This window comes from Lagopus leucura, unplaced genomic scaffold (assembly GCF_019238085.1).
Source record: "Lagopus leucura isolate 7727_CA_CO unplaced genomic scaffold, USGS_WTPT01 Super-Scaffold_100157, whole genome shotgun sequence".
NCBI lineage: Eukaryota > Metazoa > Chordata > Aves > Galliformes > Phasianidae > Lagopus > Lagopus leucura.
This window is the reverse complement of record NW_024962334.1, coordinates 28,066,316-28,354,673: the sequence shown is the minus strand read 5'-3', so window position 1 is coordinate 28,354,673 and position 288,358 is coordinate 28,066,316. Positions and strand designations below refer to the sequence as shown.

Below are 288,358 nucleotides of genomic sequence, written 5' to 3'. Positions count from 1 at the left end.
CATGATGACTGCAGGCTGAAGAAATTTAACCATAAATATCAGCTGTATTTTCTTGATCTGATGTAGAAACCACGCTTGCGAGGTTTGTTACAAATAGCTTAAACAGGCCTGACTTTAAAACTTCATTTTGTTTCTGCTTTTAACAACATTCTCATTCCTGCCCTTTCTTGACCTTTTGGGAGAACACATCCATGTATCAACACGTAGCTCCCAAATGATCCCTGTGGCCACTGTGATCATCATTATCCTGAAGATTCCCACAGGCTGATCCCTATGGAAGTTTTACCAAGTATCTCAGCTGCTGGGGTCTCGTGTTCCACTGAATCAGTTCTCAGGAGGTGGTTATTCATTCACAGTATTGATGATATCTGAGGTATTCTCCTGTAACTCTTTGCATGTTTTGTCTCCTTGCAGGACACACTTCTCATCACATACAAAGTGAATCCACCTTGATTGAATTTATAAAGTCAGCATGTGCTCTTATTCTCATTTCCCTAAGCTAAAAAACTTAAAACACAGGTATTACCACCGAAGGGGGTTGGAAACTATAAAGAGGATAGGTCTTCCTTTTTCCCTTCTTTCTCATTCCTCCTCATTATTACCACTATTAATTCATAACTCTTATTGCATTTCTTGCTGCTGTAGCTTGCTAGCCTTCTCTTCCACCCCTGCTGAAAGCCAGGCCTCTCCTGAGGCGGCCATAGCTGCACAGAAGGTAGTGCTACAGCCTAGCTCAGTCTCTGTTCAGACACAGCATCCAAAGTGCAGGCTCTGCAAGAACTGGTAGAGCCCTATAGGAAACAGCGAGTTTTTCATCTGGTGCTTTCAAGCAAAAGCAAAGAACACGCAAACGCAGATGAAGAGGAAGTCAGAAGTTGTCTTGTGACATGTTACACAAACTGAAGGCTTGTAGTTCCAGTAGGCAAAAGGAAACTAAAAAATCTTTCTGCAGCACGGAGCCCCCAGAATTCTTGCAGCAAGGCCTTGTCGTGGCCAACGCTCCCCTCACTGTATGATGGCCTTGCTTCCAGATCAACCCCAAGTGACAAACTCCTGGTGCTGCAGGCACCCCTCAGCACGGGCAAGGCCCCTAGCAGAGCCCAGCGCTGCTCCTGCCATGCCTGGGACCCCAGGAGAGGAAGCACAACTCTTTTCACTCTGGATGCACTAACATTTCCCTCGTTTCCTTCCGGACCAGGCTCTGCAGAAAGCACCCCGGCGTGGCTCTGTGCTGGGTACAGCGGTTTGCAGCTGAATGCCGCTCCCTGCGGCCGCTCCCCAGACCCCTCTCGGCGGCAGCTTCCCACTGCCCTCACGCGGAGGTGAGCTCTCTGCCTGTGGACCAGCTGCGGCAACACAACGGCCCGGCTCCCCTCGCCCTGCCGGCGGGAGCCGCGCTTCCCGTCGCTCTCGGACGGTCCCACGGCCTGCGCAGAGCCACAGCACCGCCTGCTGCCCGCCGGCAGCCCCGAGCCTGCCATTTCGTGTTCTGTTCCCAAATGTGGTGTCCTGTTCCTGTTTTGTTTTTGTAAACGAGTCATCGCACACACCCAAAGCCCCCAGCCCGTCTCTCCTCGAGGACCAGTAGTGATTGCATGTGCCGAGATTGCTGGCAGGATCCCGCTCAGCCCTATAGCTCAGGCCTTCTTGCACAGCAGTGCTGTAGGTAAGTTCAGCTTTCATTTATAATAGGATTTGTTCTCCCTTTATTTCTTGTCCCACAGATATTTTAGTTTATTCAACCATAAGCTTTTAGGTCTCACACATTTTTATGTTATTTTTTTCCTGTAGAAGGCCTTGTGCTAAACAGGCCTTGTATTGAAATAAAACCTTTGATTGTTCAGTGATGGGACTATGGCATCAGCAGGAGCTGGCTGAACTGAGAGGACAGAATCATTTGTGCTTCCTCTCCTGCGTTCCCAGCCATGGCAGGAATGAGGATGGGCTCCTCCAGAAATGCACAGTCCACCAAGGCAGCTTGGGTGCAGTGGGGCCTTGGCTCCTCTGACAGCTGGACCACACAATGGAGATTGCTGCTGAGGTAGCATTGCCGTGCCTCGTGAAAGTCAAACAGCGTCTTGGGCCTCCCTCCCTCTCTTTACATGCCTTGCCTCGGCTTCTGTACAGCCCTGCTGAGTTGGGCTCTTCCCTCCAGGTTTGTAGTCTCAGCACTGATATATTAGACTTGGCCTGTGATAGTCCAGACCTGCAGCTTCTGGAACTGCCATCTGTGTAGTCATGGATATAAAAATCCATATATAAATGACAGTCTTTTCAGGCTTTGCAACCAAATTCATGCATTTGTATTTCCCTTCACCTCCACCTTTTCTCTCCTACCAGAGTAAAAAAATTCTTAAACTTCTCCAAAGAATCCTGAGCATGCTGGAAAAACCCGGAAGAGTTATCTAGCATGGGCACTACAGCATATTTTTTTCTTAACCTCACTCTTGGAAGCTACTGAGCTCTTAGAGTTTAATTAATACAAAATAAATCTGAGGCAGATATTTGGCATGGGAAAGTTTAGTTTTCAAATGCAGTGATTAACAAAGTTATAAACCATCTTACAAAGTAATGGAAAATAGGAAATACTTGTAAAGAGCAATTCTGTTGATCTTTGCACATGATACATATAATCAAATATAGTTCCACGCTGCACAGTTAAGGATGTTATCAAATACCTGTATTTATTAATGAGCTACTACTGAATAAAAATATGATTTTATAACAAACAGAATGGTGTATAAAAATAACAAAATCTACTTTTGTACACTCACATATGCAGGTAGTGTGCCTAGCACGTAATCCACTATGCTGGAACACAAGGGTTATTAGTAAATAGGCACATTACAGGCAAAACAGTCTCAAACTAGGCAATTTAACTTAATTTATTGCCAACTTAAAAATAACTTTTAATTTCCAATTGGACTGTTGTCAAGCCAAAAAGACAGCTAAGCAAACAGAATCATAGAACAGCTTGTGTGTTGGAAGGGAGCTTAAAGATCATCACTGGGGAAATGCACTTTTTCCCCTTTCTTCAGGCTGAGCTTCAGTCCAGCATCTCTTTATGCATCCAGCTTTGTCTTCACCAGGTGTCATACTCAGTCCTTCCCAGTACTTCAGTAATGTGAATGGCAGCAAAGAAAGTTGGTATCTGCGTGTACTGTTTTCTTTTTGCTACTTGTCCTTATCATTTTCGTCATCTTTTCCACTGCTTCTTCTTCCTGATTTGTTTCCTATATGTCGGAGTTATGCTTCAGCCCCTCAGAGGTGTCCCAGCCTCAGCCTGCATCGCACATTTCCGGCAATGCATCTCCAACCATGTCTCCAGTGATTTTCCTTTTCATGTGTTACCTCTTCCATGTCTCCTCCATTTAACCTGCCCCTCAGCTACCGCTCTTTTCAAACATTACTTAAACTTGCAATTCTTATGAAACATGACTGAGGTGAAGACCAAAGTCTCCAGTTGCTCTGAAGAAGACAAGGCAAATTATTTGCTGCAAATCTTTATTTGGAAGAGAAAATAGACAATGTTAAATTGTACAGTGACCTCCTAAGAACTAATTAGAACAAATTATGAATTACTATTCAATTTGATCCTATAGCATCCTACTTGAAACAAAAGTATACCATTAGGAACAAAATGCATACATGATAAAACAGAGTGTGTAGTCAGATGGAAATGGTTACTGCAATAGGAAAATGCCAAAAGAAATATATTTTGACTAAGGAGCAGTCTACATTATATAGTAAACCTACTTTTCCACATTTGCAACTGAAAGAGTTGCACTACAGCAGAATGGCATGCTGCTTTATTCTTTTTGTCAGTAATTTTTACTAGCCTTCTTCTGAAAAGTGATTTATTTTTGCTTGCCTCCTTGCCTGACACAAGGAGCAAAGAGGACTTGCAGGCTGATAAAATCTATCCTGCAGACCTTTCTCAAGAAGTTAATTGCATCGAACTCCTCCAGCTTTCATGAACTGCATATAGTGAAAAATGCTACATTTTTCACACTGCCTCCTCCCTGCTGAGTAGCAGTAACTTCATGTTTCTGGTGTTTCACATCAGTATACTTTATTGTTTTTGGAACGTTGATTGTGTCCAAACAAAGCAGGTTGGTATATACACATGAGGAAGCCAATGCAGTCAATGATAAAGTATTTAAATTACTTATTTTTTGCAATAAGAGAACGTGGAGGAACTCATGAAATTTATAATGAAAGGAAAGTCCAAAATGTATCTGTTTGTTTTTTAAAAAGCAGTAGTAGATCCACCACAAAAGAATAAAATATATTTGAATTGGCTTCAAACAGGTTTGGTTTTACTATGGAGCAGGAAATAGCTGCATCTTTAACAATCATAGATTTTGTAATGCCCTGAGGATGTAAAAGTGCTTTTGTCATCTCACAGGGCGCACATCTTGATTATTAATAAAGGCTTATAAACAAATGCATGACATTATTCAAATGTGTATAATGAGAAAAGCAAAAAAAAATTACCCACAGTGCTTTGAAACTAAACTAGCTATTTATATTCCTCGTGTTGAGATTTCACCAGGTATAAAGGAGCATAAGGAAATGTTACATGATGTATGTTTTATAATATATATTCCTTCCTCTTACATTATACAAAAGTATGAGGATAGTGGTGAAGCATCCTCCCCTAGAAGTAATGGCAAAAAAGCTAACAAAGCAGGGTTGTTAAGAGTCATGGCATTTAAATTCCATCACATTTTCTAAATATTATGGTTTTGTTTTCTAAATATTATATTTTGTAATTTGTTTATTCATATATATAATTCATATGAAAATGCCACTCTTATTGTTTAAATTATAGGCTTTGTATGTTGTATGCCAGGAGACCAGCAATAGAAAAACCAAGGTAAAAAGACACTCTTCGTATATTTGGGCCATTATTCAGCAGGCATGAAAGAGCAGGCTGTACTGGTACCCTAAAGGTTTCATCGCTGCCATAGTTTACATAGATAACTGTACCCTCAGCTCTCCCATCTAAAGGAAGCAAAAGATCATGAACAGCCTTTTCCTTCCAGATATTTCCTTTCTGCCATAGGGAATTCAGTTTTTGTTCTGGAAGTGAGCTAAAAAGCTGGTCTATCTTCTTTTTGTGAACAAATCTGTTCAGACCACTGCCTTTTGCAAGATAGAAATGAGCCAAAGGTTGCTTGGAATGATGCACAGCTCCATAGAGCTTGTTGAAAGATTCACTTAGGCGCATAAGATAGTATTCCATCTTCCTGGAATCTTCATTTAGTTGTTTTCTATTTTCAGGCCAAAACAACAAGGAGGCAAGAAAGAAAGGCTCCACACAGTATGAATTTGGTTCCACTCTGTCCAGAATACTTAGAAGTTGAATTCTCAGCTCCATAAAATGATGTAACTCAGTGGATTTAGGGTTAATGCAGTTCAGAACAACATTTGCCAAAATAAAATTCTGTTTTTCTTTTAGTGTTGCTTGTGAATTCTCATCACACAAAAATGCATATGCCTTTACTATGTTTTCTATTTCTCTGTCATTATTTCTGTCATTTTTGTGAAGGTATGCCAAAAGTCCAGAAAATGAGTCTGCTTTGGAAGCCTCCACCACCTTTCTGAATGATTCTATTTTCTGAGTTAAGGGCGACCTTAAGAACTGTTGATTGCTCAGTTGATCAATGTTGCAATCACAAAATATTTTTGTGTATTTGGTAAAGCATTCTTGAACCTTTTTGTATATGTTTGCTTCAGTAATTTCTTTTTCATTCATCTGTGTTTTGAAAAACACAAAGTAGTCTTCAAAAAAATCAAATGCCCTTTTCAAATGTGATTGCAAATTATTTATAAAGCTGGAGTGACGTTTAAGTGCTGCAAAGATTTCACTCTCTATGTTTAAACCACTAATTTCTGATAGATGCTTTATCATGTTTTCTCTACACTGCAAGACTTCCTTGCTGATAAAAGGAACAAGCATAAGGACATCAATAATATAAAGACCAGTTTCTATCTCTCCCAGATAACCAGAAGTATTGTAACTTGGAAACTTTCTTTTAAGCTTTTGCCACTGCAAACATTCATTGTGTTCATTTTCAGCTTGCTGCTGAGATAGTCTGAAAGCTTGTGAAGCATTGTGAGCAAGATCTAGCAGATGTTCCAGTTTCTCAGCTGTTAAACTTGCACTCTTTACATTGTGGTCTACCCAGTATCTTAGCTGGCTTTTAAAGATTCGACCTAGCGTATCTGATATGTATGAATTGTGTGGTGCTCGCTGCTTGGCTTCTTTGGCCCAGAATAAAGCTAAGTCAAAATTTTTTTCTTTGATGTAAAAGTATCTTGCTAAGACTTGGCAAATGAGAGCATTTTTCTTAAATCTAGTGGAAGCTTGTCTTAACACACATTCCACATTAACAGACTTCTCTTCTCTTTGAATGGCTTCAATTAAAGGGGAAAACAACGTATCTGACTCATCACCATGTTCTTTGCGCTGTCTAGTAATCAGCAACGTTTGTATGTCACAGATAAGTTTGTCTTTCTTTAATGAAGTCTCATAAAATAAATAAAATAAATCCTCATTCAATAACTGCATTATAATTTCACTTTTAGACAAGTCATAGATTAGCTTAAATTCTGTTAGGCAGGCACATGCTATCAATTTGTGAACAATACGTAGACCTCGGTATCTTGTGTGTTCCTGTATCTGAACATACATTAGAATATTAGAACAAATTCCCATTTTTTCTATCAGTCTGTCTTTGTTGCCAGTCTCTCGAGAATTAATTCCTAAGAATTCTTCACACAGTGATATTGGAAGTGTAGATGTTCCAACATAAGAGTTTAACAGTGTTAGATAGTAAACAAGTTGTGCTGGTTTAGAGGCTATATTCAAGTTATGCAAGGTTTTCTTTACCACTTTTTCTATGTACTTTGGATCAAAGTTTTTCTTCATAATCATAAATGAATAGAAACTGTCAGGATTTTTATGCACCTTTTCAATATCCTTTAGTTTCTGGTCAAAAGCTCTCTGCTCCTTTTCAGAAAGAATCTGTTTCAAAGAAATGCTGTTCAAGGGGTTGATTGTGGAACTTTCATCAGGATTCTGAGATCTCATACAGTTTAGAATGATCACTAAAGGATTTACATACGGAATACATTTTTCTGTTATAGCTTCCTCAATTTCTTTTTGCAGAAGATAGATGTTTTCTTGATCTTCAAAATCATCCACAAGAAGTAACACTGGCAAATAGCCACTGTTGTTGTTTGCTCCATAAGTGACTAAAGTTGTCAGCTGTGTTCCAAAGTTACCAGTTTTGTTTTTCAGAATGGCACATCTGAATTGCTTTCGGAGGTTCCAGAGGATATGCTTAGCTAATGTTGTCCCGCCACAGCCAGGATGGTGGTAAAGGTTGACAGTTTCTACAGGTGACTGATTAGCGCTGTTCGACAAAGACACAATCAGATTTTGAAGGTCTTCGTAACGATCCCTTGTGATAAAAACTGATGTATAATTTTCAGAAGAAAAATAAAAATTCCACCATGACACTTTACCACCTCGATAAAAATCTTTTTCCTTCTCTTTCATGAATTTTTTAAATTGTTCTTTATCCTTTTCTATCTCTGTGTCCTTACATTCATTTTCACATAGGATTTCCAATGCTTCTACAAAATCTTCTTCCTTGTTTAGAATAGTGGTAGAACCACCAACAGATGGCAGAAGTCTTTTGGAAGACCTTGTCATTGATTTTGCTCTTGTGATAGTACCATTTACCATCTCCAGGGTTAAATTAGAAACACATTTGTTTGAAAGTTCTTCCTCTTTAATACCTCTAGCAAGAAGAAGACCTTTCCACCGCTGGTATGTACATGTACCAATGCAAATGCAGACCATGTCTTCTAGTCCCTTTAGTTCTTGGTAAAATGTAATAAATGTCTCAGTAAAGGGATCCAATGGATTTTCCACTCGGGAAAGCAAAAGGAACACTACTAAAAATTTTCCGTTCTGCTTTACATCCTTGTGTGAAAGAAATGAAATCATTTTTCTGACTTCAGCAGCCCTATCTCGTTGCCACAGGGTGGGATCTAATGGTAGTTCTTTATTGCCTTTTAAGTCTGATCCACCATTACAGAAAATCCAGTTGGTCTCCTGATGCAGTTTCAGCTTTTCAGCTTGTTCAGCAACTGAACCCGCCTTGTTTTCATAATGATATGGGAAGTGAATTTTGGCATTTAGATTTTTTTGATAAGTTTTAAATGCACCATTCATTCCTGATTCAAAATCAAAGTCAAGGACAGCAAACCATTTTATTTCCTGTAAAAAGTCTAAGTGTGACGTTTGACTTGGAAGGCATTTGTTTGTTACCAAAATGTGGTACTCATAATAAGAATCATCTAGCATGTGTCTGTTGCCAGTGAGCAGACTAACTAGCTTTAGTCCTTCAAGTGTTGTCTTTTTTTGTTTTAAGTTGTATTCTTCTTCTGCTCTTTTACGGGAGTCTGCTAATGATGTCAAAGTACATGTAAATGTTTTAAATTCTTTTGTACCTTCAATATTTTTAGAACTAGCTCCATCCCGGATGAAGACAGCTTTTTTCCAACGCTTGCTTTTAAAATCATACATGTTAGTACAGAAGTATTTTGTACCACATATGGAGTTTTGGGGAACCACATCTATTTCAATGACGAACAAATCTGATGGAGTTCCATTTGATAATAACACTTCCACAAATCTAGGCTCTCTAATGCAAGCTTTTGCAGTTCTGATGTATTCCCCAACAAAGTACTTTTCAATATATTTATTAAAATGGTCAATGTAGCCTTCTTTCTTGACAATTTTTATTCCTTCAATTTCCCCTTGTGGATTGTCACGCACTCCAAAATGAATAGTGCCATTTGTGCGAGAGTTCATGCAGGCTGAAGCAAACCTAAAGACTTCATTGCTGAATTTCATCTTAATATCCTCTTCTAGGGCATTCTCTGTGTTGGTTAGTAATTTGAATTCATGTGCTGGATCAATGAGATTGAGCGGCCCTGTTTCAGGAACATTAAGAATATTATGCTGCGTATATCGAGTACCATCACTGAAATTATCAAAAGGATGCGGCATACACATGTTTCTGGTTGGGTGCTGACTGCTTGACTGTGATTGCTCTGCTACATTCTCATCAGCTGTCTTTACCTCTCTGTTCTCTGTAGGCTCCATTTCAGAATCTTGCAATATACTGGAGTTCAATGACCCGTATTTCTTGCACTCTTTCTTTACAATTTTACCATCCTCTTTACCATCAGCACTCTGTTCACTGCCTTCTTGTCCCATAGCCTGGTCTGAACTTTCATTGAGAATGCCATGCTTTTTCAGGAAATGGATGATTTGAACAGCAGGCCCATGAGGTATGTTCATATCCACAAGATCTGCTTTAGTCAACAGTTTCAAAGTAGAACCAGTTACCTCTTGACTATAAAAGATTTCTGCATATTTCTGGTCAATATTAACATCTTCAATTAAGAATTGTTTGACTTCTTCTTTTGTCCACTTTTCAATATGTTGATATAAATGTAACATCTCTTTTTTCTCAGTGTTTGCATTTTCCATTCTTTAAGGAAAAAAAATCACAGTGTTACTAATACTGATTTATAATAGCCTATTTACTGAACAACTCATATTTCCTTGCTGCTGTCCACCATTAGTTCCTTCATTCATGTAATATACCACATGGAAAATAACAGTTCAATTAGAGGACATCAGGGGAACGTGAAGTCAGCTCACATACAGGGCATTAATGGCTTCTAAGAGACATACTACTTTTTCTTATGGAATAACTTTATTTGAATCCTCTTTTCAAACTACTTCCATAGCTGACACTACATAAAAAATTGTGACTGATGTCTATTTGTCATCATCGGACACCAATTTGCAGTCATTTAGTTCATCCGATATAAAACACACAACTGGCTATCATAAAGCTTGCAATTTGATGGAGAAGCAAAATCAAATGCACAGAGGACTCTTTTCATTCTTAGATGTGGTTAGGTACTTGATTTGTCTAAATAACACTGCAAAGAGACAGTAAGGTGGAAATAAACTGCTGTGATTATTCAACTCTTGCTATTGCAAATGAAAAGAAGATCTTTTCCATATTACCTTTTCAGTATGTTATGCATTCAAATACGGTTTCTCAAACTAAAACAAGGAGGTGAGCAGCATTTGTAGATGTGGGTGACAAGTAGGAGAGCATCTTACAATTCTCTTGGACTTAGTAAAAGTGGACTTTTTGCATAAACTTTGTGGAAGGGAAAGGAGGGGAAGGGAAGGGAAGGGAAGGGAAGGGAAGGGAAGGGAAGGGAAGGGAAGGGAAGGGAAGGGAAGGGAAGGGAAGGGAAGGGAAGGGAAGGGAAGGGAAGGGAAGGGAAGGGAAGATTTTTACTGAAAAGTGACCGATTTTACTTTATACTTTCAGTTATAATTTTTTTTTTCCTGAAATATTTAGGTTTTTATGGAATTACAGTCAGGTACAGTCATTGCACTGGTGGTAATATTCCACTCCATGTACTTTTCTTGTTGGTAGTGGATTGTTCTTAAGAAAAGCAACTTCCTAAATACTTTCCTAGTAAAGAAATTTTATTTTCTACCATCCTAGCAAAATTTGTTCATCAATCTATTATAGGATTTCCTAAATCGTATACTTTAATAAGAAGTTTTATGTTACGGTTTATTACAGCTTGTGCTGGAATATTGTTGTTTTCATAGCTTTGGTCTCCTGATTTAACTAATGAACTGTCAGGGCAGAAGGAAAAGTGGGGAGCAAGCTGGGGAAACCTGCAGTTGTCTTTGCTCTTAAGGGACTCTTCCCTTTGTTCTCAGGAAAAGAAGGAAAACTAGTTTCTAGTTCTTCAAAATGACATTGAATTTAGGAGTGCAGATGAAGATGAACTCAGTTTCTATGTCAAAATGAAACTTGCTATCATATATAGTAGGAACTCCACCCAGAGCGTCTGAAAGCTGAGAAATGAAACTGAAACCAAAGTACTTCTCCAACTCGGAGACTGTATTCAGCCCAGCAGTATTGTTGTGTCCAGCCATTAGTCCTTTACAATTATAAAAGTATGATTTTGAATTCCACCAAACTTAAACTTGGTAATGGAGGCATGGTGCATGCCTAACATTGAAACAAGTAGGTTTATGTCCTTTTTAACAGTCACTCTATGTTTTAGAGTTTGGAATAACCCCTAATGAAAGAAAGCTCTAGAATGGGATACCTTCATTTCCCGGTTATGATGCAGTATTTCTAGATTTCATGTTACTGGCTAGTTAATGATTCTGACTCACTAAAATATTTTAGACACCTTTTTCCAGCACAGTGTCACTCTACAATATTATTGCTGCAGAATACTTTTTTTGACGACATTTTCCCTGGGAAATTCAGCATAATCTCCTAAAGCTAGTTTTCATGTGCAAAAATTTAACAGAAGATCTGGAAGAGTTTATTTTAGTAGATTATAGATCACTTAATGTATAAAACAAATGCCTCAGAAACATGAAATGGTATCAGACTAAGCCATCAGTTCTTCGTAAGATATTCCAATATGCATGTACTTACTGTAACTTCTCTTCTGCAGTTTTCTTTCTACAGTTGTCCAGTAAGTGTATTTTGCTCAAGCAGGAAACCGCAACATCTAAAATTCGTCTGAATTACTCTTCTAAATTAAAGAACAAAAACAAAACAAACAAAAAATTTAAAATCAGTTCATAAACTTCTAACAGAAGTCTGAGGTCAGAAATAGTAGGAAGGAAAGAAAGAGCATAGATCAGTTGGTTCAGTGGCAAAACCACATCTCTGGAGAAGAGGGATATCAGTGCTTTCTACAGAATATTTTATTATTCCTTACCTTTTCCTTACATGCTTCTGGTTTACCCTTCCATGGGTATGTCTGACATGCTGCAGACTGGGCAAGTTAGAAGCTGGGTGTTGCAGAGAAGCAGAAGGAAATAGGTGCAGGGTGTCTGGGAGGTTCATCTTATCTCCTCCCCTTTTGCTTTCTCTTTTACAAAGCAGGATTGCTTCTGTGTTTCTTCTGTTTTGGGAAAACACTGTAGTTCCTTTTGGAAATAAAGAATTCTAATCTAGGATGCCTTTATTAAAACACTCATACTGTACTATCTTGAGCTATTATCCAGAAAACTGTGAAATTGCAAAACATGGAGTAATTTAATGAATATATTCACATTCTCAAACAAGTAGAAAACTGGGATGAGGAGAAAAGAAGGGAAATAATATACAAAATGATTTTTGGAAATGTGAATATTCTACATTATAGGCACTTCTGAAGAATCAGTCATGGAATCAACAGAATCACAGAATGGCCAGGGTTGGAAGGGACCTCAAGGATCATGAATCTCCAACCCCCCTGCGACATGCAGGACCACCAACCTCCCCATTTAATACTGGACCAGGCTGCCCAGGGCCGCATCCGATCTGGCCTTGAACACCTCCAGGGACGGGGCATCCACAACCTCTCTGGGCAGCCTGTTCCAGCACCTCACCACTCTCTCTGTGAAGAATTTCCACCTGACATCCAACCTAATTCTCCCCTCCCTCAACTTAAAACCATTTCCCCTTGTCCTGCAGTTATCTACCATTTCAAAGAGTTGATTCTCCTCATGTCTGTAGTCTCCCTTTAGGTATTGAAAGGCAGCAATGAGGTCACCCCACAGCCTTCTTTTCTCCAGGCTGAACAAGCCCAGCTCCCTCAGCTGTCAAATTATCTCATTAATTATCTGTAATTGGTATTCCTATTATGGTCTTGAAGTGTCCTGGGGTTTTTAGCATGCAGAAGTGAATCTGGACACCTGCGCTTTCTGTTGTGGTTACCTGAGTTGGGAGCGTGGTGCTTATGAATCTCCTTCAGTGCCCCTGCTAGCAAAGAATGGGTTCAGGGAAGCAAATTTAAGAGAGCAAATAAAACATAAATCTAGTAGGATATTTAACCTTGTGAAACCAATGCATCAGTCTGGCTTGATGGAAGTGGTTGAATTTTTGATGACTTCCCAAAGTGTTTGTCAGAGATTTTGATGATGTTTTGCTCTTCCTCTACTTCATCCTTGATAACAGTTGCTCACAAATGTATGTAATGCCAAGAAGTGATGACATGAATCATGCATGATCATGAAAAGGTTATTTCTCTGTAGTAAGAGAGGGCTTATAAAAGTCTAGTAAAGAGATATGATTAAATTTTTTAGGTGAATGTCTGCAACTATCTTGAAACTTATTCTCAAATTCCTTTATCAAGACAGAAGGCTAAGCTGCGTATGTTTTGCTTTTCATGGGATTGTGTTCAGCCAATAATCAAAATGCATAAAATTGTTTGCCATAACTTGAGCTTGCCAAGATCTTGCCAAGATCCAAGATTGCCAGGTTCTGTTTTCTTTTGAGAAGCCAGTATGTGAGTTGAAATATTATTATGGTAATCACTTTGTTTTATTCACCGTAACACACACTTGGGGCAGGTGCAGGAGGTGAAGCTAGCACTGCCCTACACCTTCCCCACATCTTTGTTTCAGCTGAGACAGCAGGTGGTTTGGTTGTTGCTGTGAGATGGGTGTGTTCCCAGGGCTGCCATGAAGGCCGTGGATGGCCGCAGGATGGGCTGCTTGTGACCCATGGGCTGAGGGTTCAATGTGCCTGGTATCAACCATCAACCATAGTTCTTGGTTTATCAGCCAGCAGACCTGATGTTTGGAGTGCCATTCACCCCACACTTACTTAGCTGCATGCTCTACCTGTGCTGGCAGGCAGACGGAGAGCGGTGATGTGTGATTGAGCTCTGTAGTATTTTTATGTAGATACACACTGCTATGCCTTCAACTTGTGCAGATGTGGCCTAATTAGCCAGCTTCAGTGCTGGTAGCAGTACAGACACGCAGCAAGGACCCTTGAGGGCTGGACCCCAGCATGTGTTCTCAGGCTGCCCTGAGGTATGTGGCCAGCACTGAACAGCAGGGCCTACCTTGTGTGTCTGGGGATCAGAGGGCTGGAGGAAGCCAAGCTATCAGGTGTGTTGAGAACAAACCTACCAAACTCTGACCGCTAGGATCCAAGCTATTCGATCTATTAGAAGTAGACATCTACCTCCACTCCTTCTGTATAGTGCCCATTTTCCTAGATCCTATTTATTATTATCTAACTTGAGTTTTCTGAGTAGGTCCCTCCTTTTCCTCCTTTTACTGAAGAGAAAAAAATAATCAGTCTCTATTTCTGTTGAACATTTCCTACATACTCACTTTTATTGGTATCTTCCAAGATACCAAGACTCACTTTTATTGGTATCTTCCCACCAAGATGAAACAATTCTTAGTCTTCCCTGCCTGATCAAATTTTCTAAACCAAATGATTTAGAATTCTCATTTATATTGTTTCTCAAAGTCTTACTTCATTTGGCTGTATATTTCAGGCACACCTGAAAAGAATGTTAAATGGAATGTAGTTTTCTAACTGTCCCGGCTTGATGTTTAGAATAGTGACCTACAATAAGTGAATATACTTGTAATATTGGATATTTCTATATAAAACATGGATGGGAACAAGCATAACAGACTTAATGGACTTGGAAAGTGCTTCAAAGACAGATTCAGAATTGAGTATGACTTGAAAAATATCAAAAGTCAGCAAGGTGAAGTCGAAGAGGAGAGTGGAGTTGTAAGGAAGATACACAGATGACTCCCAACACAGTTCTGTTGTTTTCTCAGGTGAGCTTTTGTGTCGCCTTAGCAAAACAACTTTATTCATTTCTTATGAAGAAGAAAAAAAGCAATACAGAAAGTAATTTTTAGAACTGCATATATTATGATGAAAATCTGTGTTGACATTACAAAATACATTTCTAAACGTGATTTTATTTTTGGTCAGTGTGCTGTTGCACGAGGTGTGCTAGTTTAGAAGGCTTGCCCTAATATCTCTGCATTAAGGTCTGTATGAATTTTCAGGCCCACTGTGACCAACAGCTTTGTTCTTTGCCCTGGAAAGCAGAGCATAGCCTGGAGAGATGTATGTGTGTTATCTTTTTAGGTGGAGCAGGATTTCCATCAACACGCTGGTGTTTGCATTGCATGTGTAACTGAACCCTGATGTAAACTTTATCTTACACGGGATCCTTAGATGTTTAATCTTTTGTTTGTCTTCTAGGCTCCTTCTCTATTGTTTATATACCACAGATTTTAATGAAAGAATGATCTTTTTTTATTATTATTATTTGGGTTTTCTTCCTAATTGTCTTATAACAAGCACAGGAAAAATTCCCCTTTCCATTCCAAGGGTGCATCAGTTGTGTTCCTTATGATGTGATCCTTTTGTATCAATTGGCAAAGTGTTCAGAAACATTTGCTGCAGTTCTTTTCTCTCTAGAAAAGCTTTGCAGCCCCACAGAAATGAAGTGAGGGAGGAGGGCTTCTGCTCTGCAGGAACGTACCCACAGCAGACTTATTGAGAACAACCTGTTGAAGAAACATTTTTGCATAGCCTGTCATGGATTTAAAATTTTCAGCCTACAATAAAAATTGCAGCCTGCACTTGGATGTTTTTAATCATTGTGTATGAACAGCATTCTGCATTTTTTTTTTCATTTTTGAATAGAGAATTCAATGACATTCTATTATAGTGGCATTATAAAAAGAAGTTTGGTTTTCTGCAAAAATATTCTCATCACAGCCATTTACTTACATAGGAAGTAGGTGTTTTAAGTTAGGAAACCTCTTGTAGGAGGCAGAAGAATGAGTGCCCAGTTACACACTGTATTACCTCAAATGCAGAAGTCACCTGGGACGTGTCCAATTTCCACATCTGTCAGAACAAGTTAGTGTTTACTGGTATCATCTCCCTTTTCTTTCTCCTGCTCTCTGTCCCAAGCACTTGCCCAGAACCTCCTGCCATCTCCTGTGGGGAACCATTGCCATCCAACTCCCAGAAAGCTGTATGATACAGATGTGTCTATAGCAGTGTGGTGACAGATTTCCAAAAAAATTATGCTGAAGAAAGGCCAGAGGAAATATGACCTTTCATTGCATTAAGGCAAAAAAGAAGAAAGAAAAGCTACAGAAAATAAATGTTAAAAAGTGCCTTTTAACCCACTATTACAAAGCAATAGCCTCTTCCTATTCATGGTTCAGGTGATAATTACTTACCTTGCCTTGGTTAAGGAATTGTAAGCACATACACAGTACTGTGCTTGTATTTTGTCTTCGTATTAGTGTAGCTGAAGAAATGAGTCCCCTGTTTTTGTCAAGGGAGTGGTTAATGAAAGTATGCAGACTATTAACATTAGCATGAAGTCATTTTGTTATAACTGCTTGTGTCATTTTTGCTGAGAGCTATCTTTGCTCCCCACCATCTCCCTGTCCATGCTCACAGAGTCACTGCACAGTTGAGGCTGGAGGGTACCTATGCTCAGAGCCTGATAGAAACTGTATCCAGTTGAGTTTCAAATATCTCCAAGGATGGAGAAGTATCGGAATTTGAAACATCTCCATAGCCTCCCTGGGCAGCTGGTTCATGTGTGTCTACCTCATCCTGTCACTGGGCACCACGGACAAGTGCCCGACTGTTGTCTTTGTGCTCCCACTGGATACTTATAAGCACTGATAATATCCTCTCTAGCTTTCTCTTCTCCAGAATGAACAGTCCCAGTTCTCTCCTCATCAGATGCTTCTTCTTAATCTTTGTGGCCTCTGCTGAATTGGCTCCAGGATGTCCATATTACGCTTGTACTGGGGAGCTCAGAATTGGGCCCAGCACTCCAGGTGTGAATCAACAGTGCTGGCTAGAAGGGAGGTGTCACCTCCTTTGATCTGCTGGCAACACACTAGATAAGCAGCCCAGGATACCTTTAGCCTGCTAAATGGCTTGTGGAATATTAGCTTGTTGCCCTGTAGGAGAAGATTGATGCTTCAAAGCCAAAACAATATGTCAGATCTGAGCATTCTTGTATTAGTAGTTGTGAAAACCCAAAGTAACATTCTATAATATTCTTACAAATCATCTTGAAGCTATGTAATACCTGAGTAAGAAAAGACAAAGTGCTACACACCACTTTGTGATTAGGTACAAAAGGCTAGAGCTGCTTTGGCTGCTGTTGCTGCTCCTGTAGTCTCCTTCTTCCCCTCTGAGCTCAGACCCATCACCCTACTTCTGCAAAGAAAGCCCTTCTTCATGCTCATCAGTGGACAAATGAACGTATGGTAAACATGGATTAGGGAAGTGCTTATAAAAATGCAGATTATTTTCTAAAATGTGGATCCTTTAGATAACCCCTTACAGCTTCTGTTAAAGGGTGAGCATACTGTATGCTTCTCATTACTAATCCTAATGATTTGCTTCCAAATTAGTTGTTACTAAATTACTTTTTTTTAATTATCATTTTTATGTCTGAAGACTATTCTAATTCATAATTCCCCTTTTGCACAGCTGACGCTAACTGAAGCTTCCTAATAGCTGACCCTATGTAAATAATATGGAATTTTCCTGTAGGACTCAGACACCTGCTAAAAAGATCTTTGGGAGAGAGATTGCTGGATTTGGAAAGGGGCTTGTGGCACCTTGTCTGTATAAAGAGTAAGATGTATTTCGTTTGCCCTGGAGAAGTAGAATTGTAATGTATACATAGCCTATACGAGACAATACATTCTGTAGCTTTCAGAAATTATCTAAATATTGCTTGCTCTTCTACTCAATGAAAACCAGACTTTTTGGCAGCAAATAGAGAACCACTTCAAGTGCAAAGGAAATAAAATTTAATAAGAACACATTACTTCGAATAATATACATATGTACATTTTTGTACTATAACTGCCTTGCAGATCAGTTTCTAAGATGGTAGATTAAAAGATACTGTTGCATTGAAAGAGTTAAAAGAATGATTTTAAACTTCAAATGTCTATTGCAATCTGACAAATTGCATCTATTACTTCTCATGGAGACCTTCTCTTGTAAAAATCTACTCCAATGAATAACCCATGCACGGTTGCTTTTGTTGTTGTTGTTGTTGCATTTTTTCTTTTCATTAAAAAAAAAAAACATGTATGGGAGGCATTGTGGTCTTGATTCCTCGGTGTCCTTCCCTCCCATCATTATAGTGAAATGCACAGGCTTGCATACCGCAATTTTTAAGCTGTCCGTTTGCTTTCTTGTAGCCGTGAACAAGGAAAAAAAAGTAAAAGTGAAAAACAAGACATATTCTTCAAGAAAATACCAATTAAAAAGCACCCAAAGTCTGAAGATAAGCTGGCGTAAGCCTTTGCCATTTTTAGAGTGGTTACATTTCCTTTCAGTAAGGAAGGTCAGTTTTGTATTTTCAGATGCTTTGGTTTCCTGTTCTGTGCCTTCATATACATCTAGGAAAGAACAGACATGATAATGGTTGTCCACAATGCCTTCTTTATTTATTTTTATTAAAAAACACTGTTGCAAACATATACCCAAAGCAGCAGTTCTAAGCACAAAAGGAAAACAATTCTTTAGCATGAATGAGGGTATATTTGGCTGAATTTTTACTGTGAACATTAAACGATCTCTAGTTTTGAAAGGTAAGACCAGTGGCAAAACATGTCTGAGCTACAAATAAATTATGCCATTAGTGCTAATACAGCACAGCACATTGCTGCTTTCTTGGTACAAATATTTTGAGTTCTTCATATATTTTCAGCAGTAATGCACTCAGCACCTGCTAAAGAGTCACAGGAATGTGAATTGTCAGTGCTTACGTACAAGAACTGGTTAAACTTGCTCGATGGCTTTTGCAGCCATTTTATGATCTCTTTCATATGTGTCATGGGTTGGCAATATGTGGAATGTTTGTTGTCCAGTTTGTCACTACTGATATCTAGTTTAGAATATGTGCAGGAGTGCATTTAATACAATCACTGAATATGCTGCTGCCACATAACTTCCTGTGACTCTCTCCCAGAAATAGAGCTCGGCAGTTTCCTCACAAACATATCTCATGTTTCCACTTCAATTCTTGGGAGAAGGGGGCAAACCTGCAAAATAATGTTGCATGTAGCAACTAATATCACTATAAAACCCAAAAGTGCCAATCCAGCTATTGGCCCAGGTCAGTTTTTTTTTTTTTTTAACAGTAATTAGATATTGAATCCCTTAGTTCAAACCAAGGGGAGTTTAAGTATTTAATTACTTTTCAGCAGCACTCTTGTATTTTAAGACCTGCAGCACAGTTAAACATCTTACAGTTAATTAGTGCTTAGAGGCATAGATGCATGTGTGTGTCTGAATGAAAAAGATGACAAAAGTGTAAGGAAAACTGTTAGGAAAAAGTGATTCCCAGAGCGTTCTGCCAACACTGTCACTGGGATTTCTATAGCAAGAGACAGAACATCAGCTGACACTGCAGACATCAGGTTCATAGAGAGGATTTGGACCATTTTCAGGCTGAAAATCTAGGCATTAAATTATGAAACCACATTTTTTACCTATTTTTCCATGATTTTAATTCTAGTAAAATTATGAAATGACAGCAGTCCCCGATAAGACTACTGAGAATATGAGCAAAATCATCACTTGCACAGGAGGAGACCTGTTCAGCTACCTTAACATCCATTATTTTGTTTTTTAAAAAGAGAAACCCATTGTCAGCAGAATGAAGGAAAATCCTCTATCATTCTCCATGAATGTAGCTGGCTACTGTACAGATGCCTGCATATCAAGTCCAAGGAGCCCATCCATAGGCAATCACTGCTTAGCACTACAGGAGTTTGGAATTACTTCCCCAGTTCCATTCTCTGTTTTGTGACGTTTTACTTTTTCCTAATACTCAGTGCTGAGGCATCCTGCTGCAAAACCAAGTATCGACTTTATTATCCTGATTTATTCACTAGTCAGAGTGCTTCTTTGCTGTAGATCAGGAGTTGGAAAATTCACAAGAGCAGTTTTTCTAAGTGGAGTCATTTACCCTTTATCATGTTCAGCAGCCCCCCCGGTTTTGTTAGTGGAAATTTTGCTCCCATACTTCTTTTGTAAAATCTGGTTAAATGAAGAGAGTGAAACGTGGCTATGCAAATGAATTCTCTACAACTACAGAATACTGAGTTGAAATCTGAACTGTCACAAAATTCAATTTGCCTTCTTTTTGAACCCATTTAGAAGAGTGATGTATCAGTGAAAAAAGTTGAGATGGGAGACATAAAATTAAGAAAAAAATATACTTTATGATTGCTATTTTTACACCTGATTTAAAAAATCTGATTGATACAAAAATGTCATCAGTAATTCATTATTTGCTTGTCACCAGTCAGCTTTCTTTTATAATCATGGTTACAAATACATAATTTAGATGCACAGTTGCAATTGTAACCTGCACATTTCTAGTAATGTAAATACTGAACACTAATGTTGTCACATACTCAGCCAACTGCTTAGTATATTTGAAGAATATGTGCTTTCAACCATTAAGAAACTGAACAGATAGTAAAAACATGGAAAATGTGATAAAATAGGGTTGTTAACAAATAAAGTCTTGTGAGCTATTGTTAATTCGCAAGGAAGACAGCCAAAATTCAGAGTAGATTTATGGCAGCTATACAGCCATGACAAAAACTTTACAGTATGTTCGCTATTCTTATGCCAAGAGGTACTACAAAGAAGGTGAACAAAACCAGGAGTACCAGCCAGAGTACTGCAGAACATTACTTCTTTTGCTCTAAATTATTAATTAAGACCCAAATTAAGACATCAGCTACTCAGATAACGAAGCACTGCCTGTTAGTATTTCTGTGACCATTGCAAGCAATCTTTGGTCATCAGTCAATTGAACAGTTTCAACACTGAAGAAAACCCCCAACTTTTTTTGGAACATGGCTGACAGGTCTTTGTCTGAAGATTTAACCTGCTGACTGGGAATTGCTCAGAACTCAGTGCTGTGAAACCTCTTACAGCACTTGGGAATTTTCCTTTGAAATGGTATTTGAAGATCTTAACTCTCTCTCTTCACACTTAGACAAAGGTGGCATGATAAAATTTCAGGCTAGAGTCGTGAAGGTGGGGGATTGTACACAGACCAGGGAAGGAATGATGTATCTTGCATTTTTTTGCTGCTTTCACCCTCTCACTGGAATCAACACCAGCCATCAGTGTGTGAATTGTTCAGTCTCAGTCGCACACGGAAGTCCTTGTCTTTGAGCTACCACATGTCTGCATACAGGTTATAACTTACTGTTGATGGTCCTGCTGCTGCGGATTGGGAATATGCTGAATGACTTCATAAACTGTACTAAGTACGTCCTGGCCTGGCGCAATGTCAGAGCTGTGAACAGGCTGACTTGAAACCTAAAAGTAGCAAAGAGTGTTTCTGCTGTAAGTACAAATTGATAAAAGTTCCACAGAAATAAAATTGATAATGTAACTTATCTTTTTTTTTTTTTAACAATGCTCTTCTCCATCAACACTTTGGGCACAGATGCAGAAGTTCATCCCTATTTGTTCACATTTTGTTCTGCAAGTTTTTGTCACATTATAGTAATACAAGTAATAATTTAAAATCAATTTGAATCTAAGAAGATTTAGGATGTACCTTTTGCATTTAATACAGCAACTACTTTATATTACTGTACCACATGTCAAGGAAGGAACAGTCAATAATCAAAGAGATAAGTAAGTGAATAAAGATTGAAAAAGGAGAAAATAGTCAGGGAAAGAGCTCAGGACAAAACTCCCATCAGAGTGAGAGAACTGTGAGAAATTCCCATTAAAGTAGTAATAATGATTTTTTTTAATATGTTACATATATGAATCAGTTCTTATGTCATCAGAGCATCTAGACTCCAAATCCATCAGGACTTTCCATTGTTCTTCTGCCTATGCCCAAATTCCAGTTTTTTATCATTTCTGTTTTTTTACTTTTCCATTTTCTGCGAATTAAAATGAATGTAAAATCAAATCCTGACTCTGTCGGCGTGCCACAGTTCTGAACAGCTGTTTCTTGAAATGGTGCTGGAGATTAGAATGAATTTCATTGCATATCCACTCTTTTCTGGTCACCCCTTCTCCCTGACCAATGCCCTAATTCTGCAGGATACCTAATAATGATGTGAATTTGTGGTATGGTCAGCCCTAGGGATGACAGGATGCTTGTGACTGGGATGATTTAGGGTCTGATCTTCTGTGGGCCAATTTCTTGTTTGTATTCATCATCTGACATCACATGTTACAGCTGACATTTATTTTTACAAACAATACTTTAAATACCCCCTGTAGCTTTTCTGAACTGCCAAAGTTGTATGTTGTATGAACAGCAATAAAGAAGAAAATGTCATTGCAACAATTAATTTGCTTGTAGGGCAGTGAGTGGTTTGGTGTTACCCATCTACCTAACACTACTCTTATTTTTTTAATGCGGGGTATCTGGATTGAGATTGTTCCCTCTAGAGTTTGATAAGTTCCCTACTGCACCGTGCCAGTACCGAACTAGTAACACAGTAAAGAAAGAACAAATACTACATAAACAACAGGGATGAATATGGTGTGATGAAACATCTGTGAAACGCAAGAGCAAGCAGACAAAACGACTAGAGTGCAGGTATTCACAGAAACGGAAAGGAAATCATCACTGTGATGTAAAATCACATACCCTGGAACTGCTGCCATGATCAGGAATAGCCACAAATTCATATATCCCAAAATCATCCAAAGCACTTTCATGTCCTAAAGTTAAAACAAACAAAAATGAAAAACATATCAAGATGTAATACGAAATTGAAAAAGTTTAAGTACGGATGGGAAACCACATTTCTCTAATAAAGGAAAATAAATGTGAATATTGGTTGTTTGATCTACTTTAAATCACTTTAAATCACTGAGCTGGCCTGTGATCTCTACTGATTGGGGATGTACACTGCCTGGAACCAAGCGCAGAGCTTCTGGTTAACCTCAGCAGCAACTCTGCAAGAGCCATTGGAACTGACTTTACTGGAAGTCTAAACAGACCCATCTGTTTTCATTTCCCACAGACAAGAAGCCCAGCACAAGCTCAGCATATCTTCACTGTAGTGTGAGACAGTTCCACCTGAATCTTGTATAATCTTGCTGATTAAAAAAAGAAAACATGATAAGTGAACATGATTGTTAAGCCACTTGACAAGTTGCATGTGGGACTTCAGCTGCAATTTGTAGTAGTTGGGGTGGGTCCCTTCCACCCTCATTAACTCGCCCCTCTCTAGCAGATCTTTTGACTCTCGTCTTTAGGCCATTACTCATAACACACATTACATATTGGAGAGAAAAGTGGGCACACAAGTGGTTCTAACCTAGTTTAACAGCTTGAGCTCAAGATAGCAGGATACAAAGTATATCATAAACTCTAAACAGGAGTCAAACCTACACTGACATGTAGTCCTTCAGGTTTTATCTTAAGAGAGATGGCATAGAAGTCTCTAACTCCAGTTAAAACCACTTCCTATCCTTTTACTTTGCATTTAGAGATGCCAATTTTTTGCAAGAATGAAATTTGACCTTATGCTCACATTTCTTCCATTGGCATTACCTGAAAATGTCTGTGCCTTTCTGTAGTCAGCCTCTGGCCTAGAAAACATAAACACATTTTTCAGTTTGGTATCAAAAGATAAGGGAAGAAAGTTAGTATGATAAAATTCAATTCTCATAGTGGAAAGGACTTCAAAATGTAAGAATGCTTTATTTTTGTACCTTCTCTGCAGCTTCTGTTGTATCACTGAAAAGAGCAGAAAAAAGAAAAATCATTCTTTATCTTCTAATGTTCCAAAAGAATAGCTGGAGTGTGCTTAACTTTTACATACCTTTAAGTGGCTTATATCTTTTCCATATGAATAGAAAGCTCATAACTAGGATCAAAAATAATGAAATTCCAGTTATTACTGCAAGAGATGACAAAGATTTTCCTTTCTGAGCCAATTTTTCCAGTCCTGTGTCAAAAAAGATGAGTACTGTATTTAGTCTCCTGTTCTGGATAAAGTGCTGTTATCACACTGATATATGCATTTTTATAAATCACCCTAAAGCAAACTCTTTAAAATTGTTCCAAGACAGCAACTTGAGCAAATGCTTTCATTGTCTAGATGGTACTGGTGGGTTAAATTAAGGTTGAATACATCACTTGCATATTTACAGTCAAAGGTCAGTTGACAATCGTGGTTTCCCCATTATTTCATTTATTTCCCTTATTGATGTGTTGGTGCTGGAGGAACTACATTAATTGATTCTTGAGGCAGATGAAATAGGTTTTATTTAGAAACTGTTTTTTCTTTTCCCAGGCACAAAATATTTCTCAAGAAGCTATAAGCACCAGAAGACTCACTGCTCAAACAGAAGAGGTGCCCTTCTTGTTCCAGCCATGGCACTGGGCCCACAGCCACTCATGAGCCCAGTGTGGTTTCCAGTAGAGCTTTGCTCCTGCATGCCAGTGTGAGATGGCCCTCAGGTTGGTTGGCTCTGCAATTTTTTTCTCAACAGAAAGCTTGGGAGTTCCCATGTTTGCAGCTTGAGTCTAGATGGGAAGGAGTTGCTGAGAAAACGTGACGTAAGAAAGCTCATGGTGTATTTGTTTTCAGCATGGCTGTGGAGATCTCACATACACACTCCCATACACATGGCTCCCTGCTGCGTTGTAAGTTAATTCTTCATACGGTAGCCCACAGTTAGCTAGATGGCAGGGTAGATTTTCCCTTCTGGCATGGCAGCAAACAGAAGGCAACAAGCTTCCTCATCTCTAGGATCCATCTCTAAGGTGGATTAGCACAATTCCTGTTCATAGCATACTGCCCACAGAACAAGTTCTTCTTCCTCTACCTGCAGGCTGTTAGGCCTTCCCAAATGGCTGGAGCCAGCCCTTTCTATCTAACTAGAGGTCCTAGTATTGTGTGTATTTCCTATTCCATGCATGAAAGGACAATTCGCTGGTCACCAGCACAACTCTGTTTGTCTCTTGGGTTGTGCTCTTACTTAATAACTAAAATGAAATATCTCACAAAGTGCAAATATCACAAAGGTGGTCGTATACAAGCAGTAACATTGTGGAAACCACATTGGACAGTCTCTTGTATTACAAACATATACCCAAGCTTTTCAAGTTTTTTGGTTTGTTTTTTTTTCTTTTCTGGATTGCTACTAAGGAATTACAATTACAGAGAGCAAGCAATTCCTAGATTGAAAATCATCACATGAAAACTGAGAATGCCTTTTTGGGGAAAAGAAAAAATCAGTGCAGACCGAATGCTTTACGACAACCGATAACTTTCCACTCTTCAGGTTGTTCAATGTGCAAAAGACATCACCAGTGTTTTGACAGGCACAAGTTGGTCCCTTATCCAGGATTATCAGGAGAGATAGAAGGGATGTGCAAGAATATTTACAGTCTTTGTTTATTATGTTTAATTCTATAGAAATTGTGTTAATTTCTAAGCAGAATGTAGCCTGGGCAGTATCACTGAGGTTTAGTCTGGTGGGTGAATTCACACCACTTAGGTTCAACTAGTGCTGCCTTGCAGTGTGTTGGCTCAACGTCTGGATTTAGTGCTATCTGAATGAATATCAAGAAGAAATGGCCGTAGAGGAGGGAAACTGACTTTTTGGAAAAGTTTTATTTAGGTAAAATATTTTTAATTAGGAAGTATGTGTTTTGAAAAGGGACTAAACATGAAGCTCTGGATTTTTTTCTTTTTGGACTTTGAAAGGAGAACTTGGATGAATTTCTTAATTCTTACTGATGAATATACTCATTCATATTGTAGCTGATATGAACTTCCTGGAGAAGTGTCAGTCTTATTTCTAATGACACATAGCGCTGTTTGCGTTTTCTTTCTCCTCTAACTCAATCTTTAAAGTGCAGCATTATCATTGCAAAATTGCAACCTGACTTCCTTTCAGCATATTGAACTCCATAGGTTTGTGATGATTATATATCAGCCAGAACAATGGACAATCTGCCTCCCTTGTTTACCTTACTAATAAATGGCTGAGCAATTTGTTCTGCACAAGTTAAGTTGCTTTGTTAAATTTTCTAACAGGCAATTGATTGCATCTCTTTGAACATTAACTTTATACAGTCCTTATCTGAAAAAAAGATCCTTATTAATAAGGGATATCAGAGTTTCTCAGTATATTGTTTATAGCTGTGTGCTTCTAGACGTTTCCTGGAACAGTGCCTTATTGCTGTTTAATGCAATCTGATGCAGGAACAGAGGTTATAAAGTATAGGAAATACAGGAGATGTTTAGTAAAACCTGGTAGCTAATTCACAGATTCTTAAATATGAAAGCAAAATAATTTTTACAAGCAGATTGTAATAAAATTATTCATTCATCATCACAGCTTGCATTATCATCCTACAGTAAACTAGGGCTCTTATAATACCTAATCACATAGGGAGTCTGTGGCTGCTTACTCCAGTCAGTGGTGTATGCTTGAGATTCTCCCATGCACTGATCCCTCTTAGCTCCTGAATGGCAGAGAATGAGACAGTGAGCTTTGGACCAAATCTGCCTTTGGGAGGAAGGGCTTGTCCTGGCATCCAAAAGGATTCTACATTTTCTCATTCCATAAAGCTCCGAATGGCTGAATATATTTCACTGTCAAACTCCTACAAAACACTGATATCTTGGTGGGTCTCATTTAAAGCTGTGACACACTGCAAATCCCACTTAGTACATTATTAGCAAGACTTCATACGTATGTTCTCTCTCTAAGAATAATTTCCTTTTCCTGGGCTGACAATCAGCTCAGAAGCTATAGTTACAGCCAGGAATCAATGTTCCTACCTGCAGAGGTAATGATCACTGTGAAGTGAGTCTCATCACGTTTTCCAGTCATGTTGTTGAAAGCGCGGCACATGTAATCTCTTGTCTTCTGAGCCACCGTATCAGACATAACTTCCAGGTGGGGTCCATATTGGATTACATGAGTGGTATTGTCAGCCCTTTGAATCCACGAGTAAGTGTTTGGTGGGTTTGAATCAGCTGAGCAGTCGAACAGTACGGCTTCCCCTACGCTGACGGTAAACACCGCTCCTACCTTCAGACCTTTGTCTGATTTGACTCGGAGTCCATAAGGTCCATCTGCATTGAAAAATATAAACCCAAAACATAATGGAAAAATTAAAATCAGACTACGTATTTAAATTTTACATAAAAGCACTTAGATTCCTTAAACTGGACTAGCCTTTAGAATGGCTGCCATTAGATTCAATTATTTCAATTAAAAGGCTTTCAGTTCAATCATTTGATCTTTGATCTCAGACTAGACTACACCTGCTTAATACTGATCTAATCGCTGCTTAGGGAAACAGCATGGGTCTATGTAGTGCTCAGTAATGTAAAAACAGTGGAGACTGAACACACTTGGAAAAGTTGTGAAGTAAAGAAGCAGGTCTTCTGGGGTATATTTGACCTTTTCTACTAAAATGCCAAACGTATCAGTGTAAGTCATTTATCTTCATATTCAGAAGAAAATAAAGCTCTGAAATACATAAATAGTCAGTGTAATACTTAGCAGTACAATAATAATTGGCACAACTATTCTAGAGGTATACTTTAGAATGGGGTGTGCCTTAGATAACTTCAATAAGTGACTGCTAAAATAAACTTCAACCTTCCCCTCTTTTAGTACATTTCAACTTCAACATCCAGGTTTCTATCAAGAAGAAGGCCTTGTGCCAGGTTTCTGAACATAATTAGAAGAGAAACATATTGTCCAGTAGTCGTGTTCATTACTGAGAAAATTGGGCTGCAATTTCTAGAGCAACCTTCATATGAAAATGGGAAGGGAAATAATATATTTAAATATGATGAGTATTTCCTATGTTATGTTTAGTTGATCATTTCAGATCCTGTTTTTTTTTTTCTCCTGTCTTTCCATGTTAAAATCTATTTTTACAAGGATCTGATTGTAAAAAAATGATGTAAAGAATATTTTTTTTTTCCAATTAGAGAACTCATTATTTTAATATTAATAATTCCCTGGGATTTACATGCACAGTCAAAAATGTACAGATCTATTACTGACAGATGCTGAAAGAAACCAAAAGAAATGATGGATGAACAGGTGGCTTCTCTTTGGTGAGATCCTTGGAGCTCAGTAAAGCTCAGTAAAGCTGCTGTCAAGTGACTCCAAAATGGCATTACAAGAAGACAGATAACTCAATATTATGCCAATTTTAATGTGATTGAGTAATATTTCCATCTTCCTACGGTTGTCTGTAAGCATTAAAACCACGTAGCTGGTTTTGAACTTGCAATGTGCTGCTGTACAAAGAGGAACACTGGCTTGTTAATGACTATTTCTTATCAGGAAATTCAGGCTGACATTAGTTTTCCTTGTAATATGTATGCTTCTATTGATTGTCCACCTTGTTTTATGAGGCTTGAAGAGCTCTTAAACAAGCTGCATGCAAGCTGTTTCCTGTGTGCTTCATTGTTTTTCTTTCTCTATTTGAGAAAGTTTAGGATAGAAAATGGAGACTGCCACACTCAGTTGAGTCAATTTTTAGCCAAATGTGCATATTTCACAACTTATAGTTGTCACGCTTCCTATTTTCTATGTTTCTGTTTTAGTGATATGCTTTTCTCAGTTTCATTTTAAGACTCAGCATCTGTCTAACATTTCATTGGGTGATGTGGATTCATGTCACAGGTGCCATGGGGAAGAATCAAGATGTTTCTAGAAATCTGCAGTCTTAGATGCAGAGCTTCTTGCTCATGGGTTCCTTAACATGAGTCGTAAATATGATAAGTGCTTCTGGAAACTGCAAAGCTGTCACCACTGCATCAGCTTAACTATCTGCACCCCACACGAAGAATTCTGTACGTGCAGAGCCTATACAACACCAGGTGCTATGAAAGGCCATTCCTCTTACCCAACTCTTCTGTCTGATACTAGCTTTTATTTTCACTGATAATATAATCTTTGGCAGATGTAAACCAGCTGACAGATCTCTTCGCTCCCTCATTATAACAGGAGATTTGCCAAAAAAGGATCAGAATTGAGTTCTGTTTTTGTATCAGTGCCCTAACTGTGCAGTGTGCATAGTCAGCACTAACAGTGTGACCGCACTTCAGTACGAAAGCTACAAATCAAAAGAAACAATGATAAAATCACCACATACTGGCTGTTGGAAAACAAAAAACCAAGAAAAACATAAAACAAAGAAAGGTTTTCTTATAAAATAGCCAAATCTTGGCTATGTCTGAAAAGCAACATTCCTTGGTGAAGTCCATCCCTGATGAAGGTACCATCAGATAACCCTTCTGGCACGGTCTGGCTCAGCCTGTTGTCTCCCCTGGACTGTGCATACATCACTGATCCCCACGCACCAGGTAGCAAAGGAGTACCCACAGCTTCAAGTGTGATTCCAAAAAGCAGATAATCAGCACCTTCCTCTCTGAAATTAAATATTTTCTGGCTACTGGAAATCTGAAGGAAGGAAATCCCACAATCTATTACATTCAACTCCATCACTGCACTGTGATGCACTGTTGCAGCCTCCATGACAGCAGTTTCTCCCACTCCCGAAATAATTTATTTCTGCTTCATGCTTCTGCAATAGCAATGTTCTATGCTGCATTATCGTCACAGCTAGTGGAGAAGGGGGACAATATTAGTGAGAAATGATGAAGAACAAAAAGCACTTTTGATTCTCAGTAAAAAAGTGGAGCACCTTCCTTCATGGATCACCCAGTTCTACTCCCTCCCCATATTGTTCTCAACAGTAATAAGCCTCTTGTCTCAGTGAGGCCAGTTAACTAAATGACTTGTAAAATAATAAATCACCTGTTCTTGGTAACAATTTACAGCTCTGTGGGAATATTTCCAATTGCTCCTATCTCCATGAGACTGCTGTAGTTTCTAAGCAGATGGCAGGTATTTACTGTGAGTGACCTTTCTTTTATCACTTACAGGAGCTCCCCCGCAGCAATGACATATGGCAGATGGGGATCCTGGGGCCAGTGGTATTGACAACTGCTTGTTGGAATACCTGACACCTCAGTAAGCAGAGGCTGGACTGAATTATGGGACTGGTATAGCTCAGGAGGTAAGAACCCCAACTCCCATCACAAATTTGAATATGGAATATGGATAGTAATGTAAGCACTGTAGTCCTTCAGTACTGAATTGTTTTCTATTAATATTTTTCCCATATTTTAAGTTATAAACAATGCAAACTACCAATTCTGATGAAATAAAAAGTCCATTCTAAAATGCATGTAGTAATATTTCCATACGTGAGAAAAAATTGAATCGGAGATATTTTAGTGTATCAAAATCATAAGGCAACAAAACATTTCAGAAATTGAACACTGAAGTAACTAATATTTTCAAGTTCTGCTCAGCAATGGGTTGAAAATAAGTTTTCATTTTGGAGCTTGGAATGATTTTTCAAATTTATGGGAAAATACGTATGGTTGAGTGAGGGAGAAGGGAGAACAGTGCAAGAAATAAGGCTAAGGGGAACACATCCTGTCAGTGCAAGTGTTCCAGGCACCCATCAGTGCAGTAAATGCTCCAGAGACAATTTTGCAAGCAGCAAGTCAGAAATCCCAATACCAAACATAGCAGTCAGAATGGTAGCAACAATGAAAGGTATTTTTCTAATCTGGTTTGACTTTGTTGCATCATAAGAGAGCTGTCAAGCTGTGCTGGCTGCAGCTTCCCCATGTTTTAAGGTAGGTATTCTTTGTAGAGAAATGTGTGTAAGGCCCTCTCCTAGCTCATGAAAGTGAGAAAAACAGACATTAAAGCAGATATTAAAAATATGCTACCTTGAGAGAAGAATGAGATTAATGTCATTATAATGATGATGATAAAACTCCATCAGTGCTGGTTATTTCCTTGTAGAATGTTTTATCATGATTTCTCTGTCCACAATGAGTAGAAACAGTTCATATCTACACCATTAAGGACTCTCTGGGGCAGCTCCTTCATCTTTGTGTCTGCAGTGCTGTCAGTTCTCCTAAGAGAGACTGACAGGTGCTCCTAAGAGATGAGTTGTCTCCTAACAACATCCTTGCTAGCCTTCACCATTCTGGGCAATGTAGGGACACCCCCTCGCACATACTTTAGATACAAGATAACTCCCATCTGATTATTCCAAGTTATAATTATAAATAAGTAAGTGGCAGAATGCATAACCTTAGAAGAAAGATGGAGAAAGCCAAGTGAAAGGTGTAGCTGGTAGTGTGGTGAGGCTGGGCAGAGGGCATGGGCTGTCTGCCCCACTACCAGGTTACATGGTGGGAGATGCAGGAGCGTGCAGCAGGAATCCAGCTCCACTCCTTGCACCATGCCATCCACGCTGTGCCAGTGAGGAACAGGTTATACCTGAACAGAGCTGATGGTGGTGGGTCCTGACCTGATCTTCAGATCCCTGAGAAAGGCACTTTGACTCTGAAGGATGCAAGGACTGAAGCCTGGCAAGGTCACACAGCTGTTGGAGGCTATGGGAGCTGACATTGCAGGAGGGGTAAGGAAAAAATGAAAGTGCCTTTTCTAAGATTTGCTGAATGTTGATTAAGCCAAGCCTTTTGTGTCCTCTAACTCAATTTACATTCATGAACTGAGTTTACATTTTCACTAAGTTCCTCAGGTGCTTTTGCACATCCTTTTACCGCTTCAAAAATCAGTAATGGTCTTTACTTTTAGCTAAATATAAAGTCACCAACTTGCTTAGAGATCATTAAGCAAACCTTAAAAGAGCACCAGCACAAACCCTTAAATATATTTCATAGCAGTGTCCTGCAGGCAATGATATGAGCCAAACCTGAGGCTCATATCCATCATAACCTGCTCATCATGGCCTATTACAGCCTATCTGTGATATTACTGCTCTAACCTAGATCCTGATGTTACTCATAGACACAGACACTTCAATGGCAACTTTTGACTGAAAGCATTATTCATATCCCTAAATTAAGCAGTTGAGTATCGACAGGATCATGACATTGAGTTATTAGATCTTCAGAACAGGAATCCCCAGCTTGACAGTTTTCTCATCCTCACACCTCTAGCCTAAATTAGCTTGTTGAAAAGCTATTTTTCACAGAGATTAGGTATATTGAACAAAAAAGGTATATTTGCAGAGAAACAATTTCTTTTATTAAGCCAATACAGCTAAAAAAAGGGTTTGAGGCACACAAATCACTCATTATCTGAAACAGAAAGTTTCAAACTAGATAGAGGATGGGCACTCTTTCTTGGCTTCTGCATTATCTTACTTACCTAAAAATCTCATTTCACTTACGTTAAACCATTACAGTTTTCTCAGCACTACTTACTGGAGGACCCGTGTAAATCAGCAGTAAACAACAACAAAATAATAAATGAACCAAAACCTAAGTTGTCTCTGTATTTTGTAAGCATATGATCTTAAAATGACATGAATGAATCCTTGGGAACATAGGCCTGGAAGGAGCATTTGATACCACTGAATTCAGGCTTCTGCTACAGTAATGCAACACCGCATGAATCCCATTCATACAGTTGTCAGCCCTTAGCAATAGCAATGCGCACAGCTCTTGCAAAATCTCATTACTCCAACAACTGGAAAACATCTAATTTCCAGTCAAAATATATGGTTGCCTTACAGTTTATTCTTCAGTCAACATAAATCTTTACATAAATCTTTCTCCCTCGTGTTTCCCACTTTATATGAAAAGCAAACACCCCTTTCAGAGTCTGTTTTCTGCAACCAAACTGAGTTCTCCTGGCCTGTTCTCATGAATAGGATCCCCATTCCATTTTGTTTTGTTTCTGTACAGTTCAAGATTATTCCTCTGGGTAGTGTAGGTACTGAATATAGTATTCAACTTGTGATCTCATCTTTTTTATGCCTGAATGACACTGCCTGTTAGATGTCTTTTGATGAGTTCAATCAGGCAGATACACTGCCTCGGTTATTGCCATGCAAATCTCCATCAGCAGAAGTTCATGATTTTTTTATTCTGCAAGTGCATGTCCTTTTAGTTTTTAACAGATTTCATACCAATTCTATTACTCTGTTGTTCAGACCTCTCAGGTTATTGTCACAGGTAAACTTCATTGACATACTCCCAGTCTTTTGATATCAGTAATGAAAGTATTAGACAGGATTGGACTCAAAATGATCTTGAGGAATACCATGAGTAGCACTCCATCAGCCTGATGCTTCCTCCACTCAGCTTCTGGATACCTTTTTCTGTCTCTATTTTAATCAAATTTTTCTGTATATAATTCTGATTGCTTTCCTCTGACACACCCCTCCTCCATATTTGAAGATGCCCATGTGGAACACCTGAAATTCATATGTGGATTCTGCAGTTCAGACTGATCTTCACAACAATGTAACGCTGAGAGAACTTTTTATTACACTATCATAAGTTATAGCTGCTACAAACTTATTTTGAACGCAAGCTCACATATAATGTTAACTCAACTGTCTTCTGTCTCTTTACCTTAGTCAGAGGCACTCTTTTCAACCAGATCATTTACACAAAGGTAATTATGAATATTTCATATACTCACAATATATCGTTGGTGCAATTCTCTCACTTTCCATTGCACTGACAGGGTTGGACACCAAACAGCTGTAGTTCCCAACGTCTTCTTTTGCAACAGGAACAATTAGAAGCGTAGCATTGTTTGATGAAAAAGTATAATTAGGGCCAGCATGGAGAGGCTTTCCATTTTTCATCCACTGGTAAACTACCCTTGTGCCTTTTCCCACGGTACATTTTAACGTAATATTCCCCACGTACTCCACTACCCCTGAAGATGGCTCAGTGTGCACAATTGGCTGTGTGACAGGTACTATAAAAAAAAGAGATATGAAGAGTTATAAAATTGACTGCTAGTACATTACAGTCTTCACTGCCAAAATGACACAAATAGTAGCCATCCTCCTCTCTGGAAAGTATCCATATTTCAAAGTATGTTTATTAAATATGGTTAAAGAATAAAAAAAAGAAGGTTGTATTCTCATTTGGTAAGAATTTTCCCAGTACTTAAATAAAGCTAGACTGTTTATATTACCGGTTATATGACAGAGGCTGAGATTGGGTATATCATATCATTGCTTCCAACTCTGGTCTAATAAACAAAACCCTGCAGCCACAGCAGTGCAGAGAGTGGAATGGGTGATGCTGCCCACAGTGAGGGATTTCCCCAGTAGTGCTGCGAGGCTGACACTGTGACTGAAACTCACTGCTGGCCAAGTCATGGAGATGGCTACTGCCTGGCATAGACATGGGAGTGAAATGGCAGCCACAACTGTATCACATTAATGTCTCTTTCATTTAATTAATTCAGTCTAACCAGGGTCAGGGCTCCCTCCATATAAACCATAAATTGCAGTACATTGAAAATTGATACATCCTGTCTGATAACATAGCAGAGCCTTATGAAACATTATTTCCTACATTTCTCATATTCGTCAATGGTTTTGAAACTCCTTAGGTGTTTTTTTTTTTTTTAAGTTCAAGAAATATTAGTTAACAACTTAAATTTGTTTGAAGGTGACATACTGTAGCATTCCCTCCAGCAGTAGAAAATAACATAACTCAATTGTTGGCACTTATTTGTGCATGGTTCGATTAAATAGTGCACTACTATAATTGGATTCCAAGAACCATTACTTCAGAGCTATGTAAATTTTATTTTCAAACTGAAGATGCTACATTTTAGTAACTTACCATCAACAGCTACATGAATTTTTTCACTGGCAGCTACTGTCCCATTCCCACGAACATTGACTTTTACAATATAATTGCCTTCGTCACTGATACGTAATGGATTGATCATCAAAGATGCATTAGGTGGTATGAGGGTAAACTTGTGCTGATATTCCAAGTCTGGTACTACTGTTTGGTTTACAGAGCCAAGCAGGTATTTTGGATTACTCCGAGGCTTCTCAAACAGCCAAATTATCTGGATTTCACAAGCTGTAGTGCTGAAATTGTAGTCAACAGTGAGCTGGAGTGGTTGCCCCTCGATACCATGGATAGTATGAGATGGTACTGTCAGCTTCAAGGCAGAACAAATACCTGCATAAAAATGAAGGAACAAACAGATACACCCAAAGCACTAATGGGAACATTGGAAAATGGAAATGAGGAACTCTCACAAAGAAAAAACTCTCGGAGTTAAAGCTTAAACTTTTTTATGATTATGTTTCAGATTTCAAGTAAGAAATGGGGAAATGCTCGTTGACTTTATTGGAATAGGATTTAGCTATAGATACCCAGCTTCAAAGTACATAAAAAGCCAAACCTGAAAGGATATTTCTGATTCCTGGTTATAAAAAACTGTTGAAAGTTTGACAAAAATGAGGACAGGTGAATTTACCTTAATGTTTAAAATATTTTCATTTTAAAATATTCTCAGGTTGCAGAGCTCGTATTGTCTATACAGTCTTGGACTACAAGCTCAAATTTAGGACTTCTTTTCTTGTGTTTATCCAGAGAGAATTTTCTTAATGTTGCTTTTCCAGCTATACTGAGAAACCATCTGAAAAATCTAACAAGGCTCACTTTCACAAATTTCCCTCTTTGAAATGATATAGTTATTATTACACGCACCTTATGCTTCAGACAAAATTCAAGAAACATAACTTAATTCTTAATAAGAAACATAATAATCTTGCAAAAAATATGTATTTGGATCATAGGAAAAAGAAGAATTGAGGTTTTCTGTTGATACATACAAAAGCAGATCTCCAGTCCCATGATGAATCCTGTCTTCTAGGAATCCTGCACCTTCAGGGTGCAAAATGGCTCCCTTTAACTAGTCTGGCTTTCCCTTCCTTTAGAATTGTTTTTTCTTTTGTCACCCTTAGGCAGATTTATAGAACATTACATGAGTTTGCTAAGGAATCTCTGGTCATATTCTGTTCATTTAGCAACTAGTAAGGTTTATGAAAATGACAAACTCCAAAAATATGAATAATTTTGCCTCACTCTTCATACAACTGAACAACACAAGTCAACTAGGAGGGCTTGCAGCATTGCCAAGAGTGAGGAATTAAAAAGGGAAGCAGCTTGGTGCAGTCCCATGGTAGAATGCTATAGGGGCAATGTGTGCAAAGACGTTTAACCTCCTGAAGGAAATACCCGACTTCTTGGGAACTGAAAAAGAAGCAGGCAGAGAACTTCAGGTTGCATGGACACTGGTGTGGGGAGAACAGCAAGGAGTCAGCTGACATGGGAGGAGAATGGGATAAAAAGGAAGGAAAAGGGTAGAAAAGATACAGAGATACTTAACTGGAGGATGCACAGGAGCATGGTGAGTGCATGTGTAACTTTTTTAGATAAAAAACCTGAAGCAATTGAAGCACATCAAACGGAAACCTCTTCCCCTACTTCTTAAAGTATTTGTGGCCTGTTGTTCTTGTGCAGTTTTTGAAATGCTGTTTGACTCCAAGGGACGAGCTGACTTGTTAATGGAAGATGAGTTGTTCTAATATTTAAGAGAAGTGAGTTTTCTTCCTGCAAACCTTACAGTGCAAATCAAACTTCCACTTGAGAGAATAATTCCTCAGTAAAGCCCTTCACAAAATATTTAATGGTGAAAGTAAATTTTATATAAGCTACCTAACACGTTCCAATTTTTAAATTTCCTTAAACAAAGTAAAAGAAATCTCTACAAATACTGGGAAATCTGTAAATGATTGATTAAAAGATCTGGCCATATTGTTCCTCATTCCTTGCACATGACAGTGCTCAATTTTGGAGTTTCTCTAGCTGTCAGTAAATGATTGCGTCGTACGACAAGAAGCCAATAAAAGCAGCAGTGGTAAATGCAAAATATGTATAACAATTGATATTTCTTACAGATCTGTGCTGAAAAGTATCAAAATCCAAGCAGGTCTAGTGAGTAGAAGGATAACAGTGACTATCAGAACAAATGCTGTTGCCATCACAGAAGAAGAAAAAGAAACTGGTGGCTAAATAACTTAATTTCTTCTGAGTTGAAAAAAAAAAAAGGGTGTAGGAGAGAGAAACTGTAAATAAACTTGTGGGAAAAAGTGGCTCCATTCAACAGCATGGAAAGACATTGGGAGGTCAGTTAGGAATTTCTTTCAGCAAAGATGAGGGAAAGTGAGGGAAGAAGCCCCATTTTTTTCCCAGCCAGAGGACTCCTGCCCACTGGGGAGCAGCTCTGGGTGATGGCGGGTGCTGCTGTCTCCTGAGGCGGCTTCACAGAGAGCCACTGAGGCTCCAAGCCAACACTAGAGAAAGGCACTCTGACAAAGGGCTCATGGCAGCCGTGCTGGGTGACTGCTGCTTTAACAGTGATCAAATCTTCTATGCTCTGGAATAGTAGACTTATTTTTTGGATATAAGAAGCCAGTGCGACAAAATGTACTTCTTTCTCATCAGGCACAAATTCCATACAACTCAAACGTATCCCTTAGCATTCTAAATAGAACAATAGATATTTTTCAAAGAGTACAGAATTCTGAAAACTATTTTTGTACATTGCCCATAAACCAAGAGGTGGTACAGAAATGACCTCCACTTGGAGCCCAGTGATCTGTGTTTTCTTCCATCTCACTTTGCTGCCACCAGTATTAGCAAGCACAACTGGATTACTGTTGACATAAAACAAGGGCTGCAGCTTTAGTTTAAATAAAAACTATGACATAACTTTTGAGTTTACTGCATAAACTGAAACCTTCTTACTGAGGTTTTATCATTCCCCGAATTTAAGATGCACATCTCCTTATCGAAGTGAAATCAGACCCTCAGTCACATTTTACTTGAGTGATCACTTAGCTCCTTAGCACTCCAAAACCCCTGAACTTGTATACAATGTCACTGGCAATAGTTTCCAAACTTTCTGCAAATATGTCAATTCAGAAAAAAAAAAAAAAAAAAAAAAAAAAAAAAAAAGATAAAACGGACTAAAGAATAATCTGCTATTCCTCTACCACCGTTTGCAGCAGAAGGGATTAAGGCATATTCTTTCCAAGTTCGGAATTTTTGTCCAAGAACAAGCTCTACCAAGCTTCATTATTTGACTTAACTCTGCCCTTGGAGGTCAATTCCTCTGGTGTTCTTTGTGTCGTGCTCCAAACACCTGATTTTTGTCATGATAAAAATGCAGGCTGTGCATTTTTCACACTAGGAAAGGTTTCTATCTGAGTAAGACTGTAAGATGCGATTTTCTAGTGAACAAGGATGGCCTTCCGTGTGCATGCCAATATCTCTTTTAGAATCTTAATCAGAAATGTTCAACAATCTTGTAATGGAGATTAAGAACTGAATATTCATCATGTTCTTATCAGACAGGTATTTCATTTTTAAAGTCTGATAATCTTCATTAAAAACTGCTATGGCTAAGAAGCCAAAGCTGTTGACAATGTGCTTAGCTCAAAATCAAGGAAACTAAGTGACTGTATGTAAAGTTCGTGAAAAAGATAAAAGAAAAATTGACAGAAAAGTATGTAGCATATTTGCAATGTCATATATTCCCTCTGTTGATATCTTTGAAAACAATAAAGTATATAAGAAACAAATTACAAGACTTTGTAGAAATACAGCTTTATCTAACCTTTGATCAGAGAATATTCCAGTAAAAGAGCACAGAAATCTGCTTTCTATCAAGTGTACCGATAAACGTATACTTATGCTGAATCTACAACCAAATGCTGAATAATTCTACTGTTAATGTAATACTTCTTCAGTCAACTTCAGTTGACTGAAAGATTAATTTAATTTTAATACAAAATTCATCAAAATATAAACAAATTTTAGGTGTTAAATACGAGGCATGATAGTGAACTGAAAAACCTATAAACACTGTAATAACATAATGCATTTTTAAAGAGATGTGTAACATCTTCTATAGAAACTTTGTCTCAGAATCTGTCAAGTCTTACTTGTTAAAAACAATGCAGTATGCATATACTGCTTAACAAAACAGGAAAAAAGATATGTAATAATGCCAATGCTTTATTTACAGATTACGTGCAGCTTTAATTTTTGTCAGTTTCTAAAATTTTCAGTTCCATCCATAAAACATTTTATCTGATTAAAACTTATAGGCTACTTTCCTAGAATAAAGTATCTGACAATACAAGAGAAATATCTTAAAATTTAGGAGTATAAAAACAAGTCAAATTTCCACAATGACATTCAAACATAACACATGCAATTCCTTACCTACAAGCAGAAAATACACTTGGCACTTTAAGTCACAAAATAAGCTGGCTAGAGGGCTCCATGAAAGCATCCTGTCCCATACAAACACCACCTTCTTCTCAGTGCTAAGTCGGAGCTGGGACCAGCACCTGCTGGTTTATTTGCTAGGAAAATCAGCAACGAGTTAACAGGCCCTATCCTGTCCCCAGCCCTGTCTGATTTGAATATGTGTATACACAGAACAAAGGGAGTGGAGCACCTGTTAGATGAGCACCCATCTTCATTGCCTCTGACTTCACTATAACCCTTCCCTAGCAGCCGCAGTAAATATGACAGAGAATATAATAAATGAGCCACAGAATAATACAGAGTACCTTGAATTATCAAAAATATGTGAACACTCCCAACAGATAGGTTATATAGGTACTAACATCCTTTAGTTACACTGTTTTATAAAAAAGACTGTGCTGCTAGATGGTTCTGCTCATTCCAAATTAGTATGTAGTATTTGGTACATTAGTATTTAGATTTTCTTTTTTTTTTCTTTTTCTTTTTTTTTTTTTTTTCAGGTGAGAACTTTTCCATTGGTCTCTTCTTTCCTTCTATTTTTTAAAGAAAAATATTTAAAAAACACAAAGCTGTGACTAAATAGTTATCATTTTCTTCCTTAACATACGTGTAACAGGGAAACAATTTCATTCCCCTCCTCTGAGCAACTAGTAATGTGAAGTGTCAGGAATCATCTAACAAAGACTCCTGTAGTAGTGTGCACAACCCACTAGAGCTGTTAAGTTAGCTGCTGATTACTGTTTATTCTGAGCGAACTTACATCGGTTTAATATTAATATTAATGTATGATTTGGATTTTGTCCAAGGCTGCCACTCACTGTACAAACCTAATCAGCAGCACACCAGACAGCCCTCCTGCAACTTGCATGTGCAGAAACAGTTTGCAACAGCAAATATCTGCATCAACAGAGATGGCTTATCCACAGAAAAACACACGTTAAGTTTTTGTTACGCAGCACTTACGCTGTTACGGATGAACAAATTCCTGCCTTGTGCAGGATGGATGGCAGCAAGGAACTGATCCCCCTCACTGTGTGCCTGTGCTGGTGCTCGGGGTCCTGCAGAGTGCTAAGCCACTGCCGTAAGGAATGAACGTTTGATTTCTGCTTCAGTTAAAAGGAGGTGAAAACATCCAGACCCTTCCAGAATTTTTACCAGCTCTGTATGACCAAATGTAATGCATGTTATTTCAGCAGTCCCAGCAGAAATAATGTCATTGCCTGGCACAAGAGTGCAGATGAAGAGAGCACTGTGCACATCCACAAGGGCTCCGGGTACCCCCTGCCCTGCCTTCCCCAGGGCTGTTGTTTGTAACCTGTTTAATCCACTTCGCTGCAGTCTACATGTATCAAATGGCAACCTTTTATAAAATGAGTTAGAAATGATTATCTACTCAGTTTCATTATGTAATAAAATATTTGTCATAGATTCCAATTAATTTCTAACTGAAATGAATGGGAGCCTTCTCACTGGCATGAAGTCAGTGCTGGTGTTCTAAACATCTGATGTGGGTGAAGAAAATAATAAAACAAACAAACTCTAGAAGAACAACAGATTAGCGGAGATACGTATTTCAAGTCAGTACCTCCCCTTATTTCCAGGGTATGTCCTCAATGTTGTTAATACACTGGCATTTATTACACCAAATAGCTCACACAAAGCTACCACAGACTCACTGAGTGGCTTAGGTTGGAAGGAACCTCTAAGCTCATCCATCTCCCACCCATGCCATGAGCAGGGCTGCCCCCACCAGCTCAGGCTGCCCAGGGCCCATCCGACCCAATCTGGAGCACCTCCAGGGATGGGGAACCACAGCTCTCGGCCAGGTACCGACACAAGCCCGTTTTGGCCATGCGGAACTGCATTCTCATTTTGTCTTCTAGCAACTGATTTCAAAGCCTAAATACGCCGTGCTAAAACCCCCAGGGACACACGTGGCGTGAGAGGAAGTTCACCCCATCCCCGAAAGGACACGCTGTAACGACGGGCTGACGGCAAGCCACACTTTCGGTGACCCGCTTTAACGGCGCCCTTTAGCGGCACCCGCAGCTCCCACCCAATTCCCCATCTGCGGAATGAACTGACGTCGCACCCCGCCCCGCTCGCTGCGGCCCGCCTTCCTCCGCGTCCTCCCTCCTTCCCCTGCCGGGCCGACGGGGTTTGTAGTTTGAGGGCGCCCGGCCGCCCCAGGACTACGGCTCCCAGGGATCCGCGGGCGGACGGGCGGGCGCGGTCAGGTGGCGTCCAACATGGCTTCCCCGTGCCGGCCCCGGCCGTAGCGCTGCCGCGGGGGCTGCGGGGCGCCTCGGGGCCGCCATGCAGAAGATCAAGTCGCTGATGACCCGGCAGGTGAGCGGTGCGAGGCCGGGAGCGGCGGAGAGCCGCGTTGGTACGGCTGTCCCTTTCTCGAAGCGTGATTTTGGGGGCACCGGGCCGCGGCGCTGCGACGTGGCTTTGTCTGTCGGTCGCGGCGTGTCCGGTGGGAAGGGAGGCGAGGGCTTGGAGCTGCTGGGGGAGCTGTGCGGCGGCACGGGGCGGCTGGGCTGTCCGTCGTGCTCCTGTCAGCCCGCCCGGTGCGTAGCCGTGCGTCCGCGTTGCTCTGGGCCTGGGGGCTCCGCCTGAGCTCGCTCTGGGCCCTGTGCCTGCCGAGGGAACTCACCGTGACTCTGCTCCGGGAGTGATGCGCTCACCTCAGCTTTTCTTGGCAGAACTCTGTCCCGAGGGCTTTGTTTGGTTCTGGTTTGATTGGCTTGTTTTCATTCAGGAGCCATTTAGAGCCCTTTTCTATGTCCGGGTCCTGTCTTGTTTGCATTCTGCACAGGATGCAGTGCTGTGTCCGTGGGAGCACTTGTGGGAAGGCTGCCCAGCGTGGGAATGTTGTAGGCTGAAAATGGTACAGCTTCAGCAATTCTTAGCCTTTGGGAAAGGGTGAAATCCTGTGCAACATTCAGCAAGGGCAGGTTTTAACTGGTGATGGAGATGAGCTTCCTTTACTGCCAGTTTTTGGGGTGTTTGTGGGAGGTTTTGATTGAAGTATGAGAAGCTGCAACAGGTGCTTTGTGCAGTCTGCTATCTGCCTTGAGCTCCAGTTCCGTGGTGATCAGCTGCCCTTGCTGGTAGTAACTGGCAAGGGAGGATGTTGTCAAGTGAAGCCCAAGAAAATCTGAAACTCAAAACCAGAATGAGGAGGTTTTGCTTAGTAGGGGGATGAAATTGTGAAGTGTGGTGGCTACCGCTAGTGATGAACTTGTAAAATACACTCTCAGTTTTGGAGAATAAGTAAAGAGTTTTCTACTGCAAGCTCGTGTAGTAATGTCATAGCTCCTTTGCCTTCAGAGAAAGCATTGGTACCCCAGGTGTGAAAGGGACTTATGAGTAATATGCTTAGTATCATAGGGGGAGGATATAGGGAAGCCTGCCTGAATCTCAGACATCTCGTGAACTGCCTGGGGTCTCAAAGGAAGGCTGGAGTCAGAAACATATCTGGAACTTGAATGTTCAAGTTCACTTCTGTTTCGAAAGCTAGCAAAAAGTGTGCTAAGAAACTTTTTGTTATTGCCTCATGAAGTTGTAAATGTATTGGACATTCAGCAAACACTTGGCTGGTTACAGATGCTTCCTGTAGCTTCTGTCTACTAGTGCATATTCTGTTCATGTGATTATGTGCTTTTGAAAGAATAATAATTATTTAAAAGAGCTAATGTGAATTATGCATCTTTTTCAGTTTAGTTATACATATGTAAAATGTGTCCTAATAATTTTACGTGGTAAATTGAGAAATATGCCATCATACAAAAATAATATAATTATGCCACAGAATAGATAGAACTTACCTTAAATTTGATTATTTGATTCCGTTAAATCATTAAGCTAGGGGAACAAATTACATTATGCTTTTTGAACGTTTGCATTTTTAAAACATCTAGAAGTTGTCAGGAGTAAGTGGACTTAGCTGCGTGGATGTTACTGAAGAGAACTGTTGCAGCATAAAACTGGAAATGCCTAGTTGTTTGAGGAATGTAATTTATACACCAGTGGTCTTATTTAAGTTTTTATAGAATAAGCCTCTTGCAATTTATTAAAGGACTTCCAGGTTTATAATCATCATCAGCAGGCGAGAGTTGTGCAGTTTGATTGCAAGATATGTAAAGTAAACAACATTAACTGATGATTAAAATTCTTTTAAAGGGTCTGAGAAGTCCTCAGGAGAGTGTTCATGACCTCAGTCCTATTGAAAACCTCCGTTTTCCTACTAAGGTATGATCCCATCCACTTCAGTTTTCATTTTTCATTTTATATTTAAATAATATATGTTTTGGTTTGGTTTAGTTTGTTTTTTTTTGGCCCAGAATCTGCTTTGCTGCTGTCCTTTTTGACATCTTTATTTCATCCTGAATATCTCTTGAAATATTTGTATGAAAGAATGTAATTGCAAAGTAAAGCAGTGCACCAAATCAAAATGAAGATGCTTTACAATTTCTTTCTTGGAACTTCAGAGTTATCACTCATTGATTTTCAGTCTCTTCGTGGGTTTGCTGCCATTAAGTTTGTTTCGGAATTTTGTGATTTTCGTCTTCAGTATACATCACTAACTTTATATTCTACTGTATTTGTTATAACTTTATAATAATAATGACTTTGTTTTCATTTGTCTCGCTGCTTAAAAGATATGAGCTCTCTGTTATCCCACATTTTGGCTGCTTTTTATACCCTGTTGGTCTGACCAGATGATTCACAAGACTTGCTGTGGATGATGCTTATTGTTTTCCTTTAATATGGACTTTGCCTTTAACCACAGAGTTAACTAAGTTATTCAGTTGATGTCTTATTAAAATCCTGTGTTTCTGTGTAGGTACTTTGTAATATGATGCTTGTGCTGGGGCAGACCAGAAAATCGGTGTTATTCTATGTTTAAAAAATCTAATAACTATCTCTAAATTGGTACATAATATTCTATTAAACAGTGGTCAATGTATTGATTTCAAAGACTCGAGGTATTCAATTGCAGTGGTGTTGAAAGAACTGCCTTGTCTCTGTGGCTCAGATTTCAAAACTCCAGATTCCTGCCAACTAGTGAGCGTCGAATTTCAGACTGCCTTTCTAGCCAAGTTGATTCTGCAGGTAAAAATAGATGTAGGGTATCTTGGCTGGGTTTCTGTTCTGTGACGGTTCAATGTTTTGTGTCTGGTAAGCCTACACTTTGTATTCCTAACAATGGGAAAACACATCTCAATAATTTGCAGGTTTTTTCATTAATTTCTGTCAGATTTCTGGCAGTTGTATGCTGTCAACCCTTTGTAACATGACAACAGTCTTGCTGTTTTGCAAACAATCTCATGAAAATTAGGGATTTTGTGCCTGAAAAGACAGTATTGCAGCAACATTAGAACTTGGAACTTTTTAAAAGTTATCTTGTGTGCTGTAGATAAAACTTATATTTTTAGTCTTCTATTGTCTCTTTGTTTTTTTTCCTTCCAAAATGTTTTAGGTGAGAAGTAACTATTATACTCAAAACTTTTTCTGAATATTCAGATTCTGACTATTCTGAGAGATTTAAGTTAACTTTCTTTTTCTCAAAAAGCTGTATTCAGTGGAACACCTTCACAGGTCACTGTTGATCTGATAAAAAGAAAACATAGGGTCAGCTGAATGTTGAGTAAAAATACTGAGTTTTGATCACTTTCACTCTTGGTTTTGGTCCCAAGCTGTTTGTCAGCTTCAGTTCCAGGCCTCGCCTTTTGAGAGGAATTATGGAAGGATTTATATTGGCATGCCTCTTTCACTTTGCTACAACTTTCATTGTATGATTTTACTTTTCAAATGATAAGACATCAGAGGAGACACTGTAAGATGTCTTCTACCCTATGGACACAGATTCTGATACGTGTTCTTGAAAGCAGGAATTTGTGATTTGTTTGTGTTTGGTGTGTGCATAACATTACATCAAGGAGATTAGGCTTCAGTACTGCACAGAAGTTGAAAGTCATTGAGACCTTGGATGTGGGTATTTCTTCTGAACTGAACTTGTGTTTGATACCATAGCAACATACTGATGTCACAAATCAGAATTACATAATAACTACAGGATAAAGCAGCTTTGCTGGATTAAACTAATCCTTCTCAGTAACTCTTTTATAGCAGTCAACAAGTTTGGTAAAGGGAATTGAAAGATAAAGACAAATATAAATTCAAAATAAAAAAAAAAAGCACAGATACAACTCATGTGAAGGTTAGATGGAAAATGCAGAGGACAGGCAAAGGGATACACTCATGTTGCGTTCCCTCAGGGGAAAGCCAGCAAAATTCTTTTTGGTCTTAATATATGAAAGCTGCTTCCTAATAAGCACGTGAAAGTGATGAGGGTATTCCTCTATTTTGTGGGTTGTGTGTGGTGGGTTTTTTTTTCTTCTTTTTTCCCCTTCTTTTCCCAACCAATACAATGGTTTGCTACCTGGACCTTTTATTGAATACCCCTTATTGAATGAGTGTATGAGATCACATTAACCACTATCCCAATGGGTTCTGCAACTATGCGGAAAGAATTTTGGTCTGCTTGCATCATACGAAGATGAATCACCAGCTGACTTATTCAAGTTTCTCTTGTCAAGTAGAATCACGCTGCCAGCTTGTCACACAGAGCAATGCATCCAAAATAGTGTAAGTCAGTGATATGATCTGTAGATCAGGAAAGTATGAGCTGAAAAGCAAGTTTTCTCTAAGAAAGAGGAGGTATATCGTTGCTTTTTTTTTTGTTTTTTTTGGTTGAGGTACCGTACTTCATCCATGATTGCTCAGGGGAACTGTGGTTATTCTTTTGTTTGTTGAAAATGGTGTGTGTTAAGAATGATACAGAACTGCACTACTGACTTTTGAACCCCCCTGCTGTTCTCATTTTGTTATTCTCCTATTTTGTTATTCCCTATTATTAAGCTGCTAACAGGTTTATTTAGTAGATTCTGTTAGAGGGTGTTGAGAGGTACGTTTGAATTCAAGTGTATTAATAACAAGGTGACTTTGAATTCCATGATTTCTATATTGACAATAATCAGCTCATATGCGGTATGTAAAAAGTAGTTGACTGTCTTATGGTTGTAAATAACACTTGAAGATTTTTTTTAATGCTTTTCCTATAGTGATATGACTATAATCCCTGCTGTGGCCTTCTGTATATATATGTAAAAATAATTTTCACATATTGCTTATTTGATGGATGCTGGCCCACTGGTGAGCTCATCCTGGAGTTTGGGAAGAGCTTTTCTCTTAATAAAGGTGTTATCTGAGTTCAGAAGGGTGGGATATCAATTGACAGCATGTTCTGTGTTCTTTCACTCATGAGGAGAGTAGGGAGACTGTGTCCAAATGAGTACTGAGCAGATTTGGCCCCTGGCTCTATTGGTAGGGCTGTGTCAGCTATCACTCACCTGCAGCTTCTAATTAGGTTAGAAGCTTTTTAGATGTTTTTTCGTTGTCTAAATGGTATCTATTAACACTCCTGATCACAAACTTTTCTCAGTGTCTGCTTCCCAAGTCTTTTGGTTGATTGTGACAAGAATGCAGAAGGCATTTGCTTCAACCCTGTACCGGTGAGGCTTTGTTAGCAATGTTTTTCATGTTGCAGGCAGTGTAGAACAAAAGAGTGGGAGTGTGACACAGGGAAATAGCTAGGCAAGTGATCTGAAACTTCCTGACCTGCCATACAGATGAGTCTGCAACGGAATGACTCTTCTGAAATACAGGTCAGGCAATTGCTGTGAGCTCCTAGAGACATGAACTTCCATAGACCAGGAAGGCAAAACACTGTAGGAAGTTTGTGGACATAAACGCTCTTTTTGAAGAAGCAGTGGCTTCTTCAAATTTGCAAGATGCCAGACACACAGTTCTTTGTTTCCACGCCCACACCCTGTCCAAAAACGATCTTTCCCTGTTGTGTATAGGTGGCACTGTATGACTCAGAAGGCAGTCCTCCAGAGAAGTGTGTTTGATAGGTTAAGCTGTCGTTCTGTGAAAGCGTGGTCCAAAGTACTGGCAAAAAAAAAAAAAAAAAAAAAAAAAAAAAGGGAATAATAAATCCTATTTGCACATCACCACAAGTGGTGGGTGTTTTGAGTAGGTAAAGTGTATCCCTGAGCAGAACTTCAGAAAAATGAGTCGCCCTTGTAATAGCATCTTAGCTGGCTGTTTAGAAAGCTCCCACTGCTGGATGTGTGGATGTGTGTATTAATCTGGGCAGCTGGACTGTAGTACTTGGGTCCACTGTGCTGATGTGCTACTCTTCCTGATGGCCAGTGTATGTGATTCAGTTTAGCAGTGAAGTTCTGTGCGTGATAATCATGATGGGGTTCCTTCCATCCCAATTATATGTATGTGTGTATGTGCACATATATATATGTGTATATATATATATATTTTTTTTCTATTCAGATAACTTCTTGGAACTTCTGAATGCACATCAAACTTAAAGAATTTTGTACTGTTGATTTTTTTTTTTTTTTAAAGTATTTTTAGAAGGCAGATCTTTCAATAACGGTAATAAAAAAAAAAAAAATGTTGTGAGGTAGAAAACTGCCTTGAGGGATTTAACTGAGCTTTTCTCTGTGCTTCTGCACAATGTGCAAATACTCGTTCCACAGTGCAAAATCTGTCCTTCAATGGGGCCCTGAGATTGTGGGTTTCATATGTAGATTGGAAACTTTTTTGTGTATCTGGTTGAAGGAATAAGGAGAAATGAATGTCACCAAACAAACCAGCCGAGGATGTTTGCTTCCTTCAGTGGTGAGAGAAAGGTTTGGCCTTGAGCCTTCAGTTGTCTGAAACTAGTGGAGCATGATGGACTGGAAGCAGCAATTTATCACAGCCTAATGTCTGCTGGCAAATATTGTAATGGATATGGGAGCTTAAGCTTATCCTGGGGAGTAGTTTTCTGTACTGTTCCTCTAGAAAGAGTGAATAAGATAAAGAAAAAATCTGTCTATTTAACAGATGTTTTCCTAGTTAGTGTTTTGGGAAGAAATTAAGGGGAAAAAAAAGACCTTTCTGAGAAAGGATAAAGTGAATTTTTGGTAACTTTTCTAGCCACGTAAACCTTAACTTTATTTTCATAATGACAGATGTGGTATTCTGCAATGATGAAAGGGTCGCTGGCTAGATTTCATTGAAATGTTTGTATTAATAACAGCCTTCCCAACTGACTGTCAAATCAAATGGCTCTAAATCCAGAAGAACATGCGTCCCTGATATCTTAATGTATGGGAGGGGCTGTCAGTCACCACTGACCTACCTACGGCATTGATATGCTGTCACCAATGTGACAGGGTGCCCATGCTCTGGAAATCCAAATGGTTTTAAACACTTCTTGGATTTTGTTTTTGCTTCCTTTTCCTTTTAAAAAACCACCGTTCTGAAACTTGCAGCCACTCACCCAGGTGATAAATTAGGTGATTCCATTTGCAAGGCATTAGTGAACAAATTAAGCCAACCCTGCTGCCCATCTTAATTTCAGTTGTTATAGATAAAACTCAATGTACTGTAAAATGTTAAGGCAGTTTGTAAGGGAGCTGTTGGTACAGCATAAAGCTGCCATCTGTTAGGAAGCCCAGAAGGAAATAATATTTTATTTTTTTATTTTATTTCCCTGTGAGAAGTACTTCAGAGGAGCAGTGGCTGGTTGTGATGCTTTAGGAAACTCTTTGCTGCTCGCCCTGTGCCTGCGTCTATTTGTGCAGAAAAGCATCGTCTTGCTCTGTGTTTGAAACTGCACTTTTCCTTGTAACATGTATGCATTAATGTTAGTGAGTGATGTGCAAAATAAGGATGGTTGTGACTGTTCAGTAAATTAATCTCAAATCTACTGTCTCTAGATAGTGAAGTCAGCCCTCCAGTTGTTGGTGATGGAAATACAGGCACCTTGTCCCACTCTAACGGCTCGCATGTTTGGATCTTAATAGGAAACTTCAGTCTGTTGGATCACTTAATCAGGATTAAATTCCCTTGTCAAGCAATGTGATCAGTGTTCTGTCTTGAATTTTATGTTTTTTCCCCTTGTGAGTCTCTCGTAAAGGTTTTTCAATCCTTCAGTGGGAACAGCCCCTGGAAGAGTACAAGTATTATTTAAAACATCCAGTGTCACAAAATTGTTTGAGTTGGAAGAGACTTTTAATGGCCATCTGGTCTAACTCCCCTGCAATGAGCAGGAACACCTACAGCTTGACCAGAGCCCTGTCCAGCCTTACCTTAGCTGTCTCCAGGGTCAGATGGGGCATCCACCACCTCTCTGGGCAACCTGTGTCAGTGCCTCACCACCCTTACTGTAAAAACTTCTTCCTTATATCAGATCTGAATCACCCGTCTTTTAGTCTGAAATCATTTCCCCTCATCCTGTCACCACAGACCCTGCTAAAGAGTCTGTCCCCTTCTTTCTTGCAGACTCCCCTAGAATGGAAGGATGAGAGGTTCAGACTCAGTCCTCAGTTTGTGATGACTGATGGATGCAGCTGGATTCTTGGGAAAACCTTCCACATGGGATTGTGACGGGAGGGAAGAGAATGCTCATCTTGAATGTTAGCTGCCAAAAAGCCCTTAGTGTATGTCTGTTTAAACTACCCCACTAGCTAGCAAAAAATCTGAGATGTGTTAAGAAGAAGCCATTGACACAAGCTATCCTTGTATTGAAGGTGTTAGTAACTTTCAAAAAAGTCTTGTTTTGGTAAGCATTGGTCTTTCTAGGATGTGATGTTACATCATGGAAGTCATCTTTTTTTGTTTTATGAAGGAGGAACTCAGAGAATCATGGGAAGAACCAACTGATCCTCAAGCTCAGCAAGAAATAATTAATAGCATTGAAGAAGTTTATTTTTCCAATGATGCCTTTGATATTGTGAAGTATGAATTAGAGGTGAGTTATTTTTGTAAAAGGCAATAATATAACTAAAAATGAGGGTCAAAAGTCAGCTTCTGTCAGTGATGCACTTTCATTCAAAACGGGTTGGTTTTGTTTGTTTTTGTTTCCCCTCCCTGCCCCCGAATCTTCTTTCAGTTGTATGGAGCATGTGATATTGGTATGAAGTTTCTTCTTTTAATGTGATAGAATTAATATCAAGCCTGTTGTTCTGACCTTTACACTACTTCAAACTACTTTGAAAAAGGCCATATAGTTGGAGGAAAAACCATCTGTTCTATTTTTTTTAAGCAGCCTGAATTAACAGACACAAGTCATTTCAATCACTTGAGGCTTGTGTATGTATATATATGGCTTAAAAGAGGGTAACTATTATATTCTTTAGACCTGATTTCAGTATTCTTAATTTGAATACAAATTAGATTGCAGAAGCAGTAAGAAAGTTTCCTAAATAAAATTGTTTGGTTAGCTAATGCTGCATGTGTATTTTGTGTACTTTAATTTCTCACTGAATTTTATTGGTTGTTTGTGCACAGAGGCTTCCTCCTGTACTTAGTCTTCAAGAACTGGAAGAATATAGAGACAAATTAAAACAACAGCAAGCTGCTGTAAGTAAAGCTGTTTGGTGTACTGCCAGGCAGATTTGTACATTGTTTATGACTGTAGCTAGAGGTGTAACTGAATGTGTTTTGATTTCTTAAACCTGCTAGATAATGAGCTTTTTGTTGTTGTTGTTGTTTGAATGTTGTTGTGTTCTTTTATAAGGGAGAATCATACCAGTAAATCATAGTCATAGAAAATAATGTAAGTAAATCATGGTGATGAGTACTGTAATTAGGATCAAACTGTAAAATGATTTATTTAGAAACTATTTTTAGGGTGTTCAGTTTTGCAATGTATTAGAAGAAATAGCATAGCATTTAATATGTTGTACTGTCTCTTTTTGAGGGATATTTGACAACATAAAATATTGAAAAACATCTATTTTCTTAGAGTTTGTATTCTCTCAATTTTTTTTTTTTAATTGCCTGTGAGGGTGTCTAGTGAATGCTGTATATGCTTACTATGAAATAATGAACTTATGTGGAAATGAGAGCTGCAGCTTCTGACAGATACTTGTTATATTTCAGGCTTTTATAATTTTATAATTTTTTTAATAATTTTATTTTTATTCATCTATTAATAATTGAGTAATTGCTCTGAAAGATTAATAATATCGCATAGGAAGTGAATGTACTAACTATGGCATTTGGTAAGTAAAATAACAGTATTAATTCTGATTTGTGTCTTTAAATGAATGAAATGTACAGAACAAAAATACTGAACCATTAACAACACAGAACAGAAAAATTATTTTGTCCTACAACTCTGTACCAGTGAGGCTTTTTCCAGAAAAAAAGGTATGAAATTTTGTGAAGTATTAGAGAGAAGTGGGCAAATGAATATTCCATGATCATCTTCACCAAAAGATGTACTTATTTATTTTAGTCTGCTTGAGAGTGAAAGTCTAAGAGGACATCTGCTGGTTGACCTAGTTTTGCAAGGAGATACACTCAAGGCTGAGAGGCAACTGCAAAGGAATATGCTGAATAGTCTCAATACTTGATATCAATGTCTTACCATTCTTCTTGTACAGATGATTTGAATTAGAAGGCTTTTTTTCAGCTGACTTCGTTTTAATTAAGTCTGATATCCATAATTTTTTTCTTTTCTTTTTTTTTTTTTTTTTTACTTTAGGAGACAAAATATTTCAGCCTGATGAAATCTTTTCCTGCAGTCCTACTCCACAAAGAGCAGTTCTTTCGCTGTTCTGCAAAACAAAGCTGTATTTCTTCTATTGAGCAACTGAGTTGAAAACCATTTGGTGATCCTGGCCACATTTTAATGTGGAAGAGGGAAAGCATCCTCTTGTCCAGATTGCCAGCTGATAGTATCAGTGTCCTTTGAAAAACATTTGTGTACAGATGTTCTTCCAAAGGATGGGAACTGGCATGGTGGAGCTACTCTAAGTTTGTTACAGAAATACTATACTGTGAAGATCCCAATCTCACTCTGTGTTGGTATAACCAATTTATACTCTCTGCTGCATATGTATATATTCAAAACAGAAGAACCTCCTAATCTCTTTTTCCCACAAGTTCATTGGGGCTGATAGTCAGAGTTGGTTGTATTTTATTTTTGTTTCTGGAAGCATTGGTCCCTAGGAAGAATATAGAACAATACAGATGATTTATTTTTGTGTTTGAAGCTATTTAATACTATGTCTGCCAGAAACAAAAGCATGTTTGTGGCTTTCTTAGATCTCCCTGGTAGAAGTTTAATTTATTTTATGCTCTAGAAATAGCATAAACAGAATGTAAGCAGCTGTAGTGTTCCATATAATTTCTGTTTTTTATTCTAGCATGTTAAGAAAGCAGAGACCATTTGTTCCTATTACTTTACTGTGGCTACTTTGTTGAGATTGTTGTTTATCACTGGTAATATTCTTGTTTTTAAGGTATCTAAGAAAGTTGCAGACTTGATTCTTGAAAAACAACCTGCATACGTTCAGGTAAGGCAACAGCCACTTTTTAACAGTAAACCACACAATTTAGTGCTGTTAGAATACTGCCCTTGTTTCAGTGCAGCTTAAATATAGTACTGGGTTAGAAGAGACTGGGTTAGCTAGTGAAGGGATCAGACTGGATGCCTCTTCTGCAGTAGCTGGAGGAAAAATAAGAAAAATTGTAAGGGTAATGTTATTTCACTTTTAGGTAAACAGGTGTGGTGGGATTTTATTGCAGAAAGAAGCTGGGTAGTGCTTTAATGACTGAGTGTTCAGAAAGTAGTGTAAAGTTGAGCAGAAAAAGATAGTTTTGATTTCAAACTTTGCTGATACACTTCTGTTGTTGCACACTTTTGGAATTGATAATGTTGTTGAGCCATTGCTAGTACTCCTGTAGTTAGCAGCTACTTTTTAACAGCTTTTAAGCATAACAGCATTGTGGAGAATGTGCTGCTTACATTTTACTGTGTAATATTTAAATTCTTGTATCAACAACATCTGAGTGAGATGCACAAAGGGATGACTGTAAAACCATTGTGCCAATAAAACTCTTTTAAAAACATTTCTCAAATATTTACCTAATTAAGTTAATAATCCTATTATGTATGGTTTCCACAGAGTTATTCTTGTCAGTATTTCTGGTGGGCATTATGAGACTCTCTCTCACCTTCCCACTGATTCATAAAGTGATGCAGCCGGCACTTGGTAATGGCAACACCAATTCCCTCTCAAGTGACAGTAATGAGTTATTAGATGAAGCAAAGGTGTAATTATCAGCCCTGTAGACACGTTGATTCAGCTGTGCAAAGGAAAGTGTGGGGAAGTCATGGTTTGCACCCATCTTTTCATAGATCTCCTGATCTAGCAGCCACATCTATGGGGTGTGAGGCATGGCACAGGCACAAGGCATAATAGTTTTGTTGCTGTCTCGAAAGGAGAAGCTTACTTTAGAAAACTCCAGTGTCTCTGAGATAAGGGAAAAAGGTGTTGAGCCAGAGCTGCTCAACTGAAGGCTCCTTTTCCATGGACCATTAGGCTGCACTGGTTCCTTGTGCCTCTCCAGCTATGTTCAGATGAAAAATTTTACAGAACCTTGTAGAAGGGAAGACTGGACTTCTGGCATCTTAATGCAAATGAATTCATGTGCTTATTTCCCTGATCGCTTTGGTGTGGTGCATTCTATTCATTTTATATAAAGTCTCCTATGCTGAATGTAAAGTATATAACTGTAGAAGTTCTCACTGCAATGAAAGTATATTTCAAGTGTATTTCTTCAAAGAATTACATTTTTAAAGAATTTGCTTTAATGTTTGTTTGTTTAATGTTACATTCTTGCTCTAAGCAAATATAACATGATGAAATAAGTAATATATAAATTAAATCTAAATTGTTATTATAATATCTCAAGATAGAATCATGGCATCACCAAGATCAGAAAAGACCTCCAAGGTCCAACTGTCCCCCTGCCACCAATATTTCCCCACTAAACTGTGCTCCTCAGCACATGTAAATGTTTCTTGAACACCTCCTGGGACGATGACTCCACCACCTCTCTGGGCAGCCCATTCCAGTGCCTCACCATTCTTTTGGAGAAGGAATTTTTCCAAATATCTAACCGGAACCTCTGCTGGTGCAGCTTAAGGCCTTTCCCTCTAGTCCTGTCAAATAGATAAAGATACTAGTTGCTAGTTTTTGCTGGTTTGTAGCACAACTTGTATGCTTGTTTCACCTGTTGTCTCTTTGTAGGAACTGGAACGTGTTACATCGTTGCAGAATGGCCTTCAGTTGGCAGCTGTTATTTGTGCAGATGGAAGAAGGTATCTTGCTTAATAGCAGAAACTGAGAGGGGGAAAAGGGGATTTAAGAAGACACTTATAAGTCCAGGCGTTTGCTTACTATTAATATTTCTAGTGCATGTGCTGAATGGAATTGGCAATAGTAGTTCAAAATACTAAAACAAATACCAGTTGCTTTCTGTCTTGCATCTTTTGCTGTAAGGGGGGTTCTGCACCACTGATCCGCAGGCAAAATTCTGCTGAAGAGATAACATGTCTTCTTACTAATCTGTTGGTATTACCTCAATTTCAGCATTTCCCTAACAGTGCTGACTGTTACTTCGTACATATTTTGTAGCACTTATGGTGATGTATGTGGTAGCTTTTATTTAAAACAAGCCTTGCTTTATGTATCACTGGAATTTATTGTTTTTTGTTGTTACAACAATATTTTGTTGTTAATTTACACAGACACCTGAATATTGCAAAGGAAGGCTTCACACAAACCAGTTTGGGACTTCTTGCAAACCAAAGGAAAAGACAGTTGCTTATTGGACTATTGAAGTCTCTGAGGACAATAAAAACACTGGTATATGCAGGGTTTTTTTTTTTTTTTTGCCAATTAATAGCAGAATATTTTTTGTACATTCCTTTGTAGTTATCAGTGTTTTCTTTTTTCTTTTCAGCAAAGAACTGATGTGCGTTTAAGTGAGATGCTGGAGGTAGGTCTCTGCAGACTACTGTATCTTGTAGCTATTCTAAATCATCTCTTAGTCCTCTTAATTTTATCCCTTCTTCCTTTATCTTATGAACAGTATATGATGGGGCTTTGTGGTGGAATAGTGTATTTCTTTTTATTTAGTGGCTTAACGTTTTAATAGTGAGTTATATAAATCGTTCAGTCCATAGGCTGTGGCACTAAAGATTCTACTGATCTATCCAAAATGTAAGAGATAATGTACAGGGTGAAAATAAGATCTTGTCTTTAGGTTTTTAAGTTGTATGAGAACGTAACAAGTTTATTGATGGCTGTATTTTAATAATATCATGTAAGCATTTTGACTTGTAGATTGCTGAATATTTATAGCTGATGTCAGATCAGATGGAACATCACTGTGATAATCCCTAGTTACGCAATTTAGAGATGGAATCTTATTCGTTTTTAGTCTTGAGATTCTTAAATCCCATCTTGGGTAACATACGTTGTCTCTCACTTTGTTGCTCTTTACCAAGCAAGATATATTAATTCTTAGCTTTTTTTTTTTTTTTTTTTTTTTTTTTTTTTAAATAGCAAAACTTGATCTACATTATAATGCTGACGCTAAAGTAGTTTCATTTCAGAAATTCCTTTATGGTAATAGCTGAATATAAATTGCCCTTGTGCTTTTGATCTTCAATCACTGAATCTGAAAACTCAGTGGTTCAATCACTGAATCTGATAACTCAGTAACAGGTTTGCATTTGAATTCTCTGAAGCACATAACGATATGGATATAATTGGGAAAAAAAACGGGAAAGCTTTAGAAATTGAAGGGGATTTTACTTCCTCCAAGACTCTTAATAGAATACAAAACCAGTATTTACAGCCAAGGCACTGTTGGCAAGAACTTGCGGTTGTACATTCTTGTGTGTGTAGCTTTGTTTTGTATTATCATATTCTTCTTGCTTGATTTGATTGGATATTCTTCTTATAAATTAGGGGAACATTTTTTTCCCTTCCCCAAAGTATGCTTTGTTTGTCCTAGGGTCTTCTGTTGTGAACCAGTTGGCTACAATTCATTTTTCATTACTTATTGAATGTATCAAATTAAATAGAAAATGTTTATTTTGCATAATACTGGAGTGTCTCCCATAAGTGTTTGTTGGTTTTATAGGCTGCAGCCTAGCAGTGCTTGAATTTACCTCTTCCCCTGCTCATAAATGGATTGTGTTGTATTAACTAAGGTTTGAAAATTAAATGGAAAATTGTTGTTTTTAGTGAGATCTTTCTCATGCATTTTCTTGAATCTGTAGATAAAAAGCAAGTCATTTGCATAAGAACACAAGATGTGCAGTATTTTTAAATGTTGCTAACACCTGATATTGCCTGCTTATAATTCTGAATGGCTTGCATATTAATTTCTACAGTAGACCCTGAATAGTTTCTTATAACTTCATACTATACAAATGTAAGAGGTGAAATATTTTGGTCTTTATGTTTATACGTGAGCTTTTAAGGAAGAATGAGTGTTGTGATATTTGCTTCCGAAGCCAAATTAGCTTTCTGTTCCATTTTATCCCAAGGAAGAGGACTATCCAGGAGCTATTCAACTGTGTTTGGAATGCCAGAAAGCTGCCAGCACTTTCAAACACTACAGTTGTATAAGGTGAGGTGACACTGCTGATCTCACCTTCTGGATAATATGTGTAAATGATAAAAGGCAGTGATGATTATTTCTCATTCTTTAAAGCAATTTTGACTTAAACTTAATTTTCTTCTTAGAAAAGTAAAGTTGGAGGATTTATAAAAGTATGAAGACACTCAGTGGGTGCTGTTCCCCCATACCACTACTAACAAACCCCTAATAACACTATATAACCTCTGCCTGGTCTGTGTCACTGTTTTCTAACTGTTTCAGAATGTTGGCAGGTAAAGTTTTGGCTAAGACTGAGTTATGACTGTGCTGCAGTTTGCGGGATAATTTTTAATTAGGAAGTTTATAATCTGGAATTAATTAACCTTCAGTAAGATGATTTTGGATGGGCAACTTACAGTGAGTCTTGGTGATGAAATTAGCTAATGTACAGCTTTGTGCCATTGAGGAGGAATTGCTTTCAGAACTGAAACTAATCAGTATGTCTACGGTTTCTAGTTTATAAATACTTCCTTTTTGTTTTTAATGAAACAGAAAAAATAATTGGCTGTTCTATGAATTTATGATTTGTTGCAGCTTCAGAGTAATTACCCATAATGATTGATTTTAGTTTAGGTCTGCTTTTGAGCTGTGATGTTTTTTTGAGGTGTGGTTGTTCAAAGCCAGCCTGAATTGGACTTTGAGCAACCTGCTTAAAGGGAAGTAGGGAGGTGTCCGTACCTACATCTCAGAGTTGGGACTAGATGATCTTAAAGGTCCTTTCCAACTCAAACCATTCTGTGATTCTACGGTTCTAAGAATTTAGAGATGAAAAAATTGTATGAGGTTGGAAATGCTGCCCAGAAATAAGCCTCTCCATGTTCTTTATTTTTAAAAAACTCCTTCCTGTTTAATTCTACAAAGCTTGTGGATATAAGTTGACTATTCAGTCAACATTTGCTAACATTACTAGATGCAATTTTTATTTAAAAATATAAGTCAAAGTCTTCTGTTTTCTGCTTGTTGATGAGCTTCAATCAATGGGAGTAGACTCCCTTGAAAAACACTTAGAAAAATGGACTGTCAGATAATAGGGCCACTCTATCTATTGCTTTTGTATCTAAACACTCCATTATGTCACAGTAGATGATAATGTGCTAGAAATGCGCTGAATCCGATTTGTGTGAATGAGGATGCAAAAAACACTGTTAATGCAAGTTCTAATTCAGGATTCATTTCATTCAGAAAGTCTTTATTATCATAGTAGGGCTTTCATAGTAATCATGTAGCCATTGTATCTGAGGTTAATAATTGTGGCTTAGAAAACATGTAAGCTTTTAGCTGGACTCTGCATTTATTTACTTTCCGTTCAGTGCTTGATCAAAGTTAGATTTCTACTGGAATCTTGGAATTGCAACTGCTTTTCTAAAATTGCCAACATAGATGTAGGATGTATTCTTGCAAACACTTGTGTCTATATTTAGTTGGATAAAGGCTGGATGTTGTGTTGAGGGACATGGTTTAGTAGGAGCTATTGGGAATAGGTGAACGGTTGGACTGGGTGATCTTTTAGGTCTTTTCCAACCTTAGTGATTCTATGATTCTATGATTCTATGATTCTATGATTCTATGAAATAAACTATGAATGTGTGTATTTAAAGTTAGTGATTGAGCTTGAATGGAAAGACAGCACTGTTACAGTTTGCACTAAGTGGTATTGGTAAGAAACAGGAGGTGGTTTTGCCTTGATTGCATTTCATTTAGTACTGGATCTTTAGCATTCCTACCCATATTTCTTTCCCAAAAGAAAGGAGACATACATCATTCCAAAGTGGTTCAGATCTTTGGATGTTTGCTGAGATTTGTGACATTTAGGCTTCTGATGTGCCCAAACGTCCTGCTTTGGCAGATGTTTGCAAATGGAGTCTTTCCTCACATTAGGAGTGTGGTATAGTGGAAATAAGGAATGAGTTTTTATGAAGATCTGTGCTTGTATACAGCTGAAATTAGTCAGATGTGGACAACTGCAACAAGTGGGAATTGGTTTCAAGAGTCCAAGAAGTTTTTCGACCCTATAGTGCACTAGTGGAACAAGTTCTCTGTGTGTGAGCATGTAAGTTGCTTCATCAAAGATACAGATAGATAAGTGCTGGGGATTAGCAGCAACATGCTCAGGACATTTATTTGAAAGGGATCAGTCTTGTGTTTATGTGATGCCTTCTACAGTTAGGGGCTTTGTGAATTTTTCGTGGGACTAAACCAGAACAGCTGCTTAATTTGTTCTGACTACCTGTGCTTTAAACTGCATTTATTGACATCAGCACTTTCTGCTGTCAGCATGTAAAACAACTAGATTTTTGTACACTGGGGGTCTGTCCTGTACCTAGTTCTAAAGCAGGAGTCTTTCTGTGCAAAAAGCAGGGTTCTTACACTTGTTTTAATCTCTTTTTGCTAGGTAAAAGAGCTAGAGTGTAGTAAGTGTTCCTAAACTCCAGCAGAATATGATGTAAAATCGTTGTGAAGGCTTTTCTTTTTGGAAGCTTGTTACTTAAGGATAAACAACAAGGAATGATTGGCTACTTGATTTTCAGTGTTTAATGCTGACCTTTTCGTGTATTTTATTTATTTATTTATTCTTATTTAAACCTTTTTTTGGAAGGTGTTCTTTCCAGGTTATCTAACAACTAAAAATGGAGGCATATCATGTAAGGGGAGAGAACTAGGTAAGGAAGCTAGAATCTTTTGATAGTTAATGTGGCCATTAGGAAAAGATACAGAACATAGAAGTAAGTTGCCTTAAGTTAGGTAAGGTGATTATCCCATCAAAACTCTGTGCTTTCTGTGCTGGAGAGGATATCCTGCCTATTTCTTGAAGCTCCCAAACAAAAATATGTTCACTGCTTTTTATGTCTTATTTTTTTCAGCTGGTGTTACAAAAATTTAGAAGTGAATTTTCGGAAGGGAACAGTTTTGCCTTGTCCAAAATGGATTGTCTTATGGTAGCTGTTTTAGTTAATCTTTCTGTACCACATTCAGCTCAGACAGGTGAACTGATGGTCTTAAAGAGATTTGCTGACAGTTACGTAAGCTCAGGTTCTGACTTTTTCTTTGAAATTTAAATAAACACTTTTGCTTTAGCGTCTGTATAAAGGATTCCTGACAGTGAGAGAAATTTATTATACCACAGATTGCGAAGATTTGACAGCCTTGATCTTTTTGGTTATCTTGCTAGATACCGGAGGGCTGAATTGAAACGTGTAGAGCACAAGTTTCTGTGGGTTTGGAAATATCTTTGAATACTCTGATAAATCCCAGCAGACAAACAGACACTGTTGTGTTATAAAGCAAGGAAAATGTGTCCCTGTAACAGATAATTTTATTTGAAGTGTTAAAAGTACTGCACTGTTGGTATGATCAGGAGTTTGATTTCAAACAGTATTTTTTCTTTCATTAATAGCGAGTTGAATTCAAAACTGCAAGATACTTTGGAACAAATAGAGGTAAGAATGAATGTGTTGGTTTAGTACATATTAGTAGTTTACCTCTAGATATTAGCTTATTTAGCATTAGATATTTCTAATGCACTGCCTTTAGCAATTACTGAGTGTGCATGTTTTTTCAAGTGTGGTGATTGGAATGCTGTAGTCATTGCTATTCCTGTAGCCTTTTGTGCTGAAATATACATAAATGCTGTATAATATGGTATCATGTTTATGAGCCCAGCTTGCTAATTGTGCCTACATTAAGTGGTAAAGCAATCCAATAAAATATGTGAGGTACTAGAGCAAAGATATGCTCCGTGTGTGATAAAGATGCACGGTAATTTACTGCTGTGAATTTAGTCCTAAAAAGTTGTGAAAAGTAACCATGAGCAGCATACCAATAGTAGGTTTGGATAAGCTACTTGAGAAATGAGTTCCGCTGGAAACTTTTGAGGTCAGCGAACTGGAAGCTGATGTGTAGGGCCAGTATTAAGCCATAGCAAATAAGACTTGAATAACTGGGGCAGATATGACTAAGAAGATGAGTTGAATGAATAAAAGTATATAGGAAGTAAAGAATCCTGTGGTTTCTCTTTGCAAGAGTAAACTACATTGTAGTGCCCTTAATTGATAAGAACTTTGAAGTCAGAAGATATTTAATCTGTGCAATAGGTTGCAAATTGAGAATAAGAAGTCTATAATTGTATTGTCTGAGCTGAAATGCTTATGAAACTTTTTTTTTCTTTTTTTTTATTTTTTATTTTATTTATTTATTTTTTTTATTTTCAGTACTAGGTGTTTCTTAGAAGGGGTAGCAGACCAAGTTAGAAATCCCAACTCCCCCATTTTGGGTTCCTAAATCTTTACAAACTAATGTACTTCTTGTTTGTAACTGTTTTTGGAAACGGTGGAGCCATTTGCCTGGCAGAAATTTCAGATTGAAGCGATGCATTTGGCATTTTAGCACCTGAAAATAGTCCAGTCTTGTCAGTTTTACATGCATAGTTATCACCAGTTAAATACACTTATTTTCCTCATTTGTTATTGTTTGATATACTCAGCTTGATGTTTAACATGTTGTTTTGCCTTCCTTTACATAGGAACAATTGGATGTAGCACTCTCGAAGATATGTAAGAACTTTGATATCAATCATTATACAAAGGTTCAGCAGGCTTACAGGCTGCTTGGGAAAACACAGGTTGGTATTTGTGTTCTGAGTAAGTTGTAAAGGCTGGTGCTGTAAGAGTGTGAAGATTTGAGTACTGTGATGGAAATTTCTTCTAATGCCGATCAGACTTGGCTGTATATATTTACAAAGGCTCAGATATATTAATGGTAAATGCTAAAGGTAAATCAAGCAACACTGTAGCACATAAGATTTGGGACATAGTATAATTGTAATAAATCAATATTTCACCTACTTATGTGATGCTTTATGCATTCTTAACTATACCTGGACATGTGAGTGCTATTTTTTTTTTTTTTTTTAATATACTGAGCTATGTACAACCTGCACCTTGTTCCATATACATTCCTGCTTTATATTGTCCTTGAATGTGATCAAAATGAAGATGTGAGGAGGTTGCTGGGTTTTTTTGTTTTTTTTTTTTGGCAACAAGAAATGAAATAAGGTATGAAAGGAGGAAGCTCTGCAGGCAGTTCTCGTCAGTGATCAGTTTTCTTAACACAGTGACGTTAAACGTGGTGGTGCCAGTGTAGCAGTGACATGCTAGCTTAGAGAAGAGATTCCCTCAGGGAGCATTAGCTTCTGACAGTCACATCAGAGTGTCTGTCTCCTGCTAAAGGCAGAACAAGAGCTCCATTCTGTTATGAGTTGTTTTTGTTTTTTTTCTTTTTTCCTTTTTTTAAAGCTTATTCCCGATATTCAGGACAAGGGCTGGCATTTTTTAAATGGTTTTTTCAAAGTAAACTTCGTTCTTTGCTTATATTGCAAGGAAGGGTTTGGTAAGGAAAAACGTTTTGATATGACTTACAGGCTTTCTGCCTATAACTTGTTCTCTACATTGTACTCTATTCTAAAAGGAAGAACTCAGTGTACCAAGCAGATAAATGCAGCACTTTAGTTGTGATTTTAGTTTTATTAATTGCAAAGGCATTATTATTCTTTTAGTTGGAAGTGTTTCCAATGGGGGGAAAAAAAAAACCAATAATCTCAGCCCATTGTTTTTAGACAAATAGGTCAATGATTTTTGTTTTTTGCTTTCCCTTTTCTTTCAGACAGCAATGGACCAATTGCACATGCACTTCACTCAAGCTATTCACAACACTGTGTTTCAAGTAGTGCTTGGATATGTGGAGCTTTGTGCAGGAAACACAGACACCAAGTTTCAGAAGTTACAATACAAAGACCTCTGTACAGTATGTAATTCTTGCACGAATATGTACTTTTTAATCTAAAATTTTCCTCCGTTGTAAGTATCCCATATCTAAGTACTCAGTTACAATAGCTGTGGGATTGTTTTGATAATTTCTTAATACAAATCATAGCCTAATTGAGAGATTGCTTGTTTTAAACCTAATATTGATTTTGATGGAATTGAATCTTGTTAGTACTTTGTTATTAATGTACACATCACCTGAATAAATGCAGAGAAGTAAACAATAGGGTATGAACAGGAGGCTAACACTTCAAAACTCCTGTATTTTCTTCACAGCAAGCGAGACAAGTGTGACTTTGCGTTTCCTACTCAGATGAGCAGTTTTACTCTTCTGTTTTCTTAAATAAATCCCTTTACCTGAAAAATCTCATTTTAGAAATTTCTACTGCATACTTAACACTTGCACAGATTTCACTCTTCACATGCTCTTCACTTAATGAGTGTCTTAAATCACAATTGCTTCTTTGAAGCAAAGTGGCTCAGCGATGTAGGTCAGCTGTCACCTGTGCTATCTGTTTTTACCTGCTTGAGTTATATAGCACTGGATCCAATGGACCATCAGCCAGGATGGCTACTATCTGTCTAATGCTGACATCTAAATACAGTGTTGAAGTGAAGCAGTGTCCCTATATTGCAGGGATTGGCTGCAGCTGTTTTTCATGATGAGGCATCCTCATCATTAGACTGTACAGCTTCACTTCTGTATTTGCTGTTCTATGAATATGAGAAGGGTGATTATCTTAGTCAATTAAAAAAAAAAAAGGCAATAAGAAATAAACTTTGCACTTTCAGACAATGTTTAATCAACTGACTAACATCAGACATTTGTCAACTTTCCAATACTTTGATATACATCAAGGACTGTGTCTGTATGGTTTATTTTGCTTTTGCAAATGATGAATGTTACTGGTAACAGTTTCACAATATTATTTTTCATAGCATATTACATCGGACAGCTACATTCCATGCCTTGCTGATCTCTGCAAAGCCCTTTGGGAAGTCATGCTCAGCTATTACCGAACAATGCAGTGGCATGAGAATCATGATCAAGATGAGGCAGCAACTGTGTCTTCTGGTAAGAAATAATTCTGGAAACAACTTCTGATACTTGGAAATAACTTTTCTTGTGCTCAATTAATTAATTGTTATTTAGGTACCTTTGTGATCTTGGCTTACTGCCCCTCAAGGTTATAATTCATAGTGAATTATTAAAAAATTCACTGAATTTTGTAGTCTTCAGCATAACCTGTTTTAAAATAAATATATGTATGTGCCATTACCACAGTTATAACAGTTTTATTTCAAATAGTATTTGTTGTTTGCTCAGAAATCTGCTATGGTAGATGAATATAAAATCTGAGGAGTTTTTCCTTTAATATGAGATGGGCGTGTAATTTCAGATTTTTTGATCAGTGTTGAAATCTTCTCTGCATATTAAACTTAGTGGATTGGGATACTGCACTATGTACTAGGAAAGGGGACTGAATGAATCTGTTGAAAGCAGCAGTTGTAATTTTCAGGAAAAGTAATTTTTTAAATGTTGCTTGTCATCTCTGCTGTTGAAACTTATTGTAAGGTATAGGCACAGCTGACACTCTTGACACCCTCACAGGAAAAGGCCATAATTTTATCATACAGTATTATTCTGTGTTTGTTTTACTGTTGTTCCAGTTTGTGTTTTCAGGATAGAAGCACAAAACCTTAATCTGTCTTTTCGTTTCAGTCTTTCTGGGTGTATTTGGCTGGACATATGTTAATATAAAATATCTAAGAACAGACTTTTTCTCCACCAACTCAAGATGCTTCTTTTTGGCAGAGTGTGACATTTACAGTATTGAGATTTATGCAAAACTTTTACTTATCTGAATCAGGTGGGATTAGTCTTGTCTTTCTGGTCTGCACATAGAAGAAAACACTTCTGTCAAAGGGCAAGGAATGTAGACTGCTTCTGCAATTACTCTGTCTTGCTTGATTTACATAGAACATGTATTGTTTGCATTAGACTGTAAGTGAAAAGAAAAAAATAAATTAGAATTGGAAGTGAAGAATAAGTGCTGGAAGACTGTGCTTCCTAAAGTACATTTGTAATTCAGTTTTTCTTTCAAAAATTGGATTTATTACAGATTTTAAGCCTTAAAAAGAATAAAATTTAACTAATATTGTCTTCTTATTTTAAATGTAGAAACAACATTATGTAAATATTTGTAATGTAAATTGTAAGAAGTGTGTGATACAATGTAAATACAAGACAGTATCATTCTTGTATGGAATCTGATATGTATTTTTAAAAACTTTTTTCAAGTGAAACTTTTCTGCATATTTCAGAATTAAAGTTCAGAGTTGAAATGTTTCATTTTGAGATGCTGTTGTGAGGGAAGATTCTGAACTTCTGACTGACACCTTCTCAGTAATCTTTACTTTAAAATAAGTTTTGAAAGGCTCATCTCCTTTTGTTTTGATTTGTCACCTTTGAAGTGTTAAATAAAGCAGATGTTAGGAAGAGCTTATTACAAAGAAATGCTGTAGTAGACTACTTTCTCAGCTCCTTGTGTAACTTTAAAAACAGTTCCTCTTAGTGTGATTGCTTTTGGTACTCCAAAAGAAAGAAAGTTATACTACAAAACATTTTGAAAGCACCGCTAAGCATAATAAAGTTCTGTATTCAATCACGACTCATTTTAAACGCATTGGTTTAAAAAGGCACTGTGGTGGATTCTGGTATGTTTACTACTGATTCACTAAATCTTCTGTCACTCAATGTTTGAGTTGCTGGAGACTCTGTGACTTAGCTGTAACTTACTGTACAGGTGGAATATATTTGAGCTACTGAATCACTTTTTCAAGAACCCCAGCAATGAGAAAGCATACAAAAGGAAATTTAATAAGTATCATTTAATTTCAGAGGGATTATAAATATCTACCAAATGTCTGTTTTTTTTTTTGTTTTTTTTTTTTTCCCCCTCCTAAAGCTGTTGCTCATGGTGAAGTGATTATTTATTGATTTAATAACTGTAATATGTGCTCAAGCCAGAGAGTTAGATTTCTTTAGGATGTGATGGTGTATCAGAAGGAGCCAAGGAGGCAGTTCACTAAAATTTTGCTGAATATGTTTCTTCAGTTAAACCATATAGTAGAAACAGTAAAGAAAACAGAAAAACAGTAGAAGAAGCAGTCTAACTGATGCATATGTATTGGGCATTTTTTCATTTTTTTTAAATTAACTTTTAACTCAAAACTGTCCCAGTGTATTTCTCGTGTTGTGCTCATGTCAGCAGTCTTGCATAATATTTTAAATGGATCAAGGTGCTCTTGATAGACTTGAGGCACAAACCGAACTGTAGAACTTAGAAGTTGGACTTGAGGCATTAATTTCAGAGGTCTTTCTACTTTAATTGTGGAGCTCATTCAAAAGAAGTCCCTCATGGATTAGGGAAAGGAGGCTGCACTTCATATAGATAACATCACTTGTTTGTGATAAGTGATGCCTGTTATAGATGCTGAAACGTGCTTTGTTTTCATAACTTGTAAATGCTTGCCTTCCTGCATTTCTGAGGAAAGAAGTGCATCTGCTTTGTGTTAGTAAATATTCTGCTTATTTCTGTTGTGAAGACTGATGTGAGAACTGAAGAGCAAGGTAGAATAGAAAATTCTTTCACCATGTTTTTTTCTATTTGTTTGTTTGGAGCACTTATAGAAGATTCTTGGAAACTGAGGATTCTATTTTTTATGAAGTCATATGGAATGGTTTGGATTGGAATGGATCTTAAAGACCACCTAGTTCAAATCCGCCTGATGTGGGCCAAATTGCCACCCACTAGATTCTTTGCTCCAGTCCCCATACCAGCCTGGCCTCGAATGCTTCCTGGGATGGAGCACCCACAACACGGGGCAACACGTTCCAGTTCCTTACCACCCTTGTAGTAACAAGGTATTAAAGACCAGATCAGTTGAGCCAGAAACAAGGGAGTGAATAGTTTTCCCAGGTACTGAAAACTAGCTGGAGGTTGTAGGAGAGATGGAAAGACAGGTCTGATCTGCTTAGGAATGCTGAAATATTGCAGGTGATCTTAATTCTTCTGTTTTCAACCTCCTGGATGATGGAGTGGAAGGAACACTGTATGCTTAGTAATATTCCAGTGAAGTATTGTATATGGATTACATTTTATTTTTCATATCAAATCACTGAATGGTTTGTGCATCATTTTTCCACTTGTTGGGAACAGCGGATGAGTTTTTTTTTTGTTTCTTGGTTCTATCATAGAAAAAAGTTGTGTAGTCTCACAGAGTCAGAGATTTTGCGTGAAACAGGCAGTGACACTGTACCATCACAGGCTGCAAGCATAACCACAGCTATATGATAAAAAATTATAATTACTTAAATTTTAAAAAGGAGAGGGTAAAAATGTATCCTTTCTATTGGAGCAGAGATCACACACAGAGGAAAGCGGTCTGGAGCTATGGAAATGAACGTTTTAGAATTAAATACAATAATTTTAAAGAATGAAAGACATCTAATGAGCTGTTTATGAAATTATTTCATGCATAAGCATGGATTAGTGTGAGAGTGGGGGAAAAAAAAAGGCATGCTATCTTGTTTACATAGTTCACAGAAAAAGTTTCGGTGATTTCCCCCAGACTTACAGCCAGAATTTACTGAGATAGGAAGTTAGAGATCTTGTTCCTGATACGTTTAATATTATGGTTCTCATCTGCAAAGCTGGAATAGCTTAGAGAATCTCAAGGATAAGCAGCTGTTAATTTGTCAACTTTGTATTTGAAAGATTAGTTACTCTCTTATCTTATTTTGATTTTATTGAATGGGTATCTTGCTTACATAAAAATAGTCAGAAGTTCTTTTTGTCTGTATTAACATACAGTATTTTTATGTGCTTTATTTATTTCTTTTCAGCAATGGAGCTCTCCTGGAGTTTGCATACTTGGGGTGACATAATAATGGCTAAGGCAGAAGTTCTGTTATGGCTGGTATATTTCAAGGCATTTGAAAATGTCTTTAATACCTTCTATCTTCAGTTTCAGATGGCAGCAGTGTGGTTGGAACTGAGGAGAACAGTTTTGACCGCAGCTATGTGAAAAAGAAATTGGAACATGGGCTTTCACGAATATGGCAGGTATGTTTTTTAATTGTCTTAATGTTTATTGCCCCCAGTAAAAATTAGTTATATTTATACATATCTTTTTTAAGGAGAATTTTTAAAATAATCTGCTTTGAGCTAAATATTATAAAAAGCATGGAAATAAAATTTCCATGATTCTGTTACTACTTGGTCATGCTACTTACAAACTCAGTAAAGCTACCAAAGCACAGTAACGTGACTCTCGGGTGGTATCACCTGTTTGCTGCTTCATAGCACAATCTATTTTGTTCTCATTTCCTTTTTTTGTTCTGTTAAAGCAGTCATACTACTGTACATTTCCCTGCTTCGATAAGGCATCTTGAAATTAGTTTGTGACTCCCTCAGTTTTGAACTGGACATAGCTGATGGTGAAGGGAGTGCTACAAACCATTTAGTAAGTAGGAGCAGTGGGAAATTACAGTTTCCAAGATGTACAAGGAGCCTTATTGATCTCTTTTTCAATGCATACTATAGCATTCCTGAACTAATGGTTTGGGATATGTTGTGAGAGGTATGGAAATGGAAGAATTTAAAAAAAAAAAAAAAAGGGATGAACATGAAATTGAACATGGAAAACTGGACCTCAGAACTGAAAAATGGTTTTTGATGTCCATTCTGGTGCAAGCAGAACTATGGAGAATGTGAAATCTTGTAAACCTGACTGGTTTCATATTCTTAGCTGGATCATTTTAATACATCACAAGACCCTGAACATGTGATTAAAAAGAAATAATCCTTTTATGTTGCAGAACAGTAATACAAAGCTTGGCTTTTTCAAGTGCTATGAAGTGTATAGCATTATTATTGTATTGCTGAACTGATTATGTTATTATTTAAGAAAGTCAACAGGAAGTAATTAATGTTTCAGAAAATGGAGTTGTACACTATACCTCAAAAAGAAGCTATAAGTCGAAACAAACCAAAAAGTGCATTAATGTGGCATCCAAGCATTCGTCTTTTTGTCTTTAGTGTACTTTGTAAATAGAACCTCTTATTTTGCTTATAAATTTACTGAGGATTCATTAAATGGTTCTGAAATATTTGTGTTTTTGTAGGATGTTCAGCTGAAAGTAAAAACGTACCTTCTGGGAACAGATCTGTCTAACTTCAAATATGATGACTTCATATTTGTACTGGATGTTATCAGCAGGTATACTGACGTGGTCGTAAGGCCACTTATTACATGCAGACAAACTTCATCTCTGATACAAAGACAGCACGTGGTTAACTAAGGCTGATATTTACATTCTGATGCTAACTTTGATCCTATCTACTAATGCAGAGTTTAAAGAGTGCTCCTCTTTATGTAAGAATCTGCATGCCAGTTTTGTTGCCTGCACCAAGGTTGTATTTGGGAGAGGTAGCATGAGTTGCTTTGCTGCTCAAGTAGCCTCTAAGTGTGATAATATTTGAATGTTGGCCAGTTTTAAAATTTCAGGAACATAGACCTGACAGTTCTGATTTTTCTAAAACCTTTTAGTGGGCTTCTTGATATAGAGCAGCAAAATATTGCAGTACCCATACTTAGTCTGTACATCACTGTACATTGCAATACTTTCTGTTTTGGCAATAAAACAATGGATTCAGGTTGTGAGCTGTATAGTGGACGTTTTATTTTGCTAATGGCTTGTTATCACTGAGTATGGGATGTAAAGATAGGATTTGGAGGGAAATGAGACATGGAGTTTTGTGAAATGAGTGAAGGGTTTAGAGTGTAACTTCTCTTGCGAAAATGAGTGAGGCTAGAAATTTGGATAGGAACAGCAGTACTAATAAATCAATAAATATTTCTTAACTTTGCCTTATTATTGCAGGCTGATGCAAGTTGGAGAAGAGTTTTGTGGCAGTAAGTCTGAAGTTTTGCAAGAATCTATCAGAAAACAAAGCGTTAACTATTTCAAAACATACCACAGGTAAGACTACTCTATGCACTGTGAATGAATGTAATGATATTTATTATCACTGGTTTTAGTTTTAAATGAATTCCAGAGGAATTCCATTGAATAATGTTTCTGCATTGAGATTGGTAGGTTTCACTGATAGTGGAATATGTTTTGTGATGAGAATAGGGCTCTGAATCCTGGAGAAGGAAAGAAGATGGAAAAGCCAGAAGTTTCTGCTATCTGAATAAAGATGAAAAACTGTGTAATGTTTCAGTAGTTTTAAAAGCTGTCTCCTAATCTTTCTTGGGGGATTCTGAGGATGAATTAATCTAATGTCCATACATCCTGACAAAGTTGTTGTTTCTTTTTCTGGTGTTACATTAAAAGATCTTTCATGTGTGGCTATGATTTTTTTTTTTTTTTTTTTTTTTTTAATAAGCAATTTTATCTTATCAAGGTACTTAGATCTGTATCCATTCTTTAGTGTCAGTTTCCATGTTCTGTCATTGACAGTATCTATTTGTTTTTCAAACAGAGCTGCTTTGGCCTCAGTCTCTGCCCTCGTATATTCAAGACTTGTCTATTTATTTAAGTTGTCTTGATTTCCCAAATGCTTTGATTTGGGGACTGGCAGATCTTTCATTTTAGTTACCAAGCATTCATCTTTCTGACTTTAAGTAACTAGAAGATATAAGAAGAAATACAGCATTGTTCTTTGCTCTAAGAAGTTCTTAGTTCCTCAGTCTTGATCTGTTCTTCTCCATGACCCATTTTAGGTAACCTACTTTAACAGGGGACTTAGACTCAATGAGCTCTTGAGGTCTCTTCCAACCCCTGCAATTCTGTGATTGTCTGGGATCTGTATTACTAGCATATAGCTAAAGCATCAATTTGGTCTGAGACTTTCTGCCTAAAATTCATTAAGTATGGGAAATACTGATATGTTGTATGTAAGACACTGTCTAAATTCAGAAGGTGAGAACATGCTTTGGATTTTCTTCTGAATTGTTAGTTTATAGCTATGATTTCGTTTCAGATATTAAATGAAGACCTCTGTTTCAACTGAACCAGTTGAAAAACTGAACTGAAAAGCTAGAACCTTAACCACATGCCCGTTGTCTTGTTAGGAGATCAGTTACAATCTCATAATCAGGAGTCCAACTCTGGCCTCCACACAGCACCTCTGAAAATTCAAACTCTATGTCTGATAGCATTGTCCAAACCCTTCTTGAACTTCAGAAGCTTGGGGACCTGACCGTTTCCCAGGGGAGCCTCTTCCAGTCCCTGACCACTTATAGTGAAGAACCTTTCCCTAATACCCAACTGGACTCTTCCTTCAGAGCTCCATCCGTTCCCGTAGTCCTGTTTCAGTGACCAGATGACCTCAGCTGCTCCTCATATGTGTTTGCTCTCTAGGTCCTTCATCATCTTCACAGTTGATTAAGATGCAATGCAACTTTTCTATTTCCTAGAAGCATTTCTGAACTTTGAGCTGAGTTTACTGTACTGCTTTAGAAACTGACTTTGCGGCCGTTGATTCTTATGATCAAAACTGTTTGAGAAGAACTCATGGCAACTCTGAGTGAAGCACCATGAATCTTTTCACTTAGCCTGCTGTATGCTTTATTTTTCAGCATCTCTCTTCTACTCAGAAAAGCTGTTTTGGTCTATCTAAACCTCTTTTATTCATCAGATGTAGCACAATACCCTGCCTAATTAAATAATTATTGTTTGATTGTCGTGGTTTTGATTTTGATGATCTTACAGATTAGGGAGTAAGAGACTAATTGCTGAATTATCTTCAGACAAAATAAAGATTAAGGAATGAAATATTTAATTAAATGAAATTGAAACTATTTAATGAATGAAATTATTTAATGAAATATTTCAAAAAGTGATTACTTCTACATGTAACTTGTGTTTTCTTATTAAGGTAGTGCTTTCTGTCATTCTTGTGAGAATAAAAGCAGTATGTGCTGCTGAGATGCATGTTACGTTAACTTTTTAATACCTGTTCTTTGCTGTATGGGTATTGTGAGGATTATTGGTTTATGTTTTCATCCTCAAAAGGCAAGGAAAAATTAGCACAAAACAAAAAAAAAGCACCTCTATTCCACTCTCTATTCATGCTCTATAGCACAGCTATGTCCTTCAGACTGGCTTATATAAAAGAAAGCTTTAAATGTCTCAACTTTTCAGATCAAGCTGATGTGGCTTGCAGTCCCTTTATATACTTCAGTGAGGAGAAAAAAAGATAGTGCTTAAACTAAGAATTCATTAATACATAAAAGCTACACAGAACTGAAATGCTCTGAGTCCAGGAGTAATCAGTTCTTTGATTTTGTCATTTAGCATATGTGGCCTCCTACGTGTGGTGGTGTTTTAGAGAACTGGCAACATAGAGAAAATGCTAAAGGAACTGATCATATAATTCATCAAGAGCAGAAAAACAGTGTGATACTAGAGTGCATGAAGCCTTTTATTGGGTAAAAGTTGATTATTCGGAAAAAATTAGAATGGGCTTTTGGCAGCGAATGTTAGAAAGGGGATTTTAAATGCAATTTGACTTTTCTTTCTGATGCATTTGTTAAAAGGTGCATCCACCAAAGATTTTCAGAGAAAGAATTCATTATGTTTCTACTTGTACCACTTTCTAGGCTTATTTGCTGGTGAAAAAGCATCTGTTGAAATGCTTTGCCAGTGGCTTCATTCCATCTTTGAAATGATATGAAATATCATGCCATGTACCTTTTAAATGTTTGCTTTTCTATGAATCTCCTTAGCCTTCCTCTCAGAGAATTTTAATCTGAAACTGATTCTGAGAATGTCCATCTGTTGCTTCTGTTGGCTGCGGGAAGGTCTGCAAGCTATGACCACTCAACACCTCTAAAATCAGAGTTGAAATCTGTTTGCATTTAACTGATAAATTTAAACAGATACGGGAAAATGCAATCATAATTCAACTGATTTCTCATCTTGTCAAGCAAGAAAATTTTAATTGTAGCAGTGATTACAGTTTGTTATTCAAACAATTATATTCCTAGAATATTTTGCTGCCTAATTAGAAACCTAGTGTGTAATTTACCAACTGCTGTTCATTAAGCAAAACACTATTCTTTATATTAGGAAGAAGAGAGATAGCAGTATGAACTTGATAAGCACTCGCTGGTATCTTCCTGCTTATATGGCAAGAAAGGTTTTCCTTGTTAAAAGAATTTCTGCTTATTGTTGAATGGAGGCTCTTAGGATGTTCAGAAGTGTAATAGAAACAATGCAGACACATAATGGCCTGATTGTATTTTCTTAATACTTTTTCTGTGTTAGTACTGAGATTAAGATGTGAAACAAACTATAGCCTAGATAGTTCATTTAATTTTTATTTGATGTCTGTAGATAGTCTAGCTCTTTCCACTTCCATTTGTTACATGTTGGCTTCTGTTTGCTCATTGAAAGAAATTACCTGTTTTATGATGGCTCACAAGCAGTTGTGCTGGTGGAGTGTTTGTATGCATTGTGCTGCTTTCTATACAGAGAGAAGAAAGGTACTGGTTGACTGTACAGTCAGTTCCTCTATACTTTATAATGGTCATACTGAGTAATGTCAAAGAAAAATTGCTTCCAAGCTTTGGAGTTTGGCATTCTTTGATTATCTCCTTAAAGGTGCCATGAGGCAAACATTGCGTTAGTAGTCACAGTTTTTATGTGATTTGTCACTTGAACGAATGAGTAAGTACTGCCAAGTATGTGTTTTCAAGTGTGACTTCTTGTATGCTTTTTGAAGGCATCTTTCACTGCATAAATTGTCTGTTTTCTGATTTGCTCCTGCTGCCAATTAAAAGTAGTCGTTTGTTATATTTCAGAACCCGTCTTGAAGAACTAAGAATGTTTTTGGAGAATGAGACCTGGGAACTTTGCCCTGTTAAATCAAACTTCAGCATTTTACAGCTTCACGTAAGTTCTTTGAATAACACATATGAAAGTGTTGATACTGCAGTATCTAAGAGTGAGAAGTAACATATCTCTGAACTGCCATGAAAATGCTAAATGACTGTTTTTTAAAAAACATAAATTCATTTCAGGATTTTGGAAACTGTAGAATCCAAGGCTTTTAAGGCAGTGACATTTCTGTTTTAGGCAGGTAGAGTATTACATAACATGCTGGAATTGTAAGCATAATATTGGTCTTTGTTATTTCTTGTGTTTTAATGTGTCATTTATTTGTCAATTTTCCATTTCAAAATCATTATTCTGAGAAGATGGTGCTGAAAAAGAATGCCTAAAAATAGCTACCCTCCTTAGTGCTCACTAGTTTGGACCTGTTTTGGGAAAAGTAGGTCATACTGCCTGATTTGAGGAAAAGTATTTTTTCTATGGGGAAGTACCAGCAAAAACATGTCATGGGTGTGCTCACCTGCTGTACTATAAAGGGGTTTTGTGTAGTTTAGCATATGTTGGATGAATTTCACCTGTTTGGCCAAACAAATGTGGATGTCTATGATTGAAGCTATTATTAAAGTGCGAAAGGGATATAGCTGAGTGATGCAAAGGAAAAGGTAATCATTAGAAACTTCTTGTGAAATGGCTTTGAAGATTATAAAAAAATTAACTTATTTTTAAGGATAAAATATTAAAAAAAAAAAAATCTGCAATAGTAAATTGCTAGGTAATGTGTGTAAAACAAAAAAACAAAACCAAAACTGCATATTTGGATAAAATTATAGGTTGTTTTTATTTCCTTTTTTTTTTTTTTTTTAAATCGGGGGATTTTTTTCCAAAATCAGGTGAAAACTATTTTCAGAATGCAGAAGATGATATGTGATACATAACCAGCAACTGTTAAAATTAGAAATATGAGCACTGTAAGATTGCCAGTGTCAAGGTTAACTTGAGCCAGTATAAAAGTATGTTATTATGCTCTCTATTTTCATTAATCTGTAGTCATTATAATAATATTGAAACTGCCGTGTTGTGAATTAAAACTGTACTTTCTTTCTATTAATAGGAATTTAAATTCATGGTTCAGTCACGTTCCCCATCTGTGTCACCTAGTAAGCAGCCTGCTTCAGCAATTTCAGCCACGGTAACTTTATTTGAGCAGTACTGTAATGGAGGAAACCCATTTGAAATTCAGGCTGACAGCAAAGATGATGAGACAGAGGATGTGTTAGCTTCCAATGGGGTACGAGAAAAATTAAATCTAGATCTCATTAAGTGCTGTTGTTTTCATGTCAGTGATGGCAAAATAGTGCATGAATTAATAGGCTATAGTACTATTTAAGCTCTCAAGGCACTTTACTCCTATTAGACGAGTTACTTAGTTTTTTTTAACAGTGCCAGAAAGCTGGGCAATCCTTTTTTAATCCTTTTGGGTTATTTTTCAGCTGGTCAGTATTTTTCCATTGAAGTCAAATGTTCTGAAAAGCTAGTAAGATGCATTCCACTTCAAATTAGTACTTTTGCAGGGTTTTTTACAAAGCAATTAGATACAATGATTTACCTTCCTTGTGGAAGTAGTTTTTATTATTTTAGGAAGAGTGGCTTTCTGGCTTTGTAGGAAAGAATCATTACAAATTGCTCCTTCTGTTCTATTTGTTAATGCATGCATGCTTTCCAAGGGTTATCTGATGTTTGTTAAAAGCACATTTTTTTTATTGTCATTTGAATACTCAGGACACTCACTTTACTTTGTGATCCACTGCTGTGAAATTGGACAATGACTTCTAGCATATATTTTTTTCTACTCAACATCTAGTAATTGTCAAATATATTATAATTTATAGTGTAGTAGCATTCTCTTAAATGCTTTAAATTTTTTTTTTGTTTAAAATTTTGCTTCATTTTATTCTTTTGATAAATAACTTATTTATTTATTTTTGTGATAAGGCTGGGTGGACCTTAGTTTATTCAGTGTGCCATTCTAATGGTTGCCTGGTTTGCGTCTTTGCCTTTTGTGTTTTCTCTGTGGGATTTGATGTGTATCTCCTATGCCTGGGCATGATGCTGTCACCTCTTTCCTGCTCTGTCACTTGCAAACAACATGCAATTGATTGGTATGAAATATTGTTGCTTTATGCTTAAAAAATATGACAGAGACACAGCTACCTTGTTATAGTTATTATAGTATATAGTATAGTATATGGATAGTTATTCTCCTGTCAATGAGTGGAGCAGAATGTACATCCTGCCTTTTCATTTCAGTATACTGAGAAGAAGTGTATGGTTATCAGTGTTAAATATAGATTCCACATAAGCATGAACAGTAGGGAAAATGGCTGTTTACAAGGGTGGATAGTAACAGGACAAGGGGGAATGGTTTTAAACTGAGACGGGAGGTTTATGTCGGATATTAGGAGGAAGTTTTTTACTCAGAGGATGGTGACGCATGGAACAGGTTGCCCAAGGAGGTTGTGGATGCCCCATCCCTGGAGGCATTCAAGGCCAGGCTGGATGTGGCTCTGGGCAGCCTGGTCTGGTGGTTGGTGACCCTGCACATAGCAGGGGGTTGAAACTGGATGATCATTGTGGTCCTTTTCAACCCACGCCATTCTATGATTCTATGCTGAGCAAAGATGTGCTCCAGAGAATGCTAAGAACCATAGAATTCCGCAGTGCTGTATAGAAACCAGCTCCAAAACAAAGCTTTTGTGGAATCTGAACAGCTGTTTGGTAGGTATTTGTGAAAGGTCATAGTGAAATAATTGTTAATGATAATACAGTACTTTTGAGGTTTGCAGAAATTCAAGCTGCTGCTACTGGGGACTTGTTTTCTGACTTCAATACATTTGTGAGTAGTTGTGCTTTTTAAAAGATTTTTTTTTTCCTGAAGGAAACCTAATACAATTTATTATTATTAGAAACTAGTGACAGCTTTAAGACAGCTTTCTTGTGAAGGTTCACTTTTAATAAGAAAAGCTATCATCACCTGCAGTGTGAGTGCCAATGAGAAAATACTCAAATGTTTCAGGATAGGCTTTTTTAGGGAAAGGGCTTGTTTTGGTTTTTGGCTACCACTTGCAGGTAGGTAGCTGGAAATATGTGAAATTGTTTTCAAAAATGATAGTAACTTAGCTTCTGAGATTGGTTAACTTCTCCAGAACAGCAACAACAAAATAATTGTTGGTTGGAAATTTCTGGAAGTCTGATTCCATGCAATTCACTGCTAGCAAATGAGTGTGAATGCTGTGTCCAGACAGTCCCTGTAATTAATGCATTGCCTTGTTAGTAGTACACTGCAGTTCTAGAAGGCTGGGGTTGTCTTCATTTCTTAACTTGTAGGTATATTAAGGGATTTTTTTCTTTCTGTGGACGTGTGAGAAATCTGTAAGCTTTGCACTTAAGTTAGAACTGATCTGCTCGGTTTTTTTGAGTTGCGACATTTTTTTGATCCAGAATCTTTCATCTAACTTCAGTAAGATTTAAATGATGTGAATTTCCCCCATCCTATAGGCTTACGGTTCTGTGATTGTGAAATCACCTGAGGAAAACATTAGATAGCAAATACAGATGAATTCTACATGCAGTTATTGTTAGCTGTGTAGGGACTGCCATGTTCTGTGAAATCAGCAGCTCTTTCCCCTCAGAATCCTGCTTGTCATAGTGGAGGCTTATGAGCTGATTTTTTCTTGGGAAAGAAAAAGAAAAAGAAGCAGACCATCCCCCACCCCCAAAATGTAATGTAATTGTCCATGAAATTTTCTGTTATCTGTTGTGTTATTACAACAGGGAGTTGATGAATTCTGCTGTCCAGTCATCCTGAGTGGAAAATTTATTTTTTTATTCTGAACTTGTCTCTATCTGTTGAAATAATCTCAGTATTTAAAGGCTGCTATGTACTGATTGTTTACTGCTGTCTATTTTTTGAAGGTGCACGAGGCTTAGTCCTAGCCAGAGCTAAAGATCCTTAAATCAGTGATTGTTAGCTTGTCAACAATGACATGTTCTTTGCTTTGCATGCAGATGCTGCTGCAAACATATCCTATCAGGACAATCCATGCAGGGACAGGCCTGGGGTAATCCAGGGCCAGGGAGATGCACCCTGTGCTGCCAGGACTGGCTGCTTCAGTGGCTCAGTGCAGCAGGCTGTGCTTGTAGTGAATCAGGCTAGAGGGAGTCGTCAGTCCAGGAATCAGCAGTAGGTTAATGTGTCACAAGCACTGCAGAATCTGTTCTGTGGTTTCCCTGCCTTGAGTTTGACCCGTGTCCCATTTGGTAGGCTTGAGCACTACTGGGGACTTTCAGAGCTGCCTGCAGCGGTGTCTTTTTCGAAGCTGTGTGCCAATTTAGTGTTCTTTGCTTGTGAAACATTAATATATTTTAAATTGATAAAATCTGAATTTGCGTCTGGTGAAGAACTGTAATGAATTTTGGCTCTCCTTTAACACCAGAGGGACAGAACGTTCTGTGTGGAAAAAGTAAAATACCAATTACATGATTTCTTTTTTATTTTTCTTGTGAGGTCTAGGTTATATTTACAGCCATTCATACAATAATTTTGCTAACCTGAGTGTGATGTTATTGGCAGAACTCTGGAATAGTTTAGGGCTAACATATATTTTTGAAGTAAAATTTAAAATTATATGCTGTTTGCCTAATGTAATTTATAAGTGATTAGGGACAGTGATGCTTCTGATTTTTCTTCACTTGTGGAAATCTTTTGGGGTGAGTTTTGTATCCTTTATTTAACTAACTTCTTTCAGTATGGAGAAATGTTAAGTAATGCTGAAGAATGTACTGAGAGTGCAGATGACAGTGTTTAACGGTACTAAAAAGACACACAATTTCAATCATTGTATTTTACCTCACAGTCATTGAAGGATGAAATCCTTACTAAAATCTTTGCAAAGGAAGTGTTATTCACATTTAGATAGACAGATGAGGTGTAGAATAGGTTAGCTGGTACTAGAACCAAGGCTTCTGGTCACCTTGCTAGTGTACTCTTCTGGTGACTGTCCTCTGTTTCTATTTCATTAGCAGTTAAACTAGAAATTATTTCAGGTGGAGATTGCAGAATTTTGTTTCTTAAGAATGCAGATAGGTTTCCTGATATCTAGAGAAATGGCATGACAAGGCTGTGAACAACTGACTTCTCAGTGATCTGCAGGATGTTAAGAATTGTCAGTGTCTCATTTGAGAATGTTTATATTTTTTTCTTATTTCAGTTCTGGACAACTGAATGGGCCTTAGGGTCCAGTCACCTCTTTTTTTGTTTTCTCATCCTGAGCTTCAGTGAGACATTTTATGCCTATTTTCTGTAGCTCCCTAACACATTTTTCTTGTGATACAGGTAACTTTAGTTTTATAACACTCTTCAGTTTCAGTTAATCTTATTACAGTCCTATGTGTTAGTTTGCATTGACTACCTAAACACTTGATAATTGCAGTGGTAATTGCTAGTAGCCACAATAAATTATTTAGCACTTTGAGATGTTATTGCAGACTGTATTTATTGAAAATATGTTCTAGAAGGTCTCTAGTTTGTAATTGTGAGTTAATTATCTGCATTTTAAATCATGCAGGATTTTTACCTTGTAAATACATTTTCCAACTTATTAATAGGTTTAGATTGAGGAGATTAGAGAAGTATTTTCCATGTTTAAAAAAAATCATTTTTTCAAAACATTCTTATTCAATTAAGAGAGTTAACAATTTATAGTCAGCATATAATTTCACTATCACTGGATTTTAATTGAGGTGGAGCACATTATTTATTAATGCACAGTAAGTGACTGTAATTTTCCAGGTTAATTTTTTAGTCAATTTAGTTAAAATATGACTTTGTCAAGCCTGAAGTCAGTGCCTTTAATTATAGCTTTCATTTATCTGCAATGTTCATGAGGCAGAAACTTAGCGTATGAATACTACTGATCAGTCTGCTCCTCACATGTATGTTTTTGGTTTTTTTTTGTCTCAACTATTTTTGCTTTGAATTTGTTTGTCCTGTGGGCTTTCTGCTTTTTTAATATACTGCTTGCGTTGTGCTGTGCTTTAAAAACATTCATACCTTGGGGCTGTGGCAAAATTGCCAACCATAACTGAAAAATACATTTTCTAGTGTATTTTAGATGGTTGAAAGACTGACATTCCCTAAGTGTACCTTCATCAGTTTTCCTTTCTGGAAAGAACCATTTCTTAAAGATCCCAGAACCAGACTGACTTTGCCATGTGGGTCATTTTTTTTTTTTTTACTTCCTGGACAAAATGGCTTCAGAGCACAGCCTACATTAATAAAAAGTTGAAAGTAAAAGTATTGTCTGTCTTCAGCTGAAAATGCATTTCTGGAGCCTGGTACGTAACTTTAATACCATGTAAGAGTTCAGGAAAATGGGTTACATCCATAGGGCATCAAGTGTAATTTTTCCTTCAATGTTTTGTGGATTAAGAAATTAACCTAAAAAGAGGTAAATACATAACTTTACCTCGTTATTATGAAGTGTTTAAAGCAGCTCTACTGCAGAGCAACCAGGAATACTTGGAAAAAAAATCTACCTTTAAATATTACTCTGAGTGGAAAAAAAAGATTGCAAATGTCAGATTTTTTTTACCAAAAATAATCCTAACTGTATAATACATTTTAATGTATGTGTGGTTTCATAACTATAAAAAGCACTTATTGTATATTTCAATTTCTGGGTAGTATTTGTCCATATAACTTGTAATCAAGCAATAACAGTATATGTGTAGTGTGGAAACCCTATACTGCATTATGTGTGCTGCAGCTTGCGTTGGTCCTGTTTTCACTCATCAGTTCTGAGGTCCATACCGTCTATCCTTACATCAAACAAAAGTTTCTTGTAAGCTTTGAAATGCAATGGAACAACTGAACAGAAGAAAACAATTTCAAACAATTAAAAATGTCTGAGTTTTTGGAGGCAACAGTTGTGTCTGTAGCTACTTAAGGTTATTTTTCAGATGTTGCAACTTAACATTGGTCTTCTGTGAGAGGGCAGTTAGAGCAGGCTTCCTGGTGAGGTGGTTGATGCTCCAGGTTTGTCAGTGCTCAAGAGGTATTTGGATAATGCCCTCAATAACATGCTGTAATTTTGGTTAGCCCTATTGTTGTCAGGATTGGACTCAATGTTGTTGGACTCAATGATCTTTGAAGGTCCCTTCCAACGGAACTAGTCTTGTTCTGTTCTTTCTTCTTGCTTTCTTTCTCTCTCTTCTCTTTCTCTTATCTCTCAAGGTAGTATACAGGGATAATTTAGTTATATATTCATGTTTTTCATAAGGTTATTCTGGTCTGTGTTGTGGGATCTGTGTGAAATGATGCGTATGGTGCGTGAGGCTCAAAACAACCACTAATCAAGTCCTATAATAGGGAGAACAGACCCTTTTTCTCTGTTCCCTATTGATTTGTTCCAGTAATACAGCCAAGTTATATCACCACAGTGTTACTTAGAATATTATACTGTATTGTGGGGTGGTTTTGTTTGTTTAATTTGTTTGTTTTGTGCATAAGCTAAGACTTAACAAGAGGGGCTGCAGAAGTCTGTTTTCCTGCATGCTCTGCAGTTTTTTTGCTTGCTTCATGTACACTGTGAACTTTGTGTAGAAAAAGATACTCCTATATACAAAGTTACTGTTCTGGCTGTTGGTGTAGATAGAACAGCATGCAGGTGGAGGGAGTAGATACAGAAAACAAACAAACAAACAGAAAAATACAGAAGAAAAAAAGAAAAGCCAAACAAAAATAACTGTTACTGTTATTAGAGCAGCCATGAGAAATACTTGCATTTATGTTTGTTTGTTTACAGTATGAATCTGATGAACAAGAAAAAAGTGCCTATCAAGAGTATGATAGTGACAGCGACGTTCCTGAAGAGTTGAAAAGAGACTACGTAGATGAGCAGACAGGAGATGCCCCGATGAAGAGGTCAGTATGCTCAGTCTTATTTACATGTGTTTAATCTCGGTACTGTAATTTATTCTTGATTCAGTCTCTACAGTAATTGAATGATAATCAAATAATCTTTACCTGCACAGTGTGAAAGGCTCTGAATTTAGAATTCCAGGATGGAGAGGAACTTTAAACTGTTCACTGTTATTGCAAAAAGAAACTTTGGGAAGCAAGATTTTGAAGGAAGATAAAGGCTCTCTGAAGAGGTTGTGAAAAAGCAAGCATTAGGCATTCTTCTATAACTGCTGTTATATATATGTGTAATTTTTGTTGCATCAATGGGATCTTTTTGCAAACAAATGACTTGAGAGTTGTATTTTTACAAAATAGTAACCTTTTAGAAATTTCAGACAAACAAACCAAAAACCAAACAAAAGCACTGTACCGTGTAGATTTCTATTCAGCCTTTATGAAGCAAGCTCACCTTATTTGTATGGAAAGGGTTTCAGAAGTACTAGAAGGGCACTGCTTGGGTCAAAAGAGAGGAATTTTTTTTAATTACAAAGTCATTCTAGAATAAAATATTATCATGGTTTCATCATACATTGCAAACTACGTCATTTCAATGAAATTCTAGAGATATTGATAAAGATTAACTTGTGGGGAAAAAATGCAGTGAGTGAAATTGTATTACGTTGCATTACGGCTGTGTACTGTGGTATTGTAATATGATGAACTTTTGGTTGAATATTATTTTGAGGTGTTTTTTCTTTTTTTTTTTTTTTTTTTTTTCTCCTTAGTGTTTCTCGAGAAACTCTGAGGAGCAAAAAGAAATCGGATTATAGCCTCAATAAAGGGAATGCACCTATCCTGACAAACACTACACTCAATGTAGTAAGGCTTGTTGGTATGTTGAACAATTGTTGGAATGTGTGTTTTTTATTTTAATACAAACCTATGGATTCTAGCAAATATATTCAATGAATTCTAAAACACTTTAAAAACACGAAGTTGGACACCGTTTCCACTTTTCAATGTGTGGTAGTTTGGATGAGGTCTCAGGGGGTGTATCACTGTGTATTGCAGTTTCCTGCTCTCCAGTGGCATTGCCTCCCTTTGGATTTCTCACATCTTCCTTTTACTGGCAGTTCAGTCATTCTGTAATGCACCTTATGCAGCCAGCAGGTCCTGCACTTTACAATTTTTTTCCAAGGGATGAGCCTCTAGTTTATTACAGAAAGATACATGTTTTAAATTAATTGATCCTTAAATGCATGGCTTTACATTTTGTACTACTGAATTTCATTAGATTCTTTCTACAGCAGTCATCAAAGTTCTCTGGTTCCTCCTGTACATTATGCCAATCCATTTCTGCTTTGATGGTACCTCCTTATTTTTTTCCATTATCATACTCTTTATTTTTGTGCCAGAGTCATTCATGAGGATTTGTAAGAAGAGTTGTTGGAAACTCTACTAGTAGCTTTTCCAGATACTTCCCTTTTCATCACACTCTGTTCTGCCTTCTCTTTTACTGAACAGTTGACTAAATCCCAGATGGGTAAAAATGTACTGTGTTCTTTGTCTAGAAAAGCAAATAACATTTGTATCAAGAATATTTGTCTTAATTTGATGTAGTTCACATCTGGTAGATCCATGAGTTGTTTTATGAATTTTGCCCCATATAAAACATACAGGTAAGCATGGTATTGTTCGCCTGATTTAGCTGAGCATTATATGTCTGTTAGTATGAGATCTAGCTTTGATCCAGTCCCTTGGATTCTCCTCTGGCGGGCAGGGATGCCATGGAATGTGCCCGTCTTTTAACAAATGTCTCTGCTAATGCCATTGAAGGTTTCAGTTCATCTTGTGCTGTCATTGGATTTTGGCTAGGAAAATGCCATGGTACATGACACTGTTCAGTTTCAAGGAGTGTAACTGATGGGTATTTAGGATTCTTTCATTATCAGTTGAGTAGAGTAGACAGCTCCAGAAGGTATAGGTATGTCATATGCATCAGAAAGCCTGTACTTAAAGTTTTGGCCCTTAAAAACAAGGCTATAATTTCAGAGATATTTGTTTTGGTGGTAGTAGCAGTAAGTAGCAAGTAGCTTTTGTCCCTGCTACATATTGTCAATGACATGCCTGCTTCCCATATATTTTCATTAGTATGGCTTTTAGTATATCTTTCTAGATCAGCTTCTCCCTCTTAGTTAAAAATAAATCATAAGGGAAAGCAAGTTAATACAGGAGATTTGCAGTGAGATTATGATGGAATTTTAAATTGCCCACTCAAGTAGAATAAATTGTTTTTTGTGTTATGCAAGTAGTAGTACTTGCTGAAAGAATATGATGCTGCTCATAATAATTTTGAGCTATTTCTGGGGGCTATGTTGTAAGGAGGCTAGATGAATAAAAGTGTGATTTACTATATATTTAATAAAAAGTTTATATGAGTTGCTATGTATAGCTGAAGTAGGAGGTCATATAATTGTTGAATTTGAATTTCAAGTTTACAGTTCAGTTTATTTGTTTTTCCATTAGGTTAATAAATGAGGTAGTTATTTCTCAGTTTGTTTCTAGTATAACGCAATAATTAGATTAATTTGATAGGAAAAAAATAACCCTATAAACTCTTGCCTGTTGACTTAAAACTTGAAGGGAAAATGAACTCATGATAAATTGTTATAGAATATTGAGACCTAGGGTCAGTGCATCAACAAGAATATTTGCCATTGTGAGCACTGATTTTTTTTTTTTTTTTTTTTTTAATTAATGTCATCCATACTTAAGAAATGGGTTGGGTTTGTCTGATGCCTTCTTTTTTGCGTCATTGTTACTTCTCCCATGGATAGTTTTTTATGAAGTAACTCTTAGATTTGGCTTGCTTTAAAGCTCGTTATCTTTGGAGAAAATAATAGTGGTGGTGACAAATCTCACAGCTGAAAACTTTTTGCTGAAGAAGTGAATGGACATGTAGCATAGGACTTCATGAGCCTTCAAAATAAGAAGAAAAAAAAAGACAGGAAAAAACCAAAAACATAAAAAAAACCCCAATGATAGTCTTTCAAAATGATGTAACTACAACGTGCTTTTTGTGGTTCCCTTCAAAATGGCATTTTAGCCTCTTATGTATGTCATAGCAAGCTGCATGTTTGGAATTCAGACACTCACTAGAATTTATAATAACCGTAGATACACTGAAACTCTCATAAATATATGGAGGTAGTGTATTTTGCTCACTTTTTTTGGTTTTAATGATCAGATATATGTAGATCAGTCCAATAGAAAAAACTGCTGTCTCGAAGGACAGAATAATTGCTGGAGATACTGAACGCTTCCAGAAAAACCCCAAGCAAACAACAAACATACAACAACAATAACAAAAAAAAAACCACCCTGGCAAATGTTCAGGAGATTTGTCCATTATGAATTGTTTATAGAAAGTAGAGCTACTTTGACTTACATAAACTCAAAGTGGTGTTTACAAGTATTTCTGGAAATTTCTGGTGTGGCTGTTAGTGCTGTTTGGGAATTTTCTTGTACATGTTTTTCACCCAAACCATGAACTTTACTGCAAGTAGGTAACAATGTATAGAGGTTAAAATTTGGCATCCTCTTAGAGAAACTAAGGAGGAAATGTTCTTGGAACACTTTTGTGTAAAGATGCTGAGTGATGTAGTAATAGAGAAATGTTCTTGGCTACAGAAGATTTTTATAGGGACAGTGCTTGGGCAGTGCATAGCCCTTTGGAAAAGTGTAGGACACTGCCCAAGAGACTACCTTGCGTGTTTATGCCAGCCACACAGATATTTGGAAATCTAACTGTCCTGAAAGTGACACGTCACCCATTATTATGCATAGGTTGCAGGCAAGTTTGAGAACTGCGTTTACCTCAAAATCAGTGGAAAAAATCAGCCCGTAGCAATAAAAATATTCAGACACACATGAAGATGGCAGCTACTTTGATAGCGTATCATCCTTTCCAAACATTCATAAATTTCCATGTAGACTCTGCTGAAATTAACTGCATTTGTTGTTCCCTTTTGGAAAACAGATGGAACATTTTAGATCTGCATTTCAGTTTATTCTTAATGCTGTAGGTCAAAACATTGATAACTAAGAGTGGAATTAACACCTGGGTTAACCTGCCAAATTGTTAGATACTTTAACTCTTGTCAAATCTCCAAAAATAATGAAATATATTCTTGAGTGTGTTGGCAAACTGAGGCACAGTTGTGTAATATTCAGGCAGGTTGTTTAGGCTAGATAGGGATGTGAAAAGCAGCAAAATCAGGTTTTGCTCAATTCTTGCCATAGTGCTGTATCATCCCACGATAGTTGTGTCACATATTTGTCAAATTAATGTGGTCTTTTATGATCACAAGTAATTGTTTAAAAAATCAAGTTACTATCCCTGATACTAACAGCTAAATTTGATACTTGATTTCTCTGTGTAAAACAATATTTTCTCTACTAATTAGTAAGTTAGTTTGCTGTGCACAGTGTTAACTTTAAAAATGTTGCTGACTACAGGAGAAGTAAATTATTTTGGCACCCTCACGCAGAATCTTATCAACCTGTCACATCAAAACATGTCTGAAATATGATATTTTGTTAACTGATCTGCTATATCTGACATGCTGGATGAACTGAATTTACATCTTCGTTCAAAAGTTGCTGTCCGTAATAACCCAAAGTTTATTATATATTTTTGTATTATTATATGTATTCTATATATATTATACTTCAATCATCTATATAGTATCTATATTAAAATACAGATACACTGTTGAGATGCAAATGGGGCAAGTAGTATGTCATTTCTGAACTAGCCAGCAGTAAGTCTAGGGTCTCAGAAAAAGAAGTTTTTCTTTAAGTACACTTTTCTTATGACCCTATGGAAAAACATTTCCATGCCCTATGCTAGAAAACAAAATAACTATAATTAAACCTGCAGGGAAAAATTGCTTTCTGAATTCAAATCCTATAATCAGTTTGATTCAACTAAAGCATAAAGGCAGGTCCTGATATTCTTAATTTTTTTTTTTTTTCCCTGAAGTCAGATGCACAGCAGCAGAGAGCAGGATGGAAGAGAAGGAATTAATTTTTTCCCTGGATGTCTGTATTTTAGTACATTCAGTAATACGTGCTAAAGTAGAAAATTAATCCAGTGAAATGAAGTAAACAAATAGTAGTTTAGTTTTTCTTCAAGTTCTGCTTGGATTTGCCTTACAAAATTTCCATTCCTTTTGATTTGCTTTTGCCAGCAATTGTTGTATTCTGTCATCCTACTCCTTTAGAAACATTTCCAATGTACAGCTGAAAACAATTTGGTTTTCTTGCCTTGTCTTTTTCTGACCTGATCTGATTCCACCGCACTACAGAAATGCCAGTGCTCTTTTGTACAACACAGTCCAAAGTTGCAGAGGTAGTTTTTTTGTTTCGTTGTTTGTTTTTTTTTTTTTTTTTTTTTTGCTTGTTTATTAGCCTTTGTTTCTATTTTTAAGTGTGTGTCTGTGTGTCTTTTTGGTGGTTTGTTGAAGGGGAGGGATCCTCTTAGGAGCAGCTCCTCTTAGGAGTCTGGAGCTTATATATTCTTCATCTTCAGAGCTGATAGAGCAGTCATTTAGCAGATTCTTGAAGTGCCTGCAGTGGAAATCTCTCTCCTTGATCAGAAAAAAAAAAAAAAATTAGGTAGTCCTTTATGGTATATTGTTTGTAAAAAGTGAAGGAAAAGAAAAAAAAGGAAGGTTAGCAGGAAATGATAACACGCAGATTTGAAACACATGATTCCTAAACTCCCAGTTTTGGGTATGTCATTTTTATAATGTACTTTCCTATTGCTTGTAAGATGTCTGTATGTGCATATGTAAGCACTCACTAGTGTAAACATCTTGAATGGCTCTGTGTATCATTTGCTACAGAGTACTTACAGGGATCATTAATCTGGGGCTGAATTAATCTGAATGTTGTGGAGGAATGGGAAGGTCTTATGTTTTGAACTTGATACCAAAAGGCTAAAAGAATTGTTCAAGACATTTTGATACAGACTGACAACCTCTTTTGGAGAAGTCTTGTGTCATTTTATGTGTCTTAGTCATGATATTTACTTTTAAACCTCCTTATCTCTAAAACATTGCTAAATTGCATTTGATCAATATTCAAGGCTAATTAATACGGTTTGCAAAAGCATTTTTGAGTCTGTGAAGCTCACCACTGTCCTTGTTACACTTGCGCTGAAGAGTCTGATCTTCTGTCTTCATTTTCAAGGGAAGTATATGCAGATGATGAACATTCTCAAGCCTATTGCATTTGATGTCATCCACTTCATGTCCCAGCTCTTCGACTACTATCTGTATGCAGTCTATACATTTTTTGGCCGAAATGATACGGTAGGTAGAAAAGATATTTATTTTGGAGTATCAGAGTATACACAGAATGAGAATACTGAGGAGCAGTCTTTACTTAAAACAGCACCAAATATATGATTCCCCAAAAAATGAGTGTTACCAGAATGGATCTGAATGCAGGAGTAAGCTAAGGCTGATTATCTAATTATCTAAATGGCTGTCTGATTATCCAATGCAGTGAGGAGAGTAAGCATAGGAAGCATCATTGTCACTGGGACATGAAACCAATTGCATTTGAATAGGTACTCAGTATTCAAATATTTTGAATGGAGAAGAAAGACAAGTACCTGGAAGTAGTGGCAGAAAGTGGGGAATAAAGGAGCAGTCTGCAGTGGATTGGATCCCAGAGAGGTTTAGGTGATTTGGTTGTTCTGTATTTATTTCTCAGACATAGACATGAATAGCTGAAGAGGAGAAGGGTGCCCTGAAGGTTGAGTAGTAACTCAGATTTAAGAGGTTTGAAATAGTTTTTCAGATCTATTATCTCTCTGTCAACCTAATTGGATTAATAAAAATATTTTTGGGCTTTGAGTATTCTTGTAGTTGAAATAAATGCTTGTTGGCAATGTCTGTACGTAACGTGGATCTTTCAGCAGAATTGTCTTAAAGCATTTAAAAGCTGCACGTAAAAACAATTTTATCCTCTTTTGGCCCCTGGATTATTTCACAGCATTAATGTAACGGGGTTCCAAATTCATCATCATCTTTTGGCAAATCACAGTGGATTTTCGGACTGTCAACATATGGTTCTAAATGGTTTTGAGCTGTTTGGCAGGACAAATGCATTTGCAATTTGTATTTAGAAGATGAGTGGTTTTTTTTTGTTTTGTTTTTTGTTGGTGATGGTGAGTTTTGTTATGTCTTCTGTTAAACTAGTTGATTTCCATTGGCTTAATCAGCTACTTTGCTATTCACATTGTGTTACATTTGGGTTTTGTGTTTTGTGTTTTTAAAGCCTATGCCGAGTTCCTCACTTTCAACTTCTAACAGAGAACAGCCCAGTGCTAGGCAGGTAAATGCTATAGCAGATGAATGGTAAAATTGTATTGCTTTCCTAGTGTGCCTAATTTTTATTTTGACAAATGGTTTTCTATGGGAAACATAACCCTTACCAAGGTTCTACAAATAAGATAAAGCCTCTTGTAATGCTCCTTGAATGTTCTCAGTTCTCACTGTGTTTTAAACCTTTAAAAAAAAATAGAGATGGTTGGTGGAATGTGATTTAGACCTAGACCACTGTCAATGTTCCTGTTGTAATTATTTATATATATATATATATATATATATATATATATAAATGTGTGTGTGTATATATATATATTAAAAAAAATAATGGGATTCTTAGAAATATGTTGGTATTATAACCTCCTTAAGCAATTAAAACACTGTGCCCATGTTATTTGTGTGAGTTACCACAAGAGTGATCAATTGTATGCAGTTAATTGCCCGTTCAGTGAAAATCAAGGATTGTGTTGACTGCTGTCTGGTGTTGTGTCATTGTCCTTTCCAGAACTCTTTAGAACAATTATCCTATGTCTTCACTGACAAAATTTGCACGCTATTGTAATCAGAATTGTTCTTTTCAAATTCTTTTTAATTCCTGGGGTACATGTTAAGTCTTTCTTTTTTATCTCAAATTTTGGAAAAACCTAATACAAAATTAAAAGAAAGAACCTTTATTTAATACCTATTCACTAAAGTTGTGATATTGATGAACGTATCACAGAATAGTCTTCCTTAGAGAAAAGAATTTAAGGCGAATTTTAATTTTTTTGACAACACATGCAAATATATAAATCTTAATGACCATTTTTACAGAAAACACTTGGATTTTTTTTCTGTAAAATAAGTCACATAGAACTGGTGATGAGTATAAATTCTCTAACGCTAAACTTACAAAGTCATCAGTTTGTGACATTTAAATATCTGCTGTTTTGCATGTATAAATAGCAAAAACTTGAAGTAAAAAACTTTAACTATGTAGCAAAACAATTATACTGCTGAGTGGTGTATTCTGTTTGAAGCTGTGAGGTTTTAGCCTTGGGGGGGGAAAAAAGTGCAGTAGTACAAGTGTTTTTCTGGTTTTTGTTTTACTTTCTTTTGTTTTCCTTATAAATATAAATGCACTGCTTTGGGCAGTGCCTGATGAATCTGGAGCTCTTGAGTTGTAATGTTTTATGGAAATCTAAATGTGTTTATTCATTCCTTATTATTCATAAATGTTTCAAGGGTGAAATGTCCAGTTTTTAAAAAAGAAATGTATTATTAAGAAATATTTTATTAAAATACTATTAAAAAATAAAAATTTTAAAAAATTGATAGCTGTGAAAAGCTGGTGTTGGAAAAGCAAGAAGAGAAAGGGTTAGTGGCAGATTGTGGTGTGTATTTTGATGGTGCAGAAGAGAATTGCTTAAAGTGAAATATAATGGCTTAAACTTGCAAATATATTTTTAATAGATATATAATTCTTTTCCTTGCAGTTTTTGTTTTCCTGCTCTTTTTTACTTTGATAGGGCAAATAGCTAGTCCTGAGTTTGCAATCATTGTGGCCATAACTTGAAGAACTGTTACATGATGTTAAGGATGAAATAAAAGATGATTTGGGAAATGAAAAGTGTGTTAAAGAGTAAGGGGAAAAAAAGCAGATTTTCCTTTTTACCCATGTACCTGCAAAACTGAAGGCAGCTCAAAACTGCTATTTCTATAGTAAAAATGTGAATAAAAATGCACACCAAAAATACCCCACATTTTTATCTGGAACATTTTATCAGACAGGGGCATTAGGATACTGATCTGTGTCTCCTGGATCAAATTCTAGGTTTCAGCAGAGAATACTTCCAGTGGTAATTCTGCTGCAAGGTAATTTTCACTGAGTGTATGGGGAGATTAGGATGTGTGGACATCTTAAATGAGAAAGTTTAGATGCAGTAAATAGGGACCTCAGTTATTCCCTTTTGTATGTAAAATGAGGGATTGGACTTGACTTTCTTCCCTGATTCTGTGCATTGAAAGGGAGTCTAATATCATAGACATAATTGCTCTAAATATTGTTTAGTAAATTGCTTTTTTGGTGTGAATCACATACCAGATCTGTATTCAGATACTTCCAGTTTCTTAAACAGTATTTCTTACTTATCCCATTTCCACTGTCTTTTGGTTTGTGTGTTTGTTCTTGTTTCTTTGTAACTGGAAATAGAAGACAAGTAGCTATATTAATTACACATCAGATCAGCCCCTCAGCTGGTATAATTCATTGCATCTATCAGGCAATGAATGTTAATTTATCCCAGTTGAACACCTTCCCTGTAATGCTGCTGAGCCATGAACATGAAGATGGCATGTTCATTAGATAAATCTTTATAGACATTAACTAATAACAACTGTTTTATAAAGATCAATGGCTATAATTATACAGTTGCAAGTTAGATATTCAGTAAGGGATTACAAGAAACTTTATAGTCAAGGCTATTTGGCCTGGGTATGGTATTCATGCAAGTCTCACTGGGGACACTGTGATGTGCCTTTTGGGCACAAAATGCACATCACAGATGACCAGATGAGGTCATCTTGGGTCCTGTGCCCATATACGATGTGTTATAAAGCATGCTGAATGCTCATTGACAGAAATGGTAAACTGTCATCTTCATGAAATGTGCTCAGGCCATCCTTTACATAAGTGTCATGCTAAATGCAGTGACCTTGTTGATCTTCATTTTGTAGAGTTACAGTTATGTATTAAAACTTTAATGTGAATAAATTGTATCCAGTGCTTACAAACTGAAGTTCTGTTGTATTGCCGTAAACCTTAAACCAAGGATTTTTACTTTCCAAACTTAAGTAGAATATATTTCTTCCAGTTTGAATCAACAGGATTGGGCCTCAGTAGTAGCAGATTACGCACCACACTGAACAGAATCCAGGAGAGCCTCATTGATCTAGTAAGTATCTGGATTTGGAGTATGAAACAGGGGGCTGTGTCAGCAATTCATCAATTGTATTTCGTCATAACTTACTGATTTTTCTATTTTTTTCCCCCTATCTTCTCATATTTGATGTAAAGACAAAAACTGTTTCTTGGTATATAGTAATGTAGATATCATTACTGTGTAAAATCATTTGTTCTTGATGCGCACTAGAATTAGTTTAATAGCTTCTACTAGATGTAACAACACAATTACGCATTTAAATCTTAAAATGTTTTATGGCTTATGTAATAAAAGCACAGTGATGTTCCAATATTGTCCTTATTAAATTAAACCTTCTACTAAAAATACACCCAACTGTAGCACGAGAGACAACTCATTTTTTTCAGTGAAAGAACAGCAGAGCAGTAAGCCATTGATAAACAAATTCAGTGTATAAAATCATTAATATGTTAAGTGCTTTGTTATGTCACGTCTGAATATTGTGGAATGTTACCTGTTGTATTTAATAATTATATCACATCAGTCATTTCATGAGTTATTTTCAGAAAGTGAAAAGTAAATATGGTGCTTATGTCACAGTGGTAGTTGATTACTGTTCCTTCACATCACATTACAGCATTACAGTACAGGAGTCTTCAGGTAGGTTTCATAGGCTCAACTGAGGAGCAGTTCATAAAGAAATATAGGTGAGAACTCTGCAAAAATGGAACTGTGCACTTTTTTTTTTAACCTAAATATAAAACACTCGAAACATTGTGAAGAAATGTATTGAGTGTTGTAAATAGGATGTAATGTAATTAATACTGCAGATAATAGAGGAAGGATTCATTTTTGAAGGCAGAAGTGGGATGCAAATGCTGTACTTTGACTTTCATAGGGATTTGGCACTCCACAGAATTGTACTAAAGTGCTTTTTTGAATTCCTTTGAACATTCAGAACAGTCAAATTCTAAATTGTTCTTTTAGAGAAGCATTTTAAGGGAGTTTGAGTCATTTCTTACAAGGTCAGTAGAGGGAGCATAACATAACTAATAACCTCCATAATGCAGAAAAAGGCTAAAGTCATTTTGATATTTATCTCAAATGCAATGTGTTCAGAAAAGGAAAAAAAATAAAATAAAATTAGGAAGATATTGCAGACAAATCAGTTAAGGATTTGTCATTATTGCGGAAAAATGTCAAGAATAATTGAGAATAATAACTGGATTTCTTTTTCGTCATCAGTAACAGTACTGTTACAGATAATGCTAGTGTCCTTTGGGATTAATAGCTGTGTCTGTTAACTTTAAGCCGTTTAATTAAATGTATTAATCTTACGAATTTATGAATTTTATGGACTTACACTGGTCTTACGCTGTCAATGGGAATTTATTTTCTGGGTATTTCTGTTACTATAATCACTATATACTATAAGTATATTCTCAACTAGTTTTTATTCTCATTCTATGCCTGAGGCTTTGTCAGAACTCAATAGAGCTCAAACAAGTTCTCATTAATTTCTCAGTACCAGTGAAGGTAGAACTCTACTATCTGTCTTAAGACTATTCAGAGGTTTAGACTGGGTCATTCCATGAGGAAAGAGGATGATACAACTTTCAGAAGTTTGTTTGATATGTTCTGAATTTCGTACGTACATTTGAACTCCTCAGTCAGCCCTTCCTTCAGCAAGTGAAAGGTAGCTTCAGTACATTTCTTCTACACAACAACTTCAGAGATAATAATTCTGATTCTCCAGAAATAGAAGTCTACAGGTAGCAGGATGTATTAAAAGAAAGAGAGAAGAGTGATTCACAGGGTGAAGGTGCAGCTTTCATTTGTCCAAACACATTGAAATAAACATGTTTTGAACAGCTTATGTCTCCTCACTGCCAGTTCCCCAAGTGGGAGGCATGGGGAGATCTATACACATTCCATCCTTGTGCTTGTCATTCCTACCAGGACTGTGTTTTTGTGATAGTAATGATGCTTATTAATCATATCAATTCATGGCGACCAGTAAGCACCCAAGTAGATATTTGGCATCGATCAGACAGTGATCTGCAGTAATTGGTGATTTGGAAGGGAAACTTCTGTTTACGATGCCTTGCTTTATCTATTTCTAAGCAACTTCTTTGCTTAGTCACAGTACTGCCATTACCTAGACACTGTTTATTAATGTCCTGTTCATGCAAATAGCTGCCTTAGACGATACTGCTGCTTTCGACAGTGATGTATTTGGAGCAGATGAACAGAATATCCATAAATATTTCATTGCAAACTGGTTTCCTCATTTAAAACTGAGATTTAGAATGAAGTTTGTTAGTTAACGTGCCTTACAGAAGTAGAAAAATAAATTACTGCAGTAAAGTGTATAAGCATTTAAAGGCAATATGTAGAACAGCAGATGGAAAAAATTGCTTGTATGGAGAAGTATTGTTTAATGTATTTTAGATTTTGTCTTTGCTTTTGGGGTCTTTTCCCATAAAGTGTATCTTCTGGTGATGACAGTAGGTTAGAGACTGATGGTGCAGAGATGAAAAATTTAGGTTCTCAGCTGCACAAATATGATAAGGAATATTGCAGGGAACGTTTTTCTTTCTGCACACCTGACTTTCCAACCCATCTTGCAAAGATATTTTGTGCTCTTTTTTTCTTTAAATAGATTTATACAACATATGTAATGACAGTTTATGGTGTTGTGTGAAGTGCTTGTCAAGAGAAGAAAATTCTATCTGTAAAAAAGAAAGTCTTGACGTGACAGACACTTCAAAAATATGATAGGATGTTGCAGCTGCTTTGCTTCCTCACATTATTCATTCAGAGCTCTCCACACTTGTTTGTTTGTTCAGCAGAATTACCCAACTTGACTGGAATAATCTACTGAAAATGAAAGTTTTCTGGCTTATTTGTTCTTATTTGTTTGAATAAATTTTCTGGTTCTTGGCAACTGTTGTGCCCCTCTCTTTGGGCAGTCACTGTGCCGTCTCACATCAGTCACTGGTAGACTTTTTTTGCTGGACAGCAAAAGCTTGGGCTGATTTCTAGTCCCAGAGGAATGCCAGTCAGAGCTGAGCACCTCGGAACCAGCAGCAGCTCTTAATGAAACTGTCTTTGGATTAAAAAAAATGTTGCAATAAAAAAGTGTGTGATCAAATCAGCTTGACTTACTTTGTTTAGATAGATGCTGAGATTCCCAAGGAAGTGCCTTCTCGTGGAGGCTTACCTGTAGTGTATTTTTTTTAAGCATTTTACCATTCATTTTCTCAGCACACAGTGATTCCTGACACAAAAGTTTTTGCATTAAGCTAAACAAGGCACTAAGCTTGATGATTTCTGGAAGTTTTTTATGCAAAAAGTCTGCCATTTATTTTGGAACACTAAGAGATAATTGAAATGCAAAGGTCCTGTAAGTTTCTACCCAAAGTTTTTTGAAGTCTGTTACTGAAATCAGTGAGACTGGCTCAGCTGAGGTGTGGGAAATCTTTGTTTTGTGACAAGGATGGTGAAGGAGCAGTACTGTGGGACTAGGTTAGTGCTGCCAGTGCAATTGGAAACTTCAGGCATACCGTGAGGCAACGCTGGTGAACTCAACTCTGGGGGCAGTGAAAAGTACTTGCATTGTAAGGTTGCTTGCATGGCACTTCATAATGCTGTAAATTGCCTGCAGAGGATTATAAATAAATAGAAAATTAATAGAATAGATTCCCAAGAGAGTATGTTTCATTTTTAATGGTCTTCTCTTTCAAGGCATATTGAATGGTGTTTACCATGGCAGCTACACCTTTTTCATTTGCTTTAGTTTCCCTATGGCTGAGACAAGATTACCAACTTTGTAAGCTTTATGCCCCTGAGCAAGAAAATAACAATCTTTTAACATGAAAAGTAGTAGGAGTATTAAAAAGTATCATGGAATGGTTTCAAGCTACGGCAGGGGAGATTCAGGCTGGACATCAGGAAGTATTACTTTTCAGAAAGGGTGGTCAGGCACTGGAATGGACTGCCCAGGGAGGTGGTGGAGTCACCGAGCCTGGGGGTGTTCAAGGAAAGGCTGGATGTTGTGTTGAGGGACATGGTTTAGTGGGAGCTATTGGGAATAGGTGAACGGTTGGACTGGATGATCTTTTAGGTCTTTTCCAACCTTGGTGATTCTATGATTCTATGATTTTTAAACCTTACCATATTAAGACATATTCAAATAGCACTGTTATCTTTGAATGCAGTGTGCTTTTACAATTGGCTCTGCCATTCATTTTCATCATCAGGTTTCAAGAACTATTAGAATTAAGATTAGCAGGGTGTGTGTGTGTGTGTGTGTGTGTGTGTGTGTGTGTGTGTGTAGACTACGTGTTGATTTCTGTACATCTGCTCTAATCAGAAATCTTTTTATATTAAGTGTTTACTTTGAGGTGAGCTATTTTTAAACAGCTTTTGCATGCAGTAAGGACTTATGTTTGGTAAATATTTATTGGGTTGTATTATATGATCGTAATGTTACTGAAACTATCAATTACAATTCTCTAAATGCAGAGCTAGTGGAGTAATCCTGCAAGGTTAATGGTGTTTTAGGAAAATGTTTGAAATCGCTCTGCTTTTTCTTTGCTAACGGTGCACATCCAGTTTAAGTGTGTCCATGTGTCAGAGGCACATGATGTACCTGTTACCTATTAGAATGTTTTCTAATATTCTAATTTTTGCCATGCCTTTCAAATTCCACTTAATACTTATTACTAACTTCAGGATTTCTTCCGTAAGGTTTAAAAATATTGCCATTTTCTCGTAGCAGAATTAAAACTAAAATTGTTCCTATTGTGTGTGTATATGAATTTAAAACATAATTGTAAAGCTAAAGTTCTATACTAGAAGTATGAGGTAAAGAGAATTTCAGTTTTGAAAGATTATCAATTACTAATTTTTCCTGCTGTTATCAACCCTTTCAAAGAGCTGATTCCCCTCCTGTTTGTAGGCGCCCTTTAGGTACTGAAAGGCTGCAATGAGGTCACCCTGCAGCCTTCTTTTCTCCAGGCTGAACAAACCCAGCTCCCTCAGCCTGTCTTTGTAGGGGAGGTGCTCCAGTCCCCTGATCATCTTCATGGCCCTCCTCTGGACCCTCTCCAACAGCTCCTGGTCTTTCGTGTACTGGGGGCTCCAGACCTGGACGCAGTACTCCAGATGGGGCCTCACAAGAGCAGAGTAGAGAGGGACAATCACCTCCCTGTCCCTGCTGCCACCCCTCTTCTGATGGAGCCCAGGATACCATTTGCTTTCCGAGCCTCAAGGGCACACTGCTGGCTCATGTTAAGTTTTTCATCTGTCAAGACCCCTGGGTCCTTCTCTGCAGGGCTGCTCTCAAAGACTGCTCCTTCCAGTCTGTGTGGATGCCTGGGATTCCTCTGGCCCAAGTGCAAAACTCTACACTTTGCCATGTTGAACTTCATGAGGTTCACCCGGGCCCACCTTTCCAGCCTGTTGAGGTTCCTCTGCATGGCATCCCTTCTTTCCACTGCGTCAACCACACCACTCAGCTTGGTGCCATCAGCAAACTTGCTGAGAGTGCGCTCGATTCCGTCACTGATGTCACTGATAAAGATGTTAAAGAGCACCAGTCCCAAGACAGACTCCTGGGGGATGCTGCTCGTTACTGGCCTCCACCTGGACGTAGAGCCACTGATGACCACCCTCTGTCTGCAGCCTTTCAACCAGTTTCATATCCATCGAGTGGTCCACCCATGAAATCCACGTTCCTCCAATTTGGAGATAATGATGTGGTGGGGGACCATGTCAAAGGCCTTGCTCAAGTCCAGATAAATGACGACAGTCCTCTATTGATTGGTGCAGCTTTTCCCCCTTCCAGTTTTACTGGAGGTTTCCTATTTTCTATAAGTAGTCAAAAGTAACCCTGAGAATGGAAGCGTGCCTTGCAGATTTTCTTACATTACTGGAAGGGTTAACTGTAACAAGTCCAGTCTATTGCAAAACAACTGATTTCTTTAAATAGTTTGTAGTATTTTTTTTCTTGTTCCAGCCTGAATGTACGCCTCTGTTGCTGCTCTCAGTCATGTCATCATTGCTTTTTACTGTTAGCACGCTTCTGCATCTATTTTAGAACAAGGAGAAAGAAATACTGATAGTTTGTCTGGCCAGTATATCTGAAGCAGAGTTTGACTCCATGGTTAAACACAGACGTGCCTGTCTTGTATGCATTTTGTGTCTTCAGATGCTTTCTGTGTTAAATAAATAACGTAAGATGTTTATGGGATTGGGCAGATAAAGGAAAAAATTGGTTAATATGTGATATATGTGATATTAACAGTACTGAAGTAATGGGTAACTTTGAATTGAGATAAATACAGAATGGAGTCTCTAATATTTGATGTTAATATATTTTGTAGTTAGTCTTTGAAAAAAAAACAAACACAAAAACTACGAAGATGTAATTGACAGGCCTGTGTTGTCAAAATGGTTTTGTTTTTCTTGTTTAAACAGCAAAGTAATCATTTTATTATTCATAATGATATTCAAAGTGCTACAGGGCAATCTTCCAGAGTTTCTTCAAATCTTTACCACTGCTATTCTTTCTCTAACCCTGTCCCTCAGGGTCTCTCCTAAGATTAGAGAATTGATTGGTGGGCTCTGTTTTTGTTTTTTTTTTTTATCATATGTAAATACTTCAAAGCTTTTCTTTGTTGTGTTTTTGAGGATGATATGAAAGGAAAAGTTAGAAGACAGATAAAGAGTGGATTTTGTTAGTTAATTAATTGTAGCTTTGGCTCAGTTAATATGAAAAATTAACTGTTATGCCTAGATCATTAAATAGTATTGCCAGTTTTCACTGTGGGTGTGCTAGGCAGGTATCTTCAGAGCTTTAGCATGAACTTTAGCAAATATCCAGACTTCTCAACTTGTTTATTCATTCTGATAGACTTAGCATAATGGTAGTTTCACTGTGTTATGAAATGTCTGGTAAGTATAATTGCAAAGTTATCTGGTTGAATGTGAACACAGAACAGAGTAACAAGAATTCGTTTTCAAAGAGCTCGGTGATGTAGCTAGGCTTTTTAATCATTGCTGCACTGGTAACATCTGATCTTCTTTTTGAAGTTTTGCCTTCTGCTCATTGACCTTCAGCTAGATCTTCTAGTGCTGCAAATGACTCAATGATGGTATTGCTCAGTCAGTAGTGTGGTCTTGTTCAGGATTTCTGTGGGGGATTACTCATGGCTCCCTGCTTTGCCCACTTTCCACTTCTGTTGTTTATTGCATTATTTTACCAGTTTCTAGATACTTTCTTCATACTTAACAGCCAGAATTCTGCTGTCCAAATCTGTCTATATTTGGTTTCATCTGCTGTAGTAAGTGTTGCATGTGGTACCTTCTCTTTTTTCTTTTCAAGATCTACTGTGCATATTCTTCCTTGTCTAAATCCTGATAATATTTAAAGTGTGTTAGATCATGACTTAGTTTTGTCAGTATTTCTGATGCTTGCTCTTACCCCTTTCTTCTTAGGAAAAAAAGAATGCCTCTCCTTTCAATTGTTCTCTTCTGTGAACCTAAAAGAATCCCCTCTTGGTTGCTATAGTCAGCTTGAATCAGTTTTTCCTCCCACTACTCTTGTTCCTTTAGTTATTTCAGTGCAGCTTTTTCACTGTTTATTTCCATCTCCAGCCAAAAAATCCCTGCACAGCTGCTTTATGTATTATCATGTTTTTGGCATCATCCTTGTAAGTTCTACAGCAGTGTAAGAATTATGCTATTATGTTTTTGGAGTCTAGCCATAAATGTAATTGTTTAAGCAGTTTTGTTGTCATATTGATTGTGTTCTTACCATGCTTTGCAACAGATATGTTTCACACCTAATCTTGCTTCTGGACAAACTATTTTTACTGCTACTTTGGCACTGTTTTATTGCCCAAATTTATTTTCGTTCTGTATGTCCAGGCTGATGGCTGCTTGTAGTACCTATTTGGCAACAAAATTACTATGCTAGAATCACAAGATAAGAAATGAGTTGAGAAATTAGTATTGTATCTTCTATCTTCTTTGCCTGATTTGAATTCTGGCTACTTTTGTTTTGTAGCATTTCTCATATGTTATAGCATGTGTGTAAGCAATAAGCATGATATGAATAATTAATGTAGAGCTAGAACTACTTTGGTTTTCATCTTCTGGTCTGGTTTTGACAAATAAACATCAGGGAGTGACCATCTGTGTGTCCATTTCTGCAGTGGCTTAGATGACTATGGTAGCTCTGAAAAATTCTTCATCCTGTGTTCCCTCTTCTATCTATCTGCTACGTAAACACCTGAATCTAGAGGTGTGGGGTTTTTTATCCCGTGCTGTGAATATTTCCAAGCTCTCTACAACGGAGCTGTATATAGGATAGAAGTTGTCCTGGAATGATAACTTAATGTTTAAAAAACATTTTGTTTTGTATTTTTTGGTTTGTATTTTATCTAAGCTATTCCCAGCTCACAGAAGCAGAAAAGCTCACACATGAATAACATTATTTTGATTTATCTCCTTATTTGGTTGTTGTCAGGTTAAAGAAACTATATCTAAGAGTGAAAAGTTGGTCTTTCAGTAGGCAGTTGGTCTAAAGGCTCTATGGGTGTTAAGGTGTGATAAGAAATTTGGTCTGTTTCTTTTTTTCTGAGGTAGATAATGATCTACACAATGAGAACTTACATGTTTGTCAATTGTGTTTAGGAGGTCTCCGCTGATCCCACAGGAACTCTCACAGCTGCTGAAGAGAGAAAGGAGAAGGTGCCAAGCCCACATCTCAGTCATCTAGTTGTTTTGACTTCTGGCAATTCACTCTATGGTTTGGCAGAGAGAGTGGTAGCCACGGAATCCTTGTAGGTTATTTACTGTACACCATTTTTTGAGATCAATGGAATTTTTAAGGAGTTGTGATTACAATTCAAAACCTTTTTAAAGAGGTCAAAAAATTTCTAGCCTTTAATGTGATTTTAAAAATGAGAAAGAGAGGTAATTTTTAATTAACAGTAGTAGGACATGACTGTTTGGTTTAACCACTTGCAAGCATAAACAATAAAACTTTCCTGCAGCTCCACCAGTAATTTGTGACATCACAAAGCCAAATCTAACAAAATAAGAGTTTAGTTTAAAGAGCTCAATGGGAGTTTTTAATCTGTATGTGTGTATGTATGTCTATATATACACATATATATATAACATTTTATTTTTTACATATCTATTTATATATTTCTATTAAAATACACATATATTATTTTACATATTTAAATCAGTATTCAGATGCTGATAGCTGAGACCCAGAACTGCTTAGTATGTATTGACTTGGCTGCATTCATGATGTTTTTGGCAACAGGTGGAAGTTTACCTGTGAAGAAGAGATAACAAGAGAGTAATGGAAAACTCTTATGAAGTTTTTTTTCAGTTGGTCATCAGAATAGTAGTAGAGTCATATGGGATTTCATTTTGTTTTCCACACAAGAGGACATTATTAAAGATTAATAATTCATTTTAAAATGTGTTTACAGAAGAGAATTAAAAGATTATTAAGTGATTATTAAAAAAAAAAATCATACCTGTAACAAAGAATTTGATCTCATGTTGTGTTTTTAAAAGTTTACTAGCAAACATGTAATCAGTAGTGTTGCTTTTGAATTCTGACACGATTTCTTTTAGTGTATACTGGCTTGCCACGAAGAAATTGTGGGACAGTTGTCCACTGGCTTTACTAGGCTTTGGATCAGAATTTTGCAGTATATCCTGATTAAAACAGAAAATTGAGTTCTGGTATTCAAACCTTTTTATTCATTTTGTTCACAATTGCATTTTCAAATTTTCATAATTGAGTATGCATGGTGATATGCTGGCCAAAAAATGATACAGTTCTTATCAGTATTAAATTTACCAAGGTTACATACCATTGTTGCCCAATAAATGTAGGTAAATAGAAGTATAGAGGCATTCCAAATGTTTAATTTAGTTCATAGAGAATTTTCTTTATTTTCAAAGGGTATTTCTGGCCGAGCAGTTTGAGTGTCTTCAGCCCCACCTTGATGCAGTGATGCCAGCTGCAAAGAAGCCTTTTCTTCAGCAGTTCTATTCTCAGGTCAGAATTGTGTAATTCAGAGCTAATTTTTTAATGCAGTATTTGAAACTTGTACTATATGATGGAAATATTTTAAACCATAGTTTTGTATTGCTCTTACTAGCCTGAAATTTACTGAATTGAATTTTTTTATTCTATTTCAGACTGTGTCAACTGCCAATGAGCTACGCAAACCAGTTTATTGGATTGTTGCTGCTAAAGCTATTGATTATGAACAGATGCTGCTTCTCATGGCTAATGTAAAATGGGATGTAAAGGAAATCATGTCACAACACAATATATATGTAGACTCTCTTTTAAAGGTGAATAGTTTAGGAGAAACAGTGTGCTAGAGTACATATAAGCATTAAACTACTGCATACATCGCTAAAACTGTTAAGGCAGCATGATTACAGCAATATAACATCCTGAAAAATATTAAGTTGTCATAAGGAGATCTGTCCAAAATTTTCATTGTTCTTGCTACTAGCAGAAATAACTACAGAGTCTTTACTGGAGTGACTATGTGCTGGTTAAAGCACAGCACTGTGGTACTCTGCTTCCTCTTGCTCAATTCCTCTTTCAGAAAATTTGTGTTAAATACCAGTTATTTGGTCAGAAACTTGCTTAAAATGGTCACTGAAATCACCAACTTAGTGGTTATTCTCTTGTTTGTTTGCTAGGAAAAACAAACAACCACAAAACTATGAGATTCTAGCATTGGAACGAAAGCACTTGGTTGGACAAGTGTGGCCTTCATAGTCTGCAGTACAAACTCTGATGGTTACACAAAGTTCATTGTCAAGGTCTCCTTTATGTTTGAGTTGTTTGATATCTTTTTAAAAGTGATAGAGGCATTAGTTCCTGGCAGCCGACTTCAATTTGCATTGCAGTATACTGCTGAACTGTTTGATTTGGTTTGTTTTTTAGAGGGTGCTTTCAGCTCTTACTGAAGCACCTGGGAATTTTTTGATGCAAAAGGCTGAAGAATGAAAACCGATTGCAATATTTTTGAGGTTTTCCCTGAAGACTGATGGGGCAGGTTTTTAGATGGATAAAAGCTTATCACTGGATTTTCTTCAGTGTCTGTATATTGGCTTTCCAAAAGTTAAAGATGAGTTTAGGGAGTGAGGCAATGAGAACATTTTTTTCCTATTTTAGTGTGTGTATGTGGTTCATTTTTTCCTTATTTATTTATTGCTAGGCATTTGTAGAGTATGATGTTTTAAATGCTAATGGAATTATGATCTTACGTGTTTTATCAGGAATTTGAAGAATTTAACAGAAGGTTGAATGAGGTATCTAAGAGAGTCCGTATTCCACTAATAGTCTCAAATATACTTTGGGAGCACTGCATGCGCTTGGCCAATAGAACTCTTGTGGAAGGGTAAGTAGCTCATGAAAGTCTTGGTCTTGAGTAAGTATGTCTGTAATGATAATGCTTATGTCATGGTATTAAAGTTTCTAATTTTTGTAGTGCATTGGTAAGCTGTTGAGTTTTTGAGGATGAAGTCTAATTGTCAACATCTCAATGAGATGATGGCATTTATCTTTTCCAGGAAGTAAGACAATTGCTAGGAACAGAAGTTGTTAACTTTAGCAGTTACTTTAGGGTAGCCGTGGGGCAGAAGTTTTCTAACTTCATTGGGAGCAAAGAGGAGTCCTAGTTGACTTGGCTAAATACAAACTGAAATACTTAGCCAGCAGCTTAGCTTAGCTTATTCCTAACTTGCCACCAGTTTCCCAGTCTTTTTAGAGTTGGTGTTGTAGTCTTTTCGTTCACTACTTGTCTGTGCTGTCATCTTCTGCATCATAGAGTATGTTCTGTATTCCACTCTTTTTACTCAATGTTTCCATATTTTTTCCTGTGTACGTGGGGTCCTCAATTACAGCAGAGTATGGAAGAATGAGATGGGGAAAAAGTGCAACAGGTAGACACAGGGTAAACAATTATATTGCTCCTTGGGGTTTGAAGGACTAAATTAAACAACTTTGAGAAGTAAGATTCATTTTTATTTATTTATTTATATTTATTGTTAGTTTCTACTGTGTTTCTTTTTTCAGTTATGCTAATGTGAAGAAATGCAGCAATGAAGGACGTGCCTTGATGCAACTGGACTTTCAACAATTCTTAATGAAACTAGAAAAGCTAACAGACATTAGGCCTATTCCAGATAAAGAATTTGTGGAGACCTACATTAAAGCCTACTACTTAACAGAAAATGACATGGAGCGCTGGATAAAGGAACACAGGGTAAGAGTTAAATTTTAAATTTTTTTGCTGTATTTTAGGAGGATTCCCAAGAATGGTGGAATTATGCTAACAACTCTTAGTGATTAATTCTGTGTGCTAAAAATGATCATACTCATATGTGTATTCATTTGTTATAATCAAATCGTATGGTGTGCAGTATAAACATATATATGTGTGTAGATATATGTTTATTATCATATGAAAGTACCTTGATTTAGAAGGAATAATTTTGACAATAGGAAAATCTAGATTTATTTACCTTTTCTACCAATTGCCATTCCATATCTCTTAAGATGATAGAATTCATCTCAGGAAGATGTGCTATGAATGGTAGTTTCTGGCTTTAGCAAAGGTAGGCCATCCGATACTCCTTACACAAGAAATTCCATGTAGGAATTACTGCTAATCTACCTGGTATTCTGAGATGGGTTGAAGCCAAATAAAACTTTTTTCTACTCCTTAAGCAGCACCTCTGGTTCAGTACAGGCAAAAGAAGCAAATGGATCCCAGGCATCTGAGTCCTATATACTCTGTAAAATCTGTTTCATAGTCTCAGCAATGACCCAGACTTCTGTGTAAATCAATTCTGAGATTAGAACAGCAGTGAGGGAAAAGAAATGCCTGTGTTGGTATGTACATCTGATAAAAATATTGATTTGATAGTCTTTGTTGTCAGGAAAATTATGTGCTGAAAATAAATTTTAGATCTGACAGATCATAGCTATGCAGTGCTGTAGGGAGCATCTGCCCAATCTACTAATAGTACTGCATTACAGGCCAGTGTTGCACTGGAGGGGGGGTGGAGAGGCTCAGTAGCCCAATAAATGTTCTGTTTTTTTACTGTGTTGTTTTTTTTTGTTTGGTTGCTTTTTTTAACTATGAGAATGTAAGATTTCTTCAGAATGCACCTATCTGTTATTTTCAGACATTGGTTTTGATTCTGAAGATACTTTTGTTGTAGGTAGTTGATCATTTACAATTTTGAGAGTTAATTGAAGTCATTTATCAACCTGTTCTTCAGACGCTATCCCTGTAAAAGTTGCTCTTTTATGCAATTGAATTAACAAGGCAAAATCACCAGGGAGTAGGCATAATCCCTTTTTGGTTTGAACTCTATGTAAGTGTATGTATTATGGTTGGAAATTATTGGTGCATTATAGATGAAGATAGTACGATGTGATTTGAGTAGAAAGTTTTCATAAGATAATCAAGAATCTTACCATAACTGCACCCTACCGTATCAAGAAGTTTGCCACTTGGGCTGGGCTGTTCTGGTTGATTACTGTACTTCTGATACCAGGACGTTTTTAAATGTGTATGAGTGGGATGATCATAGGTACACCAAATGCTTCTAGGAATGGGTTTAAGAAAATGATCTGATGTATTTGGGCCAAATTTCCTCTGGTTAACTTCCGTCCTTTAGTAAAGCTGAGAATACTTGTTTTCTGTCCAGAATATACCAAAGTGAATAAACTCATCATTAAGAAGGACAATTTGAAATTAGGCCTTTAGAAGTGGGCAACTCAAACAAAGTTGTAAGGCAGAATGCATAATAGTCATTGCTTTTTCTTTCTTTGACAAATAAAACTGAATCAGGATCAACTTTGCTATCTGAGATAAGACTTCATTTGTGTTTTCAAAGCATTTAGCATGCTTTCAGAGCAGCGTAACCTAATAATTATAAGACTATAAGCAATTGTCATGCTGTCAGCTGGTCCACTGTCAAAATAAGAAGTCTTTTAAAATGGAGCATTGGGAAATCTGTATTTTGGAATTATTTTAAACCCAGCTAGAAAGGGATGAAAAACATTGTTCTGAAATACAGTTTTCCCTGTTATACCTGGAGCTGTGAGAGAGACTGTGAGCTGTGTTTGGTGATCTACATGGAAAAGCTAGTTTAAATCTTTGAAAATGCTAAGGGTGAAGGTAGTACTGGTGAATGTGGGTTTTGACAGGTGTTAAGAATTCTTGTAATATTTTGTGTCATTCTTTCCTCCTTTGTCATGTACTGAAGTTAATGTTGCTTGAAGGCCCTGTAGACAGAACTATTTAAAAGCTTATCAGAAATATGATGCCAAAATAAAAAAAATCAAGTTTTGTCACAGTTGTTAGGAAAATGTGGTGTTTAAAACTTATTTCATTTGCATGTGTATCTCTCACCACACCTCCAAAAGAATGGAAAATGCATTATCAATTGATTTAGATATGTAACTATTACTTTGTGAACTCAATCCAATACTACTAAAATTGTGGGCATTTTCCATTATATTCTGCCAGGCAGCAAAATACAGTTTTGTACTTCTCTCTCTCCAGACCTGACTTAACTAATGCTTTGAGTCTCTCTTGTTTCCTGATTGCTGCTATCATTTGAAAAGCCCACAGAGTGTGCATATCTGGTTTTTAGTTTTCAGTCTTTGTCCACTGTTCTTATTCTGCTTGCCATAACATAATCTGCTTTTATTTGCCAGGAATATTCCACTAAGCACCTGACAAATCTGGTGAATGTTTGTCTGGGGTCTCACATCAACAAGAAGGCAAGACAGAAGCTGCTAGCTGCTATTGATGACATAGATAGGCCTAAAAGATAACTGGAGAGAGTTACTTTCCGTTTACTCTTGTACCTTCTTCTGTTCACGTGAAGCATGCAGACGAATGACAAATGGACTAACGACAGCACTGTCTTAAAAACCATTGTGCATGACTTTTCTTATCAGCATTGGAGACACTCTGAATTGGCATAATGTTCTAAAATACTACTTTTTTAACCTGTAAGAATCCTTTTCTTATGTATTTTTCTGTTTTTTGTTATTTGCCCTTAGTAAAGGGCCGCTCTTTGTGTATCATTGGTGAAGTGTATATTTTGAAAAACTGTATACTGTAAGTAAAACCAAAATCAGAGAGAAACACATTGGCTTAATATATAGTTGATGCTCTTTTTTAAAAGGGCTATTTGAAAATATGACGTTTTCCTCACTGCTTTTCCCCTCAGAACTTGTGCTTTATTATGGACCAGTGTAAAATGAAAGAAAATGTACATCTTTGAACAACATATCTTGCATGTGGATTAAGAATATAGATCAATTAAAAATTCTCATGTTGATGTATTTCATCTTTATATGTATTTAAAAATGTTTATTTCAGAATTAATATAGTCATATCAAAATTATTGACTTCAGATCAGTCGAAGTAATAAATACTGTACACTAAAACGAGTTATTTGTGGGACTTTTTTTTACCTCATTTAGCAATGCAAAATGACATGTGTTATAAAAATATGTGTTGTTACTCTCATGTCACTTCTCTTTTGTACCCCTACCACTCTTTCCTGTTTCCAAAGCAGTAATGCCAGAGAATAATGGAATTTTTTTTGGCTGAATTTTTGGATGGATAATCTTAGTATTTTCTGCTCTGCTATAGACTCCTAGAGTGATCCTGAGCATGTCAAAATCCCCTGGCTGGGTATTTGTCCTAGAAATTGATTTGTCAGAGCATCATTGACCACTGAGGCTTTCAAATTTGCCTTCAGCAGAAGAACCTGTGTTCTGAATACATTTCTACTTTCCTTGCAATGTTCCTTGTAGATGAGTTGCTTGGGGACTGCTCAAACTGTCATAGCAAAACAGGAAAATTCTCAAGGTGATCTGAATTAACTTAAATAAAGGCTTTAATATTCATTAAGATTTTTCTTATACTCTCAAGCTCTGTTCCAAGTCTTTGCTTTTCAGTATATAATGTTTTAAATATTAAAAAATTATTTTGTAATAAACATTTTTCTAATCTGAGGCCCTTTAAAAGGCAATATGCTAGCAATGAGCTAACAGATAAAATAATTTACGTAGGATACAATCCACTAATGTAAATGACATGATAAAACTCTCATTTTCAATACTTCCCATTGCACTGTTTAATTAAAACACAAGAGAATCAGCACTTACTGAAAGTCAGCAGTACCAATGGACTGGAAATTGCCTCATGGAATCAGATAATTGTTCTTTTCTGTAGGTTAGTTTCATCTTCAGAAGTGATGAATTCTGAGCATCATTGTGCAGTTTCCTTGAAAAGCCTCTATCTGGTTTTAGAGCAGTAGAATTTACATTTTTAACTACTGACTGTGTAGCATTCATCTCCCTGTTCATCTGTATTTTAATAGGATTTAAAACAAAGTTAAGCACCATTCTGTATAGACCATGCTGTCATTCTGAGTTCTATTGAAAACTTGTTCAGCAGAGTGCCTATGTATGCAGTGAAGCTCAATCACTTTTACCCTCATTAAAAAGGTGGTTAAAAAAAAAAAAAAAAGGAAAAGTGTAGTTCATTTTAAGTGAGGACTTCTGCGTCAGTGCATCTGCCCTGAAGTCAGATCCTGAACAAGAGCTCTTGGAAGAAATAGAAATGTGTCAGAGACTGTTAGTGTAAAATCTGTTCCAATTTCCTTCTCGTGGCTGAAAGAAGGAATTTAAATAACTTTCTCCTGAAGTATTTGGGTTGCTGTAATTTGTTTGCTCATCAAAAGGTAGGAGTGCAAGCTCTGATTGGGATGTAGGGTCAAGGAGGAGGAAAGAGCAATTGCACAAGTCCTAGTAAGGAGCAATTTTTGATAACGTATCTATAGATTGGCTCATTTTAAGCCCCAAATAATAGAATGAGCAATGTTAAACTTGTGAAACAATTTTTTGATCATCTTTCATATGTGCCTCAGAATTTATTATGTTCTCTAGAGCAATCCCCACTTGCTGCCCAATATTGATGCTAAGGGATAAGCTACATACAGCTTAAAAGCTTTCACATTTCTCAGTCCTTAGTGACTTAATGAATCTGAGTTTCGGCTAAATGTAAAATTATTAATTTGCTATGTGTTTGCTTTTAGCTGTCACAACCTAAAATGACAGTTCTTTTTGCAGACCATTTGATTTTTTGGCATCTCTGTGAAATAAGAAGTTTTACGACTTTTCATGAGAGCATAGTTTAAAATGTCCCTTTGTACATCGCAGAAGGGCTTCAGAATACTTTAATAATGGAGGATGACTCCTTTCAGTCTCCAGGAAGGCTGACCAGCACTGCAGAGGTGGTCAATTCATCTGTCAATGAAAAACTTAAATCCTGTTCCTCAGACAGTGAGTATTCCGATATTCACCAAGGTCACCTGGAGCAGAGATGAGGAGTTTTCAAGACTCTGGATAGGCAAAGCCTGATAACTGTAGACAGCTGTAAGCCTGGCATCTCAGTTGCAGCCAGTGGTTATGAAGTTGTCTGATGAGCAGCAACTGGGATAAAAATAGTGGGAAACTGACTGGTCCGCTTCTGTGACCTTGTGGGAGGCTCAAGTTCTTGCTCCAGTGTAGGTTTTATTATTCAAAGCAGAATGGCGTTGACAGGAAGAACCATCTTGGACCAGCAGTGGTTCAGCTGGTGGGTTGGTGTGATGAGCAGCACCTGCGATGTGTGAATTCCAGTGAATGTGAGTTAAGGGCTTGTTTTCGCCTCCTCCCTTTTAGACAAGCAGCTAAATTTCCAGGTAATGGACTATTTTGGGGTCCTTTCTTCCCGTGACAGAGGGAGTCTTTCCATATGTAAAATAAAAGGCCTGGCTTGCTTCAGATCTGTTTAGTGAAGCCTAAATGTGAGGTGTAAGTCAGCTTCTGACTGCTTTTTAACGTTTCCCTTTTTGGAGAAAAAGGGAAGCAGGATCAGTGGCTGTCTCAAAGCTTTCTGTGAAAGTTCGGCTTTGCCTTGCAGCTTACACAGATGTGAATGACAAAGGCACATCTCATGATAGCAAAGATAGGGTTTATTTACTGCAGGATGTCTGTGGATATGCGTTGTGCCTGTCTTAATGCTATGGGGCACAGCTATAAATATTCCCTCCTCATCCTGCAAAGGTGCTGTGTTGAGGTCATTCTCCCTTGACCCTCTGCTCATGGTTAATGTTTATGAAATTTCTATGTTGCAAGCTGTGCTTTGATAACAAGAAATTAGAATAAAACCAGTAAAAAAAAAAAAGATCCCTCCACCCCAGAAATAACCAGAAGATTAAATTGATAAATAGTGCTGTCCCCAGCTAAATCCTCAAAAAAACTGAATGTCAGCAGGCACCTGCTATGTTATAAATGATGCAAACAGAGATGGATAAAAAATGCCGATTTATTGTGTGTGGGTGATAGTATCTATGTTATTTATAACCACAGCTCGAAACAGCATAGCGTGAAAGCTAAACACTGTGCTAGACACTATGATTATGGAACAAGTGTGGAGATAACATAGTTTGCAAACTGCAGAGTTTCCATGCTTACTGGCTATTTAAGGACATTTCTGAATGTCTTGGTTTTGTAGAGCCAGAGCTGCTTTGCATCACGGCAGGGACTCTATTTTTCAGTATCTCCTCCTTGAGATCCGAGCGTGAGTTGAAGCAGCATCTTTCAACTGAACTGAAGACCTGGCAAATCTGTATTTTTTTCAGACCTGATGGGTCTGAAGTTTTGGTCTGATTGCATATGTGAAAGGAAAAACAACATTCAGAGCAAAGAATTACTGATCCACATCATATATTTGTAGATGAATTTGCATTGGTTTCAATGTTGCTGGATTTAAAGCTGGCAAACTACTATCTAAATGTGAGTTGATCTTCGAAAAGTAAAATGTGTAAACAAGCTGGAGATCCAGGAGAAAAGACGCAGTGAAGTGCCTCCTTCAGCTGTGCACAAAATTAATACAAGATCAGAAATGCAAAAGGACTTGGCATTTCTGAAGATTTTTTTGTAAGTAAATCAAAAGCTCTTAGTTGTGTGCATCTCTTGCACAGTATAGCTTGGTGGGCGTGGTGGTGGGTTGGCAGTTGGACTAGATTATCTTAGAGGTCTTTTCCAACCTTAATGATTCTATGGATACATGATTTTATGATCTCCTGGCTCATAAATAAAACTCAATACTTTGCTTATGTTTCATTAAAAAATAGAATAAACATGTCAGCTCAGCCATAAGTGAAACAAATCCTTGTACAGGGATCTGATTAATGTTTATAAATATCTGAAGGAAGGAGGGTGGCAATGGTCATGAGGCCATGCTCTTCTCAGTGATGCATAGTGATAGGACAAGGAGCAGTGACCTAAAATTTGAACATAGGAAGTTCTGTACAACAATTTGAAAGAAGTTCTTTATGTTAAGAGTGATGGAGCACTGGAACAAGCTGCACAGAGAGGTGGTGGAAGGCATATCTCCTTCTATGGAGATATTCAAGACCTGGCTGGATGCCTATCTGTGTGACTTCAGTAGATCACAGAATCACCAAAGTTGGAGAAGACCTCCGAGATCATCTATTCCAACTAATTAGTGGTTTCTCTCCATTATTTACATTCATAACAGCCAGTGATGCCTGGGCAGCCCTGTCCTTAAGCAGAGATGGTGGGTAGGGGGGCTTGTTGTCCTTGCTGCTGTGGGGCATACTGCTCCGAATGCATGGGCATACTGCATCTTGTGCTCACAGGATGGGTCGAATCAATCCAGAAGGCATATGAAAGCATGGTGAGCGCACCATTTGTTCCTGTGCAGCTCTCTATTCTGCAACATGGAACCTCAATGAATGCAAGAACTGCCATTGCCTGACATGGTTATTAGTGCAGTGCTAAGCATCAGTGCATTTTTCATGAGCATATATTTCTTGAAGCTCAGGAAGATGTCATTGATGTAAATGAGTTTGACCAGGAGCTGCTTCATGGCTCTGAGCTGCCAACATCCATCTCTTGCAGAGCTGCTGGAATATTCAAGCAGCCAAATGATCCAACCAGCTGAACATTTGGGCTGTTTTACTTTTCAGCTAGACTAAATTGTTGCTGTGAATAGCAATGCCTCATAGCTACAATGCTGTTAGTCCCTGTTCTCCCGTGCACACATGATGTACTGGTGTGTCTATGCAATTCAACAGGGCTCTTGATTCAGGAAGCCTGCCACAGCCTTGTGCTAGGAATGAATGAGATCCATTTGCTTTCACTGAGATACTCACTGCTGCATTGTTTTACTTGGAATATCCTCAACAAGGTGCAGGGCTCTGGGCAGTTCTGCCAGTTTGCACAAAGGGAATTTCTGCTGAGAAGGGGAAGGAGGTCCTCATGGACTGCACACAGAGTGATGCCTCGAGATGCTGTGCCACAGTGTCTCAGTCATGGACTTATTCAGGCTGGGATTTACTTTCTGCTCTGGCACCAGACATAGGGAAATTTATTTTGTCTTCCCATGCTTTATTCACCTAGCTATAAAAGGAATTATGCTATCTACTGCTTTTTATGAAGTGCTATAAGGCTGTGGCTCTGTGGGCATGAGCTGTACTTTCTACCAGGAATCAGCGACTTAATCTCAGGGAAGCTGAACCATAAATCTTTGTGGGGCAGAAAACACAAAAGCGCTGCCTTCTTTTCGCCTCAGGCCCTTTAGGTGCAGTTTCCTTCACTATTAGGCAAAAGCCAGCCATCTCCTGAATGTTACTTCTTCTGATTTGGCCTCTGAGTATCGAGGGACCCTGCTATGAACCAGAAAACATTAATGGAACTACAGACAGGACTCTCCTGAGACACTCCTATGCCTTACAGTCAACTGCTACTGCCAGGAGTGATAGCCAGGAAGCCACAGGAGATCAGATAGCCACAACTAGGGGTAAAATAAAAGTGAAATTAATAGTATGGAAGGATATTAAAAATACACACATGCTTGCGTCCCAGTGGCTGTCATTCTATATAACATCAGCGAAAGCTCATGCCTTCCATGTGAACTGTGTCAGCAATGAGACTAAGGAGATAAATGCCCCAGAAACACTACATAGGCATGGGCTGAGAGGGGCTGACACCAACAAACAAGATCTCATCTTTACTGTGATGATCAGCATGATTTCTAGATAGCAGAAAAATAATTCGGGAGAGCAAATCAAGGTACTCTTTGCTTGGGGTTCATGCTCTTATGAACCAAACCCTTGCCCCTCTGTCTGCAGAGCCTCTTAACGCATGGAAGGAATTCAGGAAACTCTGGGGACCACTGTGATTTCCTTAAAGAACAAGCTGTTTTTCTTTAGGCACTGAGCTATGATATAAATGCCTGTAAGATCAATAAGTATACAGATGTTGTAAATTATTGGATGATCAATAAGTATAAAGAGAAGTTAGGCTTAATAAGATTATGACATTGGAAAAGATAATCAAAGCTAAATGGAAAGTGCTCACTGGTGTTGGGGGCTCATAAGGAACTCCATAAGCAGCAATCTCTAGAGAGAGACCCTTGCTTGGTGGCAGTCAGCCCTTAAATTGGGTCTAGGAGAGGTGCAGCCAGGTTCCACCCCTTCTGATCACACAGCTGAATTGCCTTCACCTGTGCTCCCATGGCTGACTCAGTCCTTGCCTCAGGTTATCAATCAGAGATTCAGGCCATGATCCAGCAGTTCACCTCCAACTCCAAAATCACTGCACAAAGGAATTAGACAAGGAGGAACACGGACAAATAGGTGAGACTGAAGCATTTGTTTGCTCACAGAAAAACTAGAAAACAAAATTACTGGATGCTCATTTTCTTTACAAATACATCGCTGTTGTCGTTGCAAAGCCTACTTCTGAGACAGTACCTAATAGAATATTCAGGTAGAGAACAGAGATGATTTCTGCCCAATCCCTGCCCATTCTTTTGAAAATCTACTACAACTAATGATGTTCATTTCCTGGGCAAGAGTGCAGGAATTGTCCTACTCAATCCAGTGATACATCTCATCTAATCTTACTGGAAGTAGTGCCGAGTCTATTGGAAAAAAAATCAAGGTGCACTGATGGAAAACCACAGAATGATGTCTCTAGCTAGGGGTGATTTCTTTCTCTGGGCATTGAATTCTTTGATGAGCTCCAGCTGCCTGGGTGGATGTTAGGACAGCAGACTCATAGGCTCTACTTGAAATGCTGGGTGATTAGTTGCTGCGTGCTTTTATTTTGTGTCTTCAGGTTGTGGCTAATTTTTGTGTTAAATTTCTGATTTCTGCATTTGAAAGTAAATAGTATGAATAATTAAAACCTAGCCTCTAACAACTGGTTGGTAAGGGTGGGAATTGGGCTGAGTGATGTGCATGCAGGAGGTTATGAAGCCTACTCTTTGCAGGAATGAGAGAAAAGTCTTCAAGTTGATGAAATACAATTTTCTGGATGACTGCATGAGCCACGATCACTACCTGAGAAGTACAAATGCAATCTTCTCTAGGGTTATCCAGTACTCTGTGGTGAATCTATCTGCTCTCACTGCCATGAGGTCAGTGAAGGATTTTCAGGCAGAGTCAATCCTTACAGGGTACCCACGTGTGGTTTCCTGAGAGCAGACTCAGGACGTGTCGTACACTGGCTTTTTTACAAACACTGGCTTCTTAGGAAAAGCAAATTTCACATTTTAAAAATTGTGGAAGACTGGGGGCTTCTCTAAACATTTCATCGATGTGTTCACCTTGCATTACAGTGGGGAATAGGAGAAGCAGAATAGAGTTAGAAGTATTAACAGCTTTTACAGGAAGCTGGCATGTTATTTTTTTTGCATTTGCTTTTGTTTTCTTTTTTTGTATTCTATAGCACAATGTAAATAAAACAAACATCTTAACTATCAGTGCCAGCTCATGAAGGGAACTTTCTTCATTGACATTGCTTCTAACTCACATGCATTGCAACTGTGCCACCATCTCTAAAAACAAACAAAAATAATTTGCAGCTTGTTAGGACTCTGGAGGAGACCCATCTGCCAGGAGAAAGGCATCTCTCAGGTCGTTTTCTTCCTTGCCTGCATTTTGAGGCCAGAGTGAGCCCTGAGGGATGCAGCTGAGGGCCCTTTGGCCGCCATGCTGCTGGCTCAGTCACAACCTGACACAGAGGCTCAGCCCTCCCAAGGAAACCACCAGCTCTGCTGCTCTGATTTTCTATTAGAGTGCAAACAAAGCTCTGATACACAGTCTGTCCTTGTTAGTGGTAGATGAGGGGATGCAAGCACAACCAAAGGAGCAAATTGATCTAAACTTGGCTAAAAATGACGTGCTCTGAGGAGGCAACTGGGAGCTGCTTTTTCACATGCCCTGGAGCTTGGGTTGTGAATGCAAAAGCATTTTGGGGAGAGACCTGGGGAAAGGCTGACTGAGGGTGTTGGTGGTTTCACCTCTCAGTAAAGTGGAAAAGTTCTCGTCTGGACTTGGTGTGTGGCAGTGAGGCTGAGGTCTAGCGCACAGACCTGAGAAAAAGCAAATGGTTTGCGGGACCTCTGTGAGCTGCTCCAACACAAGGAGAACCAGGGACCAGCAAAGTAAAGCGGCCTCTTGACCAACAAGAGCCCTCCTGGCTCCTTCCTTTTGTTCTGGTAAATCAGCTCCTCTAGGGGTTGCTCATCTCAAATTATTCTTTCTTACCCGATAAATAATTTGGAATTATGTGCTTATATACCCATCTGGAGATCAGTTGAAAATCATTGCAGACTAAGTCTGTGTATTATCTGTTGTTTGTAATGCCTATTTTTGTGAAAATGACTGTAATGAAGATAGTTAGGTAGAATGGAGAGACAGCATAGAGAAAGCATATCAGGTGCCACAAAGTGGAAAAGGCTGAATTTCCTCTGGTGGAAGACGTTTGATTTTGTTACCTCCATTGCAAGATAACCTGAAAAAGTAAGAGACTGCTCTGACAAATCGCTTTTATTTTGTTTCTTCCAGTAACTCCTGAACAAAGGAGAGATTTGTTTTTTGATGCTCTGTGTCAGATAATTCCTCCTCTGACTCAGCCACCCTCTCCCTCCCCCAGCCCTAAATCAACTAACACAGCACTTTGACTGTACGCCCATGCAATCAGCAGTCTGCAAATGGGCACAGCTCTGTGCCTCAGGGAGCATTACAGCACCAGTGTCTGTGTTTTCCATATCAACCTTCCCATTGTCTCTGTCTGTACAGGAGAGGTAGGATCAGGCAGATGCCATTACCCTTGCAAACAGCAGCAATAAGGCCATGGGAGATGTCCCCTCATGGTCTTATCCCATGACTTTAACTAAAGGAGGCTAGAAAGGATTCTAGGCAAGGTCTGACAGGTCTGGAAAGGAAATGCTTTTCTGAACATTGAGACTTTTAATCCAAGAGAGGAAGGGGTATTGCAAATACTGCTATTACTGACAATCAGTGGCAGGTTTGAAAATATCTCTGCAGAGTGAACAGAGAAGGAAATTTGAAGATAATGTCAGTTAGCAGGGAGTAGGGTAATACAATGAAAACCTTAAACATGAGTTTAACGCTGCTGTGATATGACTTCATTGTCACTGAGCTGATTTGGGCCAGAAAAGAACGTGACTGAAATCTTCACAGTTTCTCAAAGTTAGCTTTGCAGGTATGAAGAGATAAAGCGCAAAATATAAAGTAGGCAGTCATGACTGAGATAGATAAAGAAGGCTGAAATAGTGAAGGTCTGGAGCTGCTTTTCAAAACCACTGATGGACCACAGGCAGAGCGGGAAGGTGACAAAACCCAGCCTCAGCCAACACAGAAACAGCAAAGAAAGAAATGACTTTGGAGGAATGGATTTGAAAGGAGAAAGAAAAAAAAAAAACAGAGCAAAATATTGACTTCCAAACTTTCCCTCAAAAATATGCCTTGCATATTCTTTCCTGCATGTACCAATAGCAGGGTTCAGTTTGGTTTTTTTTTTTCCAATTATGGCTGCTTTCTCTGCTTTCCTTTTGGAAATGATCTGAAAGATGGGTTCTATTTGTATGCTTTCCTGGTGCTCATTTTGTTTCACAGACAGAAAGAATGTTTGGAACCTCAAAAAGAAAATATTTTGTGATTTTTTTTTTAAACATTAAAAAAATGTCTAGGACTCCTGCAAGTATCTGTGGATTTCTAATATTCAATACATCTTGTTCATTGTTCTTGTTTCTCTGCCTTGCTGTTTGTGAAAGAGGAAGATTATGGTATCAACTCTTTCTATTATTTTTGTTATCAATTATTTTAAAAGCTGGACTGCTTAAATCTTAGAAATGAATCGCTCCAAAAATAGCAAGGAAAAAAAATAGGAACAACCCAAAGGTACATTCCGCATTCCCACCCCATTCTGAAAAGATATCTGGGTTTGAACTGCCCAAGTGCTTGTGTTCACCACCTGCCCCTTGGGTACGTTCACCATGATCAGCTATGCTGTTTTCTATGTAGCTAGCAAGAACATTGCCCAACTTGGTAAACTGCAAACCCCCTCTTCACTGTGGTACTTGGCTTCCCTGTGGTGTCTGACTTCCCTGCTGTGGGCTCCAGTTCAGACCATGAGATACAAGGAGACCTGATGGGAGCTTGACTGCAGCACACAGGAGTTTCCCTGCTGCCAAAGGACAGAATGAAGTGGGTGTAAGCAGAGGTTTGTTACTGTGTGAGCAAGCTCTCAAGTTGCCACTCTTGTTTCTACTTGGAAAGTGAAGAGAAGCATGAGTTGAAGGTCCCGTGCTGCTTGAAAGTGCTGGGCATAGCACTCACAGTCTCCTACTGCATACACGTCTGCGTGGGATGACTGGCAACAATCAAAATGGTGTGCTCAGCTTCAGTTACCTTCCCAGTGATGTTAGAGATGCGTGACATGGGGCTGTATCCTTGCACACAATTCTGAAAAAATCAGGGAAACTTCTAGCTAACCACTAGTGGGAACTTTTCCCCAAATGAATTTATTTTCTTTCCAGACAACGTTCAAAATGGATCTGACATTTGAGTTAGGAGCTTGCAAAGGCTGCTTCTCAGAAACAAATCTTTCTTAGATCCTACAGTGTTGTTCTGTCTGGGAGAGGAAGGATTTCTATCAGTAATATTCCATGAAATTACAGCTTATATAACTCCAAACTTACTGCAGGAACCGTGGCATGTTAAAAAGATGTTAAAAGAGTTCTGAGTAAAATTAATCTGTCAATAGTTTGAAATGAGCTATGTTTTTGAAAAGAAGAAAAATATCTCTGCTTTTTTCCATACTTCCTATTTATAATTACTCCAACTTTCTGGTAGATCTTTTGCATTTTCATTACTATTATTTCATACTGTTTAGTTTTCCTTTGCTTGGTAACTATTAACAGGCTTAAGCTTGTCATATACATAAAGACTCTGGGAGAATATACTATGCAAACATAAGTCTGTTGTACAGCTGTCTGCTCTACATTGTGTTACCCAGAGCAATTCTTCAAGGTGTTCTACAATTTATTGTTTCTGTCTTGCTTTATTCTATGTGCTTTTCTGGAATATACTTGCATGCTCTGGCTCTTCTCCTCTTTCTCTTTGCTCTCCATTTCTTTCTTCACCAGGAAAATATCTGAAATTTCCAATTTCTATTGCATTCCAGTCCTATTCATGTAATGACGAACTCGTAAGTCTGCTTTTTATAACAGTGTGTCAAAAGCTCCATTTGCTCCTTGACAGGCAACAAACACCTCTGGCTTTTACTGAGACATTTGCTACGCAATGCAATGAATCACACTCTGCAAACAGTGGCATTTGAGAGCCTAAGACAACACAGAATTTATTCAATATAATTACAGTGCAGCTATTCATAAAAGGTATGATAGAACTGATCCGGAAGGAAGATCAGCTGGCAGGAGGGGAGCATTCCAGACAATACCCTTACATGCGGAATCTTCATGAGAGTTTACACATGAAAACATCCTTTGGTTTTGGACCAGTTGAGTTTTTAGACTATAATATTAATGCATATTACTAGTCTACTTACAATAGTATATAGTCATAGTGCTCACTGAATTTAAATTTGTACTGGAAAAAATAAATCCTTGATACTGCATTTATGATGTTATTAAGAACTTCAATTCGTGGCATAGTTGGTGTTATGCTCAGCCTTGCAATGCTCCTTCAGGTGTATTATGATTTTGCCTCTTACCTTCTAAATGTACCAAAAAATGTTGTGGTTTTGCTACCTTTTACCAACATGGAGACGAATGATGCCTTCAATATGTTTTCACTATCCCCAAAGTCATCTAAATTAAAAAGCAGCTCTTTCATATTTTAGGCCATTCTTTTGACATTAACACCGAGTTTAAATAAAGATCTTGCTTAGGATGTAGAATTGATTAGGACTGGGTGAAGAGAGTAGTCTTGAAAAATTGTTGATTTTGCAGCACATGTAGGGATGCAGGGCTGGAGAAATTCTATTGTTGCAGATGTGCCACTGGAAACTGGGACATTATCATGGCCTGTTCATTAGGTCTCCATTTCACTCCTAACAGCAGAGGCTGTTCAGGTTTGGAGTAGGTTGATATGAAGCCATTTTCTAGGAGTGACAATCTGATTTCTGTAGTTAGGGGATAATTGCCTATTTCACACAACATTTTTCCCTCCTTCAGGAACAGGTTGTCAGTAACCACCTTCTTGTAATTTAATTTTAAATCAGTTTGAAATTGGAGGGTGAATTTGAATACATACAGTAGGTTGCATAAGTCTATCACCCCTGTTTCAAAAATGAGTGTTTAGGTGTATAAACTGAATGCTAGCTATTTCATAGAATCATAGAATGGTTTGGGTTGAAAAGGGCCTTAAAAGTCATATAGTTACAACCCCAGGAAGAAACAACAGCCCCAATCCCATAAGTTCACAATATGTTTTGCTTCCTGTCTCCTGTGATGCAATTGTTTGCTGAGTACTTGATCCAAAATGCATAGAGGCAACAGAGATCCAAATCAACAATTATCCACAATCCATGACAAAAAAAATCTGTGTCACTGTAGGAGTAGAGCTCACTGTTTTACTAATGGAAGAGAATGAGTTACACAAGAGCAAGAGGACCAGTTCAATTTCTTGTGAAACTGATTCTTATTTCCCTCTCTGCACTGTAAAGCAGGTTGATTCACTCTATGCATGTAGAGGAATACTTTTGATTCTCTTCCCCTGATGTGTTTTGTTATTTCACATATGCTCACCAAGAGTAGAGAAGTTGGGTCCTTAGTAAGTTTTATTTTCTGCTGTTGACATAACTCTTGATAGGTTTCAGATTGATGCCTCCCAGGAGCCCCAGAGAGAAAGCAACCCTGAGACCCAGGTATGGCAAAGACATGGAAAAAAAACCCAAAACACAACAGATTGGTGGGGACATAAAACCCCTCAGGAACACTCCTTATATTAAGATCTAACACAGCACCATCCACCTCCTTATTTATCATTAAAAAAAAAAAAAGAGAATCCTGATAAGATAAATATTCAAATGTATGAAGTATTTCCAAAGTATTCCAAAGTTTTAACACTCTGTGTAAAAATGTTCCCAGCGTATACTTTTGTATAATATTTGAATATTTAAAATCATGCTGCTTTCTTCATTATAAGATATTACTACAGGAGTATATTTTCCCTCTGTTTCCCTTTTGTGTGAATAAAACATCTTTGGTGCAAAAAGCACCGAAGTCCACCAGCAGAAAAAACGCACTTGTGAAACTCATTTGCACTTAACCACAAAGTGCTGAAGTGTGTGCCTCAAATCTTTTGACTTTGTGCTGAAAGAAATGGAACTGCTCATGCAATTACCCTCAGATGTTTATTTAAGTACTTTGCTGATCAGGTTTAAGTGCGAAAACATTATCTAATGATTGATCTTCAAAATCTCTCACTGCAAAACGTTGGCAATATAGGACTCTTGTAATAACACAGGCAAAACTGTGAATTAGCATGAGTCAGGGGACAAAACTGAGCAGAAGCTCAGACAGTGACCCAGGCACTCTCAGGCACTGCTGGTCAGTGTCCTCCCTAGTTTTGTATTATGAGTTTTATCTATACAACATTTCACAGTGCTTATGAGAGCCCTCATTCCCCAAGAGGGCTAGGACAGGCAGGAGTGAAATGTCCTATAAAAGGATGGTACTCAGATGGCAAACCATGGGGCCAACTTGTACTGCCTTCTGCACTTTCCTGTTGTAGACCTCTCCTGGAGTTTTGTACTAAATCACAGTATACCCATTCATGAAGAACAAGTGCAAGAGTATATGCCTGTATAAGAGGATTTGGATATGTAGGATTTGGATATGTATATGCATGATCCACAGAAACATACAGTTATTTATAACATCACCCCTGCAGAACAAACAGCAGTTCCTTGGTCAGGTGAGAGCAAATCCCCTCTCAGCCTGCTTCAAACCAAGGGCACAAATGTGCAGGTACTGCTGCTGTTGTTTGGCACTCAGGCCATCAGACATTCTACTGAGAAAGAAAAGGCCAAGTGGTGTGGAAATACAGACTTGGCAATGTGACACCCCCATGCAGGCTGAAATTCATCAAGAGTAAGATAATGCCCATGTTCTATATAAGATCCTATCAAGAGCTTGTGGGTTTGGGAAATGTGTAAGAAATGGGTTGAAGAACTTCATTGGCGGCAGGTTTATTTTGTAGGTCTATTTTCTTAGGACCTAAGCAAAGAGCCACATTTCTGTAAAAATAGGCTCTGCTAGAGCAGTTTTATAAATTCACAAGTCCATTACTAAAAGAGTTAGGCTGTTACTACTTTGCCATATGAGTAAAAATGGCAAGAGGGTTCCTAATGTAGGAAAAAGTATACAGACAAAGACCTGACTGAAATCATTCTGGATAAAAACCAGGTGGAGATTCTATAAGGCCAAAATGAGAGCAAATAGTAGAGTCAAGACCTCAGTATTCCTACTGTCCTCTAATAGGAGCTTCCATTAAAGTGCTTACTGTGGGAAATGGAGTCACACACTGCATTTTGATTATGATTTTCTAAGGTCACCTCCCAAATACAGAAATGTAACCTTCTTCAATTTAGCTGGAAGTCAGAGAGCTAATTTCTACAAAACAAAGCTGTGTCTCATCACATACTGCATGCCCAATTTGCCTTTTGCTTTCTGTTGCTCATCATCATTCCTGCTGATCACGGACACAGTTAAAAGCTTTTCATTTCACATCTGAAGCTGAAGAAATCTTAAAAAACTTTCCTCATTTATGCTTCAGGCAAGAAGAGAAATGGGCCCAGGCATCTCAGGATGCAACTACAGGTGAGATTAGCCCAGCAAATGAAGATTTTCTGTGGCAACTTGGATTACAATTTCTGTGACAGGTTTTTTATTTTGCGTAATTTCTTATATTAATGGTAAGTTGGTTGCTTTGCTCTGAATGCCTCAATCCCTGAAGACTTTCTCTCAATCTCTTTGCTCTTGCAGTCATTTGATCCCTTTGACTGACCCTCTTTATTTGTAAACTGAACAAATACCCACAGCCTTTCCTTCCAGTAGAAGCTTTGTAACTAGTTTCTTTCAAAATCCTGCTTGCCATATGGTAAACAATAAAAGGAATAGACTTTGAGATGCCTCTTATTTTGATATTTTAGGAAGGTTGGTTTTGCTAGAGTTGCAGCTGTTGTTAATTTGAGGAGGGCATGACACCATCCCAATGGGGAATCTGAATGCAAATGTATCTTGTGAGGAATGAGCGTGTCACACTGCTGGCAAAGGAAGTGAGGAAAGCAAAAAAGGCGTCTGATGGCCTTTCTAAGACAGCTCTGTACCTGGGTGGTAAAAGTGCATCAAAAAGAAGGAAAATCAGGAGAAGTAATTTCAACAGTGTGCTGCTGTCTGTCTAACTGGAGTTTGGCTTCCTGTGTTGTTCATCCCAAATCTTTCCAAGATGATTCTGGAACACTGATTTGTAGTTGTCCATAACACCAGGTGAAACATTTTGTCATCAGTTTTACTCAAATAGCAGCTGTCAGATTGCAGACCTAACAAAGAGACATTGACTACAAGTAACATAAAACTGAAGGTAAATGGCATTACTGAACAATCTGAATACAGCAAAACCCATCGATTTCTGCAGTATGAATTACAGACTTGGCACAAAAGTAAAGCCAACTTGTCTGAAACAGACATATTTAGCCAATAATTCACATTTTGTAATTACTAAAAGCAAATGAGGACTAGGTCCAAAGCGTGAATAAATCTAAAGGACTTTTTCCTTTGGCCTTGATGGGCTCAGATTTCTTTTTCTTTGTTTCCTTCTTTCCCTGCTAAAATCAGCATCAGAACTCATCCTGATGTCAGAAATACAGAAGTCCTATTTAAAAGTTAGACACAAAGAATGTGTCATTTCAACTGGAATAAAATGTCAGAGCTGGATGGACTATAGAGATATAAGATCACAACCAGTACCTCCAAGTTTTAGATGTTCTGTGCCGATGATTCATAACCTAAAGGCATGAGAAAATCCAATTCTAGCTACTGGATTACTGTGCACATAAGAAATTTACGTTCTCAATCTCATTTGCTGTAAAAATGTAGCGCCTAGTCATGGCATATCTTCAGGTTATCAGGTTCTGTACTTTGAATTTAGATGCTTAAAGTGGAGATGAAAGAACTTGAGCATATTTCAGAATCGATGTTTGTCTTTACTACTTGTACTAATAATACTGGTACATACTTTGCTTATGGTCATACTTCACTATGCCTGAAGAAATGATAATGTATTGCCATTTAAAGAAAAACAAGTGTTGCTCACAGTTTTCTAGATACTTTTGCAAATAGAAATACTGCTACAAGTGTATAACTATTACATTTTAAACATCTTGTAATAAAAATTGGTAATTTTCATGAGTCATAGTATTCATAGTTCTTATAAATGTTCAGGACAAAATGGAATGAAAAAATGCATAAGTGATAGTAGACATAATTTATATAAAATTAATTTTTGCATTTGCTATAAATTCAACTTTTGTATCTCCACAGATTTTGCCTGCTCTGTTCCAAAACACCTTTGCAAATGTTGGCAGTACACAGAAAATAGTACAGAAAAAGTCTGAACAGTATTACAGTCATTATGAGGCCATTCTCTGCGGACATAGATGGTTTTGGGTCAGACCCAAAACTGTTACGAAGTGATTAAGAAAATTAGAAGTCCAAGAGCTTGAGTTACCATGTCTAAGGCTTTCCTTGGAATGAAAGATGATAGGAAATACAGTTTGCATTTGCAGATTTGCATTTGTTTGAATCCTATTTAGCACCATTTTTGTGAAAAGTTAACCAGTGAGCAGTGGAAGATGAAGAATCTTGACAACACAGCCAAATTTTCAGTGACAGCACTGTCTCAGGATCCTTGAGAGCACTGGTGGGCACTGATATTTCACACTGTGGAGCTTGGAAAAACAGAGGAATAGAGAGAGGCTTCTTGATGAGATAAGCAAAGGTGTGCCTGCTGTGTTCTGGGACACTTATGGGAATCTTTGCTGTTGTTTTCCATGTCTGGAAGCTGTTAAAAGGAAAAGTAATCCTCAACTCAGTAAGAAATGGCACACTGCCTGAAGTAAAATGGAAATGCAGGCACTGTTTTCTTGTTGTAGAATGAAGGGTATTTGTACAGATTACTGTGGCATAATTCAAATATTCTACTTCTGGGAGATGTGAATGCTGCCAGCTCTGTGGGACAAATGTCCCTAGACAAATATCAAATAATGTCCATAGGTTTAGTATTTCTTTGAAAATGAGTTAACATTAACTACCAAAATTCTGGTAACCAATTATCACAACAAATACACAATTCTCCCCTTCCCTTCCCTTCCCTTCCCTTCCCTTCCCTTCCCTTCCCTTCCTATTGTGGGCAGCTCCCTCTGACAAATATACAGAGGAGGAGAAGACCCACTGGGAATATTTATCTGCTACAAAATAATTTGCAGTATTACCTGAAACCCCTCACCTTCACGCAAACAGATTTCTCCCCAGTTCTATCTCCAGTAGACATGCATCATTCCCTCAGTGCTCGTATTTCCCACTGTTAACTCAACGAAGTCTATTTTGGCTCTTCCAATTTCCCTTTAACATATTGCTTGTTATAATTTATGTCTCTATTTAGTAGAATTTATATGCCTACTTGTTGACAGACAAGCTCAAGACTTCTGAATATATGAGCAGTCAGACAGTAAAAGGATGTGGCTCTTCCCACTGGAAGGCTCTACAGTAAGATTGGTTACCTATCCAACAACTTTCATAGCTTTGCCTCAGCATTTATTGTCCCAGCGTAGAAAAAGATGAATGTAATTTTGTAGTCTGTGTTGTGTTGAATATTACAGATTAAAAAAAGCCAGTGGTTATGCCCTTGACTCTAAAATGAGTTTTCTCATTGTGTTTGCATATGTAAACAATAAACACATTCAGTCCATGAACCACATTTCTTGCACCTGTAAAAAGCAGCTGCTAGCTTTTTATTTAGTAGTGCTTAGGTACTCTCCTAACAAGTTTTGACATGGTTTGTGTGACTGCTTAAAGAAACATTTAGCTACCTAGTAAATCCTGGCTTCCAAGAAAAGTTCAACCAGATTCTTCTTTCCATTTCTCCCTCTCCAATAAATACCAAAGGCACATAACAAGGCAGATGTTTTCTTGCTTTCAATGAAGAACCCACCAGTGGATTAGAAACACTAGTTCAAGGAAAGTGCAGATTATTTTTTTTTAATTTTTTTATTTTTATTATTATTATTTTTTTTTTGGTGACCATTTCAGTCAAACAAAAATTTGATGCCTGAATTATAACTTCTGAGAAGGGTCTAATAGTTGAGATCCTGATACATTAAAAAGCTGTTCTCTCAAAATATAGGACCATGTACTGAAATGTAAGACTGGCATGGGGCAGCTTGGGTTGATAGTGAATAACTGCTAGCTTAAAAATGGAATCATTTCCAGTTCAAATTCATTTTTGTGTTTTATCAGTATAAACTGATGAGAGCAGAAGTTACTAGATACTATTGTTAACTGTTAGATCTAACAATTCTACATGACTCTTGTGTAACTGCCATTAAGGTACCAGATTAAAAACCCTGAATCTTAGATAAGTATTTTGCTCTTGCAAGAAGAATTGCTCAAAGGATATTTATGTCTTGTCCAAGAACTTTGAATGCTTTTGAAACCTCAGAAATATGATCCAACAAACAGAGGATGTTAACACAGTGAGGCAGTGGGTGGTGAAACACTGCGAAACACTATGAAACACTGTGGACCAGTGGATCATTTCCTCTGGTGCAGATTTTTATGAGCACGGCATGCAGGCTCTTGCAAATTGCTAGTGAAAAGTATAGCTGATGGTGGTGACTATGTTGAAGAATAGTGTTCTGTACCTGAGATTCTGCTCTAACAAGCAGTGTTATTGTGCTCGTATCTGCTGTAGTTTCCATGGAAATTAATAGGAGGCATTACTTTCAGAGTGACCTATATACTATTCTAAAAGTATTTTACTCTACTTCTAAGTCACTGCAACGTGAAAACTGTTAGGATTGCTGGCACACAGATGCTGCGTTAGCTTGTGGCTCCCCACTTTATCCACCACAGTGTTGGATTCTGCTTTTACATATTGTTTCTATAGGTTTCTGCTGCACTTCTCTCATTGTGAAACATCTGAGCAGTGAACACCAATGTAGTGAGGACACTAAAGCTTGCAGACACACACGAGGCTACGCTTATCCCAACATGTTACCTTCAGTTCAGCTGACAGTGCAGTTGGTAACTATGCTATGCTATGTATCAAAACTTGTCAGCAATTTCACAAAATCTGTTTCTCCTTTCAAAACAGTTCTCCAGGAATCTGCCTGCTTCTTCTATTCTTGCTGCAACATGGATCTGCTTGCATATCTGAGTCAGTTCGGGATATGTGTAAAAAAGAGACCCATATAATTCTCCTGAAAAATATTTCTGATACAAACAATCATATATTCATGAAGGGTCTGAAGTGACCACACAACTTATTTCTGCATCTCTTGTTGCTTCATGTTGCTTCACAGTATTCTGTAATGTACATAGGTTGCTCCAAAAGTAATGCCTTGAGTTCTGGTGACACCTATGCAGCAGCCTAACAGAGAAAAAAAATTTTGTCATAAAAGAACAAAAACATCTATTGAGGGGAAAAAATGGAAGAGCTCAGCTGTATGGCTTAGTTCACGAGCAGGTGGGCAGCACAGTGCCGATGACAAGTGTGTATGGAAGGAAGTCTTCATGGTGCACACATGAGGGATATGTGCTTTAGAGAGAGAAATAGAGTCCAGTTCAGACCTACAAGACCCTGGTTGCCTATAATGCCTAAGTCTGCATCTGCAGAAAGCCAATGGAGAAAGCTGCTTCCAAACTTTCACATGACTTTGCTCTACTGCTCTGTTGATAACTGTAAAGATATTGGTAGGGCTCCTGCTGCTATTGTAAGCATAAGCTCATCCTGCTGATGCTATTGTTTCATGGTTTTTGAATATAAATAGCTTTTACTATTGTTGTTCATGTTGTCCTATATGCCATATGTAGGATCATATGGCAGGAACAGTGAAAGTATTATGTCAATGAAGCCTTGGTCTCTGTGCTTCTGAAATGCACTTCTACAACAGTTTGTATCTTCTTCTTGAGATGAAGGAGAAATATTCCACCTTTTCCCTATGCTTTTCAGACTCCAATGTATTTGCTGTGGGAGTAAACACATTTGCCTTACAAAGTGTCTGTGGAAATCTGCAAAGCTCCTTGAGAGTCACTGAGACAAAACCAGCTGCAGTTACCTGAAATAACTGAACCCTTATGTCACCCAGTGCCTTACTCACACACATGACTGCAAGGAGGGAAATGGAATAAGATGGAAAATGTAGTATCTCAACACCCACGTAGCTTTGGAAGCAATAGGTAGCAGAAGTGAGTTCCCAGTGCCCTAGTGGAAGAACAACTGAAGAAATGGACATATGAAGGGGAAGAAAGGACTCATCCAGGCAGCTTTGATAGCATGCATTACATGTATCTTCTATGATCACCAGCGCAGCTGAACTAAAACCTCCCCTTCCTTGGTTCACCACAGTGAATGAGCAGGAAGAGGAAGCCCATCTATTATTCTCACTCATCCCAGGTTTTGAGTCTGAAATACACCCAGAGGTACTCTGTCAGCATGGCAAATCATCAGGCTGAGAATTCCAAGGAACTGGATCAGTGGGAGCTTTGTTGACTGAGTTCAGTCTTTGTGTGCAGTCTTCTTGCTACAGCTTCACTTCTGCCCACAGAGCTTACAACTGAGCACTTTGTGCAAGCATTTTTGTAAAGCAGACGTTGCTAAAAGTTGAATCCCACAGTTCCTTAAGCTTTCAGAGGCAAGTCATCTTACCAGCCTCCTCAGTGTGCTGTCTCAATATTCTAAATGAAAAGAAGTTTCCTACCTTCCATAAAGTTAAGGTTAGGTACAGGATTGATCTGAGAAGGCTGTTTTCTTATCATTTAAGGTTACATATAATGTAAGGTATAAGGCTAGCATCCTGCTTTTGCACCAGAACCAGAATTATGACCTGTGGACCCTTTATCATAGGGGTAATACTGCATAGGAAAATGGAAGTACTTTGTGTCAAGCAGTGCAACAGAATGCCAAGGTAAAGCAGTATTAAAAGATAGAAAATGCATGTAGGAGGTTAAAAAAGGATGTATGACTAAAAAGCCATGAGTCAGATAATGCATCAGAGGAATCTGTGTTTACCCAGAGGCCCAACGTGTCTGAGGTGTCTGACTGAGACTGGCGAGGAGACACTGCTTTTTGTGAAATTGCTTTGGCAGTGAGGTTTCTAATCCATCATCATCTGTAAATTATTGTCATCTTTGACAACTGCTGTTTTCATGAGCCACATTAAGATGTAGTTTTAGGATGTTGTCATTTTTAGCTGAACTAAATGCATGTGATACCAAATATAGCAGCCTATAGATGTACCATATGTACCATATGCTCAGATAAAATGTAACATATGCTCAGTATCACTTCTCATATCTCTCTCTCCCCTCTTTAGTTTAGAAACTTAAAAAAAAAAAAAAAAAATCTATATTACTGTAGAATAACCTTTTAAATCACCTCACTAAATGTGCTGAAAAAGCAAATGATTTCCAGAGCAAATGATGGAACCATTAAATACTTCTTGTTCAGTGATAGCTGTAAAAAAGGACAGCCACTATCTAATGCTTAGTTTCATGAAGATTTAAAGAGATGCTCAGAAAGCAGATTGAACTTTAGGGACGTGATACTAACTGTAAAGGTAATTCTTATTTTGGCTTGCTTTGCTCTGTGTGTGAATGCGTACAGACATGACAGCAGAAGCAGAGAAGGGATGAGAGACTCAGGAAGACATCCAAAACCAGTACAAAGACCTGGAAACCTGAAAGCAGATGACAAGAGGGTGACTGCAACATTTTGGGGTGATACATGGCTGAAGAAGATATAGAAGTAGGAGCTGTGTCCACGGAAAGAAAGGTAGGTGCATAGTCACAAAGCTTTCTTTATTAGAATAACACCATTTGAGAAGATAAAGATCTGTGGGCTGTAATGAGCTTGAAAAGCCTGCTCTACATTGACAAACTTTCTTCGGTTTCTGAGAGGCAGGAATTAGTACAAAAATGAGCAATGACAGCAAATCAGTAGGCTGTCTTCAACATTTCTGAAAATATGCTCAGGAAAACATATTTTAAAGAATTGGAGGCCATTAAACTATATACATCATAACACGTCAAGGACAAAATAAGGCAAAGACTTGCTCCTGTCTGTGTGTTGCCTGCACTGCTTTGGCAGCTGTGGTAAGAGCTACAGAAAAGCATTGTGCTCACCTAGGAACCCTGGGGTATAGGGACCGGGGAGTGAGTGATGAGCCTGAGTAGCACTTTTGCTGCCATGAAAGACTTGCTCAGATTGCATATTGGTGAAAGCACAGGCCATTTCTAGGGAATTTCCAAATGAGAATTCCTATTTGACTATGCATTAAAACATTGATTAAAAAAAAAAACAACAGTCATATTTCTTCTTGCTTTGAATAAGGGTAAAAGCTTTAATTTTGTAGCCAAGGCAGTCATGATGATAGGATATCCCATATCAGCCCTGACAGGTAGGAAGCAAGGTCTTAGGTGCAAATGCAGGAATGAGCTTGCTGTGTTAGAGCAGTCCAGCCTAGAGTGAGTGTCCTGTCAAACAGTTGCACTTGGGAGGAAGCAAATCCCATCTTTGTCATGTTCCCAGTTTAAGATGGAACTAACAAAAAAACAGACACCAGTTGGCTCTGAGACGCATGGAACAATGAAAAATCTCTTACAATGAATCACATCCACTTGAGATTGTTTTTCCCCTGTTTATAAATGCCTTGTTCCTTCCAAGCACTCAAAACATGGTGAGAAACTGAAATTCACAAATACTGCATTTTACATTAAATTTCAACCTTTCCACCTACTTTGACTAAAAAGTATTTCTAGAGTAAGTTCTGGAGGATTCCTGCGTATTTTATTTTTCCTTACTGATATACAGAATTTCTGCTCTGCAACCATCAGGTAGGTAAAGTTGTCTCTCATTTTACTGATTAGCTTGTGACAACAGGTGGATGAAAAAAAAAATACATCACAGGATTATGACCATTATCAAAAAGCCCTGAGTAAGATATATTTTTGGGGGACTCCCTCACAATTTCCAAGAGGAGTCTTAGGATAATTCCAGAGGTCTCTGTTCTGCCTGCTTTTAAGTACTTCTGTTAACTTGAGGAATATTTTGCTTGCCCAAAGGCCACGTTTATACAACAGGCCAAATCCTAGAAGCATTGCTGTATATGAGCTAAATTTCATGTCATGCTCATGACAGGTCAGTCCCTCCTTGGACTAAGAAAATATGTTGGGATATGATCAGTTTCTTTTATTTCACAGAATCATTCAGTTAGATAAAGATCTTCAAGATCACCAAGTCCAACATCAACCAAGTCCAACCAAGTCCCACCACTATGCCATGTCCCTTAGTGACTATAGGCAGGGAAAATCAGCACATTCTTCAATACAAGAGATGCATTTTGAAAAATAGTCATTAAGGCCTCACTTCAGTAAAATAGTTGAGAAAGTACTTACCTAAATTTAAACAGGCAAAAATAATTAGATGAGTTCTTAATGGCCACTAGACTGCTTATCTAAACAGAACTACTTTAATACCTTTTAAAAGAGCTCCTTTTTTTTTTTTTTTTTTTTTTTTTTATGGCAAGAATGGTTTTCAAACCTGGGACATGGAATGAAGAACTGAATGGGGTGGGTATTAAAGGGAAGAATTCAAGTTATTGAAATTCTCTTTTTTTTTTGCCTTTTTTTCCGGTGGATATAATAAAAAGAATGAGCAAAAAGATTTTTTTCTTCCCTTACACTATTTCCCATCTCAGACTCAGATCTCCTTTAGCAAGAAAGTCCCATCGGAGCTGTTGATTACTAGAGCTGTTAGTCCTGGTCAGAGCTGACAAATGTGCCAGGCGTTTGTACCACAGCCTATAATAATATCCTTTGCTGATGAAGTAACTGCCATTTGGAAAAATTTCTCTGAGACAAAATCAACAACTTTTCCACTCGCTCCATTAATTAAAATTGCCACATTCTGCATGTCAATAAATTCTTTGAAGGCAGTGGAAAAATGGAGAGCTGATTGTTGCCTAAGGACATATTACATCCAAAAGCAATGCAGTTCTGCACTTGCAGTTATTTCAGTCCTAAAGGTCTGGCCACGTGGCTGGCTGCAGAGTCAGAAATTCGAAACATTTTTCCTACACCTTGTCATCGAGTTTATCTATAAATGATCCAAAGACAGTAAACTTTCCCTAGCCTCACTAACTTCTGTGAAGTGTGACACATTTACAGAGCTTTAAGGAAAATTTCATTTTGTCCTTAAAACACTCTTCTGTTTTTATTTATCCTGTTGGTTACAGAATAGTTATTAAAGCTTTCTTCCTGGTGTTGTGTGCTCTTCATAGAGGCACCACAAGATTAGTTACCCTTTACTGAGAGCTATAAAACAATATGAACAAAATGTGTGATTGAATATGAAACTGAATCATAGCATCATAGAATCATAAAATCATAGAATGGTTTGGGTTGAAAGGAACCTTTAAAATCATCTAGTTTCAGCCCTCTGCTATAGCAGGGACACCTCCCTCCAGACCAGGCTGCTCAGCCCCATCCAGCCTGACCTTGAATGCTTCCAGGGAGGTGGCAGCCACAGCCTCACTGGGCAAGCTGTTCTAGTGCATCACCACCCTCACAGTAAAGAATTTCTTCCTAATATTTAGTCTAAATCTACCTACCCTCTTCTAGTTTAAAGCCATTTCCCTTTGTCCTGTCTCTACATGGGGAGGGACAAAAAGTCCTTCACCAGCTTTTCTGTAGACACCCTTCAGGTACTGGAAGGCTGCTATAAGGTCTCCTTGAAGACTTCTTCATGCTGAAGAGTCCCAGCTCTCTCTGCCTGTCCCCCACAGGGGAAGTGCTCCAGCCCTGTGATCATCTTTGTGGTCCTCCTCTGGACCTGCACCAGCAGCTCTGTCATTCTGGGACCCCAGAACTGAAAGTAAAAGATATTTTATCCTCAGTTGCCAGGTTCTTCTGAATGAATACAAATGTAAATTAATAAGCAAAAGGAAAATTCTCTGTCTTGGAACACAGACAGTGAAACTGGGAGACACTGCCTGCAACTAACACTGTTGTGATGCCATTTGCTGTATGTTCTACTTTGGTTTAAAGCATAACCTGAGAGAGGTGTTCTGTCTCCCTCGAACAATTCCTCTGTCCTGTTTGAGTTAACTGTTTCCACAGAAGTGCCCCATGCTCTTTGTGAAGCTCAGAGCTGCCTGAAGGTCCTTTGGAAAAACAGTGTGAAGGTCCTGCTGTGAGCAGGGGCTGTAGCTACACCAGCAGAAGTGGGGTCTTGGTGGCACTGAGCCCTGTGCTGTTGTTAGAGCCACCACTATAGGAAAAGAGGGACACGGATATGGAAAAGCAGTATTTGTAAACCCTCTCAGTGCCTGGCCAAATGAAGGCTCCAACGGAGTGTGTTTCTCTTTCCCTAATCATTTATTTTCATCATGTCCATCACTTTCTCACTTGTCTTAGAGCCAAGGGAAATATAATCAAGGGTTTACTAAGAATAACTGATATATTGAAATAATGTTAAATAGCCTCAGAAAAAGAAAAAAAGTTTTCCTGGTGCAGAGGTGCTGCTTCTCTGATAAAAAAAAAGTCAGGTTATAGAAGCAGATGTAAATAGGTTCTGCTGAAGACAGTGCAATATATCCTCTGCAGCAGCATCCACCTATGGGTGTTCTTGTCATGTCTGAAACAAAGCCACACTGACAATCTGATCACCTCATCCATCCATCTGCTTTCCCACTCACACTTTCATATCATACTCCCTGTCTCTGAGACTGCTGCCAACTTTCTAGGATGTGTTTGTCCCACATGGACCTAAGTCATCCCTGGAGATTCCAAGGAAAACCAGCAGGATCCCATGAGGCCACTGTACCTCACAGATGTCTCCTATCAGGTGTCAGATGACAGATGTTACCTGTTTCTGTCATTAAACAAAGCTGCAACAGCAGCATGAGATTTGATACATAAAGTATTTTTTAGTAAATCCAGAGATCTCATTGCTTTTATTATCTCATCCTTCAAGCTTTAGTTCAGCTAATGAAACTCCCTGACTTGTCAGGACAGACTTTGTAGCCTCTCCTCTCCTCTCCTCTCCTCTCCTCTCCTCCCCACGCTCCCCTCTCCTCTCCTCTCCTCTCCTCTCCTCTCCTCTCCTAATTATACTCAGCAAATTACAGTGCAGATGTAGAGCTAGGACCCTAATCTAACCATGTCCAACATACAGACTTTACTTATCAAGATTTTGTTTATCCATTTCCAAAGGCCCAGGTGGGTATGGGTAAAGAGATGACAGCTTGGGAGTAAGGCTCCTGTTCATGTATTTGAAGTGGATTTCTTTGCAATTTATCCCAGATTGTTTTAGAATGTCTGCTTCCTGCTCTGCTGACTTGCTGCTTTGAGGCTGTGCCCATGAAATAAAAGACTTCAATTTTTGTGTGTTTTTATTTCCTTACAAAAGCTGCAATACAGGTTTTTTTATTCTCACTCCACAATCTCAGTTATATTATTGATGCTCCTCCCAGAGAGTGATCAAAAGTGTTGCATAAGGCAGCAAAGCCATTTAGGGTTCAGCAACCAAATCAAAGTGCCATTCATTTTCTCTGCCTACCTGCTTTGGAACACCAGGGAAACCCTTGTCCTGTTTCCAACAAAGCAAGGATTTAAGTAGAAAGCTGCTACCACCATTGCCAGCTGGATATGTGGGCTGCCTGGGAAGCAGGGCTTAGGGAATGTGGCTTGCCCTGTTATGGCTGGTTTGGGAGCTTCCAGGCTTCTGATGAAGATTCTGGTGCTGGACTATTTCCAGGCTGTGTGGCTGGTGGTCACTGCCATTCTCTTGTTTGTCTTACCCTCACTTGTTCTTTGGGTATTCTTCTCCCAAGCAAAATTCTTCCTGGGATTCTGGTGAACTGTTTCCACTCCATTTGCAAAATGTTTGGCCAAAATTATTAAAAAGAGACAGGCAGCCTTGGCAGAGTCCATGAGACAGCATTCAGAGCAGACATACCACACCCAGACTCTCTTGAGGATTTAACCAAGGAAAATGGTAATTCTTTTAATGTAAATCCAAATCTGGGTATCCTAACTGTGGTTATCCAAATTTACTAACAACTTCTTCGGAAAATAGAGCAAAAATAAATAAATAAATTAATAAATAAATAATCTTGTTCTTTCCTTTATATGACCTACACTAATAAATTTTCTATATTCACATGAGACAATCATACAAGAATTTTAATTTCTTGTTTATTTTCATATCCACATTTTCATGGTGGATATTGTATGTTTTGGAAACAGATAATATTTATTGGCTTACATTACAAGATCTCTGAATAAAAGTATTTGCTAGTATTTATTTCTCATGAAATCGTAAGATTTTTTTCCATTGTAATAACTTCAGAGAGATTTGGAGTGTATGCTCAAAATCTCAAAGTAGATTTTTACTAGCTTTGCTGCACTGGATGAAGAGAGTTTGAGTTTGGTAAACTGATTAACAGTGTGTCAAGATAACATCGTTTTCTGTTACGAATTTTGAATGGAGTCATATAGCAAAGTAGGGTGATTTTTGGTTCCAAAATTAATTCCTTTGTTCAGAGTTATTGGCACACATAGTGAAATATTTCAGTGTCTCAAGAAAATGCACTAGTATACATAGGTTCAATTTCCTTGAACCTGATTTGACAGAAAATTCATGGAATGCTCTTTAATTTTCAGTATTACTGAGAATCATTTTGGGGGCTAACGGATACTGTCTTTCCATTAGAGACAGAAGAGGTGCTTGCAGCTTAGCCTGTGACCTGAAATTGATAGTGGTTTGATTTAATACTGACCAAAATAATGGCTATATTGCTGCAGTGGCTGAAGGGGCAGTAACATCTGGCAGAAGAAGGGATTTGCAACATGGGAATAATAGAAATTGTCAGAGGCCTTCCAACAATATCCTTGGTTTCATTGCTTAGGGGATGAACTAATTTTGGTCTTATCAGTTCGTTTGACTCTTCAGTGATCATGGCTGTTACAGGATGATGTGTTTCACTTAACCTCAGAGTGATCTTTGAACCTGCCTAGAATTTAATATTGAAGCTCCTGAAAATGAGGACAGTAACAAACAACAGAGGCCAATCAATAAGCTGGATAATTAAGAGGGTCAGTCTATCAGACAGTCTCAGTCTCTCGGTTCTGATATTTCTGATAGTTTAAATCACCAGCTTTAGTGATGTAAAATTCCCTCCTGTGCATCAGTGTTACAGAAACCAATAGGTTTCATTTATGAATCTTTGCAGAGGTTGACATGATTGTTTTGATCCACTGATCTAAAGACATAAACAAAAGATTTGTCATTAGAAGAGATGATGAACTTTCCATGTCACAGTGAAATTTTGGAGATTGCATTTTGCAATAAATGACAGCAGATTGGTGTTGGGAGGACTTGTGCTAGGACACATCTAGACAGGTTCCCAGATTTGAGAGTGCTGGAGTGGAATGTTGGAGTCTTCAGCTGGACCAAAAAAAAAAAAAAAAAAAGACAAGAGGCTTTGAGAAATGGAAGGAAGTTCTCATTTTATTTTTATGGAGAAAAAGAATTACCCAAGTCCCTGCTGCTATCTTTCTAGCCATAGCCTCCAGATGATCACGTAATGGGCATTCTCTACCACTTTGCTGTATGGTATTTCAGTGCTGAGAGCCTGTGAGCTCCCTTTTTACAATACGACCCATAGGCCTACATTATAAAATGTCTTCAAAAGCTGAGGCTGAGGATCAGATTATTAAGCGCTAAGCAGAGCACCTCAATGAAGGAGGTTTGAATTTACCCATCACTTTTCCTCACTCTCATCTTCTGCCAGTCCATCTCGCTTCCATGGGTGATAATTAGTCCTCTTCTTGCTGCCAAGCAAGAGAAGTGTGAAATGTGTTTTCTCTTCCAGCAAGTGAAGAGGGATATTTAGGATGAAGGAAATTCAAGTGAAGAAACAAATGTATATTGCATTTTTTCTGGAAGAAAAGCCAACGTCAGGAACTTTCCTTTTCCTCTCCCTTCCTATGTTGCAGTTCACCACCTCCTTGCTGCACTGATGTAAATTTTCACTGGGCTATGCCCAGCCTGCCTATCAAATAGCTGAGACAAATGAAGGGAAAAAACAACACACTTTTGGAGCTATTTGTAACTACTTATGTTTAGAGAAAATATCAAGATGCTACAACTCAACCTGAGTGTGTGAAAAGGCTATTGAGCTGGGAGAGAAAATTTAAAGTATTCATAAATTCATAAATTAAGACTAGTCTGATTAGAAGTACTTGCCATTCCTTCTAGATAATGAGTCTGTCCGAAGAGGAGGATGGCATAGAATAACACACATCAGAAAGATAGAGTCAATATACCTGCAGCTTTAACACAAAAATACAGTGTGTTTTAATTTGTTAAAAATTATACTTGCCTGGCTGAGGCACTGTGGAAAAAAAGAGATGACAGAGGAATTAATTAGGAAGTGATAAATTTTAGCAAATGAAAAATGTTTCCTTAAAGAAGTGGAATTTGTTAATGAAGTGTTAACCTCTGCTGGCACTTTCATAAAGCAAACCACTTCAGGCAGAAAAGCACCACTCTGCAGGGTGGGGTGGAGAGTGGCTGTGAGCAAGGCTGTAGAGGCTGAAATCTTGGTGCAGACAAGGTGCTAGCTAATTAAGAACAGCCCAAAACAAAACCAGCCGAAGAATCACCTCATCCCTGGAGGGTGGCCAGACAGTTATTTTTAATGGAAAAGAGCCTAATTACATCAAAATATAATTTTGGTGAACCACTCTGCTCATTCAGAGGGTATTAAGTCATCTGCAGTTCACTTTGCCTGAAAATTGAGACTCTGTGAACAGGGTGTGAGCTCTTTAGGGAGAAGGCTCTTCTGTTCTATTCTATTCTAGTCTAGTCTAGTCTAGTCTACTCTACCCTGTCCTACCCTACCCTATATGTCAGATAGATCCTGAAATATAATGATGAGCATTGAAGGATGCTGTGATGTCTGGCAGGAATACAAAATACAAAATTCAAAATATCCAGTTCTCACTGACCATCAAAAGAAAGCCCAGATACAGATGAAGTGAAAGACAACATTAATAATTCTGGTGAAGGAATTTGGGTGTGTTGAAGTGCTCTCTCTTTTCTTCAGAGATACTTCTAACTCCAACAAAATAAAAACAGGTAACTTTATATTTGTCAACATCAACTTCACGTAGCCAAATTGCTTCTGGATAGTGATGCTAGTGGGTTTGAAAGTTCTCAAACCTGGCTTTTTAAATGGGAAAAAGGCTCTATTTGAGACCACTTATATAGAGAGAGAATTCAAAGTTGCTAAATCCTGCTTGCCCAGTTGCACTCAGATATCAGAAGATCAATTTATGAGTTTCCAAAGCCTTTGGACTAGCTCAGTGAGGTTGTCTCAACTTTTGGCAGACTGCTTGTGATGAAGGTGGGTATGTAATCCTCTGCACAGGGTGTGCATCACATAGCAGTGCTGGCACTCCAGTTCTCAATCCCTGACAAGCCTGAAAAATAAAAATCTAGCATACAGTATTCTGCCTCATGGATATGTTATAAATACAACAGGATTTAAAGAGTGTTTTGTAATAAAAAGTTTATTTCTTGTTTTGTGGTGTTATAATTAAAGGAGTCAGCACCTTCTCCAGAGAGAAGAACCTGTGCTCACATCATTCTCTGAGATCTGTAGCGCTAAATATTGTCAGAGAAAACTCTTCATAGCTCCCAAGAATCTGACATATGGCCCCAGCTGTTTGGGTTCAGGTTATTGTAATCACTCTAATCTGTATTTGAGCTGTGAGGGAACTGTCTGGCCTTTCTTAAGAAGGAAAAAGTAACAACAACAAATAAACAAACATGAAACAAAAGTAAAACCACACATCTCCTAGGGCTGTGAGTACCTGATACCAGAGCCAAATCAACAAGAAGAGACAATGGCTTTCAGTGTCAGAGAAAATATGAGACTAATAAGAACATGCCATTGGTAAAGAGACCAAGAAGTGAGATAGATGAACTCCTGCGCAGGGTCTCAGGAAATCCAGGCATTTTGGTGGAGCCAGGTATAGCAGTGAATTTGGAAAACAATGGCAGTTTTCAGAAAGAGGAAGGAATGAAAAATTAATTTGTAAGAAAATATGTCCAACGCCTGATTCCAGTATGACTTTTGCATTTTGAATTCCTGGTAAAATGCAAAAAGACCATATGTATTCGACCACCATATTTTACCACTATTCCTTTGTAATACTGGCTGCTTCATAGTACCAGTTGTCATGAAGTATTTTTCTTATTGTAGTTTCCATATTGGAAAACAGAGTTTAATATTTCAGCTGCTTCTAATTTGACCACACTGGAAATTGGCTTTATTACTAAGTAAGACAGATATATTTCTCAAGGAGTTCAATGAGCCGTTATTTTTGAAGTATAATAAAAATAGCAAAATTCTGTTGATTTCAGATATATTTTACAAGGTGTTTAATCCAAAGGAACTTGGTTTTGAAAAAATAGAAATGTGTAGGAAAAATGTGCAGGCCCTTGTCTGCTCTGGATAGCTAACAGCTAACACACCAGTGGTGTAGATAGATTCCAACCCCCACAAAAAAAAAAAAAGATGATGGAGATTGGCTCAGGATTCTACTTGCCAGTGAAATATACCAGCACTTTTTATGACAAGCAGAATGTCTCTGGTTAAAACAGCCTCAGAAAGGCAAAAAGAAGAACGCTCTCCTGCAGAAAGCAGTGCGAGTTGTTGAGGACTTTCCTGACAGGGAAGAGTATATATTTGAGGGGTAATTTGGGGTCAGAAACAAAAAGCTGTAGGCACAAAGATGTTATGGATCTGTATGAACCCATCCAGCTATGCTGTATTATTTGGTGGGTTACTTTAAGATTAGACGACAAAAGTGTTCACTGTTTTGTTTCTGCTTTGTTAAAGTTCAGAGTCTTGGTTTGGAGATAATTACTCCATAATAATGTTGATAAGTGCTTCATTCATGGTCCATCATAAGCACTTTATTCATGGTCTATCAAATTGTTTGGGAAAACAAGATACTGTTCAAGTAGGACATTTGACCTAACAGGGTCGGTGGGATGATTTTCTAATGATTTTCTTAGCTACAGTCAGTCCTCCAATTAAGTTTGGAAATTCAAAGTTCCAAAATAACTTGGAAGAGCTCATGTTTCTTGGTTGTATCACGTAAAAGACTTCAGGCAAATCTTACGTGTCAAACAATCTGAAAGTTAACCACACCTCACTTGTTACCTTAAAATTCATGAGCAAAAATTTGTAGTGGTCTATGGCAATGAAAAATTCATTCATACTCAAAAGCTATTTGTGAAAGTCACTAGTGTCTTGCAGGATAGAAAGACCTCAGAAAGACATCTGAAAACAGTAAAAAAAAGAAATGACAAAACTTATAAACAAATCAAAACAAAATTCTGGTGTATCAGAGTGCATCTCAGTTTGGAAATGGAGCTATCCTCTTAGTCTGTTGCTGGCAAATTGTAACCACATTTGAAAGTATTCTATATTTTAGATAGAACTACTAGTGACATTATGAAAGACATGGGTAGGGATAGGCAATATTATTGGGAGAAACTCAAAGCAAGACTCCAGAAGATGAGTTAATACTTGAGGCTTGGAGAGGAACTCTTCCATTGAAAATGGGATATTGATATAAAGTATTTATTTGTCATCATAATATTACCAAAGACAACAATTAGGTCCATCTCTAATAGCTTAGATTTCTCTTGTCCAGCCTGTCCTTAAAGCACCTCACAAGACAGACATCTGTTTCCCACATGACAAAAGACTTTCCAGTTCCAACATATTAATGTGTGACTCTTCATCGATGCCTGTTCTTCTTGCGATTTTTCCAGAGGATATGAAAAAAAAAAGTATTTCTCCTCTTTCTTTGCAGATACTGTTTAGATGCAGAACACCTTATGAAATAAGGGCAAGATATATTTGATGCCAAAAAAGCATTTGTCTGTGAGGTACCTTTGTCAGCCCAGGGAACCTGATGGATAACAATGCTGCAGCTTCCCCTGAGCAGCTTGACAATAAGGAGGTGCCACTGAAAGGTTTTGTCCCTTGGCTAGCTGCAAATATTCTTAGCATGCATTTGACCACCATTGTATCACATGCACATGTCATTGCCTAATATTATTTGTGTTCTTTGCTCACTGGTGATAATTCATTTAATGTGAAGCATTTCTTAATAATATACATTGTTCTGGGCCAGGACATATTTTTCTCTTCCAATGTCTTCCTATGCTGGCTGAGTTGTGCAGCTTGGCTGGATTGCTTCAGAAGTAGATCTGTCTTGGCAAACTGACAAACACCTTTGCCAAAAAGAATTCTGCTGAGGAACTGGTGTTTGTGAATGTTCGAGAACCAATCTGGGAAAGGGCTTTCAGGCTTTGCCGTTCTGTGGGCTGCCAACATTCAGACATTGTATAGATATGCATTGCCTATTTCTGTTTTGTCCTTATGACAATAGACACGTGTTCACTAAATCAGTGGGACACTAAGGAGATTTTGATTTCGGTGAGTTCATCACTGACAGTACCCACAGTGATTTCAGTGTTGCCTCATTGTCCAGAAAGAGGCAGTTTCGTGGAAGAGATTGAGAAAATTATCATCAAAAGGCTATTAGCAAAGCATGCAGATACATGCATTGCAGGCATCTGATATTCTCATTGGTGTATTTTTAAATTTATATATAGATGTACCTAATAAATGAAGGATTTCGATCCCTCAACTGCGTGAGGCATTCAAAAGGTATGTGTAATTCAGCCAGGCCTCACAGCTGCCTCTCACTGAACTGTTTGCTGGAGAACTACATAAAGTCTAAGAGCTGAATCCCCTACCCGGTATAGCTTGAAACTGAACACCACTAGAACACCAATTGGGTGATTGGGACCATAGGTGTAAAATCTGTGTAAGTCATGAATATTTAATCATAGGATCATTTGAATTGGAAGCAACCCTTAAAAGTCACCTGGTCCAACTCGCCTGCAATGAGCAGGGGATGTACCTAAAACTCATCAGGTTGCTCAGAGCTCCATCCAGCCTGACCTGGACTGTCTTCAGGGATGGGTCATCTACCACTTCTCTGGGTAACCTGTTCCACTGCCTCACCAGCCTTATTGTAAAAACTTCTTTATATTCAATCTAAATCTCCCTTTAGTTTGAAACCATTCTCCCTTGTCCTATCACCACAGACCCTGCTAAAGAATCTGTCCCCTTCTTTCTTACAGCCGCCCTCTAAAGGAGGGTGTGTGTGTGTAAAAATACTGAAAAGCCTCTCTCAGGTCTCCCCAGAGCCTTCTCTTCTCATGGTGTTCCATCCCTTGGATCATTTTTGTGGCCCTCCTCTGACACGCTCCAACAGGTCCACATCTCTCCTGTACTGGGGACTCCACACGTGGAAGCAGCACTCTGGTGAGGTCTCACAGTACAGAGCAGAGGGGTAGGATCACCTCCTTGACCTGCTGGCCCCATTTCTTTTGATGCAGCCCAGGATATGGTTGGCTTTCTGGGCTGTGAGGGCACACTGCTGGCTCATGTCCAGCTGCCATCCACCAGTACCCCTAAGTCCTTTCTGGTAGGGTGGTGCTCCATAAAGGTACATTTGTGTGTAGTCTCTAAATCACAGCACTCCAGAGGGATCATCAAGACAGGGCTATATGTTATAAACAACTGCTGAACATTTTTTCTTTGCATGCCTCAGAATGTTTTAAGTATTTTGTAATATTCATAGTCAGAGGGAAGAATTTCATTAGCTCTTGGCTGATGAGCACAATTACAAATAAAGAGACTTTGGCACAAAATTCTGATCAGGGGCCAGGAAGCAACTTTGCAATGTGGGGTTTGAAGAATGAAGGGACAGATTTTCCTCAGCGGCTTTTGTGGGAACTTTGGCCTGAGCTGACTGTCACATGCATGGCAGTTTGTCTACCCAGGAATATTTGAACAATGTATTTTTCCAGTGGGACTTAGAGGCAATTTTATAGGTGTCTGCAATGAAATGATTTCACACATTGAAGTTTTTACCAATGAAAACATGCTTAGAAGAGAACTATAAATTTTTGCGTGTAGGAAACCTAAATCTTTCAGATGTAGTTTTAGTGGCCGCAACAATTTTCTCGGGGCCACACAGTAAGTTGTGGCAGGGATGTGAGCCAATCACAGGTCTGCTGAGCACAGAAATCAGTGTCGTAACCACAGGTTTTTGCTTAATTTTAATGGATTCTTACATGACTTTTATGCTATTGTGCTACTAGATAATGTATTTATTTATTTATACCTGCTTGCCCTGAACTTGCTGGGATGTTAAGAGGGAAAGACATTACACCAGCTTTAAAATTAGTCTGACTTTTATTGAAAAAATAGAAGCCTCTTACAAAGCCAAAATATCCCGAATGCTCAGTTCAACATCAAAGAAATGACAAGTCAAACACTCTGGTACAACACAAAGTGAACCAAAAGAGAAGAGATGACACTCAGCTCAGCACAGCCCCACCAGGCACCAGCAACTCTCCAAACCAACCATAGCCATTATCCATGATAAAACAGGGGCTGGAGAGGGTGAAATCTGGGTTTCCGTAGAACTCAGGCAGCTGTTGCAGTTGGTTTCCGTAAGTCTGAGATTTCACTCACATCTTCAGGCAGTATTTCTTCATAAGATTTTCTACATATGAAGGATTATTTACAGGCAGGGTGAGCTTATGTACAGCACACAACACAGCAGAATAATTGGCTTACAATCACAAATAGCTTATGGATTAATGATAGTAGGTGTGAATTTCCTGGTGTATAAAAAAAAAAGGCATAATTCAATCAGGACTATTTTTCCATTCGTATCAGTCATGTAGAATGAGCTTCTGGCTTTTAGACTCAGCTTTGCCAAGACAGGAATTCCCACTTGTGAATTTTCAGTTTTGTGAACCATGCATTTTGAGCATGAGCCAATAAAAGCTGAAAGCACAAAACTTTCCATCACAGTGATATCTAATCTAGATACAAATCTAAAAAAAAAACAGAAGAAAACAGAAAAATTTCATATACACAGGGAATCTCTTAAGATATATCCAGGTTTTATATGTTTTGATACCTGAAAGCCTATGGCTGATTTAGTGCTAAGAATAAAACTTCATTTGTTCTGCTGAAGTGCATTGTTAGCAAGTGATGCATTCTTCTTCACTCAAGGATTCTTGCACTTCTGTGATGTAAATGGGCTTTGTGGATGAAGAACAGCGACTTTGGTTCACAATATCCTTGTATAAAGAGGAATTGATACCAAAACTGCTGTGTCTAGCAAGGGGAAATGCAGTCATTTTTCTTTGGCATTTTCCCAAACCTGACAAGTCACGACAAACAGTTTTCTGTGGCTGCGTGATGGCAGTCTGGAGGGACCAGCCATCCTTCACATCTTTACTAACTCCGAGTTCCCAAGGAGTCTTTCATCAGAGAAACTGTACAGCAGGGGAAGAAAATGAAAAATCCTTGCAATCCCTCCTTTGGAAAAGTGAAGGCCGCAGAATAGATTGCACCTAGAGCATGGATTGTTTTGTATGGACATACTCATACTGTGGCTCCCATGACTGCTTGGGGTTGCCGCCAGTTGAAAGCCACAGGCTCTGCCAGGGGCACCTCCCCTCAGTGACTGCAGGTCACTGCAGCGGTCAAGTCCTTGGGAGATAAGTATTTGCCATACATCCAAAGGCAATAAAAGAGATCGTAAAATAAAAATGCTTTTAGTAAAATAGAATTCAAGGAGCAAAATCTTTTCTTCAGCTATTTCCTGCTCATTTATTGGCCTCAACTTGCTCAGCCAGCCCACACAGCCTAAACGGGGCAGAATTTGGTCTACTTTACTTATTCAGGCTCCCTCATTAAAAACACACACACTGGAGGAAACTCATGTCTGTGTATATGGGAAGAGCCACACAGCTCCTCCCACACCTGCTGTGTCATAGAATCATAGAATGGCCTGGATTGAAAAGGACCACAATGATCATCCATTTCAACCCCCTGCTCTGTGCAGGGTTGCCAACCACCAGACCAGGCTGCCCAGAGCCACATCCAGCCTGGCCTTGAATGCCTCCAGGGATGGGGCATCCACAACCTCCTTGGGCAACCTGGTCCAGTGCATCACAACTTGCTGAGGTCCCAGGAGCACCTCTCAGTGCAGCACCCTGGTGCCTCCATCCGCACTGAGGTATGCTGCCCTTGTGTTCTAAGAACCAAAGACATCTCCAGGAGGCGAAGGAAGAGAGTGGGCTACAAGGGGCTTCACCTCACAAGGTTTTCTACATGGCCAGCATGGACTGGGGAGTGCCTCTTTCTTGTTCTTTTTATTTGGATCTTTCAGAAGCTGCTATTTGTTATTTTGATGCGAAACAATTGTTTGTCTCTGTAACTATAATGCTGAAAAACACACATTAATAGTCATGTCATGTAACTTGTGCAGTCTGTCGAATACATTTAGCATATAAATACGGTGCAAAAAGAGATATTTCACTACCAAAAATACAGAAATACAGTGTCTTTTTACCTCAGTCAGTGTATACACAGCATAATACTGATGGATTGGGACCTCTTGTGTTAAATACAATGGCAAGACTGTTGTCAATGTTTGCTAGATATTTAGACAACCTCTAAAATCAAAAAGAAAGCTTATCCTCAGCTACACTGCTGAAGTCAGTGAGAACTTCTGTTGCATTATGCAGCACACTGTGAAATAGGAAATCTTCTGTGCCAGCGATGCTGATCTCAGTTCTCCACAACAGTGAGTCTCATGCTGGTGCCACTAGTGAGATTACCTGTAGGTGATATAGCTGGGAAAGATTATTCCTGCTCATTTTTTGAGCAGCCCTTCAGTAGTTTAGCATTGTTTTAGCAAGCTAAGAAACACAGCATGGGCAGCATCTCTGGGCTCAGCCCTCCTGGTCATCCACCAGCATGGTGCTCCCACAGCCAGAGGCTTGGAGTGCAGGTGGCCAGGCTTGGTGTAGGATCCCAGAAAGCATCAAGCTGCTTCAGGAAAGCTGTTTCTGCCCCACAGCCCTCCCCCATCTCTTCTGCTTTGGGAGGACAATGGGGTTGTACTCCACTCTAAGTCTATATATGCATATATATCACATATTCCTATATATAATTATATATAAGTACAAAAGTTCGCTGCTTTGTTGCTTTCCCCGGTGACATGATTACATTTAGTTAAAAAAGAGAGAGGTGATTTTATTCTCCTCATAAAGATTGATTAGTGCACTCAGAATTTTATCCCTAATTTAGTTTTAAATCTGCACTCCCCATTTCCATAATTTCTATTTTGTTTTTTAAATAAAAAACCAACATGGGACAAGCATCTGAATTGTAGGAGCAAGTCTGGATTAAAACACACCCCTTTCAGTCTGACATTCTGAATCAACAGCAGGTCAATGTGAGGTGCAAATTTCATGGAGAAATGCTCATCCTTGGGATGCACAGATTGGAGGTTTAACACTTTTGTGTTGGTGGAGAGAAATACAGATGAGGGAAAGAGCTGTATTCCCTTGAATGCATTTATGCAAACTAAAATCTCCACACTTAGATATCCTGCACTGGATCTCAAGCACTGAAGGGGCTGCACGTCGGAATCACATGAAGCAACCTCCATCCATTACTGCTCAAAGCCAAATTTACTCACAGTGAGAGGAAAGGAAAGGAACCAGATTCTTAAAAGCAGTGTAGACATCTTTTGGGATTTTCCTTCCTTTTTTTTTTTTTATCTTTTTTTTTTCTTTTAACCATAGGTTTGTGTGATCCAGACATCAGATTATGAAGAAAATCTTGGCATATAATGAGAGCTGAGCACCTTCCTGCCCCAGTAAGAGCTCGGTGCTTACCTCTGCTGTTAGGAAATCACAGAAAATCAGTGTGGACAGGAGGCTGCCAGGCCACCTGCACGGTCCCTCTGCCTACACCATCTCTGCACTATCTGTACCTATCTGTGTTTCATACAGTCTCATACAGCACCCCAGTTAGTCATCTTACCGCAGTGCTCTCTTTTCTGAAGCACTGTGTCACGCTAAGCAATGATAATGTTCATGCCATTTGATTTTACTGGATAGAGCAACCATCCTGAGAGGAACATAGTGAATGTATGGGAACTACTGAATCTGAACATCTGAACCTCTGATCACCTGAGGTGAGCACTGAGTCAGCCATGGGAGCACAGGTGAAGGCAATTCATCTGTGCTGCCCAAAGAGGTGGAGCCTGGCTGCACCTCTCCTAGACCCATTTAAGGGCTGACTACCAGTAGGGAAGGATCTCTTCAGGAGATCCCTCTTCCGGAGTTTTGCAGTGAGCCTGGGATGTGGGTAAGCATTCTAAGCATTCTATCTATTCCCTTTTTGTTATTATAATCTGCTTTGTAAAACTCTCTTGTTTATTTCATAATTATAGCATCTCTATATTCATTGATTATACGAAGGTGCTGTAATTAGCACAGGCACCAAAACCAGGAGTTGTTCAGAGGGCCATAACTCTGGCACTTTCCTGAGTCTTAGGGCTGCCTGGGGTGTGAATTTCACTGGGTAGTTGTATGTAGAGCTGATTGTGTGCTTTCTCCTGAGGTGATGCGTTCCTTTAACTGGAGGTCTGGCATCCTCTCACTGCTGCCTGATGACATTTCCTTTTTAGGACACATGCTTTTTTTGTGCCAAGTCCCTCTGAAAAGGGTGTTTCTGCAGCAAGCACAACAGCAAAGGCCCAGCTGCCCCAGGAAAGCATAATTCTGCTTGCTGCTACCATTAGCTGAAAAGTCTCCCACTTTTTCCATATAGCTAAGACTAAATGTCCAAGCAACATGGCCATGAGCTGTGATGCTTATGCTGCACAGACTTACTGGCCTGGGATCACACTGCTCCAATGCAAATGAGTTTGAGGTCACAAACGCTTCTATTTCTGAGCAGTAATTGAATAACTATGCATATGTAGCTTCAAGAGGACACATCTGACTTTTAAAATTCAAAGCACTGGAAATGCAGAGTCTTTCATGCTGTTAGCATTTACGATTTGCATCTTTGAAAAATGGCTTCAATTTGGTATGTTAAGGCTGGCAATGGACGGAGGAGGATTTGGGAAAGAGGATGAAATTCACCTGCTTGTTATGGGTAGTGTCAAACCAAGACAGAGTTATGTTGCTAAGTTATAAATACATCAGCACTTAGCAGTGGAAATGCTTTCAGACTCGTATACAGAAAATTGTCCTGCCTTTGTTGCTCTTTTATTTCAGCTAAAACACATTTGTTAAGCAAATCAAAGTAGAAAAAAAACAGCAGGGCACACTTTAGGCATCCCATTTCTTTCATGCTGATTCTGAACCTAATAAATAACAAGCATCATCTTCCTGATAGATTCAGTTGTTCAAACAGAGAAACTGCACAAACCTTTCTTCCAGAGCAAATGTTCATTCAACTGAGTTTTCACATGTTGGGTGCAGTGTCAGAGAGAAAACAGACACAGCAGTGTTGCCCAGCGTAAAGCTGTTTTTCCTCTGAAAATATACCTCAAATCCACTGGTCCAAGCACTGCTCCCTTCCAAATTTCTGCTACATTAATACTTATTCATTTCTGCTGTTCTGGTGAAGGTATTAGTGACAGGACTCCCTACTGCCGAGACACTGTAATTATTCAGGCCATACCAGAGCTCCCAGTATTACTGTCATTAGTGTATGGTGCTTTTTGTAAAACAAGAAGTGAAATTTACCTTGCATGTGCATTGATGACTTCTCAGGCTACTTCTGAGATGAAGAAAGTAGCATTTTCAGTGGGGAAAAAAGTTTGGATTTGAAATTTATCCCAGGATGATTCCAACAAGAAACTCAGTGCATGTGGAACACTGAATCTTCAGTGGCTGCAAGCAGCTGTCACTCCACTGAAACCAGCACTGCCACAAAGACCCACATAGCCATGCAGCGTGTCCGCCCCCTGAGACTAAAAAGTAAATCTTAAAACCCCAGATCCTAAATTTGGCATTTCAGAGCATTCTACTGAATAGAGCAAGAAAAAATGACTAGTAAATGAAAAAAAAAAAACAAACACCCAACCAGTATAATAGGAAAGCATTTCAATTTTGTACATACACAGCTTTTACTTTTGTGTACATGATCATTATTAAACTCTCTGCGTTATGTACATTTCTTTCACAATCAGCTCATCTGTGCGTTCAGACACTAACATTGCCTTCTGGAGCTCTCCTGGGAAACATGGTGTGCCTCAAACCATTCAGAAACACAGCATCCACAGCAGAGCCACTTTGTGATTACATTTTTCTCTTTCTACTGTTCACTGGTAGAAAGAGCAATATGTGGAATACTGATTAAAAAAATAATTGCCTTTATGTTCTTTAAGTCTGAAGAATAAGCGTAGCTTGAATGAATACACAGGGCTCTATTTTCTTGCAGCTGTTCCATTAGATCAACCATGTGATGAACTGCACATACTGCTTGTTCCCAAGATCTTGTTCTGTGGCTGCAGCATTGAGGAGGAAGCTCTGGTTTCCCTCCTGTGTGTGAGGACATGGTTCCAGTTCATAGGCTCTGTGCAGCTCAAGTAGGTGGACACATTCAGCAGATCTCCACTTAAAATTTGCAGATGAATACTGAAAGGTCTAGATGTTCCAGTGAGGGAAAGTCTGAGCCTTTAAAACTACGAATGAATTTACTTTGAGCTCAGCCACTTCATTGCAACTTTTCTCCCTTTACTATATCTGACAAGATATGGAATTAAGGCTATTCTAACCTATTTTAATATTTGATATTTTAAGTGCCCTAGGCAATGCTAAGCAGAAAGAACATTATGGATTGAATCACAGCAAGAATGTGAAGGAAAAAAATTTTACATCAATGAAGGAAATCCTACATGAATACAACTGTAGTTTAAGAGATGGCATGCTGTCTTGTTCTGTTCACCTGCCACATAAGGCAGCACTTTTGCAGCACCTACCTCAGAGTTGGCATTCAGACACTTGAAATGCACAAGTGCCTCCTGCATGACTGCATACATCTTGCAGAGTGGGCTGGGCTGGAAGCATCAGACATAAATGATTAGCAGAGAAAACAAAGGAGTACCAATAACTTCCCAACTTCCTTCAAACTAAAGATTGTGATGAGTACTGTGTTAGCCTTTGGAATAAATATCTCATGCACATCTAAACAAAAGGCAAAGGAGTGGGAGATCTTCAGGAGAGTTTGCCAAAGATGCAAAAAGGAATGGTATTGTATTCATTAAACACTGTATGGATAAAATGTTGGAGGAGTCACAGCCTTGCTAAACTTCCTTGGCGCTGTCCTTGCTGCTTGCAGATTCTTTTTGTTAAGCTTTCTGAAGGAAATTCACCTACTGTCTTCCTTTTGTGATTTGCAAAATTTTTTAGAGACATTACAATAACTTCTAACTCCAAATCAACACTCCCTCACCTGATTTCTGCCTCAGTGATCACACAGACTCTAACAATGCTTTGAATGCGTGATAAAAGGTGCTCATTACTTCCCAAACTGCACATTCACCTTGTTTTCCTGGTGACAGACTCACACATGAAATTGTCACTTTCAATGGTAAAGGAGTCAGAACAGCAAACAGATTGTAAAAACAGTTCTGTGTGCTGTGACATTAGTTCCTTATTTCTTACAAGGGATCCTTTACTGCTATGATCATAAATTTGTTAGAGGCAACCACTCATTTAGCATTCATCTCTGAGTGGCTATTAAAGAAAATTTTGAAACAAATTTCCCAGTTTATTCAGAATGAAAGAATCATGCCTTAATGATGAGTTCTGGGTTGAGTAATTGGGTGACAATTTTTCCTATAGATGCTTTTGAACTACCTGTATTGCTGAAAAGAAATTATTTTCAGATGCCTTCAGGACTTGTGAGAGATCTGGCTGTTTTTTTTGAGGGTGTCTGAGATCACAATATACAACTACAGCTTTACCATCATTTGTTTTATGCACCTGCTAATGGGATGATGATACGTTGGGGTATTTGTTGGAGATCATGAAGATGTGAGGACTTTGGAAAGAGTTTTTCTGTTCCTCTGCTTGATTCGTCTTGCAGTGTGCAAAATCTCTTCAGAAGTCACCAGGTTCCTCAAATGGGGAAAAGTAAAGGACCACAAGACAGTTACATCATGCAAAAGTTGATAGTTCAAAATCTGCTGTTAAAGAAAAGTACTGACAGCAAAAAGTGTGGAATGTTTCCAGTTGCCAGGTCCCAGTTCCCTCTTTCCTATTTGCTGTGCACTCCTGGCGCTTCTGCTGCTGGATCATCACTTGATGTGGGAGGTGTAGGAAGGACATGGCCTGGCAGGCACATCCATGCTCAGAAGCATAAACTGCTATTCCTACCTCTGTGCCAGATTCCCTGCACTGCTGCTGTCAGAGGCTGATGTGGTTTGAATGCCATGTGTCCAGTCACCCAGTCTTGCTCTCTTCCACTTGGATTCCCCACTCTTTTACTCTCTTTGTTCACAAGCAGGACATGAAATGGTGTGTCTGCAGTGGCTGCTGCCCAGCTAGGCTGATGTCTCCCCAGACTTCAATGCAACAAGTTCAGAGTCATCTACATATCTTCCATTGAGCTGCTCATTGTTGGAGTCATGATGGTACAGGTAGACAGGGACCTCTGTGATGGACGTTGCTGTATAGGAGGTTGATCTGGTGGAGCAGTGCTCTCGACGCCTTTGGCCCCACTGGGTTTTGTACTGTGTCCACTGCCTCTTCAAAGCCCCTTGTACCTGTTAAGGTAGGTTAAATTAGGGTAATGCATGATCAGAACTAGTGAAATTTTAGCACTTTTAAAACTTGCTGCAGAAAATAGGGGAAAAAAAAAAAAAGACAACAATAAGGAAATAGGCAGACCGAGCCTCATGGAATTTGACTAGAGCTCTCTTCTGCCCTCTCTTCCCAGCTGCAGAAGCACTCACTCATGCCCTGTCCTGAGATCCCTTCCTGCCTACCCTACAGCAGCAATTGTTTTTTCAGTGGTCACTGCTTGTGAAGAGAGGGAGGGGGTGGTTTTCCCATAGGAGGTCAGTGTGGAGAAGAGTGCTGCATGGGAACACAGCAGTGCAGCGCAGTGGGAGAAGAGGGAAGAGAAGGTAGGAATGAAGATCAAAAGACTTCTGATGCTGCACCTGAATCCTTGCACCTGGAATGGCAAATGCACTATGATTTTGAGGAAACTTAGCCTTGAATAAAACTGGCAAAGTATACTTCAAGAGCTTGCCAAGGCTCATCTTATAGACAGAGCCAGTTCATTAATGCAGATTAACTGGTAGTTCAAGAGGAGGTTCTGCACTGGCAAAAAAGCTAGCATTGGTCACAGACCTCTGTGTAGCAGAGAATTTCAGCTTTTGGACATTCATCCTCTAGGAACAAAACATTATATTCTACATTTATATTAAGGGTGATGTTCTACTCTGTGCCAGGATGTGACTGAAGCTGCTGAGGCCTGCCAGAGAATAAGAAGCCCATCTCCAGCTGCATGTTTGGGAGTGCTGGTGCCCTCCAGTTCCTTCCCAAAGGCTGTGCTGAGATGCAAGCAGGCATTGGGCAAAGCTGGGCTCCATCCATTCAGTTCAGCTGTCCTATTCCCCCAGTGTGAGGGCAGGAACTGAGTGCTATTACAGTGTGCTGTGACTCAGTCCTCCAGCAGCGGGAGAGACATGCAGATCCCAGGGCTCAAATGCTCATGCTGCAGCAGAGCTGTGTGTGATTCTTGCTCAGTGAGCTGCTCTGGGGCCACTCTCCAGGCTCTGTGCAGAGCAGTACCTTCCACTGATGTAAGTGGGTCTCAATGTCTTTAGTATTTCCTGTGACTCCACAATCCTAATCACTCCATTGATATGTATATTGTAAAATTCGATTGACTCCCCACCCATTGCAAGAAAGCTGTTCCCTGTCACATAAGGACAAGACTTCATAAGGAATTGCTGTGAACCTGAGATGCTCACTGGCTGTGCAGCAGGACTACACAATGTGCCAAAAATGGATTTTTCAATTGCTTTGGATTTTTATTTTTAAGCCAAGGAGCGAGCCACGGGATGAAGACTGATGCTATAAATCCTTACTCATGCAAGTAGTTGCACTGACCCGGGTATGACTCCTTGCTTGAGTAAACAAACGTTTGCTGGACTGGTCCATTAAAAATAACTGAAAGCTATGTATCTCCATGCTCAGTTTCCAATACTACCTCTATTTTGCTATCACATAGCTCAAGGCAAAGTGGTTAAGAGTTCTTATCCTCTAGAGAAATAAATTTCTATTTACCTTCTAACACACAAATAAAAGAAAAGTAATGGTCAATGAAGATTAATTAGCTATCAAGCACAGAAAAATATATGGTCACAATGGGACTGTAATTACCAGGGCTGTGGACAGAGCTTATATACCAAGATTTGAAGTGAAATGGCTGCATGCATGGATGTGTGGTATCATATCACCACCAAAGTTTATAAGTGAAAAAAACCTAACTGCGTGGAAGAGTACTGCAGCTGTATCACATAATAAGGAAGTGCACAAAGTGAAACCTGTACAGGTTTTAGTATTTTTAATACTGCCTTTTTAACATCACAGTGCTCCAGACGAATGCTGTAGTCTGGTTACCCTAGAAGCTACATGAAGCACAACAGTTAACCATGGTTACATGAAGCAGGAAGAACAAAGTCTGCCAGGAGACACCTACAGTTTTGTTCTCAGAAGGCAATGGTGCTGCGGTATGTATGGACTGGGAGGGAGCAGACACATCCCTTCAATAGGAGTGATACTGGTCAAGGCTTACAGGCCCTGTGGAGCAGTGAGAGCACCAGGTAGGAACAGCTGCTTTCGTTCCAAGTGCTGGCACCTACAAGAGTCTGGCCACCCTTGGCTAGTGGGCTACATGAGGTGTTGCACTTGGGTAAAGCAATGAGTAAACCTAGATTTCTGCCCTGATTCCAAGGATCTCAGGTGATCGCTGCTTAGTGCCAACTAAAACTGTTCAGGCACAGATTTCAATGTGCAAGCAGCCTTACTGAAAATCACACGCCCAGCCATACTGTGCTAACAACCACAGAGGCTCCTGCCATGTTTTCCTCTGTGACTGCAGATGGAGGAAAGAGAAACCCAGAGAAATGAGGAGCCTGAATTGGCTTTCTCTGCTTTTGAAGACTTTAAAGGTTTTCCTGTTCTCCATTATCCATTCATGCCTCTTTGGCACATGAGGTATGTGGCTGTTATTTGGTGGTGTTTTTTTTCCAAAGAGACTTTCCATTGTGTTGGCCAGTCTTGCAGTCCAGAGGTAATCTCAGGCCTGGAAATGTGGTCTGGTGAGCAGACTACTGAAGAGTCCTCGTATCATCTGCACAACACTGTTGTTACTGGACAGAGAAACTACAGAGCTGCTGAACACTAAGATTTTGCACGAAAATACATGAGAAGATTAATCATTTAAAAAGTCCTGGAAAAGTCCATTGTTTATGTGTTCTTCCACATGAATGAGGGACTGATGACATTTTAGCAATTTTCCATTTCTTTCTATAGATAGGCTTATGGCAATAAAGTGAGGCTGTGAGGTAGCATGCAAACAAATTCAACATAAAATACTGTCAGGTGGTACCAAGTTTAGCACTGTTTGTCCTGGCTAAGCTTCATGCATTTTAGCCTTGAAGTTAAATATTCCAGTAGAAAAAAATAAATTCCTGAGTATCTAGTTTTCTTACTAAAATTAATCTGCCTGCCCTGTGCTGAATTTTCTCATGACAAACCACTTTGAATTCTACTCTACAGCATCTATACTCTATGGATGTATACAGTGGACTGGAAACAATCTCCTGCCATGACTGAAAACCAGATTGTGGCTTTGGTCTGTGTCGTACTGCATACAATGAGACTGGAGGGAATTATCTTAGCTTAGTTCTCTTATGCAGCTGAACTCAGAGCTCTTCTCCCTTTGTCAGTGCATAATGCCATCTTGGTGTTAGCCTGTTTAGGGCAATAGGATTGATTTAGGTTAGGTTTAGGCCCTAAGTAGCAACAGAGTAAGCTTATGTTTGAAATTAGGAAAAATTTCTTCTCAGAAAGAGTGGTGAGGTATTGGAACGCGCTGCCCAGGCAGGTGGTGAAGGTTTTCAAGAAGCGTGTAGGTGTGGCACTGAGGGACTTAGTGGGCATGGTGGTGATGGGCTGATGGACTAAATGATCTTAGTGGTCTTTTCCAACCTTCATCATTCTATGGTTCTATGATTCTGCTGCTACTCTGCAGGTTCTGCATATTCCATTACGTTTTGTTGCTGTGTGACAGACGGCAGCAGAGGGGCATTCTTACTAAATGGTGCCTGACATGGATGTGTGCATGAAGCAAAGGTGTGGAACTGTATTCCTCCATGCAGAAAAAATGGCATCCACTGACACTTACTGCTGCTTATTGAATGTCTGTGGAGACCAAACAGTGGATGTGAGCACAGTGAGGCGGTAGGTGGTGCATTTCAGCGGTGGCAATGGGCTGCCAGCTGTGCCGAAAAGGCTTCTGGATGTGACTGAGGGTCTGTATGCTTTCAGTGCTATTTATTGTTGCTTTTCTTCATTTTAGCACTGCTACAACCTTTAATCTAGGCACAAATGTTCTCATTAGATTTGGAGAACTACAGAGTAATTGGCCTTTTGCCCTAAAGCTATAAAATATAAAGCAAATATGTTTTGCAAAATCTAATCAGAATAACTTGAAGGTGACCCTGGGGGGAAGGAAGGACGAAGAAAGCAATCCTGAAGGCAAGGATTTGTGTGTAATACATTGTCTGGAGGCAAGCGAGGACATACTGGCACACTGCCTGTACAAAGCTGTGCAATCAGTCCTATAGGGATATGCTGTTTCAAAAATTGCCTGGCTTGTCTCTTCATTTTTCATGCCATGTTCTCCCTACCAGAAGGAACCAGAAGTCCTGCTGCATGTGCAGAGCATGGGGACCGAACTGTGCCAGAAGGTGATAACAGTAGAGAAGAAATACGGTGGTAGCCTGCAGGTTCTGGGGGTGGACATGATACGAGAAAAGAATAGCACGTCTGCCAACTTTGCTTAAATGGTCTAAACTCTGACATGAGAGTGTGACTTTCTGTAATATGATCTTTATGACTGTTATTTCATTTTAAGTTCTGGTGTCCTCACCTACTTATGTTCTGCCATTTCCCTCTTATGTCTCCCATAAGCTGTGGGAGGCCTCTTTTACTATTGCATTTCAGTGTACCTTTACAGGGTGAGTCAGCCAGAAGCAAGTGTACAGTGATGTCAACAAGAGATGGTAGAATTTAATACACTCAGCCATTCTGAAAGCTAGAAAACCAGCCAGTAGCACCTTATCAGTTGGATAACTTGCTACAAGTCATTATCAAAAATACAGCATGATCACATCATTACTACTTGAGAATAACATACAGGGATAAACAAAAGTAAGAATGTCCCTGTAGGGTGACGTACGGAGTGTTAGCATTGCAAATTCTGTTCTGTATCTAATCTATCTGCTCTGAATTCAAAGCAAACTTTTAAAGGGATTTCCAGCTTTTCTGAGATAATGCTGTGGTTTATTTCTCTACAGTTAAATGGTCCCAGTGTATCACAACAGCTTACCATCTTTGGGAAATGGCTTACTGGAGGAATTTAAATGGCTCTTGACATGTTACAAACAGCTATTTTTATAAAAACAACTTAGTGAAGTGGACCTAGATACACTTGTAAGTATAAACATTTGATCAAGCTATAAGAGAAGGGGAGACATCCTTAACTCCTTAACTCAAGCTTTAATTACAGCTTGATAATTACTGACCTTAAAAAGGCCAGCACTAATCTTCGAAGAAGGGAAAGTAGTTGCAGCCCTACAGGTTCCTCTGCTCTGACAATGCTACCATGTGTAGTAGCTCTGTCAACTGTTTGAGTCTTTTACTAGTGTTTTAATCCTTTACTTTGACCTCTAATTTGTGTGGTATTGTGGGTGAAAGGGGGAGAGACACGTCTGTGCTGCACTTGGTGCTGCTGACTTTCCTGACTTAATGGGGTATTCACACAGAAATTTCAGAAATGCACAGAGCTGCTTGTATACAGATCTTGAAAAATATCTTTCTCTGCCTTTGAATTTTGTAATTCGAGATGCTTCATTTTTGTACCAATCAACACCTAACCATTTTTGAAGTTTCTTTTCTCTTGTTGCATTGTAGATACATACCTCACCATTGAAGAAGCAGAATATAGTCGCCACAAGCAAGCCCTAAAAGGAAGAAAATGAAAAGCATTTAAGGATCAAAATATATACATACATATTTGTTTGCATTGTTTGGAAAATGAGGCTTGAGGCATGCCAGATAAACTTTGATCCACTTCCTTTCCATCACAGACATTTCACCTAACATCTCCCTAATTCTCAGTTATATTTTTACACCAGTTTTTGTCTTTTCAATATATTTTCTAGATCACTTCTAGATTATCTGTTCTGCCTATAAGGTTATTTTTGTTTGAGAGGGCAGGAGAAGGATAACTAAGTGATATTGGCTTTAGGAAGTGAAGGCAGAGGAACTGCCCCACGTGCTGCTGTGCATTTGTCAGAGTGAAGTTACCTGGTTAAGAACTGTCACACAAGGGAAGCCCGGCTGTGCCAGAAAGGCTTTCAATTGAAGTGTATGATGGAATAAGTGGACCCGTATGTGCAGCATCAGTATGGATGGGAAAGTGTGAAAACAGATATTATAGGTCAGAAAAAGGGAAAATAAACCAACACAAAACACAGGTGAATTAGAAGGTAGGGAAGAGACTGAAGATCATAGCTTGGTCCTAAACCTCTTGAAATTAATTTCATTATTGCCACGTTTGTTCAGATATTTCCTTACCTCTACAGGATTAAACAGGGTCAAGCCAAGAACATGAGGTGAGGAAGTGTGAAACAGGTAAGAGAGAAAATTCTTGTGCATAGAGCCTGCTGTTCAAAACCACATAATTACACTGCTCTGTGTTCTAAAGAGCATTAACTCTTATTAAAATATCATTACATAACAACGCCGGGAGCCAAATGCCCTCATTTTAGATTACTTAAAGCTGTTATTAGAAACCAAATTTATGGCAGTTTGTGAAATTGAGGGAAAAATTGCACTGCAATACTCTGTGTTCCCAGAGGCTGCTCAGAGGTACTTTACAGCTGCATCTTCTTTATAAGCTCTCATTTTACTTATTACCAGTTAAATTATAACTGATGCTTTGTAAAACATCTTGGACCCTCAAATGTTTTAGACTACAAAGATAAGATAAAATGTTGTAGCAGAATGCTGTATCAGGAACACACACAAGCTGATTTGAAGAGGTACTATCATCTGAATTTTAGCAATGATTTTGCTCCAATAAAGTTTCTTTGGTTGCAATATGTAGTTGCAAATAACTTCAAATGTGAAGACAGAGGAGGCGGAAGGCAATTGGAGTGAGCAAAATAAATCTTTTTATGTTTTGGAAAACAGTACCCTCCGAAAGCTCCAACTCCAGAACACAGTATGTAATGCATAATAGTTTTCCCCTATGCTCTGGTTTGGGAAACACCATAAAGTCAACCAAAAACTAATGCCTTAACAGCAGACCTTTGGCAGATCACAGATGCCTAAATCTGAAATTTATGCAAACGTTACACTTCCCTGTGGCCTATAATGATTATTCCCCTGCACTGTGCATGCTATGTCAATTTGCGCTGTCTTGAAAAACATCTGCTGTGGTACTGTATGGTATATGGTCACATTAAGGGTTTCGCTGTTTTGCTGGAATGTGTTTAGATTAACAGTAGTCAGCCACAATGGGAACTGAGATGGATTTTGATCTCCTCTGGGATTAGAGAAGTTCAGTGGGACACAGAAGATAAGACTCCAGGAGGAGAGAAAGAAGTCTGTTCTTCTCTAGGGGAAATCGGGAACTGCAGTTCACCTTAAGGCAGAAATTGAACTTGAACTATTAATGTCATTTTCCATTTTATTTCATAGAATCATAGAATGGTTTGGGTTGGAAGGGACCTTTAAGATCACCCACTTCCAACCCCCTGCTATAGGCAGGGACACCTCCCACTAGACCAGATTGCTTACAGTCCCATCCAGCCTGACCTTGAATGCTTCCAAATAAATATCCTGTACAGTGTTCAAATTCTTGTTAAATCCTACAGTTTATCTATTATCTATTTATGTTCCCTTCACTATTGCCTTCTCTAGACTTTCTGTTAGAAAAGCTAAAGATGAAGCATTATATCTCCAGCTGCTCTTCTTGTCTGGAATAAGCTGAGAACAGATGTGACTGTTCACCTTTTTAAAATCATGGAAGTTGTACATCTCTGCTGACTGAAGAAATTTTTTCCTTTGCCCCATCTATGTCTCATTGTTCTTCTTTCAACAGCAATAACCCTCTGGGCTCTGCCGTCCAAAGCTGCTCCTGAATCTTCTTGAAAATAAGTCAGAAACCTCTGTAACAACCAACCACACACAAATGTGGAGGTCCCCAGCAGACTTTTGGCACTGGGGAGTAAAGGCTCCTATGAACTCATCCAAATTAGGGACATTTACCTATCACCTTACTCATTTCTTGCCTATCTATCATATTTCTGCTGCTCCACTGGCTTTCTCTCTTTTCTGAGTTTCTTAAGTGGATCTGAATTGTCCTTGTACTCCTAAATCTATCACAGGAAGAAGGAAACAAAGTTCAACAAATTCTTTGTCCTATTCATCATCTGTAGAATGTTCACCCACAGTTTGGGAGTGAAGCTCACATTTCAACAGCAGTTTTCCCAAAATTTATACATACATATATATTTATATATATGTATTCACTTTTTTCCTTTTAGAAGTTAACCCACTATGTAAAAAAAACCACATCAGAAAACACTACAAAGGACCCAGTAACCAACTGTGTTCACTAAGAGGCTCAAAAAATAGAAGTGGAAATACGCAGATGGAAGATCTCCATAATGACATGTTGCAAGTCTCATGAGCCCCCTTACAGCTGTAAGGAAACCAGGATGAACACACACACAGAGCTGGGTCTAACACTGAGCCAGGGGCCCTTGGGCTCATCTACAAGTAGGAATGAATGCTCATTTTTCACCTTTTTAAATGCTATATAAGCACTTCTTGCTCTTCCCTGTGCTGAAGAAATCTGAGGACATATGTTGAAAAGACAAGCGGACAGAATAAAACTTATTGTGCTTCCCTAGATAATTGCTTTCACTGACATCTGCATGAATTTGGGCAATTCATACTTGAAATTAAACCACTCTGTTTAGCAATAGCATCTGTGAGATGCCATCTGGAATAAAGGTGGAGGTTAATTTTCTGCTAGGGTCCCCACATCATACACTCAAAGGTTTCCCGTTTACCCACACAGTAAAAACCCCAACCCAAATAAATACTGAGAGGAATAGAAACAGACTGTTTGCCATGCAGGGGAGTAAGGTAACATTTCTTGAAGCTTGATGAGGTCTCCTGACAGATGGGAGTCTAACGAGTCTGAAGGAGAACAATAGATAACTGGTAAGACATCTGCCCACTTACAGATAGCAAACTATGAGATGTGTCATCCTTCTGTGCAAACACAGAAATGATGTTCATACACAACTGGTGAAAAATATTAGGATAAGATCAAGAGAAAACATGCAGCAAAGATCTGGAAGATTAAATGCACAAGTAAACTGCCTGTTGCTTTTAATTAGAGCAAATACTAAACTGGTTCTGTGCCTTTATTGAATTTTAAGCCATGTCTCATGGCAGTAAAATACTTATCCTCACTAAAATTGCTGTCTCACCTGGTTTTGTGAAATACAAATATCAGAGCTATAACACGTACCTCTGGCACTAACAGAATTTTCATGTCTGCTCATCTCTATCAGGCCTTTTTATAACATCCAACATATTTTCAACCATGGTCCACTACATGAACAATTACTTGTAGTTCTATTACTTCTGTTTCTGCTTCTTCTGATTTTTATGTCATTTTTTTCATAGTTCAGTGTACTGTGAATATCTTCAGCTGTAAAGCTACAGAGAAACCAGTAGCAAATATAAACTTTGTGTCTATGGAGCTAGGAAGGTTTGGGATGCTGATAACTTTATGAGGGATACACATACTATTATAACATGCGAGAGGCTGGATGTATGTTATCATATCACGTAGGGCCCATGGGTTAATTCTGCTATTTCTTTGACATAAGCCTTTCATATTCTCTCTAACTGCTGCTGTTTTGTTTTTCTTCTTTTTTTTTTTTTGCTTTTTTTGGGTGCAATCCCTGCTGAGGATGAGCCCTCTAGATCAATTCTCTCTGTCTTCCACTGTGTGTAAAACTGACCTATAATACATTATCAGTTGACAGAGGGTAACAGTGACTATGGGATTGATAGCAGAGATGGGAACTATGTTTATTTGGACATTAAGGTCTTTATAGATTGCTTCTGAAATACATTATTTCTGGAATCATGTGAAACCCAAAAGCACATGGCTCTCTAATGAATCATGCCTAAGGGACTCTCTAGAGTCAGAAGCTCTCAGACCTTTGTGAACGTGACTGATCCCACAGTAATTTTTTCTCTGTGTTTAATACTGGTCCAAAGACATTTATGCTTGACAGGCATTTGACTTACATTTCAATCTCCTACAGGATGTAATTTGCTCAGGTTAAAAATAAACAAAACCCTATCCAGCTGCTTCAAATTTATGTGGCTTTCTGATACTTCAATTGTATTTCTTCTAGCTTATGGCTCCCTAAAAACTATACAGCATATCTAGATGTGCTTATTTCTGTTATTCCTGAGCATCTCCTACAAAACCAGTCAGACTTACCACTTCAGTTTTTCTATGCATGTGGTATCATGCACACACAATTTTGAACTGATAAGGGTGATATAAGCAGGAAATCTCAGACAGCAGGATACACAGATTTTGGTAGCATTACTTATCACCTCATTAAAGGAACTTTTTTTTTTTTTGTTAAGGGTTATTTACTTACTACAACATTAAAATACCTTCTGTGTTTACCTTCACATAAAAGAAAAGTAGAAGTGGGTCAGTGTGTTTGCCTGTGTTGCCCTCTACTCACAAATGCATCAGCAATTTGCCTTTGCTCAGCAATAAGGGACTGGGTATATTAAGAGAGTAAACCAGACAACCATTCGAAGTCACATAATTTTTTGTTTAAAAAATAAAATAAAATCCTATTGAACAATGACATTTTCAAAGTACTTTCGAAATAAAGATGTCAGTGTTATAAGCGTTATACTTTAATTTCAACTATTTAATCATGGAATTTTAACTCCTAAATCAAGCTTCATTGTCACAATTTTTCTTTTGTGTATTGGAATTCACTCTGCACAGTACTTTGTATGCAGCTAATTTTATTATTAACCTCACAGCAGCAGTTTCAGCAAATTTCAGCACTTAGCAGAAATAGCACTTTCAACATAGAAGACCTTTGTGATCTTGGTTCTCTGCTTAGTTCAGAAGTAGTGCCACTTGATCTTTTCCCCTCATTTTTCTGTTTCTTTTATCTCATGTTTTTTCTTGATACATCAATGCTACTTGTGCTGAGGTAGATAATTCAGACATGTAAAGGCAATTGAAAAATATAAAACCACAATCATGCTCAATTTCAGTGCAAAACAACTGACAACAATATCTTTGGCTAAATAAGCTCAACAGCAAGCACGTTACTTAAGCTGAAGTTACTACTATATAGCATACCTGGTAATGCATTAATATATGCATGATGTAATCATATATTTCTCCAGCAAGTCGGTTTTCTGGTCTCCAGGGTATAATAACAAACTGAATTCCTAGTAAGGGAACCAGGATTAACGTGGCTCTGACAGCTTTCATATACATGTTGGACTCAGCACGGTGGGTATCTCTTAGCTTTGTCACCAAAACTCGGACAATGTTAAGCAAAAAGAAAAAATTGACCTGTAAAGCAAAGCCATTATAGGTAAAAGCAACCAAATTAAACAGGCATTCAAACCAAAACCACAGAACACATAAATGACTTTAAAATGCAGTTTCCTAGCTTTCCTAGCTGACTCCCCTGGGGGTCAGACCTTGGAGAGTACCTTGAACACCTTCAGAAAGCAGACATTAAGTTGCTATATGTGCTTGCCTGAGGAACCTGAATGGATGTTTGAGATAGGCAGGGATCAGTTCTGAGTGTTTTGACACTGACGTGGTCAAACTGAGGATCTCCAAGGAACAAAACATCTCATAGTTTAAGCACAGCGGATGAATTATTCCCAGGGAAATGGCTGCTCTGGAGGTCACCAAGGTGTCATGCTTTGTGCTGCAGCCAGGTGAGAAACCCACAGGTGTCCCTGGGCGTACAGAGCCTACAGGGTACACACATTCTCTGAGGGACCTGCTCTGGCTCACGTGTGCTGTCACTTCAGGATTGTGTGAGCAAAGGGCTCTGAGAAAACCTAGGCTCAACTCTGCCTCCATGGGACTGTAGCGGTCCTATGTACGCTGCCCATAGGTAACAAAACAAGCTGGAACAGGGCAGAAAGGCCAAAGAGTTGAAGGGCCAAAGCCCTTCCAAAAATCCACGTATCTGAGTTCCAGAGTCATTTCTAAAAACCTGACTCCAGCCATGGGTTCTCAGCACAGGGCCATATTGCCCTGCCTTCACAGAGCTCCTGGCAGGATACGCCTGGAAGCACATGGGCAGATAATGAGCCCTGAGGACATCATAGGCATCACAGATTTCCTTTCTCCCCAGTATGTAACCAGGCCGCCTTTCCTACTCCTTTACAGTACCAGCAGGCACCTGTGCTTATGAACTTCAACAGACTTCTATAGCAACCATTTTTTAAAATAAGTATCCTCTTATTACATAACTAGAATAGGTATTTTAATAGTCCCAAATCCATGCATATGTGAGAAATCTCACTTGGACCTTTTTAAAACAATAAACCAAGAATCAGTAAGCTTTCACAAAGCACTTTGTAACTTCTTAGCTACTGAGAGACCTTTGAGCTGTTTTACATTCATGCTCTGCTGGAAAAAAAAAAAAAAAAAGGAATAATAAATGACTTCTGAGATCCCATTTAGCATTAAATCTAAATCTTATTCTCCATCCTCCTCTGACTTCACTCCCTCTACTTAACCTTCACTTTTAGAACTTTTTGAAGGTACTGTGGAAGGTGAAAAAAAGACTCAGCAAAGGTAAAAACCCTCAGCTCCTCCGAGTCTGCCTGAGTCATAGTCTACCACTATGAGATTTCGGTAGCAAATCATGAAGGACATTGTATAAACAGTGACAACTTCAAGAGAAAACTAAAACAGGAATCAGCATAAGAACGAGACAGAAAATATAACACCTTATTTTAAAAACAGTTACAAATTGCTCTGCTTCCATAAAACCAGCCTCTCCTCTTTTATTTGCAGCTAAAATGTGCAGACCTGGGGCTTAGTGATCAAAATAAAGGCTGACTGGCCTCTCCTAGAAGCTGGCTTTATGACAGCAGCAGTCAAGATCAAGCCAATAAACCCGCAGCAGATGTGATCCTGCAGGCATGGCAGGCTGAACATGGCAGGGACGAACTGGCTTCTCTGTATTCCTGATAGGCAAAGCTACTTCTCAAGAAGGGGCAGAAAGACCTGTTTTTTTTTTTTTTAGTTAGTAGACAGAGGGTTGTTTCTTTATTCAGAGGTATTCTCAGCATTCCCCATCATACTCTTTGATCTGCTAGACCATTTCTGTAGGTATATCCATGCAGAAGTCAATATCAAACAGAACGAAAGCGCATCTTGGATGGCACACTGAGATGTGTTTGGGACTTGGGCTGAATAAAACTCAGTTACATAGTTCAGTTCGCTTCAAAATCTGATTATATTTCAGGTGGTTCCTTGGCTGATTTATGAAAAGTATTGAGAGCCTTTCTTTAAAAGAGAAAAATCACAAATTGCTTTCAAATTTTCATCAGAAGACTTGAAGTACAGAAATTTATATTCTCTACACATTAACAGCATTTCTAAAATAATTATTGAATGACTGATAGCAAATATTCTTACCAATAAAGCTGCCATTACAGGTCCATGAACAATATAAAGCAAGTGAGTGTCAACACTCATCCAGCAGCTGGAGGAGAAATATACCACATAATTTATTATTTACTCAAAATGTGTAACACAATTAAATAGTGCTAAATTCCTTCAAAAAAAGACATGCTACTCACTTGTCATTGAAGTATTTGGCTCTTGCAACTGCATGAATTGAAGCTGGCACTACAGGAAACCCTGAAATGATTAAAGGAATAGGTCAGCCTTGGTGTTTTTGGCTTGAACATCATTGATCATAAAAAAAAAAAAAAAAAAAAAAAAAGTGAAGTCCCAGCTTTCACCCAGCACCTTAAGGGAAGCCACTACTCTGACAGGTAGCAGAATTGAGCAAATGTGTACTAAACCAGGGGAAACATGCCATTCTTAACATACCTCAGTTGTGTATATCCTGACTTTAAGTGGCAATCTGGGCGGCCCCCCCCCCCATCTACCTTCCTTCATTTTCTGTGTATGTAGTCTCCCTTTCCAACAGGCTAGAAACCTGCGAGCCTGTGCTTCAACACTGACCCCACCTTGTACAGCCTTGCACATACAGACAGCTGGGGATCATCTACTACTGTCTGTCCTTTGCAGCGAGCTGTGTACATCTTGGACACAAACACTTTTAGAAGAGGCACAGAATACTCAGACTAATTCTTCAGTGTTCTTGCCACAGAACACAGGTCAGCCAATGCTGGAGTGAGATTACGGTAAAAAAAAAAAAAGTGTGTGAATAGGACACTGCACTCTCCAGGCATCTCTAAGCAACAGCTACTTGCTTTACTGCTAAAATAAGTTCTTATGGCAGTTTAACTTCAGAGAACAATGCAGCTGTGGGAGAATAAAATGATGGACTGTCTTCTCTTTCATACTGTTAGAAAATGATTTCTTTGCTTCTTGCTGCAGAATGGTTTTTTAGAAAAACAAAAATATCTGAACAGAAAGAAAAGAGCTTCCATTCTCAGGGTGACCTTATGGGAGTAGCAGCTTCAGAAAGTCCTTTTGTTTTGGAAATGGAGCAAGTTTGATCCAGTTTTGTTGACAGACTATGTAGATTAAAATGCATTTTTAAGGGACGGCTCTTTAACAGTAAAAAGCATTGCAAGTAGATTGCTCCACATTGATGCCTTGGGACCTTTTTCTTCTGCTAAATGCATTAACCTAAAATATTTGGCTCAACAAATTCTCATGCAAATCTGAAGAACACAACGGAAAGTTTTCATTAATAAGGTAAGAAACTCTTGACCATCTACGGCTCAGATTTCCAGCCGCAGGCTGGTCCGTGCAGCTAGATGTTGCTCTTGCCTTGGAAAGGGCCAGTAGCAGTGAGAAGGGGAACACCAAGAAGGCCTATCGTGTCCTCATGACCTCACTGTTTCACTCCAGAGGTCCCATATATCTGTTACGAGAGCTGAGCAACTCAGAAAAGGTCCTACTCCAGCCATCCCAAGAGAAGGTATGCCGTACCCCTGAAGGTCATGCCAGGTCTTCTTTGAAAAAAATCTGGCAATCATGCTTAATTGCATTTCCAGTTGGCTACAGCACTGCCCACATAAGTGATTCCCTTTTCAATTTTATGTGGATGAAGCAGCCTGAAGCAGCTTGATGGAACAGAACGCAGTTGGATGCACCCACCTGATGCTATTATCATGCCCTGCATAAAGGTGATTTTCTGACCCACTGAAACAGTAGCACATGAAAAAGGACATTCTCAGCAGCAGGTGCCAAAGAAGATGTCACCTGAGGGCATCCGTCTTCAAATACATCCACCTGTGTCAGATTCCGTTCAGTCATCTGCAAACATTTCATGGAAGTGTTTTTGTATTTGCTCAGATTTTTATTTTTTTAGACTAAGTTATTTTACAAACATCAATAAAGATTTTTCCAAATAAAATAATCTAGATCGTTTTGCGTAGGGATTAGTTATAACAAGGAATAATGAGTATATTCATCTTGTGTTGTACATTTACCTTGATTTTTTGAATTGTAATTCAGAGCATGAACTGCTGTTGCTCTGCACTGTCCTTTGGGGAAACATCTCTCTCTTCATTGATTAACACAGCTGGACATTTGAAGACAGACCATGTGAGTACTGATTTTGGAAGCAGTGGAATTATACTGATTTATGCAAACTTTAGGGGTCGCCAGGTTGTCCTAATTATTAGCAATAGGATCTAATGACTTCTACTTCAGTTAGAAGGTGCAAATGACTACTTAGTGTGGTAGTATCCACATAGTTTCATTACTAAGGATGCAGACTTCACAGTCAGAGTTGTGTTGCTTTCTATTAACCTTTTCTCTCTCAGTATATCATCACACCATTCCCACAGATGTTGCTTATTTCTGGGACAATGCTGCAGCTACTGATGAGCATCCTTTCAGTTATCTTCACTGAATTACCCATCAAGATACCTTCAACCATATTTCAATGCCCTCAACCATATCTCAGCTAGCTCATAAGCTTTCACACCAAGCCAGCTGTCCCAGTTGCACAACATGCATTACCTAAAGTGAACGACACTTAGAAAAATATGTTAATGCCCACTTTTCTCCTGCATAATGTGATACAGAATGACAGTACTTCAGGAAGTCTTACGCTACACGAAGACAGCAAATGTTTGAACTGGAAGGAAGGGTATAAAATTACTCTTCATACAGGGCTTCCATTTTCAAAAGCAGAGGGCTACCAAACTTTGTACATTCAAATATTCTGAACTATGAAAACTGTGATAGCAGCTATTTGAAAGCAAATAACTGCCCCAAAACAAAACAACAACAAAACAACCAACAAAACAACTTTCTGCTTTGCTGTTATAATCCTTTAGCATCTGCTACTGGATGTCCAACTAGCAGTTGGAGTCAGGGTTTTAACGTTCTTCAGAACATTCAGGTTCATTTTTCTCCCATGTAACCAATTCCCATTTTTCCCCTCTGTTAAAACAGGAGAGCTGTTTTTCACTTTCCTACTGTAAATGAAATAATGAAAAATGAAATGATGTTGATCAGGCATTACATTTGCAAGAAGGATGAAAAATAGCAAGTACATTACTTATGCTTCAGTCGGGGATTGTAAGAAAACCATAACACAGGGAGATGATGAACAAAGTTCTGTCATTTACCGCTTAGTGCACCAGTGGGTTTTGCAATACAAGGCCTGGCTCACCAGAAATTGGAATGAGGCCAGAAATTCACAGCTCCCAAGCTGGAAAAAAGCTATTGCTAATGATTTTCTGTCAACGTTGATTCGGACTGAATTTACAGTAGAGATTTAAATGTGAAAGAAATGGTACTTCACTCCAATATATTGGTTGTATTCACGTGGCCTTTCACTGAACCAGGAAGCACAAAGAATAAATATACCTGTTGTTGCTAATAATTAAATGGCAACAACTCCCTCAGTGAAAACAGAAGTGATCTGCATATTTGGCTCTGAAGGAGGAGACTTAGACATGACTTCTTGGTCAATACACATGCTACTAGAGAGACTTTGTATAGCATTTGTAACCTCTCCCATAGTATATCACTGAGATTTGCTAATTGACACCTGAAATGCCTTAGAGATCACTGTTGTTAGACAAAATAAGAACAGAGACATTATCTACTCCTCTGTAAAATGGTATCTTCTCCCTTATAGTAACATCTGCCAAAGTATACCCAATATTGGATTCAGTTTCAGAAAAGCTCTGGTTTTTCTTTGTATGTGCTGCATTTTTACAAATTGATAGACACAGATATTGATTTTCCTCCTCATTCCAGAGTAAATATGCTTATATATAAGATTAATATTTTTGCATGCAAAGTGACAAAACTAAACATGTTCTGTTCAGATGAGAGATGCACTTGGATAACAGTCTATTTCACTCTCAAAGCTTTGCTTAACAAAATTTAAACATTTCTTTCAGCAAATCCCAAGGTGCAGCAAGTAACAGATAATGACAGCTGTTGACATTTTTGTGACTCTCTAGACTCACACAAACAAATGCACTCAAATTTAGGACCTAAGAACTCAGTTCTAGGCTATGACTTAGCAGCATGAATCCAATGCAAATATCTGAACCAACTACACCAACTTCCACCAACTACATGTGCTACAAAGCACACCATACGTACCCCAGCCCAAGAGGTAGTACCAGTGCAAGCGCTGCTCTTCTGCAAAGACAGCCACCACAATCAGCGTGTGCAGGTAAATGCCTTCACACAGCATCCAGAAGTAGTTGCAGCCCAGCATGTACTGGTGAAAGAACTGCAGCACTTTGCAGCTTACCTGCCAGGCAAATGAGATAATGTCACACACCTGACTAGCATTCTACATCTAAGCAGGCAAAGGTAAATTATAATTCTATGCTATGAGAAAGCAAAGTGAAACAGATGCCCAGATCTTGCTGGGTTTGTTTGGCACATATCAGTGACAGGGATTTTAAACTTTATAAATGAAATGAATAAAACAAAAAGCCTTCATAAAAGAGTAAAAAATTGTATTATAACAGTACTCCAGAAAGTACTCTGCAAAAAAATTCCCTTCAAAGTCCTTAGTTCCATGCTTTTTAGAACTGCATTTGTTTTTTAGAACAAGCAGCCTGTTCTAGAAGAAGGCTGTGAGAAAGACATAACTTAGAGCTCTAGTTTGGTGATTTCTTTCACTTTACTCGGAATTTTCAAAGACTTGCTGAGCTCTTCTGTGAGTCAGTCACTCCTCTAAAAGCAACACCCAGTTCTGAACTCCCTCCTTTGAGAACAAGTACTTGCAGGCAGTGGAGATGAAAAGACATGGAGATAAGTGAGTCTGTGAAGCTGGACAGTGGTTCTTGCCTGCAGCTCAGATGGGAAACTGAGACTTCAAGCTGCTTGGGGAGCAGATGGTGGAGAGAAACACATTGTGTCCATTCACCAGGTGGTGTGGGAGGAGACCACCCCTCCTTTGAGAGGCTCTGATGTCCATCCGCTTCCACCATGTCCCAGTACCCAGGAGGCCTATGGAGCAGGTGGGTGATGCAGGGATCTCTTCAGGGAGCACCAGTGGCTACATGGACATCTGAGGTGCCCTCCGTGATGGCAAAATGCCAGTTGCCACCTTATCCACAAGAAAATACTCCTTCCCCTTCACTTCTCCAGATGGCTTCCAAGCTAAATTACCTGGACTAGAGGCAGTGTTTTTGCTAGGACTGACTTGTCAACCATTCAGCAGAGGATTGTGTGCCCCGTGTCTGTTTGGAGGACTCACAGTGCCCCTCTGGGACAGAAAAGCAGGTTCAATAGTGATTCTGTTGAACAGAGCAGTTCACAGAACATGGGCATTTAGCTCTGTTTCAATGTTTGCAATGCAGCTTGTTGCTCTGAAAATAGAAGATCATTGACAGTGCAGCTAAAAGAATTCAAATAGGATGAATGTGAAGGACTGTTGTTTTTGTTTTTGTTTTTTTTTCATTTCATTTCTTCTGCTTGCCACACAGAGCAAAGCAGTCACATAGTTTTTCCACACTGTGTCTGAACAGTTCCTACAAAGTATGCTGAGAAAGGATTAAAAAAAAAGAAAAAAGAAAAAAAGAAGGATTTGCTGTTTTCAGTGAACTTTTTGAATGAGGGAGAAACTAACTACATGAACAAAGCCAGCCCTTCTGCAACTTTTATCTGTAGCTCAATATTTGAAATACAGAAAGCATACTGCCTGAAGACGAACCATCTTTGTTTCCTGAAGAACAATACACCTAAACTTAATTTGCTTCATTTCCTCAGTATTTCCTTCTTTCCTGTGCCCTCCACATGAACTGTCACTCGTGGCTTTAAAAATAAAATTAAGCACCTATGTTTTAGAGTAATGGCTATGCAGACAGCTCATGACTCTTTTGAGTAATGTAATCACTTGCTATGCAGTAAGTTATAGACTGCCATTGGCAAGACATGAAGGATGCGTGTGATTAGTACTTGGATCCACATCACATTAATTTAAGAACTAATCTGAAAAAGTTACCGTGAACAGTTTAAGCACAACAATGCACTGCAAAGAATTATGCTGTATTCCTATCAATCAAACTACAGTGAAAATCAATCTTCACTTTGTATGAGCTAAAAAAATGCAGCAGGCTTCAGCTGTGGTTGAGTGCTGCCATGGAAATAAAGTGAGTGTTTTTCTTAGATCAGAGCAACCTGTTGCTGATGAGAACTGGAGTCATGTGCGGTGTGAATAAAACATGGCAAATGTAGCCACACATCTCAGTGTACGTTAGCCTTAGCTGGGAAAACTGCAGGACTCTGAAGTTTTGTGAAGAGCTTATTCTTATAGAAACAAGTAAAATGAAATTGCAAGATAATACGGGAGCAAATCTTTGATCACTTCCATGCTTGATAACTTGGAGATTTAAAAAAAAAAAAAGGTTAGATGTTTTGTCTTCAGTTGAAGTTAAATACATTTTGATGCAAGCTCTTTCTGTCATTGTATCTCATACAATATGCAGTATGGTCAAATCCAGGATTCAAAGGATTATCACAGCACTAATACTGCTGCTACTAGCACTAGAACTCATGATGGAGAGTAAAATGTCATCAGCTCTTGGTCTGTGGGTGTGCACTTAAGCTGCAGGGGAAAAAAGGAGCCAAATGATAGAACATGGTCAGGCAAGAACAGCTCCTACCTAGCAAATCTTGCAAAGAGTTGTAAATCATGTAAACACCTCAGCTGCTGTATGAAATGAAAAGTTTCAAAAGGATGCTGGAATCACTTTGTGGAGAAGAAAGAAAACAATCAATCTCCTTTCAGGAGCAGGCCTTTGTGATTTTTTTCAGGATTTATTGGTGCACTATAAATACTGCTAACATTCCAGGCCTATTAGGAGGGTCCCAAAGTTCCACCTGTCTATGCAGGATTGTGCAATTGCATGGCCATGCTGCTGGCATGCTGCTCTCCTTGGCTAGGGCACAGCCCCTCCTCACAGGTTGCAGACTCATGCAGTGTCTCGAGTTGGAAGGGATCCATTAGAATCACTGAGTCCAACTTCTGGCTCCACACAGGACCACCCAAAAATCAGAGCATATGACTGAGAGCACTGTCCAAATGCTTATTGAACTGTGGCAGCCTGGGGCCATGACTACTGCCCTGGAGAGCTTGTTCCAGTGGTTGACCACCCATTGGTGCAGAACCTTTTCCCAATCCCCAGCCTGATCTTCCCTGCTTTTCCCTTTTATTTTGTCTTTCTTTTATTGTCGCGCCAAAACTGTACACAGTACTCAAGGTCCTTACATGCCATTTCCCTGCTAAACTCTCCCTTATTGTCTGACAGGGAGAAAGCATCAGCAATAATGCAGAATTAAATAAAAACCAGAATACTGCCTTCATCAAAGTAACAAAACATAACATCCACTCCTAATTGATTTTGAGCAGGTCTTTCTAGTAATTCAGTCAGAATAAGCCTAGGTTTTAGCAGAGGGAGGGCAACTCGCCCAGATTCCTGTGTCTGTGTTCCCATGATGCTTCCCTGACTGAAGGGCCACAGGCTGGAACTGGGAGCCCTGGTTTGCACAGCCTACCTTGCCAGCTCCACAGCACCTGGCCCATCACCACTGGGGCAGGATGCCTGGCAGTGTGCAAAGTGAAGCCTCTCCTCACTTGTTCTCCACGCACTGAAGTGCCCCAGGCTGACATTTGCAAGAAATAAATAGATAAGAATAGGCCAAACAAGGTTATTAGTTTTTGGCCAAGCCACCTACATGGGACATTATTATAGCTGTACATTTCTCTGTTTAAAGGGAAATAAGAGTGTTTGCCCTCCCTGAAGATCAGTCAGAGTGGGCTCTCTTCACGTCTGTAGAACCCCCCTGTGCGCACAGCTCTTCTCAAGAAGAGGTTGTGCTGCTCCCCACAAAGACCAGACAGGATTTATTCCAAGTCAGTTTGAAGGCAATAAAATGCATTCTCAGACATTCTTAGCATGTTTAAGGAGTAACTTGAAGTTTGGTTATTGACCTGCCTTATGCATTTTTTTTCTGGTTATTAGAATGCTTTTCTATGAAAATATTCTTAAATTCCCAGTATCCATATGTTACACAAATAAGCAATAAAAGGACTTTCCAAAGCAGGACAGTGCTAAGCATTGTAGCTGTAAATCATGGACTATCAGAACGTCATACCATTATACAATATATCTACTGTGAGTCACCCATTAAACTGTGTTCCAGTCAGAAAGCTGGCATGCAGGGACTCAGGCTAAGATTAATGTTTTAATATACTTTTAAACCATTTGCAGAACAAAATGTACACAGTTGCTTAGAGGGTTCCTAGGTTTTGTGTTACGAGAATGCAAAATATGAAATTAAGCATCGAGGGATATTTTTAACAGCATCCCTACCCATGCCTACACTGCGAGAAGAAGCCAGCCTGGAATTAGGCATCATGGGCAGTGATTTACACAGCCGTATCCATACACCCCAACCTCCCAGCTGCAGTCACTGTCCTGGGGCTGCAGCCTAGAACCCAGCAGGATAGGGCTGGAGTCCTACGGGGTCCATGTGGTGAACCCAGCATTGCAGTATGCAGGGAGCAAGGCAGGGCAAGGTACAGTCTCCTTGTGCTTAACTGGCTTCCTCAGCTGGGGCAAATCTCTAGTGGATACACACACCTTGCACACACAGCCAGCAAGTGCTTTGCTATGACAATCTTCTGTGAAAGCCCTAATGGCTTCTCATGGTCACCGTGGCCAGGTAGGAGGACTGTTGGGTCAGATGGTATCAGCAAGGTGTATTATTGAGCAGCAAAATTTCCCATCTGGATGCTAGCTGGTCCCATGAGCTTAAGGAGCTGCTAAACACGCTGTATATTAAGAAGGATGTCCAAGGAAACAAAATCAGGAAATCTAAAGAAAGGTGTTAAATGGGACTGGAGATGCAGAGATTTTTTTGATTTTGGTATCAGCTGTTCTGGGTGCTCACTTCTCACTGCCACAGTGGCAGGACCTGCAGGGTCCACAGACAGTGGAGGTATGTAAAAATGTAGAAGCATGACAGACTTTTCACAGGGACAGCTGAATCTGCAGTTTGGTCTCCATCCATGCTGAGACTGTAGGTCTTCCTGGCCTTTCTTGCAGAAAAGATGCAAGCCTCAAACCTAAGAACAAACCCCAGGGTCTGAGGCCTTCAACTGCAGGACCATGATGCATTTTGCAGCACAAGATCCTTTCTGAGGGAAACAACACTCATTCTCCCAAGTAAGAAGTCACATGTTGGGAAAACACTGCAGAAATAATATCTGAAGAGTCTGATGGAGCCTGGGTTGTTTTGACATGGAAATACCTTGAGTCTGGGCTACATGAAAGCTATTGTCCTCCCCTTTGAGACTGTTTTGAGATACTTGAACCTACTAAGAGATACTGCTTTAAAAGAAGAGAAAGCAACTGCAATGTATAATTTCCAAATTATTACTAAGGAAAGGAAAATGAGGAAATTTGTCCCAAAATAAATATTTAGTATCTTAAATTGTTTTTCCTCCCCCCTGAGGCCAGCTGTTAATTTGATGGTGTCTTACAATTGAGAAAATAACTGGAATAACTTTGTTGTGGAAGCTCAGATCTTTCTCAGAGGCGGTGGCTGGCTGACTTCAGACCAGATATAGTTGTTCCATAAAAACCACAAATGTTCTTCGCAGGAGTGTAATTTCTGAATGCTGTGAACATCCTTTAATCATCCATACTTCATCTTCTGGGCATGGCAAGGCACATCACATTAGTGAATCTGACACCACCAGAATTACACAGTGCTTTGTTTTCTCCATTACTCTGAGAGTTTTGAGGATATAAACAAGAATATAAAGACCTTGGGAAAAAATGATGGGAATTACTGCTCTGTTTCATGCCATTTAGACACTGACAGCTCTGTCTTAAAATGAATGCAGATATTATTCCAGCCTGAAAATTTGTCAGAGTTCTGCATTAATCTCTCTGAATTTCATTGTGGGGAGAAGACTTGATTGTTCTGAGGAGTTCTGAATTCGTATTATACTTTAGAATAGCTTTCAGTCATCTCTTTGGGCTTGCACTGGTTGCAGAGATCCCTGTAAGTATTCTACCTGGAAACAGGAGGAAGAAAAAATGTACTAAAATGAAAACCTCCAGAGATTCTTTAAAAGGGACAGGAAAGTTCTGGAAATAGTTTAATGAAGAATCAATTTAATTTGACAAGAACAGAGCCTCCTGAAGCTCAACCCTGAGCATAACACAGGAAACAACGCTAAGGATCAAAACACACTTATCCTTTGTGGAGCTCCATCCTGCAGCTTCCCAAGGGGACTGCTGACAATTGTCGGCCACAAAGACCAGTATTTTTCCACTTATCTTCCCTGGTGTAAGTCATGGATCTCTCATTTGAAAACCTATATTTTAAAAGGCTAAGGCTCTCTCAGCCTACATCAGAAAGAACAGAAAATAGCAAGAGACAAAAATTGGTGCAATAGCGCAAACACTGTTGCTGAAATGCTGTGAATCTCCTCTGTATTCTTGTCTCTCATACCCTGTTTATTCCTTTGAGAATAGGGCAAGCCAACAGTGCTGTAACCCCACAAGTCACAATAACTACTTCACAGACTTATCTTCCTACACAACTCCTTTTTATTTCCACTATTCTACTATAATAGGGAGGAATGCCTAATATGCTTGGGCAGTGAAGATTTTCACTTGAACTAGTCAATGGTGATACTTTTTATAGTGCTCTAGTCTCCATGACAGTACTAATTTTTTTTAAATATTACTACTACCATGACCTTGCTTTACTCATTGTAATGCTAATTTGAAATGCTTGGGAATGGGAGGGGGCTACATGCTGCTGGCCCTGTTAGATGGAGGAAGAACAAGCTGCACCAGCAGGAAGAGTGGCAAACTAGTTCAAAATCTTTGATGTTTATCTACAAAAGGAGGCAAGAAGGTTTCCAGCATTCCATGTCCCATGTCTACCTCAGCAAGAGCTAAGTCCACACAAGGCTCCCAAGAGCTTCCAGTGGAGGACTGCTTCTTGCTATGGGCTCCACAAAACTGCAGTTGAAATTGAACCTTTCACACCATACAATGTCAGAAGTAAGGGAAAAACTGCTATATGAAAGATGAAGGGGCTAGAAAATGCCTGAAGAAATCAGGTAATCTCTCCACTAGAACAACAAAGTGATAAAAATACAATGAGATCTCTTGAAGCTTTTCCAGAAGCATTTCTATCTAATTACTGAGCCATTACTGACTTGGGTCTCATCTGCAAACACTGTGGTGCCCACAGAGTAGATCAATTATTCAGTTTCAATTGTCAGTTTCTCATTAGCAGAGTAATCCCTCTAGTCATTAGCTGTATTTTTCTTTATCTCAGCTTCTTTATCTCAAGTATTTGGTATTAAAATTACTAGCCTTGTGAAATAAGAAAAAAATGAGAACTACAGATCTGATATGCAAGGCTATATTAAAAGATTAGGCAGCAAAGTTTTATTTTATTTCTAGGCTTTTTAACAGTGAACATAATGCGTTGTTCACAGACAACTCTTCTTCTGCAGGTCGTTCTCAAAAAAGAAGACACGCCTTCCTACAAAGTCTGTTTCAGTGACAGTATAATTAATGCAGTTGCTAATTCATATACAAGATGCAAATAATCATCTTATACAACAGTTTTCAATACATATATACAAGTATTCGTGCATGTGTTCCTGCTCTTTTTGTTCAAGTGCCCCAAACTTTTTTTTTTTTTTTTTGCTTCTTCTTATATGGCCATCTAGGCTCACATCTTTCTCTTCCATAATTTCAGTTCCAGATAAATCTTGTAGAGAGAGAGAGAGAGAAAGACACACAGAGAATTAAATAACCAGAAAACAGGAAAAAGAAAAAAAAAAAAAAAAGGAAAAATTTGAATTAAGATGTGAAAGGGTTTGAGTTACCAATTTACGTGAGTAGAACAATCAAATCTTTGCAGAAGAATATACGTGAGTTGTATAACCAAGATGTTATAATCACAATATAATTGTGTATAATCAATAGATATCAAGATGTTATAATTGCAATATAATCAAGAGAGTAAGGCAAAGCAGACAACAATCACAAAAGAGAATAAGTGGAAGAGCTTACCCTTGGGTTGAGCTCACCAGAAGATACCAAAAGAGGGGATCTCCAGAAGAGATCCTTCCCCTCTGGTAGCCAGCTCTTAAATAGGTCCAGGAGGGATGGAGCCAGGCTCCACCCCTTCTGGTAGCACAGGAGAATTGCCTTCACCTGTGCTCCTCTGGCTGACTCAAGGCTCACCTCAGGTGATTAATCAGAGGTTCAGGCCGTGACTCAGCAGTTTCCATACATGAGTAAAGATGCATTATGATATCTCATAGAAATGACACTTTGGATTTTCTCACACACTGTATTCAGATTCAGGGAAAATGTGGGTGTCTTGATGTTGGGGATGAAATTCCTCTTTTGCTCCTCCTGTCTTTTCTCTTGGTTATTTAACAGAACCTTCTTTCTTCTTTGCAAATGATATGGATTTGTTGATATCCTCATAAATATGTATTCACTGTAAGTACTTTTCCCATGACATTGCATATTTAAGATTGGCTGTGAAACTTTAGGCAGAAAAAAAAAGCAGGAGCTACTGAGGTGGAAACACATTTATTATTTTGCAGATTAAATACCATGAACTTCACCTCTGAGTGTGACCATAAATATGAGGTATCTGTGACTCCAAAATTCCTTGCACACTCTTCAGTATTTCCGTACATATATTTGAGGTAGGAGCCACACACACAAGACTGTCAAGCTCAGAAGATGCACAGGAAGAAACTGGATAAACGCAGCACATTACAGGAAGTCACAAGTAGCCCTATCAAAATGGACTCAATAAAGCAGAGTATGGAGCAGGTGTAGAAAAATACGAACTATAAAGTCTTCATTTTCTCTGTTAATCAGCACCAAAAACAGAATACACTTTCTAATGATGTTGGCAGACACGTTGGTTTGGTCTGAACACATTACCTTGCTACCTCCTTTGAGTGTACTCTCGATCCATACTTGACTACAGACCAAAAAGACGAGATCCCAGCTCCTCTTCTCCCCAGGTTTGTATCTCAACTCTAGACATCAGTTCACTGCTGAGTCAAACACATGCAAATTGTGTTTGGAAGAAGAAAGTGAAAAATAAGGCCTTTGTTCATCAAAGCAATTAAGTCAGTATGTAGCTGAAGAGGTGAGGCCAGGCCAACTAACTCAGCTATACTCAGCTGTGCCTAACAGTGAAGGGCACTGGCTTGGCCAACTTCCACATGCTGATTTCTTCGGGACCAGAGTGTATTCATCCTCCCAGGCCATCTCTAGGAGGCCTGGAAGTTGCCTGCAGCTGTGAAGCTCTGAGCCACAGGTGACTGCTTATGGCAATTCTATAGAGCCTGTTGCCATCGCAACCTAGGTGAGCTGATGCTCAGCACCCCGCTGTCTGTCCTGTGGCTATGTGGCTCTAATGAAGCCTCTGAGAGCTTTGTCATTGACTTCACTGGGGTCAAGATTTCACTCCAAAGATGGATCTAGCCCCAAGGCACTGGATACAGATTTTTAATGAAATTTTACAGGACAAGAGTTCTTGCTGTGGCTCAAATTTTAATTTAAACCACTTCAGATAATTTACTTCTGCTGTCAGGAAGTATCATTCTTAACCCCAAGATAAAGATCTTACTTCCATTTAGGTGCTATACTATGTGCCAGCATTGTATTTTCAAATATCAAGTGCATTTTCACTGCTTCTCTTGCACAGGATATGTACTATGCAGTAAGGAGGAACAAAGTATGATGTTTTAATTACTCTTTTGCTGTTCTATTTTTTTAACCTCCAGATGGTCTCTGTGACTGGTGATCTTTTCTCTAGTCTATATATTTCCTGCTTTAATTAGCTTACTCAACTGGGAGCACATCTGAGAGACACGATTGGATAAAATAAAAAATTGTTATTAGCACAATTGCTTTCACAAAATTAGAAGCAGATAAATAGTTGGGGCCATAATTGAAAGCCCTTACTAGAAGACAAGCTGATTGGTGTTGTGACAAAACCTGAGAGATTCCAAGGCTTGAGCTAATTTTGCATCAGCCAGGACTGCAGGAGCAAGGCAATGACTCTGTTAGCATGGTCAGAGCTGGGTAACAGATCTGCCATGCATATTTATCAGCTGAGGGCTGGCTCGGGTTGTGCTGCTTTCTGATAGGACTGAACTATTGCTATTGCTGTGATTTACCACTTCCTAAGAAAGAACACAGCAAACAGATTTTTGCAGGGGGAGAGGAGGGGTTGAAAAAAGTTATATCCCTCTTCATCCTTACCCTTCTCCATCATGCATGCTTGTGAGAAATGGCAGTTGGGCGGCCCAAACATCTGTCCTTGGGGGGCTTTGCTGGGAAATGCCAAGCAGTTGCTGACAAGATCTGACACAAAAGTGGGGATCTGACACAAGTTTGTTCAGAAAGGCAGTCTGAAGCAAGACTGAGGCTCTTCCCTCTTGTACCAAATTCAAAGCTTTTTGCTGCTGGATGAAAGATCTGAGCAAGGTCAATTCTGAGAATCTGAATGCTTCGTGCCTGGCTATAATTAACTGGTGAATAGGCACACCTCGTTTTGATGCAGCCATAATAATTTTATTTGAGTGTAAAGATAGAAAGAAGAATACTTACGGGATCCCTTTTCACAAGGCCTGGGTTAGGAACAACGATGATGAGGTGGGCAATGGTAAACATGGAGTTCAGCACGTAAGAAAAAAACAAATTCTTATGCAGTGTTATCCTTTGACAACTGAGACTCCTGAAAAATATGGAGCACATGTTGTAAATTATTATTTTTCTTCTGAAGTCACTTTAACAAGCTCTTTCTGGCAATAATTTCTCAAGAATGCCTTTTGGCAAGGCGTAATCGGAAAACACATGCCTTGCATTGCAGCCGTAACCTCTGACAAATTTTTTTGCTTTGTTTTTACACCTGTTTAGTACCACATGCTTTTTAGCCATGTTGCAAAGAGCCATCCAGCTACATTCTCATCCCTTGATGCTTTTCATTATTTCATGGTAATCGAGATATTAAGTGCTGAAGCAGAACCCTGAGAATTGTTAGATACACAAGTAGCAAAAATTAGGACCACTGCTTGATAATAAACTGTTGAGAGACTCAAATTCTCAAATATTCTGATGAATATTATTTCCTGCTTTAGGAATTGTTGGTGAGAACATTGTGTAGGAATCCCCTTAAATTTCAGGGGGATTAGGGTTGGTATCCTGCATGCCTCTGACACCAGCTGAAGAGGTTGTTTTCCTGCCCAGAGGGAGCAGCAGCATGGGGAGGGTGGTGGATATCTGCTATGGAGGGTAGCAGAATTTCCCAAGGTTACAAAATTCTTGCACAGCTAAATCATGACTTCAGTTTCTATCTTGAACCATCTGTCCTTTCCAATTCCTACCAAAAACCTTAGGCCACCCCCTTGGCTACCCCTGAGCAGAGAACACCTCCAGAGCTGATTACAGAAAAGTGGTCCTGAAGATGACAGATAATGATGTTTGCCGTCACTGATCACTGAAATAAAGCTGGTGAAAACTGCAGGTAAAGGAACAGCTAAGACAAGCAAATATTTCTTCCTGCTGATGCATGTAAGTCTTTCACAGTCTGGAGCTGTGCACTGGCTGTGAGTTTTAGCTGCTCTGTACATGGAGGTTAATGCAGAATGCACTTTTCCAAAAACAGAGAACTGCTTTCTGCTTATCTGTTTGCTTCCTTATTTATTTATGTATGTATTTATTTATTTTCCTCCTTGGTGACCTGCCACATATCTTTAAGTTGTTCTTACACCTTTTCTGTGAGCTACTGGATGGAAATCTTCCTTTAGCTTAAATTGCCTTGCTGGCTATGGTCATCATCATCCTGAAATTCTCACTATTTTTGTTATCTACTTTACCCACCAAGACATCTTCTTTGTTTCAGAATGTCCGTGTGATGGAGGCCCCTGGGGCTAGAATGAAGAGTATCTCTTTACCCTAGTCTGGGTTTTATATTATTTTAGCATTAGCTATTGGCAGCTGTTGAATACCAGATATAGGGCTAGGTGCACCTTTAGTTTGACCTCCTGTAGGATAGAATATTGGGGAAAACAGGCTGTTCTTTGGACTGACCTATTCTACACTGTGCTATTGTGCTTATTTTACTTGTATTTGCCCACATCACAAATCGAGCCTAATGTTCCTCTTCTGCTTCTCTGCATTAGAAGTGTTTGTCTGGTCCTAATTCTTTCCTTCTGTCCATTCTCTATCATTACACTTTGTCTGTGCTACTGGCATCACTTACTTTGGGACACTACCATGTACACTTCACCTTCTGTCTTCTTACAGTTCTGATAACATACATCTCATCCTCAATAAATCAAGATTTGCCCATCACTTAGAGCAGTCTCTTTGGTCATGGCCACAGAGATGCAGATCCTTGTCTCTCCAGCTGCCTCTCTATGTGGCTACAAGTATAGATAGTCAGTTTTATGTGATAGTCTCTGCCATATATGTGGACTTCCACTTTCATTCCTGTTATTCCTCACATTCCTGCTTTTCTTGGCTTTTCCCAGTCTTACTTCTCTATAAAATTGGAAATACCCTTCCAAATATTTTGCTCTATCTGCTGTCCAAGCTCTTTGCTCTGCTTTTCATCATCCTTCCTTCAGTCTCTCAAACTTTTCTTCCTTGATTACAGCTTTCATGTTAATGATCGAACAGCATCATGAAGTGTATATTTCTCTATTCTCACTTAATTACCTGACCCTTCGTATTTTCCATTAAAATGACAATGGAACCTTCCTCATTTGGTCTGCCTTTAGAGGAAAACTCCTTTTGCCCAATCTTCTCATCTTTCTCTCTTTCTCAGCATCTACACTTATAATGGAAAGTTTGGCTTCACTAATTTTCAGCTGCACTCATGGTCCAACTTGTTATCTTCTATACCTCCACCTCCCTTTTCCTATTTATCTCTTATCTCATTGAAAATTTGCAAGCAATTCTGCCTGGAAACCCTCTTTTTCAATTCCAATCTTATCCATCTACCCATCTTGCCCTGCACATGAACCTGTGCTCAGCAGTTTGTGATATTCACTTCCTAGCAAAACCCAAATTCATTCTACCTGCTGGTTTTGACAGTCACCACTGGTACTCTCCTCTGACTCTCTTTCTGGCTCTTCTCCAGATTCCCTAATCATTCCTTAAAGGTGTCTTTGAAAGATGCCCATCCTCCACTCAACTTTCTGTACGTTCCCTATTCAGCTTTATTAATCACTATGCAAAAAGGCACAACTAAGCTAATCATCCAGACCTAAAATTCCATCTCTCTTTATGTCATTATGATTCTATCAGTTGTGTCTCTGACTTTCAGTATCTCCTATGATTTGCACATTTGTCTCTCATTTTACTTTTCTTCCTATGCTTCCTGTACTTTCTTTAACAGAGATAGGACATCCTATTCACACACAAGCACCCTTATTTTTGAGTTCCTACCCCCAATTTTGTATTGCATTTATGATATTGATTCCCAAGGCATTTTTCGCACTATTTTCTTTCTATTCTGTGAATCTGTCACTGTTCTTCAATCACGGACATTGAGAGCACTGATTTTCACACCCAGTCAGTTATTTTCCATTTCCTGGAGATTTTTTTAGTTTTCAAATAATTATTTTCATGTTTTCTACCACGTCCTCCTTGGAGAAAACTCTCAACAAATTTCTACAACTGATCCTTCCATACATCATCCTTCTTCTATTTTCTGTAAAAGCTTTGCCAACAATGGTACTGGCAGGTACATTCACAACACAACATCTATTGTTCTCACAGACCTAAACTTACTATACTCTTCAGTTATATTTACAAAAATATCTTTGTTTTAATAATTAAACGGGAAGTGATTTGGAGTCAGGTATCCCTTTTTTCCTTTTTATCATGTAAGACAATGGGAGTAGCGTTGAGATGCATGTAATTATTGGGCACACTGCTTTATGAATATTTGTTTCCTATCATAAATAAATATTGCTTATCAATGCTCACCAACACTGTCTCAATATTTCCTTCCAAAAGTACTGTATCTGGCATCTATGATGCCAGATAGTTATGAATTTAGATTCTTCAAATTCAAAGGAGAATAACCTCTGGCAGGAAAGACTGCTTATATACGGGAAGAATTTTTCTTCACATTCTGAAACAGAAACCTCTGTGAGCTATTAACTGACATGTCTACGATCAAAGGCTACTGTACAGCTCCGAAACCATCTCTTACATTTGACTGACTGTCTGATTGATAGCTTGCATTCTGTTGAAGGTCAAATAATCTATCACTGCCATATCCAGATGGGAGAAGACAGCTGAAGATAACAAGAAGACTGCTCCCATGCAGCTTTACTCTTACTTCCTTATTATTTTAGTTTGGTTTCTTCTTTGTCCTCTCATCTTGTAGCAGTTTGTTTTGATCCCTTTTTATACTTCTTCCTGTAATATTTGTGTTACAAATTACTAATTGAAAGGAAAGGATAAGCAGAGGAGGAGGAAAGAGGGAGGCATACTGCTGTCAGGAAGGCTGTTGTCAGATGAATCTTTCAGCATGGCCTGGGAATGTCAGGATTGAGCTGTCAGTGATTCAGAACTAACACTGAGTCAACCTGAACCTGCCTTCCTCACTGCAAGGCCCCAGAAGTATGGAATTACCTTTCTGGACCAATTAGGTTAGGCATTTTAACCAAATCCTGTCCAGACAGCCACAAAGAGCTCTGGAGCCTGGCTAGAAGATTTCAGATCCCAGACTTCTCAATGCACTACTGTAGCTGTGGTTTTGCTCTATTTCTTAGAAGAAATGGGAATTCAGCAGTTCATTAGACAATCTCTAGATACCTCTATACCCCATTAACATGATATCACAGCCACCCATCAAATTGATCCTCTGGAAATTACCAGGATTAATAACCCATATTTTTTATTCACCTACTTTGAGCCTATAATCTTACAGATTCCTATTACAGCTTATGCAAAGTCCAACTGTTGCACTTCCTGTTTCATAGGTTTCACATATTACTAAGCATGCTCTTTTCCAAGACACACTAATCTCATCCATGGTGAACTTGTTCAGGGATCAGCAGCTGAAGTAACTGGGCAGAAGATTTACATAACACTACTGAGACAATGTTTACTAGAAAGCACACAGTCTGAATATATCCATAGGTCTATGAATCCAACCAAAATATAAAAGTCAGTCCTATCACGTTTCTGCTGTGCTCCATCCGGTAAAAAATATTTGGAGCCTGACTGAATTCATTCAGAATATCCAGGTCCCCTTGTTCTCTGACTCATGACTTCTCACCTGAGTTATGGATTATCTCAACCTCTCTTCTGAAACTACATTACTTCAGTATTGGTTACTTTATTTTACTGTCATTAAAAATAACTTCATTCTTCTATTCTGCCATAGAAACACTGTTTTCTGTTTCTCTGCATTTTCATGTGGAGATACCACTTCCTGACCATCTCCAAGAGGAATTCTGTCCTCTGCCAAAAAGATGCAAAAGGCTCAGCTATTCTCTTGATTTTATTGAGTAGAATGTATTTGGAATAATTAACCCATAATATTTGACCTGTTAACAGATATATTTCTCAGATTTGTACATGGATTTATCATAAGACGTAAGGAGTGCATTTTCAGAAAAGACTGCAAAGGTAATATAAATCAAAGTTGAGGCCAGAAATAGGCTGAGGTCCCTCATGTAAAATTTGAGTTAAATAACGCAGGGTCTTTGAGACTATAACTGCTTTAAGCACTGGAACAAGTATTTGGGGTCTCATGGAGCAACTTTCACTGCAGACTGTTAAAGACAAAGTCAAACTACCCCTTGCTCTCTAGAGGCAGAGGTTCAGCAAGAGCATCTTTTTAACCCAATTTTCTACAATTGCTATATACATTTAAGCAGGAGTTTTGTGTTTGCTATGTAATGATGGGTTCTATAAATCTTCATATTTCTATTTGCGGCCAAAACACACATCTTAGAAGTTCAGTTAATGAAGTTGATGATATCTTACAATCCAGCATATAAAGCACTTCATGTTGTACCGAAGTTACTCAGTTATGATGCAACACATTAAATCTACCAGGTCCAAGATACTTAAGAAATGCCATTTAGTCTAGACATACAAAACCTCTGTACTACAAGAGTCATACGAAATGTTTATAACTAAATGGTTGTGACAGAATACGCACTGGGTGTACTTCATTCTGATTACTTGGACTTACTGGTGACAAAACTCCAGTGATTACAGAAATACCCTTTGTTTTAAGTTACTGCTACAAGATTAAAGAATAGGAAAAAAAAACCCTTACAGACTTTGAAATTCCAATGTGAAAAACTGCGTTCATGGAGAATGAATCCTGCTTTTTTTGAAAACAAAGCACATATGAATTCATGATTTGGCATGAGTGGGAAAATGTAAATTTAGAAACTGTTCATAATTCACAGTTACTATCTTGGTCACTAAGATCTGAAAAAAAAAGTATTTGGTTTATTTGTTATACTTGACTACCAATTTGATAGATTAGATGGGTTTGGGGTTTTTTGGATTTCAGTTTTATAGAAATGTCAACCAAATAAAAAGAAATAATTAATTGTGACCTATCTATAAAAGTCATGCTCTTTTGTCAGTCTACTGGGAACGTAATTAAGCAGGTCTAAAAGTACTTTATGCTTTTGGATTACATATATGCCTTTGACCTTCTGAAATAGATTGATGGCTACACAAAATAATATCACATAACTTTCTATGAGAATGATGATAAAGAAGTGAAAAATTGTATTTTGAATGCTCATCAATGACTTTAAAAAAACTTAGTGCTACTCTAACACAGGCCTATTTGTGTTCTGACATAATGAACAACTTCAGCTTCAAATATTTTCTTGCAGGCTCCAAAAAATATACTCTTTATAATAACAACAGTGATGGAATTCAATTGCTATGGTTTACCATTATTGCATAACTACTCTTCATTGCTGCATAGAAGATTGTGAAAAAAACAGTTTGCATCTAATCAACTCAGAAAACTTCTCTTGTCCTTTTAGATTACCCTACAGCTATGTTCAGATATATTCTGCAGCTGATGAGCACTTCTCTATCTCTGGTCATGAAGTAATGGTCTTGCCCTCTGACTGCAAATAATGGATGCACCTTTGCTGAAATCAGTAAGATAATACAATCCCATTCGGGTCATTTTTCCAAAGTATCTGAATGGACATCATAACCCCAGTTTCTGAAGTCCCAGAAGCTGGTAGTTTACAGTAACGTTAAACTGACACACCTTAAGAAGATTGCTTAAAAGTTTGGAAAAGAATATATGTTATGCAAGTCAGCATAGCTCTGGATGCACAGTAGCTCAGGGCCCTGTCCAGCAGTTATTCTCTAATATTTTCTCCACAGTAATCTCCCTGTATCATGTTTACACTGCTACTGAGAAATCCTCTTTGGCTAGAGTGTGTTTTAGATATGTCTAGATACCTCAGCTTTTCATGTGATTTAAAAATAAAGAAATAAATGGAGCCCTTAATCTGCTAGAAATGTACTGGCATTAGTGTCTTTCAGTTATCAGCAGTTCCCTGAAGTGAAACCAGACAGTTTGTTCCTCACTACTGATAGTGTCTGAAACCCTGACTAAATGTCTGAGGGCAAATCTGAGCTCCTACTTCTCCCTCGCTGCTGTAATAAACAGTGTGCAAACAAGTTCACAAAAGTACAGTATGCTGAAATGCATACTTGAACTCCCACAGCGTAGCTGCAACTTTCAGTGAATATCAGTTTAGTCTCCTTGAAAGTTCTGATATAAAACATTACTGTTTTTCCTTTTAATGAAAATGACTGCACACTAGTGTTAGATGCATCCCTAGTGATGAGTTCTGTAAGCACCTACATATGTCATATCAACAGATCAGTCCCTCAGCAACTGATGAGGGTATTCCTGTCCTTTGGGAGATGGGAGGTTTCAAATCACTGCCACGTGAAGTCACTGCTATTTCTACAGGCTGGACATGCCCTCCAAGGAATAACAGGCAACTGGTAAATGAAAGGCCTTAATCAGATTTCCAGTTACACTATTTCCCTATGGATGGCACTTTAAACCACTTTGAATAATCTATCATCATAATTTTGGCTGCACACCATTGGAAGATGTCCCAGTGGCGAGAGGACCCCGTGCAGATGCTTTTTGTCCAATCAGTATCATATAAAAAGGCACTCGGAAGAGCTGGCCATGTTCCCTTCCAAGCTTTTCTTTAATTACATCATGAGATCCCTCATGGAAAGAAGAGAGAGTGTTTGTAAGAAACACTTACTTGAAATAGAAGAAAATTGCCAAGGAAATCAACAGGGATGTTATAGACAAAGCATGGCCAACGATCGCCATATAATAAAGTATGAACGCCATCTGAAATTTAACAAAAAGAAAAAGCAAATATGAACAATTTGCAGGCACCCATTATTTTTTCTCATTGAGGAAGAATCTACAAAATCAATCTATATTGCATTTCTTTTTTTTTCACAGCTTCTTTTGCAATATTCTTTTCATAGCAGCATTACATTAAATAGCATAACACAAGGTCTACAGACAAGATAAGTGTTTCTTACGTAAGTTGATCTTTTTTGTGCTGCACTGAATTCATTGGTAAAATCTTTGCCTAAACTATGCATAAGTAAGTTTTCCAAGCTTTAAGAGAGCACAGCAGACATAATGCATATGGATTTTCAAAAAGACCATGGCAAGTTTCTACTCTAAAAAAATATTGAACAGGATTGGAAGAAAGGTTTTATAGTCCAAACCATGTTTAAGCAGCAGGGAGTAAAAGCTTTATGGACACTTTTGGATGGAGACAAGTCAGTTCGGTGACCTCAGGAAAGGTATTGGGGCTGGATTTTGTTTAGTGTATTCATTAATGATGTGAGGACTGTTTCCAGATCATGCTTTGCACTTCTAGAGAATAGTAACAGACTCTTCACATAACTAGGAGAGAGGACAAGAAGATACCATGCGAACTTCAACAAAGACAAAAGCAGGGACAAGTGATATAAGCCCTGCCTACAAAATGCTAAACTTCAAACTGGCAATCAAATTCAGGACCAAGATCTTGGAGTAATCATGGTCAGTTCTCTGAATTTCTGGCTCAATCTGTAGCGTTAGCCGAAGAGTCAGGAAAACATCAGAGATAACAGGAACAGACATGGAGATAGAACACCCTTTTGTCTCTGTTTAAAACTTACAACAGACATCTTTCTGGCCTGCTCACCTCAACAAAGACATAGTAGAGCTGGAAAAGGTGAAAAAAAGACAACTGAAATAACTGAGGAGGTAGAATGGCTGTGCTATGACACATGGGTGCAAATTCCAGGATTCTCCAACTGGAGAGGACAAGTCATTGATGGCTTATGACTAAGGTCCAAGAAGTCATGAAAGCAGTAGGTGAAAACTATTCAGTAGAGGTGAAAACTATTTAGAAGCTCCAACCACATTTCGATAAGACACCCCACGGCAATTCCGATTGTGACACTAAAGTGAACTTCCCTGTTGAGCAGCTAGATAGTCTTGTTATCATTGTAAAAACTGTATGAACAGATGACCAGGAGTTCACTTTACTAATATTGTTAAAATCTACAATAGGCCTACCCATATTTCATGTGCCTACAGTGAAGCAAAATCATGGGACAGCACCTTGGCATCAGAATACTGCAGTATTTAAATGCCATACAGGGGTCTTAGCTAAGCTCTTAAGCATCATCTAGCTGTCAGAATACTGTGGGAGGCTAATGGCATGCCAACCTCCAGTGTTCCATTTTTTCTGAAAGCACTAATATAATATCAGCTTGTCCTGAAAAATGACTAGATAGGAGGTTCTTCTGCTGGGTTTATTTTCACCTCTATTTCATTTTTCTTTTGTTATGCATGGGCAATTTTCCTTTTTCAATGATTAGATGAATTTTTTATGACCACTCTCCTCTATGAAAAGCTCGTAAGTACCTGTGCAGCATTTTGAGTGTGGTTTCTTTGTTACTCCCTCTTAGCATCTTTTGTGTGCTTTAGGCAAAGAAAGAAAAATTAAGGGAGAAGACATGTTTCATGCAACTCTTTCATTTCAGGCACATTCAGCTAATATCTGGCATGTTTCTAATTGATTTCTGTAGTCCTGAGTTTTGCCAATCACATTTTTTTGGCATTTCCAAGCCAACAGAGAATTGCCGTTGAAAACAGGTAGGAATAAAATTCAGAAAACAAAGCTATTGTTAGCACAGGCACACATCTTTCCATCTAGTTTATTCTTCAGAGATTGTACGACTTCAGAGTCAGATCCTGCTTTCATTTACCTAAGAGGTGTAGCGGCCTGCTTTGTATTTACAACAAAGTCACATTTACACCATTCTGGCCATGTAGACATGATACAAGTATCACTCAGCATGCACATAAACTGGAAAAATTCTATATCTCCTGCTTTCCTTCCACAATGACCAACCACAATATTCTAGTGACTGTAAATTTTTCAGAAGTTCTTTGGTTATTCTTCTTTCGGAGAGCTCCAGCAACCCCAGAAAAGGCAGATCAGAGTGTAGAGAAGATAGATTTCTGAATATGGAGAAACAGGAGGGGTTTTTACCTATGTGCACGTGTCATTTCTTTCACTGCATACTAAGTGGTGGCTATATGATACTAGAGTGATACAGTTTTAAAGCCTGAATTTAATTTAGAGATGAATTTTCATAGTTGTTTTGTTCATCTGCATCTGCCATATACAACCCCTAGCAAATAACAGCTGTAAGTAGCAAAAGGTTCTAGGTAGCTGCATGCAAGTCTGTGTGCATCCTTAAGGACTTCTGATGACACAAGCTCTCTACCTTTTAGCATACAATTGCTAAACCAGTTCAAAGGTATATCTGGGACTCTGCATAGCTTTTGTGATTATTCCATGTAAACTTAATATGGTAACTGTTCAAAAAAGCTTTCCACGTATAACACTGAATATGGATCAGAGAGAACTGACCTCTCAGGTAATAAAGCTTATGGTCTATTACTGCACTTTTAAGAATCAGATGCGATTTGTTTTTCAAGTGATTCATCTCCAAAATACAAGTTATTATTTCCAATTAGTTTCAACGAGCAATTAACTATTTTATTAACCTCTGCACTCCTTGAAATGGCAGTCTCTGATGGCCCTTCTAATACACAGGGCTTGTAATGACTTACCAAATTTTTATTTTATGCACTTTTGTGGGTTTAGAATACTTGAAATAGAAACACTTAAATGCTGTTCTTCCCATGTCCCTCTTTAATTCTTCTCTTGAGGAAAGAATTCTCAAATAAAATTATCTTCTACTCAGTTAATTAGATTCTATATAGATACATCAAAATACTCTAGAAACAAAGCACTCTCCTGGTTTTTGAAGACTTGGACTACAGGTCATAATCCAACTTGGTATTTCTGTAAAGATAGATTCTTTCTGCATTTTCCATTATTTTTTGTTTCAGAACAATCTCAAGGGATGTATAATTTTCCATTGTGTTCTATCTGCACTGCACTTGAATGATATTCAAAATTCTTCTTCTGGAAGGCACGGGTAATAGGCAACAGAACTACATTTTTTGCCTCTCTATTTGGGCCAACATCTGGAAAAATGGTATTTTTATGGTGCTTGCATTTAATGCTTCTGTGAGTTGAGATTCTTACTATTACTCTATCTTTGTTGCACAGGTGAGCCGCACTTTAACATGATGATTCCTCATGTTGCAAAAACTTTTAGAATTCACCTCCTGCCTAGTCCAGTAGACTTTTCCAAGGTTCTTTTTGCTGGGTCATTACTAAATATAACCACATATGAGTTTTTGGCTGTATTATAAAAGATCCTCCAAGACAAACCCCAAATCAATTCACTTTCTGACTTTCCCTGCCATAATTCCAAAGAGTCACAAATTATTCTGTCACAAATCTGTATTCAGATTTTCCTGGAGCTCCATTCACATTTGAGAAATATGTTTATTTTCATGAGCATACCTAAATTCTTTTTTAAAAACTTTTCTCAGATTTCCTTCTCCTTTCTTTTGTTGCTTTCTGACTTGGATCTCCTTTTTCAGCTTAGCAACTCAATTTTGGAAATATTGATTCAAATGTTTAATTTATTAGTGTAAATAGTCACACTGACTTCAGTAAAACAAATATAAATGTGTTCAGGTTTGTGGAACGTTGTGGCATAATGATATCTTCATAAAAGTTTCTATTCAAAGGGAGTGAGTAAAGATGATACTCTTTGCTTATGAAAATAATCTTAACCTATTCTAGGATTTCCAGCCTTACTAAGAAGTTATCAACAGCTTGGAAGATTCTGGTTACGGAAAACAAAACTGAAGTTCTAAAGGATCCTTTTATAACTTTTGGACAGTCAGGAAAAAAAAAAAAAAAAAAAAAAGGAATTAAAAAATGCATTCGAAAAATACAGCGAAGTTGGTGAGCTACTGTTGAATTGCAACTAAATCATCCAGCCTGTAGCAAACATGTATTAGATCTAATTTAGATCTAAGAATTCATGAAGTAATTTTAATAAGTTAAAATTAGGAAGCCAATGCTATTCAACTCTTGTGCAACAAACAAAACTAAAAGATGGAGATGATTCTGACCAGTTTCATATGTGCCCAGCCAAAAACTGTTCCAAGACAATTGCTGTCTTTTTAACTGTAGCATACCTTCAATTTTTCAGATGTGAATGAGTTGCACAGAGTGTAGTTGGACCAAGTTCGATTGCTCTCAGGATGGCGGAACCAGTTTCCAGTTTCATCACAGTATTTTGAAGCTCTTTCTGATGGTAAAGTGCAATAATAATTATGTTAGCTTATTACACTTTAAAAACCCTTTAAAGAGAATTACTGTTTAGAAATAGAACTCCTGTGTAACAAAAACCAAAGGACTTTCAACTTGTGAGAATAAAATACAGTTCCCTTTTTTTTTTAAGTGGAGATTTATCTGACACCACACTTGTTATTTATCTGTCTCCTGTTGGTCTTGAATGAATGAAATAGAGTATATATACCCAACCTTCACTCAGATGCAATTATTTCCATGTTAATAGTTCAGTTAAAGAGGCTGTTGAAACTTGCTCAAACTGGCACTCCCAGTGAGGTGCCAGTATCCCTCCACAGACACTAATAAATCAAGTCTTGTGGTAGGGTTCCATGTTTTACAGGGAATAATTGAAATATTAGTTAAAGGTGATGTGTAATGAAAGGGCAGCAAGCAGTACATTAACTGGAGCTCAGGTACTGGTGATGTCAATAGTCCCAACATCAGCGGTGCGTCTGTGCAGACATCTGGAAGAGTCTATGCCAGTGGTGGCCAGGATCACTGCTGATTTGCCCCTGATGTTGCAAACATAGAGATAAGCAGGCTCTATGCTTAAATAATCTGATGTGTGTTTGGCTTCTCTATGCAACTCTGTCACAGGTGACTCCAGCACTCCCTGCAGCGCTCACCCAGATCCGTGCTTTGTTGCATGTGTCTTTCTCTTGCAGTAGCAGCACCATTAGGATATCTCAGGGGAGTGTCTGGAAGCACAAATGTGTGCCATGCAGGCATCCTCCTGGCTGCATCTGCATTTCTGACTCAGAAATCCTAGATGCAGGGGTGCAGACAGTCACTTCTAATCACCTGTGAAGTCTTGGACTAATTCCTTTTGCTTTCCCCCAAGTGTTAGCCATAGGGGAATCAGTGGAAAACTTGCCCGTGTAACAAAAGTGGCTACAATCAGAAGCTTAAATTATTTGATGTTTTCTTAGAAAGGACACAATTGTTTATGTATAAAATTTGCAGCAGTTTAAGTCTGACTTTTTTTGGCAGACTAAGAAGTGTGTCTTGACATCTCTTTTTCTATTGTAGCTTTATGATTTTATTGACCCTTTGCATAGGTTAGCAGCATTTTCAATCCAAGTACATTTTCAATTTACTTTTGAAGAGCCAATTACCATTTAAACAGACACATTTTCATTTCTTTTGTTCAACATTTGTGTTTCTTTTTCTTAGTCAGATCTGATGATTAATGGCTCTAGTAACTTGGAAGATTCATATTCCCTCTCTTTACATGCTGAGAAAAGCAGTTGATTGTACTGGCAAGGTAAGTGTTATGTGAACTGAGTTATCTTCCTCTGACTAGACATGCACTTTGTATAGCACTACTGCACAAAGAAGATGATCCTCCAGAACACAGCATACTTTTGAAATTACCGTGAGCTTCAAATCACTGATTTGAGGGACTTGCTGAAAATCAATACGTGCATTAGCAATACAAAGAGGAACAGTACATGCTATCTCAGCCTTCCATCACTGCAGCTTGCAGATAATCTCAGTCTGCCTGTATAGCAATGTTCTCGTTGTACTGTTTGCCAGATATTATCTAAAGCTGGAAAAAGTGTTCAGTCATAGATAAAAGATTAATGGTTACTCTACCATGGAACACAGTGTACAAACATTGTACCTGCTATCCCATATACTGTGCAAAATGAGTGGCTTTTGTTAATATACTATGGAGCATGATGGTAATACCATCTATCATCTCTGCTCTTTAATGCCTAGGTAGGCACGCTGCCTAAGTTTAATGTGACCTTTGTAAGTCAGAGACAAATCTGTTGCTTCATATTTTCCTTGAAGCCAGATAAACGCAAGTGATTCTACTTTGCAAGTTGCCACAGCCCACTGATTTCCTGCTGTAATGCTATCAGGAAATGGAACTAGGAGATTAGAATTCCATGACATGGGTTCTGTTATCGGAAAGTACAACTGTGATACACTCACTAAATATGATATGTGTCTTTTCAAAATATTTAATTAAAAATATTAGTTAGATTGATAAATGTGTGGGCTGAAGTTTATGATACAGGGGACAGTTTTTCACATTTCTGCTCACTGCTTTTGGTAGATCATAAACAAAGAGGATCAGGTTAGGCACCTAGGTGTCCCTCACGTATGGTGCCTGTGAGATGCAATGTGTTTAGTCAGTGGGACTGGCTGTTGAAGAATTTTCACAGTGTTTGTATTAATTTGAAATTTGAAACTTGATATGGGGGCAATTACACTACCTTCATACTGTCCATACCAGTAACTTAAACTGGTAGAACATATATTCTAAAACTCTGATTTTACGAAGAAATGAAGCTCTGAGTATGTAATCCAACCACTGCTCTCTACTGCAAGTTCTTCTTTGAGAGCCTAGTATTAGGTGCATGATTGGGAACCTCGGAACATGTTGCATTTCATACTAATCAGAACAATCCGTAGTAAGCCCTGAGAAAGTATTCCAGTGTATAAGGATGAGTAAAATAATATTAGCAAGGGAAAGTGGAAACGTATGCTCTATGATGATTGAAATACTCCATAAACACAAATTTTTAGGCTCTATCCGTATGTTGTCAGCTTGGATAGGATACACTATTCAGAATGGAAGAATGGTGGCACTGTGCGGGATTATCTCATCTGACTTTGGCTACCTTAAAGTTAGGCATCTTCTCAAAGGCAGTTGTGCAGGCTCTTTGTAGTCAGCTAAAAAGGACAGACACTTCAAGAGCTGCCTGAGAAAAATGGGTGAGAGAATCCTTGCTACAGTGGCAGCTTCACTGGAATAATGAGGTGTCTAAAAAGATTAACCAATAATAATAGTTTTGCATGTGTTACTGCTTGTGCTAGAAATTGTGCTTTTAGGAATCAAATTCTCATAAAAAGCAACTCAGACATTTAAATGTAACAAATATCTTAACCAATAACAGTGGAATAAACATGAATACTCTATCAAATAGTCCTTTTACAATTCAACTCCATAGCTAGCAGATGTTAAAAGAGTCTATTCCGATTATTTTTTTTTTATTGTGGAGTTATACGCTGGAAGTAAAAAGAAGTTTCCCTCTGTTGCAATGCATGCTCAGCACATACCAGACACTGGATTCTTCGCCACTATTTGGGCTGACCTGTACAGTAGTTAGTTTTGCAGATGATGGAATAGCTGATACTTCTGTAACTTGTCTTACTCCTTACTTACCTCCCCAGTAAAATATTCTAGAAGAAAATTTTTCAAAAATGAAAAATCTGAAAAAATACAATGGAAATCCCAGAAAATTCCAATTCCAGTGTCCTAGTAAGTGGAGAGCTCTCTCTGTCATCAAAATGCCTTTTTCTGCAAAACTGGAGTTTTTAGAATAAAGTCAAGTTATGCACTACGGGAATAATAAATGTTTACAACACAGCTGCTGAAATGCTAAGCATGACAGAAATACACAGAAGAGCCGGGGACACCTGCCATGGGCTCCTGCATGTTGCCACAACAAGGCACTCTGCTGAGTTGCCAGGAGCCCAGGATGGAGTGGTCAATGAGAAGGGAAAGCTGGGGATGGGAAGCTGCTTAGATTAAGGATGCCTGAGGAATGGCATCCCTGCCTGCATGGAGCCACAGCTGAGACCCAGAGGGTCTCTCTCTCTCACTGTTTTGTGGAACTGATTGCTCATATGCAGTGACTAAACCTCTCATCTTGGCATCCAGCTCTACTGGATGCTCTCAGCATTTTGCCAGCTGTGAGAAGGGTGTGCCTGTGTCTATCAGCCCCATTCCCTGTGGTCAAAAGTGTCATAGTAGCTAAATCCAAAAGGATCAGTAAGAACAAACTGATCTGCTTACCCTTCCCCTGCATGGGGGACTTGTCCTGATTACCTTATTTCTTCAAAAATATGTTGTAAGAAAAACAAAATCTTTCACAAACTGTGCTGGAAGTTTTTGAAGGGCACTAGAAGAGCACTAGAAGAGAGCAAGGTAACTCACTCCTACGTATTCCTTCTCTCAGAGCCACATGAAGAGTTACAAGTAATGGGTCTAGAAAACGGATCCAAAGTGCAGAACTGAGAGGAGCTTTGCTAAAAGCAGCCTCAGATTGTGGACTCAGCTTCTTCTCCTAACCACTGTATGTTGCCGAGGAGAAAAGGGAGTGAAAACAAAACCAGAAGGTAATGCTCTCACAATGTAACTCATCCATCCAGCTGTGCTGCCATACATGGCTGCACCAAATTCATCCTGATCGCAGGCACAGTGTGGAGGCAGGGAGCTGGGCAAAACACAGTGCTCTGCCTCAGACCCAACAGGCTGTGCTCAACACAGGGCGCCAGTCCATCTGGTATGGATTGCCATTGCATCCACAATATATTTCCTTTCTGTTTTATTAGCAAGAGTATTACCTGCATGAATTACATACTATATATTCCCATCAAATTCGATTTTTTCAACTCTTAGAAATTTCAGTGTGACTTGAAGACATTTAATAGGGATTATACCAGATATCATCCTGCGTCGAATATGAGTATGGAGTACTATTCAGGGGAAAATGTGCATGATGTCTGATTCAGGAGTACAAAATCCAGCACTGTCCAGGGCTTCAGTCAGGAGCAGATGAGACAACGAATGTCCTGCTGGCACAGAAGTTAAACCAGTAGGTCTCTGTATGTTGAAACGATTTGTTTTTATGCATGTGCTGGTCAGTGTGAGAAAGACTGCTGTAAAAGGCAATTTGTTTACTGAAGAAATAAATAGCTTGTAGAGAGGAATTTATATTAATTAGCTGTCAGATATACCCTTCTTTTCACAGGACAGAGCTTTGTCAGGTGGGAAAAGAAATGTTGGAAGCCCAAGTTAGTGGAGCAAGCTGGATTATCACTGCGGTCCTTTGTCTTCTCAAAACACAAATTTCTATCTAGTATGAGCTGACATATATTCAGTGAAATAAGTGGAATTACATTTGGTTGAATTAGTGGTGAAGTTGTACAAAATGAACTGAGCACTGAGCATGTTAAAGCTCTCTTTCCTTGTCATTCTGCTTCTGTGCCATTTTCTCCAGATTATTATTCCTCCTGATTTATACCCTCTAACAACTTCTTGGCTCCAGTACTGAATGCTGTTGGGGTATAGGTACAACAAGCTATTATGCAGCACTCAGGTGCAGAGGAAAGGAAGATGTGATCCTAGGTTACCAGATAATTGACTTTTTCAGTTACAAATGACATGCACCAAAGTGCTTAAAGAAAGCTGAATGCTACCATTTTATTCCAGGACTCAAGGCTATGCGTGGCCCCATACAGAAATCATGTAGACTTCTGGGGAGTTAATAGACAGCTGTTCTGCGGATATCAGGACATCACTAAGTGGCACAACGGGAAATACTTCTTTCAGAAGCCCATGGGCTTACTACTTGCAGGCCTCAAATATATGCTGAAGTGGTCTAATGTCACAGCGCCTTAATGAGAAGGAAGTCTGACAGACACTGTGGTTTTCATCTTATAAAATCAATGTTCTTTGGGATGAATTTTCTGTTTCTCAGCAGAAAATTTGGCCATACCCAACAGACATAAGGTTAGCGAACACAGTAAAGACTTGTGACACGAACTTGGTAAGCTTTTCTCAGGACAGCTGAACCTGTGGTTTTGGCCACCTCTGAGTGGCAGCCAGTTTCATTAGCAACTGAAAGATTTCCTCTCCTTCCCGCAGCTTCTTGTCTTCCTCGTACTTTGTTTAGGTCCTGCATGACAGTCAAGCACCTGTATAGGCAGGCTTTGTACTGGCTTTACTGCAGCTGTAGTACACGTGGGGTACCCGGCACACATTATAGGAAAGCAGTTCTGGCTCCACCAGGAGATGCAGAGTTGCCTCAGAGGCACAGAAATGCTGCCAGGCAGCGGGGACATCAGCCTAGACGCAGGTGCATGTGCCACCTGGGAGCAGAGGGATGTGCCAAGGGAAAACGCTGACTCTGGGGGACTGTATGTATTGCTCCTGCACAGGAATGCAGATAGATCAGCAGGAAATTGCTGAAGGAGGATTCTGTGGCTTTTTACAGATAACAGAAAGACTAAAAAAATCTCAAACCAGAAAGCTTTTAAGCACAGTGGAAGGAAAAACTGGAGTACACACACAGCATGGGCCAGGCTTTGCAGCACACATTGGTACCTTAAGGAGCCCTTTGCAATTAGTCCAACGAGTCACAGTCCTCAACTTTAATAGACATTAATAAGCAGAGAGAGGTGCTTCAAGGATGGCTTGAAGTGTTACTTTGAAGAGTGTCACTGGAATTGAGTGATTAGTGCAGAACAAGTTGCTGGAGACAGGCAGGCAAAAATCTGCGAAAAGGTGATTTGCGCAGCAGCTGGAGGGTTGGGTCCGTAACCAGACCTGCTCATGATGGGGTGGGGACCTGGGAGCAGTGGGAGGCTGTTGTGCTGTCTTCCACCTGCTTTTACAGGAACATATGGAGTATTCATAAATCAGGATGGTGCCTTTTTTTTTTTTCCCTGTGAAAAATACAGAACTGGGGAAAGCAGAGGACTTGTGGTAAATTGCTCTATTCACCAGAGGGACTGGTAGCATTTGGGGATGATACCATGAACAAAATGCAGGCAGAAACAGAAGATTTCTTGACATTTCTGCAGTGAATGTAGAAAAAAGCACATGCAACCTCAGGATCCTGAGCCTTCAGCTCTCACCTGAGCACAAACACTTTTGGGACTTGTAGTTACAGCTGACTGAGAATACTGGGGCATCAAGCACTGCCAATAAGCAGTAAGTCCTGAAAGCTGAACACACAGCTCTGTCTTCCCTCAAACAATACCCCTTGTGGAGTTTTATTTGCATCTAATATTTCTTCACAACTATTCATCAAAATCTCTGCTCTTGATTTTTTCCCTTTTATTTATCTCTTTCAGCATTCTTAATTTACTTCTCTTTGCCCACAGAGGTGCTAGCATTTCTATGAAGAATCCAATGAACAACTGGAACTTTGAAAGAATATCACTTCTGTTCATCTTCCAAAAAATATTTTCCAATAAAACCAGAAGATTCTGATAGATACTTCATGCATATAAGAATACTTTTATAATTTTCCCTTGATAGAAAAATCTAGAATAAGGTATTAAAATATGTTGATATCATAACTAAGTTGTTAATATTTCCATATTTTCATAAAAAAGGTCCCATAAATCCAGCAGCTATGTTTACGTCAATATAGCACATAAAATATTATACAAATGAAAATACATAAGTTAGGCAACTCGAAGACTTTACATATTTTCATTTCAAACAAACTCTGAGATTTCATACTTCCATTCAAGGACATGAATATTCCTTTCAAAGATAAGGTGATAAAATTAAGTACCGTACCAGTTGGGTCAAAGTCTGGAAAATAATCTGGGCAGTTCTGAGCAGTGATTCTGCCAGCAGGAGTGTCATCCCAACACAACCAGCCATCCCATGTTCGGTTGCAGAACAGACCTGGATGTTGAAGAGGAATTCAGTAGTCAATTCAGCAGTCAATCCTGAGCCCATTCTGTTCTGACCTCTCAAGGAATATTGCTATCTGCAGACAATAAAGTGGTTTTGCAATATAAGCACCTGTTATTGCTACACTTGGAGTGGCATTCAGTTAGTAGAAAGTGCTTGGTTTTGCCAACCAGATGATAGTGGTTTTAATGTTACCAGAAACTACTATTTTAAAGCCCACTGAATGGAGCTTTGAGTGTAGGGTCTGAACCTACACATTCTTGTTCTTGACAGTTGTAGCAGACAGGACCCTGTAAGTTCTCTTCTGCAGAGGTAGCACTCCTGGCACTGTGTGCCTTGCAGGGATTGTCCCCAGACACACGAAAGACAAAGTGGATGAAAGAGGGAGGCAGAATACTGCTCTTTCTTGCTCCCCATTACAGAGATGTCATACAATGGGGTCTGCAGAAATTGCACTATGAGACTGCTTGCGAAAACACAGCTTTCTTGCTCACAGTGGATTCATGCAAATAGCACATCAGGACCAAAAAAAGATAATTCTTGGTTATTTTTCATGCAAAATCAGTTTTCATTGGGGAAAACATATTAACTAACATGAGTGACAGGTTAAAAAAGGACATACAGTGAGAAGACATACTTTGCCATTTTTTGCTCTGGTCCCAGAGAATTTTCAGAATAGCTGCTATCACCATGTAGGTTGTTTCTGACAGACTTACTTAGAAGGTATTTAATACCCTTGTTCACTTTATTAGCAAGCTTAGTATCAGCTGTTTGCTATCTTTCAGGCATTATCTGTCTTTGAGATACATTTGAAAGACTTTTAGAAATTGTTTTGTAATACCAAAGAAGAGCAAAAAATGTTTGCAACTTGTATCTGAAAGACACAGCAGAATGAAGCTGATAGGGATTTCAGGCTTTAATTTTAAATCCTTTGTCTTGCCTTATAAAGCAAGGTATACAATGTGGAAAGTGTCTTTCAAGGTCAGGGATAGGATATATACATACATATGCCCATAAGTATAGATACACATACACCAACATACACACATATATATATATGTTTTTGAACTCCTGAAACAACTCAGACAGTCTAAATAATAAACCATAAAAGGCAGATGTGAACAACGTTGCTGAATCACTGACCAGAACAATTACATTTCTGGGGGAGTGTGGGAACACTGTGCAGGACTGTCAGGCACTCCCTTGTGCTTGAACTGTACATTTCATTACTCCACTGTGGTTTAAACTCATCAATTCTACCTTGAAATGGGCAGGTATACTCAGTAGATGCCTTCAGCTCATATCTTGGGCTTTTCTTCTCTGGAGACACTCCAACAGTTGTCCTTTGCACTAAGGGAATTAACCATCTCATACAATCCTCCCTTTCAAATTATCAGCTAAGAGATCTAGGCATTTGCTCACTTCCATCTGTTTGTGACATACATTTAATATTTATGAAATATACATGTTGGAGAACTGATGAGGATCCTGTAATTGAGTTGTGACTCAGAGAAACAAATCCACAGTGAAAAACACAACTTCAGTAGCACTGGCCTTTTTCTCTGTTCACTTATTATCTTCAGTCTGAGTTACAAATGCATTAAATGCACGTTGCTATGAACACAACACTCCCCAGTGGCTCCGTTGAAACCCAGCTGTCAGCTGAAGGAGAGCAGAAACTGCTGAGCTGTGTCAGATGGCTGCTGGTCTGCTGCTGCTGTCCTCCTGGACAGTCCTGCCCAGGAGAAACCACCAGGATGACATCATATGAAACAAGAATCACTTCATGCTGGGCAAACACTTCAGCCCTTTGCAACAAATTACATGTGCAAGGGGTAAAAAATCAAAAAAAGAAAAGAAAGAAAGGGAATAGATGAGAACTATCAATTAATGCAAAAATTACATTTTATAGAAATGGAGACTAAACGAGTAATGTGTGCAGAGAATAGCACAGCAGCTAAAGGCTTGTTTATGTCTGAAACATGACAGTTTTTATTGCTCCTTTTAAATACTTCCATGTTGGTTTTTTGTTTGTTTGTTTGTTTCTCCCATTATTGGCCTAATTGAAAACTTATTTGAATCAAAGGGTTCTACATTGTACATTTCTACATTCATTCCAAAACAATTCTGCATCAAGGCCTGAATATCTTAACATCTAGTCACTGACTCTTACAGACAGCAATAAAATCTGATGAAGAGTTACAGAAATGCCTTTGTGCTTATACTGAAGAAAACCTCACCAACATATTATCTCCACTTCATTTACTGCGTTGTTTGATTTTTTTTTCTAATATAACTTCTCTTAAACAGTGCCCCCAGTCCCTGTGTTCTTAGGGACATGGGCTAGTGGGCAGCGTGGTGATGGGTTGACAGTCAATCTCAGACGTCTTTTCCACCCTTATTGATTCAATGATTCTATGACTTTATGATTCTTTACTTGCACAAATTTCCACTATGCCTCGAATATTTTTTCTTTAGCTTCCTCATAGCTTCTTCCTTATTTTTTATTAAAGAAATGACCAAAAGAAAACCCTCAGTCCCAGCCTTATAGGCTTCTTCATTCACTGCATGCCATTGTTGCAACACTATTGTTTGTCATTTCTTTTTCCTTTTTATTAATCTTAACATGTGTCTCCTATTCAGTAATGATCTGTTTTCAGTGCTTTATAAACCTCTTTTTACTAATGTTACTGTTGAATACAGAAGACCAGGAGCACTTATGCTGATACACAGCATGACAGTTCTCAATTCAGGACAGACAGAAAGGCAAAACAAATGAGCAAGACTGGCATTTATATTTAAGATATTACTGTTCACAGTCACATCTTTGTGTAATAGTACCAAAAAATACTGCACTGACAGTTCTGGCAAACTTAACTGTCTAAGGAAGAGAACAGAAATTCAAGCAGCAAAGCCCTGAGCCAGCAATGCACTTCACCTACATGACACAGGTACCATCTGCATGGAAAGGGAGGAATAGCTGCTCATTCCCTGGGCTCACTCTAGCCTTTCTTCTTTCTTAGCATCTCAGAGGACAGTAAGTTAGTGTGAATCTGACTGCTGCTTACCGGAAGGCAGCTGCATCCCAAAGAAAAATATAGGTTAGTATAGAGAACAAAATGCTTCTTTGTAGTGATATACACAAGCATGGTAATATACAAACAGAACTTTTTTATCTTCTTTACCTTTTTTCCTATATGGAGGAGCTCTGTTCATCCTCTCATAGCATTTGAACTGCGAATCTATTATCTTCTGTCGTATGACTGAATTTTCAGTTACTACAGGCTCTAATGTAGGATCAGTATAATTTACAGTAGCAGTAAGACTTGGAACCACTCTCTGTACAGAAAGGAAAAACTGTTAGTGACACTGAATAAACCAGCAAGATAAAAAAAAATTACAAAAGGTCAGAAATCTTCATTACGCATTCCTCAAAGGCCTTTTACTTGCGTATTTTGCATTATGATAGACCTTATTACTTTCAAAGTAAGTGCTGAATTTCAGCTAAGTTTACTTCACTATAAACTCAGGATTTTAACCTAGCCCTTTTTCCTGGCAAAAGAAAGAACCATTGAATACTAGATAAAGTCTTTAAAATCTTTCCGTTTAGATTAGTGATCTGCAAAAAAAATTTGTACGTATCTGCACAATGTTGCACCCATGTACTTCTTCCCACTTGTGCTGATTTCTCTCTAGATTACCCAGTCAGTACCACAGGCTGGAAACCTTATTATTTCATGTTTTCTGCTTTCTGCTTTCAGCTCCTTCAACTTTCAGGGCCAGGGTAAAGGGTTTAAACCTCACAACCTGAGCTTAGTTCTTAATTAAGTGCCTAAGCAAAGTACCCCCAAATCTGAGAGTCTGAATGAAAAGTCCTCTTTGATCAAGTGGCCTTTTCTGAAGGATTCCACTCTGAGCTGCCTGAAGGGCACACAGAAGTACCACTGCCTATGGAAGGCCAAGAGCTCAGGCAGAAAGGTCAGTTGTTCTCTTTCCATCCACCCCTCTGTTGCACAGCCTCTGTGAGTCAGGGAGAAAATGAGTGTATGGAGCTCCAGTTAAAGCTCTTTTGCCTTAATTCTGTATCAGGACACTTCTCTGTGGGAAGGTGATAGGAAAGGGTTATTTCTTCTGATTCCCCAAGTAAAAGCAATATGACTATGGCACTTTCTTTGCATGACTATTTTTTTTTTACCTGCAAAGCTATACTTAAGCCATTGCAAGTACATACAGAGTTATTTAAAGTCTACTTCAAAACTGAGAACTCCCATAAGCCTTGAAGTTCTTGGGGATCTTTCTTCTTCAAAGCCTGCATTTCTCTAGACAAGCCATACAGGTAATGTTACTAGCATTAATACTTTTAACAGTATTCTCTCCATAGTAAAGAGTAAGTTTAGGACTTTTAGGAGCATGCTTCAGATTATATTGATCACCTCCCATGCACATTCGAGCCTATGAGATTCACATTAACACTAAATGCTTGTTCAAAGATTGGTAAGCAGGCGTTTAGAGCTGTACAATCAAAAACCATGACAGGTTTGAAAGTTCAAACATGAAGTGAATTTTTAAATTACTCTTTCCCTTTTTTCTTACTGCACATTGCAAACAGCTGTATCTCATTAACACTTTGCTTTCTTTTCCATTTGCACAGACAGAGCAGCTCATTAAAATACATAGCAAAACAGAGTATGTGAAAATATGTCATTACTTTATGTAGATATGTCTGTGCTGAAACATCTCAGTTTCATCTTTTTATATCATCTTCTTCTACCTAACCAATTTTTTTTCTAATTTAATTGCTTTTTCCCAATTTAATCTAATCCTTTTTCCTGCTGAGATTTTATTTTTGAACTTCATATAGCTACTATTTGAAGACTGGAATACACTGAAGGCACTTAATCTCACTGCACGTAACATGAAATTTGAACTTGAAATAAAATGACAGAAAAAAGATGAAAGATATTTTTGGTAGATATAACTCTATATGAATTTTGTGTGTAAATATATATATATACATGCATGAATAGATATGCATGGACAGTGAAGGCATTTGGAAGATTTCATCTGGCCACTTAAACGAAAAAATTAAGCTTCTAAAAGGCCAGAATAGAAAATACAGAAGCAAACCCCACTATATTTGGGTTCCCTCCTTTATGAAAAGATTAAAGAAGTAGATGGTGTCCAAGGGGATCATTTAAAAAGCAAACCAGCAATGTTGCAGATATCACGGGAAAAAAAAAAACAGATGAAGTTTTCCAGCAGTCTTCAGGTCTGTTTTTGCCCTTCCTGTCTGTGTACCACCACAGGCTTCAGTACTTCCCTGAAGTGATTCATAGAAACTCCAGATTTATTTTTTCCCCATTCTTATTTTGAATAATACCTCAGTTCCAAGCTGTTTGCATTTGAGAGAGGAACAGCAGAGTCAAAGACAAGCTGGGGATTCCCATATCACTGCCTCTTCTCTCAACAATTCCTCTGTCACTGGGGGCCAATCTGGGAAAGCACTCATGTTTTGAAAGCATAACCATCTGATAATGCTTGGAAACCATCACCACTTTTCTTTCACTTGAAACAATGTTTTTATTTGACTTTTGTTTTGTTTTGGAAGGAGATGGTCTGCTCTTCATCTTGTTTGACCAAACAAGACCACTTCACACTAACAGTACAACCAGAAAGACTGAAGTTGCTGATCATAAATTGCAGTTTCTCTTGCTTTATCTGTACAGGGTAAAGCACAACAGAACTGTATGATAATTGGCAAATGCCAGATACACAGATAGAAACTGTAAATACTTTTTAAGTGCATTGAAACATCCTTCCCTTCTTTTAAGTTGTTTTGGTTCATTATTATCCACCATTCTTGAAAGGACAGACTTTTCCCAAGATTGCACAGTACAAAAACATATAAACTGAAATTAAAAGAGATGCCATCAGAAAAGAAACGCTCCATTCCTGTCTTTCAACAGGTGAAGATGTAACAGTTTGTAACCAGGGTTGAAATTTTTGGGGATGAGATACAACAGAGCAAAAAACACCTTTCTCTTCAAAGTCAGTTTCATAACTTGCTGCATGTAAGGGATGAATCTACTTCCTGAAGTAGACAGCTCTTATTAGGTATAGATTAATAATACTTGGAAGCAGAGTTCCTGTGGTGGTAGATAGGATGAATGTTTTGGATTGTGCACTAAATTATTTAAAGTGCACAAACTTGTAACCATTCTGCTACCTTTGAGTAAGGCAATCATGCTACAGTTGAAATTGTGAGAAAAATCCCTATTACCCACATTTGGTCCAGGAATTCACTTAGAGAGACTAAAAAGATAGATGAGAATATGTCAGAAAAGCTCAATGAAAATAGTTTCTTCATCAGGGGAAATAATTTAATGGCCAACAGTAAAAATAAAGCAACTTCGGATAAAGACTGGAATATTAATGTTAGGTTACATCAGTCTCTTACATTTATCTCATTTTTTACTTACGAAATCTGAAGAATCAGATTTTGAGTTAGTCACACACACATTTCCAGGCACCTTTGATGTAATTGTAAAAGCTTGAATGTGAAATCAAATTACAGAGTTATGCGTAGGTGTGTTACTGGTATTGTTCATCTGCGATGTGCCTAAAATACACACACTCTTCCATTTGATTACTCATTTCTTTTTGCCTGGGTTTGAAAAGCCAGCCATGGAATTTTGAACAATATTTTATTCTGCCTTGAAACAAACGATCATTTCTGCTGACTAACAATAAATAAATCTGATGGCTTGAAAGAGGGTGAGCAATTAAACCTCTGTTTACTACCACACACAAAAGAATTGTGCATCCACCAACATTCTGATACGTGGAGCCTAGTGCCTGCTCACCCCAAAGCCATGGGCAGAACTCCCACTCAGTTCAGTGGGACGGTGATCCGGCCACATACTGGGGATCAATCATACAAAGATCTTACCACAGTTTGATGTTGGATATCATTATTAACTTATTCTTTCTGTGCTCCTTACCTTTAGGATGAGGAAAAGGCAAATGAGCAGAAAGAAATCTCTAGGTTGCTATGCTGTTATCAAAGGTAGAAGAGGCCTGGGCATGGCTACATGTGGGGAAAGCTTCACCTGAATAGTGCCTATGGTATGGAATAAATGTTGGATGCTTGGAGTCCATTACTGCAAGTTAAAAACCCTTCCCATCTATCCATCAGTTACTTCAGATGGAAGTATAAATGATGTTGATACAATAAAGGAATGGTTCATCCATTTACAAATATTCTTTATTAAAGAGAAATCAGTATTTCACAACTTAATAAGCAGGATGTGTCGACAGCCTGAAAATGATTGTTTATGATTTCTTCAGAAGAAAAATGCTTAAGTGATGTCCCATGCAGCAGTTTAGCAGCCGTACATATGATGTCACTCCTAAAAGTCCAAGTAAATGACGTCATACATACGACCACCAAGCCACCACGTGACAAATGACTGTCATAAGAAAATGAATTATCATAACAAAGAAAAAGAATAGGCTGCTGGGAATGCTGAAGTTCACTTTAAACCTAGAATGGACAAAGTAATCTAGAGAAACAACTTGGATTTGTTATTAAACTATATTAAGGTTAGTAAATAGTGCACCAGTTTCTGTGAGACAGACACCTGCTATTAACCTCTACTAGACTATGCCTATTTCTGAAACACAAAATCCAAATAAAGCAAGCATAAAATTCACCTTTTTTTCCACAAAATACTGGATGCGATGAACAGGCATTCCCAAATACTTTTCTTCCACCATCAAGGAGCTAGACTAAACATGACTTTTGAAAATAAAGTATCTGCAGCTTTCTTTCCTTTTGATTTTCCCCCAGATCTTCTGTTGAGCTCAGTCAAAATGTATTTCAGAATCTGGATGCTACGACTGCTTATTATTGATTTTGATAGCTCAAGAATATATTTGATGCATTTCTTTTAAAACTGCTCAGTTTAGTCACCTCTTAGTGGGTGACTTAACTCTTGTTCCTTGACACACCACATCTTCAAGCAAGAGCTCAGCATGACTCAGCCTCATTGCAGAGCTCCTGTTGTACCTTGATTGTGTTTGAGAGACTTTTCACAGCCACCAGTGTCAGAACAGAGAAGAAAACCACTGTGATGCCTTAGGAAGGTCATTAACAGAAGGTACTCAGTAAACATAACGATGATTGCTTATTCATTACAAAGGTACTTAGAAACAGCAGACAACAACTTCTTGGGGGAAATACCTCAACATGACATGTTTTACTGAACCATTGAATATTAAAAATTTCCCGTATTCAATTGCTGTTGAAGCAGGATGAAAACATCTCATAATTATATCCCATATAACTTACATTGCAGATTTTGGAGGCTATGTAGACGAGCAAAAGATTATCACCCACAGTAGATGAAGACAAGGCACTTTGAATGGAAAGCAACTTGTAACCCTCTCTTATAGTTCTTTTCCATTGCTGCAGTCAGTACTTGCTCACATGAGGAAGCTTTACTCTCAGGACAGCCTGATGCAGACTGTGAGCATAGAGCAAGGCTGCAGAATGCTTCAGGGATTTTGAATGCAGCTCTAATTAATCACCTTGCAAGAGACCTCTTTAGAGCAATCAGCTGCATGGCAACAATCTTATTATGTTAAAAAGCAAAAATGGAGACAAAGATGTCTGGCTCACCCTGAAACCTTTGGTGAATGCAATCCCTTTCCTTCCTGAAAAGTTGCATGCAGATAGTGCCTGAAATGCTCAAAATAATCTACAGTAAGTCTTTATCATCAGCATTGTACCTCCCCAAATATTCATTACATGAGAAGAGCTCTGGAATTTGCAAGTCCTTACAGCTTGAAGCAACTCACACAAAGGAAAATACACCTTTCCCTCTGCTTTGTCAGCACCTCTCCTGGCCCCCCAAAGGCCAGTACCTTCTCTACACCAGATGTTAGAGGAACCACTGTTTAAGCAGGAAAGCCTTATGCAGAACAGGAGCAGGCTATGGCCCCCCTGTGCAGTGTATCACACCTGTAGCTGTGGGGGACAGCCGGCTGTGGCACCTCACTGCTGTGTATCACTGTGGCAAGAGTGAGATGCTTGCACAATGAGCCATGCCCTCCTCACAGTAGTAAACATATTTCTAAGTGGCTTCTGGAGACTCAAACCTACTATAGTTGTGTTCCAATATATGCCAGTTTTTGTACTTAACTAAATCACACTCAGGTTTTCACATGATTAATTTTCCATGTTTTATGAACTGAAATTATTCACAAGCCTTTCAGGATCTGACACAGTATATCAGACTGTGAATAGCTCAGTGATTGAGATTTGGTAACAATTTGACAGGTCTGGACTTAATAAACTGTACAATTTGGTTTTTTTACTCAAAATGAAATTGTTTTAAAATATAGTCTTGGTCAAAGGGATTTAATTGAATAATGGTGTGGTCTGAAGCTGCAGCATTTGTTTTGTCCTTACTGAGCACTCTGTGGTTGGCTCAGGACAACAAAATTGCAATATATGAGCAAAAACTACTCCATCCGTCCTCATTTACAGGGCAAGAGCAAATTACCATCTGCAGGCACAAAAGGAGAATTTTTACTTGACAAAATGAGGTAGAAAATACAATTCTCTTATCTCAATGTCCTGCAAAATTGATCAGTCACACAGGAAAAAGACCCAATCTTGTTTCCTCCTCCCTCTCATTTTCAGCTGTCTGATCTCCCTGGACACACTGTTCCAATGCTCACCCTTCTTGTGGAGAAAAATGTGCATGTAGGAGATGGTCTAATTCTGCCAGCACATGGGGACTGAGGAACTTGAAACAAATTTCAGTTACACTCCGGGGTTCTCAGTAATTATTGAAAAATAGGCAGTATCAGGAATAAGGTGAAATATGAAACATTCCCTGAGAAGAACAATTAGAATTTCTAAAGGAATTCCCTCCGAATTGCAAAGGAATATCTGTTGATGGTGGAAGAATGGCTATTATTCTGCATCCAAAAGCAAGGGGAGCAGTCAGAGAGACAATAAGAAATGAGCTTTGCTTCTAATAATTGAGTCTTGGAGTCAGGTGCTTTAAACAGTTTGTGTTTAGTATTTTTTTAGTAATTTTAGTAATTACTATGGATCTATACACAAAGGAGTAGAGTGCTGGGTGGTCTATGTAGAAATGACACATTTTCTATCAGAAGGTACCAAAACCACTTGGGACAGGTCTGAAGGCTGGAAACTGTGGGGAGGAGGACCTATGGAGTACTTGTAATTGGGGTCTAGGACCAAGCATGCAAGGAGGGATATGGGACTGGCACTGGGAACCCAGGAGCAATTAGAAAATCTTGCAGAATGGGAATGGCCTTTCTGGAAGAGAAAGAAGAACACCCTTTCCTTATGACAGACCACAAATAAAATGTAAAAACTTGTATTTTTCCACCAACTTCAGGTGGAAAAATTTTTGGAAAGATGACCCTTGCCAAATATTTTTCATATTTGATTTAACAGCAGTGTTCTGGCAAGTACTATCAAGAAAATAGAGCTTGTTCACAGTCCACATCTACGACTGTGGCTTCTCCCTTACCAGAAGATAAATTGATTTAAGACGTGTCTAACAAGATAATAGTATGGCCACCACAGTGGAAAAAGATGGAATGCTGAGATTGGAGCAGTGAAAATGTAAGTAAATTTGTGCTTAAGTTACACATACAGAGACCTCTAGTGTAAAGATATGTAAAAGGAAGGAGATGCAGATTTTACTGCAGAGCTTCCTAAATAAGTCCTAGCCCTGGGCTACTGCTGTAAGGAGGACAGAACCAATGCTGCACATGTGATACTGTAGGTGAGAGATCTAATTTAGAGAGAGGATCAGCCAAATCTTTCAAGACTGTCCTCCAAATATATGCCGTAAGACAGAACACTCCAAACACTCAGTAAGGGCTGTTGACAATTTTAGTTAACAGAATATTTACAGTCCTGTCATTTGATTGTGGAAGAAAAATAATCTGGGACTGTTCTTCCAGTTGGCTTTGATTTCTTACAGGAAGACTTGCTGTTCTTTGCCAAGGCTCCTGTTATGTTATGCAGGTCAGTCGGGATTATTCAAGCACAGAAAATATCTGGTCTCAGATGGGTCCTTTGGCTTTGAGAGATCTCTTAACATGCATGATGTTCCAGCCAGCACAGTTCTACGTGCACCACTCGCAGGGCTATGTGTAACAGACACATAATGCCACAAAAACCAGTATACTCTGATACATATCAAGGCAGATTTTTGCCAAGCACAGGGATAACCATTCAAATCATTAACTAATTCTGGATTAATTATTTTTGAAACCAAGCTAGCAGAAAAATGTTGTCTCCTCTGTTCATTCTCTTTCTCTCCAGCTCATCTTTGTTTGAAGTCCCTGATACTGAAATATGAATTCAGTATTTTACCCAAGTAAGGCGTTCTTTGCTATTCTTTTGCATTCTTCATGATCTCATTTCATTGTTTTATTCCATCATTCTCTTACTGTTCTTGGCTTCCCTACCCTATTTTTTCTCCATGTTAATTTAAGTGGCAAACAGCACAGTGGGCAAGTTATGCTAGGCTGAAACAAACAAAACAGGGAGAGAGGTCTCTGCCATTCCCCAGAGTGTCCTATAGCCCCATTTCTACAATTTATAACCAGAAAGGGTGTGAGCTGATGGGGAGACACACAGCAACATTCCATATTCATTCCACATGAATGGAAGAAAAGCTGAGAAACAGAGGGGTCTGAAGAGCTAACCAACAAGATACAATCAAGTGTAATAAAAATCAAAGGTTTCATCAGGAATACAGAGACAAATATATATTTGAGGAATAAGGTAGCATCAGGCATACAAGTTACTCAGAAACCGAGGCAGAGAGATGCTCATTCCCAGCAGCATCATTCAGACATATGACTGCTGTGTTACTGGGGATTTGGATAGTGTCCACATTTCTGAGTATCTGCAATGTCTTTGATTTTAATCATCTAATCATTTGAGGTTCCACAAGTAAACCTCAAAGAAACCATTCAACTTACATGAGAGGTATTTAGTCAAGTAGAAATTCATTTGCTACATAGTTAGAAAAATAGTTACCCAGCCATGCTGCTGTTGAATATATTGGAGTAACAGAAATATTGAGACCAAACAGTTGGAAGTAGTGTTTGAACTTGACAACTAATCTTTATAGTGATATTTGCCATTTCTGTTGCTTTCCTAAGACCAGAGCCAACATAAACAGTGAAAATTCACAATCACTTAAGTCAAAATCTCACACAACGTTTAGGAAGTTTTCAACTAGTAAGTTTCAAAATCCAGTCAAAAAAACAGAGGCATAACCATCTTCAGACTTGCAGTTTTTCTCACTGGGGAATGGTAGTTTCAAGTTCAAACTTTTATAAGATATCTTATTCAGAAACTTTATTAACCTTATTTCAAAGTTTTATCAGTAAGGGAACTCATTTCTTCACCTATGCTGTATAACAAATATAACTCCTTATTTTTCTGAACATCACCACAAGTTTGAATCTGGCATGTGTCATTCATTTGTCTTATACTTACAATAAGAAGGATAATCAGTAAGAAGCAACTGTGGGTAGTTTTTTTCATTGTGAAGTCTTCCTGCAGAAACACGTTGTAGCTGATCCTTCTGGGAATTAAACAGCAAAAACAAAACCAGGATTAGATTTTGTTACAATAAATTCCTATCTTGGTGTACAGGCATCTTTTTAGACTTCAAGTGCATTCTGCACGTGTGTGTGCCTTCAGCCTTCTGTGTGCTGATGTTTGAATTCACTGGAGACAGGCACGCTTTTATTTCAGCCTCCCCTATGGACGCTAAAGTCAGTGGGCATGAATTACTGCTCCATGTTACTACATGACCAGCAGTGTATCTACATCAAACTGCCTCTCTGCCTGCAGAGCTGACTTTGGTTGTCCAGATTCTGCTGCTTCTAATCTCCAAATGTCTGCAGACCCATGAAGAACCTGCATATTTTTTAAAATTACCCCCCAAAAAGAATGATCTGGTGCAATGATAGGCCACTCAAAAAGCATATTTATTGAGTGAGAGAAAGCCAGAGGATGAGTAACCACTAGGTAGGTTACCACAGAACTCAGTGTGGCAGGAAAAGAGACAAATTGGAAGCTCTTTAGGTTAGACCTCCTGGCAAAGGAGCAAGACTGTGGGATTTCACGATCCAAAATGCAGCTAGCTTGCCTGGTCTGTGTGACTGAAGACAGACACGTGGCAGTGACTCTCCGCCATTGAGAACTGCCACTGCACAAAGTGCTAGAGAAGCACAGCACGGCTATACCTCCAAGGGCTTGAAGGAAACTGGACCAGAAGCTTTCTGCTTTTCTTTGTCTCTTTTAAGTCATCACTCATCCAGCCTTTAACCACACCTTCATTTCTGAGGCATCTAAAAAATGGAGTGAGCACACTACCTGAGCACCAGACATACCCAAACCCTAAGAATTTAATGGGAAAAGGGCACAAAGACTTTGAGGCTTAACTTACAGTATGTGTAGTGAGCAAAACAATCCTTTGTGCAACTCTTGTTTCTGCCACAGCATTGTAGCAGCTCTTCTCTACTTGAAGTGGTTTGGAATGCCACCCATTACAGAGAGGAAAAAAATCAGTTGTATTTTTCCTCATCTAAAGGAGAAATAATCTCAAAATGTAAGAAAGGTGTGGCACTTCTACTGCAATCTAATGCACTTGTATGTAATATCCCATGAATGGGAGTGTTTCATGTGCCACTGAGGTTACATAAAACATGGAATGATGAAAAAGAGGACTCAGAAAAAATGCCTCTGTTAAGAAGTAGCCTTATTACTGTCAGAGCCTTTCCAGAAGCATTCTGGTGTGCCAGAGGTAATGGGACAGGCAAATGACACAGAAATAACATAATTATGCTGTCAGCCACATATTTGTATTTGATCAGCAATGAGAGGTAACTCAATTGAAGCAAAAATTGGTCAGCTAGATCTGAGGAAAATGTCTGGAATTGTTTCCGTCTTCTTTATACTATTCCCCGCAGTGTATGTTGGTTCAAAACTGCCACAAAATATACGAGCATATAAATAATAGGTCTTGATCAGCTGCCCAATGAGCAGATATATATACATAAATGTGTCCATGCAATGATGCACAGTACTGTGAAGTGTTCTGTAGCGTGATGTAAAGCCAGCTGTCTTCTGCATTCCCTCTACTAGCCTCCTCTGCTGCATTTACAGGGATGTGCTAAAAAATAGGCAAAATAACTTTGCCCTACAAGCTGTTGACAGTGTTGCAACACACTACTTGCCACAAACGGCAGAGTGATGAATTGTGATCTAGAAAGAGCAGGCAAAATCAATAGCAAACCCGCAATGCATGTAATCTCCTGCACTTAGTGCTAAAAGTGTTTACAGCATTATGTTGGATTAAAGCTGCAACTGCATGCAAATTTTAGTCAAGTGAGATTTCGTGAATGTTTGCTACTATGTATTGAAGAAGCTATTTAAAATACTTCTTGCTCCATATCTCCCAGTTAAAAAAACCATCCGTAAAATATTGAAGACATTATTTTTTCCCTCCGTTAACTGTGATGCCTGTGCCGTATGATACTACATATGAGTAAATGAGTAAGAATTATTCTGTGTACTAAATCTTACATAATTTTGATATTTCTAGTCTTTCTTCTTCTAGCCAGCTCTAACCACAGGAATGGCTGACATGCTTGAAGTGTAGTACCTGTTTTTTTCTTCCTCTTTCACCAGAGTCTTCTCCAGAGCCAACTATTTTAACAGGCTTTAACATTGCTACTATAAAGTCCCTGACTGAGAAGTAGCTTTTCTCTAACCTCAAGAATGACCTGCAGCACTACATGCGTGGGTTACCGGATCAAGGACAACGAGCATCTTGAAATGTAAAGACGTGCAGGTAAAAAGAGTTAATCAAGGGACAGATCAGGAATAATGTGGAGGTAGAAAGATTCTCAGGAAGGGGAGCCCCAGAGGATGGATCATCAGCCTCTGGACAGAGGTTTGGACCTGCATCATCGCAGCTCTGTCCAATTGATTCAGGGTGATACAACAGGTAAACTGGGATGTGCAAAGTGGAATTTTCAAGTTTGGGACTGCTGTGCTAAAAACACTACTTGCACTTCTGCCATCAACCGTGTTCTTGCTGAAAAGGAGGCTGGAAAGCCCCAAGCAGCCAGAAATACTGCATAGCTGGATCTGGATGTGTGCTATCATTAGCACAGAAAGGAACTTGATCCGTAGCATATACTAATGTCATGACTCAATCACACACAGGCTTTGGTGACAGTACCTGCAGAAGGAGTCCTTCCTTTGCCTCATTCTAGCTGCTCATTGCCACCTGACTAGTGCTACTGTCACAGCCATTTAATCTTTCAAAATGATTGGTACATAGGCACTTCAGATGATTCTTCAATGCAGATATTCAAGGTATGTACAAGGTTTTCCTGGGATCATGCATACTGCAATGAACACAAGCAATTATAGACAACGTACCGATAGCTTTTTGGATCACTGGAGCTAATATAAGAATGATTATTATGAGGATTTAATATTGCAAATTTTGTTTCATTTGCTGAAGTTCTCAAGCAGATTTTAAGTTCTGACTTGATTCATGTTCTTGTACTGTTTATCATTTTTTTTTTTGTAAAGTTCAGCAACGTCCTTGCTTGATGTTAAGATAACATGATGTGCTTCATACATTTAAGTTTTAAAACATTCATATTTAGTCATATTTAATCATATGCACATGGTTAAAGCCCAGTATTTTTCCATGATTGTTCTAATTCTTCATCATCTGTTGCTTATAATAGTTCTGTACGAAATCCCAGTCTGGTTTTTAAACTAGAATATTGTTCTGTATTTCTCTGTTAATGTAGCATAGCATTATGTACTAAGATATTCCACTCATTTCAGCTGTTACAGTAATACCATGGGTACCTTGGGATTAGTCCTGAAGCTCATCTGAGGAACAGTACAACATCGGTAGTGTCATCTCTTTTGTCATCTCTATTCTGACTATTACGGTTTTAATACTAAACTGAACAGGGCTATAATTACAATTACCATTGGGTTATGCAAAGATGGGACTACCTTATCCACTCAGTCATTTGCACAAGTGGCCTAACATGGCCAAAAAGGAGGGCCAGAAAAAGGTGTAAGAGTGAAGATTCAAGAGAGGGCAGTAGATCAGCATTGACTTGCTGCAGTCCAAAGAAACAGTAAGAAAGAAAGGCTTTTGGGAGGAATAATGAGAAAAACTTCTCATTTAATTATTCTGCTCTGATTATTCCGCAATGTCATACTTCACAATAGTGCTCACATACCTTTGGAGGAAGATTTTAACAACACAGTACAAGACTAGTAGGATTTGTGACCAAATACAAGAGAGTGATGCAACAAATACATCTTTCTCTGTGCTTGTCTTACCCCTTCGAACTTTGAAAATTCACTCTCTGCCTCTTCATTTGTCCAGCACATTCTTTAAATAGATTTGTTATCACCCATGTGCATTTTTCTCAGGGTGAATAGCTGTACGCTCACCTTCAACCCCAATGTCTCCAGGTTTTCTGGACTACTAGGACTTGTAGATCCTCTCAGGGAACACTTTACTACTCAGCACAGGAGGACACTGACCTGCACTGCTTGTGCCAAGGATGGAGGAGGAAACACAGGGAGAGGCATGTGGGTAAGAAACATGCAAACCAGCAACCCATTGCTGAGTGCTTAGGGAATTTGGATCCAAGGAGGCTGCAGGTCTGTCTCAGAGAATCACAGAAAGATTTGGTTTAAAAGGAACCTGTAAAGATCACTTAGTTCCAACTCTTTTCTAAGGCCAGGGACTCCTTCCCCTAGATCAGGTTGATCAAAGCCCTATCCAGCCTTGCCTTGAAAACCTCTAGGAATGGAGCATACACATCACCTCTGGGCTACCTGCTTCAGTACCTTCCCGCCTCCTCACGAAGAACTTAATTCTTAGATCTCATCTAAATCTACTCTCTTTTAGTTTAAAACCACTACCCCTAGTCCTATCACTATGTGTCTTTGTAAAAAGTCCCTTTCCAGCTTTTTTGTAGGCCCTCTTTAAATATTGGAATGTCTCATAAGGTCTCCCCAGAACCTTCTTTCTCCAGGATGAATAAGATCAGTCCCCTCAGCTTGTCTTTATAGGAGAAGTGCTCCAGCCCTCTGATCATCCTCGTGGCCAACTCTGTAGCTGCTCCAAAAGGTCTGTCTGTTATGGGACCCAGAGCTGAATGCAGTACTGCAGGGAAGGTCTCACAGGAGTGGAAAGCAGAAAGGGACATCCACCTCTCTAGACCTACTGGTCATACTCCTTTCAGTGCTACCTAGGATACAGTTGCCTTTCTGGGTTGGAAAAGCACATTATTGGCTCATACTCAGTTTTTCATCCACCAGAACTCCCACGTCATCCTCAGGATTACTCTCAATCTACTCGTAATCTAGCCTGTATTCCTGTATTCAAGTTTGGGATTGACACAACCCAGGTGCGGGTCACTGCACTTGGCTTTACTAAACTTCATGAAGTTCATATGAGCCACCCCTCAAGCCTATCCAGGTGCCTCTGGATGGCATCCCTTCCCTCCAGAGTGTTGAATGCACCACACAGCTTGGTGTCATCTGCGAACTTGCTGATGTGCCACTGTCCTTGTTACTGATAAAAGATGTTAAATAATACTGACTCCTAAGGGATATCAATCATCACCGGTCTCCACATGGACACTGAGCAGTTGACTGTAACTCTTTGAATGCAACCGATCAGCCAATTCTTTACTTATCAAGTGGTCTATCTACCTGATCTATGTCTCTCCAATCTAAAAAGAAGGATGCTGTGTGTGATAATATCAAATGCTTTGCACAAGTCCAAGTAAATGTAAACAGTTGCTCTTCTCTTATCCACCAGTGATGTAACCCCATCATAGAAGACTGCCAAATTTGTCAGACGATGATTTGCCCTCAGTGAAGCAATGCTGGCTATCACCAGTCACCTCTTTGTTTTCCATGTGCATTCACATATTTTCCAGCTTGGATTTGTTTTGCCAAATGCGTCTGGGGGAAAGTATTAAAATTATTTTCTCATTCCCATCTGGACATTTTACCTCTGCTTTCATAATTTAGGATACTGCTTTGGGCTAAGAGTCAGCTTTGCAGTCACATTATTATAATCCCAGGTCCTATGCAGAGCAGCACTGCAGCACAGCAATAACAGCCCCTTTAGGCAAGAGAAATGCCATGGTTGTGATTTTGGCTGTGAGAAGGAAACCGAGCCAGTTCCTCTTATTTCCTATGCAAATGCTCTAACTAGTAGCCAACAATGGTCTGCCAGTAGATTAACTGGAACCATCATCTTCTCACAGACATATTTCTGAGGAAAATGGTGAGCTCTATTCAGTGTTTCCTATGCCAGAAAGCTGGTGATCATCAGTGCCAGGTGGCAAAATGTGCCTCCTTACAGCCTCTAGTCAAACTTCTAGGATGATAAAGCAAGGCTGAAGATGTACTCGTTACCTTTATACAGCTCCCCGAGCCGCATCTGAACTTTTGGGTAATCATCCTAAAGTTTTCATATGAAAACCTGAAAAATACAGGTTCCAAATTCTCAGTTTTAGGTGTTGGGCACCAAAAGCCATTGCAACACAGTAACTGCAGGCATCTACGTAATTTGTTGGATCTTCTCTCATTCCTTTTAGTAGTCTTGGAGATAATTTCACTATCAGGGAACCACATGCCCATCTGCTAGATGATTACCTAACTGTTACTCAAGAGGATCACTATTAATTTCTGTTATCCTTCCTGTCAGAGTGAGTGAACTGCATCTGTAGAGCTGAGTGGGTACTATGTAAACAAGCAGAAGTTATTAGCTATGGCAAATAGGCAATTTCAGACCTCTACAGATCAAGTGATCAAATAAATATACTTTATTGATTCACTTGGATTACATGGGACCTGCAATACTTGAAGCTTCATTTTCCTACTGAAACTCAGTCAGCAAGAATGGGCTATTTAACTCTAGGCTTGCCTATAACCAAAACCTTGCTAATAAACTGAACAAAAACAGAAGAAAAAAAAAAAAAAAAAAAAAGAAAAGAGGAAAAACTGCTGCCTTGGCTGAATTTTGTTTTAGGATAATCACAAGTTTTGAAAAGCCAACACAATATACATGTTGGTGATCAAGGTGATCTTATACACTAAAGAGAAAGTGGAAGATGGAAGATAGCTATTTGACTAAATGACAGATAACTATATTTTGAAAGAAATGTAGCACAGGAAACATGGTTTGAACGTTAATCATATGCAATGCTTCTGCATCGTCTAATTGCTAATGCAAAAGAAGGTGATTCTTATCACAAAGCAGTAGCCAAGAAAATACGTTTTTAGTACTTAGGAAGCCACACCTCATCTCTAGTTCATGGCCAAAAGGTTTTAGGAGGCTTAAAATAAAGTGGAAACAAATAAAATTTCAGGAAGGGACTAGTAAAATACTTAAATGGAGTTGGTATCCAAGGTCTGCATTACTCACAAGGACTGGACGGTGTCATTTTAAATGTACTCTGGGAAGCTGTAAAACATAACATATTCCAGTTCAAAAGTATTAACAGGAGTATCTAAAGCACTTCTGGAAGTTCAGTGAAATAAGAACATAATGACAAGGCAGTCCTAGATGCACTTGGGATGCACATATAAGGAGTTAAAGAGAAGCAAGAAAATCCGGATGCTAAGTGATGAACTTATGGGTGTTTCTTTTTCTATTTCCCAATTTCTTTCTGCATGACATTGGCAGAATCTTTATTTAGATGAATGCAACCACATACATGACATTCTTCCCTCTGGGATCAATACTTTTTTGATTCCATAAATTGAAAATTTTGTTAAAAGTTTTTCTTCAGCTGGAGCATAAATTGGAAAGAAAAACAGTTATTTGATATTTCCTCATGGTCAATTCCTTCCCAGTTTTCCATTCAGTCCTTCCCCAGGCAAACTCCCACTGGTTCTTATTTTGTAACTATGCATTGCTATAGATTATTTGAGTTAAGTGAATATTTTATGGGGTGGGCAAAGTAACAAGGAAAAATATTATACTTTTTTTTATTATGTCACAGTTTTCATATAAATCACATAGAGTGTGAAAAATCATGCAAGTGGATTGCTATAAATCAAATGCACATGACACACATTTAGATCATTTTGCTCCCACTTGGCAGCAGAATAGCCTTTGTTAGAGCTGGATGTGGGATGTAGGTTTCACTTCTACTCTGACAAATATGAGCGTTTTTTTTCTTTTTTTTTTTTTTTCCCTCAGGTCTGGCTCTCATTGTATAGCAGCTCTGCTTACAACGAATAGAAATCCTAATTAAGATTTGAAGTCAGAAGATGCTACATTGATCTCACAGGACTGTACCTAACAGGGCTCCTAAATGAGCTAGTAGAAACAAAGAAGCTTTAGAGCATGCAAGCCGTCCTGTGACAGTCTCTGAAGAAAGCTGTGTGTGTCTGAGCTCTCAGCCAGCTTTCACAGATACAACAGCTGGTCTGCTTGAGAGTGATTACCTCTGGTGGTAAATCTTGCCTTAGCTATGCTCTTAAAATATTACACCTAATGGAGTACTGATTTTTATTGCTACAAATCTAAACTACAATAAATGAAAGTGAACTGACACTGTTGTTGCCTTTTACACTGTTTTTACAACTGATGTGACAGTCAAAGATACAAAGCTGTAATGAATGATGCAGATATAAAGAAATGTGTAAGTCAGCAAAAAAAAAAAAAAAATACAATCTCAATTAGTTACTACAGAATAATCAAATACCACTGCTGCAGTGTTTGATTACTCTGTTGCTCCTATCAGGAATTACAGCACAGGATTAGATTGAATATTAGCACTCATTTCAATTAGGGCAAAATTTGCACACTATTCACTATGACATTATGCATGCGTTACTGAAGTCTAACAATGAAATTTACATATGATAAATTACTATCAATTGCTACTTTGCCAAGAGGCAGCTATTAGCCACTTATATTAAAATTCTGAGAAGGATTCCAGAGTAACATATATGAAAAGTCTTATTTTCAGTGATAATCATGGTAACAACACAGGCAAGGTTCATAAGGGACATGTATGCATGGGTGAGAATAAAGGGCCGAAGGGGTCTTTTCAGGGACTTGCAGAGAGATTAGTGTTTTCCTTATGGTTCCTCTTCTCTTCTGTCAATTAGCAAGGAAAAGAAATGAGGGAATGTGTACACTGTGCTCTTGCTGCCCACTGTGCTGAGGAAATCTCAGCACTGGCTCCAGTGAAGTGCAAAGGTTCTCATTCTTCAACAGAAGCTGCAGGGCAGACACAACCCTGCCAGTCCACGGTTTTCCTTCTTCCACATTATTGTTAAGTGAAGCTGTGGGACAGCCCTGGGAAGCTAACCTACACACTTTTAAAAGGAAAATGGCAGAGCTTGAAACTAATTCTCCAATACTGGCAGAAATGTCTCCTCAGAACTTGCTACACGTAATGCAGATTTTCATTTTCATTGGCCTCTTGGCATTGTCACCATCTCACTTGCTATTACTCTGATTACTTCACATTCATTCTCTGGCTTTATACTCCTTTCATGCATCAATTCTGTATGTGAGATTCTAATCACAAAAAAACACACAGCTTTCTTTTGTCTTAGGGCTTTGGTGGGTTGCAGAGGAGGCTCTGAACCAGCTTGTTAGCCACAACTAATACACAATGGGCAAAGCAACATCTGGCGTGTACCTGCTCTACCAGTAAGGCCGAAAGCCTGTGGGGCCATTGCAATTCTCAAGCAAATCAGTCAAGTCCAATTTATGATCACATCCAACACAGTGTGTTTTCTAAGGCTGCCAAAACCAACTCTGAATGCTTCCTTATGCCAACTTTTGGTAAAATCTTGATACACTTTGGCTAAAGCCTGTGTTGGGCAGGGATTTGTTCTGCTGGAGCTGTTAAGCTGAATTTCTGGCTCCACTAGGCAAGAAATTCAGAAGCAAATCCAAACTGTCAGCTGAAGTCACTAATGAGGATGAGCCTACAAATTTTGAGTCAGCTGAAAACAGGGAGTCAGTTTTGCATTTCTGAGCACAGCCAGGACCCACGCAGGTGCCACGGGGCTATTCTTCAGTTTAGCCTATAGACTTGGATACTTCTGAACTAAGCTAAGCAAGCTTAGGGTTTTCCCTCATATTCCTATCAAATTCAGCTGCAGAGACAATCTTGATTACAAATGATACAATCAAATACGAAAAGAAATGCCTCAAATATAGCAGCATTTTTGTAAATCTTTTCAAAATGAAAACCTGGAAATACTCCATAATTCTCAGCAAGATTTTTCCTGTTAAACCATAGGTTGCCAATACTAGCATTTATTTCACTGGCAGTGAGTGAAAAGACCTGAAACCTTAGCCTCTAAGTGCTGTTAATAATTTCAAATATCCAAATATCCATCCATGATCAAGAGCTTCATGTGGAAAAATAATAGATAAGTCTCTTTCATAAATTACATTGACAGTGCTTCATATAGCAGACAGGGGACCAAAAGGAAGACTACTCGGATAAGCACTGAGATTCATAAAAGATTTCTAATAGCTTTGGAAATAAGTCAGCACAGCCTATTCAGCAGCACTAGGGCTGACCTTGCTTGACACCCTGACTGCCTCACTGAATCCACACTGTGTGTGTGCTCTCACCTGGCTGACAAAATCTCAAAGTGCAGGAATTTAAGAAAACCTAGCTTTTATGGGCTCAGCAAAACTTGTGTCCTGGGGACTTTCGCCCTCCTTCCAGTGTTGATTTTGCCTGCTGGTGATGCACAGTTTGGGCTTTTATTTGTTGATCTGCAGCTTTTCTCTAAATGACATGTATTCATCCCGATGAAGCACCTGACCTTCCTATGGAGCATATTTTCCAGGCAGCACTATCTCAAAAAGCACGTAAAGGGTATTTTTCTCAAATAATATGAATATTTCTATGTACTAACAGCACAGAGCATATACAAGGCTAGAAAGTCTTGTTCAACATTATATTGATTTAGTTATGAGTGAATATTGTGCAAGTTGTTTGCCAAAGTGAGTTGGTAAAACACTGATGTGAAATTTGTCTCAGTTTAACAGCAAATATACCTGGTAGTACTACATGTCTACAAAATCCTTAGCACTTTTCTACAAAATTCATCTAAGCTCACTGAGCTCTTGCTATAGATTTCTACTCTGTGCTTACAATGCATTTCAACAAAGCTCATAAACATTTTCGTCTCTTTGACAGTGCACTACAGTGAATTCCTGTTTAGTGTAACAGCCATGTAGAAGCTTAGCTTTAAGTACCATTTTAAATGCTCTTTAACTAACGTGCTGACATGAGGCGCGCTGGTGTTCCACAGCTGAAGTCACCTAGGTGATGTAGTGGGCTTGCCTGCTGGATGCTGTGCTGCTGACCATGTAAGTAGCATAAAGAAGTGTCCAATGGACTCTTTGTTTAAAAGGATCCATTGCAGAATGAGATCCTTTCCAGATGGGAATTTTGGTGATCTCATTGGCAAATGCCCACAAGATTGCAGGCAGACAGCAATGACTATACTGTAACATTTGATAAGGAACAGTGGGACTTTTTGCAGAAGAGATGATATTTCAGTTTCCTTCAATTTTATCAAGTCCCAGGCAAACAGACCAGCCAATTTATACCTACAGGAAGTACAGTGAAATTTATAATTTATTAATAATGATTTATTAAGGAATAACTTCGCTGATTGAACGTGTAAATAGAATAAAATGTACTGCTTAATAAAAACTCAATTCAATGATGATCTAGTAGAACCAGCCTAGTATATGGTCTCCAGCCCATAAGTATTGTGTACTAGAATTCTCAAAAGCTTTTCTATGGTACAGCTAAGAAAACCTTTAGTCAATCACAGTCAAGATTTTAGGATATGTTTTGTTAATCAGTGATGTCTTTTGTCTTCCAGTTAAAGTGTCAGCTAGCTAGTGGTCAGTAGCTGGAATAAGAGGAAAGGAATGAAAAGAGGTTTAGGCAGGAAGCAAATGCTCAGTGTTTTTTATTAGTAACTGCAGGTTTTTATTGGGATTTCTAATCAGTGGATATGTACAGAACATGCAGCCATTAAAAAATAAAATTATCACTGGAATATAGAGTTGTACATATAAATATGATATAAACAACTACTGTAGTGGCTCAAGTTTTTAACTGTCTTCTGGCAATGTTTCTGAAGAAGCCACTGATCCGTGTCCGCTCCCTTTTCTGATATTAATCTGGAAACTTGTTTAAATGCAAGAAGCTCTATTAATTGAAACAAAACTCTTTCATGATTCCTTTGGTATAAATAAGAGGTGTAATTTGAGCTCTCTGGAAAGCTGGAGAGTATGTTTTAATTGGAGTTTTAATTGAATGAAATAAATAGCATGTGTCATTTCATCGTGAATGGACTCTGTAAGCATCAGAACAGATCAAAATACACATAAGTTGAAGCAAAGGGCTTCTTTCTTTCTTTCCATCTTTCTTCATTTCTTCCTTTCTCTCTCTCTCTTTTCTCTCTTTTTGTCTCTTTCATCATTCACCCAAACATTTGTCTCTAACCGCAGCTATTACGATACCTCATAGGTCTACAAATATTGATCCTGGCAACTGGTAGCCTCCAGTCCTGAATAAGTTTCAGTCTGCAACCTACTCACTGGATAGCAAATTTCTGGCAGAGTAGACACACACCTCTAGCAGTCACACAGCACAGACAAACCATTATTTGTCTCATACCATGTTTCTTCTCTGTCCTCGTCTTCAGATTATAAAGCCAGAAAGGAGAACCTGACTCTGAAGGCACTATCCTTTCTCCTGCCTACTTTGACAGTTATTCCTACCTGCCATTCTATCCAGAAATCTCTAAATGAGGCAGCACAAGGATCTAGATGCAAAATTCTGAATTATGTCCTTGAGACATAGATCCACCATTAAGTTAAGTGTGTGATAGTTCACAGCAATGTGCACTGTGAAACACTGGTCCACAGAGATTGGCTTTTCTTCCCTCTACAAACAACTGATAGGGAAACACTGAGTTACACCTCTATGAAGATGCCTCTCCCACATTTGTATTCTACACTGATTTTGGCTGACAAACTGAGAAAGAAAGAAGAGGATTTTCAGACACAAATGAGATTCCTTAGAAAGAGCTATTTTCACATAATCAGAATGATTGGGTTGAAACCAAGTAACAATACACCAAACTCCCACTGGATAATCCAGATGCATAAATCATGGAAACTGATGAAAGAAAGACAGATGCTTAGAGCTCTCACATGAGGTCCTAGACACTGCCAGAACTTCTGGTAACACATACAGAACCAGCTCCTCAGGCTGATGGCCAAAAGGATGCAGTACAGGTTGGCTTCCTGCGCTGCCAGAGTCCCTGTCTTTGAGAGGAATGTATAGCACTAACTCAGTTTGCAGTGGTCACATCATTCTGAAGTAGATTTGCTTCTGAGTGCTGTTTCAGGACTTAATTCCAGGTCTCAGTCATTAATTATATGTTGCTGATTAAGTAGCAATACGCACCTGGCCCATAAAATCTAAACGAAATGAAATGCCTTTTAAATCGCTATCAATTTTGAAGTTGTAAGCAGTAGTTTTTTTGATTTAATTTTGCATTACTTTAGAAGCAGTGGTGCCATTGAAACAAAATGAACGTTTGGCATTGATTTCAATGAAAAGCAGTTTAAAGCAGACAGAGAAAAGGAACACCACAAAGAAAAGGCCAATCTCCCACAGTGAGCAAAGCAGACAAAAGGCAAACACTTCTACTCACGATGGATTTCTTACCAAAACTTTCTCCCTGATAATAAGTATTTCCAAGCTGGGGTACACAACACTGTTCACACAACCAGCCATGCCTTGCTTAATCCGCAGCTGATAATGAGGACTTGGGAGAAAGATAAACAGTCAGTTCTACTGAGGTCTTACAAAATTTAACAAAATGTATGTACAGACTTTCTACCAGGAAACTGATCTGCAAGAAGTTTGTTTTCCCCCTCCAAACTCAATCTGTACACTGCCCAAGCTGAAGTTCCATTAAAGACCAACAGAGGTTCCAGTGCCAAAACAGTGCTTAGTTCCCCCAGTTTGCTAAAATCACAGCGCAAGCTATTGCTGGGGATACAATTTTCTTATACTAACAGATCAGTCTATGTGAATCCATGTATTAGTTTTTTTCTTGAAACTGGTTTTCAGAAGCCAAATTCATACGCTGGCAGCTTGCCAAAACTTGACTTCAGACACAGAAATAATCTTTTATATTCAGAAGAGCCAGAAATGCCTGTGATTTGTGACCGTGTTGTATCAAGAAGAACAGTTACAATTTCTAATCCTCCCTGAGAAGGTAAGCTGTTTCTTTTTACCTTCCAAGGTCAAAATTAAGAACTCGGTTAAGTTTATGACTTAAGCCTGACTTAATGATAAATTAGTAAAAAACAATGGAAAAAAAATCCTCAAAGAGCTTTGAGATTGAAAAGAAAATTTACAATGGTGATGAGGTAGTACTGCGAAAATTAATGTGATTCTCTATTGATATTATTAAAAAAGCCTAATTTCTCTTTCAGTGCACAGAGAACTGAAGGAAGATAAAACTTTGAAAGCCTTCCTTCTCCCAGTGCACACCAATATATTGCAAAAACTGCAGCTTTTTGTGCTACATAGAGAGGTGTTAATTCATTTTTCATACAAAAACAAGACCACTATCTCCTTCATTACTTACAGCCACATGGAAAGAAGACAGCAATTTACAGGATTGGGTCTGAGAATGCAAATCGTGTCACCTTCATATTCCAATAGGCTTAATATTTCCACAATTCTCCCTGCCCAAGGAAAGCAAGAAGCTGCTTCAGGACAGGGGTGATAGTGGGGCATGGTGCTAGCTACCGGTTTTGACTGAGGTGGGAAGGATGATGGGAAAAGTGGTACATCTCTTGTCCCATTTTTATACATTTACAAAGAAATCTGTTCAGAAAGATAGGGTAGAATAGAGGACATGCTGCAGAGTTATGAGTTCTAACAAGAGATCTATAACGAAGATCAAGTAATATTGAAATTATCATTAAAAAATCTGCTTTTCCTCAATTAAATTAATAAGTTTCCCATAGCATTGCTATGTTTTAGGTAATATAACAAATTCTTTTAAAATCTGATTTTAATCCTTCCTTGGAAAAAACATTTTAGTATATTCTTTAGAGAAGGCACATGACAGTTTTCTTCACAATCAAGACACATACAAAACATCCACACTGAGTTTGTGCGATCTATCCACCCATGTATCTTCATAAAACTTGTAAGAAAACTATTGAACCTTGAGAAATGACCTTTTTGGGAAAAATGGACAAGTGGATACAAAAGTTATCAGCAGATGACAGGCTGATCCATACGTGTACAGCCAGGCAATGCCACCAGGGAGCCTTGATTCCCAAAAAAGAAATCAAATATTATTTTCTCTATTTATTGTTGTAGTTTTGTTTTGTACATATTACTTTTCACTTTTGGGGGTCAGTTTTTCAATGGCTTGAAAAAAATACACACTGCATGCAGAAGTTGGGGTGCAAAGCACAGATGTTAGCAAGACTCCTATCTTTTGAATACAACATGAACAAAACCAGTACAAGTACTTCCTAAATATCCCTCATCCACATTTAACTGTTTTCGTTCTGAACAGCAACCACTGCTTGCACTGAAATGTCTACCGCTCGGAAAAGCTACAGACAAGCCACCAAATGAGAGGCAACATGAAACTACTGCAGCAGATTCTGAATTGTGAATCTTGATTAAAAATTGCTTTGCTTCCTATGGGTAGAGTATATGAGAATGACTTACTGTCTAATGTGCAGTCATTCCTGATGCACACAGAAAACAACAGTCCAGATCAAGAATTTTGCTCTATAGACAGATAAGAAAGAGATCTGTATCATGAAGGGCCTCACAGACAAAGTGATAATCCAGCTCTTTTATCATCTAGAAAATTTGCCACCTGCTCGGTTTTCTTTCTGCATCAAGTAGTGGAGAAGTCTAGGATCTATACGTGGAGACTGCACATCTCTGTATGTATAGCTTCATGCCTGTATGGAGGCAGCTGAGCTTCAACCCATATCATACAGTCTCAGGAGACAGCTGTGTAAAAGAAGCAAAGACACAACCCATGGCAGTAAGTGCAGGGAGGCCCACCCATAAGTTCCCAGAGCAAGGAAAGGATTTTCTTCCAGCAGAAGATTAGAGAGAACTGAAGAAAGACCCACAATATATTTATTTCTTACTATTAAACAAATTTGTTCTCTTTCTCACTAACATTTCTTTCCAATTCATCTCTTTGAGCTCTCAAGATCAATTTGTCTATAAATGTAGTTATACTGTCATAAATCAGATAAATATTTTCTTTACATCCAGACCAACATGAACCACAATAACAGAAACCTTGCTTTAGTGATTTATGCAATACATAGGTATGCTTTAACCAATTTTCTGCCAATGTATCTGTCCACCCGAATTGCATTGTTTGGAAGCTCTCACAGTTCAGTGTCAAAGCCTTTTAAAACCCCCCCCCCTCAGTGTTACAAGTTTTAAAGAAGCAGCAGTCTTGCAGTCCCACACAGAACCTTTGTCTTGGAGACAAAGGAGATGAGCAGACTGAAATACAACAGGATAGATGCTCATCCTTTATCTTAGGCAAGTGAGAGTTAAGCACCTGCATGGCAGTACAAGCACTGCATGGAGAGATACATGTTTTAATCTGAAGAGAAAAACAGCAACGCTAAGGCACACAATCTAGAATGCTTGATCCCTTAATTAAAACCTAGCTATACCTAAGATCATGTCCATATTAGTGAAAACATGATGCATAGTACTCAAAAATCTTCCTTGGGGTTTAATTACAAGCCTGAAATTGACCTCTACATGGGAACTGTTGTTTCATAGCCTAATTTCTTCATCCTCCCTGAAATGTTAAGCATGTTATAATCCATCCTTTATACACTGGAGGATTTTTCCAGCCAAGAGAATAAAATAGCTTAATTTTTTTTTTTTTCCAGAATAAAATAACATCTTGTTTACTCCATCATAGTCACAGTACGTACTCATCCTAAATCCTTTTCATGCCAAATCCCTAGTAAATAATCTGATTGTAAAATAATGCCGACTTCACGTTATCCATCCCTTATTAATGCTGTAGCACAGGAGACAGATACAATTGACACAGGAAGTCAGTGCACTGGTTTCATAGCAAGCAAAATCTTGCCAAACAGAATGGCCTATGAATGTATCATACCAATGAAATGCAAAGTAGTGTTAGAAGTTGGCTATCACAGCAAGCACCATTATCTGAGTGGAAGGATAACCTTTCAAACAGAAATTAATTGTGGCAGAAACATGAGATTCTGTCCCTCCCTTTAATTTTTTGTTTGTTTGTTTGTTTTGCTTACATTTTTAATGCTATCTCTTAAGTACAGCACCTCCATCTTCAGCACTGCTGTACTGCTGGTACAGACACAAGCAAAACTCTTCTTTCTATAGGATGCTGAATGTGGAAGATGATTAATAGACAATAGAATGGATCCACACTCTGAATTGTGACACAGTGACTCAAGCTGAAGAGCCTTTTACTTCCCAAGCAGACACATTGATTTCCGCGTCACCACTAAAGACATGAAGATCAATTCAGCATGAGCAAAGGCAGTGAGATCTGGCCAGTCTTTCTCTTGTTGTGGTACTTCAGATCTACTCACAGCCATCAGATACTAGAAGAAGCACAATCTTATTTAACAAAACTTCCCAGAACTGGCCTTACATCACTACCGATACAAATTACTGCAGTAACGAAATAAGTAAAGCTGAACTGTGTTGCTTTATATTTAACCAAAAAGTGCAATTGGGAAAATATCCATTTCTCTCGAGGAAAAGTAGAATACTGTACAAAAAAAGAATTGATATTTCTCTTCTTGTAGCAGTTATTTTCTGGAAAGTAACATTACTGAGCAATTTGAAACTGAAAAGAGCAAAGTAAGCGCGTTTTCATGATGATGCTAGTAAGTTTGAGCAGATCTTGTAGGAATATTGTAAGAGCACATTCTGTCCCCTTCTCTATGCAGACACACCCAAAGAACGTCTGAAGATAAGGGATGGAGCCAGGAATAGTAAATGCACTTATCTGAATGATGCTTGTAAAATCAAGTCCTTTGGGATGTTTTTTTTTCTTTCTTTTTCAAAGGGGAATTTTAGAAACACTCTAACTTCTCACAGAGATGGCTGTATCTAAGCTATGCATCCATCTTTCCATTCACACTAAGTTGAGCCAAACAGGCATTTGCAGGGCACCATTCACTCACATCCTATTTTAAATGGTTATTTTACGTTATATAAATTAGTACCTTTATAAGCCTATTTCTACATCATCTCTGAATTTCTATATTGGTCACATGAACAAGATCTTCTATCTGTACAAGTTGCAAGAGAACATCTACTCAGAGACGCCTGTGCAAGCACTGCCCTTGTTTGATACTTCAGAGTGCTTTAATACATGCCAAATCAGTACATGTAATCAAATTAACCTGAAGACATTGAACTGGAGTTTACTCAAGTCAAAGACATTGTCCAAGACATTAGTCTGATCTACAATGTGTCAGCTCTATGGTTAGAAATGCAGTCACATGAGGTTGCACAAAATTCCCCTATTAGGGCAACAGAGATAGTGTATCATGATGCTTCAATGCCATTTAACTCCTTCTATAGAGGTCTCCCATTGAGCTTTGCTACAACATTACATACTACAATCATGAGAATCAATCTCTCTCACTTGGCTCAGTGAAAGTTTCAGCAAAAACCACTAGCTAAGATCTACATGTTTAGTGTATGCAAGTAAGACATAGACAATTTATTTCTGACATCCTGTCCTCTCTGTCTGAGTATTCCCTTACAATGTCACAAATTCTAGTCTCAGCAAAGACTTTTCTGTTTGTTTGTAAATGAGCCATCCTGAACCCGATAAACTTTTCTGTATAAAAAAACTATCGGAACATTTATGCTCTAAAAGGTTTTTATTTCAACAAATTGGCATTGCCCACCAAAATAATAAGGCAGAAAATATATTTTGTTAAAAATCTCCAAGCAACTTTAGAAATAACAGAATGGCCCATTATCTGTTAAGTCTGACTCAGACTAGAAACGTATTTACATTCTCACAGTTATTCAGAAGACCACAAATAAAATATAGCAATTTACTCTAATGCACTTTTATAAGATTAAACCCTTCAAATCAGCTTCCTGTAGATCACACATGAAAGAAATGATTGCATTGCATCATCAAACTCTATTGCCAAAGGGTCCAGCAATAATTTGTTTGCTGGTTACAGTAAAAATGCCCATTTTCTCTAAAAGATGGTGCTGTATTGAAGCCAGATTTCCATCAAAGATTTCCAATACCTTTCTGAGCTGTTTTGAACAGAGCTTTTAGTCATTCATTTCACCTGGCTTATTAGGCTCCTATTGGAAACAATTTTCATTATGATTATATTTTTGTGAGTGCTGCTGGAAAGAAACTCTAATAAGCAGCCCAGATTTCTTAGTATCAATTCTCAGGGTATATTATTTTAAGATGCTACAAATAATTCAAATACATACAAAGAACTGAATGACTTGCAACAGTCTTATACTTTGCTATTTAACAGTGATAAATTCAAAGCACTGCAATTATTCATTACATACTGACACTCTTCACCCTCATGTTTCATTGATATATCTTGTTTCAGCTACAATGCATCAGTGGTCACAGCAGGATATGCAATACTGAAAACCAGAGCACGATGGCAATGATAGCACTGTATTTTTCAGGGAGACCAAAATGTGCAAAAAGGTGAAAACAACAGGATCAAAGATAACTTCAAAGGCATATTTTCATTCCTCTGGGTAAGCGCAGCTGGATACTGCACTGGTATAGAAAACAGCTTGCAGATTTCCATTTACAAGGCTCTTCTGGGGCCATTTGGGGTGTCTCTACTCTCTCCTATGGTTGAAATGGTAGCTGCTCCATCAGGGAGCACTAGCTTTTCAAGAACATGTAGAAATTGTTACAGTAACGTGTGGCCAAGGCTCAGTCCTCACTGTCTAGGTGTGGCTCACACTTCAGTTCATTACTCTCATTAAACATTTTAGAAGGTGCTGCAAAACTTACCAATTTTTTCAGGTGTAAAATCTGAAGTCCAAGAAAACAGCAGTATTATTTACTAAACTGGTTTCATATTCAAGACAGAGCTGGTGGCAGGACTTACTCCAACACTGATGTTTGGTTCTCACACTCGAATTCTTCTCACAGGGCAGGTAGAATTTGTAAAAGTTTGCTAGCAACTGCTAAAGGCACAATTAATTACAGAGAGGCCTACTTATAGAAGCGTGGGCTTCAGATGTGAATGTGTTTGGAACACACCACTTGAATTTTATAAATTTGCTTGTGTCCAAATTTTCAAAGACTGAAAAGTAAAGTATGACACTAATGCTCTCAAAAATCTTAACCTTCCCCTCTTGAAGAAGTGACCTCACCTCAGAACAGATCCAGTGAAAAAGATAACAGTAAAAGTGAACTCAGACTGTTTGAGAACATCTGAATAAATAAATTGGTTTTGCCTCCAGCTGGTTTTCAACTGATTTCACTCAGTGAAACAAAAAATGAGCAAGACATTTCTCTGTGTTTATATTTCATGAAATTTGGAAAACAAAACATCAAAGAAAAAAATTGAGTCATAAATCACCTATTAATACTGCTATTTTTACTTGAGATTCACATGGTCCCTCCCCATGCTCCACAAAAACCTGTGGACAAGAAATTCAGACTGCAACCAGCCTGCATGAGTAGACAGCCCTTTCTGGATGCTCTGGATTTTTTTAGGAAAACAATGTTTTCAAGGCCTATTTGCTGTAGATGAAGAAGATATAAGAAAGCAGAACAACACATCACAGTGAGTGGGCAAATAGTTGTACATAAAAATATTGGCAGCTTTCACATTTGCTTTCATCTCCTGGCTGACAGGTGCAAGTGCATGGTGTTGAGTATAGCACGTCCTTTCAAGTACACTTGTGAGGCATCTGTGAATATCTGAATGGTCTGTGAACAGCTCTTTTCACTTTGTCAGATCAGATCGAGAGCGGAAGACTGTGCTGCTAACTTGTGGTAAAAGAGCACTGGAAACAAGCTGTCATATCTATGTGCTGTTTCCCACGTATTTGTATTACTTTGTGGAACACTACTTACCTCTATACTTTTGTACCTATAAAATATGAGTCACAGGTAGAACTCTACAGATACCTAAGTGTACAGATAAACAGCATGCCACATACTAAAAAAATTGTGTGGGAAACCTCACATTCTGGCTTTATATGTTTCTAACTGATGTTTGTCCAAATATGCCAAACATGCCTAAAGAATGGCAGAAGTTTGGGTTTTGAGAATGCTGTCTATATTCAAATATTACTCATAATCCCCAGAGGAGAGCTGCCTGTTTTCTGAAGGCATCTGTGTATGAACATGCTGCAGTAAGAGAAAGGCACTGAAGAGCAGAACACTGTGAGACATGACTAAGGTGTGCCTGTGCTAGCAGAGGAGTATTCAGGACTGACTCCAATTCAGCCAACAGTGTTAGATCCTATTGTGACACTGAGCTGGGTTTCTATACCTCGAACACCCCAAGACACTTAACTCAGTATCCTTCATCAAAATCTGGTTCTGCGTTCCCAGTTCTTCCCATAGATGCCTGGGGGCCATGCATAAATGTACATTAAGTCCCTTAGGAGAGTCTACTGTAATATCTCAAGAGATGCCTTGAGAGAATGTCCAAAGCCGTACAGTTAATGCCTTTCTTCTGCCATCTGTAATATTTGCTCTGTACAGGCTTAACTCAAAAAGTTATCTAATTCCTTCACTCAGAACCTATGTTTGTCTTTCACTGAGACTGGCACCAGGGCTCACATGCACTAGCTGTAAGAAGGATCATGGTAGTATTTATGTCAAGAGAGATGAGACAATTATTTGATCACAGACAAAGGAAAGGGTGCTTGAATATCCAGGTAGAAGTCAGCTTTATCAGAACTTCTACCTAGTTACTTCAAGCTTTGTCTTGAAGTCAGTGGTGTATTGTATACATGAATATTTGAAACACGCACCCTCCTGTATCTCCAGGGAGCAGTGCTTTCCTTTTATCCTGCTAGAATTTAATTAGGTGAAACATTAGATTAGAATACTATAGCATATAAACACAGCAATACAGTTCCATCTGTAATTAGCTCCATCTCAGGAGAATTACAGGAGCCAGATAAGACAAAGCAATTCTTTTTCTGCTTGCTAATAAGCATGTTAAGCTGAACCAACATACAAAAAATTAGCACGCCCTTCCTAACCTTCTTCCATCCTTCTTAGTCTTTATTTTTTGTCTTGGAGGCCAACTTCTGCCTTTCAGAGAAAGAAGCTGCAAAGAATGAAAGTCAAACACGACTAAGTGACAGCTCTGCTCCAGAGAAAGTAACATCCGTTTGGGAGCCAGCCATTGCATTTCAGGAAGCAGTCAAATGTTCTCCTAGGAGCCACCAGTTCAGTCAAGCTCTGGGTATATTTATTTGAAGTAAACAAGAACATATGTTGTGACATCTAATAGCAGTACTTGCTAGTTAAATAGACTGGAATAGAAAAGTGGTACTTTTCTACAAGGAGATGAGCAGCGGTGTGAAGCCTGCAGTCTCTCGGGATCCTGCACAATCAGGCTGCATCAGCACACATCAGCAGAGACCAAGAGCAGCAGGCATCAGGTTCTACCACCAGGAAAAATGGAAAACCAGACACAAGATTTTGTTTTACTCATAGTTTGGTAAAACAATAAGAAGTCCCAAGTAGTATACTTACAGAAATACTGTGAAATGAGTTCCTTGTTAATGATGACAACATGAGTTTCATTCATTTTCACTATCAAAGTCCTGGAAACCATGGACTTAACCTGTGCCAGAACTGCAAGCATGGAAGGTAGAACTTCCTATCGGCTCTTGGGAATACACTCAGTTCAAATGGCATAATCAAGTCCTATCCTAGCTTTTGCATTCTGATTACTTGCCTGTTGCTTAGTATTCCGACAATGATTGTATGACAAGGGACAAATTCTAATGTCTTCACACAGTTCTGAAGGAAATGTCAGCAGAAGATTAGAGGAATCCATAAAGCCTGAATAGAATTAAGCCAAGAGCATTTTAAGGCCCCAAATCTGTAAATGCTTTTCTATATTTATTACTGTGCATATGAACATTTGTCAAGATTGCAAAAATTAGGGTTTTGAGGTTTTTAAGGTTGTGAAATTTTATTCTTTTTTCCTTGCCTGTAAATTTAACCTGCCTTTCTTACCTGAAGGAGTGTGGAGCTGCTAAGAGAGAAAAAGAGAAAGCTGCAGAGTATGACTACATCAATTTAGAACAAGCCAGAAGCAGCACAGAGGCGTTCTTTGATGATTTTGCTAACACAGTACACAGATTATTTCCCCTGTCACAGAACGTTTTCAGAATGGTGACTTCCTCTTGGTTACAAAAGAATTGGAATACTTTCAAAAGTCCAGAGTTCTACATAGTAAGAAAAATATTCTGCACACCTCAGTTCCTACATGTACTTTTAAAAGTTGTTTTGAGTGGTTAAACCTGAACTCCATTCAGAAATTAATTTTCTTCTTCCTAACATTACAGCACTTGAACTGTGTTTTCTGACTCATCTGAACAATTCTTCATGTAGTTCCCAGAGAAGAATCAATTTAGCAAAACTAATTCATATTTCCATGAAAGAAACAACGTAAATGACTGCACAAGAGAATCAGAATAGTCCTCCCACAGTAGGTGTTTATCACAACTCAGAGTTTCTTTTTATAATTTTGAGAAATAACTGCTTGGCTTTAATTTAACCAAAAGATGTGGCCAGTAGTCTCTGTTTTTAGTTTACTATGTATAATAAATGCAAATACTTTTAAGCACTGATTAGTAGAGTTGTTAGTTTGAATCTTTGCTACTAGTGAACTTAATTAAGAAGAAAGATGTTTTCATTTCTCTTTTCACCAGGTTTTCATCCTCTCTACATAATCAGCAACGTTTTCTGCTGGTGTAAATTCCTGTGCTTTCTCACTAATCTATGCTAACTTGAACCCACAAATCAATTCAAATTATTATTTAACCAAATTATATTTCTATAAGAACAGATACACAACACAAATTGCTGTACTACTTGGATTTTTTATAGTCATATATAGGTTTAACACTAATGCTGCTTTGCTATTTAAACATGGCTTTTTTAATACAGTACTCTGATTAAATCAGTGATGATTTAATCAGTATTTAATTACCGACCCTTTTCAATTGGCTAGAAGCCCTCAAAAATGAATTAAAAAATTAGTAAATTAATCTTCATTGTATGAAGCCAATCAAATACACTAACTCAAAGCTAATGTGCTGGTAGCTTGTTGGTGTAAATTTTAATGGTCAAATTCAGAAGCAAAATATAAAAATGGAAAAATATGAGAAATAAGCGGTCCAAAAGAAGTACAAGCTTTTGCAAATTCATGTCTAAAATATCCTTATGAATACCAATGTAGTATTTTGGTCTTCTTTCAGTGCAGAATAATTAATCTTTTGTTGGACTAGTCATGTGAGGATGATAAGCACTAGCAATTCCATGGAAAGTGGAAAAGAAAGAAAAGGCCTAAGCATTTCCTGAAAACCTGATGTTATATTGTTGTTCACGATCACACTCATTTGCATGTTTCGTGCAGTGCTGGCTATTAATCACAGACTTCTGTAATTTCTGGGCTTGTGCATAATGTCAAGTCCATGTCTACATACATCTGCCCACCCCAATCAGCCCCAAATTCTCAGGACTGCTGTGTAATTCCTTCCCAGGGAAGAGCTGGGCAGTGGATAAAGCAGATCAGAAAAGGAGGTTCAAATATTTGCTTGCCTCTAAAGCTTACTTTGCTTCCCTAATGCTCTTATTTTACAGTTGGATGAATACACAATATGAACCAATAATCCTTAGAGGACCTCTGAATATTTGAAAATAAAAGAAAATGAAACAAAGACTCTGCTTATCCCCAAAAACAGACTTCACCATCCAGCTCCACTTTCTGATTTCACTAGCCCAGTATGCTCGTAGACTAGAAAAATAATCATAGAGCATAAATTAAATGAATTGTTTTATTTCTGGAAGTAGCTTCTCATTCTATTAATTTGCCAGTTTGCTATCTGTCCAAATGATAAAGACATTTAGCTCATGACTGCTTCTGCTTCAGGGAGGGAAGTGATGTGAATACGATCAGAATATGAGTGCTACTGGGCTATTCATTTCCACTACTGCAATGATACAGAGCTTCAAAATTAGGACCACAGCCTTCCCATGATAATTGTGGTACAATCTGGTATAGAACCCTGTTTTAGAGAGTGCAATATACAGGACAACCACAGCTCAAATCCCACTAGATGCTTGTAACTACACAACTTTGTTAGCACTAGCATACAGTTCTGTTTGTTCCCACTGTTTAGTATTATACATATTTCATCACTGTTTGAAACCAAGTGTTATCCACAATGCCTTTGTATTTACTATGCTGCCTCAGCGGGCCTGAAGAATGCAGAAGATCCACTGAGTTAAATGCATAGTTATTTGCTGTCTTGAAATGTGTGAGTTGCTTCAAACTACAAAATTGCTGCAGTTGCTAACAGCATTTTACTGAACTTCCTCTAATTTGCAATCAACATATGAATATAAAAGGGAAGTGTGGCAGATCTTATTTTGAAAAGAAACCATAGCCTTCATGAACAATTTCAAAGTGAGATGCACTCCCAAAATGAAGCTATTATATACCTCTGTTACATGTAATGCAGGAAAAGTACATCCCTCCCTCCAAAACCTCAGAGAAAGGCAGAAAGGTAAGAGGCAGAGTAAGCACTCCCTGGTAGGCTCTGTGGGGCACAAAGCCTGGGTGAACATAAGGAAGACCAGTACCTGAGCATGTGCATGCTGCCCTAACAGACAGAACCTTTTCCCAGTCATGAATTCAGGTTAGCTCAAAAATTAGAACTTATGTCTTGCTCCAGAACTACCACCGAATTAAAGTGTGAATCACCTACTCCAGAGAACAAATTCTTAAGAAACAACAGCGTTACAAACATTTCCTTGTGCCAGACCTTCAATCCTGTTCTCTGAGGTTGGTTTCCAAAAACTTCCAGGCTAATATCACTTGGCTTACTCCGTAGAAGAGCACTGAAGCAGATGAGAGAATGAGGTGAAAGAACTAAAATTATATTTGTTTAGTACGCTATCCTCCTTCTGACACTTCTGCGAACTTTGTGAGAACCTGTGGAGAGGGATCACATTAGCAAAATTTGACAGTAAGCTGAGTTTTCAACAGCTATTGATCTGTGCCTCATCATTCAGCACTTAGGTTCCTGTTTTGAAAACATCCTGCTTCTTAAGGCCTTTCTCCCTGCTCTTGAACAACCTTGCAAAAATGAAGAGAACGTGTCTCAGCAGGTTAGGTGTAAGGTGAGGTTTCAAAGGAAAAAGAAGGCTCAGAGCCTTCTGAGTGGACATAAATAGGTGAAACAGGAGCAATGTAGCTGGCTGCTCATGCTTAAAATGCCTAAATCCTTTTTCCAGAACTCGCCCTTACAACTTAGCCCAGTGAAGTCAATGGCATTTCACAACGATTTGTTTCAGTTCATATTTGTAATCTGTAGCACAGCAAGAACACACATCCTTATCTGTATATGTCCAACCAAGCCCTCAGTTACATGACTATCTTACACCATACACTGGTATTACCTCCATTCTGTCCCTGGGAGAATCACAGCCTGAATTCAATCCTAGTGCACATTTTAAGAGCAGAATCACTGGGATATATTTCAGCACAGAATACTTAGACTGATATCTTGTAAGTCTGGCACTCATTTATTTTTGAATGTTGTAAAAAATACATCGCTCTACCATTTAGCATGCAATTTTAGTACTAAGTATGACAGCAATAATTCTAGGAATGAGAGAGGTATTTACTATAAACAAATCCAAAGAATAATATGACATATCTCCCTCCAGAATCTCTTTTTCAATCAGTTATGTGTTGCTGACAGAGCATACTAAAGAGCTATGAAATGCAAACCATCTAAAGAGATGGAAATGACAGAAATGACATCTCTGGGAAGTCAGAATCATAGGCCAGGATGCCAATAGCCTGACACTGGGCATACTGCATAACTCAGGTTCAACTAAAATATCAGCATGCTATTAACAGTGTTTCAGCTGAGATCAGGACACTCTCAACTCACATGTTAGAGTCATAGAAAAAACGAAGTTGGGAAAGACATCTAAGATCATCCTGTCCAGCTCGCAATTAGTGGCTGCAGACCTCAGGTTTCATGCTCAGTACGAATGTTCTTTTTGAAGCTAGCATCTACTCATGCATCACTAACTCAAATTTTCTGTGCCACAGCAAAAAACAGTTTGGCAAAATGGACTGGTCTTCACAGAGTGACAATGGCTTTGAGTACAGACATAACCCCTTGTTGACAAACACTGTAATCAGTACACTTAATGTACAAGCAGATCTTGTTAGTCATTTGCATGTCCCAGCAGCCAAACAGCTCTCACAGACAAAAGAGTTCAGCTCTTCTCACTGCCCTGAAGATTTACAGTTCAATGGCCGCACACAAAACCCACATGCAGATGTCCCTCACCCTAGGATTACGTCTTTTTAACTTGCATTAAAATATGGATCAGGAATATGGATTCTGGTACCACAAATCCAGTTATTGTTCATTCTGACTAATAGCCTCATTTAGGAGAATCTTATCCACAAGAAGATATAAATGCCTATTTAAATAGAAACGTGCTAAAACCTCATTGCAATTAACAAAGCCAGAAATAATTTCAGAGATACAGATTTAGGTCTGCATTTTTGTGCTTTTCTAAATTGAAACCAACGAGAGCCAAATTTAATAGGATCATTGGCCATGAATTGGGCTATTACTCCACGTTTTTGTACTCAGCACTGTTTACCATGTTCTTCATGTTCTTATCTCATTACATTTATCCTGGAGATCTTCCCTTGAACATGCAGTGCGAGGGCTGGTAAGCACCAATTAATAGATAAGTAGAGGAAATGACAGATGGCTTAATTTTGAAATAGGAAATATTTAACATTCATACACAGCAGTACTGAAGCTCTGTTCAGCTCTCTCTCTTCACTATCATTCCTTTCTGCATGCATGATAAGTCTACAAGTTAAATAAATACACCCACTTAATTGTGAGACATATTATTCCTATTTATTTAACTTATGCCAACTTTTAAACTAGTGGCAACTCATGATTCTAATCATGAATCAAGCTTCCATAATCTCTCATAGACACCTGAATCTCTGGAAGAGCTCTGCAATTCAAGGCAGGATTTCACAGAATCACAGAATCGCAGGGTTTGGAAGGGACCTCCAGAGATCGAGTCCAACCCCCCTGCCAAAGCAGGTTCCCTACACCAGGTCACACAGGTAGGCATCCAGGCAGGTCTTGAACATCTCCAGAGAAGGAGACTCCACCACCTCCCTGGGCAGCCTGTTCCAGTGCTCCGTCACCTCACTGTAAAGAAGTTCTTGCACACATTCGTGCAGAACTTCCTATGCTGCAGTTTCTGGCCATTTCCCCTTGTCCTGTCTCTACACATTGCTGAAAAGATTCTGGCCTCGCCACTCGGCCCCCCACACCTTAGATATTTATAGACCTGGATCAGGTCCCCTCTTGGTCTTCTTTTCTTAAGGTAAACATACCCAATTCACTCAGCCTTTCCTCATAGGAGAGATGCTCCAGGCCCTTCACCATCTTTGTGGCCCTCTGCTGGACTCTTTCCAAGAGATCCCTGTCTTTTTTGTACTGGGGAGCCCAGAACTGGATGCAGTACTCCAGATGAGGCCTCACCAGGGCAGAGTAGAGGGGGAGGATCACCTCCCTCGACCTGCTGGACACGCTCTTTTTAATGCATCCCAGGATGCCACTGGCCCTCTTGGCCACAAGGGCAAACTGCTGGCTCATGGACAACCTGTCGTCCACCCAGGTCCCTCTCTGCAGAGCTGCCCTCCAGAAGGTCATCCCCCATCCTGTACCTGTACATGCAATTATTCCTCCCCAGATGCAAGCCTTTACACTTGCTTATGTTAAACCTCATCTGGTTTCTAACTGCCCAGCTCTCCAGCCTGTCCAGGTCTTGCTGAATGGCAGCACAGCCTTCAGGTGTGTCAGCCAATCCTCCCAACTTCGTATCATCAGCAAACTTGCTGAGGGTGGCCACTATCCCCTCATCAAGGTCATTGATGAAGATGTTGAACAAGACTGGACCCAACACCGACCCCTGAGGAACAGGCTTCCAACCAGACTCTGCACCGCCAATGACGACCCTCTGCGCTCTGCCAGTCAGCCAGTTCTCAACCCACCTCACTGTCCACTCATCTATCCCACACTTCCTCAACTTTGTTATAAGGATGTCATGGGAGATAGTATCAAATGCCTTCTCTGGGTTAAATTGTAACTCAACATCAGTTAATACTGAGAAGCAGCAGCAAACACATTTTCAAAATACTGTTTTTATATTGATTCTCAATCACTTCCTTAGAAGAATACAGACAACCGTTTTGCTCCCATGGTTTCAAGTCACTGTGAATCCTTATTTGTCAGACAGATGTGCTTTGTGCACCAAAGCAACAGTTAGCCTGTGAAGATGCTCAGGGAAGCGCTGGGTGATGTGAAGCAGATGTGCATGGGTGGAGCACAGTTCTCAACATGCTTCTCTCTAGTCATTAGGAACAGTTCACAATGTGTTCCACAAAGCGTTTGTGGAAAACAGCTAAATGACCCCAGATAAAAAGAATTATGTGCAAAACTTAGCATATGACCATTCATTTAAGATCAAAAAAGTACTCAAAGTGAGGGTCTTGTTTGCTTTCACACATGCATCGTGGCATCTGAAGGGCATTTCACTTTTCTCTTCCAAGCATGAAGTCTTTGTATTCTCACATTATGTAGAGGTAAGATTTGGAATTTATTTTGTAGTGCATTTAATTTCAACAGCAGCAGCTAATACTCCTTAGAAGAAAGAAGGCCAGTAGTTTTCAGAAAGAGTCTTTCTGGTCTTCCACACACTACTTCACCCTTGATAGAGAGCTGGTTACTGAGAAGAACAGTGAGCTAAGAACTGTCTTCCATAAATCACAGAATCACAGAATCACAGAATTGTAGGGGTTGGAAGGAACCTCCAGAGATCACCGAGTACAACCCCCTTGCCAAAGCAGGTTAATGCCACATGCTATAAGGCAGGTTTCAATTTTTGTTTTCACATTGCTTTTTAAAATTTATTTCTATTCACAAATGGTGAACTTGTGCACAGAGGCCTAACTGATAGACTTGCATTTGCAGATATACATTTACATGCAAAGGAATAATAATATTAAGGAAGTGATACACAATTTCAGGTCACTTTAGCTTGGATGCTCTTTTGAGCATTTCTTTTTACTAGTGCTAAAGCTGAGGAAGATGTCTTCTTTTTTGCTTCTCTGATACCAGTTTTCTTAAAAGTTTGATGCACTCCGTGCCCACAAGGAGGTAAAAAAAAAAGACAAATTTAGAAGTACCTACAACATTTCAGGAGTGTGAATGAACAGTTGCTAACAAAGCAGTTGCACAGATTTGCATGATTCTGTCACAGCTGGGAGCATTCTAGCTGCAAGGAGACTGTGGAATCCAATAAAAAAAATCAAACTGGCTTCACCTGAAGCAAGAATTGATCCTACATTACATGAGGAGGAGGCCACTTGGGAGATGGGATGAAAATGAAGGACATGAATTTGATATCCTCTACTTACTGTCACCTTGCACATAAGAATGGTGAATAAATTCTTAAGTAAAATAGTCGGTTTCATCACGTAGAGCTCTTGGAAAAGCACAGATGAGTACCTTTGTGCCAACTATTCCCACCTCTTTTCAGCCAACCTACCCCCCTAGCCTGCATTATGGCCACGCTATGCATGACACCTGCATGGCAGCGCTGGCAGTGGTAGTTTGTGACTGCTCAGATAGTCCAACAGAACGGCAAACCTGCTCCAGATGTTCACTTTTTACACATTCTGTTATTTTTTTTTTAATGGATTATTCGTATACATTTTACTGCCTCCAAAATAAGGTAATCATTTTAGTACTGTTCTGAGAGAATGCTGGAGATGTTGGGACCTTGTCATTACTCACCAGGCAATCCAAAGCACTTCCTGAACATTCTCTCTGTTTTCACTAGCATAGCATGGAAAAAAAAAAATCACACTTTTCATTTTATCCTAGCAACCTGAATCCAGAATGGTGCTCCACAGTGGGATGGTTGTGAAAACAAAAGAATGCTGCTGAAGGGACTGGTCACAAAAACTGCCAAAACAAAGTATCATGAACCTTTTGTCTTTCTGAAGCTGAGCACTGATTTGGAATTTCCTCTTGAACAATGAGCAGAAAGCACAGTCATTGACTTCTCCTGAGATGAATATTGAGTTTTATTAACCAAAGACCGTAAGTGGAGAAAAAAAAGTCAACTGCATCTGAAAATAAATTCATTGAAATTGTCTAAAATTCATTAGAAAAATCACTAATTCACCAATTAGTGATCCAATTTTTAGTTCAGTGAATGTGCAAAACCAAGTTCACTATGTTGTATAGTCTTAGCTGAAAAAAAAAAATAGGCAAATGTAAGGATGTTGACCTTTTGTTTTAAAAATATTTGTTTCTTCAACATTTGCTTAAAGGTGTCTAATAAGCCCCATTACTCCACCGTTAGTTGAACTGTCTCGCAAACTGGGTCCCAGATCTACTCCTCTGTAGAAGGGAATAAATACAAAGTGGTTGGAGAAAGACCTACCCCGTGCCCTTTCTGGCTGGCCTGCAGGTGCAGCTCTCCTTCCCTAACAGTTTGCTCCCTGTTGGCGTCTGTATCAGAAGAAAGACGGAACAGATTGGCTCATGAAGGGAGAAGCAGACACAACTCAGCCTTCCTTACAACTGTTTTGTGACAAGCAGAGCATCACTGCCTCGAACAGATGTGTTGACAGTGGGCTGTGGGGGGAGGTCACAGGGCAAATGGCATGTAAATAGGTAGGCTATCCCTGCTATGGAAAGAAGTGGTCTATACATAACCTGACACAAAAGAAAACTCTTCCCACATTTCCAGTTGTCTCTTCTAGCAAAAGCCTCATCCTTCAGAACACACCATGCAATTTTCTGTAGTTCCATATTTCAGCACCTCTACTGGAGAGACATCACAACCAAAGACACAGACTACAGCAGCATTTCACCAGGAAGCCTGTCATGAGCCAGAGGAGCTAAGAGACCAGGCATGGCACAACAGGGATGCAAACTCATCCTAAGGTACTGCACCTTTCAGCAGTTTCTGGAGTCACACAGATCAGTGACTCATTTTAGCCATCCTTGTGCCTTCCATGGGGTGCTACCATCTCCTGACAGGCACCGTCAGGGATGCAACAGCGAAAATTCTTTCCATGCAAAGAATTAAAACTCTGACCAGGGCTTTTCAAAAGTAATTTCTGATCTGGAGTGACTCAGTGTTTGTACAACGAACATAGGCAGCTGACTAATGTTAATAACGTATGTAAAGCACATATTGACTGAAAAAAGAACTTAAAGAACCGTCCTAAATCCAGCAAACAACTGTCCTAAGTAGTTTTGAGAAATTCTCCCCACTACTGAATCACAGACATTCTATTCTTTTTCTCTTTAATTTCTTGGGGAAATTGAAAGAAATCTTCTTAGTACTGCCATGACAGTGCATTCAAATTGCTTGTCAGCAATGCCACTTTCATTCTGAAACAAGTTTGCATGCTATCTGTAGTTCCTCTACACAGCAATTTTAAATCTCTAATCTGTGTTTCTATTCACAGGAAAAAAAAAAAAAAAACAACTTATTTCTCAGATAAACACAAAGCAAGCAAACAAAACACTTTCCCAGTATATTTGCTTTTGAAATGTAAATCTGTGAGATGGGTAGTAAATTCAAGGTTTCAAGGACAATTCCATCTGAGTACTTTTTAATTACACAAATAATATTCTTCACAATCTCCATCCAGAGAGAGGTTATATTTCACGAAGGATAATTAGAAAACTTGTAGTGGATTGGCTGATCCAAATGAGCTGTTGTTCACCCATCCACACGAATTTACAGAATGAGAGTGACTTACACATTGGGCATGTGTGGCAATTCCCAATTCAGTCTTTCAAGAGAACACATTTCCATGAAGTATTTTGATCTTTATGCAGTAAGATTTTCTTAACAGAAAAGTGCTTCATCAAAAATGATTAAAACAGTCCTACAAAGACGTTTCATCCGACAGTTTCTTAGGATCACAGGAACAATATTTTCTTAAACCAAACCAAACCATCTTTACTATAGGAGTTTTAATCTCTGGAAGAAATTATTAGGGAATTAAAAATAAATAGGAATTTCAAAGGTGTAACTTTCTTACAGAAGATGAGGTTTAAAAAGCAGCAGAGAGGATGCTGAAGAAAAAGCAAGCAGAAAACATAAAGAGAATAAACTGTTCCACAGCGGAACAGAAATTGTTCAAATTGCCATCATAGATTTGCTGTGCTTTTAACAGAAAATAAATGAATTAAGAGTAATCTACAGTTGTAAACAACTTAATTGAAACATCATTCCATAGTTGGCTGACTGTTAGAGGAGATACAGCTGAGTTGGATAAATGTCTTATTTTTCTTTCTGGGGAGATGGATTTGTGCTTTTTTAAAAAGAGAGAAAAAACATTTTACTTAGAATGGTGGAACTCAGTATTTTTATGTCATTTGTAAAATCCAGTGCAGGAAGAAAAAGTTTTTGTTTCTTAACAGTGAGAACTGCCATAAAAAAAAATAAAAAATAAATAAAATCCCAGGAACATTAATAGATTAGTATATTTAGTGAAACACCTTAATATTTTCAAGAGCCAATTTTAATTTAAATTACATAAAATCATTGAAATGTTGCATCATAGCTGATTTAACTGCTTGCAGAGCTAAAGTCATATGCTAGAAGAACAGTCTGAATTTATCTAGATCAGCCAAGCATTACTGGGATCTATGAGAATTTTGAAAGAACTCAAGAGTTCCTTTTTCAGAAATGAGAGATGTATTACAGTCAGCAGCATACTTTGAGTCCACAATGAAGTAAATAAAATTCTGTTTTGCATTCACATTATATATATATGTTTTGCTCTTTGTTTTACTGTGAAACTATGAGGCCTAACAATACTAAGGAATTACCAGAACTGTATGTTTCCACCTAGCAGACTGATTCTTCAGCTCCTCTGATATAAACCATTGGTTGCATTATTGTAATATCCAGGAGACTTAGTCGTAGACTAAGTGTTTAGCAGTGTTAAAATGTACAAAGGAAAACCTGTCCGTGCAATCAAACAACTGAAGTGTGTCACAAGAGATACAGTATGGTAGAGAGGGACCATGAAGCATGTGGAAGACAATCTCTAGCATAAAAGCCAGTGGTCTCAGCATCCTGGTCTCTGCCAATTTCAATACAAATCAAAAGAGAAGAGGAGTTAGAGAACAGTAAAGCAGATATTAATTTCCTCCAAAGAAGTACAGGCAGCATGAAGAATTTCGCCCAACATCCTACCAGTTGGTGCACTATTCAAATACACTGGGACTATTTAGAAGTATGAGAGGCACTTGAGAATTGCCATAAGATGATTACCACAGTGCAGGCTAGAAAAGCCATAAACATGAAGAAGTGGAGAGCCTCACCAGACTGAATTCCTGAAGGTTTATGTGGCAGGGCTATGTCCCTAAGGGGGATGAAAGATGACCTATTCATACAAAGACGAAACATGACAACATTTAGGAGGTTATACAATTCAGCCTAACTTCAGTATCCAAAATGATACTGGACTGTGCTACTAGACAAGCAACTTGTAACTACTTAAGAGGAAATACACTGGTAAGGAACAATCAGCGCAAGGACCCATTCTCATGAGTCACTCTTCTATACAAAAAGGCCTGACAATGCAGAGAGATATCCTTACAATAAGATAACACAGTTCACCCCTGAGTAGAAACAAACCCATAAAATACCAGTTCTTAAAGTCTAACAAAAAGGTAAAGAGTGGGAGGGCTTGTATCCCTATGTGATGGAGAATCCCATGAAAGCACAGCTCTGTATGGACACCTGGCCTTGAGGATTGACACAGCTCTGGCCTTCCTGATTAGTACCATCATCAGCTCTGTATCACACTGTGCAGGAAGACTGCACAGCTGTGCAAGTCTCCATCAGCAGCAGGAGTACAGCCTACATGTGTTGGTGCTGTATTCTGCTTTCTGTCTCATATTGCGATGGCAGTGGCAGAAGAGCAGCTTTGTGATGGCTGAATGCACAGCCATGGTACCATCATTTATCTTTGCTGTGTTTGATGATTGACAGATGAATACAACAGAATGTGAGAGCATTCCTTAGCAGCAGTAGCAGCTTATAAGTGGCATTAAAAATCTACCACAACAACAAGTTTCCATCTCTTGAAATCATTAAACTTGAATGCAATGAACAAACTCCACTGTTCATTGAGTATGTATGTCATAAGTTTGCTTCTACTTTACAAGACCGCATCTTAAAAAGTATCTGGAATAAGAACTTCAAAAATTCCCAGTGACACAAGTGTGCCACAATATTCAGTGATTTTTTTGTTCCTATGGGTGGAAAGAGTTTGAATTCCAACCTCATGGTGAAACACCTCCATCCCTGAGGAACAGTGAGCAAGAAAATGATTCAAAAGATCTGACAGGAATTAAACTATCACATCTTACACAGCTCTAAAATAAATGGGAAATAATAATCTGTCTGCAGAGATAGCAAGTAACTATTAAGTAAGTAAGTAACTATTAAAATTTCTAAAGATACATTTTCAAAGATGGGTGAACATTTCTCAAATTTCATGGTTTCCAGAGAGCTGTCTGATGGAGGATTCTGTTCTGTGGGACTTGGTCTGAACTCTTTCCTAGTAATTTATTTCCCAGTAAGCACTGTCATATATACAGCATCTTGTCACCTTTTCTTTCATCAACAAGGACGAACAACTTAAAGATACATCTGTCACATGCCGTTTCCATGCTCAAGTCCACAGAGATGCACTGACAGGAGAAAACACAGAAACAGCTAGGGAAAGTGAACTGTAAGCTGATTTCTGCCAATTGGGTCCTCAATCAGATCTGGAAAACTTGTTCTGACTTCAACTTTGGTGTGGTTTATAAGCACACACTCTATGGAGCCACATGTTTAGACGTTGTGTTGAGAGACATGGTTTAGTGAGAACTACTGGTGATAGATGGACTGTCGGACTGGATGATCTTGTAGGTCTTTTTCAACTTTGGTAATTCTATGATTCTACAAGTCTATGAATGGACATCTATGTATAATTAAACCATCTCAGCTGCAGATCTCAATGGAGAAGTTCTCTGTTCTCTGACTGAAAGTAACCATAATTTTGAGCATCACTTCATTATCAAGGTTTTCCAGACTGTAACATCCAAACTAGGACGTTATGGGTTGAATGCCAAGAGAGTTAGATGGATCAAACACTGTTTGGGTGGTCTGGTCAGCTGTCCTTGGGTCTTGCCCCACTTGCACACCTGTAACAAGCAGACTGCCATATGGTTCTGTCCCAGGACCTGTCCTGTTCAATATCTGTATCAGTGACCCAGTATAGATGAGGCAGTGCATATCTACCAGATCTGCAGGTGATACCAAACTTGGAGGCATAGCTGATACATGCAAGGACATTCAGAGGGAACTGGTCAGGCCAGAGAAACAGCCTGTAAGGAACATTTTGCAATTCAACACAACAGTGCGCTCTGGGAATGATGGCAGCCAGTGGGCTGCTTTACACAAATCCAGGAAAGTGATTATCACTCCTTACTTGGCATTTTTCAGACACATCTGCAATGCTGCATCCAGTTTTAGAGTCCCAACTTTAAAAAAAAGCGTTAATGAACTGAGTGAGCTCAGTGGAGAGCCATTGTTATGGACAGGGATGAGAGCACTTGACCTGGGAGGAGAGACTGAGGGCATGGGGCTTGAAAGCCTACAGAGAAGGTTTTGTTGGAACTAAATAGCAGCTTTCCTGTTTAATGAGAAGATGGAGCCAGGCTCTTTGGAGTGGTACTTGGTGAAAGGACAAGTTAATGAACATAAACTGAAACGAGTTTCTGGCAGGATATAAAAAGAACTTTTTCAAGGACTGTCAAACATCACAGCAGACTGTACAGCTTCCATCCTCACAGGTTTTTAAGATGTGATTGAATGAACTCCTGAGCAGCCTGGTCTGATCTAGCTGTACCATACCTTCCTGGAAGTAAGATATTGGACCATAGGTCTCCTGAGGTTTCCAACCTTAACTAAGCTGTAATTCTGTGGTTTTATGACTCCTGATTGCATTAATGCTAACGTTTCAGTATATAACTGTGTAAGCTTTACTGAAATAATTTAGTTTTCTTTTGGTTTCCTTTGGGTCATGAAGTTTCAATTAGAATCACCTCATTGTTCCAAGACTCAGCTGAATTGTTCATTTTCACAACAAGGACTGGAATTGCTAATTAAGTAGATGTGTTATGAATAGTCAGTTTGGGATACTTTGGCCATCACAGTCATGTTAAAATAAATTATATGCATTATTAAAGGGTGAGTATCATCATGCCCACATTATAGCTAAGGAAGTCTCCAAAGAAAAGACTTAATTTTCTCATTTTCCTGAAGAAAATGAGATATATTCCCATACCACCAAACATGAATTTTAAAATACTAACACAATTTCTCACACTTAAATACTTAAAGGGTAGTTTGAAAGAACATAAAAATGTGTTCTTCTGAATTATGGCAAATCTTTAAGGTAATAAAACCCACTAATATTAGTAGATGTAGTACAATTTATTTCACCTGAAAATCAGCATCTGGGGAATAAAAAGACAAGCCTTTTCCAAATGAAAATCTGACAGACATCATAACATTTAGATCATAAAAAGAGTTTAAGTGCCCTTTACTGAATTCCAGAGTGAGAACACCTATCATTGGCCATATGAGCAGAATTGTGTACAAGGTTATCAATTTCTTAACTGTGATGCTATATATATAATTTGCCATTGAGAAAAGCAGCAGGTCCAGCAATACTAAATAGCTTCTCCACAATGACCTCTAAAGAAAGGACAATAAAGAGATGTGTTCCATATTTGCTTTTTCTGCAAAAAATGGAGGCAGTGAAGAAAAGATAATGTCAGGTAAGGTTGCAGTAGATGAGACCAAATAATTGCAGATGACTGAATGCAGAAGCTACAGGATGTACTTTAACATCAAGTAGGTACTTGATAGAAGCTATTTATATTTGAAGTGTTCCCTGAGAGAACCCACAGGAAAAAAAAAAAAAAAAAGTGCCTGAGCACTAGAGATGCAGCTGGAAATCACAATGGAATTCAGGCATGGTCTGAGGGCAGAATGGTGGGGTGGAAAATGGCTCAACAATGAAGAGCACCTGGACAGTACAGCTGAACACTACTGTGACAGAGATAGGCATTGAGGAAGGATGAAAATAATGAAACTTCCAGAATGGCTTTGTTGCTCTAGAAGACAAACATAAGAAAAAGGAACAAAGACAAAATGGAAGACAAGAGGCGGGGATAGCTAGTGCACTGAGAGTGGATGCCTATAAAAGTAGTTGGGAAAAGGATAATACACTGAAGATTGTGCAAGAGAACTTAAATTTAAAAAAAAAAAAAAAAAAAAAAAGGCATTTTAAAGACTTACTGGCCATATCCGCCAGCAGTACATCAGCTTAGGGCTATAAAACAGTTTTGAAACAAATTCAGTTTTGACAACAGTATGGAAGGAATCAACAGGAGATATCACAGTGTTATTTGGAAATGATACGGGCAGGAACAGAATAAAGGTATGGTTCAGTGTGTAACATCCCTCTGAGCAACAGTGAGGCCTCAATTATTTCCCATTGCCATTTACCTGCCAGTATAAGACAGATGAAAAGATAGAGTACAAAGCCACATAGATGGGCCTGCAGTCAAGGAAGGAAAGGTATACAAAAACCTGTGTGCTAACAAATTTTAGTCAAAAGACTAGAGTAATCCTAGGCAGAAGCAAAATCTCAAAACATGCATAAATATGAAGAATCCCAAAACATGAAGATGTGATAAGCATAAGCACCAACCACTCTGATCTACTGGTTTGCTCTTGTTGTACTAAATTACTTGCTAAAATAGATAAAGACATCATTACAAGACTGGCAGGTCTCTCACTGCAGCAGACAAGGGAAATGGAGGAATAGGTTTGTTGTGTGTCATGAGCAAAGCCCCGGAAAAATCGGGGGCTTTTAAGAGCAATGAATAATTCCTACAGCTGCAAAATGTAGTCAGTAGGAAAAACAGCTGTGATAGCTTTTTTTTTTCCAGACAATATTAAAAGAAGACTATACTTGTCTGTACAGAAAGAAAACACAGATCCACACCTGTATCTTCTGCAAACATGAACCAGAATGAAAGTCAACAGTGTTATATGGACATACATCAGTCATCTCATTTCAGTAGTCCTGTCAGGACCAGCTATAAATTATGAGAGATCTTTTCTACGACCTTCTGGGAAGTGATCAAATCAATTTTCATGCCAGTATCAGGAAGAAATAAAGAGTATGTGGATGAAGAAAAATGAGGGCTGGCAAAGACGAGCAAAATGCCAGCTGTAATTATAAAAAGAAAAACGATTTTCACATGCATTTCAGAGTTTAGTCATAGAGCTATGTGCATCTATGTGCATCTTCATTTTATGAGCTTTCCTATTATCAGGCTGTGCAAAACAGTGCCATGAAATTAATGGTCAAATACAGGCCTTAATCCTGACATAAATAACATTCCCACAGACAGTACTGGGAGATTTGTCTGAAAAGTGTATCCAAAACTTGACCTCTCGAAATGAATACTGTTTTGGTGGGTCCCTAATTATAAACATCTCATTTAGCTACCACAATAAAGGAACCAAAGCAGTAAGAAGCAAAGGGAAGTCAAGCACTGCCAGATGGCTCAGGCTTTGCAGCCATTACTCACAGAAATAATATTTGCTCATACAAGAAGCCCTGCAGCATTCTCTGGAATGCAACACGAGTATTAGAGGAATTTAGGTTTTATGCTAAATCTTTCTAAAAGCAAGTTTTTGCAGGGAATCAATCTATTTTTCCAAACATACATTGGGGGGGAAATTTGCTACTTTTCACTAACAACACCAAGGACAAATTACTTCTTTCAGTGATCTTACAAGTTTGCAATTAACGTGTCATTATGGCCTTTTAAGCTAAATAGCCAGCCTGCAATCTGCATTTTCTGTAGAATTAGAATATATCCTTTCAGCTCATCAACAGTAGAAGTTCACTAAAACATGGGTGTTTGATCAAGTAATATTTTAACTACTGTTAAATTAAATTCTATACTTAGCAAGCAGTTTCCTGGAATAAGTGAAAGTTACTTGGCTTTATGCTGCAAGTGCTAAAGCCTGATCTGAAGCTCACTGCAGTCATCAGGAATCTTTTTTCTGGCTTAATAGCTTCTAGGTTATTCCTTCAAAGGATTTGGACCAGCCGGTATTTCTGCAGGAATAAGAAGACCAATCAACCTCCAAAACAATGAGAAAACTCTTGTTGACTTCACTGATGTGATGAATCCCATAGCTCTGGAGAGTAAACAAATTCTGCTACTGAAAGTCAGCACAGCTGTAAGAATGAGAATTTTAGCTGATGGCATTTCCCGGGTATGACTGAAAGTTGGATTGCTGAATCTTTGCTGATTGACACAAGTCTTTGGTTAGAACTTTATGTGCCAGTTGGTCAGTTACATCCTTAATACTTGCAGAGTTTCATAATTTCAACGCTATTTTCGCCAAAAGTATTGTATACTCGAAGAAAAGTTTCAATTAAAATTACAATCTCGTAAGCACAGATTTAGAACATGAAAAGGAAAGAACAAAGGGATTCAAGCTCCTGTTGTCCTTAACAGCAACATCAGACAGATCCTGCACTTTCTTCCATCTTCTGCAGAAACTGGGAACATGACAATCCCCAGGAAATGGAACAAAGTCTGGGTACCTGCTTCTCAGTTGCCAAACAAAGCAAACAGCAGAGGAATGTTGCCCTGTGATACAAAGGTCCAGACACTGATTGATACGTTTTGCTTTCCAGGTGAGAAGGCAGTAGGAGATCCTACTCTACTATTTCCAGAAGTCTGGGAGAGAAAAGACACAATTTAGCCCAGATTTGGTTCTCTCTCCAGTTTGTTCTAGTCAAGTACAACAGCCATCTTTTGCAGAACAAGGCTCTGGAGTCCAGACTAATACTAATACTAATACTAATACTAATACTAATACTAATACTAATACTGTCCAGGAGTACAATAGAGATTCAGTGATCTATAAGCCCCTGCTCACCCCAGGAGGGAAAAAATAGGTGATAGATTTGATGCTAGGTAGTGTATCTCCTTCATAACATATGGGTAAGAACTTCCCAGTTAAAAAATGTTTTATAAACCGCATGAGATTCATAAGAAGGTTATCTCAGAATAACAGCCGTATAAATAGCTGGACTATTTTACAGGAATAGAATTTTGGGATGAAAAGCACTACTGAAGACATTTGTGTTGTGTTCTTGCTACTTGCACGTACAGATAGCAGCTGTTGATGTGTCTTTTGGCCAGGGTTGCTTCAGGTTCATCAGTTAAACTACATCTGATAGCAAACAAAGGAATTCATTGCCATGAACATTTGAATTTCAGTCTCCTTGTAAAAATGTAAAGCACAACTAATCCAGCTATTGTGCAGAGCACGTATGGAACAGACAGACAAAACATCCACGTGAGGGCTCATCTCATTTTCTAAGCACAGTCCAAAATGCTGAAGAATGGGGCTCTTCTTGGCACAATTTTCATTACTGTTTGCTGTGTCTTACACATTATTTTAAAAAGAAAACTATCAGAGGCTTCTGGTACAGAACATACAGAAACCTGTGGGACATTTTATGAGGTTCTGTTGTTACTGATATCAAAGAAATTAAAGCCAGCTAGTCAGAAGGAATTGCAATTATTTAAGAAAGCATACACTCACAAGAAGCCTTCATTATCTTATTTGTCCTAAGAAATAAATTATGTATATTCAACGGAACTGTAACCACAGTGCTGCCACAAAAGAACAAACAGCAACTCACAAGTGCAGCAGCTTTAATAAACAGAAATTCTAGGCACATTTCTCTCTTATTATCTTTGAACATATCAACTACTGTGCAGAAATTTTGGTTTTAGGCATGATGTCACTTCTCCTTTGCTACTCCTTTACAGAAAACCAAATGTGAGAACAAATCCGATTCTCCTCAGTGAGATACAAACATCAAAATATAACTGAAATATTATCTGATGAATTCATTCAAAGGAAATGCAGCTCACCAGACACAAGAATATCTTGCAGTGCTGCAAACTTTAAATAGGACTAAAAAGGAAATGTATAAATGCATTTGCAAATCACTTCTAGACTTGTTCAGCTCCGCAGCATATCAGCACATCAGGTTTGTTGCTTGTTTCTTTGTTTGTTTGTTTGTTTGTTTGTTTTGAAGTCAAACTTAGAGCACAGCATTCCAGTCAGTTTGCAAAAACACTACACAGAGAGCAGTCTGCAATAGTACAGTCAGTTCAGCAACACTGTACCTTGTTCTCATGCCTATACAATCACTAGATGAAAGTAGGTCATTTACACAGCTGTTATGTGTTTTATAAACAGGGTGATACTGACTGAAGAAGCATGGCCAGCAGGTTGAGAGATGCCATTCTGCCCCTCTGCCCTGCATGGTCATACTTCATTTTAGTGCTGCATCCACAAGTGGAGTCCTCAGTACAGGACAGATGTAGACTTGCTGGAGTGTGTCCAGAGGAGTGCTCTAAAAATGATCCAAGGAATGGAAGATTTAGGTTAGATATAAGGAAAAAATCTTTTACAGTAAAGGTGGTGAGGCACTGGCACAAGTTGCCCAGATTGGTGGTGGATGCTCTGACCCAGGAGACTTTTAAGGTCAGGCTGGACAGGGCTCTGGGCCACCTGATCTAGCATGTCCCTGTTCATTGCAGGGGGGTTGGACCACATGACCTTTAAAAATCCCTTCCAAATCTAAGGATTCTATGATTCTATGACTTCCTGAAAGTTCATGGAAAATTACTGTAAAGGGAAAAAGAAAAAAAAACACAAAAAAAGCAGCAGATAAAAGTTCCCATATGTTTGACTTCTTGTCCTGTTACAGATAGAAACCTAACCCTTGCCTTTGTCTAGTTGCTCTGGAAAGTGGACAAAGCTTTTTTAAGAACAAGCAGTCCAACAAGTCCCTGTGTGAGCAAGCCTTCACCAACCACTGCTTTACAGTCCCGAGGCAACATGATCAGTGCCAGATAATATGGCCCTTCTGTTAAACATCACCTTGTACAATGTAAAAATAAATCAGCAAACTTCATTTGCAAAGCAGAGGCAGCTTCTCCATCACTTTTGTAATGGCACTGATATGACAAATAACTGCTGTCATTTTTTGCTGTCAACATGGGTCCCAAGTGGAAATGCAGGATTTAATCTTAAGCGACATTTGTTTTCTCAGATAACTACGTTCTTTATCAGAAATGCTTTCTCCTCAGCATGCCTTATCAATAATGTTACATTAGACTTACCTCACAACAGCTTATGCACAAAAGATGATCTGATCTAGCAAAATCCCCAGTTGTGTTTGTTTAGCATTTGTTTAGCACTTTGCATTAATGCAAAGCTTTAACTCAGTCTGAAGCTGAAGGTCCTATGGACTGCTGAGTCACACATGATTAATTCTAACAGTATTTTAATTTCCTTCATGATTAGGTAACTAATGATTTGAGATGAGATTGGATGTTCTAAACTCAATCTGTGTGTTTTTTTCCTTTGATGAATTAATTGCAATTGATATATGAAGAGGCACTCTCTTGGGGCCTGACTTCGCAGCGCTTACTGATGAAGCTAAATTCCCATTGAAACTACCGAGCAATTTTCTTCAATAAGCACTGAAGGATCTGCCCTTAATATTTAGAAAGTATAACTAGCACTGGCTTTTGAGCTCTTAGGACTGCAATTATAAACACTTCAGAGCTGTAATCCTAAAAATATATTTTGCTAAGAACTACAGCAGAATTTCCAAGTAATGTGTACGTGGAGTTATCCCAAGAATTTTATGTCTTTTCATGAATATAAAATTTTACCAGCAAAATAAGCTCAGAAAACTTGAGTTCAAAGTAGCAGAACAGTAAACTTGTAAACTCTTCTCCACCAAGGCAACTAGAAATGCCTTATGATTCATAAGCAAAAAAAATACTGCTAAAGAATACCTGTTCCTCAGTCCTTTTCCCACGAGTTCAAGATGCACTCTTACAATCAAGGTTAAGAAGCTGGATGTCTTTGATGAGATAGACAGAGATTCAAAGTCACACCAGTGCCGTGCTTTGGTGTTTTAATTGATCTCTTCCCATTATTAAATAGAGCTATTTGCATTTTCTAGATAAAATGGATACATTTTTTCAATAATATCATTAAATAATCTTCACTTTTGCATTTACAACGAAATACATTGAGTTTTTTTGTGCTTTCTTAATAAAGATGTTGTCCTTCTAGTATCCTCTTCTTTATATTTACTTATCAAGAAACAGGTCTACGATGGTTTTAGAACCATTTTGCTGAGATAATTCCATATTGTTTTAGCAATTTACCAAAAATTTTTGACCAACTTCCCCCCCAAAAAAGAAAAACCAATCCCAAAAAGTCCCTTAACAAAAGTGGCTGCTTTGTAACTCCTCAAAATGAAAACAACTTTAAAAGGCAGTTTACCAGATATTAGTTCGTTTCCATTTTCTAACCAGCTGTTGTACTAAATCTGCACAAGTTATAGCACCTGTCATCTTCTGATATCATTAGGTTGTTATGCAAGAGTTTGGATGGACTTTTCTGCATTGACATCAGTGAGAGTTGAATCATCCATGAAGCCTGAATTCTGTGAGAGCTGCACTTGAGTAGACTAAGAATGATCCCTAAAGACTGATCAAACTTTGGTTTCAGTTTCAAAGCTTTAAGAAATTTCAGCTTTTATAGGATTTTTTCCTCATGGGCAGAAACAAGGTTTGCACTGGCATTTCATAAAGGTATCTCAAGTAGTTCTAGGAAAAAATGGAGTATTTGCTAATTCTCTGCAAAAATAATTACTTCAGTTGTGTCTTTGAAAACAAAAAAAGAAATCAGAGGTATCTTTCTATTGAGATGTAGTGGGAAAGTGCCTGAAACTAGAAAAGACTTATTTCTCGAACCAACAATTTTTTTTTTAATTCAGCATCTCCTAAAAGTTTCCATGACGAGTGAACACAATTTCTTCTGTTCATTATGTAGACAAATAATGCTCCATGTTTTTCAGAAAACTATAATTATTATAGCTCATTACTACATAATAAAAACTTACGTATTGCCTAGTAAGTAGTACACAGCTCTGCCATCACTGCTGTCATGTCAAACCTAGCACTCTGCTTAGAAGATATATTTTTACATTCTGTGACGAAAATAGTCTGGTATTACCACATCAATAATACAGTTTTAAAAAGCCTCTGGAATGTATCAGGAAACTGCAAAGATGAGTGCACATAGAACTCAGTTTTCTTATATTACTTCCATATTTTTTGGAACAGCAAGACTTCAACCCACTCTGGAATGACTGCTTCCTTGGCCAACAGATCAGGTATTGAACCAGGAATTATGAAGGCCAAGAAACAAATGTTGCAGTTCAAGTTTAAAAATGAATCCTGAGTAGCAAGTGTAAAAATTAATCTCCTCTATTAGCTGGCACAGAGCAAGCCCTGCAAACACACTTGCCAGAAAGGGATTTAAGAAACTCTGAAGATGGTCCTACTAAGATGCTGTACAGACTGAGGAAGCATGTCCCATACCTATGATTTCCCTCTAAAAACCATTACTGAGCTTCCTGTTACAAGAAGAAAGCAGCCCTTCATCATCCGTGTGTCTACTTTGCTTTTTCCCATGGTTTCACAGATGTGATTTTAAACAGTTTCACCATGTGATTTTAAATCATATGGTATCATGTGATTTAGATATTATTCTTAAAACTGACATTTAGAAAACATAGGGTGAATTATGTTTTAGTATTCTAAACATTCCAGGAATAGACATCAAGCTCTTTAATTCAAATGTTCATTTGGTTTTCTGAAGAGGATCAGGATGAATTCTGATCATTTCTGCATAAGTTTCTAAGCTGAGTTTTAATATCATATGTGAAGATGAAAGAGCTGATCTAATGCAGAAATACCAGCTGATTTAGAAGGTCACCATTGTTGTGGATAAGTCATCTAAGATCCAATTTCCATTTTCAGCCTTGCACTGGCCTGCAAAATCAAGAATGAGTAATATGCACATTCTCCCAGAAGACTCCAATCTGTGGAGTGAAGTTGGCTGCACAGCAGGGCTTCTGACTTGTGAAAAAGGTTGAGGGGGAAATAGGGAAGGTTATTTTGGTTTTAGCTTGAACCAGAACAATTTCTTTTTTGTTTTTTTTCTTAATTTTCCATGAACTGGAAACTCAAAAAGTATTTCATTTTGACACTACTCATGCCACTTCCTACAGGAAACAATCTAGCTACACCAGCAGCTGCTGGTTCAAATCAGCATGTCTCACAAACATCTCCCCCTGCCTCCGGCAGCTGCTCAGAACAACCCCCTGGCCAGAGGGATTCCCCCAGAGTCTTGCAGCTTGCTCCAGCCCCAGCAGCTACACTCCAGTGCCTGATTTCATAGCAGTTACCCCAAATCACTCAATTCCACAGGAACACCACAGGATCCAGTCTACATCCTGTTGAACTTCTCTGCGGCAGAAGAGAAGATGGGGAGCCCTAGAGCATGTGGTTTTGCTCATTCTTCAACTCCTCGGAACCCTGATCTGCCAGTGCAGGGTCAGGTTCTCCAGAGTACCATGATGGGAGCTCATTTAATACAAACATTTGCAGAGATACATTCTTGATGCAGTGAAAAAGCATCATTTCCCAGGTCTCTGGCATGCAGAGATCATCCCTATTGAGAATATATAGGAAGAGAAGGAAGAAGACAAGCTGGAATGGCAGGTAGACCTCTTGTGTGGTCTTTCTATCTTTTACTCTCTTTCTCACCTTGGACCCTGAAGGCAGATATCTGTGTGGGTAAGGAACAGAGAAATGGGTCCTTCTTACTATTTTTGCCTTAGTGGTTAAATGCATTTCCAATAAGGGCAACACATTTTCTGTGCAGGATTCCAGGTCCTTCCTGGAAAGGATTCTGCCTTTCATAGGTCACAATAAAAGTCTTGCCAGGGTAGTCCTTGATTTAGAGGTGTAGAATGTGGTATTTCATGGGGTGTTGCTAAGTCTTTCAGTTTGGATTAATATTTGCAAGATGTATTTAGGAATATAGATTTACATACTGTCTTAGTTTCAGCTGGAATGGAATTGTTTTCTTCAGGGTGTCCAGTATGATGCTGTTTTGATTCTGTTTTTGGTTCGCAGTGAAGTTTACAGTTGCTGCTAAGCAGTGTTGTACAGAGCCAAGGCCATTTTCAGTGAGGTGCCCAAGGAGCATGGAGGGAACAGAACTAGGACAGCTGACTTAAACTGGCCAAAAGGATATTCCATACCATGTGACATCATGCAGAAGGAGTTTTGAAGGGAATGGGAGTTCATCTCACTCTCTTCTACTCACTGAGAGGCAAGCTGAACATCAGTCGGGGGGTGGCAGGCAATTGCTTAAGCATCATTTGTTATATTCATTCATATATATATATATATATATAGTCATAACTGTTATCCTTTTCCTTTTCTCTATCTTAGAAAACAGTTTTATCTCAACCCATGAGTTCTGTGACGCTGAACCACCTAGCAGGTTAAATCACAACATACATAGACATAAAACAATAACTAAAGTTGTTCTCTTCAAATCCTACTTAAATAGAAAATTATTAACAAAACTTCTGAATGAGTACAAAGCAGAGAGAACACATTCAAAGCACCAAGATTATGTTTACACCTGCGAATTAAACACATCCAAAACAGTACCCTCGTGCTAAGGTGTGCAATAACCAGCAAACGTTATTAAATTGTCTTCTCTTTGAAAAAAGGGTGTCCACATCCCACCCACCTACTGTGAATACCCCTGCTTCACACAGTTCCCAAACTGCACCCGGATACATCTGGGAATGTTCAAGAAGGCAAAAGTGAGCTAGAGGCTGTGCTAGCAGAGCTGCAATGATGCCTCAGCACTCAGGAGCCTTGGCTGAGTTGTAACCACATTTCAAAAGGCTTTGAAGCTTAGAGCTATTTAATTGCCAGAACTGTGTAACTACAAATCAAGCATGCTATTTTTTTTTATCAAATCAGGAAGTCACTGGAGTCTGGGATGTGCAGTCTGGGTGATTTACTAATGATGATGAGCCAAAATGAAGCCATGATTAACTACAGCATACCAACTGGGCACCTTAATTCCATTCTTTCAAAGTCCTCTACGGGTAATTACCCCCAAAATATTAGATGCACCTCAGAATGACAATGGGTCATGAACGCATCTTCATATCCAAGGGTTATCCAAATCATTACTTCGCCAAAGTGTTTTGATGCCACATGGGGATAAAGAAATGTATAAATGAAGTAACTTTGTAGTGACATTGATAGAAAACAGTTCACTCAAAATCCATACGTTAAAGCAGTCAACATAAATACATCACTCCCTAAGATGTTTTTTGTTGGTAAGAATGATCACCAAAGGTATGTTTTTACAAGTGTGAGGGGTCACAGGTTCTGCAGCTGCAAAAAAACCACTGACAAGTTCTAAGGATATTTTAAAATTTTTGATTAAAACTTATCCTAAGGAGTCAATGTGAGTCTGCTGTGTAATTAGATTACTGTAACCAAAAAAACCAGACATGTTTTTTATAGCAGAAGAACATAATGCAGTACTGATGCAATATAATGCTTTAAAATGGGGCTAACAAACTAAAGAATAAAGGGGAAAGAAATTAGAAGAGAGACTGAAGTGAATAGAACCCACTCTGGGAGTCCCTGGAGTGAAGAGGAACAAATCATACAGGCAGACACATGAATGGAACATACAGGCAGGCCTGATACCTGGAAAGACTGCTTTACACAGACTCTCCAATTAGGGACGCTTCACTCACATGCTCTAAAGAAAGGCAACCTTCAAGGGGCTAATTATAATTTCTATGTATTATTGAAATGAAATTCAGAAATTACTTTTTGTACAGTTGTGTTTCATTTGAACACAACTGCAAGTGATCCAGCAATGCTCATGCTGTTTCTAATTGACATTTTGATGTGAATAGCCTCATTAATTAAAACTCAATTACAAGCAAACACCCAAAGCAGCTATCAGAAATAACCACAACTTGTCTTCTGAGCATGAGCCTGACAAACCAGGATCAAGGTGTAGTGAGGTGGTGGCAGAACAGCAGAGCAGAGCTCAAATCTGAGATGGAGCAGAGGAACCATCCCTTCTGGACCACAGTCCAACCACAACAGCAGATGCCCAGGGCTGAACAAGGCCTTTCTTTCAGCAGGTGAACTACTTAGGCACTTCTGATTTCATTCTACTAAACCCCAGTATTTTTTTTTCTTCCCAGAACATATTTGAATAAAAACAGAATTTGCACAGATTCTTCCTTTCCATCTGGGAACTGAAATACAAAATTCCGTCCTATTCAGGACTTCAGAGACCTCACCTTCCTTCATTTCTGAAAGCCAATAGACACATCCTTACCCCAGCTGCAGTCTCAAAAATCAGTTCTGTTCCTCCTCAGAATCCTATTTTACCCCACATCACGTGGAAAGAACTAATACTGAGAAACTGGTGCATTTTTAGCTGACTTTAATGTGATTTAGCTGGAAACAAGAACAGCTTGTTCCATGAGGACACCACCCAATTCTCCATATGGACACCAGTTAGGAAAGTATTGGTGCAACCTTAAATAACTTTCTCCAGCTGGACACACTTTCCAGGAACTTCTGCCATCTCCTCAGCTCCAAGCAAGCTCCAGATGCCATGCAATTCTGACTGCAGCAGCCTCCTCTCACACAGCTGTTGGTAGGACAGAGCTCCCATGCTGCAAGGGGAGCCATCCCAGGCAGTACCAGAAGGTACCACATCACTCACATGGATACAAGGAGATGCAGAAAATTAAGAAAATGTGACAGCGATGGCACTCAATTTGCTTCTAGAGAGGACAAAAAAATCTGCTCACAATTTAAAAGTGATAATGAGCAGAATCAGAGACTTGCATACCTTCTTTTATTCATGTCCTACATATAAGGATAACATACACTTTTTGTAATTGCCATTAGGCAGCAATGAAGGCATTGGTAGGGCTGTTTGGATGTAAGAATAAAATTAATTTTACTTAGTACACTTAGTACAGTTGTTTAAGTATTTCACCTTAAGTTCTTGGAAACTAAAATGAGCTGGTAGTTTCATTGGGATTTTGCATCTGACTGCCTCATCATGCACACTAAGACTCACTTCATATTGTGGCCCCAAAGACTCCTTGCTGAGGAGGATCAGAGCTGGCCATTGAGCCTGGAGCACAGTAGGGATGTGGCTCTCTGATTTCAGAAACCAAAGATGAGGTTTGTGAAAACTTGAAGAGAAAGGAAGATCATACATGGAAAGGGAAGATCTGTACTGATAGTCGTGTTAATTTTTTTTCCAGGGGAAAAAAAAAAAAAAAAGATTGAGGCTTAATCGTGTGAAAACAACCTAAATTAACTGAATTCTGGCCTAAGTATCATAGCCATCATGAAATTAGTCAACTTGGTTACAATTAATTTCCTTGTCCTTTTGATAATGTCTGTAAGCGTAATTGTGTTTTCCAGCAAGTCAGATATAGCAATTAGATTTTAATTAGCTCTTAACTAATTTGATATGCTGGAAATAATTTCAAATGCTGTGCTTTCATTAGCATGAGCAAAGAATAATACAGCTCTTTTCTAAATTGGAAAAACAGAAAACAAATAGCATTAAAGTTGTACGTACTTCATTTCAACATAAAGTAAGCACATTATATTGGTCAAGTAACCTAAGAAGCAGAATGTTTTACAATAACTAAGATCATGTATTGGCAAAAACCTTTGAAAAATACAGTCACTGTGAGATAGCCAAACCACTTCACAGTGCAGTTTGCCTGGAAGTTATGCAAATTTTGGCTCATCAAAGCTTTCATTTATACATCATTACATAGTATGCTATTTTTTGTCATTTATATATTCAGATACTGTCCTGAGGAGCCTATCTCAGTGCCCCACCAGTGACAGGACCTGAGGGAATGGCATGGAGCTGTGTCAGGGCAAGGTCAGGTGGGATGTTAGGAAAAGGCTCTTCACCAGAGGGCGGTGGGCATGGCCCCGTGTTGCTGGAGTTCAAAGAGCATTTGAACAATGCTCTCAGGTGTAGGGTTTGGAATTTGAGTGGTGCTTTGTGGAGCCAGGGTTTGGACTCAATAGTCCTTGCGGGGCCCTTCCAACTTGGAGATATTCTCTGATTCTGTCACTCTGGTATGGCTTTGGATTTTTGAAAAAACTGCCACTTTCGCACATCAGAGGGTGGGCTGCAAGTCCCAAATAATTTAGCAAACACAAAAACAGTTGTAACTTCATGTAATGACTTTTATAATGTCCTATGAAAGTATACAACATCCAAAAATCTCCTGAGTCAAGCTAGCTACACTGTTCATGAGACGTATTTTTAGATGATTCCTGATGCCAAATTGAGAGACACAATGGCCAAAGCATCTTCAAAGAACTGGTTAGGAAGGTTTGTTTCTGTTCTTTTTGTGTTACTATTATTCAGAAAAGTTTTCATATTAGTAATAGTTTGGAAGTAACAACTTCTTCAGCTCCAAACCCTAAAAATGTTGCCATTTACTCTCCATGTTTTTCCACAGATCATTTTTATTAATACTGTGGCTTTTAAACTACTTGCTGGCTGCTACAAATGAGCACAATAGAGAAGTCATTCAAGTCCATTACTATTTTGAAATAATTCATTTTCCTTCTAAGACAGGTCAGTCAGGTGGCAGCCAGCACTCCCTTTCCATGCCCTGGAGAAAGATCGACTTGAGGCCAATACCAATACCTTTGGTGAGATTTGTCTTTCCATCATACAAGCAGACTCCATTAGCTGGCTAAAGCACATGGTGAGCACAAAGCTGAGCAGGAGCCAGCAGCTTGGAAGGGTGAAAAGTATGCTGTTTTGCAGATCTTTGAACAGCCTGTCAGATTAAAATGAAACATGCAGCCTCCTTATACTTGTTTATCTGTATACTAGCAATATAGTAAAGTTCATTGGTGAACTTTGCGTGAAGTAGCTCCCATGCAACAAACCTGAAACTAGAGATTAAGGAAGGGTTGGCACTAGTAATTGCTTTCTGACAGGCATAGCCTAAACCCATGACAGTTTCAAGGCACAACCTAAAGACAACATAAATCTCAGTGCACTGAGCTAACAATATAATCCCATTTAAGGAGAATATGCAGTCATTTTTCAAACTCATATTATTGTACAATGAAATTTAAGAGCAGGTTGACTTCTCTATTGTGATCTAGATTTATTTTCAACTGAAATTTGCAATTCAATTCAATCAATTTCACTTTGGTTAAACACTTTAATGTGCTCTGATAAAAACAGGTAATTGATATTCTAATTCTGTTGTATTGAAACTAGGACTGTGTTATGAACACTCAACAAAAAGTAGCGAGCTCCATGACAGTTATGTGGAAGAAATTTCTTCCCCAGCTGTTAGTATGAGATAGCTTTTAATTTCAAAGGGATATGATGCACTTTACACATTACACCTTTAAATAGAAAAAAAATCACCTTAATTTCAATGCACTGTTTTCAAGATACCTCTGTATATCCTCACAGCAGTACCCCACCATAATTTACAGACCACTGTTGCAAGTATTTTTGCATATACTTCAACTGGGTGCACTCAAGTATGTGAAATATTTCATGTTATAGGGCAGGATCAAGGGCAGCAGAGAAAGAAGACCACAGTTCACATTTTATTGGAATTGCCTGGAGAAAGAACATACAGAGGTGCCATGTAATTACAGGAGATGGATTCTGCAGCTTTTGTAACATGTCTTCTGATAAAGTTAGTCTGGATCAGAAGGTGGTACTGCAGAATTGAAACATTTTGCAGGTTTTTCGTGCATATTCCCTTGCTGGGAATTATTCTTAGACAAGAGAGTTACCATCAATAATCTCATACAAAAATAAACAGAAAAACTTAGCATTGACAATTGTCAAATGATCAGAATCTCATTTTTTACCTCTGTCTGCATTTATTGACCAACAGCCCCTGCAGTATTGGTTCAGCATTGATTCTGGACAAAGACTACTATCTAACGAGCCACCTGCTACACTCCTGTATTCTTCACAGATTTTCCAGAGTGATTTCAACAAGTTTGAACCCATTGTTGGGTTTATAGCCATGAAATCTGACAAAAATCACTGTCTGACACATCAGACTTGCTTCTCAGACTTGACCAGAAACAGCTTTCATTACTGACAGGTGCATTCCTGCTGCTAAGAAAGGTTAAAGAAACGCTTGGCTGCACAGTGCCAAAGGGAAACTGCAGCAGTGTGCACACGAGCCCCTTTGTTTGTTGTTTCATGACTACCTTTCTGACTCCTACTCACGTGTTACAAACAAATTTTCTGATGCATCCTTTCCCACAAGAAACAATGAAAGGGTATGTCAAATTCAAATAGGAATAGATTAAGAATTGGTTTTGCTTTCATTCATTTGATATTGGTTTTTTTTTGTTACTGTTTTTTCTTTTGTTTTTTCAGGCAAATTGTCCTTTTTAAGTCAAAAGTATTTTGCATTATGTTATCAATCATGTATTCCATCAGAACTGAGTGGGATCACCTTCAGTAAGATTAACAGATTCACACTGATGAAATACCACAGTGTGACAACTGGCCTTACAGTTGATAGCTCTTTTACATGTTCTACCCACAGGAAGCGATTTCATCAATTTTTCTTCTCAATTAAGGTCAGATCAATTATATTCCAGAATCACAATTTTATTTGTGAATCAATTACCTCCTATGTGTTTTTATGCTGTTACTTCTTCGATCTTCTTTGCTAAATGAGAAGCTATTAAATTTGGACAAATATTTCTATAAATCAGTTAGTAGGCAGGCAATAATAATAATATTGAACAGATTTCCACAGAAATTAGCTCATTATCTCTGCTTGTTTGTGGTGAAATGGTTTTTAGTGTGTTTTGCATGTGTATTCCCAATCCGCTAGGCAAGAGATAAGTGCTGAAATTGTAGTTAATAGACAAACATGGCATAAAGTACAAGAGGCTGCATTCTGAGCTGCTTGGTTCTTTGTTCACTTACACACCATGCAGTTCCTGATCAGTAAACCAATAAAAAAATCATTCATTTCTGCTGACAATTACACACTCTGGAAGTCTTAAGGAGCTATTAAGGACTTGCCTGATCTACTCTGAGTTGGTCACAGTGCTGATTCCATGGAGGACCATGAGATCCTCAGGGCATGACCAAGTACCAAGTCAGATATGTAAGCAGGAACCAGATACCGCGTGTCTAAAACAGCAGTCATCACATACCTAATTAAGTCTAGACGTTTCAATTATTAAATGACCAAAGTGCTCCATAGGATGAAAACTAGCATACACTAGCTTAAGTAAATATTTGCATCTCTGAACCATGTTCTGCTTTACAACTGAACCACCAGCAATTGCTAATTGCAGGTCAAGACCACATCATTTTCTGTAACAGGATAAAGTAATTAAAAGGTGCTTTATATTTCTAAGTTTAAAAGCAAAATATAGGAGCAAATACAGATTGTGAAGCTGATACTACTACATTTGTATACACATGCATTCTTTTACAAAATTCATGTTTTCAGGGATATAAAGCATGAGGCATACTGGGGAACAATTCAAATTTGAAATGAAACGAGTAACCTACTATGTAACCAATGCAGTAATCCAACAGCCAGAAGTCTATCTAGGGGATCACCAAATACAGCTGTATTTTAAAAACAATATTACAGTCGAGCACAAAAGAGGAAAAAAAAAAAAAAAAAGAGAGAGAATAAATGCTGGATTACAGTCAGAAAGTCACTATTGCGTGCACAGGTCTCTCATTTTCTATCAGTTTATCCAGTGCAGCTATTTACTGCAATCCCTTTCAAGGCTTACTCTCCAAAATTCAGCTGCAACCTCTTTCAAAGCTCACTCTCTACAGTTGAACAGTCTAGACAGATTTTTTGCTGTGACACATCATAAAGACCAATATCCATTTTACCCTATCCTCCTTTAACCTCACTGTCTCATGATTCATTTCTGGATCCTAATCAAAATTACTCTTCTTACTTCAAAACTTTCCATGTATTTGCTCCAATCCATCTTCTGGATTTCTTCTGGATTTTCTCTTTTAATACCAGGATTCCTTTAGCAGTCATATTGGCTAGCACTTAGCAGTAACTTTCTACTCCATCTGCTCTATTCATAGCACCTATGTTGTGTCAAAAGCCTACTCGGTTCTTCCTACTGTCTTCTTTCCTCCTCTCCCCTCTTCACTTTGCTCACACGCTTGTTTTCAAAGCTGCTCTACAAAACCCTTTTCCCTCCTGATTACAGTTCCTAACTTCATTTAGTGGTTGCTATAATTTATAAAAAATATATAAGAACACATGCCCAGAAACCCCTTCTCAGGCAGAGAAGAGGCATTTCAGACTACTCAGTATTCTGATTCACTTCACATTCCCAACACTTTGAGCAAATTTGTTGTCCACCTGCAGTCAGTCTGTGAATCATCTGTGTGGTCTCAGATGGAGTACTGGCTAATTGAAGGAACAGCTGGTACCTGACACTGATGTCCTGTGCTCAATGCTAGCAGCCTAAAGCACGTGCCTTTCCAGGGATTTCATTCCTGTGTAGAACTGTGTGCAAACACCCAATGCAGAGGTGGTTTTGCAACAGCATCTGCCTTCCCAGCTATCAACATCAACATTATAGGAAGAAAAAAAAAATAAAAATGGAGACATTTCAGAAGTGAACAAGATGTAACAGAGGTAAATTAAATGCAGGAGGAAGATGTCACAATCTCTACCACCTGTTGCTCAAATGCGAACAGGATGTCCTAAGCATCACATTCCAAAAATGAGTCCTTAAATTAGAACAGAGTCCTTAAGTCAGAAACCACAAGAATGATTCCAGCAAGACCTGTAAAGATGCAGCTTGTTGTAAACTTCCTCAGAACATTGCTCTAAACCACTGAGGGAAAAGACATTCTCTGTCTCCCTCTTATTCAGATTCCCAAATATTTCTTTTTGGCTGCTTGGGTATTCCAAATTTGGGGGTTTTGACTTAAAGCCCTCAATTAACATAACTTCTGCATGTGCTGATTCTGTGAAAATCAATTTAAATTCTGCAGAAAAATGCTTTTAAGAAAAAAAAAAAAAAAAAGAAAAACAGAGGAAGATTAGCACTGTGTTAAAAGGATGCCACCTACTGGGCAGCTCATCCACCTCCAGTAAAAGATTGGAGAGGTAAATCAGTTAGCTCTGAAGACCTGAAAAAGCCTGCCTTCCTGAAAAACTCCTTAAAATTGCAAAAATAAACTAATAGTTCTCTGGTCTCCTTACGCTCAGGGTTTCCCAAAAGCCTGTGATTTTTTTTCTGCTAGCTCACGCATTCATTCTTTTTTCTCCTGTAGGAGCAGCAATAGCCATGTTCCATGAGAATTTATCCTCCATATCCTTTCCTTAACTCTTTCCCTTCTGGTGCCTGTATTTCTACTGAGAAGAATGCTTCTAACAATCTGCACATCACGTTTTTTTCCCATTCTCTGCTTTAGGCTGAGAGGCACTAAGCAATGTCAAGGCTTCCCAATGCAAACAATTAGAAGATGCAACACATGTACAGACATGCAGAGACATACACAAGCAAACACAATGGGATTAGTATCATGCTTTAGGGGAAAATCAGACTGTGCTTCAGCCTTCCTTGCTAGGTGGTCAAGAAGAAACATTTCAAAAAGTTTCTGCTCTGCATTTATATTTCCCTTTTGTGTGTGTGTGTGAGAGAGATTGTCTCAGCCCTCTTATTTATTTGTTCTGCAACTACATTTCTGTTTCTATTACTGCTTTTGGTTTTTATTTAAAATACTGTTAGAATGGAATAGAACAAAACACTTGGAAGAGACCTTCAAAGAGACCATTGAGTCCAACTGCCTGACTTCTTAGGGGTAACCAGTTACAGCATGAGGGCACTGTCCAAATGCCTCTTGAGCACTGACAGGCCTGGGGCATCAACAACCTCACCAGATATCCTGTTCTAGTCACATTTTTCCTCATGTCCAGTCCGAAACAGTTGCAGCAAGCAGTGATGCTGCCTCTCTCCTCCTCTCCTCAGCCTCTCCTCACAGGCCCTGCCTTCCAGCCTTGTTACCTGCTATGGTTCTCCTCCAGATGCTTTCTTAAAACCCTTTTTACGCTGTGGAGCCCAGAACTGCACACAGTACACAAAGATGAAGCTGCACCAATGCTACACACAGCAGGAGAATCACTTTGTTTGACCAACTGCCTATGCTGTGCTTAATGCATTCCAAGATGCCAAGGCACACTGCTGGCTTGTGCTGAGCTGCTCTCACCAGCCCCCCAAGGTCCCTTCTGCTGTACTGCTCCCCAGCCACCTATCCCCCAGTCCATGCCCGTGCCTGGCATTGCTCCATTCTTGCTCTTTAAACAGACAGGAAACTATTATGCTCTACCTAACACCCCTTGCAACTGTGGAGTGCAAAATAGAAAACAAAACAAAAAAACAAACGCAAAATTGGAATATGTTTATCAGGTTTCCGTGATTAAATACAAACCTCCAGAGAAGAGTGTGGTTCTTGGCCACATCCTCATTTACCCTTGGGACCAATTATACTTCTCTAGCAGAGATAAAAGGCTTTGAAGCAAACAAGGGTTGTATTTATATCTAACATTTCCAGTCTCTCTACCAAATTAATGCAAAGGGACCTCAATCACATAAGCAGCCTGCAATTCTTCACATCAGGTGCTGTGATCATTTTCATTACGGTCATTCCTCATTCCTCTTCACTGACAGCACAAAGAGGACTTCATATGAGTCAAACCCTTGCGCATTCGAGAGCAGTGCCAGGCAGGATGCACTATTTTGGGTTCAGTGTTGCAGGAGGAGCACAGCTCCCAGGCCCAAGAGGCACCAGAACAACCCAGTTCAGAGCTGGCACAGACACATGCCCACCCCACAGGCTTGCCCAGCCATGCAGCACCGAGGGTTGCTGGCACCCGGCTCGCTTTGGTCACAGCTTCTGAGGTCACCTCACAGCCCCTGTGCTGGCAGCACCATGCACCAGTCCATCTCCTCATTAGGCACTGAGGAGGTTAATCTTGTGTCAAGCATTTTTATTGTGTTTTACCATTCTACTTTCAGGCATAAAAGGACAGATAGCCTGACTCCAGTCGACATACGCATTGATTTCCAAGTATACATTTTGGGCAGTGATTTAAGTTATTATGACTTGTTTATGGAAATGGGCATCATGCACTCATTGTTTCCAAGTTGCTGAAAAAAACAGTATTCTGCCCAAGGGTGGCAGACATTATGGATAGAAAAATGCAAATTTTGGTTTTTTAATTACTAGCCAAGAAGATTGGTTTTAAGCAGGACAGAAGATAAGATGTGTAAGTGAATGAGATAGGGACCTTGCTCCAGAAGGAGGGAATTTTGCAATTTTGTGGAAATTAGCTTGTACAGTTCTGCTAAAGTACTGCATCCCTCCTGTCTGTGTGGCAGCACCTCTGCCTTGCCATTTTCTTGAAGAGTTGTGCTCAGTTAGCCAGAGGACACTTTGGAAAACAAGGGGCTGCTCCAAAAGTACTGCCTCTTATTTTATTATAGTGGCCCACCATGTCAGAGGCGGATATTGGTGATATGACAGTAGTGGTTGAAACTTCCTACCAGTGTTCCATTACATAAGAGAAGGAATAAGGAGAACCTCCACGCTTTGCTGGCTGCAGCAGGGAATATAATCACTGAGGAAAAAGAAAAGGCTGAGCTTCTCAATGGCTTCTTTACACTTGTTTTTAGAAGTCTGACTAATTATCCTCTATCCACTGACCTGGAAGTCTGAGATGGGAAGCAGAATAAACTCCTCATGATTCAGGTAGAAACAAAGACCTAATATTCCGTCTGGACTGTCACAAGTTCATGGGACCCGATGGGATTCACCCATCACATACCTGCTCAGCACATCATATGTATGAAAGATGAATAAATAAGACCTAAGACATGGAAGGAGAAATGTTTAAAAATGGCTAACATTGTTACATTGCAGCATTATAAATGCCGGCGTGTACATCCCTATGTCCACAGCTCAAACAGTGCTTTCTATAGAGGTACCTCACTACTCAACATTTCACTTCAAGGTAAACAGTGCCCATATTTTTAAAAAAACATCCTAAGTCATTACTGGCCCATAAAATATAATATTTTTCCCCTTTATAAGCACCCCTAAGTGCTTATAAAGATCCCACCATTTCTGCTTAGCAGAGACCATGTTACCCTTCCTCTGGAGAATTACGCATTCAGTCCTTTCCCCTTCCTTTAGATATTCCTGGATGCCTTCTTTCTGGACCAAAGTATCTTCCTGATCTCCTTGAGTCACAGAAAACAAACAAACAAACGAACAAAACAACAATAAAAACTCAGCTGGAACGGAGCTATGGAGATATTGTAGAACCCCCTGCTCAAGGCAGAGATAATTTCAAAGTCAGACCTGGTTATTCAGGGCTATATTCAGGCTGGTTTCAAAACTCTCCAGGGATGGAAGTTCTACAGCCTACCAGGGCAATCTGTTCCAATCCTCAGCTATTCTCATCCATCTGCTCTCTAGTGATTTGGATCTGACTGTGGTTTAGAAATACACCCAGCATCATGTGATTAACACCATCAGTTTTAGTGGCATTTGCTCTGGCTAGAGATTAGGATATTCTATTTCAAGGCTCCTCTTTGATATATCTTGTGCAGATGATATGGAAGCAGGCATTTATGGAACGCTGCTCTCTGGATAGAGTGTTGGAAGGCATTAATTAGTTGTCCTCCTTGTCTTATCTGACCTTCCACTACCAAATCATGCATCTAGCATAATGAAAATGCTTATTAGAGAGGACTTGAAAGTGATGCCAGCTAGGATGAGTGGGTCATTTTGTTCCTGTATCATTTTAAGATTGTTCTTGTGTTGATTTGTTCCTGATTCATTGCCTTAAAGACCTTTATAAGTATGCACACATGGAATACCCTACCATTTTCCTTTTCTGTTGTCATCGTCAAGTACACCTTTTGCCATGTTTTCTTCATTTTTCTAATTAATGTCTTAATTGCCAAGGGGCTCAAAGTAGAGATAATCATTATCTCTATGTAGTATGCACTTCTGGTACTGCCTTATAGATACATTTTGCAGCAGTCAATGGACATGCTCTGTCCACTTGGACACCTAGTAACCTATGGGCCTGCCAGCAACATTCTTTTCCAGTTCTCACTGTCTTTAATGTTTTTATTAAATGTAACAAATAGCAAAGTTTTACATCCAAATGTTAATTTACAGGAGTATCAACAATAGAGTGTATAGATCCTTCCTCTTGGACTTTCATCTACATAGATGTTCTTGTGTCCTGCTAGTCTTGTTATGTTTTGTTCCCTAAGTTCAACCTTCTCTTAATCAGTTCCCAAAACTGTACCCCAATACTGATGATATTTCTTAATGACTATTTCTTCTGATTTTACTTAAAAAGTTGCATGTCTCACCACTATTAGTCTCTCTTTTTACAGCAATGTTGCCAATGGCTGCTTTCCTCAGAGACATTCTTCAGCTGCACGCTTTGAAGGCTTTATTCACACTTTGCAGTGTTTAATATTCACCTCCTCAAACACCCAATTTTCATTTTTGCTTGCATGACACTCCCATGTGCACTGGCAGTTTGCTGGGTCTGTGCCTCTGTTGTACATTTCTCTTCTAATGTAGTTGATGCTTCTCTCAGAAACTACACATATGAGGGCTTGTTGACCTCCCACATTTTGTCATCCATGTGTAATCACCATTACTGAGGTGTCCTCTCATCTGCTCCGCATCTTTTACACTCCAGCCATTTGTGGTATTAAAGGACACTCAAGTGTCCTCCATTAACTCGACCTTCCTACAGTTTTTTTGAATGCAGAACTTTTCTCTTTGAAACATTATACTTCAAACCACTCAACTGTCCATCCACATTTCTTCAGTTTGCTTCAGTAAATGTTTCCCTTATGTATGTCACAAATGCATATGAGAAACAGAGAATCTTTCTCATTTCACTAAGGTTCAGCAAAAAAATCAACTAAACTCGAGCACTGCATGAAACATTCTGGAGGTTCAGAAGTACTTCTTCTCTGCAGGAAGAACATAAAATTTTCTCCAGATTCTGTCCATGAACTTAGTTTATTCTCAGAAAGACAGTGGGACCTCGCTCAGACTCAGCAAGTCCTGCTTATATGTTGAATGTGATAAACTAAACAGAGTTGCTTACATTAGCTAGGTTTTCAGATAGCTCCTATCTGCACCCTACTATTCAAAGGTGGGCATAATAATCGCCTACAGCACAAATATCATTGTCTTAAGAACATACATCAGTATTTTAACACTGTTTAGTGAAAACATTTCATGAAAGGGACAGAACTCTTAATGCCCACTGCAAAGTAGTTGGCACAATTAACTTTCAATATTACACCCAGATGATTTCTCCATATGGAATCACATGAGATGGATACTACAGTTTTTTATCAATAAATCTTGTATCAACAATATTATTTGATGTAATACAGCAGTAACATTTTTTTATTACTTGCTTTACAGTAAAAAAGATACTGACAACATTTTGCCACTTATTTACGTTAAGAGGAGAAATGATAGGCTTTGATACTAATAAAACACAGTCCCAACATTTTGTGAGGGTAAGAAGATACCTCCAGCAAGCAGTCAGCATTCTAATAGGATCCTTTCTGTGAACAGTACATACAGAACTTCTTCTGTCTTAATCATTTTAATTTCTCACACTTCACAGGCCATGGAACCCTGGTTTTTGCTTCTTCATAAAAGGTAGACAGCAGCATATTTCACCATGGATTAGTACAAAATACTGAGATTTGTGTAATTACTACATCTTTACAAAGAGGTACAGCAATGACAAATGCTGGAGTGGGCATGTCTTAAGTTTTTAGTTTGCTCATAAAGCAAATTATTTTGGATGCTAGGTAAAAGAGAATGGGGCGATGTGAAACAGAGTGAGGCAGAGGAGATACAGCCATATAGGGACAACCTAGAGGTTTTCCAGTGATGACCTCCAATGACATGACGCATTTGATGGCATAAAGACATTCCATTCAATACTCTGCAGATCTGATTGTCAAAGAAGTGAGCAAGAGTTTAAATACTTATAAAACCAAACATACATGTTTTCTTTTTGGTGCTGAACTGATTCCAATCTTTAGGAAGCACGTACCATCATCAGATGGCAGAAACTGTAAATATGATAAAAAAATAACAGAGTAGAAAGTACTGGGGCTGTTTTATCTGTAAAAGCATATATTAATAATGATTATTATTTATTATTTGATGCTGTTTCAACTCAAAATATACTTGGCAGCATCCAAACGCAGAGGAAAATATCCTTTTGTAACACAAAGAGCTTAAGGGCTGAAACAAGCCAAGCCCTTGAGCAGCCTGTAATGAGGAAAGTGGCACTCAGGACACTGAAGGAAGTCTACTAGCACCCATTTGTTCTCAATCGCTGAGCTTTTCTCAACACCAGGACTTAAGAGAGATTCCAAGCTGCCGATCTCCGCACTGCTAAGAGCATGTGATCAGCTATCTGTGGGCTACTCTCTCCATTTCTCAACAAATGTTCTTAAGCAGCCTGACGCAAAGCCACAGGATTTACCAGAGATGCTCTATATTGGTCAGACTTAAACTGCCCCTTGAGTCAGCTAACTCACACTAATCCTGTTTCCATTTTCCTTTGCTAGAAATACAATTCCTGGAAGAGTTACAGTATAAAAATCTAAGATTCAGTAATTCACTCCAACAGTTGTTTAAATGGTTAAACCAGTATCGGTGATCTGTTGTTATCAATGCAATGCATACGTAAAATGAAGAACTGGAGCACAAGTCAAAATTCCTGTTATTGCACATGTAAATGGAAAAAAGTAACATCTATTAGTTTATTAGATATTTTGTAATTTAAATTTCCAGAAAACCATCTGTACCACTAAATGCACAGATGCACACATCATTTAAAGCTTCACTTCCTTCTGAGTGTTCTCCCTTTTCTGCAAAATCCTTCCTTCTTTATATTTTCTGTTGATTCTTTTTCAGTATTTCACCTCCTTTTTCTACTCTACTTCACTTGCTTCTTTCTGTATCCCATACCCTTCCACCTTCAGAGCGTTTCCACTCCAGCAGCACAGCTAAAGATAGCAGTAGTGAACCCTTCCCTTTCTCTTGTACCTTTGTACTGTTTGGAGAGAAGAGACTGGAGACAAAAAGGAACGAGAACAGGAGTTCTTACTTCTAGTTGCATGACAGAAGTCAGCAATGGTAGGTAGCTTTGTCAGTACCAAAGCCAAAAAAAAAAAAAAAAAGGTTTTCTAAGCAGAGAAACTAAAGTGGCTAATTCACCCTGTGAAGTTATCCAGTCTTTCATTACCTTTCTCATTTTTCCTATCGAGCTCTCAGCAGTGCCATGGAATGTATCACTTCTCGTTATGCGAGCACCAAAAACTGAGGAAATAGTTCTCCATAAAAATGCACATAAAGTTCAGGTGGCCTTTGGAGAGATACTGCCAAATATGGAGTGTCATTCCAGCCACTAATAAAAAAATTAAAATAGAAGTTCAGTTTCTTTTCCTCTTGCAAATAGATGTCAGCACATTCTTAGTGGTAGAGCCTTGACATCTTTGTAAAAAGCAGCACTGTATTTTCAGAAGTGTTTCATATTATTTAACAAAGGTGTGTTTTTATTGTCAGCTTAGTTGTGAGACGACAACTCTAATGACAAGACAACTCATCTTGATTCAAGCAACCTCTAAGTACATCTGTGAACTCACTTGGCATTGCCTGCAAAAGTGTCCAATTTCTAGGACAAAACAAGAGAATAAAAATCTGTTTTTCCAATTGTGAAGGGGTAACTCAGCACTTAGAAGCAATTTAGGAGGAAAAAGGCATTTCAAACACAGGCTTTTGAGTAACAGCAATTTTCTAACTTGTGATTCTGTCCAAGCTAATGAAGACATCAGAAACTAAAGTTAGCACGTCAAAGCTGCCAACAAGCATACGTCATACCTTTTTTGTACTGCTAGAGCTACTATAAATAAAACCTAGTGAAACAGTGGATTCAAACAAAGTATTGCAAAACTTATCAAATGTATTATTCATATGACTTCTGGTAAGAGTAAACAACATTCATAAAAAGCCGTGGACAGGCATATGGCTCCTGTATGCATTGCTGGAAATGATTTGCTAAACAGTGCTATGTGAAACTATGACACATGAAGCTGAAATGGATGCATATTTCCACAAATGCTACTAAAAGTGAGGCGTAATTCATCAATTCTGCCAAGTCTGTGCCAGGTGTTTTGACAAGTATAACCAAAATATGTAAATGATCAAAAAGCCATGGTCCAGAAGCTTATTTTAAAATAAGCTTCTGTTTGCTACCACTTCTACTGAACAACATACAACCACTGTTAAAAACCAGGAGCAGTGCAATCATGTCAAAGAACAGTGGACATTTGCATGAATTTTATTTTTCACAGAGCTCTTTGGTACTGTTCAGGTAAAACAGCAGTGCAATATCATTTTTCTATCTCTTCCTGGACCCACTGAACTGCACCCTGTAAGCTCCCAGGGCTGTGGTGCTCATATTTAGCTGCTCCTCCTTTCAGGACTCACCCTGCAGGACTACAGCCCTGAAGCATGCAGCTTGCTAAAAGCTTGTGCTCTCTACAGGATGATCCTCATTCTGAAAGCATTGGGAGAACCATGGAGAAACCTATGGTTGCATTGCTCTCATGCTTTATATCTACAGTGCTATTTCCTATCACCTCTGTTAAATGACTCAACTTTCACTTTAAGGCTGAATCCCAAAACTTCTCGCTCTTCCTTGGTTGTATTACATCCATAAGCATCAGCAGAGACAGTCAAATGGAGTTCTCCATCAGAGAGTCCACCCCAAACACAGGGAGTGGCTCAGGAGCTCACTGATGAGGCAAAAGCCTGCATCAAACTAAGCCTAGCACTGTTACTAGTGCTGTCAATGAACTAAGGTATGGCCGGCCTTGCTGCTCTCAGCATGCTGCATCAGCTACCCCTGTGTGAGAAATCAGAATCTCTGCTGTCCACGGATAATCCAGTTGAAATTTTACTCAATATAAGGGGCAACTTTAAGCAGCTTTGTGCACAGGCTCTCCAGCCTTCCCACCTGCCAAATTCTACCATCAAAAACCATGACTGGAGCTGTAACAGTAAGAATAACAAAAAGCTTCAGCACAAAACATCTATAGTATACCTGCTATTGATCTTCAAGCTTCTTTCTTAAAATTATTGCTGCTATTTAGCCATGTCATCTTTCACAGCTGTTTCTCCTGATTCACAAGAATGAGAGCTACCCTACAAGGAAATTTCTAGGGAGGTTTTCTCTGCATCAGAACTACTCCTTGCATCATCTGTATTGCAACAAGTGTTCTCTGGACAAAACAGCCCCACACAGAGATTGCATGGCTCTCGTGCAGCAGCACTGCCCCACAGCCACCAGAGCTCTGCTTCTTGACTCAGCGATTTGTTCCTGGAACCTGTGCTCGTGTCAGAGAGCAAAGTCAGAGAACAAGTGTTACTGGAAGTCGGACCCACTCCTTACAAAGCGAAGTGACCAAAAGCAGTGTCCAGTGGGAAGTGGGAGTGTGATCAAAAAGTGGCACAGAACAAACAATATTGTGCAGTTGTTGGCAGGCTATTGCTAGTAAACATTGAGCTTAAGACTGAAGTAAATGAGATCACAGGGAAATAACACCTAACCTTAAGGCACTGGCCACTCATTTGAGGGTACCTTCATCAAAAGCATCAATTAATGCTCAATCCTGTTAAAGCTGCTCAGTGTAGCCTTGTTAAGCCTTGTAGCACTGAATACTGATGTTCCAGACCTACAGCAGGGCCTTCAGCAAGGTGTCTCTGGCTCTGTTACCTGCACTGCAAATTTCTGAAAGGAGTGAATTTTTTTCTCCCTGGATACCTCTCTGACACAAGCAGCAGGAATTGGAAGTGTTTTACATGTACCAGAATGGCTCCTAGAAAGCCCAGGTGTGACCCGTGTGAGCATTAATAAGAGATTTAATATTGACTCCAGTGGCAGCAATTAGGACCTTGAACATCAATTATCAGAAAAAAATAAACAAAAAATGAGCTTACTAATATGCAGAACTGATGAGCATTTGCAAAACCGAAACTCAAGGCACTTGCTATCACAGCTTCCAGGCAAGTGTAGCTCCATTATTTCGTTGCTCATTTTTTCCAAAAACTGTATTTGTATGCATCATTTTAAAAGTAAATATAGAAGAGTTTCTTCTGGGCAATGACTTTTCAGGAATTTTAAGTCATGGTATGCTTTTCCTTCTCCCATTTTTGCTTACACAAAAATGATGGAAATTATTGGCAGCTATTTTGGTCAAGACCATATTATTAAACTGACAGGACTAGCATAGAATCAAGTGCTCATTTAGCTTCTTACCAGATTATAGATAACAGCTTTTAGTTAACTTTCAATGCTAACTGGCTAACTTTCAGCAGTGTCCCACTCTACTTAGGTACGGGAGGCAGGTTGGAAGGGAAACTCTTAAGCCAAACATTCTACAGAACACTGTTTTTATCTTTAATGAAGATTCTCTACTTTTTCAAAAGGCGTTTCTACTGTAGATCTGAAAAAAAAGTTTGCTGAACTGGATTCAGTGAGCTTAATAAGCTAATTCTTGTGCATATTTTATGCAGTAGTATTTCAACAAGGCTTTTAGAAAGGATTCTTCTTTTCCTTCCCCTCCCTTAAAGCTCATGAGCTACAGTGAACTAGACTATAACACAGAACTCTATTATTAGCCAATAATTCTACAGTAAATCCAATATTAGCTGTTTATTTGTAAATGCCTTTGCCGTAAGCAACAAAATGCCCCCATCCTGTCTGAATACCTGTGTTATAATACAGTACGTATGCAAGCAGCAGTATATATTGCTTATAAGCCATTCTGATGAAATTGCCCATGAAAATATGAGTGTAAGGCAGGTTTCAATAGCCTGTTTCTCATGAACGTACAAAACAGCTTGTTATATATAGCCATTTTTAAACAGTAAGATCTCTGTGCCCATCACCCATGATGTCAAAACACTGCTGTGGAGTTAGAGATATCACTGCCCAAATTTAAACCCTTCCACTTGAATTTCTAACAAAAATTGGCTGACACTAACTCTTCAAGTGATAATGAAAACCTATGGCAAAACATACTCTAGGAGTGGGTCTGAATGGTGACATGATTTACCCAAGATTTACACAGTTAGCATACAGTAGCACTGTCAGGCAGGTTTTAGTTCATCCAGCATAATTTCATATCTGCCACTGTATGTAAGTTACTACAGAGGCAACTTATCAAAGGTTACCTAATGGCAAAGGCTGACAGATGTCTGGAAACGTTCAAAGGAAACACTTGCTCTCCTGTATTTAATTTCTCTAATTCACAATTATTGTATGAGTGGTGAATTAAATTCCCTCATCAACCTCAGCTGCTGAGAGCAGAGATGCAGTGCTAGGACCTTTCTGGGAGCAGGCATGGGGCCTCCTGCTGAACACTGCCCTGCCAGCACCGGGGGAAAGGAGCAGGAGCTCAGTTTGAATCTGAGCTGACAAAAAGACAAAGCATGCAGTAATGCAATGGCTGACTTCATTCATTCTCAACTATGTGACTACTGTAAAGGGGAGGCATGTAGTCTTGGGGAGAATACTGTGTTACCGTGAAGTTCAAGGTGGGCACAGAAGCATGGCAGGAGGGCATCTGCTAGGTTTTGATGATACTGACTGCAGGAGGTCCAGGGATCACATCTTCCTATTGGAGATCTGGGGATTGCCTTGTCCTATTTGATGTTTTTACGAATTATATTTTCGTGCACCATTTCAGCTACAAACGACATTCAGTAACTAGAATAAACCAGAAGTTTTTCTCTTTCCCTTACAAACTGTCAACTACCTTAACCTTGTCAAGAAGCCCGCAAGAATGAAATCAATACAGCAATTTGAAGACAAAATTGGCAGGCGTTTTTATTGTGCTTGGACACACGGAGTAAATAGCCTCATACATCAGCCTACCGTCACCAGCGGCACCGCTCCGAGACGGACCAGTGCCGCTTTTACACCGCGCTGTCACCGCAGAGGGAGCCCAGCGGGACGGAGGGAGCGCGGAAACAGCGCCGGGCAGAGCGGGGAGCGCTGGTGTGGGCTCAGGTGTCCCCCAGCCACCGTGCCGACAGCCCCCGGCCCCTCTCGGACCCCCGCAGCCCGCTCCCTATTCACTGTTCGCCTTACCGTCCCTTCCCGGCTCGCTGCCCTACCCTCTCCCACTCCCTCGCCCACTCGGAGCGGCGAAGTTGCCGGGACTTACTGCGCCCGTGCTCCCGGCGCTCTCCGCTCGATCTGCGGCTGCCGGCTCCCGGACGGCCCTCGGTGCTCGGATACACCGGCACTCCGCGTCCAGCTGCGGCTCAGTCCAGAGCCGTGCCAGTCCGGCGGAGCCGTACCTCTGCGAGCATCCGCCTCCTCTTGCCCGCGACGCGCTCTCCTTCCTCCCCAAACCCCGGGCGCCGGGAGGGCTTCGCGCCGACGTCGGAGCGGGGCGGATGGAGAGCGCCCGGCGGCAGCAGCGCCTCCCCCACGCCCGCCTCCCCGCTGCTCCCGGCCGCCTGCTGCCGGCGGGGCTGCCGCGCCGAGCGGGCGGGGCGGGGGCGGCCCAGCGGAGGAGGCGGGGGAGGCAGAACGGAGTCCTGTCACCCGCGTGGTGTTGGGGGGCGGGGGGTGCGGTGCCCGAGCCGCCGCCTCTGGGCACTGCGTGCCGTGAGGGCGCGGCGCCTCAAGGCTCCCATCAGCAGAGCGTAGCTCTGCGCTCTCCCGTCTCCTCCTCGTCCCGGAGAAGTTCCTCTGAGCTCAGCCCGCGTTTCGGGAGAGAAAAGCCACGGGGACGCAGGAAGGGAGGCTGCCGGCCGAGGGGAACGGAGTGCGGGCTGAGGGAGCGGGGTTCCGGCTGCCTGTGTCCGGAGAGAAACTGCAGTCGGTGCAGCGGCCGGCAGTCATCTAAATCCCTGTTCCAAAAGTTATGCGAGCCTTTTAAGCACGTGGAGATCCCGGGAGAAGATTTACCCCTCCGCCCCACGCTGCTCCGGAGGGAGCAGAGCCCTACTCGCGAGGGAGCAGCGGCTGTCGGGGCGTGAGCGTGACACCGCGCTATGCAAGCTCCAGCTTCTTTAACGTCCCCGGCTGACACATCCTCGAGCCGGGGAGAGGGGGCTCACCCCGCGGTGCCTCCGAGCGCGCAGCGGGCAGCTCCCAGCAGGTGGAGCCGGGGGACAGCGAGAGTCGCCCTCTTCAACCATCGTCCCTTTCAGATTTCAGCCTTCGCTGTAGGCTCTGCTCTTTCTTAGAAACAGCGAGGAGAGTCTGTGGGACACGACCTCTCATAGTGCCGTGCTTACTTTGCTGTTTGCAGATCTTTGACAGAAGCAGAGAACTCGTGGAGATTTTCATGGGCTGCATCAGGCCCAGAGCCCCCCCGTGCAGCACTGCTGTGAGCCCATCACCAGACAGGGATATCAGCTCCATGCTAAGTGCTGGAGATCTCGAAATCATAGAGTAGAATAATAGAATCATTAAGGCTGGAAAAGACCGCTAAGTTCACCTAGCCCAACTGCCAAGCCATCCTCACCATGCCCACTGACCATGGTCCTCAGTCCCACATCCACACGTTTCTTGATCACCTTCAGGAACGCTAACTCCACCACCTCTCTGGGCAGCCTGTGCCAATGCCTCAAAGCTCTTTCTAAGAATCTTTTCCTCATATCCAGCCTGCATCTGCCCCGGTGCAACTTAAGGCCATTACCTCTCATCCTGTCACTGTTACCTGGGCTGGTAACACTGTTACCAGCCTGCAAGATATCTGCGGAAGAATGGTTGGTAGACACACCCATAGCCCGAAGATTGGAGAGAGGAGAATTCTTCCCTTCACTCTGACAGTAACTCATGTGAGGAAAGGTAGCTTCTTAAAGATCTGGATGCTTGGAATGTTTTCTTTACCAGGAGTTCCAGAAGCAGCTGAGAGGGTAGATCACCATGTGCAGATTGCTTTAGGACTGAACTATATATGTCACTCCAAAAGTAATGGCTCCTATTTATTTCCATGGAAATGACAATAGATACAAAGAGCACAATGACACTATTTGATAGAGCACATTTTCAGATACAAAACACTGTTTTTCAGCACAGTCACCACATTTAGCTCTGCATTTTCTCCAGCAGTGAACAAGAATTTGCATGCTGTGCTCATAAAAATATGCACCAGTGGAGGTGCTCCACTGTTACTGTCACCACGGCTGAAATGCATCACCCAGCACCTCACTGTACTCATATCCACTGTCTTGTACCCTAAGCATTCAACAAGCATCAACAGATGTCAATGGGTGCCAGCAAGAAGATGTGATGGAATATTGGTAGAATATTCAACCTTTAGTGCCATACCACCAACAACTGCCACTTATGTTATGGGCCAACATAATAACATAGGAGGCGTTACATTCAGAGCAGCCTTCGTACAAGCAGCAGCAGACAGGCTCTTTCCTGGTGATTTCTGCCCAACCCTTTAGTTTTTGGACGTTTCTGGCTAATTGCATTCATTCTGTCATTGGAATTGTCACATTCTCAGTGACTGTTTTTGTACTTCTTTTAAAACAGATTTTTTATTGCTCTGTTTTCTTAGTGATGTTCGTCTACTGAGGTACAGCTCTATCGTTTCATACTATAAAAAGTTTTTTTCTTTCTTTTTTTTTTTTTTTTTTTAATAAACTTTTTGTTAACCATTACCTTGAACATGAAAGTAACATTTCCTGATTTGTTCTGCTCTAAGCAATTCCATCATACCCTTGGGACTGCAAGCATGAATAGTTACTATTTGGCATGCATGTGCAGTGCTGATCAGGCCCATAAATAACCACTGGAAAATTACTATTAATGGTACCTTGATGGTTTTATTTCTGTTCGTGCTCAGGAGTCATTACAACACGTTGACTTCTGTGTGGAAGAGGTGGCTGAGCTACTGCTGTGTGTTGTGAGACGGGGGTTTTTCCTACTTGAAAAAATAAGAAAGTAAAAACTCGGTTCTAAGATTTCAGTAATTTCTTTCTGCTATCAAGAAAAATGTATTTTCTATGTAGCCCAAATTTCTGTAGTTTGGCTCTGTGAAAGTAGGCATTTGTTCCTTTTTGCAGCATTTTTTGAATATATTTTGTCTACCTTGTTCTACAGGAAAGATGCCACTTATGAAGTATGCGCTGTCCTCGTTTTGTTTCTCAGGTGCAGAGTTTGAAATGAGAATCTAAGTTTACAGCTGGACCTATGAATGTTCGCAGTTTGGGCAGAGATGTTTCCACCATCTGTTAAGGATGCCTGCACTGCAAACTATTTGGAAGTGAACAGTTTCCCTTCACAGTTTGTGTACCTTTCCTAATAGGCATGGTACATCCCATGGTACATCCCAGTGAGACAGACTGGAGCACAGTGTCTTCAGATAAGGGTTTGTTCATATCTATGTTGTTTGAGGCAAACAAAGAGTGAGTGCTAAGCTGTCCCCTGATGACCATGTAGGTATGCTCTGCACAGTGGTAAGCAGTACATTGGGGTAAGTGCCACACGCTTAATTTGGATGAGAAAATGGGAGGAGTGAAAGACTACATTTAAACAAAAATGGTAATAAATATGGCCTGATCCATTTCAGGGGGAAAAGAATCAGAATTTGCCATTACCTTCAGCACAAGTCGCATCATTCCCATTAAACCTCCAGTGAGAATATTTAAGTCTCCTGTGTACGACTTTGTAATCATGACTTTGCACTCCTAGGATTGACTTGATTAAGAACTGTGAGCACAGTTACAGCACTATCAGCAGCTGTGCAGACTTCCTAACTCTGCTGCCTGTAAACATGTCAGCTCAGTGAGAGGGAAATTCATGGAGCCAGCATTGCATAGCTGCCATTCAGGCCATGTGTTCCCAACCAGAAAGTTTCTAATTTTTAGAGAAAGATATCACTCTGGAATTAGGGATTTGAAGAATGGCAAATAAAGAGCTTTCTGAATCTACTGCTTGAATAAGTCCATTCAAAACTTGAAAGGTAAGGAGAGGTATAGAAATCCTCGAGAGGCTGAAAGGTATATGAACAAATTAGACTGGGATTAGACTGGGGGAACAGAACACTGCTGTGCAATAAAAGACAAGTGCAAATTATAAAAGTTGTTGCAGAAAGGTATGTGAACACAGCTGATGATCAAGGAGCAGAGCGGAGATGTTCAAACTAAGGCCTGAGGTGCCAGTGTTTCAGGAATCTGGGGCTCTGATGCACTGCATCACTTCAAGTTTCAGTTCTCACATGTTAGCAGGGCATAAAATGCACTATGCATAATGTAATGGAAGACATCTTGAAAATACATTTCCCTCCATTTTCCTTCTCTCAGCAAATGTAGAGACAACAGCAATCATCAGTCTTACCTGAGTTTGAAATTCTGTACTAGCTGAAGAACTTCCCCCAGGGCAATACTGCAAATTTCTCATATCTCTGACACTGTTATTTTGACCTATGTCCTTTCTTGAAATACAAAAACAGGGTAGGAATTAATTTTGATTATGCTGTGGTGTAGACATTTATTTCTGCTGCCCTTTTAGCCCCTGTGAAACCTCCTCAGACTTGAAGCTCCCATTCTCCCCCAAAAAATTAGTAGAGATGGAAAAAAGAACTCTTCAGGAACAGCATTTTTTGGAAATGTGATAGAATTAATTTATGTTAGAAAGACCAAAAGATAAATTTAAAAGAAAAGATGTAAAAAATGAAAAAGAATGCCTGTCTGAATAATTTCTCTAATGATTTGGACACAAAAACACAGAATTTTGGAAATAGTCTGAGAAAATGGCACAAATGGGAAACAGCTTGGTGGAGGTGTCAGGATGACACCTTTCCTGGGTCACAGACAGCTTAGTGATGGACACTGTGTATAATCTTTATTGCCAACCCCAGAAGCCATTGACATACAGATAGTGGTGTTTTGTTTGTTTGAACTTCACGTTGTTTGTTTTTAGAAATTTGAAAATCAAACTTTACATGTTTGTCCAGCCTCAAGCATCTAATTATGTATGCAATTATCTTATGTTACAATAGATTTATTTCAATCAGTTTCTTAATCCACAATAAAACCTGGGTAACGGCACTCACCTCCTTGCTTAACTTTCTGTTTTTAATTTATGTTACTTAATCTATCCAGGCATTGGTTATTCAATTCAACTCACAACATTCTTAAAGGGATCTCCAAAATACTTTGGAATGATGGAAAAAAATGGGACATATGTCTCTAAAAGGAAAATTTCTTTCTCTTTTTAAAAAAAAATAAAATCAATCAATAATCAGGAAACAAAAGTTGTAAATGAAAGAAAGAAAGAAAGAAAGAAAGAAAGAAAGAAAGAAAGAGAGAAAGAAAGAAAGAAAGAAAGAAAGAAAGAAAGAAAGAAAGAAAGAAAGAAAGGAAATAATAATAATAATAATAATAATACAGGAACATTAGTTACAATCACTTTTCCAAAGAACAAGGAAAAACGAGCAGACTCCCTAGTGTAGAAATTTATATTGTATTCAATATAAATGTAGTACTTATATTGTATTCAATTTTCTATACAGAGGAAACTTAATTTAGAAGACAGCATTATGTGATTTCATTAGTAGAACACTCAGAAATTATAAATGTTAGTGGTAGAAACAAAGTGTGCTTTGCTTGCTCTGTACAGGGAAAAGAAGGCAAACAGGGTAATGAAAATCTAGGCAACGGGAAGGCTGCCAGAGCCTGAGTATGCGATTCTTTCTGAATCAGCAGGTGTTTCCAGCTCTGCTCAGAAGCTGCTACCCTGAGCCTCCCTCAGCCAGTGAGTAGGTGTGCATGACCTGAGAGAGAATCTCAGCCAGGCAACAGGAGGAGCCCTTCTGGGGAACTAAATACACCAACTGCTAGAAATGCCTTCCTTACTGTACTGTTTGTACAGTATATAAACCATTAAATATTGAAGATTATGCAAATCTTCTCCAGAAACCATTTCAAGAGCCCTATAATATTTCTGCAAACCTCTGGCAGGCATATTACATTCCTCAAACTTACTGGTAAGCTCCCATCAACATTATCTTCACATTAGCTGATTCATTAATGTGTTTTTAATGTGAGAAACCTTGTTATTCAGTGTTACAGACAATGCCAGTATCTACTGATACTCAAGACTCATTTATGTACTTCTGTGTCTTTTTCATATCTCTGTAAGAATGTGTACCATTTAGGCTTTCCTTACCTACATTTCAGGTAGGACAAAAGCAGTGCTTCATATCATATTGGTTGTATGAACACAGGTGATTCTTACCTCACATCTTTATTTTGCTGCCAGCTCTTGCTAATGGACAGGTTTATTTTTTTTTCCACATCTGTAAATCTGACCTGCATGTTTAAAAAGTCACATCACCCTGAAAATGGAGCTATAATGGACACATGCCTGACTAAACCCAAGCTCTTGACAGTAAGTATAGTTTTAATCACTCACATTATCATCATGTGTTCGTTGCTCAGTTTGACATGTCTAAAGCAAAGTTCTGTCTCTCTAGATGCTTCATCTTCCTGTTTGCTGTGTGGAAGACCCCAGGGCAACGTCAGGAGTGTTTCATGATACAGAGAGATTTGGAGGATGCAGGTCCACAGTCTTTGGGAGGAGACACTACTGTCTTTGATCAATTTAATGCACAGCACAGTTTTGGCACTAAAAATGCAGTCATACACTTAAGTAATGTGAAGGGAGATGCCTTACATATGGCTTCTGAGCATATAGCATAGGAAAGCTGGGAAATGTTTCAGCTGCTGTTGTAGTTTATTATCAGTATCACTATGACACATTAGAGAAGAAATCTGGATTTTTTTCTAATGTCCAAACAATAGTTTTAATAATTTCATAGGATGGTCACTTACAGATGCTATTGATCATATTGCTGAAATTAAAATCGTTAAATGAAATGTTAAATTGACAAGATTCATTTCAAATTGTTAACTTCTCTCTCTGGCTTTGCATTTTAATATGAGAAATAGAAACAAGCATCTCTTACAGCTGGATATAAATTTCAGGGCTATTTCAGCATAAGTATAAATTAGGTTGGATCTGACTGTACCATTTGTAGCTGGAAAGCATCTTCTGGGCTGCTTGATTTGTGAACTGATCTCTGATAACTACCTGACTGGAAATACAGCCATTTCTATAGCATTGGTTCTGGATTTTTTTTCTTCTTGTTTTACAATGGAAATGCAAATCATTTCCATACTTCTGCTCTTTCTCTGTATTCCAAAAGCACATCTGTACAATACTGAGGGTCAGTGCAACTAAGTTGAAAAAGCAAATGTTCAGATGGTTTTGAGCAGATACCTTCGATTCCTTGAGACTTTGCTTCTTGATTGTAAGTAATCTGTGAAATAATTTTCAGCTTTTCATCCAACATGAGAATCATAACTGGTGTTAGCCTAGAGAGTTTGACTAGCACTAGAAGAGTTACTGTAAGGAATGTGGAGTGTGATTCTGAGTAGAACTATAAAAACAGAGCACATAGTAAACACAGTAGAAAATGTTTGCAACTCAAAGAACTTAAATTGAGGCTCTGATGACTGGACAAACAAGGGATTGTATGTGGACATAAGGGATGTTGTGGACAAATGCTAGCCTGAAAATGGGAACTGACAGGAAAGCATCAGAGACAGAAAGCTGTGTCCCACCATGTCGATTCACATAATTCAAGCTTTCACCTTCTCTTCCTCAGTGTTACTCTCCTCTCATTTCTCTTCATCCATGCTTGCATGCACTAAATATATTTTAGTTCCAAACTATTCACCATCTTTGACACTGGTTTTCTAGTAACCACTTCCCATTTTCATCTCACCAGACAAACTGTTAACATGAACTATGTACAATCAATGAGGGTAAGATGCTGAGTGAACTGCAAATCACAGAACCCATGCCTTGGAGGATATGTCTGTGCACAAAATTTCTGCATTCCTCCATCTTAACCAAATGATTGATTTTGTATGACAGTCCTAGTTTTGACTCTGAGGTCTTCATTAGTTGCAGCTCCTTTTCTCTGGATACATAGGTGATATCACAGAGACCTGTATTTCTTAAAAAGCACTGTAAGGTTGGGCCTTCTTCAGCCAGTTAAGACAGAGGGATGCAGTACACAGAGGTGTCTGGTTCCAGAGCATCCTCACATTAAAATGCAGCAACATTTTCCAGAGGAACCTCATTTTCTCTAGCACCATTTCTATCTCCATTCTCATAATATTCTGTGGATTTAAGCCATGATCCTCTGCTTATTTCCTCTTATCATCATAAAGCCATCACTTTTAATCCTCTATCTCAGGTTTTTGAACACACTGTAATTCCAAAGAGGAAAGGAAAAGAAAAAAAAAAAAGGAATAGAAAGAGATAAGATGCAGGAGCTTTCACACGTATGGGTTGCAAAAGAGTTATTTTTTCTACTAAAATACACTGAAGAGCAGGAATATTGGAAGTTTTCAGAGTTTTGCCAATGCATTTCAGTCTTGGCT

General features: G+C 38.8%; 4 protein-coding genes across 5 annotated transcripts; 1 reads left to right on the top strand and 3 right to left on the bottom strand.

Annotated features, from left to right (window-relative positions):
• Positions 1–2,637: 2,637 nt before the first annotated feature.
• On the bottom strand, positions 2,638–11,922 carry SAMD9L (sterile alpha motif domain containing 9 like). Its single transcript, XM_042889236.1, has 3 exons — positions 11,872–11,922; positions 11,583–11,682; positions 2,638–9,578 (listed from the first exon to the last, which is right to left on the bottom strand). Exon 3 carries the CDS (start codon positions 9,575–9,577, stop codon positions 4,829–4,831), a length of 4,749 nt encoding a protein of 1,582 aa, XP_042745170.1. The 5' UTR covers position 9,578; positions 11,583–11,682; positions 11,872–11,922; the 3' UTR covers positions 2,638–4,828.
• A 9,272-nt stretch (positions 11,923–21,194) lies between these two features.
• On the bottom strand, positions 21,195–39,219 carry HEPACAM2 (HEPACAM family member 2). Its single transcript, XM_042889237.1, has 9 exons — positions 39,140–39,219; positions 34,670–35,020; positions 33,504–33,788; positions 26,771–27,067; positions 23,795–23,920; positions 23,685–23,709; positions 23,524–23,561; positions 22,612–22,685; positions 21,195–21,311 (listed from the first exon to the last, which is right to left on the bottom strand). The coding sequence occupies exons 1-9, from the start codon at positions 39,207–39,209 to the stop codon at positions 21,195–21,197; spliced, it is 1,383 nt and encodes a 460-aa protein (XP_042745171.1). The 5' UTR covers positions 39,210–39,219.
• Positions 39,220–41,456: 2,237 nt separating this feature from the next.
• On the top strand, positions 41,457–107,323 carry VPS50 (VPS50 subunit of EARP/GARPII complex). 2 transcript variants are annotated; one of them, XM_042888884.1, is made up of 29 exons: positions 41,457–41,536; positions 43,376–43,444; positions 49,956–50,078; positions 50,618–50,689; positions 52,579–52,632; positions 54,373–54,443; positions 54,873–54,990; positions 55,088–55,123; positions 56,685–56,767; positions 60,192–60,234; positions 61,317–61,415; positions 62,456–62,596; positions 63,556–63,691; positions 67,648–67,745; positions 68,807–68,901; positions 69,566–69,664; positions 73,495–73,585; positions 74,637–74,813; positions 81,388–81,506; positions 82,271–82,377; positions 87,741–87,862; positions 88,836–88,892; positions 91,738–91,818; positions 100,489–100,637; positions 101,785–101,881; positions 102,025–102,183; positions 103,126–103,247; positions 103,925–104,114; positions 106,583–107,323. In XM_042888884.1, the coding sequence occupies exons 1-29, from the start codon at positions 41,504–41,506 to the stop codon at positions 106,700–106,702; spliced, it is 2,961 nt and encodes a 986-aa protein (XP_042744818.1). In that variant the 5' UTR covers positions 41,457–41,503; the 3' UTR covers positions 106,703–107,323. The 2 variants fall into 2 exon arrangements, with proteins under 2 accessions (XP_042744818.1, XP_042744819.1); XM_042888885.1 differs by lacking the exon at positions 88,836–88,892.
• Positions 107,324–148,626: 41,303 nt separating this feature from the next.
• Positions 148,627–280,161, bottom strand: CALCR (calcitonin receptor). The gene is made up of 13 exons (XM_042889340.1): positions 280,099–280,161; positions 211,559–211,646; positions 202,182–202,335; positions 198,877–198,987; positions 191,390–191,502; positions 187,005–187,096; positions 179,308–179,434; positions 168,767–168,920; positions 164,794–164,854; positions 164,630–164,696; positions 162,314–162,532; positions 156,795–156,836; positions 148,627–151,337 (listed from the first exon to the last, which is right to left on the bottom strand). Exons 2-13 carry the CDS (start codon positions 211,604–211,606, stop codon positions 151,116–151,118), a joined length of 1,410 nt encoding a protein of 469 aa, XP_042745274.1. The 5' UTR covers positions 211,607–211,646; positions 280,099–280,161; the 3' UTR covers positions 148,627–151,115.
• Between the last annotated feature and the right edge of the window lie 8,197 nt (positions 280,162–288,358).

What these genes read in the sequence shown, in the direction of transcription:
- SAMD9L (XM_042889236.1), bottom strand. Translation starts at nt 9,577, where the DNA reads ATGGAAAATGCAAACACTGAGAAAAAAGAGATGTTACATTTATATCAA.
- HEPACAM2 (XM_042889237.1), bottom strand. Translation starts at nt 39,209, where the DNA reads ATGCTTTCATGGAGCCCTCTAGCCAGCTTATTTTGTGACTTAAAGTGC. An exon ending in AGTGTATTTTCTGCTTGTAG is followed by an intron (nt 35,021 to 39,139) that starts GTAAGGAATTGC and finishes ATTTTTATGCAG; the next exon opens with GTATTTGTTCTGCCTTGAAG. An exon ending in AAAGGCACAGACATTTTCAG is followed by an intron (nt 22,686 to 23,523) that starts GTAATGCCAATG and finishes TTTTAACTTTAG; the next exon opens with GACATGAAAGTGCTTTGGAT.
- VPS50 (XM_042888884.1), top strand. Translation starts at nt 41,504, where the DNA reads ATGCAGAAGATCAAGTCGCTGATGACCCGGCAG. An exon ending in AACAACCTGCATACGTTCAG is followed by an intron (nt 52,633 to 54,372) that starts GTAAGGCAACAG and finishes GTCTCTTTGTAG; the next exon opens with GAACTGGAACGTGTTACATC. An exon ending in GGCAGCAACTGTGTCTTCTG is followed by an intron (nt 63,692 to 67,647) that starts GTAAGAAATAAT and finishes TTCTATCTTCAG; the next exon opens with TTTCAGATGGCAGCAGTGTG.
- CALCR (XM_042889340.1), bottom strand. Translation starts at nt 211,606, where the DNA reads ATGAAAAAAACTACCCACAGTTGCTTCTTACTGATTATCCTTCTTATT. An exon ending in TCCTCCATATAGGAAAAAAG is followed by an intron (nt 198,988 to 202,181) that starts GTAAAGAAGATA and finishes TTCAACATCCAG; the next exon opens with GTCTGTTCTGCAACCGAACA. An exon ending in CTGTAATGGCAGCTTTATTG is followed by an intron (nt 162,533 to 164,629) that starts GTAAGAATATTT and finishes TTTGCTTTACAG; the next exon opens with GTCAATTTTTTCTTTTTGCT.